Below are 288,358 nucleotides of genomic sequence, written 5' to 3'. Positions count from 1 at the left end.
GTGTTATAGGTAAAGTAACAGTAATTAATATGCAAAGGAGCATTAATGTTGGACCTAATAGATGGCAAAAGCAGATTTGGTTCTATTAGGAGAGAAGAAAGGCTCTGGAGACGGGGTGATGGCAGCGAAACTAATATGATTAAAGGAGTCCCTTTGGAGCAACTTCACTGCCAGTAAGATGATGTTAAGAGACATCTAATCTCCCCAAAGTGACTGGAAAAAGCTTATATTGGGGATCACAGCCACAGTTCCTGTCAATTACTTTCAAATAAGTCCAGTTCTCACAGCCAGATTAGGTCTTCTCATAAACAAAGTCAGTGGCAGAAGCAGATTACACCCGAACAACTCCCTGCCTGAGACAACCCTGTGTGACACGAGATCTTCAAGTGCTGAGGGAAATGAATCCCAAACTTTCCAGCACTAAGACTCTGCTATTCCACATGCCAGGTTTAATAAACTATTATTAGACTTAAATGTAGGCAAATTAGGAAGGAAAAAACCCCAAGATGACTTAATTCTCAGTTGTGAAAAATCCACGAAATATAAAACTTATGAGTGACTGTCTTTTTTAACGATTCTGTGAGAAAATAAGAGCTGCAGTTACAAAACCTCACTTCTCATGCTCCAGATCCAAAGGCACAAGGTTTGCTTGCTTTCTTTGGAAAACTGAATCCTCTTTCTCAGTATTGGTTTCTTAAATTTTTCCCTGGCTGCTCTGTTTGGGAACCAAAAATGGTTTGCATGGTCCAAACAAGAACTTGGGTACAAGAGCTGCTGTGAGAAATACACATCTTAAACACTCCATCTGAGCAAATCATTATTGTACTAAACTGGATCAAACATAAGAAATAAAGACTCACAGCATGTAATAGGTCCAAAAGGTTATTGCTGTTTGCTTTCTTTTATGGATCAATGTGTTGGAGTCTTTATTTCAGTTGTGTGGGTACAAGTCCATGAAATAAAAGAGATTGGTATCTATTTTGGAAAGGATGCAGAAGTTTGCAGCAAGTCCCAGGACGGCCACACCACAGGAACATGCCCCAAATGAGGAAGCATTTTGTAAAATTACTATTAATCCACATAGAGGACAACAAACAGAAAGGCAACACTGGCTTACACAGTACCCCAAATGGAACAGAAAGACAAATACACAAACTGTGTGACAGGGTAGAGGTTTCATATGACTTTATATGGCACACTTGTATGTCCCATGGCTGAAGAAACTGCTGGCCAAGGTGGTGATTTCTATTTCTGTTTCAAAGCAATAACTCAGAATTCTAACTAAGAATATCTGTGCCGAAATAAGTGTCATAAAAAGGGTGGGTCATGAGCCCACAGCAATTTGCCTGCAGGGAAAAAAATAGACTTGAAAGAAAAAGAAGAAGGTTGGTCACTCACTTTGGCCTATTTAAAATGCCAATAAACGTACCACGTGTTATTTGGAAGGAATACATGTGCTCTTAATTTTAAAAAGTAAATTGCATAAGAAAACATAAAGTTGGCAAAAAATTCTAATGAAAATCTGCTGGTGATGTCTGAAACTGTGACAGCTACGTGCAACAGAGAGGAGAAACGGACCCAATGACCACAGGCTAATTAAAACCAAGGATAATACATTTTCCCTTTATTTTTCAGAAGCCCCCACATCACCCCCATGAAGCATTTCCTTGGATCAGATTCTGAGGAAGAGGCATGAGCACATCTTCACACTCAGGGCCACGGAACACACGGACTTCGCCGTCCCCCTCCCAGCACATGACACACCAAACCACATCCACCCCATCCCCACACGGCTTCAAACACGGGCAAGGGCACTTCAGAGCCACAGAAACAAGGCAGTGGAGAATTCAGATCAAATCCACTCCTGACCTATTCCCCAAGGCTCAGATCTACAGTCACTGAGGTGTTGCCTCAGCGGATTTACAGTAAGTGAGTAACATCTCCCAGCAGAGGAAGCTGCAATAACCCTCATTGCTCCTCACTCAGGCTGCTCAAGCTGCACTCAGCTGCTTAAACACCTCTGCATTTCTCTGGTGGCTCATGACAACTCTTCAAACTGAGTTTCAGAAGTTTTCTGCCCTGGGTTAACTTGGTTTCAGTCAGAGATGACTGCACTGGGCTCAGTTTGCTGCGTTTAATGTTGCATGGAACATTTAAAAAACTCCACAACAACCCCCCCCAGAACCTCTAAGCAGTGCTATGGCCTTAGCTCTGAGGTTACAGTATCACAAAGATCCTTTCTGGGATAATAACCTAAAATATCAGCCTGTAACAGTCCTATCTGACCCACCAACATGCAGCTTCTGCCTCTGAGTGCCAGGACCTTCTCAGCATTTCCTCATGTGGAAGACCATTAAAATGAGCAGTGTGTGCTGGGAACCATCAGCTGGACCTTCTGAAAGGGAGATTTGTCTCTTTGTGTCTCATTCCATGGTGTGACAGCGATGGATGAGGTATCCATAACATCCCTTATTGGGCACTGGATTATTTTGGAAAGGAGATCAGTCCAGTGCAGGGAAAGGAAGTCTGTAGTAAAAACAAATCTCACTTTGATGATGAAGAATTAAAAGGAAAAATAAGGAAGAAAGCAGAAACACCCAGTGATTCAGTGGTGACAATGACTCCCTTTTTACCCAGGATCAGTGCAATGTCCCAGAGGAGGGGGATGAAGTGTCCCCTCCCAGTCACACAGCAACTGGTGACATATCTCCTGCAAAATACCTTAGAGGGATTATCTGCTCAAAGTGGGAATCTCAACTACTTCAGCTTTCTTATGAGCAAACAAAGCTTTATGAAACGCTGGGAAACAGATCATACAAGTTTCTCTACCATCAGAAAAATAACCAATGCACTTCACATAAAAGAATTCTGAAAAATAAACAAATATACTTGCAGCTCTGAGCTTAGGAAAAAGCGTAGCTGTAAGAACTTCAAATGTGTGTAATGTTGATTTGTGTTTAAAACAAAATTGGTTTGTATTAATGAGTTTTTCTGCTGCAGCTTCAGCAAGTCACAACACTCCTCCTCAGAAGGGATCTCATTCTAGTTTTGGGGAACTGTCCCTATGATTTTTATCCTTAAGAGATATAAGAGTTCAGCAACCAAGGACCAGGCACAGTGCTAATGGATCTCTATCTTTTCATCCACAAAGCATCCTACTGAGTCCAACTCACCAAACCAATACTTTAAAATAGTTGTATTTTAAATTCAAGAGTCATTGAAATGTAGTCATTTAAGTTTTTAAAGTCATCTTGTAAATCAAGCTTTGTAATGAACTAAATTACGCCCATGTTAAACAGCTACATTGAAAATATTTTCTATACCACAGCAAATTCAATTAAAATATGTTAAGAAATTATTATCCAATTTTCCTTGTGACTGGTAAAATCAGCAATTTGTCAATATTATGAACCTTTTAAAAGATAAGATCTGATTTGCAAAGCAAACTGCTGTGAATGTCACACACATTATCACAGGGGTAATGATGTGGCAGAGCACAAATTAACAGGGCTAAGTAATAAACAGCTATTTAGCTTTCACGGCACAATCTATTACACTGTCAAGTTTAAATGCCTTTTGGGTAAGCACACACAGGCCCATAAATGTGGGCAGATAAATGAAATGGTGTGAAATGAAGTGAAAATGAGCAACAGTTCAGTGACCAACAGGTTGGGCTCAGCTCCTAAGAGCTCCTGAGATCATTCCAAAGAGCATGGGGCTGTGCAAGCTCTTCCAGAGGAAATCAGGGAAGCCACCACCCTCATCACTACAGGCAGTCCTGGTCAGTGGTCTAGGACTTTCTGGAAACACAAAAGTATCAGCTTCAATACTCAAAGATGCACTTTATTATATATTTATACAGTATTTTGTGCATATTGAAGTGTTCCTGCTCCTGAGGGGAAAAAAGTTCTGTCCAGAATGTTGCTGCTATTGCACAACTCTTAACTAGGAGCCATCTTCATCCTACATATATATATATATATCTCCCATATATATCCTGTATATGACTACATTGCAGTGATGGGGTGAAGTTATTAATACATCCATAAATGAAATGTTCACAGTTCATAACTCAGGCTGGATAAGATCAAGTTTAGGTCTTGCAGAACTTAAAAAAACCAAAGCTGCACTCACTAACCTGCCCAGCACATGAGGAGTGGCAGTTCTCTAGACTCAAACAGAATATCCAGTGTCAAAAAAACTTCAGTAACAGCAGTGCAGGTGGCAGCTAAGGGTAAAATATTTACTGTTCAGCAGTGTCAGATCCCAATCTCCATATTCCAGGGCTTATGCAAAGGCCTATTGACTCCATCTCCACACAAACTCAGCCTTTCTCACCTTTGCAAATGTACCCCTGACATCCCTCTTGGAAACATCCACTGGGGCTTGTAAAGTGAGGTGTTGAGCTGCCAACTTACATATTTATTCTATTAATTTTACCAGCATTAAGCTGCTTTTAAAGGTCAAACCTCCCTGGTCAGATTCTTTACGTGGACTGTTCCAGCATGTATGCTCTGAAAAATGCCTCTAACATTTATGAAGTATATTACAACTAACCCTGCTTATTTTGTATCTACCAGGGTGTCAGTCAGGGCTGGGGAGCAGGTTTAACACCACCTTACCTGTACAGAGCTAAACATCACTCTCCTCTTCATGTCCAAACTATGGTGAACACCCCCCTCACCCCAAATCTTGCACTTAACACGGTCCCAAGAACAGTCCAACACTCTTTAAGACTAGAATTTACTTATTAGTGATGTATTTGCTCTTGTCTACTCTTGTTCTACAGCTTAAGCATTTTCCTGAAACACAGTGAAAGTGTTGACTCATGAAGAACAATAGTTACCTTCTGCTTAGCTCCATTTTCAATAAAATTAATGAAAAATGAGCCTTCCCATGTCATTCCTACAAATAAACACACATTTCCACAGGTAACCCAACCCCCAAACTGTTTGCTAACTCTGCCATGTATTTCTGAAGGCTGAAAAGGAACCAGCAAGGCCCAGCTATCAAAATGCCAGTAGGAAAAGCTACACTGAACATATTGGCCCCACTCTTGTTTCTACACCTGAGAAAGGAGTAGCACATTTTTGAGATCTGCTGCAATGTGACATCAAGCAAAACACGATTTTTGATGATTTTCTGTCCCAAAAGGAGTGCTCTGAAACAGATATGGACTTTTACAGAAGCCACTTAGCTGCCTAAATACCAGTTAATGTAAATGGCACTTAAGCTACAAACTAGGCTTAAAAAAAAAAAAAAAAAAAAGAGGGGGAAGAAAGAAAGGAAATCAGACATCCATTTGAACAGCTCCACAAAGAGCTTAAAATTAACAGAGCTTATTTTGATTTCTTAATTTACATAAGTACATTTGATTCCAATTTAGTTAACAGCAGCTAGAAAGCAGAACTTCATATAGGTTGGTTATTGTCACTGCCTTCCTAATAAAATGAGTTTTAGTCAAACAGAAGAACCTTGAGCTTACAAGTGCAATAAAAACAATGCAGTGCACTGGGGAGTGAAAGGATTACTTACCACGTTGAAATTGAGATAAATGTAAATACATTTTCCATTTAACAGTTCTAAGACCTGTAACAGACTTGGCCCTCTTGCCTGGCAGACAGATCCAGAATAGTTTCTCATTACCTGATTTACTGTATTTGCTTTGAAATAGATTAGTGAGTCAAAAATTAAAACACCCAGCTTTCTTTCTCCTCTCCTTTTATCTGATGAAAGAAATGTTTACATTTGTGTTCTTCTTTGTACAAACACAAAGATTTGAATAAGACTGCTGAGAGACCTTCCAGGAAAGGACTCATTTCCTTCTGTCTTTCTACTAAGAATTTTAATGGAGACACTCACATGGGCACATAACAATCTACAAAACTGCATTAATGGAACTTAAATATGATGGAGATAAAAAAAAATGAACTGGCCATAAATATCTGTTTAATGCAGTGATCCCCTAAAATAACTCATGAGAGCAACACACAGATAAAATACAGAGTGGCTAAAATAATAAATGAAAATCTACATGTAATACCAGGTTTTCTGCATCATACAAATCATAACAATCTATCCCTCAATGATGATTGATGAAAACTGTACCAAATGTGTTTAGTCTTCCCCGTTTTCCTTACGAATAACTCTAAAGCTCTAATATTTGTATCTCAGGATTTGAAAGGAAAATATTCCTTTCAGTTCTGAAATAACATTGAAGTAAAGCTTGTTCTGAAAGTGAGGAAAAGCTCCTGATATTCCAGGAAGGACAGGACTTTCCCTCAATGGAATACAGAAATGGAGGCTAAAGATCTCTGTGGTGGCCTGGAAAGAACCACATGGCAATCTGGCAATTTCTGTGTCCAGCATCTCCTAAGTCAAAGCTTTTAACAAACATTTGCATTTAAATTTTCCACACATTAAGTTTAAAAGCATTAACATTTCCTGAACAACACGTAATTCTGATTTAAATGCAGACATGATGCATTACAGATTTAAGGATTACTACAGACATTCATCTCTATGAGGCAGCAAAATTAAATGTATTATAATTCCCAATTTGTCCCCAGAAGAGGAAGAGGCTGCATTGTCTGTGAGAAATGTCTTTGCTCTGTCAACTATTGAAGAAACTTCACTGTAAGTGAAAAAAAAGCCCAAACAACCCTATGCCCAAAAAAACACCTAGAAAAGCATCACACACTTTTCTTTTGGATGCATTTGTTTAAATAACTGCTTGAAACAAACCTATTTTGAATATTCCAGAAGTTTTACCCCACACAGCCCATACGGGTTTTATGGAGACCGTAACGGAAACGGCATCGGATGCAAAACCTGACAGGAGAAACAAGAGACAAGATGCAGACACAAAGCCTTATTAATAAGCTGTTCATGCATAAAATATCTCCCAACTCCTGAAGCTCCTACTTGTAGAAAAGCCAACTTTGGGCAGCAGCTCCCAGTCAGTCCATCTGCCACGACCAGCCCCTCAACAGGCACTTGAGGAGACTCCAAGTTGGTGCCTCTGTCCAAGCTCTACCCTGACTGGTAATAAAGTGGAAAAGATAAATTTTACAAAATTCCAGCACAATCACAGGAAGCCAACTAAAGAAGCCAATGCTGTTATTCTCTGGGCCAACAATTAAAGACTTCAATGCACCAGCCTGTGAGTCCTTTTCTGCTCTGCTAAAGAAGGTGACACACCAGGAACCTCTCTCGTTACTGATGTCACCCTGCTGTACTAAAGGGGACAGTCTTTAACCAGACATGAAGCCCTTGTTCTCTGTGTCATGAATGGCAATATTTGTGGGCAGAAATCCTGAATCCAGCAGCTTCAGAAATAAAAATCATGGCACTTACAGGTTGTAGGCTTTAAAGAAATAATCAGCTTCTAACTTTCAACAGATCCCTCGTTTCAACCAGTGACAATGGCTGCAGGATTTCTGTTGATCAATGAGTTGTGGTAAATTCCTGTAAATTCCTGTCTATACAGTAGCTGCTTACACAGATGAGATGCAGAATTACACACAGGTATCCAACATCTGGCTTTCTCCTTTTCAAACCAACTCCTCCTTGCAAGGAGGATATTCCAGTTGACTATCTTTAGGGTCAATCCTGCTGTCAAACAGATAAATGTGTCACCTACATCAGAGGATGGAAATCCTAGAGAAGGAGGTCTTTAGTCTAGCCTAGATGTTAGGCTGGAGTCAAGGGCATCAGATGATGGTACCAAATGTCACACACACAGAGCTGATGCTGTTTCAAGCCTCCCTCTCTGCACCTTCATCTTCAAGTGCTGGTTTCCCTATTCCCCTCACCTCAACAGTGGCTCTTCTGACTTGAGAGACCTTTTGGAAGCCTCCTACTCCACAGCTACCAGTTCAGAGAGATGAGATCAATCACAGGGTGATCTGTCCAAACTAAGTGAGAACTGTGTGCATAACATCTCTTTTCTTGAAATGGAGAGGTTTTTTGGCTCAGCATCTTCCTCTGGCACCTTTACATTGATCTCTGTCCTTTTCATCCTTCTCTGTTTGTCCTTGAATTCAGCTGATGCCACTTCGTTTTCTGAATGACAAATAGGCCACTGCATCCTGAGGCAGGAATTTCTTCAGATTTATTTATGCAACTGTTTTGAATCTACTGTACTTCGAATAAATATTTATATGCAGTTTAAATGCAAAATCTAAATACATGCTAAACATTCAGATTCTATGAAATACCAGTAAAGTAAAATAAGCCATTAAATACATCCATTTATACAGGTCCATGTTTATATTTACTACCCCCTCCTCTCAAAAAAAAAAAACAAAACCAAAACCCAAAACACGACATCAAAATTGCATTAAGAGACAGGAACAATGTGTAACTTATAAATTGAACACTCTGGCAGGGAACAACAGCTGTGGGAAGGGTTTGAAGGAGAAACTGTTGACTGGAAGCAGAGCACCAAATGGAGCTGTCTCCTTTTTGTACTACAGTGAAGCACAGTCTTTTAAGAGGACATAATTTGCAGGCTTTTGAAATCTGCTGCTTTACTCTCTGGAAAGCATCACTGTTTTGAAGGACACAGTCTTATTATGAGAAAGTAAGAAATGATGACTATCTACCACATTTCTACTAACACAAAGATCAGGGAACTAGGAGAAAGATTATTTCTTGAATACCTTGAGGTGGTAGTTTCGACAAATGGCTTCTGATGGGTTTGTGAGACACAAGATTTTGGGTTTCCCCATACCTAATTACCACATTAATGAAGGCTATGGCTATAAAGGAATAGCAAGGCTCTCTCTGCTAAACCTCCTTGAAAAGCAGGCACAGGAAAACAAACATTGCCTTCCATATAAATGGCTACATTAGGAGCCATTACTGATTAATGCTGAGTATTTTCTGGAAGCCTCTGATGCAAAAGATGCCAAAGGAGGGGTTTGTTTTGCACAACCTTAGAAATGACAGCAATCTACTAAGTACCCCACACAATACTCAGGTAGAGCAGGTAAGAATTACTGGTACCTTCTCCCCTCCCCAGAATTTCAGATGCTGAAACTGTTTTTGCCTCTATTGAACCAGCTCGGCCTAGACTGGCTTGTCCCGCAGTGACATGTATATTGAATACAAATCAGACAGCAGAGCTTTAAATCTGTGTTGCAGCTCTCATTTCCAATTCGAGAACTGTACTATAATCATAAGCTTCTGGTGGATGAAAGGAAATCAGCTCTCTGAATATTAGCTAATGCCACATTTGCAAGTCCTGAAGAGATCTGTGCTGTTTAAAAAAAAAAAAAAAAGAGAAAAAAAAAAAGAAAAAAAAAAAAAAAAGATCATTTCTGGTGAACCTATATATATGAATCGCTTTGTACTGCTCGACTGATAGAAGCGATGCCTGTGCTGGGATTAAACCCTTTTCATCATAAAACCTCATCTGGTTCGGAGTCCAAGTCCATCAAACCTTTTCCCTTTAAAGTCCCGCCTTTGATTCCACATCAATTTATTCAAACCGCAGCTGGGTGGCTGAAAACGAAAGGACAGCATCATTTAAACCAACCATGTTCCCAACTTGAAAGAAGGACTATAATTAAAAAAATGGGCATAAAAGAATGGAAATGGGATAATATTTTTTAATGGTAGTTCAAAGGCCGACAGATGTCAGAGCCTTTGAAGATGTCAGTACACTGAGCAAGGAGTTGCCATTAAATAGTTTGCCTGAGAGGTGAAGCAGCTTTTTAATGACTGAAAAAGCCCTTGCAGACACATCCTTGTGTTTTTAATTTGTCAGAGTTTCTGCAGTATTTTCTGATTAATGACACATGATTATAACTGCATAGCACACATATTTTTATACTTTGTTAAATGAATACTTTATTCCACATTCCTTCGGTGCCAGATAAAAACAGGAAAGCTTTACTACAGAGTCCAAAACTATTCAGATTGCTCAAATATTTATGGTAATTTGAGGGGATTGGCCAGATCCAGAGCTACTATGTGTTGCTACCTTTTGTTCTTTAATGGAGCTATTACTACTGCCATCACAATGTGCATGCATTAAGGGAGCATGTGACCCAGTAATGCATTATGCCCTTCTTGTGCCCTAAACAATCAGAGCTTTCATAATTCACTGATGAACAAAGTCATCAAATCAAAATAGCATTAAAAAAATCCCACTGTTGATCCTGAACAATACAAACAATGGCTGTGCCAATGTATTGTAAGCAGAAAATAACTTTTCCAAGGGAAAAAAAAAAAAAAGCAGATTGCTAGGAAACATCATGTTCAGAAGAAACAGAGCAATATTTATAAATACAGATAAAGTCCCCATCTTGGGTTGAGAAGATGCTCCTCCAACATCCTTCATCTCTCTGTTAACATATGCAAATTTTTTCTATTTTCACCATGAATGGAAAGTGTAGTAGCCTGAAAAACCCAGGGACAATTTCTTTTGCTCACAGGACCATTTCTTTTGCTCACATCCCCGCTCAGCTTTTGTGGCCACGTGCCTGCCAAGCTGAGCAGGGAGAGCCCAGGGACAACCCAGCCCTGGGGAGGGACAGGAAAGCCAGCGCTGGGTGCCCTGCCTTCTATCACACCTTAGAGCAGTCACTGACACGAAAACACAGTCATTACAAGGGAATTTGATTAATGCACTGCTCCTTCTGCTCTTCCTACCCAGATTCAGCTTGTAATTTTGGATCAGAAATAGAAATATCATGGGCTCAGCTAAAAATGTGCAGAGGGGTTGGATGTTCCACAGCAGAGCTCTGTGAGATGAGCTTCTGCTTTCCCCTGAACATTTACATGATTTCCTAAGTGTGAATATTTGGCTTGTTGCAATCCACATGCACCAAAGAACCTCTCTCAAACCTGCTGCCTACCACCCCCATCAGAACCTCCTGGAGGGGAGGAGGGGAATTCCTTGGACACTGGAGCTGGACACTCACTGGATCCACGGGGGGACATGAGGGGAGCTGTGAGCCACAGATGTTCTGCCGTGTGTCCAAAACACTGTGCAGTTCTCCAACTGCAAAGGCAAGCACTGGAAATTTTGAAAAGATCGTGGCTGCAGAGAGAAGAAATGTAATTCTGAAATGGAATTCTCCCACATGTATTTATTGAATGAAAACAGAGCCCCGCTAGGAAAAAATATGACTATGTTATGATTTCACTGTAAAGAACACGAAGAAGTGGACTATTTTCAGTACAAATAATTGTAAATCCCATTCCCAACTGACCTGCAGCCTTCCTCCTTGAGTTATTCCAATGTTACCTTCCAAGATAATTTTATTTAAAAGGCAAAACAAAGCCTAACCTACCACACATCACTGGACTACTTGACTTTATCATGAATCTCACGAAGATCTGAAACCTCAGTCTACACTAATGGGACATAACAAACTTTTGCCACTTTTCCTAGAGGGAGCAGCCAGGAAGCTGCTGAGCAGGGTTGGGGTGGAGCAGCCACCAGGAACACCCATGGACCAGAGATGGGAGATGAAGAGCTCATTCCGTCTTCCACCCCCATCTCAGCAGTTTGGCAGGTCCTGGCTGCCTGGGGGTCTCAGTAGGAGTGCTGAGACAGGGGCACATTCCAGATGGACTAAAGGAAGGGAGCCAGCTCTCCCCAATCCAAAGGGCCATTGATGTACCACAGAGATGTGGTACTTTCTCCTCATATTCAGTTATTTTGACACTGTGGTAAAAAGAACAAAATAAAACGCTGAATTTTAAGCACTTATAGTTCAGCTGAAACAAACCTTCAGAGAACAAAGAAAAGGCACTTCTCTAAGCTGTGGGACTTTCTAGAGAATTTCAAATTACTCACAAAAGATGTGTCAGAATTCTGAAGAAACATTACAAGATTCTTCCCAAATGGGAAATATCAGACATCCTGAAAACAATGTTTTGCTACAAAACTCCATGTAAGCAGGCAAAGCTGAGCCATTCAGACTCTATCCCTTAGAGGGCAATAATCCATATACACACACTCACACACATATACATACAAAAACACACACACTCTCTCACTTATCCCCAAGTGATTTTAGCAGGAAAAATTAGTATTTTCTCTCTAATGTTACCCCTGGTAACATTGACAGCCTGGGTCCTGTGCCATTCCCTCCCCCTCCACTCCCCAACAACAGCATCCAACAGATAAAAGGTGCAATGAGAAATTATTCTTTACATTTGCTTTCCCACAAGGAAATCTTTACAATGAACAGCTTTAGAAGGGTTACAGTCAGTTGTTATCAAACACAGCTTGAGGAGAGTGGACAAGTAGCATTTCTATAAGCACAGAAATCATTAGAGGGGTTCCCAAACTTTGAACAGACAAAAATGTTCTTCACGTGCTCATCTCCCACCTAAGTCAAACGTTTTTCCTTTTCCTCCAGTCACATAAGAACCTTTGATAACAGCAGCAACTGCAGACATGGCAAAGGGCCAGGACACTTCAGATGCCTCTTGATGCTACAGACAAACCATGGAAGGGCATTTTTTGATGCCCATTGGAGCCACTTGAGGGAGGCAGCTCACGTGCTGTGTCTTCTGCTTTCCTGCTCCAACAATGCCAACTGATAACCCCCACTGCTCATCACAGGTCCCCAACCCCCCCCGGCTGCCCCCACTTCCCACATCCTACAAGCACAAGTTTGTGATATGAGCTCACTGGGGCAGGAACTGTCTGTCCTTACATATTACAGAGACCCCCCCCAGAGGATTCCAGCAATACAAATAATTGCCATCAGCCCTTAAACTACTGCTTGTCAACATCTCATTAGCTGCAGGATTGCTGGAGTTCACAGGAACACCCAGGCAGCTGGATCAGTCACATAATGACCAGTAATTCCTGTGAGCATCCACACTCCATTGATTCGTGTTTGGGGTGGGGTTTTTTTCCCTTTTGTTTGTTTGTTTGTGGGCTTTTTGTTTGGTTTTGTTTTGTTTGGGTTTTTAAGAAAATATATTACTCTGCAATTATCAATCTGTGTTTCATTAGAAACAGCAATTCAGGTAACAATTTCATCTAACAGCTCATTGTTTTCAGCAACTGCTGAATAAATATTGTTTTTATATTAAACTAAAGGTTTAATTTAAGATCTGACTTCATAAGGTCCAAGATGAAGATGTAGAGTAACACACTGGTCATGTTGCTATCCCAGACAGGACACTTGTGCCCTTGAACTCAGAAATCCCTAAGGATGCCAACTACAGCAGGAGAACATGCAGCTCTCTTCAAGTCTTCCAGTGTACTCCATGTTTGCAGCAGCTGCCTTTCCAAAATCACTTGCTTCGCTGTTTCTCTTTTCTAAATTCATTTTACAGATGCCAATACAGCAGAAAGCACAGACTACAAAAGAATTCAAGCTGTCAGAGACAACTTTAGAAGAATTGTATCACCCGTGTGGAAGACTGAGTTCACTCTTCGTGGGATTTTCAGATCTGTTTCAAGTGAAAACACTGTGTCAGGGGGTTTAGTCTTTTCTTTTCTTCTCTTTTTTTTTTTTTTTAAACTACATCAGTGCTGATTTTATGAACTCTGAAGAACAACTGTAAAACCTGAGAATGCAACACTCATGATCAGGCCAATATTTTAGGGGTCAAAAGTAAAGTTTTCTCATTTGCAGTATTTCAGGAGGACCTTCAGACATATGAATACAAATTATTGTGAGACATGTAATTGCAGTTTGAAATATATTGTTTTCTCTATTAAACAGAAATCTACAGCATCCTTGACATCAATTTCTGTCACTTTGTCATGATAAACACTCAGGTATTAAGTACCTTCCACATCATGCACCCAGGCACGATTCCAATTAGTGCTGAATAGAAGACAAAATGTCAGCTTAATAAGCTTCAATTTGCAAAGTCTTTGAACATCCAGTGATATCATCACTTTGCCAATCATTTCTTGTACTTTGGCTTCTCTTTTTCCACATCACCTTCCCTGTCAAAAGAAAGTCTTTCAAATCCCCAGAAAGGGAAGACATGAACAACGTCAGTCATTGGTCTGACTGAGCTGAAAGATCCAAAAATGACTCCACAATACATCAACAGAGAACTATGATGTGCACAATACTCCCTCAAAGCTAATTTGCTGCCAACATGTAGAGTAATTGGGGGAAAAAAGTCTACTTTAAAGTCATACTGTGAGAAATATTTTTTTGCATGAAATCAACACTAAAGACCTTAAATCACTGTCAGAGTCTTTCCACTCGTTCAAAGGGAGAAACAGGATTTGTTCAGGTAAGGTGACAATCATTTCTTCAAAGGTGAGTGGGCCAAGGAACAGCTCTGCTGTCTGACTTGATGTTGAAAATAATCACTGTACTTTAAAATAATGGGGTTTATTTCTAATTTTTTTCTTAAAAAAAGGTTTCTGAGAAGAAAAAGGCAATTGCAGAGAAGGCATGTCCAGTTCTGAGAGGCTGAACATCCGAGGCTTGCCCATGTCCAAAGCCCACAGCTGAGGACACACGATGTTTTCTCCACATGGAATTTCCCCAAATGCAGAACCTGAAACCCCTACTCTTATCTGGGTGTGAGGGAAAAGAGAAACACAAAATGGCAGCAGAAAAGACAAGGTTTAATGAACCAGGATGGGAAGTGTGGAGCGACAGGCTCCACGTGGGCTGTGCCAGGGCGGCTGGTCCTGCCCGAGGACCCAATTTAGGGTCCCAGTTTCAAGAAGGAGATGGGTAATGGGCTCTCCTGACCTGAATCACTGGAGGAGGTGGTGGCAGCAGCAGGGCTGACCAGAGCACAGCACCAGTGATCCACTGACCCACGGGCTCCCCCGCCCAGGTCCAACGCGATTCCTCGCACTGCGCCGAGTTGTCCCATTTTTTGGCTTGCACGTCCCACAGAGCCCGGCCAGGAGCCCTTTGCTGGCACCTATTTGTTATTCAGCACTCTGAGCTGGCAGGAGACAAACCCCAGCCCACACTGGGCAAGGTGTGATGTGCCAAGAGTCAGTGCTTTGGTAGAAAAGCAGCTGGAGCAGCTCGGAGGGAGTGGGTCTGACACTGCTTCCCGGAGGGCACTGGGAACACACAGTGGGAATGGTGCTGGTGTTGTAGCAGGGGTGAAAGAGTGCAGAGCATTTCCCTCCAGATGATGGGATAGCAAATTCCATACTTGTGAGGCAGAAAAGGAGACTTTGAGGAGTTGCTACAGACGCAGGGGTTGGGCCAGTGGGGAAACAGCTGCAGAGATGTTCAACGGTGAAACACTCAGCCTGTGCCAGCACCGTCATCTTCAGACCTGCACACAACCCACCATGGGGGGTTGAGGGTTTTTTCCCCTCATGAAATACAGGAAAAGCAGAGAAGACTCCCATTTTTCTTCCTGACTAAAGCAGGAGGAACAGGCAGAGCAGTGCAGGGCACCCAGGGCAGTGCAATCTGCCACGAGCATCTCAGCTGCAATTTGTTACTGGTTTTCCACTTGAAGGTTTCTTTATAATACTTTAATGTGGGAGCGTGCAGAGCTGTATGGATGGGCTCATATTTCTCAGCTGACATATCTTCAGCCAAAGTATGTCAGCTACAGGAGAGGGCAAGGCTTTGCACTGGCTCTGGGATTTCTTCTTCCCCCATCAGAAACCACATAAAAGAAAAATACAAATAAATCAGCTCTCCAAAATTGCTATTTATTACCTCATCATGAAACTGTCTACTGGACCCTGCAGTGGTATTGAGTAATATCATTACTTAAACCATAAAGAGGTTGTATTTATTACTCAAAATTGGGAAAATTAGCATCCATATGGATCTTATTGTTTTACGAGCAGTAATGCTGCCAAAACAAGTGGTGTTAACATTCCAAACTACAGATTGTCACCATTTCTCGTCCAGTGTTTCATTCTTTCATTTGGTATTTAAAAATACCTTTGAATTGAGGAACTGAACAGATCATAGAATCTCTGCTATCAGATAAATCATTTAACAGCCAGACTACTGTTCAAAACTTGATTTACGGTGGCAGTGAGTGAATGGAATTAACATCTGCTGACCTAAGGAAGAGAGACTAAATTGATTTTGGATAATCTGTCTTTAGAAAAGGGATGAGAGAAAAAGCACACTCTAAGAAATTTAACTACTTAATTTGCAATACATAGCACCTTAGTAGGTAATCCTAGACAGGACATCCTAACCTCCATCCCCGGAAAAATGATGGAGCAAAACTCCATGAAATTAATTTCCAGACCCAGGAGGAATGAAAGAGTCACTGAGATCAGTCAACCTGGAAATACCAAGGGCAAATCAGGCTTAAATAAAATGAGTGGCTTCTGCAGTGAAAGGGGAGAACTGTAAATGTCATTTATCTTGGTTTTAGCAAGGTTTTTGACACAGCCTTTACAGCATCTGCACCAAAGCCCTGGATGACAGGACACAATGACCCTGTGCCACGCTGTGGATGGCAGCTCTGGGGGGAAAGTGGTCAGGTGGGGAGCAGGGCTGCCTTTCACAGCGACCCCAAGCTCTGCAAGAAGGAGGAGTGGGCCACTAGGACCTGCAGGAAGTTCAGCAAACCAGATTTATTCAGCCTGGAGAACAGAAGAGTAAAGAGAAATCAACCTGCTGCCTTCAACTGAGCATAAAGAATTGTAGAGGAAACAGTCATCTTGCATGAAGGACAAGAAGCTACAGATCCAAACTGTAACAACAGATATTCCAACTGGATATAAAGGAAAAGGAATTTCAGAGTGGACTAGTAAAGCACTGGAATATATGGCTCAACCTGGTTGTGAAATCACCACCACTGCAGATTTTTCAAAACTCAGCTGGACTTGGCCCTGAGCAACACGATGTAGCTTTGAAGTCAGACCTGCTTTGAGCAGGAGGTTGGGCACGATGACCTCCAGAGGTCCTTCCAGCCCAGACTATTCTATGATGCTGTGAAAAACCTGCAGGATGAATGCTGGTCTCCCATTAGAGGATGTCCCTTCAGCCATCCAGGGGGATGTTTGAAGCAGACAGCACTGCTGTTTCCCAAATTGCCGCGCTTATTCTACGGACTAAGAGAAGTCAACTTTGTTCTATTCGACAACTGTCTCAAGCAAATTACAAGACAGCACTAAAAAGCAATTTTTAAAAGAACTAAATCCCATTAATAATGTTGTGAGCAAGCATTCCCTTCTCTGGACAGCAGATATTTACTGAATAAGTTTAGTTGTAATATTTGGAACCATTTAATATCACAGAAATTACAATCAAAAGAGAAGATTTAGACACATTTGAAAGTAATACCAATAAGCAAACTCAAGAGTGTGGCTTTGCCATACACTGATCTTCACATAGAAGGCACATGCTCCTTCTATTTCAAAATCAAAAGATGATGCTGTAAATGGATGATTGCTGCAGACTAACACAGTATTTTTGCCTCTCTGCTTAGAAATGATGTTACACCACCTCAAATGCTGCAGTTATTAACATCTGTTTTGCATCTACTGATGTACTTGATGATTTATGACTTCGCTATTCCTTTATATAACTTTAAAAATAATTTCCCACCATGTACAGCTTATTGTCTATTAGTGCTAATCATTCACTGCAGCCATCACACAAACCCTGCATGCAAAGCCACACCTTGTGGATGTGTTAAAACCTGGCATAAAGATCCTTTACCTCACTGATGAGCAAAACTGATCTCATTTTTATTCAGAGAAATTATTCCCTATTTATCAACATCTATGCAGGAAATAATCACTTTTTCCTAAGCAAGGAGTGTTGTTATAAAATAAAATTACTACCATATGATTTACACCCTGCCCCTAGACAAGGGAAATCACATACTCCACCTTTTCAGCTGCCAATATTTAAAATTAAACAAAAAAAACCATGAAACCACTGATTACAATGTAATAATAACTACCAGATATATTTAATTTCATATTGTAGAAACAAAGTCCATTTTGCTGAAAAGAACTCCATCTCAGATTCAGAGTTCATATTATGTGATGAGCTAGTTTCTATGGCAACTGCTTTCTCTTTTACATACCCTGTAGACAGCACAAAATGTCTGTTGTCTCCTAAGTTAACTTAACATTTTTAATCAGCAAGTGATAATTTATGCACTATTATGTATGGCTTCCAAAAATGTCTTTAAATATTTCAAGTGCAGGACAGACTGAAGTATAAAAGGAGGGAGTGAAATCACAGCTCCTGCACTGAATTCCTCACTAATTTCAGTCCTAATGGGGCAAAGTGGAAGAGATCAGAGATGATCACCCACCACGGCATGAGGACACTTTGATGGTTGCTCTAAGTGAGAGGGTGGCAGATGTTTGTTGTGGGTTCAACAGGTCCCAAAAGCATCTCAACCAGGGCAGCAGCTCAGCAGCGGGGAACAGAGCTGAGGATGGGACACAGGATAACCAAGGTGGGTTCACCTGAGCAGGGGAGGGGAGATTCAGACTCTCACCTTGCTGGAGGGAGCCCTGAGCCTGCACTGTGGGCTTCAGTTCAGAGCAAAGGTTCATTCTTCCCTCTCAAAGATTATGCCTGTGCTGCAGCCCAAATTCTCCCCACAGTGGATTTACTTAAGTCCAGCCGTGTTGATCACCAGTATTTGAGTATTTCCACAAGAAACTGTTGCATTTGACCATTTCACTGAACTCTCAACTTCACAGCAACACTCTCAGTGAAAGCACAGTTTGAATGTCTCTATAGGACCCATCATCAGATCCCTGATTTCAGGAGATATTCCCCATCAATGGGATCCATTGCAACCCTGACTCAGCAGACTGTGAACAACAACCACGGAAAACCACACAAGCTCTGCAACAAATATTTGGTACTTTAACTACTTTACATCAACAGTCATGTTCATTATCCTGGGCTGACTGGTGGGAAATTAAACATGCTGCAACACAGCCAAAAGCTTTTGTTTAGGGAAAGCTAAAAGAGACCGGCTGTCTGTCTACAGGAGTCTGACTGTCAGACTCTCCAAGTAAAATACAACAAACAAATATTTAGATTGCAGCTCCATGATTTAGATTGGCTGCAGAGAAAGCCTGCATAGCAAGCAATGCATTTCTTCTCATGCCAAAGACATCTTCCATTAAGAAAAGAAAAGGAAGCAAAAGGAAAAAAAAAAGAGTCATATAATTTATTTACTCAAAATTGTAAACAGAAGTGACTTCAGTAGCACTGTCAGCATCTGAATGTTTCCCAGGCTACATCTCTCTGTACCCTCCAGACACCAAGCAAATTGTTCCCACTGATACTGGGAGAATGACCATGTGGGAACTGATGTTTGGAGATATTACAACAATTACATGAAGTGGAAGAGTTGATCAGTGATTTATCTCTAGGTAACAGACAAAGAACAGTAAGTTCTCTCAGATCAAAGTGAAGAAAGCCTCCTATTGTGAAACAAATGCTCCCCAAATCCTTCATATTAATATAGTACTGAAAAATCACTGTTAAAGCTATATTTACACTCAGATTTAAACTGTGCATGTGTTGGGTATTCAGTTATCATTAAACAAGTACATAAGATCTCTTGATTTTTTCACTTGTCAATAGTTGGCAGAGCTCTGCAGCAGCCACATGGATCAGCACAGCCACTCTTCACACTGACCACACATATGGAGTCAAGATAAACCCCTTCTGTTCCCCCCACTTTGCTGATACATTAATTATCTACACAGAACCATAAACATCTACCAAGAACCTACTGAAATGAACATAACTATCATTGCTGGAATGAAGATATTGATCCTTACTACTTTTTTATTTTACTGTTAACTCAACAGGCTCAAGCAGCTCAGAATTAATTCAGACACAACTAAGTGCAAAGCACCAGTTGCAGAGAGATGGTTGATTCCAAGTGCAAAGAAGCAATTTTTCAAAGAGGAGAAGCCAGGAAAGAAGTGATGAGATGTGCTGTACTGGGGCACCAGGGAAGGAGCTGCTGATTTCTGAGAAGGTAAAGCGAACCAGGATGGTAAAGGCCAAGGGGATTGTGGGAAGTGCAAAAATCAAGAGGAAAAAGGAAGCAGATACTGCAGGCACAGGATAATTCCCTATTAACTCTTCTTACCACCTCCATTCTCAACGTGCGTGTTCACCCGGCTTCAGAACCGCTTAAGGTTTTCCTTTCCCAACCAATAATGGTTTATCAAGAGCCCTAAGAAACTCCAAAAAAGCAGTGATCTCCTCTTACAGCAGCCTCATTTTTGAGAGCACAAACGTTGTCTGTCACAATTAAACACCGGCCCACCAGTGACACACGCGGGCAAAACGCGCCCGAGCATTCGAGCTCCTCTTGACCCAATTACGACTGGATGAACACACTGGGCTTGCCAATTATCTCCCAACAGAACCTGGGAAAAGAATTCAGCTTCCTCGTGGAAACTTTCTTTCCTCTCCTTTAGTGCCAAGCGCCGCATTTGAAGTTACAGGGGTACATTTTATTTCTTCTTTTTCTTCTTCTTCTTGCCGAAAGGTCAACGGTTGGAAGAACAAGCACGAAAATGATCCAACTCTGTACAGCAGCTGGAACGTGGGAATCTTTGAGCTGGTTGAGGGCACGTGTCAGATGGGGAGAGAATGACATTCAAAGGATGAAGGGGAAATACAAGGGCACCACCGGCACCACAGCCCCTCTGCTTCGGTTATTAAAATTTCCTAACCCTGCTATCTTATTTCACAGAAGCAAACTGGATGGATTCTTCTCCGTAATGAGGAGTTTTGCTTCAGAAAGTCACCAATTCAGTAGCAAGACTGCCTTTATAGAAAAAAAAAGAACACTTCTGTCATCCAAGGAGTTCCCTGCTTTGTGTACTAATGTATAATTAAAATTATTATTTAGGGAGGTGGGAAACAAGTGACCAAGCAAAGTGTAGCTTAAGAACAGTCCTAAAGTAAAGCCAGAAAGTATTAAAAAATCTAAATTAAATAGAAGTACTGATTCAAAACTACCCTTTAAAAAAAAATTTCTGTATGATTAGCTACTGTTTAAAGAATAACAACATTATGGCATTTCCTAGAAAATGTATAGGATTCAAAAGCCTACAAAACACAGCATGGTATAAAAGCCTTTGTACTGCTTTGACTTTTATTGACCTACAAGTCAATTTACTCCTCTCCAAGCATTACAACCTCAGGTGAAAAATAATCAAAGCAGGCCTCCCAGAAATGGAGAAATCCAAGAGCTAAAGTGGAATGCAACTGTCACCCAAATACTCATCAGCAACACAAAAAAATCAATCCACTTAAATCAAGTTCTTTTCCTGAAAATATATTAAACTTATATTTCAAAGAAGCAGTAACATTATTTTATATTTAATTAAAACCTGGCAAAGCACCAAAATCTCAATTTTTATACTCTAGTTGTGACTAAAGCATTAATAAACGTATTCATATTTGAATAAAATCTAACCATTTTGTACACTGTCTTTCACGGAAGCCAAAGACCTACGTGAAAGTAGAGACCTTGGATATGCAATAAAAAAAATTAAATTAATCTTTCCTGTAACTGTAGAATAAATTGATCTGCAGGATTCAGCCACAGCTGTCTTTAGGAACATAGTGAAAAATACATATTTTAAACACACATATTAAGAAACACACATTCGCTCCTCTTTCATATGGAAAAGGATTTAAGGAAGACAACCAGTGAATACCTTTAATAGTGGTGCTTTCACATCACTCACCCAACCCTGAGCAGATAGGTCCTTCAAACCAAGCTACTCGTGTGTGATTAACACTAATTATTATTTAAATTTTTCGAATCACCCAGCAAATCCACTTTTCATTTGGCGAAGCAAAATGGCCTCCTCTCCCATTTCACCTCACCTCCGCCCGGGATACAAAGCACTCCTGGAAACTGCTGCTGTCAAATGCGGTTCAAATTTAACAGGTTTTTAAAATGCAACGTTGTCAAATAACCGTTAAATCACTGGGTTATCTTTGTGAAGAGTCTGCCCGACGTCTCCTAAAGGACATTGGCCATTAGTCACATCCGATGTCCAAAACACACATTTTTGTAAACACGGGCAAAGATTAAAAAAAAAGAAATATTAAAAATATGTGCCATAATTCCACGAGAAACACCAGCGTTTGTCTTTTGAGCTCACAGCAAAGACAGAGGTGAGTTCTAACACAAAGACCAGGCGAAGGAACGAAGAACAATTTCATTTCCAAAATGGAAAATTCCGCGTCCTTGAAAGCTGAGAGAGTCTCACTAGAATTTAAACAAACAACAGCTCTTCTAGTCAAAGCAACTGCACTTTCCTCCCTGATTTACATGCCATTCTCATGGCAGCAATGTTCAAATGACTGTACAGGGATATTCAAACTACAAAGAAAAGCCCTACAAAAAGGCCAAACTGTGCTTTTCAGACTGTTCAGACTCTCCCAAGAGCTGCGCTAATTCCCAGCTTTCCACAGAGCACCTGTAGTAGGATCATCAATCCCACTGTAAACAGAAAGCACAACCAAACTTTGGGCTCCAATCTTTGCCAGAAACGACCCACAACAGAACAAGACAGAGATGTATTTACAGACACCTCCCAGTTCTCTGAATTTGCTTAAAGGAGTCCCTTTCCCTTGTATTCAGCGTTGTACAGAGCAATAAATAACTGTGATCAACACTGGCGGGTAGACAGAATAATTCTGTATCATTCTACAACTGGGGCTTTTTTTTAAACCTGGGAGCTCTGCCTTTGTAGGCAACCACAACAGCAGGAACGCAGGTGAGAAGAGGATACAACTCTGAAAAGCAAACAACTCCATAGGTGAGATGAATCTATCTTGGGTCAAAATAAAAACTGCAAAGAATAAAAACCAACCCCTTGAACGATTTAAGTCTTTGTTCGCTCCCACAATGCAGCGGAGAGCAAAAGGCAAGGTTTAATTTCTTCAGAAGCCACCTGAATAACCTCTTCCCAAGCGTTCCCACAAAAAGTATATCCCGTTTTCGTTGGAAAACCATAATGGTGGAAATGGAGAAATAAGTCCTGGCTCTGCAAGATATCCCTCGTCCTCCCCCAACAAGCCGTTTGCCTGTTAATAGACTTCCTTAAGCCAGATTTCGATAGTCTGAGCCATCCAAAGTAAAAAAAGAACCCAACTGATTTTAAAAGTAAGTATTCAACTTCAATTCAATGTCACTTAGCTACATCCTAGTTGCCAGTAAAAGCCACAGCCTACGAGCCTACGGGAAAGTAGAGTGAAAATGCCTCAATGTGTGAGTCTAACATCTCCTAGGGAAGGTGGTGGTGTGCGGAAAACATGTGGAGTTAAAGATGCTTTATCAAAAATATCCAGTTTTGGTATAAAATAATCCAGGCGTGATAAGCAATCCTAACGCTGATTAGCAAAGATTCCTTTCTAAAAACTCTTTCAACTGCAAAAATCGCCTCCATTTTTTAAATATCGCCACTGCAGGCCTTTTTAATAAAGGCTCTTAGGAAAATATACCATGCCAGCCTTACAAAATAGACGGAAAAAAAGGCAATAAGATGGTTTTTGAAGTGAAAACTCATAAAGATCATTTTCCATGCTGACAGTGTGCATTTCATCCAGAAGTTTGAAGAGTCAAATGCTACCCCAGCTGGGGGTTATTCTGCCAAATGGCTTCCAACAGTGACCACAGAGATGGAGGATGGGAGGGGTGCGTGTGTGTAGGAAAATAAACGTGATGGTAAGCGACCCCAACCCCACATCATCTTATCAAACATCCGACACACGGAGCCAAACACACAATGCAAACCTAGAATACAAAACCTGAAACAAAAAGACACGAACAAAAGGAAATAAAGCCAATTGTGAGTTACCTGCAGAGATTTAAAACAAAAAAAAGCACACGAACGAGGCAGATACGATTCATATGGATTTGCCCAGGAAGGAGAAAAGGAGGGGTGAGTGTGAGGGCTGGGGGGGGGAAAGGAACAGATACCTTTTTTTCCTTAAACAAATCCATCATGAAAGAAAATGAGACAAGATTATAAATAGGCCGAGTTATAGCGCACCATGGGATTTTTAATCTGGCTACCTGTGGTTTTTGCAGTTAAAGCCCTATTCAGCACTGGAAAGGGAGGGGGGAAAGCGGAAAAAAAAAAAAAAGAAAAAAAAGAAAAAAAAAAGATAAAAAAAAGAAAAACGAAATCACGTTTCTGTGCCAGTTTCGCAACCGCTCCCCCGGCGTGCACCTCCAACAATGCTGGCAAACAGGAAACACTCGTTATCAGCAATTTCTAATAAGCGACCGCCTTTCAATCGCTATCGATCGTTACCTGCCCGTCTCGCTTCCTGCTTTCTTGACTTTGGCTCTCGTGCTCTGCCATGGCAGCGCGAAGCTGCTTCTCCAGTTTCTCGATCTCCCGTTGATGGTCTCGGACCAGGCAGTCGTGCACTGCGTTGTGCTGCTGGAATAGGTGCGTCTTCTCCTGTTCATGCTCCAGCTTCAGCTCCACTATCTGATTGGACAGGGAGGAGTACAGTTCATCAATAGAACATCCTTGTCGTCATGACAACTCATCTACAGCTTAATTTCCCCCCTAATTTCATCAAGTTGGCAATTTTATTTTTACGTCACTATTACCTCACCTTTAAAAAAGCCACCGTTAGCGTGACAGAATTCCTCCAGACAATCCCAACAATGGAGACAACCGAGCAAATCCAGCGCATCCTTAACCAATTTGTTGGTACAAATGTCGGAGCGGACAAAAAAAAATAAAAAAATATATATAATAAAAAAAAAAAAAAAAAAAAAAAAAAAGGAAAAAAAAAAGGCATTGTCGCATTGTGTGTCGGGTGCCCCCGTATCCCGCTGCTGCTCCTCAGCAGGGTTGAGGATCCTAAATGGTTAATAGGCAGCCTGCTCGCCCCTTCGCTTAAGTATATACACACACAACCCCCCACCCCAGCAATTAAAGCTTTGCAAGATTTCTTTATGATTTCCAAAGCGAACGCTCTTCCTGCGATATTCCTCAACGCTGGCGCGCATGGAGTTGGCTTTTTTTTTTTAAAATCAAGGGAAAAAAAAAAAGGCAAGAAAATTATATAAAAAAAAACCCCCCAAAACAACAAAGCTCTATTATCCCGTTGTCAGCTACGCTATCCCAACATAAACAGATGTATGTGTTCCAGAAGGGCACCTGCTGTGCCGCAAGCTTGCACCATGATTTCATAAGAAGCCCTCTATTCTCAGGATCCGTTCCCAGTCCGAACCACACTGGATGCTGTGACCTTGGCCACTCTTTGCCTCTCCCCGCTTGCCTGAATGGCAGCCCGAGACCAAGGGCCTGGTTGCCGCAGCTTTGATACTAATCCTCCCGCCTGCGCACAATGGCACCCTACCTGGCCTGCACACTGGAGCGGCCAGCCCGCCTTTGAAGCAGGTGATGAATAGGGACGGCAGGAAGCCGCTTCCCCACTGAACTCCGGGCCACACAGCTGCTAAGAACAGTCACTTGGATTTTTCTTCAGTTTTGGTGGATTTCGGAGAAGGAAGGAGGGGGGAGGGTGGGATGTAAGGAAAAAAAAAAAAAAGAAATAAAAAAAAAAAATCTCGTATGGTGAATATGGTATTTTTTCCAGCATGAGAAAGGGAAAAAAAGGAGCAAACGGGAGGAGCCGCTGTGTGTGCGCCGAGAGCGCCCGGCACCTTATCTTAAAGCTGTAGCAGTCAATTCTGGAGTGATATGAGCTCTTCTCCTGGCTTTCATGGCAAAAATTCGATGCTAAGTTCAAATAAATTAAAATAAAAAAAGGCATCTTTTCAAACTACAGATCAGCCTATCCTAAGTCTAAAAGGAATATGTGTCATCCGCGCTGCAGCCGGGAGCGTCCTGCCGAAAACAGAGCGAGGAGGACAGATGCAATATTTCACGGTTTTACATATCTACATTATTTAATAACACTAAAGAGCTCATTAAGAGATGTCTGGAAGCCCCCATGGGGTTTAACCCCCCAGGAGGACACACATTGTCCATACCGGGCCTGGGATCTTCACACCACGTTCTTTACAAGGTTTTTGCCCAAGGTTTCTCTAAAAAACTGTTTTCTTTCGGATGCTGGCGGTGTCCTTGGTGTGGCCAAGAGAAAGAACTGTTGCTCCCTAAAATAAGTGTAAAGCCTTTGCCTGATTTACGGGAAAAACATTCAGTGTTTTTTCGTAGAACAGACCCAATTAAAAAGCAATCATGTCAACAGAAGAGGCCTTTTTCTTCATACATTTTCTTAATTACTGGGTTTTCAGCTGGTTGTGCCATGTAGGTTTGGGATAAGGAAGTTTGCTGGGGGGAACTTCAATTATTGAGGTTTTCACTTTTTTAACAGAAGGCAGGGAATGTGACCCAGAGAGGGCAGGAGACAGACCCTACTTCTCCAACCAGTTACACATGTCTACCACGCTGACCAAAGTAAATAGTTTTATTAAGCAATCTCTTCACTTACAGTATTTATATTATAGACACAACATTTTTGAATTTAAGAGGTGGAAGGAGCACAAGGGACAGGTCCTTCTGTATGCAAGAGAGGTGTCCCCCCAGGGGCTATGTGGGAAGAAAAAGGATGGCACGGTGAGGGGAGGTGTTTTACGAAAGGCAGATTTGTTGAAATAAAAAATCCACCTCCCCACTTCAAGCAAACCATTCCCCACGGTGGTTTTGCTTGATTTTTTTTTTAAAGTTTCTGGCAGGGAGCAGAGGTGGAGAGACAGGAGAGGAGAGAAAGGATGAGGACCTCAACATTTTCATCCCTCAAAGACCTCCAAACCCATCTTCCCTAATGAAGGACTTCACATTCAGAACCAACAAAAACCTGCTTTCCTGTACAAATAACATGAAGTAACTGAGCCATTTGACTGCACTGGTGAGCACTCCCTGAAGCTCCTGCTCTCCTCAGAACTGCTGCCAAGCACCACAGCTCCTCTTCCACTCCTCCCTCTCTCATTCTTGTGTTGCTATTGGGTTGGCTTTTTAAAGGGGAAAAATTTAGTGTATACCAACAAAAGGAAAAAGAAAATCCATGCTGCTTTTCAGCCACAACAGGACTACTTCATCACAGGAAGCTGCATGAAAACTGTATTAATTCTTCATAAAGCAGATGGATTCTGCCTTCTCTTTGAGGTGAGAACGCCTTTATGAATGATATAACAAAACCACCTCCTTTAAAAGCTGTAGAGTGTTGAGATCTTTCTGCATGTACCCCTTAATGCTGAGCACTTCAGATCACACTAAAATGTCTGCTCAAACCCAGTGCCTGAGTGTCCAGAAGACAGACAGTTGTAGGTCCTGCACACTTCAGCCAGACAAGCAACATGAGATTCACAATGGGAATTAGGGGCGAGGCTGAAAAGAAACATTCATTAAATAATCGTGTGTGCCCCATTACCATAATCACATCGCAGCCATTGTGCCTGGGATGTTTCCTCATCTTGTCCTCTCAAAGATGAAAATCTCTTATTTCCCTTCTCTGTACCTCTGTTCCTTTCTCCAGCCATGGCTTGGACACAAAACCAAGGAGGACTGTCTGACCTGACACAGCTTTTCTTACCAGGGAACACTGTTAGTAACAAGTATTTGAAATTATGATCTCATCCTATGTGAATTCTTCATGTTTTAATTCTTTCCACACCAGTATGATAGAATCATGTTCAAGGCAACAGCCAGCAGCTGATTTACTAAGCTGCCACCAGAATTACACTATTTATTTTAAACTTAGCTTTTAATTACACTATTTCTTTTAAATTCAGCTTTTAACTGAAATGTAACACTATTTCCTTACTCTTGCCGAGCAAAGAATTTTAAAAAGAAAAAATTCTTAACAAAAGCTAGAAATGATTAATCCAGAAACTGTCACAGTCTCTTATTATTCCCTTACACACACACAAGATGCCAAACAAATTTGGCAACGTGGTTCATGCCCAGGGCACTGACAACCCCAGCTGATGAACTGCACTCAATGGGGAGGTGCTTTAGGACAATCTGCTAAAACAAGAGACAATCTAAAGACCCCAAGTGAAATCCTGATGCTCTCAGCACATCTGAAGAACAAAGGTCAACAATAAACAGCCTGCTGATTGCAGGAGATATTTTCAGAAGCCAAATACTTTTAATATAATCAACGTCAGCAAATACCTTTTTAAAGTCCCTAATATAGAAAAGACCTTCCACTATCCAGTTTTTGCTTTTACATCACACACTGAGTTTAGGTTTTTCAATTTTAGAACAATTTCAACTTGTTCTCAAGAACAAGTACGCCTTTGAAATTCTTTTTAGAGTCCCCAAAGGAGGGAGAGGAAATTAGTTAGCTCACTGCCCCTTTGAAAAATGTAACTGCTACAATAAATATTTGACACCAAAGTATGAAAATTCATGTAAATTTATGTCCGCAATTCCAGAAATATTTTAAGTAACACCTACATAAAATAGAGTTTTGCATGGCAGGATGATTTTATAAGCACTGTTTTGGCAAGACTGAACTTCTGAGGGCTGGAGAAGCCACCAATGTATTACACATGTCACGGCAAAGAACTGAGCTAAACTCACTCTGCAGGAGGCCCACAGCACATCTATTTGCAGTATTTCTATCTTAAAAGCAGTTAAAAGTGTTTGTACATCAGGTGTCTCCATCATTTACCCTGCTCAAAACCAGCCATGATCTGTCCCCAAATAACAACTCCAGTAAAATCAGGCGTTTTTTGGCTCCTCAGCCTATAAATAAACATGCATGTTTCGTGAGGATATGGGGATTATCCATCTCCACAAATACTCCTTCTAAAAGTAATCTGACCTAGCAGGCTGGAGGAACGAGTATTAATCATGCTGGGCTCTGGCTTAGCATAACTTTGGGTAGAAAAGAAGAATCTTCACTGCAAGGCAAGGGAGAAAACCACAACTCTTTTACCAGAACTCCTCTGGAACAGGTAAATTAAATGGATTTTAAATGTACGCAGGTTTTTTTTAGATTTTTCTGTCATTTGGAACACAAAGTACTCCCAAGATATAAGGGTTACAACGAGCCAAGGGCACATGGGACAGTGAAAAATAATGTGTGCAGAACCACACATCACCACTGAAGCAGCAAGTGCACGTGGGGTAATGTACACGCAGAGCAAATGCATTTGACTTTCTATTTCATTGCAGGCTGCAATAATTTAACTGGCATGCCTGTGTTTCCTGTTTTACTTACACCTTTTCATCAACCACTAATAATTCTATTTCAGCTGCAAACTAAGAATTGCAAGAAATTCTCTAAAAGAAACAAGCTGGTCTTTGGCTAAGCTGCAATTTGATTTATCCTACAACAATACACTTGACTGGTCTGACTATGTATGTCAAATTATATACCTGATCTGTACATTTTTACTTACAAAGGCCTCTCAGAATTCTAGTATTTTTAAAGTATGGGCAACACAAACACCACCTCAATCCTATCTGCCCAGTCTTCTGGGCACAAGCTAATTTTTTTTAAAAATCATGGAATGGATTTGGTTTGGAAGGGACCTTTAAAGCTCATCTAGCTCCATCCCCCTGCCATGGACAGGGACACCTTACACTAGCCCAGGTTGCTCCAAGCCCTGTCCAACCTGGCCTTGGACACTTCCAGGGATGGGGCAGCCACAGCTTCTCTGGGCAACCTGTGCCAGGGCCCCACCATTCTTAGAGCAAAAAATTTCCTCTTAATATCTAATTTAAATCTACCCTCCCTTCAGCTTGAAGCCATTCCTCCTTGTCCTGTCATTATGTGCCCTTGCAAAAAACCCCTCTCCAGTCTCCCTGTAAGCCCACAATGTATTGAAATGAAGTTGCATCCCCGTGATTAAATCCCACTTGGCACCACGAGGAACACGAGGAGGCCCCGTCCCCTCCCCGGTCCCCCCGCGCCACTAAAACCAGAAACACTCCTCACAAACTAACAGACCTTGAGTCACTGCAAGGGCCTCTTTGTAGCAGGCTCTGCTACAGAATTTACTGTACATAGTCTTTGTTTGGGGATTCAGAGTTTATCCAAGGACCTTCTTTGAACACTGAGAACTGACTCCGCAGCCGTTCGCCGCCTCGCTCGCAATTTACTGCAGGCACCCGCTTGTGTTCCTGGAACCGTCTCCCCTCTCCCTCCTCCCCTCAAAGTTGATTCTGTTGACTATACAGGGAGCTCAGGCTTTTAACTCTGAATCACAAAGTTAGATGCCTGAAGGAGACAGTGCCAATACCCATCTGTCTAGTTAACAATTCTGTAAACAGCAATGGTACCATGAGAAGATTTCCACCCACTCTTCACTCGGAGGTTAAATTCATCTCCTTTTCCCATTTGTGAGTTTTAGCTATAAAGTGAAAAGTTGATGTTGATTGAAGAAACTATTCCTCAGATATCCTGCACAAAAGGCATTCATCTGTGTGTTAGGATGGTTCAAAGCAAACGTTTATGCATCCTAGATTAATTTATTAAATGAAATTTATGCCGCTTGTTGCTGATGACATGAAAAATTTAGAGCTTCTACTACCGTGCTCATTTGGCCTCCTTGCAAGAATAGACTGTATTTCAATTATCTTAGACTACAGACAAAGAGGAGAGGAACAAAGCTTTTCACAAAGACTGTCCTCATAACTAAACCAGCATATTAAAAATGGATTGGGAATCTCAGAATAAAACTGAACAGGTTAAAGTACAGCTAAGAAACACTTGGAACATTGGTGTGTGTGAGGAATAGCAGATTTCAAGCAGGTCTTTTGTAAGTATTTTCTTCACTTGAGTGGGTGACAGATTGGTAAAAGAGAAGCTAGAAAAAACCAGAAAAGGACTTATCTTCCCTGAGGAGTTTCCTTTCCAAGTCCCATCCTCAAGTCACAGCAGTTTCTTGGAGTCAATGCTTAATCTCCATTTTTTACTCTACTCCTGACCCATGCTGTATTTCCCCCTCTCTCTCATGAGGTCACAGCCTTTACATCACTCTGTCATACACAAATTCTTCTGGCTCGACTTCCCAGAGAGAACATGGAAATTCTCTGCAAGGCTCTTCAGAACATTTTGATGAGGAACTCTTGAACGCCTCAATTAAACAATGTTTATTACCTAAATACACTTGGGTAGGTCTTCAAGGGAAAAATATAAAAACATACCCAGGTCAAAAATACCCTACACTTCCAGATAAAAACACACCCAGGTCAAAAATACCCCACACCTCCAGCATTTCACGGAATTATCGCTGCAGTTTTAAGCAAAAGCAAAACAACATCATCACAGCCTTGATCATCCAAACACTGGTGAAATCCCTTGGCACAAAGTTAAACAGCTAAAAATTAGCAGGAAAGATGCCCAGCCATTACATGTTGAACTAAATAACACTTTAGAATTATTTTAAGCAACTGAGGATGAGATTGTGCTTGGAACCTTGATATTAAGTGGCATTGAATAAGGCGTTGGCTTTTAAATACATACACTTGTGTATAAAAACAATGGTTGTAATTACCAAATTAATGTTTTACCTGAGAGAAGCTACTCTTTTCTTTAAATTAACCTCACACAAAGTTATAAAAGACAAACAGAAAGATCTAAAGCACATTCTTCCTCTCAATAATTTCCTCTGCTGCAGCACACTGCTAAAATAAGAACGACTTCCCAACACCACCTCAGATACTTGTCCTTGCTGCTGGCAGGTGAGATTGCAGACACGCTTTTTCACTTTTAACCAGCTGATTTTGCACTTCTTTACCTCTCTTTCTTTAATCTAAAAGGCATATTTAAGCTCAACCACACCTTTGTTGTGCTCCCAACTTAAAGGGATAGACTATTTACTCATCTTTAGGATGATTTCAAAGGGATTCTGTTAAATGCCCAGTAAAATATTTCTGAAGGTGTCCTCTTTCTTTCTTATTTGGCTAAAGAGGACAAGATGACAACTCTATTTTTTACACAAGTTTTAGAGAAGAAATCAACAATAAATGTTGCAAGAAAGGATTTCCTGAGATATGGGGAGATTCTTCAGCTATCACGTAACAGCTTCCCACTTTCCTATGGAAGCATGAATAATTATTTTAAATGGAATAAACACAGTTAAAGATGAACCAAACCAAGAGGCTTATTTTATATATTTAGGTTGGCATCTAATCTCAGAAGGCATGGCCATAACTCATCAGGTAACACCAACCTGCTACCACAGTAACTCATCAGCTGTTTCATAGTGTGATCTCTCCCTGTTAGGAAAACAAAATTTCCTAGACTTTGCTCTCTTACTGATTTTGCATCTCATTTGTTTCACATTCACTCAGTTATAGCACTTCAGCAACTACTCATAGCAAAATATGGGTGTAACAGTCATCATAGTGACTATTATTGCTTTAAAGGACAAGTTAATGTCATTTAAACATTAAGATCACATTAAGTTCACTGCAAGTGTTCCATTCACAACAATTTATGAAAACCTGCTTGAAACAAAGGTGAGTATGTGCTTGAGCCTGCTTGGAAATCCCTGCATGAAGCCCTGTCCCTCCACAGGCACTTTGCTGGGGTATCACCACTCATCACGAGAGATGTGCTCTCAGAAAGTGCTCCAATGACATGGATATGGGAAAAAACAGCAGATTCCTTAACTTTCCTGTCAAATTTGACTAAAATGCATTACTTGGGCACGTGCTCTCTCAAATATGAAAGTGAACTCAGCAGAAACACTTCCCAGGTATTGGGAGCTAAATTGGGGATGTTGTTAGAAAGCAGGAAAAAAAAATTTGAAAAAAAAGAATAAAGGGAGGGGGTGCAAAAAAACCAAACAACCTTTTTTTTTCCTGTGCTGACAGTGCCATAAAGCCCAACTATAGATCCTGCAACCATTTCAAAGGCAGGAAAGGCTGAGGCCTTCACTGTGGTGTCCACTGGCTTTGAAGTGCCGAAAGCAGCTGCTCCCAGCAGATAGGAACTGTGGTGCTGCTGGAGTTATTTTTTTCTTCAAAATATACTTTCAAATCTAACAGCTGCAAGTAGAACAAAGTTGAGCTAAAGTATATTTAAAGAAAGAAAAAAAAAAAAAGCCACCAGTTTCTCTCTAAGAGTGTTCTCAGTGGATACTTCAAAAGCAAGTGGCACTGAATCAGATGAAGCTGGAAGCAGGAGAGACATACTGCAAGATCCAAAAGTTCTTCTTCACCTTATTAATGGATTTCAATGCATTTGAAAAGTTAACAAAATATTAACTGCCATGGTTTTATACGGTTTTGTCCTAATTCTTTTTCAAGTAAAAGAAAAAAATACATAAATATCGGTATATATCAGGTTGTTTGTTGTTAAAAATATCAGATAAATATCAATATATAACACATCACTGTGGTTAAGCTTCAGGCAGAGCAATCTTTCAGCCCCACAACCAACATGTTCACAGCAGTAATCTCTTGGAAATCAATATTCCAGGAGAGTCCTGTGAAGCACAGGCAACTATTCATATAAAGCAGAGAGGTGAAACCACAGCTCCCAAGTCCCTACATTTCCAAAATATTTCTCAGATTGGAGAACAGGATAACACATCAGTTAATTTGGTTCTCCATTACCAATTTGATTAAATTTATGGGCAGGTGAATTGTCCAGTGTGCCTTCAGCACTACTCCTGCCACTCGCTGTGCCAAGTGACTCAAAACAGAGCTCAGGGTCAATTTTCCTTCCCTTTGTGTGTAAATTCCATCTGACAATTAGATTCAAACACTTGAGGCAGAACATCTCAAAGCAATTACTACATTTTTCAGGTAGCTAAAATATCCAGGATTTTGGCTGGGTGTCATTTCCAAGTGGAAGTCTGCAAGAGCCCTGTCGAAATGTATCCCCAGTTCTAATTTACTGCTCTATTTAAACTGTTTCAATCAGCCTATTCCTCCCCAAGTAACAACCAAAGAAATATGCAGTAAAACCAAGCAAGGAAAAGTCTGCTTTAAAAATGGTTTAGGAGCTCTGAAGCATAAATAGAGGGTAATACAGAGAAACAGAAGTTGGAACTACTGAAAGGAAATTTTAAGTGTGGAAGGACTGAGCTCATCCTGCCCCGTGGTGGGGCTGAAGGGGCTTTGTGCAGCAGAAAGGACCATACAAAAGGAACATCATTTCCAGTGATAACCCACTACAATCTGCAGGAAGGGTCACATATTTTTCATGCTCACAAGTTTTCAAAGAACATTCCAAATGAAGTACAAAGAGAAACAAATTTTTAGAAAGGGCATAAACAGGATTCCGCTGAAAATTCTTCTGAGGCTCTCATTGTTTAGCTGTTTAGTGCTGAAACCCTTTCCTTTGGGTTCCAGTGATGTTTCATAAAGCCTAGCTGTTCTTTCTTACAGTAAAAGCAGCTATCCTAAATAAAATAAAAAGGAAGCAGTAAACTTCTCCTCTGAGTGGAAAAGGCTCTCACTGATGTCGACCACAATATCAACATTGTTACAGAATAGCAATGTAAAAAGAGTCAACAAAACCATTTTAACCCTCACATTAATTTCTTGGGTTTGGGTTTTTTTTTGATCCAGTCTCCAGAAGGTGTAAATATAATAGGGATGAGGGTATAAGAAAACACATAAAACCAAACCATGACAATACAAGACATTATCATTTGCCTTTAGTGAGCAAAGCCAGCTGAGTACTGGGCAGAACATTTTATCTATGGCTTGGTAGGTCTTACCATGGATAATAAAGAAAAAAATTACCATTTGTAGGTAGGAACAAGAATGTCCTAACTCCTGATACACTGCAGATTAGTATTTACCTCTCTCAATCATGTTCCTAAGATTGAGAACAAGATCCTGGCAACCCAAGTGGTGACACTGATAATTCTAAGTGAGGACAAGGAAAATACTTTGATCTGAACCAACAAACTCCCTCCTACACAAAACACACTTGTTGTTCCTCCTGAGCACAGGCAAAGGTCTCTCCCAACACCCACCAAAGCCATCTTGTTCCTTAATTCCTTGAAAAAGCCCCTTCCAGATGGGCCAGAGCAGGTCTCGTGCCAAAGCCAACTGCACTGGTTCATCCCCTTACAGCACAGAGGATGAAAAGAAATGAAACCACATCCCCTGGTGGAAATGCAAACTTACATCCACATTGATAAGAGAGAACCTGTATGGATTAATCACATTATTCCTATGAAGCACTAAAAAAACCTTCTAATCCTTTACCAGGTGTTACCAACAGAGGCCACTTTACTTCCATGACCAAGCAGCACTTTACACCAGCTGGGATGGGCTGTGCAGCTGTGCAGCCCTCAAACCTCTATCATGCAACAATTTGTCTACTTCTACTTCTGTTTTTTCCCTTCACACTCCATGACACTACTGAACTCAACTTTCTTGTCTCCACCCAAATGTTTCCTGAATATTCCCCAACCCTGAAATTACTTTTACAACGGAGAAAAATCACCACCAGTGGGCCAAAACAAGCAGTTGTAGGAACACACCCCACGCTCAAAAGGATAAAAAGAACAAACCGCTGTTTCTCGACAAGAAGAAAAACAGATAATGCATTAAATAACTTAATCTGCTGATTATGAAAATAGGTGTTGCCACCTGTAAGCCTGGGAAACAATTTGAAAGAGTCGGAGGTACAAAGGATCACAAAGAGGAAACAAAAATATTTTCTGTGGAGGCTCTTCCTCCTCCATCCCCCAACAAATCAACTCTGCAGATCTATAAATTGTGTCTTTATAGGAAGGACAGAAACACACAGTGAGAACAGGGCTAAGCCTGCCCCAGGAACTGACCTACAGCTGCAGGAAGGGCTGTCCCTCCTCCCCTCCACCTGAAGGAGCAAAGCCACTGACCTGTTGTTCATAGTTTTTCTTGACCTCCTCCAACTTCCAGGAGAATTCTTGGGATTGTTTTTCCCGTAGCAATTTTGATCTGCTTAGATCAGCTTCAACCTCTGCCATCTACATGGTAAAAGAAAGGGAATATTTAATTCAATTTTTTTTTTTTAAAAAAAAAAAAGGCAGAGTTTGAAATGTTCTGATGTTTCTACAGTTGTTTGTAAATCATCAAAGAGGAGAATATCACTTGTTGGGAATGGTAACAACGTTTGTGGTCAAAATGAATATTCAGTCACCACAGGATTATTAGTTACCCAAGGACAGAGTGATCACTTATGTCATGCCACTCCCTAATTACAAAGTATTGACTCAGTTTTTCACTCAACAGTGCTGAACATCCCATCAAAATTAAGTGAATATTTTTTCTAGACACATTTAAGACTCAAATATATTTCACTCAAAAATACACTGCCTGTGGAAATTCAAGGGAAATCATGTGCGAGTCAGTGCATAAACTGCACATTTAAAGTAAGTTTACATTAAATCAGAAAATAACTTAAAAGAGAATTATTTGGCTGCAAGTGAAGTTCTCTGAAGATAGTCATCGCCTCTGAATAATGAGTCCCACAGATTCCAGCACACAGCATCAAGGAAGCAATTTCACAACTCAATTAACAAAGGCTTTTGTATCAAAAGCACAACTGTTAGCTGCACATCAGGCATGTTTCCAGGGGAATATATATATATTATATATATTACTATGCTGCAGTGCATACTCATCAATTACTTTTAGATCTAGATCCCAACACAAGCAGTGAATAAACCATCTCCCTAAAAAATGTCTCCCTAAAAAAGAGCAAAGGGTGCAGAGGTCGGGAGGGGCAGTGCTGCCACAAGCCCATCTGCTACACAAAAAGAAGAAACACATGAATTCCTGAACCACAAGCCAAAATCCTGCTTGGCCTAAGGGAGTGCTCAGCCTTCAACAGATGTCTGTGCCAACTGGCCTGGACATCACTCCCAAGCCAGGAAAGAAGAGGAAAGGCAGCACTCGGAGCGGGAAAAGCATTTTATTGGAAAGTAGTTCTGCAAGAGAGGAAGGTGCAGGACTAGGAGCAGTTGGCCAACTAGAAAGTAGTAAAATAGAATAGAAAGGAAGCAGCTCTTGAACCTCACTGTACTATCTGCCATTAAGAAAAGGAACTTCAATGAACATTTTATGAATAATTTCCTCCCGCTCCAAACTTACTCAGATTGCACATCCATGGCCATACTTTATTCAGGTCAATAAAACCCAGAAAAATAACAGATCTTGTTACTGTATTAAAGGATTTTTTTTTTCCTAACAGAATGAAAACATTCTAAAACGTGAAATAATAAAAACATATGCAAAGATTCTTTAAATCTACTGGCTTTTGTGGTTTACTCATTAGGTCACATTCATATATTTCCTACGAGTGCAGTGAAGGCTCCTGATCATTATTTGCCAAACCCAGGAAGCCCCAGATCTGAAGTACCATGACACAGTCTATGTATTGTTCCTCTTTTTGTTGGTTATTATTGGAAAAAAAAAAAGCAGATCCTGCAGTTAAAAACCATCACTCCCCCATCAGTGGGCATCAGGTGACTCTTAATAATCACAAGCTTGACAAAATAGGAAGCAGATGGCAAAAAAATATCACACAGCCAGACTAATGAATCCAATATTGACTATAAGAACTGAAAATGCCAGGCCCCATCCTACTCATCTCTGTAATTAACTTTACCACACCCCAAAAATGGCTTTAGAAGCCCAGCATTTCTAATGTAGTTAAAAGTACAACGTTGCTATGGCTACTGCAGCTGTTGTTTTATAAGTGACACATCCCACCTAACCACAAAACAAGGAATTTTCCAGTATGTTCCAATGTATCAGGTGATTTATCTAAAGAGTATGTGGATGCAGAATCACAGCAAAGGCCAAAGCTCTGAAGAGAGCCACAGCAGTGTTCCTTTGATGTATTTCCTTGGACCTTGGCTCCTGCAGAACAGTGTTACTCAACTGTACAAAAATCATTTACTATTTCTAGATTTTAGCAGGCAAGTAGGGACAGAGTAAACCTATGGTTGATTCATGGAGCACAGTAAAATTCACTTTCAAAGTTTCCCAGACCGTGGCAGAATTCTAAAAGAAATCTACTGTCATTTTAAAATTACAAGTGACTTAAGTTTTCCGAATTCTTTTGCCCTTTCTTTAGGTTTGGATTGGTTTTGTTTGCTGGAGGTTTTTTAAACGAATGAAACTATTATTAGTCTTTATAGAATGAGACTATATCTCTTTTGGAGCAGAAATAGGGTACTACTTTAAGTCATCCTGAAGAAATTGCAGGAGAGTTATGTAGTACAGAGAATGTCAGATTAAAATAGTAGGATTTGTTGTATTGCCCTCGTGGGTCCAGTTTGCTGAATGCCTGTTGCTTTTATAAGTTTGTTCTTGCTTTTTTCTATTATTTGCTGTCTGCGTGGGTCTTAAAAATACCAGCAATGAAGACTTCCATAAAAATAATTTCATGACAACAACAAAAAGAGAATTTCCTCAATTCTAAGCCAGCATCCTGAGCAATCCATTGCAGTGCCAGCCTGCAGCACCCTCCTGTCAGCAGCAAGGTTGGGTTACAGTAGGTGAGTTTGGAACACTGAGTATATGGTCAGGCAGAATTACAAGCTGGAGTTATGCTTGGAGATCTCAACCACACGAGGGAGTTAAGGAAATATCCCTTTCCTCCCCTTTTTTTTGATCACCTGTTGCTTGGTCCTGATTTCACCCCCTGGGCTGCATTTTGTGAAGTCCCAGAGGGGATGGTTTAACTACTGTTTGCTCTGTGAGAAATTGGAGCCAATAAAATCTTGTTACTTAAATTAAAGCCCCTGTCTTTTAGGGACAGAAAAATGGATTTTTCCATCCTGTGCACATGACTGGCAGCAGCCACAGTGGCCCTGCCCCTGCTTGGGCTCCAACTGATTACAGGAGCTCATTAATGGAAGACAGAGTCGTTCGGAAAAGAGTAGGAAGAGACACACGTTTAAGTGGAAAACGACAAACGTTGTTCCATAGGGTGTATAAACTAACACTTTATACTCTCACTCCTGAAAAATCCCTAATCAGTATCATAACTGCAGATATCTTTATAACAATGACAACTCGGGCTTTGTTAGAAAGATGAAACAACTGCCACCATCCCTTTCTGACTTGCTGGCAAAGACACTACATTGTGAAAGATTTTGATGTAGCACTCTCAAGTGGAGCATGTTTCTGGCATTATAAGATCAGAATCCGCTATCCCACTGCGCCAGAGTTTCAGAAAGGCTGGCATTGTGACCTCCTCACCCGCTGTTTCATTTCTGCAGAGTCTTTCTCTGAGTTCAGCTCCACCTGCCGCTTAAACTCCTCCAGGGCAGCGCCTGCCTGCTGGGCCTGCAGCCTCTGTACCTCCGTCACCCGCCTCAGCTGCTCCTCCTTCTCCCTAGAAAGTCACAGAAAATTTTCAGAGTTCAAGTATCAAATAAAAGAACGAGTGTGCTGGTGTAAAAGAGAGGCCTTTAACCCGATCAGTTGAAAATAAGTATTCAGATTTCAATTTCCTGTCCCAGCTTCTGCCCAACTTCCCTTGGCAGGGCTTTGAAGAAGGGAATGGAAGGCCCGAGTTATTTTCGCTTTCTCCGGTTGAATTTCGCACGCCCAAACACGGCCTTCAGAGCTCACAATACCTCCACCTTCAAAGTCTGTGTTGACTTTAATGCTTCACCACCTGCTGGAGAACCCCCTTTTTTTAATCCAACCATTAAACGAGATTCCATGAACAAAATTTAATAATAATATATAATTAATAACAAATGAGATTTAATTAAGTTATATTTAATGCCCCCCCCCCAATATTTAAACAAATTCCTTTTAACATGATCACCTACTCCCATTAAAATAAAAAATAAAAAAATTATCCCAGTGCCATCTTTGCTCAGACAAGGTGCAGGATTATTCCCTGCTTGTCATATCTCAAAATGCAAAGCAGGGTAATGCGTGACATGTGGTACCTTCTTAATCTATTAGAAACCCATAATGCTGTAATACCTATTCAGCCTTTGCAGATGTTAAATCTCTATGCAAAGATATTTTATATGAACAGCCTCTACTATTTGGCATATTAAACTCGAGACATCTACAGAAATCAGTCTGGGTTTCTCAGACACGATGGTTCATCAATAGTAACGAATCTACCATATTTTATAATAAAAACCAGAGATGGACATCATATTGCCACAACACAGACAAAAACTCTGGTGACCAGTAAATATTTAAGAAGTTTTGATGTGATTCCTCAAATAGAAAGCAACCAGGCAGTGTTTGTAACTTTCTGTGCCACGTTTCTATTGCCACAGGTCAGAGGAGTTGCCTGACTTTGCGTTAAGACACCGGGAAACGCGACGGTGGCATCGCTGGACAAAGCTGGCTCCACCCATGGCTTGTAACAGAAGACACATTCAAAGAGACCTGTGGCTGACATTTTCATTTTACAGGCAGAGAGGAAGTACCTCACGATAAATTTCCCATTTTGACAGAAATTATTTCCATATAAAACAAAGCCTCTGACACATGAGAGACGGAAAAGCCCAGCTAATTCACCCAGTCTGTCACCTTGCCAGCACTGGAGGAGCTATTGCAGCACTGAGTGAGCCTTTCAGAAAGGTCAGGAAGCTGCCAAGCCCAAAGTTACAGTATTCACATCCTCTTCTGTGGTTTTCAGACCAGACTTTGACAATGGGACAAAGAACATAATCCTACATCTTCACAAAGGGGCTGTTTGCAGTGGAGGAGAGCAGGGTAATTCCATTAGCAAAGAGATCAAAGAAATGCCACAAGCCCTGAGTCAGTGTATTACTGTTTACTTTTATAGGTTTTTTTCATGATGCATATTTTAAAGAAAAATAAATTCTTTTGGTACCTTACAGCTGATGGAATAATTGAGATGTAGGGAGACTGCTCTTTTCCTTACAGGAAAAGGAAAATACCTTTCTTACCCAGCAGAAATGAGGAAAACACAACAACATCCTGTATCACATTTCTGGTGATAATTGTTTAGGGGTTTTGGGTTTGTGTTCATAGAGGACCTGTGCAAATTTCTTCAAATTTGCTAGAGAGTATCCATCACATCCACTCAGATATGCTTTATTTTCATCAATTCCATTTCCTAGAGTCCTCTGAGGACGAAGCATAATCTCCATTCATTCACGAGACAATAAAAATTACACAGCAAAAAACCAACAAATTAACATTTTTTTCCCCCCATCTAAATTCAAGTGGCCAAAAGATCATTTAGGATTTAAATTTCTACCGCAGAGGATCCAGAAGATCACAACTGCAAGGACAAAACTCCTCCACCATTTCTCAGAATGGGCACAACCAGTGATGCTTCCAGAGGTTGAAGTGCTATGAAAAGCTCATTATCCATCAGCTCCAGCTGCAAAGGTGTTTGGCTCAGTTATCCCCCCAAACCCATGTGCCAGGGAATTGCTGAATACAGATATTTTTAAGTTCACAGCTGTTTGACACTGAATTACAGTGAGTACCTCGCTCCCCTCTTCCACAACAAAAAGAAGAATTTGTAAGAGGTTGAATTATCTTCTGAGATCCTCATAACAGCTCTGCATCCTGGAAGGGAGGATGTGGTCAGGCTCACCAGCAGAGCTCTGTCCACGTGTGTCACCTTGGAGGGACCAGGGAGAGGGGAAAACCTCCACTCCTTCTCCCTGAGATCCTTAACTCAGCACAAACAAACCTCCCTCCCTGCAAAACACATCTAATACTTCCACTCCCCACTGGAAACGAATCCAAAAATCAAAGCTTACTCAAACACATCCACACTGACAAGTGTCACGAGACACTTTTGGTCAAGTCAGATGGAAACAGAACAAATCTAATACAAGGACAAGATGTCAGTCCTCGTGCCCTTAGTGAGGCTCCAAATTTATGCATCTTCTTCCTTAGGAAGATTATTTTTATTTTGAAATATTATGATGTAAACTTCTAGGAATCTGGTTTTATGCAACTTCCTTTCTTTTAAGGACTTAATCCCATGAATAAATGCAACATCTCATTATAACCAGGAATAAAACTTCATTTTTAAGGGATGTGGGAGCCAAAGCTCTCCACTTTTTGTGCAGTTCAGATTTGTACAGAAGCTTAGAAAACCTGTACAACAATGGCCCTCGGTTCACAAATATAAGAAAAGCTTCACTTTTTCTTCCCAAGACACCAAGCAATGTGCCTTGCATGAAGCACTAAAATATTCACTTTGAAGATTATTTTTTTTTCAGTTGGACTAGTTGTGGGGCCCAATACAACACAATTACATCACTTAAATCCCCTAAAGCTGAGCCGGCTTGAATGTAAAAACAGGGTGAATTTACTCCTTGGCCCCAATTTTAAAAGCAGCACATTCCTTTTGTTTCAGTGTATAAAGGATACACCAACGGAACCAGGAATCTTACACAGCACAAACCATCTCAGGGAAAGCTGACTCTGAAGTCCAGAGTTTCAATTTGAGAAAGCAGCTCTCTGAAATGTGCTGATAAATGGGAAATACGAACATCTTACATATTTTTTCTTCATGCTTAATCATAAATATTTGCTTTGCTTCCTGAAACGTTTTCTGAGAGGTAACAATTAAACACACTGAGACGTTACAGCATTGCAAGTGATGTTATTGAAACATGAGGCAATCCAGGGATTTACAGGAGAGGTTAATTAAACTTGGGATGTTGCAGCAAATGTTGGATGAACCAATATGTTACTCACGGGGTTCCCACCATTCCAACAGCACCCAAGAGCAGGAGAGGTGCCTGTCTGGGTCTCAGCCTCTTCAATAAATTAAATTAAAACCCTTTAGACATGGGGTGTAAGCACACGTGAACAGAATGGACACACCCAAACTTTCCACGCAAAAGCAAATTTCAGGAGTTTCCTCTTAGTATCTTCTGTGTATAAACTACAGACACAAGGACCCATCCAGTACACAGACACAGATATTTGACTTTGTACAGGGAAATATAAGCTGACCCACAGTCCTGCTCCTGATCCCAGATTGCCCCTCACACGGAGGTGCCCCAGTAACATCAGGACTCTACATAATTGCAGCAGTTAACTCAATTTATACCCAAATGCAAGATCCATGACACCACATTTTGGTGCCACAACCACTAAAAACCACTCCACGCTGCAGCCCCTCTGACTTAACTCCTACAACACCGACCATTTCAACTCCATAAATAACGTATCAAGGCCTAAAGTCCCATGTATTTGCAAAAGAAGGGGTTGCTGGGTTAGTTTATCGTTACACAAAAAATGCTCCAGTAGAAATGTCAAATCTTTGAAACACACAAAAAACAACTTTGCTTTTCCTGCTCTGCTGTTTCCGACAAAAGGTGATGGTGAAGTGCCAGCTTTGGGCCTAAATGCACCCACCCAGCCGTGGTTGGAGTATCCAACTCCACAGGCAGATATTCCAGGAAAAAACAAGGCCTCTCCTACTATGGCAGCACCCAGACATATGGAATATGTGCAGAACACTTCTTTTTTGGTGTGGAGAGGAAGAAAGACGGCGTGAAGTCATTCAAGCGGAATGATAACTAAACCAAAGCCAGATCAAAGCAGCGAAGAAGAAAGACTGAAATGTGAAGCTGAAATATTTATTGCCTTCAAAACACCATCCCTACCCTGTCCCTGGGCACTTTAATATTTCGAAGTTGTTAGAAAGCATTCTGACTTGTTTCAGCATTTCAAAGAAATAAAGGCAAAAATATGAAGCCAAGAACAATTTCGTCGTTCGCTCCCCAATTTTAAGAATAAGATGAGCTTGTCTTTATGAGAAAAAGCACAAATCCACTTATAAATTGTTTACAGTTTGCATAATTTGAGATGTTAACATCAAAAAGCTGGTCTGCATTCCTTCAAGTAAGCTATAACAATGAATATTTACAATACAATTATTATTTTAAACGATATACTTATGTTTTAAATAAATCATGAGATAACATTAACAACTAAACCACTACTTAGAGCCATTAATGAATTCAGAGTAAATAATACTCCACGTGTGTAGTATCACACAGAAATAGGAAGAATAATGCATCACATTCAAAATTAATGGCTCACAAATTAACCAGACATCGGTTAAACACACTAATAATTATTATAACTATTTCTCATTATAATAATGACAGGGTACTGTTGTGCTAGGTGCTGTACAAACAGAATAAAAACAGCAACTAGGAAATGATGAATGAGATGTGGCTTAAAAGGCTGGGCCAGTGTTGTAAATGTGGCTGGAAAGGAAAACGTTATAATTTCACTCAACGCTGCAGAAACTGTCTCCAAGATTTAGATGCACCACATATATGAAAGACCACAGGGGCTCAGTTATCCAGGGAGGAGGATTAGGACAGAGATTAATAGTCATGGCTTTTCCATGCTGAGACGGCAGCTAAACCTCAACCAGGAGAACACAGAGGGGGGAATCAGAGAGACAGGTGGAGATAATGGCTCAGAAAAGACGAGACAAGACGGTAATTACAAGGTGGACCAGCAATCAGCAACACAGACACTGAGGAGATTCATGAGATACCCAGAGAAGAGGTGCAGAGAAGGGAAGATAGGGATCAGAGAGCAGCGCTGTGGTACAGAGAGCTGGGGGGAGAATAAAATAAACCATCTGAAGGACAAACTATGTGAGAAATCACCAGGCAGAGGAGAAGAGCCAGGCAAGAAGAATCACTTAACACTAACAAAGCACAGCCCAAGATGTGTGAGGACTGACAGAGCCAAGAGTGGTTGGCAAACCCAAGACAATGAGGATGAAGCACCAGGATTAAGCCTGTTAAGGAGGTACAAGGATGCAGAACTCATGCTGTTATTCTACTTACTTAAGGTAAATATTTTTATGGCTAAAATAATTGTACTATCATAGTTCACGACTCAGAATAATAATATCCATGTTGTAATGGATAATACAGAAATTTAATTCTGAGGGATAATGAGTATCCACTCAGCTCATCCCTTTCTCAGGTTGGTGTAGTGGACATGGACTTTCACAATTTTCGTTTCATTAAAAGTATTGTTTGAATGATTAACTTCAACTCCTCAGTGAAGGTTGGTTGTGTTGTTGACGAAGCTGAAAGAAAGTTGTACAAAGTACACAAAAAGTGAAAGCAAAATTAAGATTATCAAGTGTAACTGGAGCCATCGTAATCATCAAGCAACAACAAGGATCAAAGTTTTTTCGTTGTACTATTTTGTAGTTTTTAAGTGACCCAAAAAAGATGACAGCCTGAAACATTTCATGCTTTTTAACAATCACTAATTGAGTTCAATCCTCTGTAAGACTTTCTTTAGCCAACTGAAGGCTTTTCTCATTCCATCAATATTTCAAGGCTATGTAGTGCCCAAAATATAATGCACTGATTATATATAAAATACACAGATGTCAAAGGGAAGCCTTTTGCAATAATAAGGGGACAATTCTGACATTTGTGTCAATTATTTGTATATCCACCTAGTGAATGCAATAGCAATAACCCTTAATTCCATTAATTATTAGAATAGCAATTACAGCAAGTATTTAAGTGCCACAGCATGATACACCAACGCTCTTCACCTCACAAGGCAACACCTTTCATTTCATACACTTCTACATTTCCATAGCTGTTATCACTAGAGTGATGTCATATGATATCTCTATAACCATCTTGAGGGACATGACAGTCCCAGAGACAAGGACTAAAAATCAACTGCTACATTCTTTTTCCCGGTACAACCGGAGCTTTCCTCCCAATACATATTTCATTATCGCCAGCAGGTCTCCAGAGAAACGGGGGGGAGGAGGGGGAAAAAAAAAAACCTGAAAGGCTGTAAATAGTTAATAGAACACTTTATTTTTTGCTTTTAAGTGAGGCAATTAAACAAAGCTCCCACATTTTTGTGTCCTCTGCTCAGGGCTCACGTCGTGGCCCCCGGAGCGAGGGTGACGGCGCCGCGTTCGCCGGGGCTCCAGGAATGTTTACAATATGCTGGAAACTTTGACTGGCTTTTGCTCTAAAAGGTTTCAGATGCTCTCAGATCCCCGAGTGGAGAACAGCTGGCTGCTTTTCCACTGATTCTTAGAGGAGGAGGGAAAAAAAAAAAAAACACCCTATACCAAACAAAATACACACAGCCCTATTTTAAAGGGTGGAACTATATCAGAACTCCTTCAGCCACATCACGTTACTGCTGGTTTTAAATCACAGACTTGGCTTTTTGTCATCATGTTGGAACTGTTGTAACAAGACAACACTCAACATTTTAATAAAAGATAATGGTGAACACAATGAACATGAGTATAAACTCTTAACAATACGCTTTATTGCAACACTTGGAATTAAAGACAATGCCTGCTCATATTTCTTTAATTATTTCCGGCTTTAAATAGTAATAGCTTTTCCATTCCTTCAAGAATTCCCCTCCACACACAAATACTTCATTTTCAAGGAAAAAAAGGAATTAACTACAGGAAAACAGCTACTCTTAGGCAATTATCCTAAAAATATTAACAACAGCAGCAATTATTCAGAATCTGGATTCAACTTAAGAGGAGCAAGAAAGGCAAAAAGAAATAAAAATTTAGCTTGTGGTTAAAGCTATCAGTGCTTCTATTTATTTATCATTGCATTGATGATTCCCAGGCTGTTGGGTTTTTCTGTGTTCAGTGGCATTTGTGACTCACCCCACTACAAGGAGCCCATACAAGAGCATTTGAAGAAGCAGCTGTTTAAAGTTCTCAAAGGGTTTGGTACAATCAAATTATCAAGATTCACTCTAAATCACATATTTTTTTTCCAAAATATAATTTCTATATATAATTTTGAGAAGTCCAACTACAGCTTCTTTTTAAAATGTTGGGATCTAACAACTGCACGACTGCAAACTGCAAACAAAATGAAATTGTTTTCACTGCTATTTATTCGACCTCCTTCTGCCTTCCATCTTTACATGTTTATTTTTCCTTCCCTTCATCTGTTTCTCTCTTTATTAGCTCAGCAGCAGAACGTTCAACATTTATTTCTCTCAAATTTCTGTACCCTCACTTCCTTTACATTGTCCCTTCTGTGATGTTACAGAGAAAGGAAAAATTACACAAACACCATGGGAATTTTGCAGGATATTAGTAATCATAAAGACAAGAAGACCCTTACATACAGCTTCTGGTGCTAAAACTGGAGGTATTTTTATGTACTCTGACTAAAGCAAAAAGAGCCTTTCAGATCAAACAAACACAAGCCTTCTCTCAACTTCTGCTTTTAGCAAGTGTGGTATCAAAGCCACTCTCCCAAGGCTTTACAGGGATCAATACCAAGTTTAAAACTGAGAAAAGCTCCAGGTCCATGGATCTTGTGAAAATGTCAGGTAAGGAATGATCCAGAACAACCAAATGTCTGGCAAACCACAGCAGGAGATGACACAAGGAGAAGCCACTTGAATAAAGAAATGACTAAAGTTTCAAAAAGAATAATGAATACCAATGAAAAAGTATTTCCTTCCCAAAATAACGTTTTTCCAACTTGATTTAGTAAAATAAAAGCTCAAACATGTTTTTATGGGATATTTCCTATGAAGCAAAGCCTTGTAGCAGTAATAACTGCACTATGCACAAAAACTGCAACTTAAAATATAAATTAGTATCACTGAACCACAGTTGAAAAAGCCCCCAGAAATAGCAGTCCAGGATGGGGAAGCACAAACACTGCCCCAGCTACACATTGGAATAAGGAAAAGCAGGGAAATGAGTATTTTTCAGTCTACAGTGAGGAAACTCCACAGCACCATCTCCAAAGAGAAAATCAGCTTCTTCTGCTTGACTCTCACGTCAAGGATACCCAGAGAAAGCATGTGCATGTACACAAGGATATATGTGACAAGAAAGGTAAACAGTTTTCATTTTTGCATTGTACTGAACACCTACAGGCACCACCTTCACACCATGGAAAGGGTTGGAAACCTTCAGAACTGCCACCTAAAACAAATACCAAAACATGTGAAAACTGCACGTGTGTGTTTTAGAAACTCCTGTGAAAATCTGCTACTGGATAGGAGCAGTTTTGCTGGTTTCTGGAAAGTTTAGCCCTTCTTTCTTCCCCAGAAGAATTTTAAACGAGTTCAGACGAGGGGTAGAGAAGCCATGGAAAAAAAAAAAAAGAAAAAGAAAAAAAGAGGTGTTGGTAGCTCCTTATGTAAACAAACAATTTTATTAAGTGACTTGGAATAAAGCAGCTGCTCAGCATTTGCTCTGTGTCATCCCCACTTGCAAAGGGCTGAGATTTGGCTCCACAGACAGGCTTAAAAAAAAAAAAAAAAAAAAAAAAAAAAGGCAAAGAATGAGAGGGAGAAGGTTGTGAATCATCAGGCTGGAGATGTTGTGCACCCATTCCCTGACTCTGCAGTGTTCAGCTACAATATCTGCACCTGTACAGGTGGAGTTTCACTTCAGTTCTCCTAATGGGACTTTTTAAAAATTGTTTCCTTGAATCACTCTACAGAAGAGAAGAACAAGAGCTCGGGAAAGCTGGATTTTAGAAGCATAAGGAAATACTCGCTTGTGTATGAGATATGCAAAGCAAAAAGCATTAAATCAGATCCCATAATTATCTCCAGTAAATGAGAACCATCACAACCATCCTTCTGAGAAACCAGCACAAGGTTGTTCTGCACTTCCAAGCAGGTCCCAGATGATCACAGCCTCAAAGTCCTCCGTGTGTTAATAGTTTAGTCCAAAATCTCTCTGACTCAAGATTGACAAAGTCTACACATCTATGTAGTTGTAAACTTATTATTCCCTATCCCTGGAAGTGTCCAAGGCCAGGTTGAACAGGGTCTGGAGCAACCCAGGCTAGTGAAAGGTGTCCCTGCTCATGGCAGGGGGTGGAACAAGATGATCTTTAAGGTCCCTTCCAACCCAAACCATCCTGACTCCAGAAGGGAAGTGGCTCAGTGACAGCTGAGCTGGCATCGTGGTTGTAATCTTCAGTAAAAAGGGAAACATTTCCCTACAGCCTAGTAAACTACAAATATGAAAGACTCTGATATTAAAATATTAGCAGAGGCAAAATAAACATACTTAATAAATAAGCATCCAATTCCACACAGCAAGACATAAGAGATGATGTTAGGAGCTGTTCTGGGTAACAACATTGTATAAAGTCAGCAATAAAATTTCTTCAGCCACAAATGGGTACAGATTTTTTTCTTATTTTCTGTTTTACTCCACTCAGTTTGTACTGTGACAAATTATATATCTCTTTATTTCCTACTCCTCTGCTTAATATGAGATAAGAACAGCAGAGATTGAGCCTATTTGCAACCCACTCTGGTGACACATTTTATGCAACCAAACCACAGGGATTAGAGAAACAACCTTTCCCCCCAAGTAATTACAGAGAAGCTTTTTAAGAAAACTTTGTTCTTGTAGAAATGCCATTTAAAGGACGTTCTAGAAAAACCCTTGGAGCACTTCTTAGAGTGACTTTTGCTATCAGGCAATGCCTGTGACATGCACTGCAGAAGTAAATAGGAATTTTATATCTACAAGTCACCACCAACAGCCAGGAGTGTTAGAGCAATTCCTTTGCAAAAGGTTTGGGTTTGACAGATATTTCCAACATAAACTTCAGAAGAGGGGAAAAAAAAGCCTTCCATAAACTATGTAAACTCACTTCTGCATTGAAACTGCGGCAACACAGTTTTTTCTTGAAGTGAAAGGTACTTTCAGAAATGTGGATTTTACAATTCCACACAATGCCTCAAATCACTTTCATTCTGCATCAGTGTGGGCACGTTTGAAACTGCAACAGCACTGTTTGCTGTCACAAAAATAATGATGATGATAATAATAGCAAAAATCCCACTAAAATGTCTGCAACTTCCCTTTCCTTGTGCTCGCAGCTCACCAGCTCCTCAAGGTATAATCCTGTGGCCATTTCAGAATCAAAGTGCATTCACATCAAAGTAGTTTATGAGAAATCACTGATGCACCTACTGGGTTCTGAGGTGCAATTCCACAAGGCACTGTTCCTATTGAAGATGCTGAACTATATTTTCACCCATCTCATGCAAGACAAGGTTGTTTTCCCAAGATTTATTGTGCCTGCCTTAGCTTGTAGTTACCTAATTTCATTCTGACAGTAGTCAAAGAAATTCAGCAAAATAAAGCATTTTTGCATAAGATATTAGGTCCTGTGAACTCATTAAAAGCAAGAGATTGTTCAAAGGACTAATTTTTGCAGCAATGGATAAAAAAGAGCCATAAGGAAACCATCCATTTCTGCCACAATAAATATCACTGCTCCTTATCTATTACTTACATACATATCCTATATAAGCAAACACACACACAAAAAAAAAAATCTTAGTACAGTCCAGAAACATTGGGGCTAAATTAATGGCTTGGCTTCCAGAAAGCCATCCCTGAAGGATCAGCAGCTCCTCCATCCTGGGCACGTGAGTTTGCTCCCAACAGCCACATTTACCAGCACACCCCTGGTCAGGGAAGCACAGAGACCAGACCCAGAGGTTTGGCACCAGAGCTGAAATCTAAAAGAACCATCCAGTGGAATATATGTTGGCCTTAAACCAGGGCACCATATTTCTGTAAAGACAATATTTTTAATCTTTAGGAGCACAAATCCACCCTGATCAATCTGCCAAACTTATGTTTCCATTTAGGCAAAAACACATGTGGAAGCTAATTTTTATTTCTATTCCACTACAAAATAATTACATATTAGAATTACTAATTCCATTACTAATCTCAAAATTAACCCCAAATCCCTGCTATAAAAACCAAAAGAGCAGCAGCAGAGATTTTTATTAAAGAGTAAGCTACCTCCAAAACGAAAACATTTTCCATTTAAATTGGGAGAGTTATATATGGTTATATTTAAGAAATCTCTACCTTATTTTTAATACCCTGAATCAAAAAAATTAAACAAAAAAAAGAAAGCATGAGACAAGCAGAGTGTCAAAGGACATGGAAGTGTCCTTTGGGACAACTACTCTACAAGAGGAGTGGAAGTAGTTTGCAGTAGAAGACACACTGAAAACCAGGAACAGTATTAATCAATTATTGTAGGGGAAATAGCAAATGAATTTTAACCTGCTGAACAGTCTCCAGGGCTCATTTTTAACCTGCTGAACAGTCTCCAGGGCTCTTTGATCCCAGGAGCTGATCCATGCCCAGTTTTGGCCCAAGGACCCACTCACACGAAGCACAAGGTTGGCACCGGTCTCTGCCAACGGCGTCTTAATTCGTGGGCCCTAAAACTTCACTCTTCAAATCCTTGCTCTCAACTCAGAGCTAAACCTAAGCTTAACTACAGCCAGGGAATATCTGAAATTAAAGTTCAAACCCCCCCTGCACTCTCACCCACTTCACAGTTACTGCCTGGGGAGTGTTTACTCTGCACTGAGGGCACCCACATGGGGAATCCATCCCGAGCAGCCCCTGGACTGGAAAGTCAGGCTGATTTTATTAACATAAGTAAGTGCAAACTGACACTTTATTTGAAAGATGTGGAAGAAAATTAATGCAACTTCGTTATCAACAAATCAGATGGTAAAATACTAAAAGATTAAGTGCAGTTGATAACAATTCAATCTCCCCAAAATTATAAATAATAGTCAGTGTAAAGAATTTAAAGATTAAAAGCTGGAATTTTTATTAATGTCTGTAGTGATTTAAGATAGTCTCTATTTATGCCAAATACCTCAGAGATTACAGAAATAAAGAAATACAGACTTCAGCTCTGTGACTTTTATTGAATAAAAGTATCTTCACTTGCCTCTCTCAGCCCAGATAAGGTACATTGTAATATTTAACTGAATAGTTTTAGCAAGTAACTCCTGGTTTGTTTCAGAATAATCTGTTTTCCCTGGAAATTATTTCCATAACTTTCAATTTAAACTGGATAAACAGATGGAAATAATAGTTTACATAATCAGAAATGGAAGCAGCACGACAAGAGTCAATCTTGTTCTCTGTGTATCTGCTGTGTGTAAACCACTCCCCTGCTCACAAAACATCAAACTTGGGGTGTCCTGATTAGTTTTTTAATGTACAAGGTTGGCAAAAGTACCAAGTTACTTAATAAAAAGTGTCTCCTGTTTGCTGCAGACACTTCTCCAAGACTTAGATCCATGTGAAAACCAAGTATTCACACAAAAAAGTGTGGCACCAACGGGGAAAAATCCACATTAGAGTTGTAATTTATGGATATTAAGTAAAATATAAAATCACAAACATCATATACTACATCAAGGTAAAATACCATTTAAATAAATACATCTTTCAAATTTATCCCTTCCTCTAAAATAGTCCCAAGCAACAAGTCTTTAGTTTGGATTATTTACTTTCAATGAATCCAATCTGAATTGAACCCAGATTTAAGAGGCCAAGACCAGGTGACATCAGGAACCTCAATTCCCACCACTCAAAAGTCAACAAATTTGGGTGATTTGGTTCTTGCTTTACTTTTTTTCCACTCTTCTGGTCGACTGAGAACCCCAAAAATGCAGCTTTACAATGGGAAGAAAACCCAGCCAAACTATAGGAAGGCCATTAGATGAGACAAAGCCTAAATTTGTCACATAAATTTGACTAAAAACCTCAGGGATGGTTCAACAATTATTCCATGTTCACTTACTTCAAAGTCTCTTCCAGTTTGCGGATTTTCTTCTGAGCATCCCCTCTTTCTTTATCCAGATCGTTCTGAATGACATTAATCTGCCATTTGAAGGAAAAAAACCAGCCATGTTTTAGCTAAAACAATGCCACAGTTCAAAAGAAATAAATGTTATTTTTAATTCTAAAAACTATTCATGCATTTCTTTTGCACTGATGCAGAGAACCATCTATAGGTTTCTAAAATTATGTAAAATGCAAAAGTAGAGATTAAGAGATGAAATATGAGCCAATAGAGCTATTTTGATTCTTAAAGTGAATATTATTCTCTACAATAACGAAATATCAGTAATTACAGAAGAAAATGGAATTACATTTTCTTTAGGTAAGTACAGTGCCTAAAATAGTGCCATGTGTTCATTCTCTAGGGTGCAGGGCTCCTACTTACCAACTTGTGAACACCCAAAGCCAATCACTTATCAATTCTTACAACAATAAAAGTAACAAATGTAAATATCTTACATAAACATCCTGAGGAATAACAGTAATAAAACAAGTAGTAATAATAATTATAATGATGATGATAATAATATTACTCAAAACCAGGTATAAGAATCTTTGAATTTGGCAATCTCCCAAGAGTGGTGCAAACCACGAGTTTTCCTAATATTTTCTGCCAAAGGCAGATGAAGTACAAGAGTTTGCATTGCTTTAGGATTGCTCAAGGAACAAGATTTTTCTCCATGAGATGAGAAGCCCAGAAAATCCTTTATTCACTCGCAGTCATTTGTAATATTGCATGCTATTAAGTCACTACAAGAAAGAAAAACATGTTCTAATAAATGTATAGTCCAATGAAAAACCAAATTCAGAGACTCTCTGCTGTGAGCAATTCCTTGGGGTGTTCACTCCAGGATGGTCTGAGCACTTAGTTGGGTTCCAAGAGCCTCCAAACCCATGGGCTGTCTATCAGAGTAAAGAAGGTATTGCCAAACCTGGTAAATTCCATATATTTAACAGCTGGCTTGGGAATGGCTCTCAGGAATAATCTGTCCCTGTTCCTACGCTGAACTGAATGTTTGGAAAACAAGCAGTGGATTATTTATAAAAAGCAGGTGTTTCCTTGGCTTGTAAAGCCATTTAGTCTAACTGGTTCCTGATACAGCAGATAAGCACCTTTAATCAAACAGTGACATTTAGGGTTACTACCTATTATTTGTTTGATGTTTAAGTATCCTCACAGCAACAGCCACTGTAGACTCATAAAGATTATTAGATAATGGGTAGGTTTTCAAGTGAACAGATTGCACCAGAGACTTCATGATTCCTTCACTTGAAGGCAAGCTGGTTTTAGTATTTTATGGGCCAATCTATCCTGTTTCATTGATTTATGTCCACAGATAATTCACATGTATTTTTCTTCTCCTCCTTCCTCAAGGATCTGATTTTGAGAACACAATTACATCAGAATTTATGAACAGGCAGAGTGCCTGTAAAGTTATTTATAAAAATAAAGGTTCTGCTTCCTCGTTTACAGAGTTGCAGCTTCACTGCCTGGGCTCACTGGTGTGGGGGCACTGCTGCCATGCCCTCAGCCCACACTGAGGAGTTTTCCCCCAAATGAACCTCAAACCTCATTCAAGACTCATCACAGGACAGGCTCTGCTGCAGAAGGGCAACACAGCAAGTTTAACAGGTAGATGCGAGGCATTCGATGCATTTGGACTTCAAATCATGGAACATTCTGAGCCAAGAGGACCATCCAGTCCAACTCCTGGCCCTGCACAGACACCCCAACAATCCCACCCTGTCCCTGGGAGTGCTGTCCAAACCCTCCTGGAGCTCTGGCAGCCTTGGGGCTGTGCCCACTGCCCTGGGGAGCCTGGGCAGTGCCAACCACCCTCTGGGGGAAGAACCTTTTCCTGAGATCCAACCTAAACCTTCCCTGTCTCAGCTTCAAACCCTCCCTGGCACCTGGAAACATGACCAGACGTATTTAATCTGTACTTATCTGCAGAGGAAGTGATGTATTGCTATAAACCAAAGTGATATATTGCAATAAATCAACGTCCACTTTACCTCAATAACCACAAGATACCCAAATTACGCCAATATATTTTTATTTTGACCTGCAATATTACTCCAATCCCAGATTTTTCTGGAGTTCAACATTCATAAAAACCCATGACTTGACTAAAAAGGTAGGCAAGGTTTAAACTAAAACAGATCTTGGAACAAAAAAGGGTTTGACTTCAAGTCAGCAGAAGGGACTAACTCAAACCAAAACCCCACTGCAATTCATGTCACAAATGCTATTACCAAGTGACAAGTAGCTGGGATCACAATCCATTATTTCATGTTATAAATTTGCCACATTTGGAAGTGACATGTTTGAGTAACACATCCTTTCAATTAAACAGGCATCTAAGCACCCTCTGACTGAACATGAGTTGCACACATAATGTCACTAAAATTGAAGTTTAATTTGAAACCTATTGATGTTTAAAGCCTGAAAGAGCAGACAGCATTTGCAAAGTGCTTTAAGATGAAGTGTTTCTGATGAAAATTACGTTTTTTTGCTTTAAGTTTCTGATGTAAAAACAATGCATATTGACAGTATATAGAGAACACACGGAGAAGGATGGAACAGGGATATATTGGGGAAAAAGAAGTATGGAAGAACACGTGAACACTGACAAGAGGCCAGGTTTCATTCAGTTCATTATCTTTTCTCTCTATCAGTGTAAAATAACAGGACAGGCTTCCAGGGGCAATTCTTTGGGAATGCCTTCCCAGCCCAAATCAGTGGGCAGCAGGTTCCCAGAATCAGAGGTGATACCTCTGTGCTCGAATAGCTGTCCTTAAAATCTTCCTTGAATTTGTCCCATTATTTTTCCAAACCTTGTGAAATGCTTGGATTCCAAAATTTGCTACTTTGGGGATTTCAGAATTTAAACTTTAACTTCTGTACAGAAGAAAACTGGAAATGTGCACAGGATGGTTCATTTTCCTTGCAAACATTACCTGTTTCTCATACACACGCTCCCAGTGAAGTTTGTCCTGCTGAACCTTGTATTCTTGATCCTGCAAGGGAAGAAATGTGTATTCTAAATAATCCAATCACATTTTTCTTCCATTTCAAAGCAGTCAAACACATACATTTGCTGTTATATAGAACAGCCCACAAAAATTAAAAATCCACTCGATATCATCCTTAAAAAATTCTCTGACATACCAAAAAAAAATTCAACCAACAGCAAATAACAAAACTATCTCAAAAGTCATGATTCATGTTTTTTAAAGAGAAACAGCAACTTGTTTTCCTGAGCTATTAAAATGCCATTCTGTACTATATCAACTGTGAAATGAAAGACATTGGAGGAGAAGTAGATGCCAAAACTCCAACAGGACTGATACATGATACAGATGTGGAACTCATTATCCTCAGATAGGAGGATTAATTTAAATGCCTACAGGAAGGCAGAATATTGAACTGAACTGTTCAAGAGTGACAAAATTAAAAACAATTTTGAAACTTACTTTTAAAGTGTTTACAGTTTATGATAAAAAAAAAAGACATTCATCATTCTTTGTCATGTTTCTCTGTAATGCACCAACACACATTTCAACTGTTTTATTTAACATGTGAATTACAAGAAACAGTCAAAAGATTTCCGTGAAAATTCTGCCCTCACCTCTTTCAGTCCCACTTTTAAATCAACCTTTAAGCAAAAGGTGACACTTTATATATTTCTATTAATAAAACACAGACAAGCAGGCATGTTGAAATAGAAGTGCATTCCAGTATGGTTGTTGAAACATTTAAATCACCAAAAAAAAAAGGAGAAAAGGTTGGTCATCCTTTAGGAAAGTCAGGGCTCACCTTCAGCTGTTGCTGCCTTTGGTGTTCTGATTCCTTCAACTGTTGCTTTAACTGAGTCACACTCCTCTGTAATTCCTCAATCACATCAGATGTCTGCAGGGATTTAACAGAAAAAGGGATTTTTGGGTTGCACTCCTCACTAGCTCTTCAGATTCATCTTTTGCATCTTTAAATTTATTTCTCAAAGCTGCCCAAAATGGGGAAAAAATTAACAACTTGGGAAAAAAAACCTGTCTGAGTTTACAGCTCTGGATACGTCACTTTGGGCCCTCTGGTGAACTTAGAAATGTGTGTTGGAATCCTCTGGTATCCAGAATTTTAACAGAACAAACAAGGTCAGGGTATTAATTGTATCTTATCTGAATCAGCTGTGGAAATACCACCTGTATGGGAACACACCCCCCAGAATTATCAGTCAACTTCAGGTGATTTTTCAGTCAAATTTGGGAATGAGAAATTAAATTCCAATTCTATTTAAACTCACACCCGAGTAACTCAGAGAACTGAACAGTTACTCGTATTTATACATAAGCATTATATTTATATTGAGGAGGCCACTTAAATAAACCACATTTTCCTGCCTATCATACCTTAGCTGCAGAGAGAGCTTGTTCCTGCTTTATAAAATCTCTATCAACATCAAATTTACTTTGTAGTCGCTGGATGTTCTCCTTGTACTCCTGCATAATGCGGTCCTTGTCTTTCTGTAGCAAGTTGTACCTACAAGGAGCAAGCAAACAGAATATGGAAATTGCTTTCATATTTTGGCATTTTTACCTGCTCAATATCAATTCTACAGATCCTGCATGTCTGCCTGTGCCACTGCTCCTGTCACACAACGAGCTGCTTATAAATAATGGAAAGACAACACCCTCCTCAGGATGGTTGGTTGGGCCAGTCCAAAAGGAGTTGGACAACAATTAATTCATTTTCATGAAAGCTTTTTAATGTCAAATAACATTCACAGTGCTCTTGGAGCAAAATGAACAATGTTTGCTCTTGGAAATTCCATATTCTTAAATGGTAAACAGGCAAGTGTTGTTTAATTACCTTGCTTTGAGTTCCTGAAGTTCAGTGCACAAGTCCTGGTAACGCTGCTCTGCTTCAATCTTCTCCTGAGATAATTTTTGCTGCAGCAAATGACTATTTTCAGCCTCAACAGTCAACTGCTGGACACGAGCCCCCAGTTTTTGGACAGTCTCGTTCTAAAAGAATAAGTCATGTTGAGGAAACCCAGAATAAATGAGGGAATAGTCCTGTTGTTATTCAGTAGCCTGGAGCAACAAGGTTCTTTGGTGATCCAGAGGCACAAGGGTTACAATAGCAAAGCTGTCATCAATCACGACAGTAAATTCTGTGTTCTACACAAAACATAAATAAACCTTCAAAATATGGATGTCTATCCCCCCTCAAAGTAACACATCTTTTCCCTTAAGCAAAGCAGTCAATGCAACTGATTTTTAAATTGCAAATCTCTTAAAATGGGAGAGAAGATGGGTATTTCTATGGAAAACTGTAATGGATGATAACACACATAAAGGATTTTTAGACCTCCCATTAACCTAATTACAGTGATTTCCTCTCAACAAATCACATCTATTAAAAGCTGCATCTTTTTCCTAGAACTTCATCTCCTAATGTAAACAAATTTCAAAAGGAGCAGAATAAGAACAGGCAGGTAGCATGAGACTACTCTGCCACTTCCCATTCTTCCCTAAATTTATGGTAACATGCACGGAAATGAGAGGACTCCTCAGGAGGCTGAAGTCAAAAAATAAGACCCAGCTGTCCTTCCAGGATGTGCAGATCACAGTTATTTTTATATTAACAAAGGCCTGAAGATGGGGGAAATGGGAACAGAATTTTCACCCACTGTTAAAGTAAAATAAAAACCCAAACATCAGCCACCTGCAGGCACTGCCCTGACTGGGACAAGAGCCTGGAGCAAAGCCAGAACCTCACACAGGGTCACCTGGATGGTCACCTGAGCTTAAAATATTCCATGACCACAGCAGAGCAAAGTTCTCCATCAATGCAAAGCCAACTGCACAGGAATGTTTGGGGGTTTTTTCTGGGGGGCAAAGGGGTGTTTGTTTGGGGGGTTTTTTGTTGTTTTGGATTTGTTGTTTCAGGTTTTTTGTTTGTTTTTCCTTGTTTTGGGGTTTTCTGTTTGTTTGGGGTTTTTTTTAAAGGAAAAAAAAAAGTACTGACATATTAACAAATATAATAACTCCTCCCTGGCCCTGTGGCCCTCGAGGAAGTTCACATTTGTGCACAACCCCCTCCTTATGAGCTCTCTGGCATTAGTTCAATTGTTCAGCCCCTTCCTCTCTCTAACAGCCCTGGCATTCCTGACAACATGAAACTCTGAACAAGGAAAAACTCTGAAATACCAACCAACCAAAAAAAAAAAAATAAAATCAGGAGACAGAAAGAAGGAGAGAGAGAAAAAAAGAAAACTAATTTCCAGTGACAGTCTAGTCTTTCATCTTAAGCCCTGCCTTGAACTCTACCTTGTTTAATTATTAAATCAGAAGCTGCTCAGCAAGATCTGTCTAGTTTTGATGGTTCTTAAATTCAATCTTGCTGACAGACTGTGTCCATTTTTCTCTGTATTTACTGTTACCTATGACATGATCTGAATGTTAATTTTTAAATTCAACATTCATTAATAAAGGAATAAATTTTGTTTGACATTGTCTTTTCACTCATTCAATTTTCTTCATGCCTCATCCTGATAAAAAGTACAGAATGTTTTTTTTTAGGTTACTTGCCAATTTTTAGCTTTTTGCATCATTTATATAACAGGCACAAAATCCACATTATACCTTATTCCATGTTTATAATGATTCTAGAAAAGAAACGTAATACATTAGAATAATCAATAATTATTTCAAAACTCTTTTTATGTGATCTTTCATCTAGCAAGCATTTGCTCATTCAAAGAGCAGATGGGTAAGTAAAGAGTCACAAGTATCTTTGAAAACAGATCTACTATATAAATCTTTTTTTATAGTGCACAAACCTACAGAAACAAAAGTTCTGCTAACTTGAATCAAAACCAGTGAGAAATGTTACAGTCAGTCCCTCATCACAAATATTTTTCTCTGTAATACTGATTGAAGGGCTGTGCTTTGATTAATTTTATCTGGGGGAAAAACCCTTGGTTGGATTGGCTGTCCTCTCAAAGGACAGAATAACTGCATTGCACCATCAAAAATAAGTATATACACAAATCACAGAATCATGGAATGGTTTGGGCTGGAAGGGACCTTAAAGGGATCTTAAAGATCATCTGATTCCAAGCCCTGCCATGGGCAGGGACACCTCCCACTATCCCCAGTTGCTCCAACCTGGCCTTGAGCACTTCCAGTCCACTTGAACACAAACCCACGAAGCCTGAATGCTGGAAAAGACACTTGCTACTGTGAGATGTTCACAATCCAACTCACAGTTGACTGGGTCTGTTGCAAATACTCCTCCTCCATTTTGTGGAGCCGGGCGTTGGTTTCCTCCAGCAGCTCCTGCATGTCCTCCGTGTGCTTCTTCCGGATGTTGAACTTCTCCTTCTCCATCTCAGCCACAGCATCGTGAAGCTGTGCATCAGAAAATCAGCAGAAAATAATGAATGGCATCTAAAACTGGCATTTATAAGTATTAGATTATTGTAGAATACAAACAGAACGACTGAAAGGCCCGGGTGGCCACATTTCTGTCCTTTCTAACAAGACTAGATAATTTGCTCACTAAATAGGTCTGCTATGACTCTACAAAGCTGTAAGAAATATAAGCAAGTCATTTAGAAGTGTATAGAGGGCATAACTTAATCCACACAGAATGCTAAAAGACATACTTTTGCCATGCTCTAATATTCTATTGGAATGAGATGATCTTTAAGGTCCCTTCCAAACCAAACCATTCTGGATTCTATGAGAAAAGCCCATTTAACAGTGAAGCCTCGAGGTCTTCAGCACAAAGGACAAGATTTATGATTTATCTCTCAGAAGGCAAGAATTAAACCCAACATCATTTCCAGATGCAGGGTTGCAAAAAAATTAAATTACACAGCATTCTTCATCTATAAAGGTGGGTGGGTCTGCCCTTTTTGTGACCCTCCCTCTCCCAAGTGGGGGGAGCAGGACAAATCCTGACAATAATCTGGACAAAGGTGATGCTGTCTCACAATAAACATGCTTTTCCCCCTGCTTTGCCGCTGTCTTGAGTTTAACAATAAATAAAAATACACTGAAGAATTCGTGACCCATTGCAAAAATAAGAGTTCAAAGGAATCACCGTGGCAGCAGGTAGCAGCAGGTTTACCCAGATTAAAATTCCATGTCAGGTCAACCAGAAATAAACACTTCCCTAATACATCCAGAGACTTGCCAGGAGGCCAGATGAACCCCAGGCACAGGGTGACCAGCTGGGTGGGTGTGGGTGTGCAGGCATCAGCAAAAAGAGGCTTAATTACTCCAGAGGAAAAAAAACTAATCAAAATCAGCATAAAAAAACATCCCTCAAAGTAACATATTCCTTATATTTATTTTGTTGAGTGACAAAGTGTATTATATCAGACAAACACTGTAGGAATCTGTCAAGAAAGCAAGTATTGTTCATTACCCTTTTCTCCCACTCATTGTTCAGGGAATCATTGCTTTGCTCACACATCTTCTTCAACTCCACAATCTGCTGCTCTTTGGCTTCTCTGACAACTTGTGACTCACGAACAAGGGTCTGAACTGTTAAAAATGGGAAAATAAACAACCATTCAAGAGACACCTTTGGGATTGTTCAGTGCTGGCAACAATCAGTTTACGTCAGCTTTCCAATTGACCCGACTTTCTGATGTTTTTTGGTTCTAAAATACTTAATGCATGGGCTGCTTCAAAATTTAGCACTTTGATTCTGTGTCACTGCACTATTACAAGGTGTTCTCTGTTTTCTGCTTTGTTTACAGAATATTTCAGAGTGAGTTTTCCTTCCTGAAGGAGCAAATGCACATCAGCAAAATTCCTTATAACCTAAAGAAAATAGGCATTTTTAACCTGATTTCATGAGCATCCCTAGAAGAAGAGGTTCTTGTGAAGGTTGAATGCTAAAGATACACAAGGAAATTAAGTTCCCCAAGTGATTGCATCGAGAATTCACAGTCTAACAAATTTAGTGGAAAACAAAGCAGGTACATATTCATTCTTCAGAAGTGACTGAGGATTTTCACTATTTGGTAAAAGTGGAGGCAACTCAAACACAACCTGTTCCAGCCAAGAGCAACCACCAACCCACTGAGAGAGGCACCAGATTCCTTGTTGGACAAATTACTTTCCCAAGGAGGAGGAAACAATATACATGGAACACTCTCCCTTTTTGTACATAGATTACCAAACTTCTGTATTATTTTACACTGTGGTTTAGTCCATAGTGTAAAAGGACTCCAAGGAATTCTAAAAGAAACTAACACTGAAAAACTGCTGACAAGCCACACTCAGGCCAAGTTTTGTACTTATGACATATTCAAGACTACTCATGTTTGAAATCTCTTGCCACAACAGTTTTAAAAATAACCCATTGTGGTTTGATTAAAATGTACTGAATGCATAAAGAAATTAACTTTGGGCCAGAGGTTCCAAAAAGTTTGAAGCGAGTGGTCAAAATACTTCAGCCCCATCAAAGAAACTTTTTTTGGTGATGCTCATAAAACCTGTGTTAAATATAAAAGATCACAGGCCTCCTGTGGGTTGGAAACAGCAAAGGCAACTGGACAAGCCTCTCAAAATCTAAAGGAAAAAATAAAGTGAAGACCTGCAAATGAAGAAGAAAGGGATGTCTGAAGGAGGAACACAAGCCCACAGCCACAAGAGAATGCAGTGCAATACCACCACAGAGAAAACAAGCAGGAAGAGAAAAATCACCTTTTTTCTCCAGTCTTCTGATCACCTCCTCAGATTCTTTTTGTTTCTTTTTGTAGTTGGACTTCAACACCTCTATTTCGTCGTTCTTTCTATCCAAAATCTGCAGGGACAATTCAAACTATTTTAACAAAAGTTCAGAAAAACCAAAACTACAACCAGTGCACAAAACAATCCACCCTGATCTCTGGCAAAGGCACTGCCTTCCAGAAGTGCTCAGGTCCTGCAGGACTGTGATTAAATCTAAGTCACTTTTCACAGCTCAGACTGCCAAGTCATAAACAAAGGACTGTTGTAAATAAATGTAGGCAAAGTACATTAAAAAGGAGTTTCATGCTTTAAGATGGGTCTTTTTGTTTCCTTTCAAACCTGGGCAAACCCTGTGTTGCTCCTGTTGAGTGTGGAAGTTTCATGGTGCTACTACTGCAACAGAAAAGATGGGTTTCCCTTTTCATATTTAAGTTGCCTCATACTATTTAAAAGCACCTAAAATTCTCAGCAGGTTGAAGAAATAAGGAAAATAAATTGGTAAACTTGACTACACTCTTCTGTGCTTCACCAATTGCAATTCCTTGCATGGATTCCAAGGAACAAAGGGTTGGAATAGAGGAAGTATATCAAGGTAACTGCACCCCCATTTCTGCACACGCCGATTTTGGAAAAAACCAGCTCGAATATTTGCACACTTTGAGATAGTATTTTAATTTAAAAAACTTTGTGTTTAAGATAAAGATTAAAGTCCCAGAAATTTTATAACTGTGCCCCAAATCTCTTATCCAACAGAAGCTTTCATCTTAAAACAATATTACTCCATCTGCAATAAACGTTTTGCGTCTTTAAAGATTAATACGACGCCGTTTAACCTTTTCTAAAATATCCAACGTGATTAAATGACTTCAAAAGACGGAATTCTAACATCAGTTAGAAAGGGCTGACAACTCAAGGGATGAGAAAGCATTTAAACTATTTCTTATTCTCACAAAGCTGTTTCCTTTCGACTCCCGGCTTCGCTCGCCGGGTTCTGCTCGCAGGCTCTGAGAGCAGATGAGCCAAAAATGCACCTGACCAAATATTAACATCCTTTCAAGAGGCTTTGATGTGTCACAGTGTTGTGTCAACCAACTTCCTCCAAGGCTGTGACTCAGCCTTAAGAAACAAAACAGAGGCAGTGAGTAATGCAGAGCTTACAGCGGGATCAGCCATCGGGATCCCGGCGCCGAGCGTTTAATTCCCGCCACGTCCCCGGGATCAGAGAGAGTCCAGAGGCACTCAGGACCTTCCAGAATTTTACCCCATGTTTAAAACATGGCATGGAAGGTAACCACGTGGTCTGTGATAGCCTTTTTGTGACCTTCCCAGAAGTGGTGCTGTGCAACACAACAAAGACAAACCCAACGGAACCCAAAGAAGCAGATCTGGTGTCGTGTCGGTGCTGAAGAATTAAGAGCCACATCAGGTTTAACAACACAGAAACATAAATAAAGGGCTGTTCAGTGACCAGGCTTTGCTCTAAGACCCTGTCAAAATGGAGACAGGAGAACAAACACTATTACTGTATGAGCAGGAACATATCTGATATACTGGTGGATTTTCCTACTGTTACATTTCACATTTTGTCCATAAAAAGTCTTTATTCACATTTTTCTATAACACAGGTGCTCTCTCTCTGAAAGAAAAATCATGAGTTTGTGATTTCATCACAAACAAACCCACAGAAGTTGTTGGGCTGGTAAAATAGGTTCTCTTGTTCAAACAAACAAATGGCCTCGTGTCTTTTCCTTTGTTTTCTTCCCATGTTTTCCCTTTCCTAAGTTTATGTTACCATAGAACACTGCACATTCCTATCAGTTTATGCAAACTTACCTACAATCTGGCTTTTAATGAACATCAACTGCAATTGTGGAGAAGTTAAAGAACAACTGCTAGTTATTAATTATAATCATATTCTCTATTATGAACACATTTTTTTTGGAAGAAAATACAAACACTTTTTACCTTCTGAACGTCAGCATCATGCTTCTGCTGTAATTTCACTTTTTCTTCATGAAATTTACCTTCTGCCATTTTCACTTTCATTTCCAGCTTTAAAAGCAAAACGGGACAGGCAATTTAAATAAAGAATGAATTACACTAATGACCTTTTCATAACTTTTAATTTATGTCTTTAACAAGGCAATGGGAAGTCACCAACAAATAATTGCTGAAAACAGTCTATGTTCACTTTCTCAATATTTTCATATCCATTTGATAAAACTGCTGCGAAAGATGTCAACCTAAAATATTTATTTAGAAAATTAATTTGTAAGATGTTTTAGTTGGCAACAAACACAACTGCTACTGCCTAAAATAAGCTTTCGTCCTTAATTTAAATAAACACTTAGGAATAAAACTTTTAATATTTGTTAATATATCAGGTTTGGTAAACTTGCTTTCCTTCAGGCAGGTGTTACATTTATACAAAGAATGTCCTTCAGCCCAGATGCATGTTTGGTTTTGTTTGTTTTCCATTATTCATAGAGCTCACATTATAAACATGTTTCCTTTCAAAGGTGACTTATAATGGGAGTAAGGACTTGATTGCTAAAATACATTTCCTGTTGTGTTTGTTTAAAGTAGTGCTTGAAGCCAACACAACAATACATTGACAATTCTTACTCAGAGTCTAAGTTTCCACCTCTAAAGTATTTTTAAGTCTCTTGCATGTTTTCACAAGGACAGGTATGACAGGAATTTGGCGTTTCTCGTGTTTTCTAAAAACCAAAAGTGACACCTTGAGTTCAGATTCGGGCTGTTCCACTTCTACAGTTAATAATTTGTGCTGTTCAGAAAGCAGAGGGGACACAGAAGCTTTTCCAGACAGACCCCAGTGCCCCTCTCACATTAGAAAAGGGGGGACCAAAACCCCTGGAGCGAGGTACCAACACCCACCAGCAGACAACAAAGTGGTTTTTGGCCAACTTTGTGTCCTTTTGGATGTCCTAAGAGACTGTGGAGCTCAGGCTCCCCCACCTCAGAGCTGGACACTGAACTTCCATCACCATCCAGCTGTTTTCAGTTCTCACCTTTTTATTTAGCTCAGCCAAGAACCTGCCTGGTAATGCTCTCAACTGACAATTCCACAGGAACCAACATTATTTCCATTCCTTTGACTAAGCAAAAGTTGCCATTCCAGCATGAATCTTTATCTAACACAGATAGACACTAAACACAGTGCAAATTATTAATTTCTTTTATATGGTTCATTTGTGTTACAGATTTATTGTGAATTGAAGACATCACTGCCATGACCAATAGAAAACGTCAGCCACAAAAATCCAAGTCAACTCAAAAATGCAAAATGCTGCTCTGTAAACACAGAAGAGTCCTCAAGAACTGAAAAGAGGAGAAGGAAGACCAGCAATTTCTTTCCATTTCTTGACTCTAAACCTGCTTATTACACCACAGATAAAGAGACCTGTCTCCCAACTATTTGTACACAGCCTTATGCAAATTAATGGGGGGAAAAAAGTTAGATTGACAATTAATCCAAAGAAAATAAATCATATTCTCAGCTGTCAGCCACTTCTTTTATCACCCCAAAATAAGCACCATGATAAAAATGCATGTTCTATTCATGAAATCTACGCATATGTATATATGAAAAGAAATATATGCATATATCACTCCAACAAAGTGACATTATAGAGGAAAATCTTCGTACCAGGTGAAGAATAAGTGTTGATTTAATAAAAAAAAGCACAGTAATCCACTTCCAGATAGACAGCTTGTGAACATTCCATAAATAAATATGAAGGCCTTGTAAAAACACAAATACTAGAAACTAAACATGAAAGAGACTCCAATCTACTTGAATTACATAAAAAGCTTATGAATTACTGATGCACAGCTACTGCCCTCACACAGCTACTAAATCCACACAAACACTTTACATTTAAAACTCATTAATAAAGTGAGAATGTCTTGGCATGGATGAAAATTAATCCTTGGTGGTTTTGTATCTGCTGAGAGCTGGGCTCGGTTTTATTACTACGTAGGTTGAAATAACACAAAAATAAATCAAAATCTAAGATTCCATTTGGATTAAACACAGACACACATATATTTCCAAGTGCTGGTGATTGTTCTCAGCCACAGGCTGTTGTTTTCCTGCAGGTTGACAACAGAACTCCCTGTACTCAAAGCTGGTTCCCACTTCTCATTAATCTTCCTCTTAGCACCACCTTGCACCAGTTCTCATCAATTTTAGCTCATTAATTCATTGCACCACTTCCCCTAGAACAGCCAGCTCTTCCATTTTCACAGATTTTGGGAGTACTTTCCAAAAACCAAGAGCCAATTGCAACCAAATAACATGAAAAAACATGAAAAATGTGCTCAAGGCACAGAAGTCAGTCCTTAACGATGCAAACCCTGTGATAACAAAATAAGATTCACTTTCCTCTGAACATTAAAAATAAAATTGCTTGAAAAATCTCAACTTCTCATCAGCTGAGGGCTGAAAAAGTGATACCTCAAAAAGCACTCAAGGTCCTCAACTTCTATAAATTTAATGAAATTCTGCAGTTTCAGCACCACAGACACTTTCCTGCCCCATCTGCTTCATCCACAACTTTCCTAATTTTGTCCCTTCAAGACCTACTATATAAAGAAATGGGAGGAGCCCCATATTAAGCTGTTTGAAATTCAGTAGTTGATTTGCACTTGGGAGTTTTCAGCTAGTGTCAAGAGGAAAGATGTATTTGTAATGAAGAAGTGGCAAAAAATAAAATAAAATGAAAAATTTCCCACAATATTTAAATTTTATACTGCTCCATAATTCCAAGACACACATGTATGTTCATCACAACCTCTGGAAGTGCTAATTCGAGCATTTGCTGTAAAAATTGGTTTAAAAATCCTAAACTTATCTTCTTCTGTGGAAACCAGCTGGAAAAGACAGAAGGCCTGAGGACAGCACCAGTGTCCTACAGATAAGCTTGGAGTACTGGTTTCACTTACAAATGTGCTTTTTGACCCACCCTTTCTGTGAGGCACATTTCCAACCTCACCACAGTACGTAAGATAAAAAAGAATTAAGTCATGTAAACACATTTTAACCAGTGAGCTCACGAGGGCCGGGGCGAAGCAAACGGGCTCCTCACAACTGGCAGCGAAACATCTCCCCTTCCACTGAGAAGCTGAAGCAGGTTATTAAATACTAATTTCAACGGAGGAGTATATCTTTTCAAAATTAAAACCACGCCAAGCTGAGGCTGAGCCTGTTTGCAGTTCCCAAATGTCAAACTTCATCTGCTCCGCGCGTCCCGATTTCCTGCACTCGGTGCCTCCGTGTGCTGCTCTTCCATACGGTGCCCTCTGCACTCCAGTTTTCCTCTGTTGATTAAATTCATGTTAAGAAACAAAATAACCTACAGCAGCAGCAAAGACCTTGGTAAGTTTTAGAGAAAATAGAGAAAAACAACTTGGAAAAGCCGTTCCGTCGTTAGACACAGCTCATCAGTTTTTATACCTTTTATCACCAGTTGAGAGGCAGCAGAAAAATAGGAAATTTCTGGCATGTTACCATTCAGACAAGAGAAAAGAAAAATGTAGATATTTAGCTATAGCTGGGAAGTTTGCAGCTATGTATGAAACGCAGCCATTGCTGTTGCCTGAACATCATTCCTTTGGATTTCTGTCATTGTTTATCCTCCTCACAAAGAGTATGAGGCAATTAAACCCTAAGGCCATGTAAACAATACTGATGTCAAACATCTGTGCTGTCCCTGTTATTTAAAGCCAGGGAGGGTGGTAGCAGCAGAACTGCTTTTATGTGCCTCATCACACTTTCTTGCCCCGTTTGAAAAAAAACAAAACACCACCCAAACCAGTCAACAGTCACCTGAAAATGGTTTTTCACCCCATCGCTGCCCTGTGTTTCCATAGCACGGGTTGGGTGCCAGGAAAATTTAATTAACAGCTGTCAAATTTCAACTGATAAGAGTCTAACCTGCAGCTGCCATAAATCTTTTTTTTTTGGGAGGGAGGAGGAGGGAGGGAAGGTGATCTCTCCGTGACAGAACACAAACATTCATCTTGTCCCCATTTACGGAAATTTGTCGAAATATTTAAATAGCTGATTTAAGAGGAACTCAACGAGCAGGTTAACAATGTTAATCAGAGATAGCTTTGAACTCCTGCCCACTGCTCACTTGTCTTCATTACAGGGCTCACCCTCAGGCCAGAGGTGGCATCTTGGAGCTTTAACATCCATCAGAGATTTCTTTTTTTTTTTTGGCTATTTGACAAAACAGTTCTTGTTGCTTGCCAGATTTTTTTTATTTTTTTTTTCCAAGCCTATGAATATATGGGGGAGGGAGGGAGGAAGTGAGGAAGGGGGAGAAGGATGTAAACAATAACTGAGAACTTCAAAGTAAGAACTAACAATGTAGAACAATGACTTGTGTATCTTACAGTGCACGACAAAACTTATTTGTCTTGGTGTTGTGCAGCTGCTGAAAGAAATCAGTGCACAGCACAAAGCTTTGATATTTTCATAGAAGAAAAAGGTTTCTTAACAAAAATATCAACAAACAACTCTAACTTTCTACTGAATCCTGTTTACTCAATTTTCACATGCAGGGTTAAAACAATAAATATTGATAATTTATACAGTGTTTTAAACCATTCAGGAAGGCCAAGGCAGGAGAGACTGTACTTGCAAAACAGTCAAGATTTATTATAAAGACATGCTGACTTCAGACTAAAGTAATTCAGAACAGTGTATCTCACATCATCATTAACAAGCTGTCTCTTCTCATTGTGTTATTTCTGTATCATATTGTAGCCTCAAAAATTTTTATGATTAGCTTGGAGGTATATTAATACTTTCCACATTTTACAGCTATTTAAGAGCCAGAATAACCTCCTAAATCTTTGAAAGAAAATCACTGGTGTGGAAAAAAAAAAAGGAAAAATACTTCACGGCAATTTATTTGAATAGAAATTTCTACAGTAAATGTAGATTTTAATCATATTGGAACTAATCTGTTTTCAAATGGAACTGCTGAAAAGCTTGTGGAGTTTACAGGATGTGGAAAAAATACTGTTCACTTCCAATTTCAAAAAAATAAATAAATTTATGACTACATTTTGAAACAGCACATCATTAACCAACAGAATCACTAACCAAATTCTGCACTGAATATCATCAATATTTTTATCCAGTGCAATGCCCAAGGTGAAATAAATTACTTGTAAAGTCTCTGTTTCAAAGAGCTCAGGATAAACCAGAGATGGACTGAAAGAAAAGAGGTACCAAACAAGTGGAACAGCCAGAAATTAGAATGCAAAAAGCCCCTTTATAAACATGGCATTTTGCCCAGATCCAAAGGTCCCTCCACAAAAGTCCATGTTTATGATCTGGACTATATTATTTGACCTAACAAACATTTATAATTCCCTCCACGGATCTAACCTTCTTTGTATCTTTACTCTTTAAAAACACTACAGCTGCTACTTCCAGCTGCAAAATTTTTTACAGAGTATTCTTGAAAGAGCAACTCAATATTCACTTCAGTAAAAAAATTAACATGATACTATTATCCCATTTCAATAAACACTAAGAATGAAAGGCTTTGTCCTAAATCAAATCCTACCAGCTTTCCCCATCAAGAAAAACCTGACTTTTTAACTGACACTGAAATTAATACACATTTGCTGGATACAGAAAAATAATTGAAAGGACAATTGTTCTCATTCATATGCAAATGTCATTAGGATCTTTCAAGAGAGAACAATGTATTTTTCACAGATTTCCAAGTTGAGGGCAGTGGGAAAAAGGAGAAATGCTCTGTATCCCAACAACTGTAATATCTGGCAATGGTATTTTTATCCCAAAGGATGTTTTATACAGCTAATAAACATAACATGCATATTAGCACCACAACACATCATACTATTTAACAGCTTTATTGGAGTGGCAAATGTCCCACTTGCACACAGAACAAGTACATCTGCCACTGGGAGCAGCCACTGCCACCAGTAAGTACCAAAAAAAGTTCAATATATGGTTAGAAGTTGTGAAAACTTCTACACAGGAGTAAATGATGAGATGCAATTTCAGGAAAGGCAGCTCAGAAATGCAGCAAACAATCTGCAGTTGCCAGCTCTGAAGCCTGAGCCCAGTGGAACCTCGTGAACATGCAAAAATCAGACAGATTTCAAAGGCATTTAGTAAAATCTGAATATAAAAGTAGACAGTGCTTGAAAACTTCCTATAATTCTGCGTAATGTTGAGTCCACTGAATGAGCCTGAACACACTGAGCCAACAGCACTGACTTACTGACTTTTTCTCCCCAGTGTCACTTCTTTTTTTTTTATTTTATGTTGTGTTTCAGCAGCTGCTGAACTTTTTAAACTCATTTCAGGATATCCTAAACCAGCCACTAAACCTGCACTCCCACCTTCCTTTCACCAGTGCAACATTAAGCAATAACAGTGTACAGCACTTTTTGCAGTCAGTGTCTTTCCTCCCTTAAAAACCAGGATCTATACACATGAAAAAAAAAATAAAAAAATCGAACTTTCTTCCTCTTTTTTTTTTTTTTTTTTAAAGGGAGAGACACTTTGAGGTAGAGATTAATCATGCAGCAAAAGATTAATTCCCAGCTGCTTGGCAACCATCTGGACATTCTACTGGTTAAAACACTAGTTTGAATTGCTAACCTACCCCTTTGATCTTTCTCAATGTCTCCAGCCCATATGTGCAATAATTAAAGACACAGTCCACAAACTATTGCAAAAAAATAAATAAATAACTGTGCATGTACATATATATCTTCATAACCAGCCTGGCTGGTATCAGGAATTATAAATCACCAGGCAGTTTATGAAAACATGTCTCATCCTGACATACACTGGATGTCTCACACCAGTCTGGCAATAAAATAAGGTTTGGGTTTTATAACATTACATTCTGAAGAGTTATCAAAGCAAGACAGGATGTGACTTCCTCACATGGAAGACAGAGGACAACTTGCACATGGGGTTTTTTTTGGGGGGAACAGGACATTAATCAGCCAGGAATGATGTTAACAGGAGTCAGGATTGCTGTGATTTTAAACATGAACTAACAGATCCCTGCTCAACGATTACTTGGTGGTGAGAATCAGTTTAAAAGTGGATTCCTCACATAAATCAGGCACTGCTCTCCAAACAGACACCAGGGATGGGGATAAAAGCAGGAAATTCAGCTGAACCAGAGAATATTTAACGCCACAATATGCACTGCTTGGAGTATTTTGAAAGGGAAGTAAAACAGTATTTTCAGAACCAAGTTGTCATAAGAAAATAAAGTTATGGAAAAGTGAAAATCAAGATGAAAGCAATAATTGTGTCTTATCTGCCTTTCCTCGCCCCTTCGTGTGGGCCACGCTTGTGTGAACAGGATTCAACACACCTTCTTACATTTTAACAAGGATATTCACCAGAATTAAAAACCTTAACAGTTTTTACCCCTTGGAAATCAGTGTTATATTTATGAGCTGAAGAGTGACTTGGACAGCTCCAGGTGAACAGGATGACAAAACATGGGGAAGAAGAAAGGAAGAGAAGTGGGAGAACAGACAGATAATAAAAAAAAAAAAATCCAACACACAAAGCTCCAATTATGGTAAAATTCAGGTTTTGGGCTCACCTACAGATGGTTTTACAACTCAAATGCTTTCAGAAAGTTCATCAACACTACTCTCCTCCTGTTATTACTAAATATTTCTGAGCTTAAAAAGCACCAACAGGATCACCAGCCCCATCTCATACCTAAGGAGGGTCCTTTAGTTCTATCCAGCTCTCCTGTTTCCATACACAAATACATATATATATATGTAGTGTATATATATATATATCTCCATCTACCAAAATTTAAACTCTAGAGACACACAGAAGTGAGCACACAAACACTTTTAATTCAATATAATATCCCAGACAACAATACTGGTATCTTTCGTTATCATTCCTGGAAGATATGAACAAAAATATTTGTTTTCAATGAGGAAACAGATCAAACCCATGACATAGCTGAAAGCACAATAATGTTAATTTTACGACGGTTTAATTACAAGAGTCCTCCTTTAGGATACTCTCTCCATATTGGTTTTATTGATTGCTTTTAATTTGGCAGGAATTCCATGTATTTAAATACTTTGTTATGGAACAGAGCAATTAAGAGGAGGAAATCAAAACCACCAGGACAATGCTCACTGATCACCATCTCCTTCCAGCTGCAGGGACTGTTACCTTCAAGTGTTCCTTCTCTTCTCCTCAAACCCCACCTCTTTCCATGATAACACCAGCAAGTGTTGTTCACTCTCCCTCCCAAGTCCTACAACTTTCTTTCCTCCCTGAATTCTTTCCTCTACATTCCCTCTTGGGGAAAATCTATATCCCAGCCCTTATGCAATTTTCTCCCTTTCAATTTATAATCTCTTGCCAGATAAGTGAGAAGCCCAGTAAATCCACTGCTTTCAACACCTTAAATTTAGAGCACTTTCAGCCAGATCAGGACTAACCTATAACACCATCAGTGCAGATTTTATCTTAACATAAATAGATCACTCCACCCCAACGCTTTTGGTGCTGTAAAACCACGATGATCTTGATGATCTTTATAAATAAAATTGGTGTCAGGCAGCAAATGGGAGTGCTCATTCCCCAAATAAAAGGAGAAAAACTTAAGTAGAGATTACAAAGATAAAGGTTCTAAATAGTTTTTTAAAAGGCTGCATCTTAAAGATCAGATTTCTTGAATACATAAAGCCCAAAAAAAAGTTTTCATCTCACTTCTGGTTCTTAATCCATGAAGATGAATTTTTAGGGGGGATAATTCTCTGCCCTGTTATCTTACACACAGATCATCTCCCCTTTTTCCTGGGCATGTTTTCCCTCTTCTTTATTCCCCACTCCATGAAAACTGGTGGGAGTCATCCTGCAGGTACCCTGTATTCCCCTGAAAACTCACCCAAAATTCCTCCTCCCTCCAGTTGCAAAACCCTTTAGTCTGAACTAATTTAGTATACAAGAGGTTGGAAAAGAACCCATCTAAAGACATTATCACTGGATTCCCAAAAATCAAAACAGAGAAGTGACAGGAGCACAGTGATAAGTCAACAAAAACATTGGAAACACTCCAGTGCTCCCAGTCAACCCAGAGAAGTGAAGCTTCATAAGAGAGTTATTGCACAAAGCATTGAGCTTGCCAGCTTGTCAAAAATTAAATTAATTAAGAGGTGGTATGCAGCTCAGGACAAATCTACCCCAGGTATTCATTATAACCTGTAGTTTAAACCAATGAGAAGTGAAAATTCTTTCCAATATTCCTCAGATGTGTTTAGGTTTCATTTCTTGAGATAAGATAAATAAGTGTCTTCGCTTACAAAAAGCAAACCAGAAGGAAATTGAGAAAAAAAAGTGCTAAGAAAAATTAATATGGATAAAAATTAAGAAGAGAATTTCCTTAAAGGAACACCAAAACTTCTTTAAAGGATACATCAGATAAACTAGTGGTTTGGCAAAGGTCAGCAAAACAATGTTTTTATCAACAGAGTTCATTTTATTTTCTCAGTCCAGCAGAACTGTGTATCTTAGCAGTGTTACTGGATCTGCTTTTCTGAAAAATCCCAAATCAGCCCTTTTCCTTTCCCCTTCTCTTCCCTGAGGATCTCTCTGTGACACTCAGGATGGCCAGAGCTGAAGTTCAAAGGGACATTTTTTCCTTTATACCAAGGCAAGCCCCCCCATCTGTGGTGCTTTGCTGTCCTGAACACGGATCTGTCCCCGTTGTGTTGCATCTTCCTCGTCTGAACCCCTGATTTTTCACTAATGACCATTTCCCAAATGGTTTAATCCATGTCAGAAGGCTTTGGGGAAGAGATGACTAAAAGCCTGATGCTGTTGCAGTTTTCCCAGGGCTGGGATGTGGTTATCACTGCACAGGGCCATGTGTTCAGCATTACAGAGTCTAAACAGGTGCAGGAATGGTTTATGAACAAAGGTCTGAAGGTTAAAAGCAAAAAAAAAACCCCCACAGTTATCCTATTTTACGTTCTCCTGTTGTACTACAAAGAGGTTGAGAACAGTTAAAGGTTTCCCCAAACTCTTTTGCACAGCTCTATTTTCCTGTTAATGCATCTCCCTCCTATAAATGAAAAGGCTTTATTCTTAATTGAGCTTCACAAACAAAATAAGATGAAAACACATTTAAGTTTTCTAGTTAATAGCACACACATGGTGATTGTGAAACACTGTCTGTAACCTTTCCAGTTCAAACCAGCACCATTAGCAAAAAATCCTGGATTTTTACTGTGTGGTTTAGAGGATTTTTCCACTGAACCAGCAAAGTATTAACTGGGTATTTTATGTAGCTCCTTGGCATACATTCCTGTTTATTTAATTTGAAAATATTGTTTAAATGACAGCATTGTGCTTTCAATTTATTTATTTTCTGGGCTGTTTTCACATCTTATGAAACCTGGCCTCATCCTGAGGCACTGGTGCTTTGAATGTTGTCAGTGCAAAATGAACAGGCAATATTAGAGCAGAGAAAGCGAAAGGATTGTGCAACTCTTTGTTTGAGCATCAAACAAGGCTGCCAGGTAGCAACAGAAATCATTTCACATCCATTATTTCATTAACAATGGAAGCAAATCAAATTTACCCTCCCCTGTATCTCTGCTAAAGGCACCTTCTGAAGTGGCTTAAAATTAACTTTAGGACAGTCCCAATTCATAAGTGTTGAATTTGGGTTGAGTTTCTGACTGGTTGGTTGGGTTTGGGTTTTTATTAATTGTTTTCCTAATGCATGCTGAGTTTCCTTTCCTGCTCATTAATTCACTGTCTCTCAAAAAAAAAGAAAAGATGTTTTAAATAAATTGAGTAGTTTGTGACAAAGTATCACGGGCAATCAGCTTCCTTAATCCATGAAAAAGGTGAAAATGAGCACAAAATTTGACTTTTATACACATTCATAACAAAATAACATGGTGTGAGAGACTTTGACTGAGCTTTGACAGAAACCTCCCCAGTTCACAATGTTTCAAAGAAGTAAAAATAAACCCCATATGCACAAAAGAGGACTGGAGCTCAATGAGGCAAATACAGAAATAATGTGGGTCCTAACAGAAATAAGGTCAAGGTCTGCAGATTTTTAAAGGCATACAGAAACTAAATAAAAATCTCACTAAATCAAGGGTTTCACTGCTTCTGCTAAAAGGTAGTTCAGAAAATTCCTAAAATTCAAACTTTTCTATTCTTTCAAAGGACCTGCCTGTGTGTTCAGAAAGTCTTTTTCAGCCCCTAATTGGGAAGTACATTAAGCAGTTAATGAAAAGCCCTGACACTTCAGCAAAAGTTCTCTTCCATGAGATTTTTGCTGCTTTCTTAATGTCCAATTTCCAAAGGAAACACCCCAAAGATCCCTTGGAATCTCACCTCCTTCTCCTTTGCTCGAAGCAGCGACTGAGGGTCGAGAGAAGGCCTTTTTCCTGGGGCAATTTTAGGTGTCACCTGTTGAACGAGAAAGAGTTCAAAACAACTTATTAAACTAAACCCAGCAACTCCCAAGTAAAAATCAGCCCTGACCAGAAATTAAAAATATGGAGAATGTTTGTTTGATTGCCTTTATGACACTTAAAGGGAACAGAAGCACCTACCAAAGACCTTGGCATCGGTTTTTGTCGCAAATATCTCGGGTTTTCCACCTGAAAAAAATGAGTCAGAGAAAAAATCATCGTGGCAACAGTGTCCTACAAACAGTGAGACATCACAACCACACTGACACAGCAACTGTATCACTCAAAAGCAGCACAGAACAGATCCCAACCTGCCTTAAGCGTTACAGAAATAGGAAAGCTTCCTAAGAGATCACTTGGGTGGCTATGACCTAACTCAGCAAGTTTTATCATTTAAGCAGACCAAAAAAAAAAAAAATGGCACTTTTTACCCCCAAAACCTTTGTGGTTGTAAAAATTCCAATTTCAATGCATGTTTTAAAAGGCTTTGGCAGCTGCAGACGTGGCTTATGCAAAAGATTTCCAACTTGATTGGATACATTTTCCTTGAAATCAGTGTAAAGCCACAATAAGTTTACAGATTATACTGATTAAAATCTAGTGTTTTTGAAAAATTACACTTGGGTGCATCGAAACAACTGCCACACATGTGAGTCATAGTGACAAAACATAAGGAAATAATTCATTAACATGACTGTATAATTAAAGCAGCTCTTAATCACTGTTTTTAAGAACTGAACACAAAACATTGTTCCCAACCCACTTCCTCTATCACAAAGCTCTGTCTTCCTCATTCTGTCAGAGATGAGGCTCAAACATCACATCACAGAGATGCCCAAAAAAAGCTTTCAAGGGTATAATCTTGGAAAATGCAGCAGTGGGATCTGGAATATGAATGTGATTGCAATACACATTAAAAAAAACCCCAAAACACTAAATGTTGTAAGATGAGGTTGATCTACGAGGCATGGCAAATATATCAAATGCTTGCACTTTCTCCAGTGCTATTAAATAAATCTGTGTGCTGAATTTATCAGTGAAAAAGAGGCTTAATCCCTCTGAAATTTCAATTTGATACAGTGCTATTCATTTCCTGTCTAAAAGGTTATGTAGGATTTCTGTATGGTGGGGAAGAGTTGTCATATTTCACCCAGTAGTTGTAGATATTCATGTTTGACAAAAATTCCATTTCAATGAATTATCTTTTATTTTAACCCTATAGCTCAAAAATATAAGAAAACCAGTAATTCAACAGATAATCTATTTATCATTTTCAATGAGTTTACTACAGTCACATTAAACTTTCTTCCCTACAGAATCCATCAGGGAATGAAGGAATCCTGCCTGCACCTACTGCCCCAAAAATTAAGAAGTTTGGACACAGAAGAGATTGGTGAGGAGAGGAACAGAGGAGTAAGATCAACAGGGAGCATTAACCACAGTGGAGGGGAAAAAACAATGAAGAGAGATGGAAATAAAAACACAAAAATCCTAAACTAAAAATGTTGGTGTCCCACACGTTTGTACCTTGCACTAGTACTTTCTATCTACGTTTTAGGACTATCACACTCTTCCTTCCAGCCCCTTTTGGCCACTTCCCCACCCAGCCCACACACCTGATCAGCCCCTGGCAGGTACCCAGGGCTGCAGGTGCTCCACAAGTTCAAGGCACAGCCCAATTTGGCATCCCAGAAAGCTGAGCAGCAGGAACAGTGGAAGCCTTCCCCAGTACCTGGAGGAACCCTGAGAAGGCTACAGAGCCACATTTCAAAGGTTTCATTTTTTCCTAAAAGCCCTCTCTGCCACACAGTACAATCACCCTTTACTTTTGCTTTTTAAAAGCTAAAAATCATCATAAATATTCACAATTAATCCAAATCCTTTATCTGACCATGACATTAAGCTGTTTACAGCCTTCAAAACCCATCTAAAAAGCTAAGGTAGATCCTACTTGCTTGTGAGAAGGAAGGAAAATGTGTCTCTAATACTTTGTACAGCCCAAGTCTTGCATTTTTTGATTTTGTAACAGCAGCCATATGTGCTTTGAAGTTAAATGTTCCCACTTTGTTACTTGTTGTGGATTATATCCACTTAAACTGATCTGTAAACATTTAATGCCTCAACGTTCATTCTTTTCATGCTGGTCTTCTGCAAAACTTCTTGTTCTCAAAATCAGACCACATTAAAGAGGGAATATCACAATAAAGAATGCCCAAAAAAAAGGAAAAAAAAAGCCTGTATTTATGAGAAACATGCAAATTTTAAAATAATAAGCAAAAGGTCAAAGCCAAGCCAAAATACATATGTATGAAACTAAAGGACTGCCACGAGAAGAACAGTAAATCACATGCCTTTTTTAAGAGTATGAACCAAATAAATGTCATCATGAAAGACATCTTCATTTGAACTAGAATTGAACTCTAATTTGTAAGTACCACTTCTTAATAAAAATGGCATTTTGAATTTCTTTGTAGAAAACATTTTGGGTTCCCCTCTTCTACTGGACAGTCAGAGAAGAAACCACGTTTCCATTGGGGAGGACTGGCTTGGTCACCTTCTCCTACTTGAGTCCTCCTAAACCAGAAGGTGTTGGGTGACCAGATCCCCATCATTTAACAGAAAGAATCTACTTCATATGAAAATATACCTATTTTCCTAAGTTGAAAAAAAAAAGCGTGGCAGAAATGTGCATAAAAACCGAAATTCCAAAACAATTCCAACCTGAGGCAAGTCAGTCGTGTTTTTTAACTTAGTATTTTCCATTTCTATTTATGTAACAACACCTAAAGTGGTCCAAACTAACCATTCTTGAAGTGCACAATAAAGGCACCTGTGCAAGCAATGAGTGAAGCACTGATAAAAGTAAATTGATCTAAAGTTGTTTCCCCCAAAAGCAAGGGTAGTGCAGGAAAAGCACATTTTTGAGCTCTAAGTACTTCCACAAGATTCATCCTCAGGACCTCAACTATATTTCATCTCTCAGGCTGAAAACAGTGCACAGGCTTTATATTTGTGCACTAATCACAGTCCAGAAATGTACAGCAAATGCTCAGTAAATACCACAATAATGACAACACTGATGTCATGGTTTCATCCCACCCCTCCAAAATCCCATTTCATTCTCTGGAAGATGATTATCAAGGTCTAGTCATGTTCAATAAAGCACAACTGGAGCTTATTTCAGCTGGGTCCCAGAGGCAGAAGGTATATTGTGTATATTAAAGATTCGGGGAACAAAACCCCCACATTTGGATCAGCAGCCTTGCTGCACATTCAGCTTCTTCAAAGACAAAACGTGATTGTTTTCAAAACAAGGGTGGCAAAAACACACATGAAAGAGTTAAGAACACTTAAGACTTTGAAATGGTAAACAACTAAACTGAACCTTGCCCTAAATTCTTACTTTAATCTAACAAACCCAGCCAGCATGTTCCCTACAGAAATAACTGCTGAGTAGCTTCAGGAAATTTGAGTAAGGACATTCTTATCTAACATCATAATTTGTAGGGAAGTTCACTTTAATGCTGCTGCTGCAGTCTTAGTGGAAGGACATTAAAGCACATGAAGATTGTTTGTCAGCATGGAAGTCAAATTTATTTTTTGAAGTCACACCACCACTTGGAGTTCACTGTGGGAAAGTTTTTCCAGCGTTGCTGCCCTCCAACGCCACAACATATACAGTAGGTATGTTTATAGTAAGCAGACAGACTGAGAAACCAAACAAAAGATAATCAAATGGTTTGTACAGAAATGGTTGAGCTTAACTAGACTGGAAAGACAGAGGCAGATGTGAGCCAAGTGCAGGGAGCAGGCACAGCCTCCTCTGCTGCTGCAGCCACCCAAGAATTCCCAACGCTTCCATCTGCTTTAACCCTGTGTGAAATCATTTCTCCAAGGAAGGAGAACACAATGCAAGCCACTGACTGCAGAATTTCTTTGGTCTAAGTCCTCCTAGACCCTTCTTAGGCAATAACATTTCCCATGGTAAAACCTTCTGGGCAAGACCTGATGTGCAGGTTCTTTGTGCTGCACGTCCCACATCACTTCTGGTAAAAGCTAAAGAGTTAAATTCTTGTGCTGGCTGAATTCCAGTGATGAAAACTCATGTTCTCCCTGATTAAAAAACCCTTTGCTGTTTCCCCAGGGTACAGTCTCTTTGTGTGCTTTCCACCTAAAGTGATGTGCTGAATTTCCTGGGATGTTTGAAAGCCTTGCTTTGTCACACCTAAAAATTGGTCACAATTCAGTGACAAATCCAACTGCATCAGAAGCACCATGAAATAGGGAAAGAGAGAGAGAGAGACAGACAGAGAGAGAGGCAGGCCAGGTAAGAATTCGCAGGGATTTAATTCATTGTTGTTCCTTTACATAACAAAATTTTTATCCAAAAATTATGTTCCTCTGCAATCTGAAAAGCTCAACTACAAGAGGAAAAAAAAAAAAAAAGGAAAGGAAAAAAGGTAGTTTAATTCCATTATCCAAAAAGCTTTTTGCCCTGACTCGTAGATATCTATATTTCAGAATATTTAATTATATTTTGAGGCAAACAGGAGATGGCCACCTCCCCTTTAGCTATGACTGCACTAGATTTACAACAATATGTAGAAGTTTATTGACAGCTGTTAATAAAATAAGATCACTGAATCATGGAATGGTTTGGGTTGGAACAGACCTTAAAGCTCATCTTGTTCCAATCCCCTGCCATGGGCAGGGACACCTTCCACTAGCCCAGGTTACTTTTATTATGTCCTAAAATACCTAAAGAAGGACAAAGGAAGTTCAAAGTAATGACATTTGTCTCAACTCCTGGCTCTGAAATTTTTCCCTTAAAACAGCAATACAAAAGGATTTCTTCTTCTCTACATTGCAAATGCAACTTGAAGGCACAAACACTTGAGAAAGGACAGTGCCCACACTCAGATAAGAGTCAATAAGGGCTAAGAAAAAACACACTTTCATAACGTATGTAAAATTGGCTTACATTAGTATTCCATGTACAAAAGGCAAATGTATTGCACTCAAAACTCAGCTTTTTAAAAAAATATTTACTCATGCATGACTAGAATCTAAAGAACTTGAACAATGAAATGTTTGATAGTGATAATCAGGAACATTGCAAGGCAAAGGCAGAAATTCTTTCATTGCTCAGGAGAAGTAACAGTATCAGCAAACCAATGCAACAGCCCTACTGTCCTGCAGAAAATGTTATTGCAAACAACAAATATTAGTGTGTTAAGCTTTGACCTCTCTGCTTAGCAGAGAAATCATAAAAGTATTTCCCAAAATTTATCAGAGTATTTTTAGCAATGCTAATAATAAAAAAGAAATCTCAGCCACTGATGTGGGCCTATCATAAACACTGAAAACACATCCACTCTGTGACCTTAAAAACAACAGAGCTTTGAAGAAGAGGAAATTCAGGATATAGTAAAGAAGTAGGAGAGCAAAAGATAACAGTAAAAATAAATTAACAGTTTATAACTGGTCATTATAATAATCAAGCATAGACTGGAATAGTGAAGGTTCAGCAGCAACTTGCAGTTGGAAGACACAAAGGTTGTCTCACCAATATGTAGAACACTTAGATTTGCAGATTCCTTGTTTGAAATAATCACAGCTTCCTAAAAATCACAAGGATTCTTACTGAGAAAAATCCTTGTATAAAGAAAGACTTGCATAACCAAAAAACCCCAGGAAAGTTTGCAAAGCTTTTTCAAAACAACAGTTCTTTACACTGGGCAGCTCAAAGCAAAAGCCATCCTGTATTTCCTTTCCTACCTTCCCCCACTACTGAACTGTTTCTTTTGGGTCAAGGGTCTTCTGTATCTGAGGTGAGATCACTTGTAAATTAAGTTTCCTGAACAGTTTGCAGATGGGCCTGGCAATTAAAGGGGAGCTGGATGCTCCCATGACATTGTAAATGCTCACAAATAACAGCAGCCACATCTGACACTCCAACCTTCCAGACTCCAAGGAGCTGCAGTCGTTTAGTGAGATTTTCATTTCATTTTTAGCAACGACATATTTAAGTGTGACACTCTACTTAAAACTTCCTGACCCTTTCAGAAGCCACTGGAGGCCGTGATCCACAGCAGGGAAACACTCTGAGCAGCAACCCCTCACAGACCTCTCTTTTACAACCTCAAATCCTCTTTGTCAGGTAACTCCCAACAAGTCTTATCAAGCAATCAAAGTCTCTCAGGAGCGACTTGTTTAATTACCATCCCTGGAGAGGAGACTTGAAAACCTGATTTATGTGTCACAGTAGCCAATTTGTTATCCAAGAGAGCTCCTGTATCAGCAGAGGATCATCACACTTTAATAACCACCCGTTATCAACGCAACATGATTGCAAACTGGAATTTCAATTAGAGAAAGAAATAAAACACAAATAAAATTACAGAGATAAGCAAGCAGGCAGATCAACACTGATAGGAAAACGCTGGATAGAAAGAGATTCTTTGTCAGCATCAGTTGGAACAATTTGTAAAATGGCCATGAGCAAGTTTTCCCCCTTAAAGCAGCTTTAAAAGCTCAAGGTATTACAGTTATCTGCTCATATAACCCAGGTATTTATGCAGCCCAAATATCCAAAATCTGCAAGTGACTGCTTGCACCTTGGTTTCAGACACCTGTATGGAGCTTTGGCAAGTTGGAGCTGCTGCTCCTGAAAATGTTTGTGAGGATCCACTTTCCCTGCTTTACAAAGCTACAATTCCCCAAAAATACACTGATCTAAGTCTGGAAGTGCTAGAAATTGTTCTTGTATTACATTATAAAAGACAAGGCATCAAGAAACAGTTTGAACTTCTATCAGAGTAAGATACTTGGTTTTGACCACTTGCCTGATTCATCAGTAACCTTATTAAATACAGTAAGTTTATTACAACTTAAAAGTGAAGCATTTTTAATGTTTTATTCTCAGGATGACATGTTTTAATTAATAACCATTTCGAACTTTACCAACTCATTTCTAAAAGACTGACTCCCACACCAGTTCTGGAGCCTAAGCTCAGATGACATTAATAAGGAGTTTCCATTTCGAGTTAATAAATAAGGAATGCACTCAGTTTGTTTTACCCCAAGATTCCAACTGTTGAGACGAGCTTCGAGGTCATTGTCACTCAAAGAAACTGTTTTGTTGTGATGATCATCCTGGAACAGAAAAAAGTCAAACAAAATATCAGAAGAGCTGGTGGATACACAATTTAAAATAAAGCTTTGGCTTGGCCATTCCTACACTGCATTTCCTGAGAGTGGCACGATACCTCTGACAGCTTTAATCTAAATAGCTCAGTTACCAGAAGAAAGGAATTCTGAGGATAAATTAGCCAGAGTCTTCACTTTATAATGTTCTTCTTTTCTTATTCTGATCTCCTCCACACAGGGTGAATTTACTAAACAAAAACCAAAATACTCCATTTCAAAATACTCCATATTCTAAAAACGATTCATCTCTCCACAGTACCCTTTGTGGGGCTAATTCAGAATTCAGACATCACCTGATCAGCCTCCAAAGGAAAAAAAAATAAATTTAAAAATTAAAAGGAAAGCACAGCAGTGGACAACTATCACTGGGCAGTTATCAAAGCAGAGCTGCTGCCCAGCTCAAGGCTGAGGGTCCTCTCTGCAGAAAGGATTTCCAGCACCCCACCAGGACTGGGGTTATTGTTGCTCCAGGAAGTAACAAGGAATTGTCTTTCAGAAGAAAGTTTTTCCTGCAGGATAACAATAACCACGGACTGCATTCCATGGGGAAGCTGGTACAGAACATTTTGCTTAACTGAGATATTTAGAAAAACAACACCGGAGTGTGAATTTCTGTCTTACTAAGTTTTGTTAACAAGAGCCTTGTGGATGGACCTGCCAGCACCTCTCCTTTCAATCTCCTCATTTGTCATAATCATTCAGTGAGTGGAGCTTGGGCTGCATTTCATCCACACTTGGTTGAGGCAGCTCTTAATGTCTCTTAAAAGACTCCCTGTTCCTCTACCTGGGCCTGAATTCTGCCAGAACATCTGTGTGCCCTGACAACAGAACAAGATATTATTTGTCCCAGCCAGTCAAACATTATCAAACTGTCTGGCAAAGCAAAAGAGGATTATTTCACTTAAAGGCCCTTTTAAAGCTGTAGTCACAGGAGAATCCAATATATGAAGCTGAAGAACAGTGGAGTGCAGTGATCTCTTTAACACTGCCCTGGAAGCTGTGGCAGAGCCAGCAACAAAAAGACAACAAGCCAAAACAACAAAAAAACCCCCCTCACAAAACAACTTTAAAGCCCCAAAACCAGATCTCAAGTGAAAAAAAATAATTTTCTTCACAATAAGTGTTCCATAAGGAATATTTCTCTAAGTAAAATAAACACAAAACCAATAAGAAGAAATTTAGTAAATCTAGCATTTTGGTGGATACATAATTTAAAATAAAGCTTCTTAAAATAAACCAAACTTAAAATAAACAAAAAAATCTGGTTTTATTTTTAATCATGGGATTGCTGGTTTTAAGTTATACTTGTGTAAATACATTCATACCAATCAGAGCCTAGGGCAGAGACACTGTTTTTGCCCACTGACCACCTGCAACCTGTCATGACAAACCATCCTCTTGCTAATCCTCTATTCCAGATGCTCAACAGAACACAAATTTCCTCAGAACACTCCCAATTTCTCCCAGTTGCACTTCATGTCCTCATAAATTCTTGGCTGTGCCCAGCAAGGAAGGGAAGAACAGCCTGTATGAATTCCTCAGGTGGCAACAGCCCACTCCCAGCTGCAGTCTTTGTGAACTGTTCCCCTGATATCATCAAAAAAGAATTATGGGCAGACCTCAGCAGGTTCATACAGCAAATTCAGTGTTCCATGGAGGGATGGGAGTTGTTGTAGATGTGGTAAAAGCCACATTTATGAAGGGAAACAGCACATTTCTTGGAAAGGGATATTTGTCAGGAGCAATTTTCAGTGTAAATGCTTGCAATTATACACACAATATCACTAAATATTTTGGGCTGAACAGGTTTTCCATGAAGTCTGTTCAGTGTCCTTTCATCAGCCACAAATGCTCCTTGTGGAAAGTCTGATGAAACAAAACTGTCCAAAATTCACTCTTGCAGAGGTCAACCATCACCAACCAGAGCCAGAGGCATCTCTGCAGCTTTCTTTAATCTATTATTGCAAAATAATGCAAGATGATGTCACTGCAGGCACCTTGCCAAGCCCAGGGAAAACAAAGCACCCAACACACTAAACAGAGGGCAGGAACTGGGATGAACTGGGAGCATCCTACAAGGAATTCCCTCCCCCCTGCACTGCAGAGAACAGACTTTGGGGAGCTTTAGTCCCTGTCTGCACCTTTACACAGGGCTCATGACCCACACGACCAGAAATAACAGCTTTACAGGGATATATAAAAACCAACTCATGGAAAATAGAGCAAGTTCTATGAGAAAAAGGAGAAGGATCTTACAGACTGTGACGTGCCCAGGTCATTTTCCCCTGTCCTGTGAAGATAAACCCCGGAATGGGATATATCTGATGGCTTCTCACTGGATGTTTCCCTGTTATTAACAACAAGAGTAAGCAGAGAGAGAAAAAAAAAATTCATTTTCAACAATCTGTGGCACACAAAGGATGTTAATCATAGAGTAGAATCTTTTAAAATATACAGGAAAAAATAATTATCAAGATGTATGGATCAAAAAAAGGAGAAAAAGAGAAAATTTCTTGTCAAAGGCAAACAAAAGCCTTAAGTATTCCATTAAAAAAACACCACCAGAAAAAACCCATGCCAACAGAAACCCCAGAAATATTGTGTACATAATAGTACATTAAAAAGCATTCACTGCTTTTCTTTTACTACATGACCCAACATCACACAATGGATTTTAGAATAAATCCAAGTTAACCAGGAAGGTTGATCTAGGAGAATGCTTTTGAAATAGTGGAGTGCTAGACAGGGATTTTCTGCAAAAGCTTTTGTCATAAATAAAATACTTGAACAGAAGGAAATTAAGAATAGCAGGTGAAGAGAACTGCCCCTGATGCACCTGGTCAACAGATATTTATCAACCACAGAACAGTGAAAGAAAAGAACAGCCTGAAACAAAATAAAATAAAAATTATAAGCATTTATTAGATAGGCTGATACAGCAAAAGATCCAAAACAGCAGCAAAACACCCTTCAGCATAAACTCCACTGTCAAATCCACAGGTATTAAGGTAATTAAAAACTCCTGTTAGTCCCTTCACCTTCCCATGACTGGTTATATTACATTAAAATCAAATCAGACCATTAAAATACCTTCCTTCCTTTCCATCTGGCAGCAAATGAGATGGTTGTTATGCCAAAGAGACTCTGAGATGAATTAAGTGTTTATGAACAGAACAACAACAGTTGGATGTACAATATAAACGAGTCACTTCTAGGAAGACAAACACAAAGTTTTCACAAAGCACAGGGGCCCAGCTTTCATCAAAACAGCAGGGAACAGAGAAATACAACAACTGGGAGCAAACCTTCCCTTCCAGCACCAATAAATCCCATATCAACAACATGTATGGATGCATAACAGCCATTACAAAGCACTAAATAGTTTAGATAAGCAGAGTCTTAGAGGTAAAAAGGATCAAAAGAAAATTTAATAACACAATGCCTCTTGCATTTCTTCCCGAGATTTCATTTGACACAAAATTACCTTTCATTAAAGGGAGATAAATCTTTGCCTGTCGGTAAATCTGCACTTTTATCAGATTTGTTTTCTCAGCAACGCTCAGGTTAAACAATTCAATAATGTTCCAATTGTTAAAAATGAGAGAAAACAGAATTCATGCCCTTATCATTCAGAGATTAAGGAATGTCAACAAATACACAAACCAAGCCAAGTCACCTGTAATACTCTCAATTTGACAAAAGGGGGGAAAAAAGGTTTACATAGATTTTAGTTCTGTATTTGCTGTTTGGAAGAGGGACTGAAAAGGAAGCTGCTTTACTTGATTCTATAAACAGAATTTGAAGTTGTTACGGGTGGACCACTATTTTGCTCCTCTCAAGCATATTCTGCCCATTCACTCCCTTTTCCAGCCTTCTGCCAACACAAGGCAGGTTCCAAAAATAAAATAAAATCACAGGATTGTTTCTTTTTCCTCCCAGGGCAGGTGAGTGAGAAGTGGTCAGTCTTGATATCAGCCCTGTGACCTCCTGCTTCAGCCAAAACACTGAGCATGGGAGAAGGAAGCAATTTTCTGCTAATAAAGGCGATTAGCAAATAATAACCTACTAGGAACAAAGTGAGGGAAACTCACTGGTTCCTCCTGGTCCAGCACAGCTCCACACTAACCTTTAACAGTGTTTTTCAGGCACAATCTCTAAACATACAGTAGAATTTTCCTGTGGGGTCAGAAACACCAGGTTTCTGTTCCACATTCCTCAAACCAACCCTCTCGTGTTTCAAAATAAAGCTGCACCTTTCCAGCACCAGCTGCCTTGGGCTTATTCATCCACCTCCCAGCTTGCAAGTAAGGTTTGTTTACCTCCTTTTCATTTAGGCAGAAAAACAACTTCATATAGAAAAGTCAAAGTTGCCAAACACAGAATTATTTGTATGGCAAGATAAAAATCACTATGAAAAGAACTTCTCTGTTTGGGCCTTTGAAAGGGGAGAATCTTGAGATAAATAACAGCAAGCAGTTACTCAAACATGTCTCGCTGACATTATCTATTTTGCCCTGAGAAAATGTTGTAAGAACTGAGTCATGCCTGGAATGCAAAATTTTCATCCAGCTACACATATTCCATGCCCATGGATCCAGTTTTCCCAATGCACATTCGGAGGAGAGAGACAAATACAATGGAACTCGATCACCATCTGCTGGCTCTCCCTACAAACTGCACATCCCAGAAATATTTCATATATTCCATCTTTACCTGCACTGATAGCTCGTTCAAAACTGTAAATACAAAGAAAACCAGGATCTATATGTTGGATATAGGTAATGTCTTAACACAGTCACATGTAAATAAGTATTAAATAAGCTATTTCTACAAAAAACAACAGCTGAAATATCTACCTTCAATATTTTTCCTGCATAGCTCACAAGAAAACTCATTTCTCATTGCTCTGAAGACTAATTTAAGTCATCTACAGAACCATTAAAATTTGCCAACACAAATTCAGATTTCCTCAGACACAATTCCACTCTTGGTTTGAGCACCCATTAGCAGAGCTGTGCCTACACAGCAAAGTTTCACTTCCAGAGTCCCCTAAATCAGAAACATTACTCCATCACATTTACTTGCTTCTCCTGACATGGAATAATATGCAATCCACATCCCCAGAGCCTTGGGAACCATATATTGATCACCAAATCAGGTATTGCTTCATTTCCACAGGATAAAAGATAAAAAGTAGATGAAATAAAGCTCCACTACCTCACCCAAAACTTCAGGAAATTTGCCAGACCGAGCTGAATCTTAGGTTCAGACACTGAGAGGGAAAAGGGGTCAGATTCCCAATATTCTAGTATGAACCAAGTGGGAAGATAGAAAAAATAAGGCAAAGAACACAGGGGTGGGAGTAGTGGAACTGTACCTCAGCTCTCCTCAAATGGGGACCAGCACCAGTCGGATACAGAGGGAAGAATATGCAAATAACCCCCCAGCTGACAGTAGTTAAGGAATTAGGAGTAATTAAGTGTATTTTTATGCCACAAATACGGCCTTGGAGAGATATCAATATGCTAAATTGGGCCTAACAGGGCAGAGCTGTGCTGATATTGTTTTACTGCTTCTAACACCCAAAGTGATCCTTTATCATGATGATGCTACACCCAGTGACCAAGACAATCTGACCACATCCAGGCCAGGTATCTTGACATGGCACAATGTCAACACAAATTCAGCCAAGGTCTCAAAAACCATCTGTAAAGCATGATACAATCCTTGTTTTCATAAGGTCAAATCAGTTTTTTTCTAATTGAGGGTATCTGGACACCTCTTCCCAAAAACCCTCTGAGTCACCAAGCCCAAGGCAGGAATATGATAACTCAGCTGGCAATTTTCCATTCTCTGCCTCTGTTTCTTAAACCACAAGGCTCTTATCAAAACCACAGGCTCCTATCAGAGCAACCAGAAGAGCCCTTAGTCCTCAGGAAAAGGGGATACATCAGACCTAAGAGCAGCTTTTTAAGTGATTGTTAGAATTACACATAGTTACTGGATGCAGAAGAGGAAAAGCTTCATGATACTCAATATCAACATGATTTAACTTGCAAGAGTGTCTAACTGTCATCTCTCCAAATCACAGCTGAAAAATTAAAAACATGATTAAAGAAACATGATATAAACATCATATACATATAAACATGATATAGAGCAAACACATCAGTGTGCCTACAATAAAACAGCTAATGATGGCCACTTATGAAAAATGTAAGTGAACACACTAAAAAAAGCACTAAACTTGTGAAACAAAACCTGCACATGTATTTGTAACGTGATGAAATCAAACCAGAAGCTTCATACAGAAGCAAACACTCACTTCCACCTGCACAGCACCTACTGAGCCTTGAATAATAGTCACAGCCTATGTCTGAGTGCTTCCTTCACCAAGGATTTCAGAGAGGTTAAACATTAACTAAACTTCCAAACCAGCAAACAAGAGGCCACTCCATCCATGACTGAAATGCAGTCACATCAAAAAAAAAAAAAAAAAACAAAACAAAAACCCAAAAAGGAACATAGATCTTGATAATCAGCACCAAGTTGTGCTGCAAAGAAAATCCAGAAAATAAATACTTAAGAACAGTAGACTGAACTAAAATTTACCTAATAGTCCCTCAAACAGAGGGAACAGAGCTGAAGATTTCCAACACTGTCCAACTGACCAGCTGGGCACTCCTTCAATACTGCAGGGACATTTTTCCAAGCCAACAGGAGAACAAGCCTCAATAACCTGACCCATTTCAGCCCTTTCCCTGCTCTGTGAGCAGCTCTATTCCCAACTGATTGGAACTAAGGATGCAGCTGAAGCTCATGAGCTCCTGCAAACCTCCCCAGAGCCAATGGATTGCCAGAACAAGGTGCAGCTACAGGTGTTCAGGGTTCAGCTGCAGAGCTGCAAATGAGCAATGCTGAATTTTTTAAATTATCCTAATGACAAACATGCAGGATTTAAGCACAGGTGGTGCTGGTCACCAACAAAGCTCATGGATTTGTAGTAGGCACCATGATATGGACCAAAACATTTTAAATCAAACTCAAAGAGTTGTTGTTCAGACAAGGATGAAGCCACTGCAAACAATCCTCCCCACTCAAAAACATGGCAGAGTATCCCCCAGGCAGCAGCTCTGATTTTTAGCCTCCTAAATTTTAACAAGTACAGCTGGGCCAGCCTGACCTTCTGGAATCCAAGATTTATTATGCTTAAGGGAAATATAAAGAAATCTTGCTAGTTCATAAAGAAGCCCTGATGAAACACAAGACAAATAGGTGTTCAGGGTGAACCAACACACTCACAAAAAGATAAATCAAATCTCTCTGGACACATGAAACTTTTCCTCCTTTCTCACAGAACAGCAAACTTTGCTTATCTGCAGGAAGCCATTATTCTGCTTCCTCTAAAAAAAACCCCAAAAATCTGGGAGCAAGAACATAGAACAACCTTTAAATCCACCATCTGTGTGCTTGTTTAGATTTCTAATCTCTACAGGAAATATAGCCATTAATAACTATTTGATAAAACAGCTCCTTTCAGCATTATGGCCCTAGACTACAAATGTTAACTTAGATTTTCCAGGTTAAGTGTCTGTAACTGAAAGGAGGAGGAGAACAAGAGGAAGGGAAAGAGGACAGAGCTTGGAGGGGTATGGAGGATGAAAGAAGACACGATGGAGAAAAGTAAGAATGAAAAAGTCTAGAATATTTCATTACATTGAAGCAATTACCAGAGTTTCTGTTTATCAAGTACAAACACTGATGAGTCCATCACAAACTCACACAAACTGAAACATCCATAGCTTATCAAATCAGAAATCTATTAAATATCAAATACTGAACAAAGCAAACACAGAAATCTTACCCCTGTGCTATTGATACAGAAGATTCCTCTTTAGCTTCACTGTTTTCTAGTTCTCCCAGGACCCACTCAGGCAAACAGCCTGAGCTATTGCTCACAGCTCCTGCTGTACTTAGTTCTTCAACAAAAGTTGTCTGTAATGAGAATAAAAGCAAAATCAACAAAAGATATTTGCACCAATACATTCTTTACACAGTTAAAAGTTGTTCTTTACAGGAATATCTGCAGTAAAAACATCCTTTTTCCAGTGAAGGCAGTGGCAGATGCCACACTCCCAACCCATGGAAATTCATACAACAGGCAACAGTGTAAATGTTTTCCAGTACTTTACTTCCTTCAGTATGGGTAATTTTAGCATAAATTAGGATTGTTATCCCATTAAAGCTGATGCCAGCATCGACACACTATATTCAGGTCTTCAGAAAACAAACTTAACAAGCTTAACAACATCTGTGTGAACAGCCATCTTATCTTTCACAGATACACAGCCTCCTATAATCACCTCTAAAGTCACCACCTTCGAGCACATTTCTCCTTTCACAAAACTGCTGATTAAGACAAAAGAAAGCCTCAACGGCTTTTTATTACATATTTTCAAAGAATCAGAAATTGTTTCTTCAGAACACTGATTTTTATAAGCCTTCTAATCTGAATTTTGAAGAAGATAAAGGTTTCATAAGAGGTTTTGCCCATTAAAAGATTTTCCCAACATCATTTTTCACATTCGTGCCAAAGCAAAGAGGCAAATGCATCTTGAGGGTATATCTTTGTTTGCCTCACACTCACCATGTAGGAAGGTAAACTTTTCAGCAATCCTTGTTCTGGTTTTTGTGCAAAAGGTCCCTCCAGGACTCCTTGTTTCAGCATGTGGAGCAAAAGTTTTGCGTACGAGTTCCGATTCTTCCTTCCCTCTAATCCTACCCCTGCTCCTGAGGGTCTGCAGAGTTTTTTAATCCACAGTGCACATACTCTTCGTGCTGAAAACACAGATATACATCCTCATTCTACATTTTCAGAGCAAATCAAACACATTGAAGAAACAGAAGCCATCACTGGTCACCAGTTTCACGGGTGTCTCCCTTCTACCCAAAAGTTTAAAGCAAAACAAACCAACCCAAATGACCAAACCAAACAAAAACAGTTAAACAGATTATTTATAAGTCTTTAACAATAGTTCAAATTTACATATTCCAGAAACATTTTCTATAAATTCATGTTTACATCACTTCCAGAAATGGCATGTTTGGGAATCAATCCCTAACAAGGACAGAAGACATAAATCAGCAGGAATTCTGCAATCACTGCAAGAGCAGCCATTAACTACAACTTACAGCCTGCATGAGCATTAATAGTTTAAATACATAATAAATATTCATTAATTAAAAAAAAATAATCTGTATTTACACAAGTTTTGCTACCAGATGATGAAATTATTCATTTCGTTAAATGTTCACACAGAAAGGTCTTAATTTGTAGGGTATGTGCCTTTAATAATAGCTAGTTGGCTGTAAAAAAAAATAGATATAAAACATCATTTATTAATTGGTGTTCCTATTATTACACATTCCTAACCAAATTTTAACACCTTTATAACTAGAAAATATTTGTAATTTGTAAGGGCCATCTCAAAAACAATGTCTTTAAGAAGTTTTTTGTTTCTACAGCATTAGCTTTTTAAAAAGAAATACTAATGTGTTTATGCAAAAAGCATATTCACATCGTAAAGATAAAACAGATAAGCTCAAACAAGTACAGCAGGTATCTAAAAACTGCAACTTTAGAAGTTGGAAAAACCCTGTGTCAAAACCATGCCATAGCAGACAATAAGTTTTTGGTTAAACTAAGTGAAACAAGTACATAGATACAAAATTATAATTATCAGTCACCTAGAATTCTGTTATTAGCCTTTAAATGCACATTTTACCATATTTACCAGAACTATCCTGCAGCTTTAGAACATAAGGCTTCATAGCCACAACATAGCGATTCAATTCTGTATCCAGCTTCTCAGAGATTTCGTCTTCACTGCTCATTTTGGAAGAACATTCACCACATCGGAGGAGAAAAGGTCAAAAATCACTTTTACATCAGTCTGTCTTCACCTCGGGGCCCCGCAAAGACATGCTTGGAAACTGCGCAGGAAACAGAACTAGATGTGTTACTGCACACAAATAAACAGGAAACTAAGAGGGATTGTTTGCAAACAGCAGATACGAGGATGTGTTTGTTTGGGTTTGAAATTGAACCTCCAACCACGCGCTAAATGTAATTCATTACACGCAATTTGTACAGAGCACCTCCAGGCGCTTGTGTGGTACCGCCTTCCTAACCTGGTACTCCTTAGGGTTAGAGCGGGTTTTTTTTAAGGCAGAGGGGAAAAAAAAAAAGGAGACTCTAGTAGAAAAACTGGAAACCAGAAGCAAGTAGAGGTATAGTTAAAAGCGGCAGAACCAAAAACGTTGTCAGGGCTGGATTTTGAGGAGGCAGCGCTGCAAAGACAAGCGCTCATCACCAAACTGTCACAAACCACGGAGCTGGAGGGGACCCAAAAGGATCATCGCGTCTTAAGTGAATCGCTGTTAAGTAAATAGATGGGGATTGACCCCACAACCTCGGTGTTATCAGCACCAGGTCTGACCAACCGAGGGTCATTTCCCAGCTGGAACCGGGGACCGTTTTTGTGCATTTCACCTGCAACCCGCCCGTCCCTGTGCCCGCCGGAGCCGCTGACGGTCCCTCCCCTGCGCACAGACCCGTGCCCATCATCCCCATCCCCTCCCTCCCTGCCCCGAACCGCCCGCGGGCACCTCCCCGGCCGCTGCCCCTTTACCTCGGGAGGGCAGAGCCGGGCCGGGACCCCCGAACGGGGGAGGCAGAGCCGGCGGGTCCCGGCCCCGCTCGGGGCAGGCACGGCCGGGCTGAGCCGGCGGCCGAACGTTCAAACCGGCCCCGCTCCCGGCGGCCCCGCGGGCCCCGCGCGTTTCCGTTTCCGCGGGTTACCGGCGGCACGGCCCGGACAGCCCGGCCTGGAGCCACACCCGAGCACGGCCTGGGGAGAGGGGGTGGGCCGGGGGAGCTGCTGGTGCCCAGAAACCTTCACGGGGAAAAACCGCTTGGGCTTAATTACAGTGCGTGGGAGCCGCGGGGGAGGCACGGCAGGGGCGCGGTCACTGCCTGGGCTCGTTACGGGATCGGGCGCTGATCTCCCTGCGAGCGGGGACAGGACCGGAGGGAACGGCTGGAGCTGTGTCAGGGCAGGGTCAGGTTGGATCTCAGGGAAAGGTGCTTCCCCCAGAGGGGTCGGGCGCTGAACAGGCTCCCCGGGGCGCTGGTCACAGCGCCGAGGCTGCCAGAGCTCCAGGAGGGTTTGGGTGATCATCTCAGGTGTGAGGATCACCTGAGGATCCACTTCTTGGGGATGGTGCTGTGCGGGACCAGGAGATGGACTTCATGATCCTTGTTCCAGCTCAGGATGTTCTGTGATTCTGCAACATCTCTACCCCAAAACCCACGGGTTGCACTTCTTTTGTAGCCGTGCCAAGAAAACCAAAAAGAAAGATCCAAAAGAAGGAAGGAAGAATCCCAAAGAATCAGAGAAATCTCCCAGTCCTTTGAGCTCTTCAGTCTCTTCTTCAGTCAATGATTGTGTGTATGTGCAATCCCAAATAAAACCTCTGGCTGACTCCTCTATTTCTCTTTCCCCCACAGTCTGTCACGGGCCTTACTGCCTGTGTAGCGCCTAAAGCGCTTTTATCTTGAACAAACAAACTCTTCAGCTCTCCTAAGCTTGATTCGCACGCACACACACATCAAACAAGAAATCCTTAAGTGTAGGGTAGAAAATTGGCTGTTTGCTTTGATTTCTCAGCTAATCTTCAGCAGAAGTGACTCCGTGTTGAGGCTCACTGGGTGATAGCTCTGACAGCTACACCGGTGCCTGCTCAGGTTGCCTTAAACCCACATTTGCATGGAAGCACTGCAAAAATCACTGATGGAATATTTCATCCGTGGTCAAATCTCATGAGTATGTTGCAAAGATGATTTATTACCTTTAAGTTCCAAATTTAAAATATTTGTCATTTAATATAATGTGGAAGATGAGAGTGCTTTTCGTCTGGCTTAAAACCACAGTGGATTCTTGCAGCACAGTGACACTACCAGGTGGCTGAACTTGCCAGACTTCTCTGAATCATCACCTCAGATAACCAGATTTGTCAGGGGAATTTTGTAGTCGGTATAAAACCAATTTGTCCAAATCATAGGAGACAGAGGAGAGTTCTATTAGTTACTAGAATATGAAAGGCTGAATGGACTGAAGAATGTGACTCTCCAGGCAGGTTTTCCAGGGGCAGCACATCAGCATGTTGGTCAGGTGATGCAGGGAGAGGTTTGCATTTCTGTCCAGCTTTGCAAATCTGGTTTTCACCATTGAAAAGGGGGGGAATTTCTAAGCCACCCTTTTTGTACGTTGTTATTCATTGATTTGTTTCTGCACGTTGCCTTCAGATTTGAGTATGTCCCTGTCATGCTCGTCACAAAGTACTTTGAAAAACTGAATTTGCAGGAATATGGTGAAAAAGAACATGAGGCCGAGCAGAACCAATGAAATTGGAATTGCTGCTCCAAGAGAAATTTCCTGAAGGAATAGCTCCAGTTTCTGGGTCTGCTTACTAGTGCAGAGCAGGGTGGCCAGAGAGGTTGAAGCCTACCTGCAGTGATTTGATAACTACATAACTTCTCTCCAAAAACATGAAAGAAAAATAAAAGACTGAAGAAATTACTGAGGTCTTGTCTCCAGCCAAAGTGCAGCCTGGACGTGAGGAGCACTGATGTGCACTGACCTTCCTGAGAAAATCACTGTTACAGAACACAGAAATATCCCAGCCAGAATACAGAATACTCCCAATTCGAATTGTAAAAATATGACCATTTAAGTAAAACACACTCAACATTTTTTTTCACCTCATTTTACCATGTCCCCTTATCTCTGTAACTGTCTCAGCAGGTTGCCACAAGTAACATGAACACAGCTTAAGGCATTCTTTCAAACACCTCAAAAAAAATAAAAAGGGGGGGGGAGTGGAAGAAAAAGGCAGGTTTCACTGCCTCCTACCAGCCTCTGGAACACTTCGAGTTGCAAGACATTATTTTTCAGACCTTCTGAGCCAATCTGTCATGTCTGAAAAGTTGTGATTCACAAACACCTCACTACTTCAAAGAGTTAACAGGTCACAGATTTTTTTTTTTTCTCCCCCTTCTTGCTTCAGGAGACTAGATAATAAATTCAGCATGTGAACATTGGCTCCTAAGGGTGATCCTTTCAAGTGTTCCAGCACTGCATATCCAGCGAGGAAGCAGGGCCAGCTGACGAGCTCAGTCATTATCCTGCTGCATGGGAAAGTAGAGGTGGGAAAATTTGCTCAGAAAAAAAATCTCAGTTTTCCTGAGGCGGCTGTTTTTGTGCAAAACACGAGGCATTTCGGGGCCAAGCAGCATTTTGGTGGCAGTGAATGTTACACCAACCTCAGGGGGTTTGCCATGAAACACGAGTTAATATTAAACTGTGTTTGGTATCTCAGCGACCGTCCCGGGTGTCCCGATCCCAGAGAGGGATCCACACGACATTTCCAGACTCATTGGTTCCTGCCAGCTGGTTCATGGATGTGTTAGAAGAAATTGTGGATATCTTGGCCTTGTCATTCAAGGATCCCACTTTAACATGTTGGGAACCAAAACACAGCACACATTGTACCAATGAAATACCCACTCCAGTTGCCAGCATGAATTCATCTGTCTCTACATTAGAGAATTAAACTGCTGATGAGTACAAAGTATTAAATACTTAATAATAGCTGCCTCCATCTCTCCTTAAAAGTAGGAAGCATAAGGACAAATTATATCAGTCATACTATTAAAATATTCATATGCAGCCTTCAAAAATAAAAAAAGAAAAAAGATAATTAGAGTATGTTCAGGGTTGTTTAATGGCAGCTGTAGCATCTTAAAAGTAGTTTGATCTTAATGTTAAATGGTTCTTTTAAAAGTTCTACAGTAGCTTGCATGCTGTGTAACTTACTTATGCTTTTAATCAGAGAAAAGGCTTTTATATTGCAGAGGGAACCATGTATATGACTCATGACAATTCATTATATGTGCACAACAAGTATTTCTCTATCACTTTCTAGTATGTTGAAATCATAATTACTTTTTTCTGAATGGAAATACACATATAAGCACAAAACTTGTCAGATTGGATCATACCAGAGAGCTGCCTGTATCATAAATCAAATTAAAAGTACAATTTACTTCAAAGCTGCTTAATGACCAGAGATCAGTACTGTTGCTCAATAAAAAAAAAAAAAAAAAGATGAAGCAGTTATATTGTGTAATATTGAAACAGTGGTAAAAATTAACAGTTGTTTAAAACAACAGTTTCAGGTGAAGTTAGAATCTCAAAAAATCAAAATGGTCTCAGTAACGTTTATATTTCTTTTAAAGTATTAAAAAAGTGCTTTATGTGATGTTATTGACATTTAAATCATAGTTGGATATTTGGCTTCTAAAGTAATTTGGAAATCTCAGTCTTTCTACTTACATAAATTCTGGAAGATCCCAGGCCATTGACCCTCTGCCTATTCATAATTAAAGGTCCACTCCCTGTCACAGGGGAGTGTTAATGGAATCAGAACCCAGGTAATTACCAATGCTTAAGGCCTTTCAGTGTAAATCAGTCCAGAGCTAAAGGATTTAATTGATGATTAGGTAATATTAAATAGGAACACACTAGTGGCTGAAAATCACTTTATTGTAAAGCGACTGCTATTGAGGAAGTCATTTACAGTTGTATAAATTTTGGAAATATCAAAGAGAAGCAGCATTGCAGGGATGTGGAAGAAGGCAGAGAAGAGAAAATGGAGGTTAATGGCTGAAATAATGTGTCATAGCTTGTGGAAGAGGCTGGTGGGGATTGTGGGAGGGAAAAGGTGAGACTGCATTCCTGGAGTCTGGAGTTCACCTGGAAGTTTACACTTTCCTCTCGTATGTGAAAGGCTCTGTCTCAGTAAGGCAGAAATTTAGGACTGTATTATTTCTCTCATTCATGCTTCATCTTCACATGGTTTCATGTCTGATGGGTCCTTCTTCACGAGAGTTGAAAAAAAGCCACGTTCTGTTGGAAACGAGAACTTGGGTTAAATTCTTGAAACACGTCTGAAAACAACTCTTTGCATTGTAGTAAAACATCTTGAAGAAGTGCACTGATTGCAATGAAAGCTAAGCTACTTGCATCAGAAGCCCTGCCAAATGTGAGGGAAGATGTTTTCATGGGGGGTAGTCTGTGCTTTTCCTCCACTTTCAAATGAAAATAAAACTTACAAGGAAAATTCTGTGCAAGGAATGTTGACAAAACAAACGCAAAACATTCCCTTTTCTAACAAACATGGGTGTTGGCTGTTTATTTCTTCTAAAAGCCTGTGTGCCTGTGAAGCAGTTCCTCCAGCATCAATTCCTCACCAGAGCTATATCAGCTGCTTTTTATCACTCTTGGTCCAAAGTGTGTTTCTGATCAGCATAAGGTGGGAATAATTCAGCAGAATAGGAGGGAAAAATCAGGTTTTTGAGGCTGCAGCAGTGCTCAGGCTCTTTACCCCTAGAGAAGGTGCTGATTCAAGGATTCATGAAATCCCAGAATACTTTTACCTATGGCCTTTTCTTTGGGCTAGACCACTTTAAATAGCACTTTCTAGAACAGGACAGGAATTAAAGCAGGGCTTTGATGTATCAAAAAAAAAAAACCTCTTGCTGTGCATCATTTCCTTCTCCAAAACACCCAATAACTCCAGTCCAAGGCAGATGAATTCACCACTCAAAGAGGGCTTGAGGATGAACTATGACACTGCCCCCCACACTAAAGCACTTGTGATTCCACACCAGAAGCTGGTTTGGGATCAGCCTCGGTCCTACCTTTGAAACAGGCAGGGAGGGTGAAGTTGCCATCCACACACGCCACGTCCACGGTGTAGGCACAGGATTTTTCCTTGTTCTTGCAGAAGAAGGACACGGTTTCCCCGTGCAGAATGCCCTCCTTGAGGTCGTTCTGAACTCTCTTCTTCTCCCCATTGTATAACACCACAGCTTTCTTAACTGGTATCTTACATGGTGCTGTAAAAAAAAAAAGCAGTTATAAGGAAGATGTAAGGATTTGAAAAGGGGAGGAGTAGATGCCATCAGATTCCTGTACAAGTGCCATTTTGGAATGAAAAACAATGTGTCCCACATATACCTAGAGAACTTCTGGCATTACAATGCTGAAAAAATTCAGATCCCGAAGCAGAGGGTCAAAAATTTCCAGTGGAAATCCAGCCTCAGTAAAATTTCTAATGATATTAAATAGGAAGAGGAGAGGAAATACTCAGACAAAAAAAAAAAAGTTATGTGGCTGATTATTGAAGTCAATTCAGATGCATCATTCATACATATAATCATACCATTCATACCTACATTCGTACAATGTTCAATGTTGGGAGTGGTCTTAGATTATCAGGGCCTTGCAACTATGATTTTGGTTTCCTTTTGAAGGCAGCTCCTGCACAGAGCAGTAAGGAACAGGCAGAGTCTGACAGGAAAATTCAGTTTTCTGTGGTTTCTAACAGGTGGTGTGTGCATACCTCTACAAATCGGTTTTGTGGACCAGTTTCCAGACTTTTCACACCGGGAATGCTTGGATCCCTCCATCACATAGGTGGGCTGGCAGCCAAAGCTGACACTCTCGTTGTAGTGGTACGTCCTGCGGACAGCAAACTCTATGAATCCATTTTCTATCCCTATTGGAGTGGGGCAGGTGACAACTGTGGGACAAAACCAAAAAAAACCAAAGCTTTATCCATGTCACGGGTCTAAAAAAACACATTATACACCTGAAAAACACATAAAACTCCCACAGTGGTTCATTTCAGCCCCTTGCACAGGAAAACACAGCTTAGAAAACCACCACAAATAAACAAACATTACTTGTTTTAAATACACATCAGTCTGTGGTTATAGCAAAAAACTACTTAAACATGGCATAGTTTCACTGCAAGTTCTTAGGACTAAGGGTGAGGTTGATTGTTTCTTCGATGAATCCAAGCTTAGAATAAAATGTTGGCTGCACACTGGAGGCCAGGCTCAGGTTCCCCACTGGGAACTCCATTTAGCAGGGTTTGTTTATATAACCTTTATACCTGCAGCAAATATTTTGGCAATGCCACGTCATGTGAGCAACCCCCTCACATCCACGGGCACGAATTGCAGAATAATTCTGCTGCACGTTTGCAATAACGGTTGTTAATAAAAAATAAAATATTAAGGTTGTTCATGTAGCTCTGTATAGAACATACAATTCTAGGGTGTATTTTCAGGTGTTCCTTACCCTTGCACTCTGGAATGCTGCTCCAGGTCCCGTTGGCCGTGCAGGTGGCTGTCTCATTCCCAAAAAGTGCCATGGGGGGGACACATTCGAAGGTGATGGTGTCCAGGAAATGAGAAACGTTTCCAGGTTTTGAGCGCCGGTAGGAAAGGACTCCAAACTCCGGGATGGGGGGAGGTGGACAAGTCACCGCTGGAAAAGCACAGCGTTCATGGAAGTTAAAGAGAGAGATCAGAGAAAATCAGAGATCAAATTATTCCTGGAATCAGAGGAGCAACGTGTTTGTAACTAAATGAACCCACAGTGCCCTTCATGGAGTCAGAGCTGACCAAACAAATAGTTCACATTAAAGGTCTCAGGAGTCCTAGAGCATGGAATTCATGATTTTTGCTGTATTTCTCAGACAATATTATTGCTCTTTCAGTAAAGTCTTTATGCAGGACAGGTTAGAGCAAAACCCTGTATAACAGTGCAAAGGCATGACAATATCCTCTTTTTATACGCAGGGAGGAGGAATTTGAGTGGATAAACATCTTACCTCCAGCTGTAAATAGCATCCCTGATCCTGGCCTTTTGTACAGACCTTTAAACTGTGTTTCTCTAAAACCCACAGACCTAAAACCAAACATCCAGGGTTCTGCTGGATTTTTCCTAACCATTTTTTTTGCACTGCACTGTGGAAGAGCTCTGAATAAGAGTAAATGTTACTCTGAGCCATGGAAAAGAGTCTTTCTGGAATGAGAGTAAGAGTAGAGTAGTTCTTTAGTCTTGAAATACGCACGTTGACACTGTGGAAAAATTCCAGTCCACTTTCCATCTGACATGCACTGGCTTGTTTTTGACCCAACGAGGTTGTAGCTGGAAAAAAAAAAAGATACTATACTGGTTATCAGAGAGCTTAAGGAACAGGGACAAAAATCAAGTTGTTCTCTGCAAGAAAAATTAACATTTCTCATGAACAGACTTAAAGAGTCCAGCTCTGAAATCCTTCACTAGTCCAGCTCTTCCTGAATTTTGGATTCAAATATGAAAAAATTGTTAATATTCAAGTATTGCAAAGATCCGGGCAGAAGGCTGGATACAAGAAGATGTTTTGCTTTTTTTCAATTATATGTTCTGTTTTATGTATTAACTTCTACGACTGATTAATACTATGGATATTTGTAGGTAGCAAACATTTATCTGTGATTGCTAATGCAAATGTTATGGTTTCTTGGGAGGACTTCCTAGCTAATGATGGCAATTAGGATCAAATATTGCAAAGAACTCAACACTCTTAAGAACTAAAGTTACATTGTTATATTTTAATGCCAGACACTCACTTCAGTTTCCATATGCACACTAAATGCTTCTCTCCCTTCCTCTGCACTTACATTATTAGCCTTTACTCTGAGTTTTAAAGAAATAGTCAGCATGTGTCTCTCATTTTAATATCACACAGCTGAAAACCAGTAAATTATAATTAGCAACATCCAATCCAGTCCCATTGCTGCATTTGGTGTCACAGCCGAATTTATTTATTCCTTATCTTGTTCCTGTTTTGCAGAATGAGAGAGTTGAGACTGTTGATACTTCAGTGAACTCCAGGCTGTGTCTCACCTTCCAGGTAAGGACTGTTTAGTCATTAATTACCCAAGTAAAATGAAATTCTGTTCAAATATTTCCCTGCATTAACCATAACTATTTTTCTTTGAATGCATCCTCATTTCTAAATTAGCGAGTAGCCTTGAGTAAAAGTGCCTTTACTGCAGGGACCAAATGAGGATTAACCTCTTGTTTTCATTTATTCAGCTTGGAAAGGCACAGAAACACAATTTCCAGTCTCCAGAGCCGAAGAGCACAACAACTTTGCTGGAGATTATCCACTCTCTGCTGTAGGATTTCATCTCATGATGTAATAAGAGGATTTAAAAAGCAGGGGAAAGCACTCCAGAATAAATCTTTGCATAAAATCTCTGCTGTTTTGATAGTTTCCATATCTGTAAGACTTTGCTTTGGAGTAGCAAAGCTCCAGGATGTTACAGCCAAGACTGAACAGAGGATCACTAGATAGGCTTTTTAAAAATAATTTCCAAAGTGTAGATGAGTTTTTATGTGCAGTTTTCCAAGTTCTCTGCCTTGCAATATGGCAGTGGGTGATACTAGAATGTAACATAGTGATTTAGGTTGTTTATTTAACAGTATGAGGAAGGGAATGCTTACCCTGGTTCACATGAAAAATTTATAGTACTCTGATACTGGAGTTCTACAAAATCAATTTTTCCATTCTCCAAGGGTCCAGGAGGGGTACATCTCTTTGCTGTTAATTAAAGATAAAAAGAAAAGATAATGTTATTTCACGAGGCATGAAATAATGATTTCATTATGATGGGAACAAGTTGATCATAAAGGTTCATCCTGTGTCCTTCACATTTCTCTACTCCCATGTACTACGTTTCATAAGTCTGGATGTTCTGTTTGTGTGAAAATATAGTAATTTTGAAGCTCTTTTGATTGAATATTCTTTTAGCATTTGATTGTCTGAGGAATATAACTTCAGTGCAGCGAAATGATAAAAATGAATGGCGAGGGATACAATAAATGCAGGGGTTACTGATGTTAGAGCACAAGCACTGCTGGGCTGGGGCAGATGAAGGTTCCCCATGTCCAGGTCCAACCTCCATCCCCGTCCAGGAGCAGAGGATAATGTGGAAGCCGTGGGACATGGATGGGAAGATCCTTCCCCTATTCCCACCTCTCTCCCCTCCCATACCCTGTTGTCTCCCAGCACATAAGGGAAGAACAACTGGAGCTGGAGGTATATCTGTTTAAACTCATGTGATCCCTCACATGGCCTATAAATCCCCTTTCCAGAGCAGTGCCCAGCATCAGGGTGGGAGCAGGATTTGGGGGTGTAACGGAGAGAGATCTAACTACAACAACTCCAGCAATGACTGCTGCATTGTAGAGAGAGACACTGCTGCCCTGAACGTGGAAAGGATCTTTCCTTCTTCCCTTCTGGACTTTTACTGGAGGGAAAAGAGATTTCATCCAATGTAAATATTGCTTTATCATAGGAGAGATCGTTAGAATTGTGTATATAACGTATTATAATATTTATTTGTGTAATAATTGTAATATAATTCCCTTCCCCCCATATCGAGTCTTCTGTTGTGTCTGGAAAACCCCTCTCACACCGGGGTGAGTTGTGGGAGGGGGGCTTGGACTTGGGAATCAGATTTTTGGGGGTCTCAAAGCACGGCAGGGGGTTACTCACGGAGGCACAGCAGGGTGTTGAAGGCCCACTTGCCGGTCGGGAGGCAGGTGTACTTCCTCTGGCCATTGTTGGGCATGAACCCAGGCCTGCAGGTGTATTCCACCTCCTCACCCACTTCATACACCTGCTTGTCCACGTTAATTGTGGCAAACAGCACTTCTGGAGGCCTGGGACACACTGGAGGAAAGGAGAGGCTTTACAAGAAACCGGGTAGAAAATTGGAGTTATGGTACCTTCCTGTCCTGTGCGTGCCTCGGTGAGGCAGCTGATGGCTGCCATAATTATTAGCCAGGAAAAAATATCTTCTTCTTCTTCTCCTTAGCAGCTCTGCCAATGCCCCCAGTTAGATTTGGTGTCACTTTTTTAGCTAAAATTGACTTTTCCTTCAAAATAGGTTTATGAAGGTGGTCTGCAAAATGAGTCAATTATGGCAAATTACTTTGGACAGAAGAGGGCAAGAGGGGCTTACAAGCAAACTAATGCATTTCCTTTGTAATCTAAATTTTTTCTCGTAATTAAATTTGGTTTTCTCTGATTTCTCTGGTTTTTGCTGGGGCAAACCCTCTTGTTACATCAGACAGCTCTGATTCCAAACCAGCTTTAATGTGTTGACAGCATGAACAAACCCAGAGGGTGAGAACAGGAGGGAGCAGAGAGGGAGGAACGGGGGGTGCAGCCTGTGCTCCTGCAGAGGACAGGGAGAGAGGCTCCTACTGGGATTGTGGGGAGAGGACAGGGACACAGAGCTTGGGCTGGAAAAATGAATGGCAAACAGAAGGAGAAGGTGCATGAAACAGTCCCCAGAGCCCTTGATGTGGGGGAAAGAGGAGAAAAGTGAGGCAGAAGCTGTGCTGGATGGAAGGGAGAGCAAGGTGAGCAGGAGCTGGGCAGAAGGATGAAGCAGGTTAATTCCAGGCACATGCAGTGCCCCCTGGAATGCAGGCAGCCCAAAACTTCTGTCAATAGTTCTTCTATTTTCCTTCATTTTATTCTTTTGTATACAGCCACTCACCTCACCGTGGGGAGACACAGAGGAAGCAAAGGGAAAAGAGCAGAAACCGCTTTCAGAGAAAATCCCTGATCAAAACACTTGACCGGAATTATCTAAAGGCTTTAAAATCCTCTTGTTTTCTCCAGCTTCCCTCATTCCCACTTAGAAGTGGAAGACACTTACCTTTTGCTGCAAGAGCCCCGTGGCTCAGGGCCACGATGCCCACGAGCAGTGCCAGGGGGTGCATCGCTGCCAGTCCCCGACGTCCCGAGTGACCCTCGGGCCGGAGTTTCTCCCCTTAAAACCCAAGGCACCCACAAAAGGATGGTTACATATTAACTCCCTGTGTTTATTCCCATGCCAGTAAACAGAAGATAGAAGGTTCCTTGTGTTGCTGGTAATAAAGGCTGAACCAACCCTCACATGGTGCGTTGGTGCATAATGCGGGGATTCAAGCAGCGATCTCAGCTCAGAACTGCTCCTCTTTGGGTGTTTCTGTGGAGCATCTCTGGGTGTTTCTTTGGAGCATCTCCCGTTGGGATTGGTGGTGCTGAAAAAAACAATATTGTCTTCTAAGCTTCTTTAAAAGATGAGGATATCTGGAATGTGATACTGGATTAATTAATAGAACTGTCACTAAGAAGCTCGTGTTTACCACCCGGGTGTCTGTATTTCTATGTACCAAGGACTCCTGAGAGTTATAACAAAATATTTTTAAGGCAAAATGATCGGTGTTGGAGTGACATTGACATTGGCAGGTGCCAACTTCGTGCCAGTTTACACCAGATGATGATCTGGCCTGAAACTTGAGGCTTCAGGGGCCTGTTTGATCCAATTCCTGTCATCAGTAAATATCTTCCAACTACCACATAACCAAAAGCAGCAGAGACAGTGCTCGATGCCAGCGCTGCAGGAAGGTTGAAATTATACTTCTGGCCTGTGCTGATGTGTGACAAGGGGGTCAAACTTAAATCATATTTTTGGGTGGTATTAAACGTTGCTTTGGTGCTGCAATTTGGGGTCATGGAGTCAGAACTCCACAGGTATCAGCTGAGGTTCTGATACTGCAGTTCTCCTAATTTAGCAGATTTTAACTGCAGGAGCATCTGAAGTGCAACCAAAATAACGTTTGTGTAATCATTGTTCCACAGTTTGGTGTTTCTAATCTAAGTATCCTCCTCCCCTGCTGACTCACAGCCTGTGAGGGGGAGTGAGGGACATTTGAAGCTCTAGGAGAAGCTGGGTTATGTCAAGCTCTTACTGCCGGGATCTTTGATAGTTTGTTTATTTATATTTGTTTTATGAAATTTCTGTTTGCGTTTAAAACACAAATTTTAGCCACAACATTAAACAAGTGGGAACACGCTATTCTCCTCAGAAAGAAAAGGCTGTGAACGTCCTGTTCAGAATATTTACCAAATACACAGTGCCAAAGGGCAAAGTACCAGTGCTATATCAACAGAAAAAAATTGACTTCATTTTCTGTATTTACATCTGATTATTTTTCCATTTGTCACATCCTGCTTCTTCCTCTTCTCTTTCACGAGTAGTTTTTCCCTTGAAGACACACTGCAGTGGTGTAGTGAACTTTATTGCCTCTGGTTTAATCCTTCCTTAGGAAAGATTACATCCTTTCCTCTGTTTAAAAAGGACGAAATGGGCACAATCAGGGACGTTTTGGCGTCGTCCATACGCGGTTCCCCCCTGCCCGCAGCAGATGGCGCAGCGAGCTCTGCCATGGAAGGGAACTTCCCAAGTTTTCTGTACTATTAGAAGAGTGAAAAGGGGTTAAATTGTCTGCACGTTATTTTCCCGATACGTTTTGTGCGTGAGAACTTTACTGCTCTTAAAATCGAAACTTAAAACTGCGGGCAAAACTGAGAAATTAATATTTCTGTACTTCGCATAACAGCATAGTAGCTGCAGTATTGGGATTCTTTGTGGAAATGTGTTTTTCTCTGCATTAAGAAACATTGGAATGTATGTTACAAATAATCTTGTCTTTCCCAGTAATTGGAGAAGTCCAGAGGAGGCCACGGAGATGATCATAGGGCTGCTCTGGAGCCAGGCTGGGAGAGCTGGGGGTGTTCACCTGGAGAAGAGAAGGCACCAGGAAAACCTTGGAGCCCCTTCCAGGGCCTAAAGGGGCTCCAGGAGAGCTGGAGAGGGACTGGGGACAAGGGATGGAGGGACAGGACGAGGGGGAATGGCCTTAAACTGACAGAGGGCAGGGTTGGATGGGACATTGGGATGAAATTTTTCCTTGGGGGGGGGTGGTGTGAGGCCCTGGCACAGGTTGCCCAGAGAAGCTGTGGCTGCTCCATCCCTGGAAGTGTCCAAGGCCAGGTTGGACAGGGCTTGGAGCAACCTGGGCTAGTGGAAGGTGTCCCTGCCCATGGAAGAAGATGATTTTTAAGTTCCCTTCCCACCCAAACTGTTCTAAGATTCTGTGATTCTGTGAAGACAACTGTAATTGTATGGATTCACCTTGGCACAGCACAAGCAAACCAATCTAGTTCTTGCTGTGTTTGTGATAGCATTCAATTATATATCATCTGAATTTCCATCAAATCCAGCCCACTCCTTTTGCATGTGAACTATTTAATATTACAGCTCCTGAAAACCAAATAATGGAGCAGAATTTTGTCTCATTAGAGACCACACAAATGCAGAGCAGACTGATGGTTTCTACCCCAAATCCTATTATATTCTAAGGAAAGAAACGGCAGTTGGAAGCAGGGAAAGCAGTGCAGGAACACCCTGAGATGATATCACCCCTACCATATCCCAGCAGTCTAATTGTTACCTGGGTTTGTGCTACCACAGCCTAAAGGGAGAATATGCAGGAGGATGTGAACAAAGTGCCTTTGCAAAAGCAGTGGTAAAATATGAAGGGCAGCAAAGCAGAGATCGTGTTTGAAAAGGCAGCAATTAAATGATGGAGACTGGCATTGCTGCCTGAGCAGAGTGGGTACAGTAAGGAATAGGAGAGAGGAAGAGGATAAGCCAGCAAAGGCCTTAAAAATGGAGGTAAAAAGGGAAAAGAAGAAGGAAAAAAAGTAGAGGGATGCTAAGAGAAAACTGATGATGAAAAGCAGTCATCATCATGCAGCAGCATTCTTTGTTGACACTGGGTCAACTGGGGCTGTCAGGACAATAGGGAAAGATATTATAATCAGGCCACAAGATAATAAGAAGGTAGGCAAAGGCTTTCAGACAGGAATTTATCTCTCCTGGAGAAAAAGTGTGCAAGAATTAGACAGATATAAAGTCAGTGCAAGGTAACAGCTCCCTAGCTAACGAACCAGACCTTCTGTCCTTCCTAAAACCTGTTTTTCTGTTTCTCTATTCGATGCTGCAGTTTTCCTGATATTCTAGGATATGTCCCTCTGGTCCTGCCATGGACTTCCTGGGAGTCTGTCCTGCCAGACAAGTAAAGGGTCTGCACCACCCACTGTTCTCAAGCTTTTATGACTGTCCTTCAACCAGAAAACACACAACACAATCAGTTAAAGATGCAGGATCTTCTCAAATCGACAGGAGTGTGTTGACTGGGGACACTGAGGTAGAATATTAAGGAAAGGCCTGAATTCAGCCCTCCCTGTGCCAGCCCCTGCTGGCTGTGGCTCTTTCTGGCATGAAAACTGGCCTTGGGACTGCAGCTGGACCAGCATTCTCATCCTTTTCCTGCAAGGATCAGATATTCAGACTCCAGCTTCCTTCTCACTGTTCCTTTTGGTTCACCTGTCAGTCACTGGGTTGTCCTGTGTGCAGCCATCCCTCCTCCTGGAGTACATGGTGAAGGTCAGGGGGCTCACACAGCTCTCTGGGGTCCTGCACAGGAGCAGGTGCTAATTCACAGTCCAGTCATTGCCTTTCATGCTGCCAAGCTGAGACAATCCTGACTTTCTCTATACCAGTTGCATTTAGTATTTAATGTGTAGAGAATTTGGATGTACACATTAATTATTAGCAAAATGTTCAGTTGGCCACAAGTCAGGACCCATTTGCAGTGTATTATCTTCTCAGTGAAGGTATATATGTGTGTGTATATGTAAAATTATTTATTTGTATTCTTCTATTACCTGATCTAGTGGGAGGTGTCCCTGTCCAAGGCAGGGGAGTGGAATGAGGTGATCTTTAGGGTCCCTTCTAACCCAAACCATTCTGTGATATTGGAAGTAAACACACAGTAACAGACACTGACCTGACAGAACGTCTCAGGGACAAAAAAAGTAAACAGTGTCTATATAATTCTTAAAAATACTATTTCAACTCATATTCAGCATATTTTAGGGGTAACCTGCAGTCCTAGTTACCACTGATGTTTCCAAATTCTTCTCTTTTAATTATCATTTTAGTCCTGGTCCTTAAATCACTTTAAGCACTCACTGTGAAGTATTAAAACCCTCACTCTGTATTAATCTGAGATGTCAGAGGGCCGGCACTAACAAGTTTTCCAGGTGACAGCAGGTCTGTATCCTCTCACAGAGGCATGAGGGTGTTCCAGTTTCCACATACATTAAACTCACAGTGTACAAAACCAGAGAGCATTTTACAGCTACTTCCTCCTCTCCGCCTTCTCATTTCCTGCACAGAAAACCCAGAGAATCTCTCTCACAGTTCTACTGTGACCCAAATATTGTGAAACAGTCTGTTCCTCTGATAAATTTATCTAAAGGCTGTCTAAAAAAATCCTGCGTGGCATTTCTTCATCGGGAATGTTGAATTCTGAAGCCTCGGGGGCAAATTGTTCTCCGTGAGAGTTTGAATCTGCAGCGAACAGATCTGTGAGGGATGACTTTTGAGATGTCAGCATAAAAGCACAGTGTGGAGCCACGGACCTTCTCACCCTTTTTTTTGCCTTGTTCCACCTTTTTGCCTTTTCCCTCAGGGCTGATGTAGTTACACATCCAAGGAAGAAGCCAGGCAGGTGTCGTGAGGGAGAGACCAGAGAAAACCTCAGGGTCAAGGTGCTCTCCACGCTCAAGCCAAGCTGCTTCTCTTCTCCCATCAAGCTCAAAACAAAGTTTTCAAGATTCTCTTCCTCGTTATTTTTCCACTTTCTATGAAGCCAAACGCCACAGATTTTTGTGACAGCAGCATCTGACCTAGTTTTTTTCGTTATTTTTTAGATATGTGTGTGCACTGCCTCCGGTTGTCACGTTGTTTACGAGCTGGAGAGGGGTCAGGCCTGGTCAGGGTTTGATGCAAGTTCTCCAAGGAAAACTCACTGCTGCAGGAGTGCACTTTACACTTTCAGTACATCAAACTGCCATTAGCATTTCACTGCTCCACAATCCAGAGGGGCAATCCTTGCCAGGCCTCACCCTCGGATGACTCCATCCCTCCCAATAAAGGATCTCTCCGGGTAAACGAGGACACTCTCAAATCATCTCTGCCTCCCTTGGCACGTTGCCACAACGCTCTGGGAAAGCCCAGCTACCACCAGATTTATTTACTGCCATTCTTTGGTCTCCCCAAGTGATGGATAAGAGGATCAGCAATGGAGAAGCTCTTTGGCACGTTCATCCACGTTAAAAACTTCATTGAAAAGCGCGTCTGTCCGGGATCGATGCTCTGGCTCCGGCAGAGACTTCCATTTGTATCACCTAAGGAATCGACAGCTCCAATCCAGAGAGATCCTCTGATCTCTATTAACCCACAGATATCATCTGCTAAGTTCTCTCTGGGCAGGAATCCAGAGTGTTCTGGATGAATGAATCTACCTTCGTCATGATTCAGCTCTTGCACCATGTAATCAAAAAGTGGATACTGATCTCACTTATGGTCTAACCCAAAACCTTCCCAACTCTTGTCATTGCTTTCATTTGAAGCTTTTTAATGGTACTCTGTCAGTGTTTTAATATGTGATTTGAATCAGTTTATATACAAATAACAAAATAACAAGATTAGGATTTTTTTTCCCCCTGGATCTTTATTAATTGACTATGATTTTTTTCCTTATATATGTATATTTTAATCTTGTATTCTCAGCAAATTACTCCAAAAGGGGAGATTCCTCACTTCACTGTTGACTGACAAGTCTGAAAAATCTAAAAACTTAAGTCTCAGAGCTGAAAATTTCATGAAATGCTGGATCTGGAGGGAAGACCACTGTTACAAGCTGATTTTTAAGAATATTAAATAGAATATTACATTTAAATGAATATTTAAATGTAAGGGGACGAGTTTAGAGCTAATGTGACAGGAAAGATTAGTTTGTCTTGAGCTAGAAATCTTTTCTAGAAATGTCCTGCTGCTGTTGAAGGTTCCCCATCCACCCCTGGGGATGAGGCCACGTCTGACGCTGATGGCATCACATTATTCTGTGTCTGGATCCTGTTAACAGACTCAAACTGTACCCCAAAGGATGGTACTTTTATGGTGGGGACCATTAGAGAGTAGGAAGATATCAATAAACTAATTTCCCTTTGTGGCATCGTCTCATCTCCAGTAATAAATCCAGGGTGAAGCTTTCCCAAGAGGAAGCAGATTTTGAAAGGGCCGGTATCAATAACTGGAATCAGATTTTCTGAAGGGCTCAAATCCTATTTGGAACAACTAAATGAAGGCCAGGCTTTTAAAAGTGCTCACTTTATTAAAGGAAATTTTTGGCCTCCTGGTTCCTTTGGAAGATGCAGCTCTGCCTTGTGCTTTGCAGAAGGCCACTCAGCTGCTTTGACAAGCTCCACGTGTGTTTGTATCTCTAAAAATTCTGATTCTAGTGTTGTAAGCTGCATCATCATCATCATCTAGCCAGGCTTTCCTTGGAGTTTTGCATTTATTTTGTAATTTTCTGTAAAAATGACAAAAATAAATATCGGAGGTCGGTTTTCCTTTACTCGTTGCACAGGGAGATTTTTCGTTGCCTGGGAAGACAGAAAGATGCTGCCAGCATTTTGGCAAGAGAACCAACTAAAACTGCAATCGTTCCAGCATTGCCAGGACTGATATCAGTGACATTCTCATCAATTGAAGTTTGAAAAGAGAAAATGTCCAGATGTTTTGGAGAGAACAGCTCATGAGCACTTTGCTGAGTGCAAAATATTTATGCTACGAGTTGAAAATGCACAGAGAGCACAAAGTTTGCTGCACATTTTCTTTATTTTTTTTTAAATTATTATTATTTCTAGGGGAAAACCCCTGATTTTTCTCCCTCGTGTCCTGTAATGAAGTGGTCAGTAATGAGAAGTCATTGTTTTTCTGTGGGCATCAGCCTGTAGTCCAGTTGAATAATATTAGTCCACTGTACAAGTTGGCTTAAGCACTGCTCCAACCTTTTTAAATCGAGCTGCCCAGACCTTGTCTCACAGGCATGACACATCTGGGGGAAAATCCACTGGCACTTGCATTTGGAATGCCCTGGGTTGTTTTTCTTTTTTCTTAGTGGCATTGCAGGGCAGATATTTGATTTTTAAAATTACCTTTTCTGGAAGAAAATTAATTTAAATGTCACCATGTTGAACTCTGTAAATAATTTGTAAATAAGAAATCATTTCATTTACATCCAAACAGGAATTTTGGGCTATTGAGGTCACCATATCTTGTGAACCCGAATGGCAGCGTGCGACTGACTTAGCACAACCTAAGGAGATGTTCCCTTGTTATGATATCTATTAGTCTGCTAATCTTTTCAGTCTTTAATCCACAATACTGTATTAAAAGACCAAAAATAGTCTCCACTGTCGTTAAAGGACAGTTTCTTCCTTTTTTTTTTTTTAATGAAAATTCCAGTGGGGAGTTGAATGAGTGTTCAGTCTGACAAACAGAATCCTTCCTCTTGTTCCATCTCTGTGACACAGAGGTTTTCCACACTTCATTTTTCAGTTAACTGTCACTGTGGGGTTTTGAAATGTTTTGGGTTTTTTTTTGAAATTAATGTCAGCTCGTTTTGTGCGTCAGTGTTGTCGCTTTTCGGTTCTCCTAAATTAAACAAACATTTTAAAGCTGTGTTTGTCCAGCCAAACTCTTGTCATTTCAATTATTAGCGTTTCCAGAAGCGTAAACACTTGTGCAGAGCACAGAAGGACCTGGCATAATTGGAGATCTTACCATTGGAAATGATATTCTGCTTTCCCTGCGTCAACATGTCACAGTGCAAAGGTGGCACAGGAGAAGAAGTGAATATCCTGGATATTCCAGCTGATATGTTTTGTTTTTCTCTCACATTTATTCTCCAGAATAAACAAAATGCAATGTGAATGTTACTATTTCTCTTGTCTGTGATAAACGATTTCCAGCCGTCAGAAACAATAATTTGAAGTATGATATGAAAAATTAATTATTTGCACCTCGTCTCCACGAGGCAAAATCCTACTCTGGCAAAATAATCATCCCTTTCAATTGAAGGTTTGTGGGAATATGGTAAGTAAAATATCCCACACCTTTCTGTTCACATTGAAATTAGTGGGAAATTTCGCCCTCCCTGGAGGTGTCCAAGGAATGACTGGACGTGGCACTCGGTGCTCTGGGCTGGGTGACAAGGGGGGGATTGGGCACAGAGTGGACTCGATGGGCTGAAGGGGCTTTTCCAACCTAAATGATTCTATGATTCAGTGATAACCACCGTGAAGAAACTGTGTCATCCTGCTCTGTCAGCAGCTCTCTGATGCTTCACATCCTGATATTCTGAAGCTGATGTTTTCCAGCAGTATAAAGTCATTTACTCTTTGTAGCAGTTTAGTAGCAGAAAAGCACAAGAGAGTGTCAGGAAAAGGTTTCAGGACAGTGTAGAGGCTCTGCTCTTCTAACCTGTATTTGATGGACATATTCTACTCTCTGAAGCATCACCTGCAGAGGGTCTTGACCTGCAAACTTAAACCCTATGGGTACAGCTCATATTTGAATGCAAAACTCTGGAGAAAAGTAGTTTTTTGAGGGCAACTTCTTATCAGTTGGCAGTGGTACAGTAAATATTTTTCTCTTTCATTAAAGAAGAAAAGGAAGGCCATAGAAAAGGTAATGGGAGTGGTTCAGGTGGGGTCCTTCAAGCCCACCCAGAGTGATTTGTCTCTGAGAGCAACCACAAGCGCACGCGTGAGGAGAAGTGAGAAAAGCAAGGATGATGATGCTTCCTACAAAGAATCTCTCACATTCTGAGTAGTTTCCATTTAGGGAATTTTCTGAGCCAGCTGTGGCCTGTGTTTGGCCTGAGACATCCAACGTCTGTCTCTCCCAGGCCACCTCACTGCCCCGAGTCTGTGCTCGTGTCCTGCCCCAGTGCTGGTCCCTCGTGTTTGGTTCTTCTGGACAAGGAATTCCAGGGGTCAGCTGTCCCTGGCAAACCCCACCTCTGTTCCTTCCAGACCTGGGTGCCATGTTTCTCTAAATAAATCACAGAGGCTCTCTTGTTTAGCTGGTACAAGAGCAGTTTGTTTTTTCCACATGGTTTGAGCGCTTTGTTTGTATTTCAAAGTCTCTCCCTTTCTGCCTTTTCTTCTGTGTACAATTGAAGACTGAAAATTTGCCTACACAAGAGAATTGTTCTGGTGCACTCAAAAGAATGTGAATTACTTTTTGGAAGAGATATTCAAAATTTTCCTGAGTGATTGCTGATGGGAAGGACAAAATCTGCAAAACAACAATGACAGCAAATACTCCAGCTGAGGCAGAGATTTTTGTTTGTACAATCTGGAAAGCAATAAAGCCCAGGAAACATCCCAAGGGACCCCCATCACTTTTTGGTGTGTAACAGCATCAGGCTCTGATTCAGCTCTATAACTAAGAGATATTTTACCATACTCCTCATACTCCTGAGAGATGAGAAAAGAAACACTGGGCTGTCACTCAGTATTCTGATGAGAACACATACAAAAAAAGCTGTTTTACACTCAATGTTCTGTATATCATCAGCCATTTATTTCCAAGTCTTTGGAGAGCTGCTGTGAGGGTAATGTGCAGGCAGCTCCAAGCTATCTGCATGAGGAATGGGTTTTGCACGACTTTCAAGGAAACTCAAGTTGAAATAATGGCATCATTTACAGGTCACAAAAGGAAGGAGGATTTTCCTGATTAGGACATGTCGAGGAACTGCAATTTCATCCCTGAGAAATGGTTAATTATTATGATGGGCCATTTTTTTTTCCCAGAATTTTTTCAGAAATATTTTTTCTGTGACATTTCATCTCTCTTAGGATTTCTTTTTTGTACTTAGTGTTCTTTTTGCCTGTGTTTTAATCCATGTATTCAGACTTTCCCATTAGTAATGGCAAATGTAAACAAGTTCTCAGATGGAATAATTTGATAATAAAACCTGTCTAATGACCCAGTACTTGTCAATCTGAACTCTGAGTAACTTTGAGGGGAAAAGGGCAGAGAGGACAATCAGTGTAACTACAGAGGCACAGGTACAGCTGTGCAAATAGAGAAAGACACAGAAAGATGCAGAAATCAGTGTTGATAGAAAGAGACAAAATATTTCTACTTCCTTCTCATGACTGGGATAACAGACAGACAAATACTCACAGAAATATATCTATTTATGTTACCACATTCTTACCTTTTTCTGGTTTTTGGGAAGGGTGTATTGTTGCCAAAGTGTCCAGGCAAAATCAATAAACAGTTTTGTTGATGAATGTGTAGTAGAATATGGAAAAACCACAGGAAGTAGTGAGCGTGATCTCAAAATTAATTGTTATTGGTCAAAACAAGACAAATTTATGAATGTGAGCCTCGACACTAAACTCAGCTGGTGATTTCAGACAAAGAGAAAAACAAAATTTATATTCCACAGAAAAAGGAAGTTAGGAAAACCTGGCTTCTTAAGTTATACTGCGAATTAGTGGAAATGGATAACAGGTTTTGACTTAATTATGGCAAGGGATTATCCCCAGTAGTTGCTTGTAGAGATATCTCATGAGCTGACTGTGGAAATTCCTTTGGAAGATGAGACTGGGTGAAGCAAAGCATTTTTTTAGACAGCAATTTTGCAATGATCAAGCCATCCTTCCCAGAAGGGCTCTAGAAAATAGGTACTTGTTCTCATAACTCTCCAGAGAGGGAAGTGGTTGTGATTTGCTTTGAAGTGCGAGGAGAAATTAGTTTGTGAACTCCCTTAAAGGCCTCCAGCAGGAAGTGATTCCGGTTTGTTGGATATTCCTCACGAGCAGGAAATAATAAAATAGTCCCAATTGCCGAAGCAGTTGATGAAGGTGTTCTCCTTGGCTCGGTTTTTGAGTGGATCTGACGCAGTGCAGAGCCTGTAAATAGGAACAGAATGATCCAGGCACTTCTCCCTTAGGAAGGAGACACTTTTTAAATTGCCTTTTGATTAAAAAATGATGCAGGCAGTATCATGCTGATCCGGCAGATGAGTAAAAAGCGAAGGCATTTCATGAGAAACCTCCTTCAAAATGAACCCAGATGCTTGTACTTACAGGCCTCGGATGGTATTGATGAAAATATAGAAAGGACTTGAGAAGTTATGCTTGTTACAGCAATAATCAAATTCTTTAAAGAAAAGCTCATAAACCATCCAATGGGCACCTTCATCAGGGCCAAGCTCTCTAGGATATCATCCAAATAGTCACACAGGAGGAAATTCAATATGAGAAGCCCCCATAAATGGCACTTTGGAGTCAGGAGCTCTGAAGCTGCTTGCTGGGAGATTGGAGAAGCTGGTGCTCTGATTTAATAAGCACATATATGCCTGAACACAAGCAGCAAAAAAATGCTGACTACTCGTCCAGATGGCCTGAATCAGAACCAAACTGCAAACACTACCCTCGGCAGAAGAGCAAGTCATGGGCTGCTGGGGGGAATGTGTGCACACAGGAAGAGGGGGCAGATGTCTGTCCTCCAGTTCTTTGCAGAGGAAGGATGAGTTCCTGTATCACCCACAGGACCTGAATGCAGAGCAGGAAAAATGAGTGTCCAGGCAATTAAAGGCCTCCCAGCAAGAGGATGATGGTGTTACAACAGCATATCCCAACAGTGTCTGTGGCTGGAACATGCTATCTCCTCATGGTATCGCTCTAAGGGCCTCCTGGATCCTGGTCATGGTGACAAATCTTGCTATTTGAAGGTGAAAATTTATATATATATATATATATATATATATATATAGTGTAAGTGGTGTTTACCCAAAACACAGCAGTAAGAGGAGTTGTACATTTTATGCAGTAAGGGAAGGCTCTGTTGTGAGGGTTTACCTGGCTGGCTGGGGATGGCTCTGCACACAGAATAGATTTTTCTTTGCCTGATGTGTATAATCACAATGTACAAATAATTGCTGGGTTTGAGATGAAATAGTTCTCTGCAGAGAGATCCTAATGTGATCATGTAGTGTCATAACTGGTGTCATTTGGCTCTTCCCTGGGGCCTGACATGAGCAAAGAGCCTGGGGCACCCGCCAGTGTTCCAGTGAATCACTCTGGTCCAGAGTCACTCACAGCAAGCAACTGGAATCCAAAATGATTCAGCAGCTTTGTGAGACTTTAAGGAGCAGTGAAATGCCCAGATTGCTCCAAACCTGATGTAATCCAAGTCGTGTCCAGTTCACTCTCTCCGTTTGTGGTAGCTGTGTTTGTGACACAGCACGAAAGGAACAGAAATAAACACGTTCTGTATTTCTTGATAGAACACTTAAGGAGAGTACAGAATGTTTCTTGGTGCTACTCATGCTTTGGCATAAGTTGATTAAGGCAAGAAAAATCTATTCCTGAAGAAGAAGAAGAAGGGTTTTGAAACATGTGCAGAATAGGTGGAAACCAAATTAAAAATCTTTATGTTTTATTGAATTTCAGATCAAATTTGGGAGTAGTTGCTTGCAAAATAAAATCCATGAAGCAAGGGCATATGGAAACAGTTTCTAGGGCATCTGGTGTGATTCTCTAAGTTTAGAAAAAAGTCAGGCTATCCCTCTCATTAGTTATTTAGTGAAAGGCCCCAGGCATTCCAGTTCTACCAGGCTGCACCCAGAAACCAGGGTTTTTAAATTAAGAGTAAGATAGCACATAACAAGTTCTTTCTGTTCTGTGGTAAATGTCCATGGGCACTTTCCCCATCAGCAAGTAAGATTTAATTTGAGTTAATTAGCTGGCTTTCATTCTTGTGAAATAAGATATGTTACACATGCTTACACAGACAGACTTATAAGTATGTAAGATATAATGGGGTAGAACTTTTAATATGCATCTATGTGCATTTTCATATGTGAAAGTTTGTAGCCACGGGAATAGCATTTATTAAAAACAATATGATTAGTACTTGGTTTCTTTGTTTAACATATATATTGTGGTTTTATGTTAACACAGTCATGATTTATGTCGTGTCTTTCTGAATGTATGGAGATACGGTATGAATTGCTATATGAGAGCATGGATGTATGGCATGGGCAGATGTTTCTGTGTCCAGGGACTTGTGAACATCTTGTGTGTAATGTGAGTAAATGAAGAAGAACAGGTCTATTATTTAATAGTATTATTTAATGCTACTGTTGACGCACTGTAGAAAAACCACGGTAAAAGTCTGTTGTGTGTGTGTTGGATGCTCTGATTAGTGAAACAGACTTGGTGTGTGTTTTCTAGCTTTTTGTTAAGGATATTTGTATTGAAATACAAAATATGGAAGGATGTTTATATTGATCTATAAAGATACATGGCACAGTGCAGTGGGGCAAGACATCCTGTGAGTCCTGTGTGGTGCACAGCTGCTTGGGGTGGCCTCTGAGAGCATTCACATCTGCTCTGGGGTTTGTGAGTTGCAGGAAGGGGAAAGGAGCGTGGAGGAAAGTGTGTGGCTGCATCTTCGTTTTTTTGTGGTGAAGGAACAACGAGTCTCGGGGTAGGTGCAGGAAGCGCGTGTGGCAAAGTTGGCAGAGAGCAGCTGGGTGCAGGTTATCCACACTCTGTCACGCTGATGGTGGTGCCCGTGGCATGGTGTAGCACCTCTGAGTACAGGTTATCCATGCTCTCTGTCACGCTGATGGTGGTGCCCACGGCATGGTGTAGCAGCTGTGCTGAGTACAGGTGAAGGGAGGCAGTGATGGAGGGTCACTGTCCGGGGGGTGCCAGGGCCTGGCAGGGAGGGAAGGTGTGGGTTTCCATGGCTGATACTGAGGAAACGCTGTGTGTGATCTGCCTTGTGCGTGAAGGGAGGCAGCTGCTGCGTGTGAGGGAGAGAGAAGGGGCTGACTGCCCTCTGTGTGTGCATGGAGGGAGCTGAGGGGGTGTGAGAGGAGCTGATTTGCGTGCTGGGGTGTGAGAGGAACCTCTGTGTGTGTGTGTGTTAAGGGAACCTGTGAGTGTGTGTGCAAGTGTGTGTGAGAAGGGAGATTCTGTGTGTGTGTGTGTGCGTGTGTGTGAGGGAAGCCTGTGTAGGTGGATGTGAGAGAGAGAGAGAGAGAGAGAACCGGTGTGTTTTGGAGGGATCTGGTGTGTGTGAGAGGAGTCGGGGCATGTGGGGAAAGCCGGTGCGTGCGTGTGTGTGTGTGTGTGTGTGTGTGTGTGTGTGTAAGGGAAGCCGGTGAGTGAGAGAACATCCGGTGTGTGCGAGGAGGACCCGGTGTGCGAGAGAACACCCGGTGTGTGCGAGGAGGACCCGGTGTGCGAGAGAACACCCGATGCGTGTAAGGAGGACCCGGTGTGAGTGAGGAGGACCCGGTGTGCGAGAGAACACCCCGTGCATGTGAGCAGGAGCCGGTTCGCGTGTGCGGGGCGCGCCGGCATCACCGCACGGGGCGGGGGCTGCTGACGAGGGGCGGCAGGTGCTGACGCCTCTCCCGGTGCCCCCCCGGCGCTCCCCGGCGGGGGCGGCCCCGCGCCCGCCCCGCCCCGGCCGGGGGCTCGCTCAGCCGCGGGCGGAGCAGCCGGCGAGGGCTCGGGATCCTCCTCCGCTCCGACGTCAGGCGCGGAGCGGGAGGCAGCGCCCAGCGCCGCCGTTGCCAGAGACTCGGCGGCCGCCGGACGGGGCGGACGTCGGGGCGGCGACTCCCGGCGGCGGCGGGGGGTGGGGAGGAGGCGCTATGGCCGACGTGTTCCCGGGCTCCGAGCCCGGCGCGGACCCGGAGGCGGCGCGGCGCTTCGCTCGCAAGGGCGCCCTGAGGCAGAAGAACGTGCACGAGGTGAAGGAGCACAAATTCATCGCGCGGTTCTTCAAGCAGCCCACCTTCTGCAGCCACTGCACCGACTTCATCTGGTGAGAGACCCCGCGGGCGCCCGCGTGTCCCTCCCCCTCCCAGCGCTCGCTCCGCCCGGGCCCGTTCGGCTGTAGGGGATTCCCCGCCGCGGGCAGCCCCGCGCCGTGCCCGGCTCCCGGTGAGCCGCCCTCTTTCCCTCCCACTCGCCGCTTCTCCGGGGCACCGCCGCTGCCCCCGGGGCCGCGCAGGTGACCCCGCTGGGGGTGACCCCTCCGGGGGTGACCCCTCCGTGTCCCCTCGCTGCCCCCGGCGCTGTCACATCCCCTCCCGGCGGGTTCTCTGCGGCCGGCGGCGCTCGGGGGGCCCCGACCCGAGTCTGGGCGTTCTCGGGGCGGGGGGAGCCCCCAAACTTGACGGCGCTCGGTGGGGGGGTTTGCAGAGACCAGCGGGGTCTGAAGAACCGACGCGGGGGCCGTCGCTTCCCAAATGGTCCAGATGTGGGTTTCCTTTCCCCTTGTCCCGCCTGGGCTGGGCTGGGCTCCCCGCGGAGCCCCTGCCCGAGGTGGGGGGCTCAGCCCGGCACAGCCGCCGCGGTGGGACGGGGAGTGCCTGTGTCACACTGGGGGGGTGTTGGGTGGCACAGTTTGGGTCTCCCAGCCTTAACTCTCGGTCGGTGCCTGCCCCGTGCCCTCCCGCAGCGGAGGTCGGGAAGGCACCGTGACACCGCCGCTCCGCTCCGCGGTGAAAAAAAGGGAGGGGTGGTTTCTGTGAGAGAATCGTTCCTGCTGGAGAGGGCAGGAAAACTCCCTACCAACACCCTCACTGCTTGGCTGGTAGGGAAAAAAAACCACACCTCTGTGTTCCGGCCGGGGCAGGGCGGCAGCTCCGCGCAGGCCGGGCCGCCCCGGCGCTCCCCGGCCCCGGCAGGAGCGGAGGGAGCCCCGGGTGTGTTGGACCTGCAGAAAGTGCTCGGGATTCCCTTCCTGCGCCGCAGGTGGGGCTGAGCTCCCGCCCTGCTCCGCTGAGGAAGTTTGCGCTGCGGGTCTGGGAGCTGAAAGCGAGAGTGCGATTTGTTTTGGCCGAAGTTGTAGAAGATCTAGAGGGGTCCGCGCCCGGCTGGCTCTGTGTCCAAGGCGCGCTTCTTGCTCTTTTCATACGTATTTATGTTATATCTCATATGTTTTTATTCGCTTGGACACAGACCTTAGCCTTCTTTCATCAGTTTTCCTGTTTGCCCGCTGAAGCAAAGACTGATTGCTCCAGGACTGATTGAAATATAATTGCAGAGTAAGGCAGGAAAACTGAGATGTCAGACTGCAAAAGAAACAAGTCAACTTTCTGAGTTTGCCTTTTTTTTTTTTTTTTTTTTTTTTTTCTAGTTGCAAAAAAAAAAAAAAAATCGCAGAGTTCGGTAATGTAAAAGTGAGAGACCTTCAGAGGTTGCTTCAAAGTTAATTTAAACATGAGTGAATTGGGAGGTGTGAAAAACCGCTGCAGGGTTAGTGTCGAACTGTGTCTGTGCACATAAGGAGCGCAATTATAAAACAAAGCAGAGTTCTGTCCTGGCTGGCAGGGTGGATTTGGAAGTGAAAGGGTATCCTGTGCCTGACAGGTGGCAAGGGTGGCTGCGCTCTTGTCTTGTCTTGCTTAGGGAGTCTGAGGAAGCTCTTAAGATTCATTAGAAGAGCGTCTGACAGCTCGAAAACTTCTTTCATTTCCTAATTTGAAGATGGGCCGCTCTTGAATAACCATCGCACACCATAGAAACGGCTTCACCTAGTTCCAAAATGACTTGTGTCAATTAACATATGTTTTAAGGTATAAAGAATGAACTATGCAAATGTTTTTTTTCCTTAGATGAGATATTTACTAAAATAGTTTAGTGCCTCCTTATCCTCGGAAGCAATTTTCACCTCTCTACTTTGTTTCTGCATTATTGATACTTTTTAAAAGTCCTTTTACTTAAAATACATAGTAACTGCTCCGGGATTGGAATGGGCTGCAACTCTGCACGAATTCAGCTCAAACACTGAGGGGTGCCTGTGCTTCTGGAGTAGATAACGCAGGAACGTTCTTTACAAATAAGTCTGTTTAAAAGGATAAAAAAAAAAAAAAATCTAAAGTCTGTTTCATGTTCTTAGTCCTGCCATCAGCTTTCCTGCGATTGCATTTCCACGCTTCCAGTACAGGCTTTTTTTGAGTTTTGTGAAGACGAGAGATAACAGCATCAGAGTGACAGTACAGGCACGTGTGCTGCCAAGTAAACAAATAATTTGAGATTTCCTCTGGTTTTCTTGGTTTAGGCTTGCTTGTAGCAACAGCAGTTAAAGACCTGTGCATAGAAATGTGCAGAGAAACGCTCTGAGCTGTGTAATTTCAGCTTCCACCTGGAGTAACAGTGCAGTAAATGTTTTGTCTCTTCGCTAAATAAATAAATAAATAGTGGAGAAATCGTGTCTATGTATTTTTTTTTTTAAAAAAACAAAACATTTCCACAGAGCTGATAATTAAACCCCATGCTGTTAATTGCACACAGCTTCTCCAGCTCCTGGCTTTTGTCTGTTTGTCTCTGAGTGTGAGCAGCTCCAGCTGAGAAACATTCTGCAAAGAGGGGGGGGGGGAAAGGCAGGGAAATGTTTATAAGGAAGATACTCAAAACAGTTATTTTTGTGGAAAGAGGATGTTGAACGCTTAAAGATCAACAAATAAATAAAGGCAGCAGCAGGGTGATTTGCCAGAGGTGTGATAAATGTTGGACCTCTGGATACCGTGGTCATTGGTGAAATGTTACACGCACATTTGTGGGGTTTTATGGAAATGGAGCAAGAAAGCTGGACAAATAATCAGTATGAAAATCATGGGCCTGTCTCCTCATTTCCATTGGAGCAAGCAAAACCTTTAGCCTGCCTGCTTTCCATACAGCAAACGCCTGGAATCTGGCTGAGGCATATAACACCAGCATGTAATCCAAAAATTGGGATGAAAAACCAAGTGTGGTTTGTTTTATGTGCCTTTGCTGGAACTTGGACAATTTTACCTTGCTGTTAAGTATACTTGTGGCGTGAAACGAGTTGAAATATTATGCAGTAATCACAGATGATGATAATTGTAGATCCAAAATAGCTTGTAAAATAATAATAATAAAAAAATTGTTGCCAGAAGCTGAAATTACATAGCTGGTGACAGCTATTGTTCTCTGCTTTGAAATGGGTGGGCTGGTCTGTGTTGTGTATTTGAAAAGCTGTTGCTGTCGTAGCAAAACCTGAAGTAATTTAATATGAAGCCATTTTTATGTTTTTATAGATATTTGGGTAGAAATTATAACTAAACATACTAAGGTTTGTTTTTTTTTTTCTTTCTTCTTTATGCAGGGGATTTGGGAAACAAGGATTCCAGTGCCAAGGTAAGCCACAACTGCTTTGCTGGCACACACATGTTGTTGCAGCTCATTTTGAAGGTACCCAAAAATCGCCTGCAGCAAGAGGGAAACAATCCTGGAAAAAACTAAGCAAACATCTTTGTGTAAATTCTAAAACAAGGCAATTTTTCAGTTAAATAATTATTGATATTTCTATCATAGACATTGAACAGTCAAGTAACTGTTCATACTGTAGTAACATAAAAAGTTGGTGGGTTTTTTTTTAAAATCTCATCGTGGTAAATGTAGTGTAATCTGCATGATTCTAACTTTTCATGAGAATAGTCTGTGCAATTTAGCTTTTGCAGAGACCATTTTTCACATCAGAAGCTCTTGTCTGTGTGGGCGTTTGGGAAAATGGAATCACTTTTTAGTCATATGGCTTCTTTTCATAACCCAGAGTCCCTGGCTTTCATTTTCATACAGTGCATGTTTGGGAGGACCTTTGGCTTGAGCTACATGTTAGGACAAGCAGCATTTTTCTGTGTTATATAATACTCAATTACAAAAAAAAAATCCACCTGTGTAAAATCACTGATTTAATAAAATCTGCTAACCTTGAGAAATGGAAAGCTGCTGCAGTGTAAGATAACTGTGTGTGCTCTGCTCTCACCTAGTCTGTATTTTTGCCAAATTCTTATCATTATTTAGCATTTAATCATAAACTAACCACACCCAACTCTTGCAGGTTTTGTTCCTTGTCATGTGTTTACTTAATTAGGATGAGGCTTTTTGTTGTCCTTCTCTTCCCCACCTTCCCTGTCATATCACCTGCACACTGTGTACTCATTATCCAGCCTTTCCCATGTCTCTCCCATGGCATTTTTAATGGGTATTTGCTGTTGCCTTAGAGCACATTTGACTATCCTGAATGTTGCTTTTACTTAGTGAAATCATGGAGTCTGTGGTATTTTTGTGAAACTTGATGTTAGCTGATACTTCTTGAGATTAAACCTCTGAGAAAGTGGATGTGAAAGACGGGTGCCTTTTAAAGATGTTGCAATAAATAGTTTTCTTTCTGCAAGTAGAGACTTGCAAACACATGTAATGAAAGCTTTACCTGCCTGACTGAGGTAAGCACACATCCAGGATTTTGCCATGGATCTTGTATGCAATTTGCTCTGTGCCCCATATGTTAATATTAAATTTTGTAGCTATCCTCCAGTTTTTTGCCACCCATGACATCCACATAGATGGGTCTGTAGTGCTCGGTCCCCAGTGGAATGGCATTTCCTCAGTCCCACTCAGGATAGCTCAGTGTTTCCTAGTTCAGGAATTCTTTAGAGGTTCATTAGGGATTTCCATTGGTGTACAGAAAATAATTGGGGCTGCATTTAAATTGGACAGTTCTGTAGCTTGACTCCTGCAGCTTGCACAGTGCTGACCCTCTCCTGTCTCCCAGCTGAGAGCTCGTGGCTCAGGTTGAGTGATGAAACTCTTTTCCACCCCCTTATTGTTATGGGATCCCTACGAATTTCCAAAAGACAATAAATTAAATTTTGCCATGGTTTTAATGCCCTGAATGTGGCAGAGAGGCTCAGGGTGCAATTGCATTATTACCACACAAATGCTCAGCAAGAGACAGTCCCCGTCCAAAGTAGTTTGTCTTTCTTAATGTGTGTGTTTAATTTTAATGTGGCTGCTGTATAGACCAGCAAAAAACACACTCAGAATGGCTGCTCAGGTTTACAGCCAGGAGTTGTGAGGTGTTATTTCATGGACAGGAGGCAGAACTCTGCTGCATTATTGGAAAGAAGTGTTTTGGAGAGGGAGTTGGGGATGATAAATAGTGGGAAGTGTCTGTCTTTGCTCATGTGTGAATTTGGAAATGAATTTGATAGAGTTCAGGAGGATTAACTGTCTCCTAGGGATAGGATTCAGGAGGAACTTCCTCACTGAAAGGGTAGTCAGGCATTGGAAGGGGCTGCCCAGGGAAGGTGGTGGAGTCTCCATCCCTGGAGGTGTCCAAGGAATGCCAGGACGTGGCACTCAGTGCTCTGGGCTGGGGACAAGGTGGGCATCGGGCACAGGTTGGACTCGATGGGCTGGGAGCTCTTTTCCAACCTTTGTGACATTTTTGTTGCCTCCTGTTACTAGGAAGCATTTTGCTGTTTGATATCTGTGGTTTTATTGTTGATTTACAGAAACATGAACTATTCCAAAATATTGTGCTTTTGAAACAGGAGTTCTCATTCTGTTGGTTTTTTCTTGGTGGTTGCTGTTGATTGTCTTTGTGGCAGTGCAAACATGATGGCAGGATTATTTCAGGGAGTTAGGGCTCTGATTTTCTTACATTGTCAAGCAGGCCAGCAAGCTGTCTGTAACTCTGGGAGCTTTGCTCTGATGTGCACCTGGAAATGCTGCAAGAGGAACGTGAAAAATAGAATAATTTAAACCTTTTTCAATCTGCCACGGTATTAAAGTTCCCCTAAGAAAGCAGACTGTAAATTAAGCAAGCAATTAAGTTAAATTTTGGCTTCATCAGCCTTTTGATACTGATTGTTGTACTCAGAGTGTAACCTATGCTTTTCTTTCTGTTTGATTTGTAAGAAACGTTTTCCTGGTGTACAGAGCACAACAAACAGAAACTCACTAAGATACGAAGAATGCATATTGTAGAACATGTATTTATGTATGTTTAGAGGTTGTTTTAAGTTTAGCACTGAAGGCTCAGCAAATTCCTCAGGGCAAGAATATTTTTAGTTACAGTAACATAAATGTGATCAACTCGTGTTCCTGATTAAGGGCCTGTTGTTAATTCTCTCCTAAATGGTTAAAATTTGTCATTTTTAACAGCAAGTTTTCCCTCTTTTAGATGGTTCCCCAAAGTGCAATATTCTGCTGTAGTTCAGCTTTGAAATACATTTGGCTTAAGGATAATAAGGAGCTAAGGCAGAGTTTCTCATTAGTTTTCTAATTTACGTGAATAAAAATCAGAGAAATCAATTAAAGCAGATCATTACGTTTCACTAATCTGTGCAACTCTTGCTCTTTCCACTGTTTTGTCCTGTCTTCCCTCCATTTATTTCCAGGCAGTTTTCCTCTGAATGTTGAATTCTAGCCCACATCCCTGTGCTAAGGTTTTGGAATAGCCTGGTCCATGCTGGGTGTGTTTCCCAGCACGCTGCTGGGGCTGGGCTGGGCAGGCAATGACAGGGATTCCTTCAATAAAAGTGGAAATGGGAGGATTTTATGAGTTTTTACTGTACAGATAATGTAACATTGTCACATCAAGCCAGAATTCATTTCCTCTGTATTGCTTGTTTTCACCCACTAGTTCTTGACCTCTCTGCTACAACAAAAAGCCCAAAGAACCCACTGATGTCACCTCTTTTTTAAAACATGTATTTTCATTGAAAATGTTTTATTAAGAGTCTCTGTAGAGATGTGGTCAAGAAACTAATTTTCAGTGCTCTGTCTGTGGTCTGAAGCTTTGAACAAATGAAAACTCAGAACACCTGTGACCTGGTTGACATGCAGTACATCCTCAGCAGTGATAGAACATATTTATAGTGGAAGCAGCACAGTTTATTCCTTTTTTCTGTATGGATTGAGGCTTAGTTCTTAGTTTTCCATCCTGATGGTTGTGTATCCCATACCAACAGTTTCTTGTCCATTTTACAATCTTCATTTTCCTTTTTAATGACAACAACAAAAAAAAATTAAGAAAAAATCTATCACACTGCTGTGTTGCTTCTTATAAAAATGATTTCTGTCTTCCTTACTTGGAAATGTTTTTGCCAAAGTGTGGACAAGATACAAAGCAAGTTCCCCTCTCTCTTCCAGAACTGTTTCTCTTGTCTCATTATCATTTTTGTGGTAAGATGGGATATTACAGACCACAGTTTGAACAATGTGGGTGTTTTCCTTTGTGCTCTTTATATTTATTAGTTATATACTACAGTTTACATTAACTAATGTCTCTGTGAGCCTGAGATGGAGAAATTAATTCCATGGAGGTCTGGGACTGTTTATGGTGACTATGCAGCTTAAAAGTCAGCATGAAATCTTCTGAAATGGGAACTTAGTAAAGATACATTAACGAGGCAGCTGCTTTAAGTATATTCTCCTGTGTATAACTTGGAGGTATCTGTTCAAAAGTGGAACCCCCAGAGCAAAACCCAAACAGATACACACACACCTCCCAAAAAAACCCACAACCCAAACAAAATAAAAACCAGCCCCTGGGAGCATAAATTGTATCTGCACACAGACAGTTTCCACAATTCCTCTCACCAGCTCTGTCCTTTCTGTTGGCCTTTTGCCCTCAGCCTGATCTGTGGACTGTGTATCTCTGGACCACTTCTCAAAGGGCAGTAATTTTTGATGATCTGCAGATGATTTGGCACAGAGACAGAGAAGATGCTCGCTGTGTATTTGTCTTGTCAGCCTTTATTTGTTTGTTCTTCTCCTTTGGCTGTCCTTATTTTTGCAACCTCTGACCCATTTTATGAGGAAACATGGTCCTATTAATTGCTAATACCAGTGAAAGTTGAGATTCTGTTCCTATTTCCGCAGCTGAACTCTGAGAGATCTTTGAAAAATCCCCCATGCTCTGAGTTTTTACTGAGAGCAGCAGTGACAGGTGAAACTCCTGAGGTTTAATAAGTGCAGATCCATCAGTGTTGGTTCAGATCAGAAGAGCCCTTTGGAAATCTGTTATCCCAGTTATCCCTGCTCTCACCACGCGTTGCTCGGTGTTGTTGGGTGGTCTTGGAGCAAGGAAAGTGGGCTTCCTTTGGGTGCTGCTGGACAGAGCTGTGTTACAGCAGCACATTTGATGACCTCCAGGTGCTGAGGGGTGGTTGGTTCGTGGATCAGCTGCAGCTCATCCCACATAAAACCCCTGAAATTGGGTGCCCAGTTCATAGCACTGTTTCCCTCTGCAAATCTGTTCCTGTTGGAGCATCACCTGGCAATGTGGATGTGGAGGTTTGTGCTTTCAGCCTCTGTCCCCTGTGCTGGGAAGGGGAGGTGTTGTCTCTGAGCACAGGGAGCACAGCAGGACATCTGTGTCAGAGGAGGGAAGAGCCATGTGTTGGTGTTGGTGAGGGTTCTCTGGTTCTACAATTACCCAAAGGTTCCACATGTTGAATAGACAGGGGTGAGTCCCCATCCCTGGAGGGGTTTCAGGAGGTGTAGATGTGGCACTTGGGGACGTGGTTTAGTGGTGGCCTTGGCAGCTTTAAGGGTTGGACTCAAGGATCACAAGGGTGTGTAGTGATAGGACAAGCCTTGAGCTGAAGGAGGGTGGGTTTAGATCAGATGGTAGAGAGAAATTCTTTACTAAAAGGGTGGTGAGGCCCTGGAACAGGTTTCCCAGAGAGGCTGTGGAGTCTCTAACCCTGGAAGTGTTCAAGGCCAGGCTGGATGAGGTGCTGAGCAACCTGATCTCATGGAAGGCATCCCTCCCCATGGCAGGGGATTGGAACAAGGAGATCTTTAAGATCCTTTCCAACCCAAGCCATTCTATGACCCTGAAGGTCTTTTCCAGCTTCTGTAATTCTCAGTGCTCAATACACAATTCACTAACTATACAATTCACTCAGCACTGAACATGGCAGTAAAATAAAGAAATATACCATTGTACTTCTGTTTTTCTAGAAAACTTCCTTGGTGATATTGTGCTCATCAAAACTGCAGCATAATTAAATCTTATCTTGCAGCAAAAACTTTCTTATGTTACATTTCAAGAGCAAAACCGTCTTCACCCTTCCCACACTTCTAACATGCGAAGTTTTTGGGTTGTTTACTGGAATCAGATATCCCAGCAGCATGTTCCAGTTAAAAGAGACTGACTGTTCCAGTGCCCTGGATGTAATTCTGTGGAGCTTCTAATTAAACATGTGGGAGTGATAGCTCATCCTGAGCTGACAGATAAACTACTTGGAGTCCTGGGCACGAGAAAGTTTGGCATATTCTTCATTTTTCCCTCTGCCTTGGTGTAATACTGCACATCAAGTGCTGATATGCAGCCACATATGGTGTTAATTTTATACAAGATTTTTGTAGATTTAAGTGACTTATGCCATGAGCAGAATTTAATGAAATGTTGGAAAGAAAGCAGCAGAAAGATGAAGAAAACAGATTTCCCTGTTGGGATGCATCGATAATTATTTCTTTTATGTTTGCTTTGGTGGGTTGTTTCTCTTTAGGGTGAAAGGTAGAAATAATAAGTTATTTAATAAATACTTAAGGCTCAGTTCCTGAGCTTTTGCATCTGCAGTAGAAAGCATGAAAGTCTAAGAGTGAAGGACTCTCTTGTGGATAATTAATAACAGGAACTACCCTTTAAGTGTTTTTAAATTTTTGCAGATGCTGAACATTGTAATTCTAACTGTTTCCAGCAGTGCCTGGTGAAGACTTGCAGAGGTTGGGAGAGCTTGGGAGCTGGTTATCAGCTGTTAATTTTTCAGTTGCAGCTATTTGTGAATAATGCCTTCCATAAATGTGATTCATAACCATCACTTGGAAGTCAGGCAGCAGAACACGTGTGGATCTCATTGTCACTTACTCTGATTTCTTAATTAGAATTGGATTTACATGAAGGTTTTTTTTTGGGTTCCTTTCTGGAATTACATAACTTGGGCTCTAAGGTTCTGCAGGCACACAGGTCTTTTTTCAGGTTATCTTCTAGTGACTTCATGTAGATTTTGGAATCATGTTACTGTGTTAATTAAAATCTTCTCATCAGCTGAGCTTTATTAGAAATCTGGGATATGTCCTCATAAATGTAGAAGTTTACAGGCATTATTATTTTTGTCTCCTGTCGTTTACAAAATGTCCCTTTTAATTAATTATTTATTTAGCCTGATGCAGAAACACACTCCTTGAGCTAAAAAATTCAAGTTTGTCTGGAAACACAAAAATAAAAAAATATATTATTACTCTCTTAATTTGCTTCTTTTTAGTTTTTAAAATGATGCTGCAAAACTCTAATTAATACTTGTCTTTATAAGATGGCCAGTCAAGGTTTTGAAAACATTTGCCCTTCATTTACAGTCACATAGAGGGTTTTCCACTGTCAGAAGTGTCAATGAATGGACAATTATCAACACAAATTGCTTGGATGGCACATTCAAGGCTTTAATTACCTTCTGTAATAATTGTCAAGTTGTTTTCTTTTTAATTTTTGATAAGAAAATAGCCCATATTCAGGAAAAAGCATAATTTTTAACTGCAGTTGCAGCTATTTCTCCCTGTTGTTCTTTAGCTTCAATTAAAAGGATTGTATAAAGCTATCAATATTCTATACAGCCATTAGTACTGTATACATTGCAAACATTTGCATACAGGTAAATGAAGCTTGTAATTGCATTTGGAAGCTGCAATTTGTTCTGGAGCAAAACTTTCTGAAGATCATATGTCTGAAAATTCAGTGTTTTTATTGCTCCAAATGATCCTTAAAGTGATGGCATCGTTGAATGTTGGTGGCAATTTAATTAACCATTTTCAAATTTAAAATCTACAAGAATCAGATGTTTAAAATTGGGTTCTCTGTGCTTGGGTTTCAAAACCACTGACATTGTGCATCAGGGTGTCCACTTAGTATATGTTAAAAAAAGATTAGTTTCTCAAAAAAGTGGATCAGATACTGCCCTTCCTTATTTTACTGTTAAATGTGAGAAAAGTACATATTATGAAGTACAGACTGAAGATAGAAATTCTCATTTTGAAGAGTGGTGAAGGTTGTTCCCAATGTAACTCTCTTCCCAAAGCACAGAATCTTGGCTCTTCGTTTTCCTTTAAAATTAGGAACATTTTTAACTTCTCTGGAATTTGTGCTAAGTGTGGTATTTTAGCTCCTTAGTAAACAAACCATTATTCATGTACGAGAATGAATTGGAATAATGTTTATCTTCTTCTTTTCAACTTCTACTCCGTGTGGGTTTATTATTTTGGTTTTTACTCACCAGGATCTCAGCCAGAATCCACTTCAAAGTGTTCTTGCTCTCAAGAAATTGGCCTTTAATATTAAAAAAAAAAAGGTGAATCTTTCTGTTCTGGCAAGGAATGCAGAAATAAGCGTTATCTTATGGGAAATTGTTGTGTACATTAGTGTTTTATTGGATTGATTTTAAGTTTCTTGGTCCCTTAAGACGTTTCTGTCGGGAATCATGATCTGCATTTTTATTGCTTTTCCCTGCAGATAAGGTGAAACAAACTTTAGGAAAGTGCAAAACCATCCCCCTCCTAATTGTCTTTGCTTGCTGGAGTGTCCCTGCAGTGTCATTTTTCCTGCTCCTCCATCACCCTCCTGCGTTTCCTTGGCATCTCCTGCTTCCCTGGCTGAGGTGTTACCTGCTGCCTGTTCTCTACACCCTCTCACCTGAACGAGTTTCCTCATTTCTTGCACACAGGCTTTGATCCACAGAGAAGTTTCTGAGTGCTGAAGGTGACATCCTGCAAGGTGCTGACAGGTTCTGGGCAGCTCCGTTTCCTCCTGTTCCAGAATTTGTATAAAATGAGTAGATTCCAACCTAACAATTCCCTGAAGGCGTTTGTCTCATATAAAATGTTGAAAAATAACCCTGTTACAACAAACATAGAAACAGACTAAGCAACAGAGTTTATTATAAGGGTGAATATAAAGGTCTTTTTCATGTTTTTCCACCGTGGCAGGTTAACTGATTGAATTTGTGATGTGCTGTAAAATTAGTCAGATTTTGGACTGCTCCCTACCTTGTTTGCTAACTTTTACTTGAAATGAATTAAATTTGAGAGCATTCCAAGTATGTCAGTTTTACATCTTCCTTTCTTGTCATCAGCTTTTAAAAAGTACATCTGTTGGATGTATTTTTATAAAATGGAACTTCTCTGTTAATACAAGTGATGTGGGTGCGGTAGAAAGCAAGAAGTAAGACTCCTCTGTGGGTATTTTTCAGTTCTCCTCTGTGTATGTGCCACTGAGACAAATGTAAGACTACAGAAAGAAGGGAGAAAAACATAATTTTTTGAGTTTAATTTTGATGTTGCTCAGAATCCTCAAGTGTGAGCCTTTAAAACACAGTGAAGGCTCAATGTCTAGTTGTGCAGCTTAGTTAAACTATTTTTTGTGGTGTCTCTAATACAGTGTATGTCCAACACACACAACTGTTGCAGCTGCCTGAAGATCCTGGAGAATATCATGTATTTTGTTAAATATGAAAACTTACTAAAATTCCTCTCTTATCCCAGTGTATCAGTGGGAAGAACTGTGGGTCTTTTCACGATAATTTATTTCTTTTTGTTCATAGAACCATAGAATGACTTTGAGTGGGAAGGGACCTTAAAGCTCATCTCATTCCCCACCCCTGCCATGGGCAGGGACACCTCCCACTAGCCCAGGTTGCTCCAACCTGGCCTTGGGCACTTCCAGGGATGGGGCAGCCACAGCTTCTCTGGGCAACCTGTGCCAGGGCCTCCCCACCCTCACAGGGAAGAATTTCTTCCCAATATCTAATGCAAGTCTACTCTGTTTCAGTGTGAAGCCATTCCCACTTGTCCTGGCACTCTAGGTTTTTTTAAACAGTCTCTCTCCACCTTCCTTTTTGGCTCCTTCAGTACTGGAAGGCCACAATTAGGTCACCCTGAAGCTTTCTCTCTTCCAGGCTGAACAATCCCAATTCTCTCATCCTTTCCTCATAGCAGAGATGCTCCATCCCTCCAGTCATCTTGGACTGCTCCAGCAGGTCCCTGTCCTTCCTGTGCTGGGCACTCCAGTTATTTGCTTGGCTAAATCTGACCTGTGTGTTGGTACAACCAGCATAGATTCTGTAGTGTCTGCAATGTGCTATTAGTGTCTGTAACGTGCAACATCCCTGCTTTGCCTGTGAAAAGGAACACTGGAAAGCTGTGTAGTCACTGAGGAGGGTTTTAAAGTGCAAGTGGTGGGTATGTTTTATATCCATTCTCCTCAGAAGCTGTGCTGTTTCCTAATGGGTCCTACAGTCGTTGTGCCAACTGCACAGCGGGCTCTGCCTCGCAGGATTTACATTCTGCAGCTCCCTGGGCTCTCCCCAGTTGTTCCACTGAGCAGCAATCCTGAGTGTTTTAGTCTGCCTTAGGAATCCAGGTGTGCCTGAGGAATCTGTGGAACTGCTGCCTGCCCTTGTTTTCATGGACGAGGCAGCAAAGCTTATTTCTAAGATTTCTGCATAAACCCAACTCTTGTCAGCTCCCTGATGCTGTGTAAAGAGGAACAGCTTAGCTGTCAAGTCTGTATAAAGTTCTGATCATCTCATTAAGCTTGAGCTTCTTTGAACCCTTTGCAAAACCCGAATTATGTTGTATATTATTAAACCTGGTACAAGGCCAGACGTCACTTTCTTTTTTAGAGTATAAATGCATTGTTTTACAACTATATAAAGCTTGCATTTTATTCAGTGCTGCATCATCATTTCGTGGCAGCAGATCTTCTGCATAATTTCTGTGGGTTTGGATACTTGACAACAAATGTGCTGAAGGCAAGGTCTGTTACAGGAGTTCTCCTGAAAGTGCCTCAAACAGGATTTCCTTGGAAGCCTGGGACTGCTTTAGTACCTGGGACAGATAAAACGGAGTGGATAGACCTGGCTTGGACATTTTCCTCAATATTCTTTATAAATAGAATAGCAAGTGTAATAAGAACACTGTAAAATATTTGATAATTTGTATTTTGGGAAGAGGGAGGACAAACCTTTATCACCACTTTCCTGCTCTCTGTAGGTTTTTGACTTCAGATTCCTTTGTTTCTCGCCTGTGCCTTGAGCTTCCCTGGCCCTGTGGTGGTGGAGTTGTGCATATTTACAATCATAGGCAGCAACTACAGCCCCAGCTTTCAAACAACCCCGTCACCATAATGGGCCTATAAAGTCTCAAGGCTTTTTATTGCTCCTGTCATCTCAAGTGCTTTTGACTCCTGATTACAGAGCAATAAAACGTGGGTGGTTGGGTTGATGGGAGGGACAGCAACGGAATGTTGTGGGAGAAGGTCTGGAGTGAACAAATTCATTGATGCAGGGCCTTGAATTTGTGGACACAGCGTAACTTTGAAGTATTGATCGTTTAAGTAAATGTGTAGCTTAAGACTGATGAAGGGAATAAAAGACTTCATAGATCATTAATGTATTTGGGAGGTCTAATTGGCTTTATGCAGGGTGTTGTAACAAGCTTTCTGCAAGGAGCATTGATAAATATGCTCAGTAAATTTTAATGAAGTCCTAAACACTATCCATGAAGCTTATTTTGTAATTTAAATCAATACATCACAAAGAGTACTAATTGTAGAACTTACTGTAGAATTAAATTTTTAATAAATCTTTCTCGTTCTTGGCTTTTATTCATCTTATGCAAATATTGACCTTTGAATTCTTACTGTTGCTTGTGTTTTATTGAGCCTCACTTTGAAGGGGTGAGAGGATGTGTGTGTGTGTCATCTTTAAGCTTTTGTTGTAACAATTAAAAGGGCAGTGTCAGACATTGGATCGCTTGACATTTAACATGGCAAAATGAGAAGGAAATCAGTGATAAAATCAGCAGGGTTAATTTTAGAACCATCAAATTCTAAGTGCAGAGAGGAAAAACTAGGCTGGCCAGCAGGGAGCATAACTGATGTCTTCCCAGAAGTTCCAAAAGACAGCTTGTACTGGTTCTGCAGGCAGGAGTACTCTTTGTACGGGCTGTGTTCATGTTGAGCTAATAAATGTTCTTAAGATTTTAAAGCCTGGGTCTTGCAAGCAGCTTTGTATGAATGGATCAGTATCACAGCCAGTCAAAGTTGATCTATTAAGTTGTTCTGCATGGACCAACTGTTGGGATCTGACCTTAATCTGTAGTTAATAGTAAAGGCTTTAATGCTTATTTTTATTTGCAGTGCAGAGATCCTCTGAATAACTGAAGCCTCATATTAGGCAGAATTCTGCATTAATATTCAGTAAAGCGAGCAGCCCTTGATACAGAAGGTTCAGTAACCTGGAGAGACATGAGATGTGCTGATATGTGCAAGTGTTATCCTCTCACTTTCCAGATGTATTTTTTGAAGTGGAAATTATTTGCTTGAGCTCGGTGTTGAAATTTCAATGTGATAGTGTGATAATGTCTCCTGAAGCTTTTCGTCAAAATATCCTGTGGCATAAATAGTTGGTGTAATTTGAATTACGCTTGTTCTGGCTGTATGTAAGGACAGAGCTGGAAACACCACCTGAAACATTCACTGGATGCAACATAGACCTCATGAGGAGAAAGTGGCCGACTTGGGGACTGTGCAAAAAAGAATTTCTCCTTGCAAACATCTCTTATAACAGTAATTAAAAAGCACCAGTGAGAAGATGCATCCCTTGCTTCTCAGGTAACTCAGAGAATGTCTTCATCCCCTGTGTGTGTATAATCCACAAATGTGGGAAATAATTGGTGTGATTTTACCATGATCCACAGTGCTGACCCTGAAGGAAAAGCCTACAGTGCTCTTTCTCAGCAAACAGAGTTCTGCCAGCCTTAATGATGCAGGGATGATTTATTTTCATCCCCTCCCCTCTTATTTTAGAATGTGGTTATCAATGGAGCAGAAAATGATACACTTCAAACTTGTTCTCCTCCTGTAGGTCCTTATCACTTAATATGCAACTTTTCTGCTGCGTGTACAGAAAGCTCAGGTCGTGGCTCTGGTGTGTGTGTGTTGTGGTAGGAGAAACTTGCTCCTTGAACCGAGTTCTGTCTGTAGTTCCTCGTGAGTTTTAGGGTGAATGAGATCTCCCACACAGGTTGTTTTGCCATACACAGTTAATGGAACTGATAGGATCACCAAAATCAAATGGGTGATGGGAAAGAGGATGATCTTGCTTGAGAAAAAAGTGATCAAGAGGTATTTTTCATTGCGTTATCTCTTACTGATAAGAAAGTGCTTAAGTTGGTTTTCATATTGTGATTTTGGGGTTTTTTTCCTTCCCCTATTATGCTGCATTTCGAAAAAATAGAGCCCTTAATTCAAGCTCTTGTTGCATGAGCAAATTTTTTTATCCCCAGGTTGAGGCTTAAAACCAGAGGAATTTATTCTTCTGTGGTGTCTCCTTGTGCAGTGTGAGAAATTCATTCTGACCTGATGGCGAGATCAGGGTAACAGATGCAATCTTTGGATCAACCAGCTACAGCTTTTGTGTTAACCAGTCACCAGGAAATATCACTAAATTACTGCAGCACAAACCGCATCTGTTGGAAATATGTTTAAATCTTTTGTGAAATAGGAGGGGAAAAACATGACTGGGCCGGGGAGTGGCTTTGGGAGCAGCTGTGCTGGAGGACGCAGCGTGGCCCATGTGAATGAGCTCTTTTCAGAAATCCCAGCAGACCCAGTCGGAGTTGGGTTCGTGTGGCTTCTCTCCAACTGTTTTGTGTCTCTGACTGTTGCAGAAATGAATTCTGCAGTCTGGGGTTTCTATCAGTTGGCATCTGCCCCTGTGCAGGTTGGTGGGCAGCAAAGTGTGTGTGGCTCTACAGCAGCTGAAACTTGCACTTTTTAGTCGCTTATAATTCTCGATTCAGTCTCGGCTTCGCTTGGTAGGTTGCACCCTTACTTTTGCAGGAATCCTGTCCTAATCCCTGCATTCCAAAGGGAAGTATTCAGCTACGAATCCACCCTTTAACATTTGCTCAGCACTCAACTTTGATATTTTATTCATTTGCTGTAATGGCACAATCCGTGTTGCCATGAGGATGCTTTTCAAGGCCCCGTCTCCGCTCTCAGAATTCGATGTCCTGCTGTGTTTTACACCATCATGTCCTAATTCTGGAGCTGCCTGTCGTGTGGCCCTGACTCAGAGCTCCAGCCTGTTCCCTCCTCACATCTCACACTGCACCAGCACCACAGGCCTCCCTTCCCTGTCCTTCCCAGCACTGTGGCAATTCCGGCACTGGGACTTGGCAAAGCCTTGCTGTGGTGCTTGGAGTGGGAGCCCTGAAGGAAGATAATGAGTTCTGGATTACTCATTAACACAGGATAAAACATCAGTTTCCTTCAGCACTCTTGGTGTGGAAGCCTTCGAAAATTTCAGGCTGAAAATAGGAGAGAAAAAAAAAATTCTTTCTGCTCATGCATATTTTGGACTTTGGTTTTAGGAGAGGTAGAACACTGGTTATTATTTAACAGGTGTAGTATCTGCATAATGGTTCTAAAATTAGTCAGTTTTAGAATTATTTTAAATGTGAATTGCTTTCAAGTAGAGTTGATGTGGAAACTTCTCTCTGTAGATCTTCCTTTTTTAAGGTATTTCGTGAGACCGGTTTCCACAAAAATCCTCTTGAACAATGCAAAATGTCAAAGCTTGCTGAGATTCAAAACAGCTGTTTCCAGAATGGATCCTGAGTTGATGGGAGGCTCCAGGCTTTCTCTAGAAAAATGCACTAACCCAATGTGTTAATAAAATTCTGTGTCCCCAGATTAATTTTATGAGAAGAGCCATCTTGATGAAGATGGTGTTCTATTTTAGGGTTAAAAAAAATCTGCAGGCTGTCTCTTGAGAAGCTACCAGGATCTCTGATAACACAACATTTTATTTATAGATTGCTGATATGTTTAAGAGGCAGAAATTTATCAGCAGTCCAGATGTTCTAGTTTTGCTAATTAACCTGTGCCTGCATATTTTGGGCTGTCTCTTCACACATGGACTTGCAGATCATAACATGCTTATGGTATTTGAATGAAAAATGTGTCTGGTTTTCTAAATGTTGTTTTTAGACAGTAAAACTCTACATTTCTGTCATTGATTTAAGGCTCTCCAAAACATTAAAAATTGAATTGCACTGAGTCTCATTTGTATGTTAGACTAATGTCTCCACCTGTAAACCAGTGCTTTGATTACAAAACTGTGACAGGATCAAGGAAATGAGATAAATATGTGAGGCAGGAGCTGGTTTGTTTTGGTTTTCGTCACTGTGGTACAAAGTCTTGTGCAAAGACATATTTATGCTTCACGAGATCATGGTCCTAAGGAGTGTGAATATTAAAGGGATGAGTCAGAATAAGAACAGAACCCTGCAATTCCAAGCAGTGATACAATAATCTGTCTGTGCAGTGCTGCTTGAGCACAGCTTCTCCCATGTTTCCCTTGCTCTTTGTTCTGCAAAATAAGGTGCAAGTTTTTTTTGCTGGTGGGAAGTTGTAGTTTTTCAAGCAGAGTATTTTAGAGGAGGTCATTACATAAAGGCAGATTCAGTTAATATTGGCTTTCACTGTGCAATTATTTTTATGACCTGTTACACCTAAAGGATGATTTATGTTTTGTTTCTTTCCATTTGGTTTTTTGCTGGGGAAGTGTATTCTCATCTAAACCTCTTCTGCCTTCTCTAGGATGCTCCTTAAGGGTTGTTTAAATGAGAACAAAGGTGCACTGGATGCCTTTCTCAATGGCTGCTTCCTCCCAAGTAATCTGTTCCTCAGATCATCCCTTCAGCTGGCACCGACTGAGTCTGTGTAAAGCACAATAACCCTGCCCATGCCAGACCCCAGCGTGTCCCTGCTCCAGCGTTGTCATTTTATCACTCACTTGACAGGTGTGAATTTAAGTTCTGATTTCACAGTTAAAAGATTTTATGTATTTAGGTTGGGAAGTCAGTTCACTGCTTCATCTGCTTTAGTCCATTATAGGATTTAACTTTGGAAATCCATGCAAGTCTGAGATTTTTTGGAAATTATTAAGGGTGCTGATGGTGTCTGTTACCCTGGCTTTGTTAAATCCCTGTTTGCAGCTGACGGGGCGTGTGTTGGGCTAAAGTGGCAAACACATGTTGAGGCTGGAGTGTGATTTATACTATATTTCTGCAATTTCAAATCCTCCTTCTAAACCATGGCACTGTTTTTGGGTCATGATTAACACAGTAAAATTTTATCCAGTCATGCTAACAGAATCTTGTTATCATCGCTGAGTTCTGTTCCTAGAGAAGAAATGTTTTAAAAGCTCGTTGCAGATGGTGTTCCATCTTTCCAGATAATAAGATTAAAATGTGTGACGAGGCATCTTCAGAGAAAAACCCAGGATGGTGGTGGGATATTGTCACAACCTCTGTGGAAGTGACAACGATGCAGTAAATCGATGTCTTGGCCATTTTGATTCCGCTGGAAACTTGGTACAGCTGTGTCTTAAAAAGCCTGGGAAAACTATTTATGGGAACTAATTTCTGCAGATAGCAACAAATTCAGCATGCTCTCACCATCTTTGGGATGTTTCCTTATTTGAAGCTGGTGGAATGAAATGGAGATATATTAAAAATGCAGCGTGTAACAGAGCTATGAACCCTCTTGGAAGTATTTGCACTTCCTGACATGGCTTCTTTCATCCAGGAACACCTTTTGACCCCAATTGGAGCCAGATTCTTTCTAGTTTAGCAGCTCTCGAGCTGGAGGGAGAGCACATAACTTATCTTGGAGATGGGAAATGCCTCCCTGCCAGGCTGCTTTGAGCAGGGCAGAGAGTTCAGCCTGCACTGCCTTGGCTTGCCCTTCCCTGCCCCTGTGGCCCAGATAGTTCCAACTTTTGGGATGAAACTTGTGTGGGCTCATTCTCTTCTCTGCCACTCTGGGAAGGGATTTGTGCCGGGCAGGAATTCACCTGCCCCGAGTTTCCACCATCACGGGAGTTGTTGCTGGGAACACAGAGAAGGAAATGAGGAACAGGAAGCAGGGAAGAGGGAACAGGAGGAGCCTTGGCAGAGGGTGAGTGCCAGGAACAGGAGAGCTGGGAACCTACCAGGATAGCAGGAGTGGTTCCCGGCGTGTGCCGACAGCTGGGTTTACACTTTCCGTGTCATCTGTGTTGTCAGAACACTTTGGATGTTACACTTGGAGAGGGGAATTCATTCCAAGAAACTGAAACTTCCACAGGATGTTGTTTGGCATGAATTTGAAAAAATGCAGTTTTGTGTTTCAGCACTTTTTCGCCGTTCAGATTTTATCTGAAATGAAGCCTTTCCCCTGGTTCTTGTTCAGTCTTCAGGAAGACTGATTTGTGGGTTCTTCTCAGTTACTCATATTTTCTTATTAGCAATAAGTGAAATGTAGTTTATGCTACTTAATTTCATTAAAGCCTTGTATGGTAGGATTTCCATCAAAAACACAGCTAGTAGATGAGAGGATCTTTTGCCTTCTATAATTTTGCCTTGCCACCATTAGTCACTGCTCCATAAACAAAAAATTTATTCTGAAACAATTTTTAAATTCTCTAAATGTTAAGTGCAGCCGTTTAATACCGTAATTAGGAATAAATTTATAATAAAATTCTATATGACCTCCAGCTTTTTCCCCCTTACTTTCCTGTCAAATCCATTTTTGTTTATTACTCTCAAATCACACTGATCTGCAACAGTCAGCTGGTCTGGGCTAAAAATAACCCTTCCTTGTGTTATAATGACATTACAGCCTTTTATTTATGGATATATTATAAGGATATGGATATATTATGTAGGGAAAGCTCTGACACAGTTCATGTGTGTGCTGAAACGTGGTTTAACGTGCCCGGGCAGGGCTGTGTGGGATGTTGATCCGTGTCAGGGATCCTGGGAGCAGCAAGGGCAGTTTCCTTGTGGAATGTGCAGGATGGATCCAAAACCCTTCATAGCAACAGGAGATTGATGGGACACCAACAACCCCCCGGATTTATGGATCCCTCCAGGCCTGATGCTGATGGAAGGCTGTGATATTATTTCCTGTTTGGCAGGGGAGAGCTGAGGGCGGGAGAGGCCCCGGTGTTCAAGCACCACATTCCCTGTGGGAATTGCAGCTGGCACAGAGCCGGGGTGACCTGAGCAGGTCGTGCAGGTGTCGGTGTCAGCAGGGCTGTGGCACCACGAGCTGTAGAACCTGTCTGAGGAGCTGTGGGGTTACCCTGGACCTCACTCTGGGGATGGCTCTGCCAGGGGCACCCGAACATGCCTGGGCTCTGTCAGGCCTGGATTAGAAAATATCAATTTTTTAGCCCTGTTTATTTATGGTGGTTTGAGCACTGTCGCCCCCAGCCCTCAGTCACTTTGCTTTTATTCCTTTAAGAGTGGGTAAAAATCTGAAAAATGAGCATTGTACCTACAAGCTATTTTGTTTCTCATATGTACTTAAAACATCTGGGAACTGACACTTTAGGGCCATGTCATTTTTAGCTTTTAAGGAGAATTTCTCACGTTTCCCTGTAGACCACTTCTGCCAAGGGAAGAATCCTTCATGGTTTGTGGCAAGACTTGGAATATCTTGCATAGGAAGACGTGGTGCAATCCACTCCACCTCCCCCAGCAATTAATTATTGCTCTTTAGAAATAATTAACTGAGGGCTGTTGGTACTGCCAGCCTCATCTTGGTACCAGATAAGCTCTCCTTGGGATTGGACTGTTGTTTCTGAGCAGGTGGTTCTGAAGGAGCACTACCTGTGTGTGTCATCCTGTTTCCTCCTTGTTAGAAACTTCACAGGATTATTTGACAGGATTACACTTCCATTTCTTAACAGGAATTAAAAAGATGATTTAAAACACTTTTTTCCCCCCTTCCTGTTAAAACTCTGAGGTGTTGGAAATCATTAAATAGTTGGCTGAACTATAGGCTCTGTGGTCCATTGTTTGTATACTCCTGCCTGGTTTTTTTTTCCCCCGTGTAAATGTTTTCCTTTCTTTCCTTTTGGTCAATTTTCTGTAAATAGATTACTTCAAGAACATAAATATTTCTTTTCACGAGCTTAATGGTGGTGGTAACAACAGCTATACACACACTGAACCTTGCTTGGCATGACCGTATATAGAATGTTTGGGGAAAATGATTTTACTTACCAAAACCCAATCTCAAAAGAGTAATTTTTAAGAAACTGAAAGAAATGTGCTTACACAGTGGTGTGAATGAAGGAAATTGGGTTTTATTTCTCTGTCGTTATCACTCTGTTTGTGGAAGGGTTCTAAGGGTTCGTTCCTGCTGTGAATTATTTTCTTCTTGTCTCAGTCATTCACATAAGCTCAGGTGCAAGGTAGTTAAATGAAAAAGTATGTCTTGTTGAAACTCACTCCGTCCTCAGAACATTTCAGAAACTTCCTACAGTATTCTCATTTACGCTCAGTAATAATCTCTATTTAGGTTTATTGGGAATATTTAGAATATTCCACAGTTGAAATTTTTATTCTGTGCTCAAATCAAGGGTACAAACTCACCCATTGTCTTCAAAGTTCAATTGGTTAAACTAAGTGCTGTCATCTTTTTTTTTTTTTAAAAAATTTTCAGAGCTTATTTATATTGAAATTATTGTGTAATTATAGCATTTAAGACTGAAATATGGCAGGGGGTTGGAACTAGATGATCTTTAAGGTCTCTTCCAACTCAATCCATTCTACGATTGTATGATTAATTTGAAGTCCTGAAGTAATCAAACTTGAGCCACTTCTGAATTTTCCCCCAAAATATTGTAGATTCTTATCTTCTGAAGTGTGTACATTTATTTATTGATTCTTTGTTTTGATTTTAAACAACATCAAAGCCTTAAAATGTTTATGAGTGAAGAGTTCATTCGCATTTGATTTTGGTGGTGAGTGACTTTTTTTTTTTTTGACAATGAAACACTGAAACATTAATTACAGTTATATAATATTATAATATAGACACATCTATGTGGAAACTTATTTCTAACTGGAATTTCTCTTCCACAATTTAAAGGTAGCAAAATATTGGAGTGAATGATGCCAAAACCATTGCTCTCCTCCTTGACTGGCACGTGCCAGGGAGGGGAGGGCAGGTACAGCCCCACGTGCCAACCAGCTCTATCATGTTTGCTGTACTTTCTTTTCAACCTTTTCATTTTCCCCACAAAATTAATTAGTCTTTTAACTCCTATATAAGATAAAATTTTAACCTTCTAAAAATAGCCTCAGTGCTCATCCCCTCGCCTGCATTTTGTTGAGTATTAGGTATCTCTCCTGGATGTTCTGTGTGATGCTTATTTTTAGGGCCTCTATTAATAGCTTTAAATATATGATGTAAGAAGACTTGAGACGGTGTTAAATGGGAAAACTTAATTATTGTCTTTGTAGTTTTTACTGTTAAATGTGAGTAGAAATCAGTCCCAGTGTTTAATATAGGGAGTTTTAGACTGGAGAAGCTGAAGTATGTGACACTCAAGTATGTGACAGCATTTTGGGTATTTAGAAAAGTCTGAATTCAACGAGGGGAGGTGTTGGTGTTTCCAACCACTTCCATTATGTCCATTATTTTGCATTATTTGGTAATTTATATAGGAACTTACATGGTCTAAGTAAGAGTTACTTCAGCCAGCAAATGTTGATTAACTAAATATAACAAATGGAGAGATTTCCAACCGGTATCTCTAGAGCTCCCTGCATATGCAGGATAAAGGTTCTGTAACTATGGATATTCTGAGCTGTGTCTCCTTGACAGTGTTGCAAAACCCCAGGTCTCTTGGATGATGTGCTCTAGATTTTTCCCCCCACACACTCTGCCGTCCTGAAAAGAAACAAAGAGGAAAAACTTGTTAATGGGGAGCTTATGAGCCTCTAACTATTTTACACAGGAGGTGTGAAAGTTTTGCTCTTTCTCAGCAGCAACAATTTGAGTGATAAATTCCCTTTCTGATGGAGGCCCCACTTTCTTTCCTCCTACTCCTTTCCTGCTTTTGTTATTGCTGTGCTCCAGCTGGTGGAACTGGTTGACAGATCCTGAAGGTGCATTTTCACTGAGAACTGAAGACAACTGTTGTACAATTAAAATCCTGTTATTTCAGCACTGACTTTGTGTCAGTGCTTTTTGTTTCTGTCGTGTTCTTTTTTTTCCTTTTCGCTTCCAGAGCTGCCAGTGACATTTTTATCTCAGAAGTGCTTGTACGTGGTGACAGGGATCGTGTGTTAATTCGAGGACAAATAAGCATATACTTGTTGTTGAGAAGTTTAGGGTGAAACTTGCTCATCTCCTGGAAGACAGTTGTCCAGGAATAGCTTTCTGAAGAGATTAGCACACCAAGAAACCAAGTGATTTCAGTATGACCTTCCAAAAAATATTGTCGTGGTTGCCAGCAGGAGCAAGGAGCTGGATTCGATTACCCTTGGAGGTTCTTTTCAGTCCTCTGTTCCTAATTAAGCAGGATTTTGCTATATTCAGCTAATAAATTTATACTGAGCTTGTAAGTGCTGATAACATGAGATAGAAAAAATTAATTGAAATTAAAATCCTACTATCATAATGTATAGAAGTTTCTATAGTAGTGGAAATATAAAAAGATGATGAAATGAAGGCTCAAGCATGAGTGAAAAAGCTCTAAGGTTTTGACCAGATTTTGTATATTTTACCTCCTTACAGGCTGTCACTGTGTCAAAATCTGTTTTGGAGTTGGTTTTTTTTTTTTATATGATGCATTTCAGTAATCTCCTTGTAATCCCAAGATAAACTGCTTAGTTTGATGGAGAATGTTAGACATTATTGGTGAAATAGCTGACCCCTGAAATCAGTTCCATTTTATGACATGCTTTCAAAGGATATACTCTTACCAGCTGGGTAGCTATCCTTGCATTAACCTGATCAACCCCTTTGAGAAAGGAGGAGGTATGTCCTGGATTAAATTCTTAAAATCAGGCCATGAGGAACAATACCAGACAATCTGCATGATTTCAGAATGTTTACTCTCTTTATGTATGTTCTGCTTCGTGATAAACCTTTCTTATTTATGTAATTCTACTTTTTCTTTCATTGTTGTCTTGCTGTATAGATTTTTTTTTTTTTTGCACTGGTTATTAAAAGAATTTAACAGTCTTGTAGGCAGGTAAAAGCTGCATATATTTGTCTCCTTACTGATTGCTTTCAGGCCTTCTAAGCAAGATAAGTACCTTCCTTAATTTGTAGGACAATTTTGGGCATAAATGTGTCATAAGCTTGTAAAAAACACGTACAGAAGGTGTTGAAAGTCCCTATTTGAAGTCATTTTATATTCATTAGAATACAGCATGCTCCTTAATTCAGCTTTGATGTTTTCTTCTGATTTTTTTCAGCCCTTTCATTTTCATGTGCCAAATAGACCTAAAATGAGCATATCCCTGAGGTATAAAGGAGTGCTCTCATTGCTAAATTATAGATGTGGGGGGGAGGGAGGAGAGTGGTTGTTTGAAGACTCTTATTTGTGCAAAAAACACAGATAGGATTTAAACAGTTTGTTGGAGCTTTTTTTCCCCCTAGTCTTATTTCCACTGTGACTTGTTCCAAGGAATAGATTTTTTTTTTTTTTTTAAGAGCTCTGCATTTAGAGAAGTGCAGACACCCATCCACTGGATTCATTAGAGGTGCAATAATAAAACTCTGCTGATTTAAATTCTCAGATGAGGTGATATTTGAAAAAAAAAAAAATTCCCTATATTTTCTCCAGCACTGAAAGGGAGCTCTCAGGAAATAAATGAACTACTTGAACACAGACTTTTTTTTCCTGGGCTCAGCTTATAAATTGCACACCTCGTGTGGTTTTGCTTTGGGCAAGGGATTGTATTTTACCTCCCTGCACTAAAAGTGGCTGCTCTAGTGCAGGATTTGGCAGTAATTTGTAGTAGAGCTACAGATTCCCAGCTCAGGCTCTGCCTTGTACAAGTGGGGTCGAGTGCTCACCGTGGACTTCAAGTATTTTGGAGAAACTCAACTTATACAGGGGTTTAACCCTAATTACAGCATTAAGCCCTCGCTTTCAGTAGCTGAAGTAGTTTGATTCCAAGGTTGACCTATTTTTAGGTTTATAAGCCCAATGAGTGAAGTCCTAGAGAATCTCGAGCTTTATGTAACCCTGATGTTTGGCTCTGTTTGTGGCACTCCTGGGAATATGCCTGGTGCTTTTTATAAGCAGCTTGTCTCCATGTAATGGATAGCTGAGATAAATCTTGTTCCTAGAGCAAGCCTGATATCGATGATGACACAAGTGTATGAGCAGGAGTTCAACTAAAAATCCATTTTAATTTCAGGCCCCATTAGTGATGCAGAGAGAAATCATTATCTGTTAAACAGAAAATAAGAACTGATATCTTTCTGAACTGTTTGTGTTTCAAACCTGAAAGTCAGTGTAATAAAATACAAAGATGTTGATTGATCTTTTCCTTTTTTCTTTTTTTTTTTTTCATTATTTCTTTGGCTGCCTGAAAAAACAAACTGGGATAAAAGAATTAGTAGACTGAGTTGAAAATAAGAAAATGTACTGCAGATAAACACTGTGACCCGAGATGGAAAGGTCAGGGAGTGGATTCTTTTTCTTTGTTTGAGCTACGCCTGTAGTTGCATCATCACAGTCGTGTTTGGAGCTTGAAATAATTACTAATCATCAACTGGTCCAGGAAGCTGAAGTGACCAAAAACAGTTCTTAAAAGTTTTTAGTGTTCTGCAGTGATTTATTCCTTGCCTAATTGAAGTGGAATACTCTAATAGTCTAAGTTTGTGTTGCCTCTTTAAAATCAGCCTCGGTGGAGATTCCTCTTGTGCTGTTTGGCTTTTCTGAGAAACACAAACCAAATCTTCGGGCTCAGCAGGGTTTTTTTAATTACTGCCATATACTTGTTTAATTTAAAAAGTATAACATTGGCTCTTCAAGCCATTGAGATAAAATGAAAGCATTTTATCTGAAGTAACTGGTTTTTTCATTGCTTGGAACAGATCTTAACTGAAAGGACCTAAAATACTTGAATCCAAGCAAAAAGCTCCAAATGGGAGCATCTTAATGACAGCAGGACATTGCAGGAAGGCAAGTTACCATTAAGGTGAACTGGATCATGCAATTCATCCTCAGTTTTCCCTTATATCTCACTTTTTTTTCCTTTGAGAGAAATCTTTCAAGGGACACCACCCTCTCTCTCTGTAAATAAGCTCATTTCTCATTGACTTGCAGAACATCTGGTTTTGGTTAGATTCCCATTGCACAGCTTTTCATGGTCTGCTGAATTCCTGGTGCTGAACTTAAATCTTCAGGACACTGTGCCTGGGATGCAGCAAATGGATTTGGTGTGTGCCCAACAGCAGGCTTACAAAAAGTCCCATTCTTACCCGGAATTCCCTGTTGGCTGACAATTAGGAACACATGGAAGTAATTGCATGCTGAGTTCCTTGAGCTTTGGGGATGTGCTGCAGTGACTGCAAACAGTGCAAGTGCCCAAGGTTTAATGCCACAAATAAAGTCCTGGTGAGACAGGGCTTGGCAGCCAAGTCTTTGTGCAGCCTCTGCAGAGGGTTTTACAACCTAAACCAAGTTCCCCTCCTTTGCAGAAACAAATGTGCTGCTACCTGAGCTTGCTTCTTTGAAGGTGAATTTGGTATTGCTGCAGTCATTTCAATATGTCCTGAGGTGTATTTTGCTCAGGTTCCTCGGTAGCAGAGTTATCACAATCTCAATCATGGTAGCATTTACACCGCTCAGATAGATTAATTTTCCCTGATACATTTTTCTAGCATAATTAAGACCTTGCTTTGAAGAAAAGCAAGTCTGAAAAACTGGAAACAAGAGGATGCTCTCCCATGTACTGTTTTAATTGCAGGCAGGTTTTGCCCCTTTTTTTTTAATAAAGAAAATAATTGCTTTGTTTTTTATGTAGTTCTGCTGTCAAGAATATGGTGTATGTCCTCATGGGTACGTCAGTTTTACTGCCTTATGAATGCTTTTGTAGGGTTTTTTTATGTTCGAATTACAACTGTATATTTTTCATCTCCTAATGTCTCTTAAATGTAAATGTTATGGTGAGGGTAATGGGAACAGGGACAAAAGCAAACAAGACAATTATGTTGCTTGCAGCCTTTGAAAACTACATCAGGCCGTGCCATGCTTGGCTGGAATGTCAGTAATACAAAAAATAACATGTAATGACCCTTTTTATGTGTGGAAGTCGTAAAGCACAGAAATCTGTGTGGAACAGGAATGATCCTTTTGCTGGCTGTTGCCACATGGTTGATGTTGCAGCATCATTGCCTTGGCCTTCTAATAGCTCTGTTTTTGTCAGTGTTCACAAAGAAATCACCTTTTTAGTTTACTGGAACAGAGTGATTTTGCTCTGAGGGTATTTTCCCTTTAAAGTTTTGGCAGTTCTTGCCAGTGCTGAGTGTGTGACTCTTTATAGCTGCTTATGGGTTTAGAGCAGTTTAAGCCCGTGGCTTATGGGCAACATGCTACCAAATTCTCACTGAGGACAGAAATTAAGAAGTTAAAACTGAGGCCAGTAACGAGGACAAAATGCAGCATTCCCGTGTTGGCTGAGAAGTGTTGCTGCCCAAAGCCAGGCAGCTCCCTGGGAGCTGGCTCTGACCTTGCTGCTCAGAGGTTTATCAGCTCCTGGCTTAGTCCAGATGCTGGCAGAGATAATTCACCACAGCATTGCTGTGACACTGCACTAAAATCAGCTGCAGCACTCTGAGCTCTTCACTGTATCCAGTCACTAATTTTTTCTGGCATTTTAGACATTTTATGCACTAACACAGGCAGTGCTGATACACTCTGGGAAGGGAGAGGGTGAATGATCTAAGATTACAACTGAACTGTATTGTTGTGCTATTACTATCATCTCTAATTAACAGATAAGCAAGTAGTACAGGCAACAGTGTCAGCAGAAGCTCAAGATTGAGCTTTTATCTATCTCTTGGTGTTCTTTGTGAAAATCAGCCAATGGTGCAGTTCCAGTGGGCGGTGATGAAAGTAGAACATGACATTTCTTTCCCCATCTAATAGCCTGACCTTTTGCATCACTCTGCTTTAAAGCAGAAGAGTATTTTGAGAGTAAACTGTTTCCCCCCCCACCCCCACCTTTCACTTTTCCCTGAAATGGTGACATGGAACAGAAAACCAGAGTAATGGAGGTGGAAGGGACCTCTGGAAGTCGTTGAGTGTGGACCTTGCTCAAAGCAGGGCCAACCCTCAGCTTGGATCCGCTTTGAAGCTTTGTTGGTTTGCTCAAAGCCGTGTCTGGCTGGAGTTGGAGTAACCCCAGGGACAGATTCCTCAGCACCCCTGGGCAGCAGAGCATCACCACTCCCGTGTTTGACCACCTGGGGCGGGAAAATATTTTTCCCTAGTATTTAGTTGGAATTTCCCCCGTTTCATCTTGTTCACACCTCTGTGGGACTCACTTGGCTGCCAGACAGTGCCCCAGTCCAGTCCTCCTGCTTGTCCTTCACTGAAACCAGCCTGGTGGTGCCGTGGGCTGAGGGAAGGGCTTGGTTCTGGAAATGCTGCAGGGCCTCTGTTTTGTGTGGAAAAGTTTCCCATATTTCAGTGCTTGTGTCCTTGGATGGGTGTAACAACACAGGGCCCAGTGCTGAGGAAATCATTTGTGTGAGGATGTGTTCAGGGTGCACGACTGGGATCTTTATTGCCTCTCCACACCCAGATATACAGTCAAGCAAGCAACCAATATTATTTCCTGGATGATGTGCCTGGGAAAAAAAAACAGTTGAGAAATATTTATTACTCCTAACCATGTTCCTTCATCTTCATAAACAATTTAAAAGTTCCTTTACACTCCTCGTGTCCTTTCTGTTTGCTCTACCTTGTGTTTTCATTACTTTTTTTGCTTATAAAAGCATTATTTTTACTTCTTTATTCCTTCTTTGTTATGTTAAATGAGGAACAATTTTTTGTAGTTTTTTATTTTTTGTGATTTTTTAATTGCAGAAACCAAGAATGGTCATTTTGATGAAAGAGAGTTGTAATTTGTTTGCTTGTAAACTCTTGTGGCTTCTACCTGTGTCTTGTGTGTCCTGTGAGCTGTGACTTTCCTTACAGCTTAAACATGACACCATAATTTTGGGTTAGATGTTCCATGTGTCCACCCCACTGCCCCTCCTGCTTGTGTTGCATTATTAGGCTCAAGGAAAATTCAGAATTTGTGGGTTTTTTCTTGTTGGCCCAGTGACTGAAATTTCCCAGGCTGTTGAGCCCAAGATATCCTTTGGTCACTTGTTTCTAATCAAAATGAACCAGTGGGGTCTAACTAGAAATATATTATTTCATGTGAAAGAAAGAATTTTCTAGGAGATAATGTAAGCAAACTGCTAAAAAAATGACAGAGCTTTCATGAAGCTGTCAAATTTCTGGTTTATCCTGAGAATTTCATTATCTGAAAATTTTAGGCAGAAGATTTAATTAACCCATGGCCTTTCTGTACTAGATCCCTGAAGCATCACGTTGGTAGTGTCTCTTTCTACATCATCACCTTCTGTGAAGTTGAACAGAAAACATCCTAACAGGGATTTTGAGCAAGGCTGGAGATTTAATGTTGCCTGTTGGATTAAAAATCCCACCCCAGCTGCTTTTGCAGCCACACCTGTATTGTGGAAACTGCTTTTCTCTGCAGCCTGCTACAGTGGGTTAGGAAAACATCCCCTCTTTGCTGTTCACTCTGAATTTCAGTCTGTGTTTCACAAGTCCTTGCTTTCAACATCCCAATTTCCCTCACAGTGCCTGAGTTGGGAAGACAAAGGAGCTCCCTGCTCGTAACTTGGTGACTCAGCCTCAGTACGTGGGCTCAAAATAAGAAGTAGAGACGCTGCCTTTGGATCTATTAAAATACAGGTTTATGGTTAAAAACTTTAGCCAGTCATCTCCAAGAAATGGCAGAATTTGCAGGTGCAATTAGAGTGGAAGATGGGATTTTTTTTTGGTCGTGGTTGTTTCTTGGAAGTGTATCAAGATTTCGATAAATTCACTTTTCTCCCCTCTCTCCCATGTTTTTTCTAAAGGGTTTCATTGCTCCCACTCACCTCTGATTTCGCAGTGTCAGTGGGGATTTTTGATGTCCTGAATAATCAATACAAACTGCATTTGCTAAATTATTTCTTTAATGAAATTGGATGCACATTCTTTCCATCCCCCAAACACGAGCCTGAAGCAACACATCAAAGCAGAAATGAGTAGAAATTACGAGTAATGAAACTGTTGTTCACATTTTCCAGGTAGGAGGTACTTAAGAGAATTTGTTTTCTTTTGTCTTGATGATTAAAAATCTGTGATTAAGAGTTCTTTTCTTTTTTTTTAAACTAAGAATACCACAGAGTGTTTCCTTAAGAGAAAGAAATTACTCTCTCTGGTCCTTGTCAGATCTTTAATCTTATTTGGCAAGGAATGCATAGATGTTGCCCAAACTGCCCTGAAATATTAAGCTGACTTAAGATAGCACAAAATTGAACAGCCATTTTTAAAATTTATTGTAGCAGCAACTGTTTGCCTCCTTATATTGGGCAGGAGGAATTCCATTTTGTGTCCAGTAGGAGTTTGTGTAAGGAAATTTTGGCTTATTCAATATTCACAAGGATGTAATTACCCCTCTTTATTAATTTATTAATATTAATATTTATTTGAATTTCATAATAATTAAACTAGCAGTTTGGATTAGTTATCCTGCAATCGATCTGCCAACACTTAAACTTTCTCCTGATTGATTTTTCTTTTTAGCATGTTCCAACTAACTTTTAGGATTAATTGGTAGTGAAAAAATTGTTCTTCTGTAGCTCAGCAGATGACTTTGCACATGTGTCGTGTCCTCCTGGTTCCACACTTTCCTTTTATTTCTACATAGAAGCAATTCTAGATGTAAAGTTGTCTTTATCATTTTATTTTTTTTAAGATCACATGGTGCAGTGGTTTCTTTTTTCTGCAAGGATGACCTTTCAGTCCACCATCGGATTAGAAGCTTCTTTTGGTTTCATTTCTGAAAATATAAAGCAGAGACAAACAACATTTAAGAAGGAGAGTAGATTCTGTAATGATCTAACTTACAGAAGTAATGGCTGCTGAAAATTGAGGTTAGTATTGGAATTAGATGGATTAGAGGATAATATTCTTTGGCATCAGACACGTCAGTAGAATTTTGGCAAAGTTCTCTGTGTGTTTGTCAGCACGTTTTTGCTGCGTGTTGGTTGTGACCAAACTGCACTGAATAAACCCCAAAAAGGTTCTTTCATATTGACAAGTATCTGTACTCCAGGATAAAAAAAAGAATATTCAGAAACTGTATCCTCCTGGTTCTTATTACATCGAGCTAAAAGCCTTGGCACAACTATTTCTAGAAAGTTCCCATTCCTGGCTTTGGGCTGTGGCCGTGCCTGCTGCTCACTCCCAGCTCTCTTTAATGACAAACACTACTTGGAAATGGCTTAATTGGATTGTCTGCTTAATAGCATTAGGATTGTTGGGCTGGTTTAGCTGGGCTCTGATGGTCCTTTGCTGGTTAAGGGATCAGTAAAGCAGCAGAACGGGAGGAGAAACTTCAGATTTGAGAGAAGAGCCTTTGCTCCTCAAATTCCTGCTACCCCAGAAGGGAAAGGAAGGGGCTGTGGAAGGAAATGCTGAATATTGTTTTGTTTGACTGAATTTAACCAGAATGCTTTATTACTCCCTTTTACTGGTTCAACACCTGCACTTGTTTCAGTTGCTGGTCAGCCCTGAGGGTTGGCAGAGGTGGTGCCAGCACAGGGAAGATTTTTGGTTCTGTTCACAGCCTTACAGCTTTAGAAAGGGGTCACTCAGACAGCCACAAACCCCTGGCAAGCGGGAAAATAAACTTCTTGGTGCTCTCTGACGCTTTCAATAAGTTATTTCTGAAATACAAGTTTTGCTTAAGCCTTTCATGTCTTGAGAGAAGAATTGAAAAGAAGTGTCAGAGTGGAGAGAAGGGTTAAATGAATTTTGTAGGAGAATTTTGTAGGCCCTGGCTTGTGGACATTTTTTATTGAGCAAAAGACTATGAGTTGTTTGTGTTGTTTAATATTCCATCCTGGCTTTCAAGGAGCTGTTGCAAATTATTTGAGATGTCTGGTTCCCCATCAGCTCTGTGACCAGAGAAAGCTTCATTGGTCCTGCACTTTAATGGGATTAGAGGAGGCTTCATGGGCTGATAAAATACCCTTTTGTTAGATGGATATAATACATATTTACCAAAATTCCAAGAAGCAGATGGCTAATTAGATAGTTTGGTGATGCTAAGCTGATCATATGTTCTAGCTCTAAATAAAAATTTAACAAAGCTTCATCTGAATATTTTAAACAGGCTTACATAATGTTTTCTAGTTAGTATTAAGTAAAGTGAGTACTGTTGTGATTGTCCATATTAATGGGAAAAGACATTAATATTCTGCTCCCTGTTGGATTGGTTTTATCTGGTGTTGACTGATTCTGTTTCTTGAGGCAACACAAACTAAATGGGAGTTTGTGGGTATCATTTCACTCTGTACATTTTTTCGTGACCACATCCAAACTGAAATTAGATAAATACTAAATATATGTGGAAAACTTAGTTATTTTTAATAACATTTCCATCTGATGAAATTCTAAGGCATTACATCATTAGAATGATTTATTTCTGTGGGGAATGTCAAGTAGTTTTCACAGTTAAGATCGGGAAAAGAAAATACTGCAAGAAAACTATGAATAAAAATACTTAGAAAATTATTAGGGAGGGAGAAAAAGGAGATTTCAAAACTGTTTGAAATTCCTCTTTGAAAGTAAAGTGAATATGAGATTGTTCACTATGGAAATTTAGGAAAGATAGTAATTTCCCAAAAGTGAGAGTGTTGTGGGAAAAATGAAGATAGAGTCTCCTTAGAGATGTGTGTAAAAGGGAAGAGAGAAAATCCACTTAGATAAATAGGGAAAAGGAATTGTAAAAGTAATGACAGGCAGCTTTGTAATTGGATCTGGGAATGGAGAAGACACTCAATTGCTCATAAACTTACTCTGAAGAACTTTGTTTCCAGAAGCTGCTCATATTATATTGTGCCATATATGACTGCTGGGATTAAATACTATTGTATTTGTTAAACAAGTGGAACTGAGAACACTTCCTACACAGTGTCGTAGACCAGGAGTAGTTCTTTATGGAGGCCAGAATTTAGAGAAGGTTTTCTCCTGTATCTGGTGTGAAGAAATCAGCAGATGTTCTCCTCTCTTTCCCCTTCCTCCTTGCCACGATTGTGCCATTTCTTTTTGGTCTCAGCCTTGATCAGCAAAATGGAAGTGGTGATTTGCATTGTTCCCAGTCTGTGCAAAGGCCAAAAAAAAAAAAAATAAAATACTTGATACTATCTCTGTGCTCTTGATACATGGTTTTTAAAGGCTTTTTGCAAGACAGACGAACATTTCAACTTCTAAAATGACCTCAGACCGAAACCGAGCTGCCGCGTTCCTGCAGCCCAGCTCCTTGCCTGCCTCTCTGCTGAAGAGTTTCTAAGCTCCAGTCTCCAAAGGATGGAGCACTGTTGGCAGACAAATTAGTGCTGTGTTACCATTTTGGTTTTTGTTTAAAGTGCTCTGCCTGGGCAGGGGCTGGAGCACTATTTGCAGTAACCTCTCAGCCTTGCTTTTGGGTGCCAGGTGACTGCAGGGGGCTGCTGCCACCACGGGCAGTGTGGGGTAGTTTGGCTCTTCTGGGTGATCCAAGAGCAGGAGGAGAAGATTTTTGCCTCTCTCTTTTAATTGATTTCCTCTCCCCTTCTCCACCAAGCTGTCAGATTTGAATGTTTGCCCCAGTTTTCTTTGTCATATGGGCAGATAGTGGGTTGGTTGTTCGAAGCTGGCAGGAACCAGCAGATATTCTGCCAATAAGGAGATTTCAGATGTCTCGGAATATTGGGGGAAGCAGAGGGATTCGGGCACTGAGCTGCATTTCTGGGGCTGTCACCACTTGAACACTGAGGAATGTGTTTTCCCATATGGAACTCTCACAGTATTACTCTTTGTAAATGTTGAGCCATTGGTTCTGTAGCTCTTGTAGTTCTCTAATTCGTTGAATTTTATTTTAGTTATCAGCTAGGAATGATTGAAAAAAAAATTCCCTTCCCTTTTGAAAACACTCCTGTATCCGAATTTTATATGAACTCAGTGCTGGTGTTTTTGCACAAAAGAACAGATTGGAGTTAGAGGAATAATGTGAGTCCACACAAAACAGACAAGGCAGGCTCAGCACTGATTCCTGTTTGCTCCTGCTACCTTGGAAACAAAGGATGGCATGACAACAAAAGCAATTCAGGAAGAAAGGTTAAACCTCACAAACATTTGAAATATATTCTTGTGGGGAAACCCCTTCTTAGTGCTTCAGGATGGATTTTCAAGTTTTAGTGTATATTGGTAAGAATTGTCTGTTTCTTTGAACTCATCTCTGAAATCAAGACTTCTAACTAAAAACTATAAAACGGTGATTTTAATGTATCAGCACTGAAAAAATATTAAATTTTAAGAACAAAAGAAAAAGGTTCTGAGGTCCATCTGAAGCTAAGAATAATTTTTAGTCTGAGTCAGTCAAGTTTATTTCAGAAATTTTTGGTCCAAAGCTTTCTAAAAACATACCAAGTGTTTCTTGTATGGATGGAATTGAGGTTAGGGTCGAGAAAGAGTTGGGTTTGCATGTCCAGCAGTGCCTCTGGAAATTGTCTTAGTCCTTCTGGTCCTCCTTCCATGTCCTGGGTGTGAACTGAAGCTGGGGACAGCAACCCACACTGCCCTGGCCATGAGCAGCACTGTTAATGTTCTTCAAAGAGTTTGGGGTTGGTTTTTATTACTATTTTCTTTTTTCACTTGTATTTCTCCCTGTTTGGTTGTTCAGATCTCTCTTCTGCAGTTGTCTGTCTTGATTTCCCCAATAACCCAATGTAGCCAGGGGAAGGATATTAAAGACAAATGTCAAAACATGTCAGAAATAGAACACTTGGGTTCTCTGTAGAAGAGTAACAGCAAAATAGCTTTCAAGAGAAAAAGAATTTTAAGCATTTTTTTTAATAAGAAGTCACCTTATATAGGTGTAACTTTCCAAACACATCAGTGCTGTGTTTTGCTGTTTAGTTCAGTCTTCCAAAGGCTGTGCCAAAAAAAGAAAGAAAGAGGTATTTATTTGTTGAATAAACATTTCTGGGGTAGTTTGAAGGTCTCTTTATTCAGGCTGAGGCAGCAGTGAGGTGAACAAATAGTGTTTGCTTCCCTTTTCAGTTCATCTTCAAGAAGGGCTTTTCTTACTCTTTCAGTGCAGTCACCAAGCAACTTCCCAGGGCCTTTCACTCAGACATTAATCTCTAAATGCAGTTAGAAAACAAGGCTCCTCAGAAAAGCTAAACTGAAAAACTGCAAGTCTTGAAGTTTGCTACTGCAACTCAGCAACAAGCCATCAGAATTACACCAGAATTCTTAAATATACTTTTCCAATAAGGGCCAAAAACTTTAAGTTGGTTTTTTTTTTTTTTTAAAGCCGTTTGGAAATTACCACAGGACTAAACATAGTTTGGGAGCCATGCACATGTTACAGTGTTGAATCTCCCCATATGTCCACATTTTTGATGAATTAAGAAAATCTAATACCAAAATACATATTTAGACTTCCTAAATCCTCGCTAGGAAAAAAGTTTCCAATGAGAATTTAAATATTTGTGCTGCCTTGTACGTTTTGGAAACACATGCATTAGTCTGATTCCAATTTTAACAACTACATCTTCATACTCCAACAAGCTTTTCTGCAACTGTTGGAGAGAAATTGTCTTTTTATTGCTGCACAAGAGTGAAGTGCTGTAATTCAAAAGACAAAATGCATTACAAGTCAGTTTGGAAAATTGTATGAACAGCAAAGTAAGGGCACAGAATGTCAGAAGTTAAAGAGAAAATGCAGGAACTCTTGTGGTACTTGAGGTCTATCTTGGAAATGGCTGCATTCCACCAATAGTTCATTTTAAAGTTGAGACATGATCATCACTTGGATGGTTTGGTCAATAGCTATTTAAAAAAAAAAACAGTAAATTTGTCTGTCCTGTCCATATTTCAGAAACTTGAATGTTGCTTCTCTAAAGTATTACATATGCCCAATAGAAAAGGGCATTTTTTATCTTTTTAGATAAATTTGAAGCTCTGAAAACGAGTCAGAATTGTGTTGAACTCCTGCAGTTTGCATCGAGGCATTTCTAACATCAGGGGCTTCCAGTGCAAGAAGCTTTTATTTGTCTTCCGTGGTTGTACCTGTCACAGCAACTTGGCATTTGGCAGGGAACTAATCATGGGAATGGCATTCCCCTGGGATCTGGCTGCTCTGCACAGCAGCAACATCCAGGGCTTCAAATCCATCCCTTCAAGTGCTGCTTTGTTGTTTTAAAATGCACCCCCCACACTCTGCACTGATGTTAAACCGTGTGGGGTCCTTCCCCAAAAGCATCACAATTTGGAGAGATGAGGGAAGGTTCATCCTCTCACCTCACAAAGTTCACTTACATTTTAGAAGTGCCTTATTGATTTCCTCTGGAAAGCAAGGACTTTGTGGCCAGAAGTAAGAAAAGGCTTGAAATGTCCCTCAGTAAAAGCTGTCCTGGGTGTCTGTTCCCTGCGTGAAAGGAGAGAGATCTCCGAGTTCTTTCAGCCTGTTCTCCCTGATACTGAACACATATAAAAATCCTGGAGTTATTTTGATCCCTTTGTAGGTCCTTCTTTTCTTACTGGACTTAAGAAACATTATGGTTAGTTATGAAACTTATCACATTTTTGATGGAACTTCTTCAGAGTGATATTTAGAACAAGTTTATTGCTGGGAAGAATATGGTACCAGGCTTGTGAAAAAATGTTCGTTTCAATCTGTAGTGGATATTGAGGATTAATTAAAAAGGGGACAACATTAGTCATTCCTATAATCATATTTTACAGGAAAAAACCTCATTTATAAAAAAATAATTTTGGCATGCATTTCTTCACCTGCTTCCCATTATAATTGTTCTGTTAAAATGTCTTAGGATAGAATTTTATTAGAACTAAACGAAGGACGCCTTGGAAAGTTTGAAGATTCAGTTTAGGAAGGGAGATGCTGTTCAGCAGACGAGCAAATCTCCCCCTAAAATAGAGATATAGAACCTCCTGTGGTCTAATCTTTCTGTATATACCCTGCTATAAAAGGAGCTGTGATCAGCCACACCAAGGAGGGATCTGCTGCCTGAATGTATCCATTCTGGAGAACATGGTAAGGGAAAAATGAACACATTTTTGAGAACATGGTAAGGGAAAAATTACAAGCATGAAGAGGCAGAGGATTGTAGTAGTCATATTTTCCCAGGAAATTACTTAAATTTGTGTGAAAGAGTATTATTCATGATGGGACTCGGGTGAAGGAAAATACACAACTATATATTCTGCAGTAAAATTCTTTTTCAGGCTGTCAGAGGCCATGAATGAAACATTCATGCTTTGAATGAACATGTTGTTCCTGAAGACAGTCATGTTTTGAGCAGAACAAAAATAGTAGTTGAAAGAATGGAAAAGAGTATTAAGTGAATTAAGTAAAGGAACAAAAATTTCATTTTGCAAAGCATAGTTTATTTCAGGTTTTTATTTCAATACAGCCTTGGGGTATAATTTGTTGCATTTTCTGCGTGTATGTGCTGGAAGAGGCCCTTAAAGTCCTAAAAATGCCACCACTGGATCAAAGAAAACTTTGGCAGCAAAGTCACGCTGCTCCCACAAAGAGGGAGGATGATTCCTGCTGGGAATCTCTGCCCCTCAGGCTGAGGGGAGCTGTCCCTCCATCCTGAGGGCACAGGGCACTTCTTCCCTCTGTTGCCCACATTTTGCTGTGGCAGAGTCCTCGGGCTTTATTTTAGCCTGGAAACCTGGGAGAATTTTAAAAGCAGTTTTCAATTACTGTTTCTGTTGGGCATTACAGGGAGAAGGGATTGGAATCAGAGGCTGACATGGTGAACTGAGGATTGCTTTTCGTTTAAAAGCCTGTTGTTCAAACTGGAAATTCCACAGGGATAAAAAATATTCAGTAAGTGAGCCACGATAGACAGGGTACACTTCACCTCTATTGTGGTCATGATAGGAATTATGTATTAATAGTTTAAATGATTAAAACAAAATTACATTAGCAGGAAGTAATCAGTGAAATGCATCCTTGCTTAAATCTGCTAAATCTACTAATACTTTTTTGGCCTTTAGAGCTCGCTGATGCAGCAGTGTAAATTTGATGCAGCATGCAGTCCAAAAGCCTCTTAGGCTCCTTTAATCTTAAAATCATGAAATGATGCATCTACCCAATGTGTTGCTTCATTTGAGGGACAGGTTCCTTGCTCTAAATCAAGACCTATCACACGAACACAGATTTCCACTTGGAAATTCAAATTCCCTCCCAGTTAATCCAAAAATTGCATTGCTAATCTGGGCAGCGGCTGACTGCACTCAGGTCTCTTGTGAGCCATACAAAGAGAAAATACATTAATTCCCCCCCTTCAAAAACAGTAATAGCAGAAGTTACATCACAACCTCTGGCTCTTGTTTTATTTTCATCTTGTCATTCCTGTGCAGAGCATGGTGAGACAGTGCTGGTGGGTGGATTTGTAAATTTACAGGTGATTTGTGAAGCTGAACACATCTGAAAATTGTTAAACTTTTCCATAATCTGAAATTATTGCATGTTGATAAAGAGGTACATGTAAATTGAGCTTCTTTTATTCGTATAAAAGGGTAATAAGATTCATAGGTAGCATTGCCTAGTAGCCAAGAGCCCTAAAATCTGAAGTTCTGAAACCTTTAGCTGGGCAGAGGCTTCCTGTGGCTCCTCTTAAGCCTGTGATAAGTGTTGCACATAACTCAGTCTCAGAGAACATGGAGTATCACTGCTTTTCATTAAATCCAGTGATTTCAGTTAGAAAACTTAATGATAAAGCTTGCAGCCAGGGAAAGTTAGAGTATATTTTCCCCATCAGATAGAAAAGAGGCAATTAAGACATCATCTAGGTCAATGAATGAGTCTAGACACACTAATAGCCACCAGGGAATTTGCATCTATTCTTCCAGTGTGCATAATATGGCCAGAAACTGGTCCAAAAAGGGAAGGCGTGAACTGAGAAGGATGAAAGTCAGTGTGCTCTATTTATAGGGGACTTTGCTTTGCCTTCCTTCCACACACAAAGCTTGGCCCTGAACGAGCCCTGCTGTGCTCTCTGTGCTCAGATGGAGACCTGAGAGCCCACAGGACCAAATGCCTGGGAAGGAGGGCAGCACTCAGAAGAAAGAGCAAACAGGTTTGAACCTGAAACCCCTAGGAAAGAAATCTTCCATAAATGTCCTGCTAATGGCAAGCAGGAGGCACAGGGCAGTGCATTAGTTCTTGGTTGGTCACACCAGCACAGGGAAGTCTGATCCACTGCAGGGAGCTCGGGAAAACGAGGCAGATCAGCAGCCTCAGCCAGGCAGCAGCAGCTGGCTCGGGGTGCTGTGCATACACAGATTATCCTATTAATTTAAACCTTGTTTTACCTTGTCCAACATATAGCATGAGATGAATCCCTTCCCATTTGAATGCCAACATTGTAAATGTTAAACTCGGAGATGTCTTGGATCCGTTTGGAGCCTACAGAGAGCAATGGGCTCTGCTCTGATGTGTTTAATCTCATCCTAAAGTATTTCTTTTGAAAGATAGTATCTATCTTTTCTAACAGGGGACTTTTTCACATGATGCAAACAATTTACATCAGGATGTGGTGAAGCACTGGCTTTATAAGTCGTGCCTGCTTCCCTCCACTGCTCACAAAGCCGTGAGCTCAAACAAATCCCATCTCTGTCATTGTCTAAAGATGAGAGAAATCACCCTGGTGTTCGTTTATAAATCTGTAATGATTGTGAAACCCAAGGCAGCTCCCCCCTCCTGCTGTAACTTGATGAACCACTCACGAAGGATAACAATTTTATTTACAGAGAAAAGCCAACTGTAAACAAGGAGAGAAACCAAGCCCTGTGTTGCTCAGCAAAAGTGAAAACCTGGCTCTCTGATTTAACAGAGTGTCCATTAGCTGGACAGGTAGGAGAGCCTGCTGACTTGGTGTTTGGAGGAGCTGGGAGGGCATTAACACAGATTTATTCACACAAGTAGAAGCACTGTGCACAGGAAGCCATCACGTGAACAGAAATGCTTTTTCCTCTTAAAGCAAAACAAGCTTTATTGTGAATTCCTCCCTAACAGAAGGATAGAAGTGTCTGATGTTACTGGAAGTAGAATTTCAGTGCACAAATATGCCTGAGAGGGGTCATTCACTGAGAAGGCTTGAAAGCCTTTTGAGTATGCTGGGGCTTTAATAATTCTTGTATCAAATTGAATAAGTACCCTGAAGTAGGAATAATTTTCCACATTAAAGAGATGGCATGGGGTTTCATTTTTGTCTTCTTTTACCATAGGCCATTTTTAAAACCCTTTAACAAAGCCCTACATGTAAGCTCCTGAAATGAGGAGGCCAACAGAAAGCATGACAGGCCAATTTGTATTGTACAAAAGCTCCTGCAAACAAGCTAAAATCTGCATCACTGGAAATCAGAACAGCGTGTGCCAGCTGCTGTCAAAACATTACCAGTATAATGGAAGTTTGACAGGTTTTGGTTGCATCTTACTCCAAAAAAAATGAGCTAGTTAATGCAGAACATAAACTGCTGCAAGGCTAAACTCTTACTTATGCTGTTTGATTTTTTTATTTCTATTTGTTTTACATCAAATGAGTAATTTACAAGTGTTATCAGTGTAAAGAGCCAGTATTTTGATCCCCCTGGGGTTTTTTTGAACGTGTAGGTCTGGCCCTTTGCCTGAAAAGTGTGATTTTCTTTTAGTGACCATTCTAGTGAACTCCCAGTACCTTATTTGTCACTAATCCATATCAGCCTCCTTTTTTCCCCTCTCTGTGAGGTTTGGTGATTCACTGTCTCGTTGAAGGCAGCAGAACCCAGCAGGCAACGGCTTCTTGCAGGAGACTGTTCCTCTAATCGATATCCTTCCATATTCCTCATATCCAACATGGATTTATCACATCTGTTAACAGCATCACTAAATGAATTTTCTGATGCAGCTGTGTTTAACAGAAGAGTTGAAAGGTGATCCATCTTTCCTGGTAGGGTTTGGAGAATAGCAACTCTTTGATGCAGCATTTTAGTGTAGGGGGTGGCTCTGAAGTCCTGCAGGGATGGTTCCCACCTGCACTGAAATCAAACAGTTGGGAGTGGGCCATGTTTGGATTTAGATGGGACATGAGGAAGAAATTCTTTACTAAAAGGGTGGGGAGGCCCTGGCACAGGTTGGCCAGAGAAGCTGTGGCTGCCTCATCCCTGGAAGTGCCCAAGGTCAGGTTGGAGCAACCTGGGCTAGTGGGAGGTGTCCCTGCCCGTGGCAGGGGGTGGAATGAGATGAGCTTTAAGGTGCCTCCCAACCCAAACCATTCCATGACTCTGTGTTCTGTGGGAAGCCTTTCCTTACTGTACTAAACATTAGGAATGTGTGTTGGGGTGAAGCTTTGTTTCCTGCAACCTGTAGAAGAGCTTGACATTTGTTACAAACATCATGCCAGTGAAATAGCTTATGTTTTTGTCTTATTCATGACAGCAAAAGTGGAATTATGGAAGAACTAAAGGAGAGATGAATAACAGATTCAGCCAGAATTTCTTAGTAATGTAATATGTTCTTATTAGATTAAAGTATTTAAAAAAAAAAAAAGCTCAGAGATTTGCATATTCCTTTAATGGGTTATTTTGAGCTTCCATTGAAGCAGATACACTTTTAGCAGATTGACTTAAATGCCAGTTGGGTAATAGAGCAAGAAGGAAAACCATAATCTTTTTTCTTTAGAAGAGAGAGTAATTTAAAGCTGAAATATGACTAATTATCACAATTGAACTTGTGATACCCCTTGCACTTGTTAATAGACTTACTGTGTTAATGTCTCTGTGAATGGATGTAAAACCCAAACAACAAAAAAACCCCTTTGTGTGTTTTTAAGACATAAATACGATCTTTTGTTTTCCCTCACGAACAAAAAAATGTGTGAAATACCAATTTACACCATACAGCAGTAGTTTAAAAGAGAAGCTTATGTTTTTTGTGGCTTTTCAACAAAAGTTTAAAACAATCGAAAGGGTATTGTTCGAAAAACTCTCTTTTACAGGAACTTGAAAGTTCAGTGAGAAGACCGAGGTTCCATTATGCAGCAGGGAAATGAACCATGAATTCCTGATTACAGTAATACCTGCTATTACTATTATTAGTAGTTGTGTCAGCTGTTGCTTAGCACGAGCATGTCCGAGGAGAAAATGTAAAAATCCCTTTTGAATGGTGCAGTTGTGCTGGAAGGCAGGGCAGGGAAGGAGGCAAATCCAAAGGCAGTGGCAGAGAGGAGCTGGGCTCTCTCCTCAGCAGCCTCGGAGCACTGTCAGTGCTGCACATTTAAGAAATAATAGAGCACATTTTTCCTGTTCATTTTTTTTTTTTTTTGTTACTCATCTTCAATTTGTTCCAAATTCTGAGTCACTTTCATAAATCTGTTTATAATGAGTTTTATCCAGTCAGTGAGTTTGAGAACAAATGAAACTCCGCTGGGTTTTCAGCTGTAAGAATTCTCACCAATCACCTCTGCTCTGGCTCAGGCAGCCTGGAATTTAACAATTCATATTTTAAAACCCAATCTTTGGCTTTAGAGGTATATAATGATAAAATAAAGGAGAAGTATCCAAAGTTAAAATAAAGAATGGCTGGGGAAATGAGACAAAACCCGAGACAGGGATTTTCCTGTCTGATCTCTGTCATGAAGATGCTGAGCCTTTGGGGAAGGCTGTGGTGCCCTTCCACAACCCAAGCTGGAAGGAGTCTGGTCTTGCCCTGGAGCTGCAGTTCCTTGGATGATTTCCTGCAAACCAATCCTTTCTTGGGCAGTAACTGGAAGGTTTTTTTGCTGCATCACTGTGTAAGCACCAGCAGTGAAAGCTTTTATAACTAAATGCCTTTGTGCCCACTCAAACCAGAGTGCCTGCAAAAAGCAGGATCTGGTCCAGGGCAGGAATAAGCACCTGGGGAGTGGGGCAGGTACCAGAAATGTTGCTTTCAGCCGTGATCTGGTTTGTGCCTGTGTGAGCAGATATGAAACTCCAGCCTAAGGTTCCTTTCTTGAGCAGAGTTTGACAGGTTGAGGTTGTTTTCAGCTTGTTTTCTGCCCGTCAAGCACAGACAGCCCCTGTCACAGGAGAATTCTTGCTGCACTCAAACCGTAGGCTTTAGGTGTTACAGGTTTGCCCTCTGATTTGAAGGGATGTTTTCTACACACACCAGCGAAGAAACTGATTTTCCAAAGAAACTTTCTATGGAATGAGTCCAGCTGGAGCGTTTAGTGACCTCTTGCAACCTCTCCCTCTGTCCTGACCGTTTGCCTGAGACAATTTAGTCCCATTTTAACGTTCTCCGCTGATTTTAGGACCGACATTTTTGCAAATTAATCATGACAGCTTTAAAGCAAAGTTCCAGCCACACTGAAAATCCACAGTGCATCCAGGTCTTAATGGAAGTTTGATTTCTTGTGGAGTAGTTTGTTTATGTGTGACACTATTCTGCATGTGGGATGCAAACGTTCAAACTCTGGAGTCTGAAATTGCTTCTACATTTTTTATACCACTTCAGCATCATTCATGTAGGGTTCATCTGTTTGCATGCCAGTTGGAATCTAGTGGAATTTGTGATTTTCCATCCATATCTCTAACAGTTTCGCATTGTTTACAGAGAGAACATGCAGTTTTCTATAAACCACTTGCTCTCACACAGTTTTACTGTGTTACTTTACTCAGCTTGAGGAGGATTCAAGCACCCTGCAGTGTGCAGCATTACGAGGCATAAAACGGTTGAACATAAAAACTATTTTTGGCTGAAATAATGGAATATTCACAATCAGAAATATTAAACAGCATTTAAGTGTGGGTGAGGTGTAATGAATGAGCTGCATTGTATAAAAGGGTATTATTCAGGCTACTGACTATAAGGACTTAAATTTGAATCTTGGAGGGGAAAAAGTGGCTTTTTTTTTTTTTAAATCTTGCTCCAAACTAGCTGTGGAATAATATTTGTTGCTAAACTGAGGCCTGAGGAGAAATGTTGATCCTTTAGAACCTGGACACCCAGTGGGTGACACTGAATGTCTGAATTATGCAACTTGGGAAGGAGGAGATGTGTAAACACAGACAGGAGCTGAGGAAATGGCTTAAGTGAGGGGATTTGCTCCCTGGATCGTGTCCTCTCTCCAATAAACCTTGAGGTTTTGTCATGTTTTGTCATCTTTTCCCATCATTTCTTGGGCTTAACAGCACAACAAAGGAATCTTTAGTTTTGAAATAATATGACATCTCAGGTATCCACAAGTGGAGACTTTGTAAAGCTACAGTTTCTGATGATGTTAAATGCATGTTATAAAGAAGTTGAATTGCTTTGTTGTGCTGTGAGTAAGAAGGGCAACAGTTAGGGAGGGGAAATGGTTATTATTTAGGTCAGAAAAGCTTTAAAGTTCAAAAGGAAGTGGTTTCAGTGGTTTCTTTTAAAGAAATATTCGTGAAGTCATTATTTTTTTTTTAATTTGTATGAAAAATAGAGACATTTCTTATTTTATCTGTTAGTAATTGGTGCTTTCAAAAACTGCCAACCTAAAGCTCAAATTTTCATTCTTGTTTTCCTTACCAAGTTGTAGATTTGATACTCAATCACAGACTGCTTTAATTTTTTCACTTTCCTTTATGCTCTGTCTTGTAAAAGGCCAATGTCATGTGGTGAAAACTCAAATAAAAATACTCTGAAAAGACAGTAATGACAGAAATTAATTTACCTCACTTTTGGACTGCAGACCCTTTATGCCTGTTCTGTAGAGAGTAGGAATGAGTTGAAATCTTTTCTTTTTTTGTTATTTTTTTGTTATTTTGGTTTGAATCATGGCTTACTGAATTCCAGGCCCTTAGTGCTGCTTGGAAATTCTTGGCCCATTGTAAGCAATCTCCTCGGATGAATGTCAGCTAATACATCACTGACAGTCACGCCTCGTTTTTTACCTGCACTAATATATTGCTTTTAGTAAATATATGGGATAGGAAATAGTGTTTACCCTCCCCTATCATGAGAATAATACTCATTCTGTCTGCCATAAACAAAGAAATGCTGTTTATATTGCTGCTCCAGTGAGCCAGGAAGGACTGCACAAATATGTCATGAGCAGGCAGTGGAAAATGCTTATATATGATTTTCATAGATTTTCATAGTGAAGCTTGTATGACTTAATAACAAGAATAGCCATGATTGTTTCTGAGGACTAAGAACTAAAACATAGGCTAAATTTTGGGGAGCATTTTGAGATAAAGATCAGATTCTAGGAGTGTTTTCTGCGCTTCAAAGATGTTTTGCAATCTTTGTCAGCCACCTGGACAAAGTGAAGAAATCTTCTCAGTTCCTTGACCTAATCATGCAAAAAGGATTGAGTTTCAACACTGATGCAGGTTTTTATCACGTGGATGCTTTCTTTGGTACAAATCTTGGCTACTGTGGTGGTCCTGCAGTTGTATTTTTGTGCTTTCACGTGCTGTGCATTGAGCTAACTTGGGGAACTGCTCCAGCTAAAACCCAACCTTGCCAAAAAAAAAATGAACTGCAGAAATGTTAAGACATAGAACCAAGCAGGCAGGGCCTCTGGTTTTGACAGCAATGAGCCATATGTCAAGTTAAAGTGGTCACTTAAGCATGACTTAAGAAATCATCACTATGCCAGCTCTGCATGCTCGTGATGTGCTTCCCCAGGAGTGCAAACAGTTGAGCTGGCAGAGCTCAGGAGGGAAGGCTGGTGCTGGATCAGTGAACTGATGGGTACAGTTAGTGCAGGTTTGCTGAATTCACGCTCAAAATGTACCTTTAGAAGTTACAGGAACTGTAGAGAGACTATTTGCAAGAACTTGTAGTGCCAGGACCAGGGGGAATGGTTTCAAACTGGCAGAGGGGCAGGTTTAGGTTGGATGTTAGGAAGGAATTGAGGCCCTGGCACAGGTTGCCCAGAGAAGCTGTGGCTGCCCCAACCCTGGAAGTGTCCAAGGCCAGGTTGGATGGGGCTTGGAGCAGTCTGGGCTAGTGGAAGGTGTCCCTGCCCACAGCAGGGGATGGGAATGGATGATCTTTAAGGTCCCTTCCCACCCAAACCGTTGTGTGATTCTGTGATTCTACACAGGGACAAATCTCACTGACAGATGCCCTCCTGGTTTTCTTGCTGCAAATCTCCCCTCTCAGCTATTTTTTTGTTTTGAGTTTTTTAAAAAAATGTTCTACCACAAATGTAAATAATTCATTCATAATTAAATGACTTGTTTGCATGGTTTCATGTTTTGCTATGTATGTACAGCCTACCTCTGAGCCCACAGGTATTTCCTATAAATGCCACTTTTCCTATTTGGAATGAATTATGTAGCTTCTGTCTTTCAGTCACCCATGTAATTTTAATAACTACCAAACCTAAGAAATTAATCTGCTTGTTATGAGTAAATAATGTACCCATCAAACTGTAGAAAAGGAATCTTCCACCTATTGGCTGAGGGTGAATTTTCTTCATTCTGTAATTGGTTTCTCTATGTGTATTTTGTCTCCTGTGTTGTCTTACATTGGCAATAAATTTATAACTGTAATTGGTTCTAATGTGGAGTTTAATTTTTGTGTGTATGTTGTTTTTCTTCCTGAGAACTTGCAGATATTTTGGGATGAAACTTTATTTGCAGTGACTGATGAGAGTAGGAAAGTGATATTGAAGTTTCTAGCAGATGACCCTTTAATAAGATGTATGTAATTGGATAAGACTTGTAACAAATATTGGGCATCTGTTGGGTAACATGGAAATAGTGAAGAGAAACAGGAACTGGAAAAAATCTTATATTAGCAAAACCTCTTCAATTTCTGTGATCTAATAGTATGACTGAAACCCAGCCTGAATCCTTTGAGAAAAATGTCCAAAGGAATTCCCAGTTGATTTTATTAGTAACCCTCATGTGCAACAGGAGCTGAACCTTCTCTTTTTCCTCTGTATCCTTTAAAAATGTCAGCCATATGTTTTGAACCTGTTCTAAAATGCTTTTTGCCATCCAAGCCACCCTTTTGATAGGTTGAGACAGGCAGAGAATAATTGCTGACAAACCAAACCAAAATAAGCTGTGTTTTCTTGGAATGGAAGGTCTGGAGGCCTCAGGGGAGGAATGGCAAGTGGCTGCTGGCTCTTGGTGAGGTTGGAGTCATCCAAAAACCTGGAGAGAAGAGGAGGTGAGAGGCTCATTGCTGTAGAACAACATGAGCTGCTGTTGTCTGAGACCTCCTTCTGACATAATCCCATCCCCTCCTTACACCCTTTGCATCTCCCAGTGGGTCACTGTGAAGGTGCAGATGAAGTAACCTGGTGATCATCTCAACTTTGGAGCCTTTCAACTCTCCTGACATAATTCTTCAATCAGGATTGTGTCCAAACAGGTATTAAAGGAAGTTTATTTCTTTTAGTTTAGCACTTAGGATATGGCTCTGTTCATATTTCAAACAGCTTGTTCAGTGTCATCCTGGCCTCGCTCCTTCCCGTCCTGAAGAAAAATAAACACCCTCTTTTGGCAATAATGGAATTAGTGTGTGGATTGTGTTTGCTGGCAAGTAAGGTTCATTAATTTTGTTAGCGTGTTGTAAGGTTTCTCAAACACGACTGAAAGCCTGGACCTAAATTCAAAATACACCAAAATACTTAATGTTCAGCTCTTGGCACTCAGAGCTGGCATTTCACTCGCTGTATTTGTGTCCTCACAAATCATACTCCAAGGAAATGTTTTGGTTTGTGGCCACCAGTAGCTTGGTATCATTAAACTGCGAAATAAAGCGCTGAGAAAAACAAGCTGTAACATCAGTAATAAAATATTCTGTGTTGTTTCTAAAGGAATGGTAAAACCTTAGAGCTGTACTAGTGGGTGGTCTCTGTATTCCATCAGTTTTCCACGCTCGGAGCCACGAGTGGGTTCAGCCTTTGCTTTGAAGCTCAGCACAGGCTGCGTTAAATTGACCGTGGGGGTGATTTAACGTGAGGTGAAGGATTAGGAGAACACACGAGCCTTTCAGACGTTTGTCTTCAGTGTGTTGGGCGTCCCCTGACCCAACAGTAAAGTTTTCAGCTTGGTTGGCAGCGAGGAGCAGCTCTGTCCACGGCAGCTCCCAGAGCTGGTCCCGAGCTCGGTGGATGGAGCTGAGCTGGAAGGAGTTGGGGTGTGGTGGTGACTTGGCTCGTAAGAGCAAAGCCAGTGCAATTTATCTTGGTGTAAAGGAGATTTACTCGTTGAGGACCTCATCATTTTTCTGTGCTGCCCGATGGGACCATGAGAGACTGTGTCTCACCGTGATTTTCCAAGAGCTCTTTGCTTTCTGTTGGGGTCCAGAATTCCAGCTGTATTACAAACCAAAATACAGTCCAGCAGCTGCATTCTGGAGATGGGTTTCATTTCGTAGCCTGTCATTTCATACAGCCTTAAAATATGAACAGCCTGTGCTGCTTCCTACTGCTCTCTTTCCCAGCCCTTTATTTTGTGCTGGGTGATACATCAAGCTGAAGGCAGCTGCTTTATTTAAGGCATCCCATTTCTGCAATTGGGGTCACTGCTGAATTAGTTGAAAAAATCTGAAGAACTGTTCACAAAAAAAAAATAAAAAACAACAGTGCTGGGCTTTCCTATTGTTCTTTAATTGTTAGAGCTGTGCTGTTCCTTGCTGATGTGCTTGTACACAGCTCCAGAGCAGATTAGAGCAGCCCCCAGAGGGGTTTTGTGGCTGGAGTACAACGTGTTAACAGCAGCAGGTTTTTAAAGTAAAGTGAATTCCACCTGCAGAACTGATATAAAAAGTCTGTGATTGTGGGTCACCTTTTTTGCTGGTACAAGCTCTCGAAATAGCCATTCCAGCACCGTTTTTGATAGATGACTTCTGGGTTATTACTCATTTATAAAGTGGGACACCTCAAAGGAGGGAGATTAATGGGTTTGTGAAATCGTAAAAATGACTTTACATAGAAATGGTGATCTCTGTCTTTTAAAAAGTATATAATTAACAAGTAGATTGAAACAGAGTTGAATACTTCATATTGCATTAAATACTTTAATATTTTGAAGTGCTTCCTCATTTTGGCAAACTCTGTGCTGCAGTTTTAGCAGAATAAACAGGATCATATACCTTCTTTTTGCTGTAATGGAAGGCAGAAATGACAAATCTGGTATAATACATATCTGAAATAGTATTCAGACAGATCTGAATATATTATGTGAGGTATTTTACTAAATCCAAACTCTTTTTGAAATGTTTTACATATATCTGCAGGTATATATTTATACTTTTATCCCACAGGTCTGCCAGAGTTGTTTGGGTAAATGTAAATGTATATTCCTTCCCTGCCAGGCACAGGCTGTATTTGCACACTGTTGCAGAGCTTGCAAAGCCAGCTTACCAACCACATCCATCTGTTTTCTACTTAGTGTAAAGGAGTTAATGACCTGAGTAGTTAAGACTGTCCAGACGATCTGTATAATCCTTTCCCACAAATAAGATAGTGTTGCACTTAACTATTACTTTATCTTAGATTTAAAAAAAAATAAATAAACAGCAAAGGTATCATTTCTGTCCTGCACCTGACTTTTTTATTCTAAATGAACTCGACCAAATAGGAAAAAAAAAATCTGTGTCAAGGTCAGACATATGAATTTGAGATTATGCAGGTCAGTTATTGGTGAGTAGACTTGGAGCTTAGAAGTAGAAATCAGCCCTAATTTATCAATATTGATTTGTTGTAGTCTCTAGAGCTTGGTTCCAGGGGAGGTTTGAGGAAGTAGTTTGAGTTTTGCAGGATCTGCAGTGAAAATAAAGGCAATCCCTGAGGTGAGCAACGTGCCCAGATTAGTGCTGGGGAGGTGCTGTGTGACCTGCTGTTACACAAGAGCTTTAGGAAGCTTAGTAACGGGTTAAGGTGATGGGGAGAGAGGGTTGTTTTCCTTCCTGAGGTTGTTTCCCTCCGAGCCTGGAACAGACTTGCTGGTTTAGTCAGGAAAGAGTTGTAAATGCCAAGTGGAAGGGTTGCACGGAGCAGTTGTGAGTGTCAGCCTGGCTGCTCCCCTGAGACAGCACTTTCTGCTGCAGGGGGTGAAACACTGGCAGAAAAACAAGCTGATGTGTTATAAATTATGCATGTTGAAAAAGTTACGGTAATGCAAGTTTTAAGAATTTAAAAATTCCCCCTGGATTCAGGATTGCAGTAACAGTCACTGCTTCTGACTTGTGTTTGGGTTGTAATCTACAGCCTTGTTTATATTTAATAGAAAAGGGGGTTTCATTATATTTGTACAAGTTATAATATGTTCAGAAAAGGAGGAAGGCAAGTATTGCTGCATCCTATATCTTAATTGTTACTCTTCTTGTTCTGGAAATATTCCCTGTTGCTGAGTTTAATCTATTTCTAGTAAATGTATTTAAATATACTGCTTCTTTAAATAACAAATGGAGTTGGCATTTCATCGATTAGTCTGTTTTGAGGAGGTAATACCCTATTTCTGTTTATTGTGATTGCTATATTTAACCTTAGCATGAACTAACACGTGCCATGTGACACATTCATTCATTGCTCGGTGGTGTGCAGGAAACACCAGCCAGGCAGTGATATGGGCCCCTTGGGGAAATTCTGTGACCTCTCTGAAAATGCAAAGCATGTGAAACAGCAACACAACAATTACTCCCTGCTCTGAGCTCCCTTGGAGGCCCTGGAAGTCCTCTGGTCCCCTCTGAGAGTAACACAGAGAGGATTTCGTGCTTCCTTGGTAGCTCCTCAGTCCGGTTCCGAATCAATTCTTGTTTAAAACCCAAAAGCAGAAGCCCAGCAACAAATATTGAGTGTTCACCTGGTTGTTTCCCTGTTGCTGCCAATGAGGCCTCTCTGGCTGCTTCCTTTGGAAGGATCAATACTTGAAACCTGGAAACAAATTATGTAGCAAAATCCGTGTACCTGTTGTGGTTGGGCAGCTAAGAATGGCATGATAGTGGAGCCAGAGCTTCACAGCTCACAGAATCCAGTAGGCTGGAAAAGACCTCTGAGATCATCGAGCCCACACAATTTTTACAGTGGTTAATACTTTATAAATTCATCATTTGAGTTGGGAGAATAGTCTTGAGCACCAGCACGTCACGATACGGTTTGGTGGGAACGGTGGTGTTTGTTCAAAGGTTGGACTTGATTCTCTTGGTGATCTTTTCCAGCCTTAATAATTCTGTGATTGCAAAAATGAGTCAAAGGTGACTTGAGAAAAACCCTCACTTATTTCTCTGTATTGGTAAGTGGCTGTTCAGTTTGACTCTGAGGAATGTATTCTCTCCACCCTTTGGGTTTGCACCTTAATTTGTCTTGCTGAGCACGTGAATACTGTGATTGAGTAGAGATATTCATGTCTATTGGAAAGGCTCATCTAACCTGTTGTTTTTCTTCCAAAGGGGGGAGTATACAAATGACTTTAAAAAAAAAAAATCTGTTGACCATTTTTAATAATTCCCAAATGCATATGACTTTTGTCTTGATATTTTTCCTTGGAATGCTTGTGGTTATGGAGCTCTTCAGAGATATGGCTAAATGATGTGTGGGTAACTGGGGCTCAGCAATGGCTTTTCTTCTTTATGGATCATCTAATAGAGGAGATTGATTCTATTTCTCTTATTTATCATTGTAATATCTCATTTCTGTCTCATCCCTCCGTGTCATACATGAAAGCAACTCAAAACAGTATTTCTGGGCAGATGACTCTAACCCAACAATATATCAACAATAACCTTTGCACATCACATAATTTAGAAAACAGCTGGAAATTTACAGCAGCCTTGTAACTCTAAGTGATGACAACACATATATATTATTAATAACAACCTGTTTTTCTCAGCATTGTGCCTGGACAGAACAGTGTTGAATAGAATGAATTGCCCTCCATTATGTACCATCAATCCTACAAATCCTGTCGTGCATCTTCCACTTGTTTGCTTTGAGAATGCACTGAGTGCTCCTTCCCACTTTCTTCCTTGTTTTCCTGCTGTCCATTTAGCATGTTGTGCTCTCTGCAGCACTGCTGGGAGAGTGGAGGGCAGGGAGCAGCCTGGTGGATGCCACATGCCAGCAGAGAGCCAGCAGTTAGTCTGTTTTTGCAGCACAAGGCCTGTTTTGTTCTCTCCATCCCTCCCTGGGCTGCAGGGAGAGGGTTTGTCTCCAGCAAGCCCAAAGGACTGAAGCTCACATCCATATTATATATATATATGTATATGCATTCACAGATTAAAGTCATGCTGTCAAAGCATGAACAGACCTCAATAATTTTCTTTTTAATTTTAGCTGTCAGCCTCGAGATGCCACTTTGCTCTCGAGCTGCTCTGCACAGCCTGTGCCAGCTCCCTTCGACTGGGATCATGTTAAAATGTAAAGCAACACATTTCCTGGCAGTCTCTGCAAAGCAGTGCAATATAACCTTCATTACATGAAGGTGGTGAACGTAATGTGACTTCTTAACAGCTGCAATAAAGTGATGTGAAGCTCTTTAACATCTTTTCAAAACAAGTAACTAGTGAGAAGTTATTTTTCATCTCTATTGCTAAAAAAAATGACATGTTATTTTAAGCAGATGACATTTTGTTTGCACTTATCTGAACTAAGTAAATCTTTACATGAAACCTCCAGATCTGTGTTGCTTTGTGAAGTAAAGAAAACTTGAAAAACTAGTGCTAAAATACACTCTAATGGCTGGATTTCAATATGAAAATTTGGATGTTAAATTTTATGTATGGAGATGACAGCTGCTAACAAGGGATTTCAGTTCACCCTTGTTCTTTTCCCTTTAGATTTATGAGTCCATGAGAGCTACCTATTCCATTGTTTATTTTTATGTCAAACTATTTGGTTCTCATTTGAGTATTCTCTGAAGATCAGAGAGGGCTGATGCATTCAAATCTCTTACTAAGGAACCAAGTTCTTTGGAGATAAATAAGCCATTACAAATGGGAAATAAGAGGAAAAGAGTTTATACAGCCTGTGTTCAGGTGCCCACATTAGTCAGTCTATTATTAGGCTGAACAGAAGTTGAGCTTTAAGAGCTCAGTAGTGAACATTGATAATCAAAGCCTTAGGAAGTGACTGGGTTTGAGGTGCACCCAAAGTCCGAAAGGACAAATCTCTCTGGTTTACTTATTTTGGCAGCTGAATTGTGATTTCACTGCAGTGTGATGAGCATCATTTCCAAGGAAGTTAACAGCTAAAGTTCAGAGCCACGGAATGAGGCCGTGGAAAACAGTGGCACTGTTCTTCCTACGTATTTATCTTGATGCTTATATGGAATTTAAAACAAGGTCGACGTTGTCTCTGGTTGAATGAGTTCCTTATCATGCAGTGAGGTGTTGCCAGCTCAGAGATAAGATGTGACTATGGTGTTTCATAAATCCTGCCCAAAAGAATTGCCCAAATATGCAGTTTCCATAACATACATTGCTGAATAAAGGCAGAGTTGGAGTAGCCACTTTAAGGTCCTAATTTGAACAGCAGGCTCTATTCTACAAGTTTTCTGGATGTTCCCATAGTATTTCTCAGAACTTTTGCATAAATTATCACATTATATTTTGCAACTGTATGATCATTGCATACAAAAGTAATTAGTTAACTCCTTTGTTTTCTGAAGGATATACCAAGATTTTTTTTTTTCCCTGCATGTGATTTATTCCTGCGAACACAAATCAGTCTTTTGTCTTTGAGAGTGGAAGGTTTGGAACCAAAAATACCATTTGAAAGTAAAACATGTTTCAGCTGCAAGTAATATTAATGGTAATTGCCACTTAGTGATCTTCCAGTTGGTAGAAACAAACCATCAAAATGATAATTGTAGGATTCACTGGGATTTAGGTTGATTAACAAACCAGACGACCGAGTGGGCAGCAGACACTGAGCCAGAACTCTGGCTCATGTCAAGTCGGCAGAGCTTATCTGGAATCAGTGGAGCAAAGCCCACTTCATTCCCTTTGCCCAAAGAATAAACATATGCCATGTCAGAAATAGAACAGTTGGAAACAATTGCTGCATGGGATGCTGATGGGAAAGAGCTGGAGAGAGACAGAAGGGTGATTAGAGTTCTTTAAAGCTGGACGGGCGACTCGGGGATGTGAACGAGGAATTAGGGTGGAATTGTGGTTGGACACTGCAGTGACAGGCAGGGCACCTGAAAGCAGCTTTCTCAGCTCTTCATTAGGTGAAATCAAGTCACAGACATTTTAAGGGGGATAGAGAACTGTTAAAGTTGCCTGGTGAAGTGAGCTCTTCAGAACAATTGAGATGATTTATTATGATTTCCCCTGAATTTGAGGAAATTCCAGGTTTGCAGTTGTCAGTTAATTCAAATCTATTTTATTCTTTAGAAGCGTCCTTTGAAATAATGTATTTTTATGTGTTGGAAATGCAAAATTCAAAGTATACAGGGAATGGATTATCTGTAAAGAAACTGTGAATTACTTCTGCATCACTTCATTCTGCTCTCCTGACTCACTGCTTGATGCCACAGTGTTTAGTACCAGAGTTTCTCAGTCTCAAATCTCAATTGTTCTGTTTTGTTGAAATGTGGACCAGTTTTGAAATACCTGAACTAAGCTTAACATTAAGAAAGAGCCCATAATGAGGGTGAAAAGCTGAAATACTGACTTCTTAAAGTAAGCACACTCAAGCAAATTGTTCTTTTTATGTGGTTTGGAGGTACCTGTCTGGGACAACCTATAGCCTCAGTCCTATGGCATAGTTAAATTAAAATAAGCTTTTCTTATCTCAGAAAGAAAAAGTTCTTTGAGATCATTCATAAATATTAAATGGCATTCATATTGCAATCAGGAGCTCATTTTCTTTTCCCATTATCTCCTGCCATCCTGTGATATGAGAACACTCTGTTCTCTACAACAGGCTTCACTCAGAGCTTTGGTTCCTCACAGAAATAATTAACTAAAGACATTGGACAGAGACCTTCACCAAGGCATTCAGGTGAACAAATCCCACACCCAAGGATGGGTTTCATTCCAGCTTAACATTCCTGGCTTCTGCCTCCTGCTCTTGCTGAGTGCACATTGACAGTCCCTGTGACAGGGATTTAGATTCAGGAAATGTGGCTTCACAGAATTGTCATCCCACACTATATTCAAACCCTGTGGGCTGCTTTAAACATTAAAAATGTATCATTGTGTAGAGTCTTTTGTTTTTTAAATGTGCATGCTTATCTCCTCTTTAATTATAGTGTTTACTTGGTGTCTTGTATCTTACTTAACACGAGGCTCTGCTTTCTTTCGTTGACTTTACAGGTGAAATATTTGACTAGAAGTTTTATTTCTTCAGTAATTATATTTATTAGAAAAGATAAAAAAAAAAAAAAAAACAAAACAACACTACCAAACCTGTGCCATTCTAACTGTTGGTTTCCCCTTTTTTTTTTTCTTTTCACCAGTTTGCTGTTTTGTGGTTCATAAGAGGTGCCACGAGTTCGTTACCTTCTCTTGTCCTGGGGCTGACAAGGGGCCCGACACTGATGTGAGTACACGCATTTAATACATTGTTTTACACAGTTTGATGTTGTTATACCCACGAGACTAAATGACAGACAGCATCAATATGTTCTTTATGGCAGGTAATTGAGTGGGTTTTTTTAGGGTTCTGAGGCAAATATTTGTGGAGATCTATTTTTGATAAGAAAAGTAAGAATGAATGTGCGACCAGGAGCGGTGTCCTCAGAACGTGACAACCCCGAGGTGTTTACCCAGGCATGAAGTCAGCATTTGATTTTGTTTGCTTTCTGTGGGGTGTATTTGATGTTAACAATTCCCAGGAAAGGCTCTGAGGCATTTTCTGAGCTTTCTTTGTATCCATCTTATCTCAAGGTGTATCTCCTGAGCTGTCTCTGGTCCTTGTCTCTCTGCACACAAGGATCTACAGCTCCAATTAAATGATAGTTTAATCTCAAGCCAGCTGGCTTATCTAAGTTTTTTTTTAAGAATTATTGTCATGTTTGAGCCAGTCTGGCAGTCTGGATACACCCATTGCATCCTGCCCTGTCAGTACTTCTCTGTACATGTTGCATTTTTGGTCAACAACCAAAAACAACACCTTTCAACACCTCTGCCTACATGGGGAGACACGTGTGCAGGACCTTGGTGTCACCTGCTGCAATAATGAACTCATCCTGTTTGTTCACAGAAAAATAACAATTTCTTTGGGTTTTATAAATTCCACTTTACAGTGAAGTAATTTAACATCTGCTTATGGGAACAATGCATTCCAAGTGTTCTTTGTCTGAAAGGCTCTGTTTTGTTTCTTATATTCATGCTCTAGATTGTAGGCTATTATCTGCTCTGATGAGATGCACCAGAAGACTTGTCTTGTTAGGTTTTAATGAGCTTCTCATGAATTGTTTCAATATTCCAGCCATCAGGGCAGCCAGCAATATATGGGCAGAAGCCACAAGGGGTTTTGGAAAATTTCAGATATTAAAAAGTTCTCTCATTTTTAAATTTAAATCCAGGGACGTGTTAAAGGACTGAGAAGAATTTTTAGAAGTTGAATTTTAAAATATTTTACATTATTAAATTTGGGTGCATAAGAAAAGCGCTTAAGTTAGGAGTGTAGTTACCTTGCTCAGGTTGTCCTGTTCTAGTTTTAACTTAGTGCTCAGTCGTGATTTAAGTTGTTAATTAAAGTTGCTGTTGATGAACAGTTTTAGTGGTGACACTCATGGGTAGCTCTGCTGTGTCTCTAATGAATGATTTGGCTCTTGAAAGAGTTCCTGATGATTTTTATTTTTTCAAGATGGGTTCTTCAGGGTTTTCACCCAAAGTTCAGAACTGAGAACACACATTTGTGTGTGAGACCATTTAATTTTATCATGAATCTCTTCATGGTTATAGAATCTGTTCTGTGACAGGTTGTTAATAGTCTTTAATATTGCTGGTGCATTTCCTGATTTGGTTTTTGGCCTTGGTGATTAAATAAGTCAGTCTAATGCCATAATTTGGTATTTGGGTTACCAAATGATAATTTTCAATATTTACACAGAAGCAATAGCTGAAAAACACTTTGAAGATTAAAAGCAATCAGAAAATAAATATGTTTTATTGAAATTGTGCTACATTAGTGGGTCCTATTACACAAAGAGGATTGGAGAATGTTATACTTTAATTTACTGAAATGTTTGACTATAATGTCAACCCTTTTAAAATTCAGAAACTTATTCCTACCCCAATCACTGCAAGCTTTGTTCTGAAATGTAGTGTGCTATAAAGCTTATCATAATATTTAGCAGAGTTTTAAATATTAAAACATCCTTTTCTAAATTACTTCATGCAGGTGCACAATTAATTTGTGTACTCAAATTCTCCACTGGCTTTGCATGATGTAACCTTTCCATTTATTGTGAGAGTAATAGTTTCATTAATAAAATTAATTTTCCAGGGTAATAATTATATAATAGTATTTATCGCGTGTTAAGATATTGTTACATTATTGTGATCTGTATTTTTAATATAAATGAGGCAATCCTTACAAATACATCATTAGAATAATTGTCAGTTAAATTTATTTAATAATAATAGAATCACAGAACGTTTTGGGTTGGGAGGGGCCTTAAAGATCACCTAATTCCACCCCCTGCCATGGGCAGGGACACCCCCTACTAGCCCAGGTTGCTCCAAGCCTTGTCCAACCTGGCCTTGGACACTTCCAGGGATGGAGCAGCCACAGCTTCTCTGGGCAACCTGTGCCAGGGCCTCCCCCCACTCCCAGGGCAGAATTCTTTCTCAATATCCAATCTAAACCCACCCTCCTTCAGTTCAAACCCATTCCCCCTCGTCCTGGCACTCCATTTGTAACAAGGAGAACCTGCAGCCTGGCAGGGAGGTGGTGCCCCACCGTGGGTGACAGTCAAGGTTGGAACACAAAATATTTCCATATACAAAATATTTCCCACTCAGAAGCAAAACTGCCTTCAGCCCTCAGGGGAGGCATTTCTTGCAGGTGAGTGTTCCCAGACATCCCTGCTGAGGCCTGAGGGATCTGGGACACGAGAGCAAGGATTCATCTCTGGCTTTGTCTTGAGCAAGGTGCCTCAGGGATGGGCAGAGGTTCATTAGTTGTCAGACTCCAAAGGGCAAAACCCCTGTAATTTTTAGGAACTCCCCTCTGATTTCCATGAAAGCTGAATGTGCTCGTGTGGATGAAGGGTGAGATCAAAGTATACATTTAAAGTAAAGCTCTTCTGAAAGAGAGAATTGAACTGCTTAAAAAAAATAAATCATGTGCAGAGAGATTTCTATCGTGGAGTTGGTTTCAAAACTCTTGGTAACATTTTTTGGCTGCAGCAATCCCCTGCAGGAGGTGGAAGCTCCACCGACGGTTCTAGTAAATTTTTAAATATATTTAACAGTTGCAACAAAAATGATTTTTGAATTTCTGAATATTTAAATGCAGTCATTTAGGAAACAGGAGGGATTTCAGACTCTGCTATCCACAGACCTTGTCTTCCTTCCTAGCCCTTTTTCAGTGCCAAGCATTTCATACACTGACTCCTCAGCTGTAGAAAAGCCCTGTGGTCTCTATCATGCCAAAAATGGTGGTGTACAAATACTGTCCCCTTGTGTAACATTTTTACTTCCTACAGCATTCTGTTGTTGTAAAAGAGGGAATAAATTATTTTTATTACCTGAAAATTGCATGCTTTAATAAAGGTGAGCGTAAAAGAGGGAAGCTTAAAATGAGCCTCTTTTTGCTTTCCTCAGACTCACCGAAATGTGAGGTTGAAAGGTCCATGTTTGTGCCAAAAGGAAAATAATACTTGTGAATAAAGTGGTCATCCTTGACTAGCATTGAAATGATGGTGTCTGGGGAACAATATCCTGTTTCAGTGAAATAGGAATTCACACAATCAAGAAACATTACGTTTCCTTAATGCTTGGCAGGGCGTGAGCTCCGGTGTCTCAGCAAAACAGCAGCTCAGGAAGTTGTTTTCCTGCTATCTAATGGCTCTCTGGGGTTTGAATAGACATTATTCATCTCCTTTTTTGTGGTGATGCTGCTGAGGACAATTTAACAGCTCCTGCTGCTGGTGTCCTCCGAAGTCCCAGGAAGCATCATCACCAGTTCAGATGCTTGCTTCTGGAAGACACTTGGTGTCCATAAAACTATTTTAAGTAGTCGATGAAATACTTTAGAACTTGAGTAAATTAGTGAAAAAATGTAAGAGCAGCCTCAAAAGTTGACTGATGCTGTAAGAAGCTTTAAGACATGTTTAGTGTTAAGGAATAATTAGGCAAGTTTCTTTCAAAAAGGATGTTTTAAAACGGAGAGTTAAATATTTGTTAATGGAATACAGTGACCAGGAGATGTCTTTGAATTGCTTGTAGTATGTTAAAATGTTTCTAATTCCATGCTACATATAATTAAAAAACAGAAGACCACCAGTAATTTAGAATAGTATTTGACTGTATTATACTTTTCAGTACAAGATTGTAAGACTTGGAGTGCCCAAGAACTCAGAGATCGTGGCCTTTGGATCAGCACTATTTGCCTTTCAGGTTTTAATAATAGAGAATCCAAAGGAGGTTTATGAGCAAAATACATAGAAATTAAAAAGTGAAAATATTCTTAATGAGAGCAAGCGAGTGTTCAGTCAAAGGATATGAACTCTGACTGTGCTTAGTGAGTTCTTAGTATTTTAAGGACCTGGGAGGGAATGAATTGGGAAGCTCCAGATGTGTGCTGACGCAAAATGAACCAGCAAAGCCCTCTCATCCCATTTGCAGGGTAAGTGACCTCATGGATGTCAGAGGTGACAGATATGGAAAAGATTTTCAAGTCTATAAGCCTCTTGATACTGAAATTATTTGGGAGCTTTATTATCTTAAGCACATTGGAAGGCTCAGTCTAAATTTGAACAACTGTGAGGTTCTGTGGGATGCTGCAGGAGTTGGGTGTTTTCATCAGTGGGTTGGATATTGGGATGATGCAGCTCTAGAGTACAATATTTCAGGGTTTTTTCATGTATTAAGCTACAATTTATTAGAACAAATTCAAAAAAAAATCACAATTCAGAGGGGAAGAAAACAAATGATGTGAGCTGATGGTGAAGGCTCTGGTGCAGGAGAAACTGGAGCAGGTCTTTTAGGGGGTCATAAACTCACTGCTGGACAGCAGTGCCCCAAACATACAAAGATTAGGATTTTCCTGAAAGGATATGTTAGAAATTACTATTCCATTTTTCAGTGGGCTGTTTTATGCAGAATTCTGCAGCTCCTCATTCGGAATTTGGAAAAGAACTAAAATGTTAGAAGCCTTTAAAACATGACTTTGAATATTTTCCTTGTCTCTTAAGCTCTAACCAGGTCTTGAACAGGCAGCTTGTGGCAAGGCAGAATTAACTCCATGACAGTGAAGATTTTTAGCTGTGGGATGGGGAGCTGCTGCAATGAGTTACCAAAGGAAGAAATTGGGATTTTTGTGTTGGGGTTTCTCCATGCAGTGCTGCAGATATTGCCTGTGCTCTGAGGGCTGGGGGGAGATGAGGCACGAACCCTGGGAGGCTCCACCTCGCTTTTCATTTGATGGTTTCTATGGTTTTAGGGTTGGGAGGAGAAAGACTGACCCTCCAAATTTCAGATGCTGGGGGACCAGTGGGAAATGTTAATTCGTAAATGATAACCTACATTGTGACAGCAGTGGGCTTGGGTTTGGCCTCAGGCTTGGAGCAGTGCTGATACCCACATTTAGTGCAGTATTACACTGTCATTTATAGCTGTGGCTGGGAGACAAATGATTTGAAGGATCACCTCTGTGCTAAGCAGGAATAAATGAATATAATTAGACTGACCTGGAGGGTTTAGTTGCCTTGACCAGATTTCTTTCTCTGTTCAGTTCCAGGTAATGCTGAAATCTTTCTTTTTTTTTTTTTTTTTTCTGATTTTTTTCCCCACTTGCCTTTAATCCTGCTCCCAGATTATGTTTACATGTAGGAGGCTGGTTTCAGAGTGAAAAAGGAGAGTTGCTCTACTGCTCTAGGGAATTAAAAAAGAAGAAAAAAAAAAAAAAAGCAAACCCCAAACCAAATTCATGGAAAGAAAAGGCAGTAACTGGAAGCACAGTATTAAGACTTACTGTAGAACTAGTTAAAAAAGGGATTTTAATCAGAAAGCTTTGCAGTCTTTTCCCAAGGATAATGAAATGCAGCAGCAGGGCTTGTCTGATTTGCTTTTAACCCTTTGGTTGTTTTTATTATGAAAAGCAACTCTTGTCAATGTTGGACATCATGAGAGACAGAGCAACAACAAACATAATTTAGTAAAATATTACAGAATCGTTTGGGTTGGAAAATACTTTAAGGATCATCAATTCCAACCATATGCCAGTAAGGTTTAGGGGTTTTTTTAATTGCTAATCTGAATTTTGAATAATAGGCAATCTTTTCCCAGAAATCTTTTGTTTTTAATGAAAATAAAAACCTTCTCACTTCATCACAAAAGATACACAAAGGCAGGAAGATCTGGCAAGATACAGTTCACTGCTTGCCAGATTAACAGAAATGTTCTCTTGAAAAGAAGCTTCTATGAATTTTTGGAAGTGATTCTTAAACAGCTCTGATGCAATAAATTTTCGAGTTTTCACTGTACACCCCAAACAACAAAAATATAAAGCCCCCTCTATTTACAAATTGAGATACCAACTCAATGTGTTTGTGTGTCTGAGTTTTCTAATTATGAAAATTATTAATCACGTTGACTGTGTTTGCAATAGGCATTATTAGATGGAGGCAGGAGGTAATATTCTTATTATAAAACATCTATAATGAAAACATGCTTCTGTCAAAATATGCTATTCCTTACTATATTACTACTCCCCTCTCCCCAAAAGTTAGTCCTAGGCTGCCAAAATCAGCGAGATCACAGTCAGTGCAGCAAGTTTACAGAGAAATAAAGGTTTCATGCTCATGGTCACCATATGTCACCCTCTCCACCTTCTGTTCCTGCCCGGTTGCCAGGCACTGCCAGTGTTTGGGAATGAGCTCCTCACCTGCCATGGATGCTCAGAGCCCGTGCCCAGCGTGTTTCCTGATCCCCCCCTTCCTCCAGGGATGCTTGGATTGCTCCTCCCTGGCTGCACAGGGCTCTTCATGGCACTGCTCCCCCAAATGCCTTCTCTTAAGGAGCTGGAAGCAGCTTCACGGGTTACTTGAAAGCAGCTCTTGTACTGGAATGTGTTTGCATTTATCATCTCCTGGGAGAACATTTGTACCTTCTATTCCTAAATTAAAGCACAGACTCCTTTTTATTGCAGCTGAAATGGCTTTTAGCTACGGTGAATGAACCTCAGTAAAAACAGAATTAAATTACGGAGGAGCAGGTTCATGAACTTTTATAAGTACTTGTAATTCCCACCCTTTCCCTTTGCCCTGTAATGCAATCTCCCAAATGGACTCTCTGTCCATCTGCAGAAGGTGCATGGGAAAATTTTCACTGCAGTCTTGAAAGGAGCTGAGTGAATGCTCTCCTTGCACACCCACAGGTAGGAAATCCGTGGGGGGTGGCTGCCCACACACAGCCTGGGACTCTTGTTCAGCTCTTCCACTGCAGCCCTTGAGTCTTTCAGTTCATGGGGTTGGTACCTGAGGCACCAGGAGTGGAGTTTAACTGGTTTTTTGTTGTAGTCTCTGAGCTTTGAAAGTTCATAGCTTTTCAAATCTTTTTTGTTATAAATAATCTATTTTTTATTTTCCCAATCCAGAACGGTGCAAATGCAGAATAACATAAAAGTTAGACTTTATGGTTTTATTTTCTAGGCATTTGTTCTACAATATACATTGAAACATAGGTGATCCTGGTAAGAGTTAATCATTGAGCAGAGTTCTGCTGAGAGTTAGGAGATGTATATAAATGATGAACCTAAAAATATCCGTGATTTTCATAAGTTAGCACTGCAGAACAATTAGGCAGTGGTACTATAAAAGGAGAACTCTCAGCAAAGTTATTCCCAGCAGTAAAAAGAAATCTTGTCCATAGGGATCCAGTTTTAGTGGCAGTAACTCCAGTGGCTGCAGCAACTGCTGGGTGCTGATTTCACCACCAAAACTCTTCCTGATTCCCCAAATTGAAGCTGACATTGCTCCAACAGCCTTTACTTTCCAATTGTTAAGAGTATATTGAGTTGGGCAGTTTAAGTTGAATTTAATTACTTCTTTGTCAGCTTATATTTACCCTTGGCAAAAATCCCTTGTGTCAATCTTTATAATCTGTATGTTAATGTGATGACATGATATTGAGGTTTGGGGAGGGGGGGAGAATGCTTAAGAATTACTAATAATCTGTTTTATTACACGAGATACCACGTGCAAAATGTACCATGGACACTTCTATCAGGCTCCACCCCCACAATCACGTGGCTTTTAAAATTAAAGAGTGATTATGGCACACTGAACTTATTAGCTGGAAGAGATGCCAACAGTCACAGACCACTGAGAGAACCTTGCAGGATGCTGGTTGTTTTTAGCACTGTCTGTTTGTTGAGGTGGCGGTTCTGAGGCCAAAATTAGATGAGATCTTAATTTGGAATAAAAGGCGTGGGCTAATTTGAAAAGCTCTGTAGATCCCATATGCCACAAATAATTCTGGTGTGTCACCAGAGATGCACCTATCCCTGAATTCCTGGGGGCTCTGTCCTTGAGGTGCCGGGACAAGTTTTCCCATCGCTGCTGAGTTAAACTGGTGTAGCCTCAGGTTTTTGATATAAATCCCACAACTCCAGTGAACACCTCAGGGGGTGGGGAGAAAAGAACAACTTGGACTTAGAGGAGAGAGCAAGTTTCTTTCATCCAGGTTTTTTTGACCCTGGAACAGAGTGATGAAAGAGAGAGAGGAAAAGCAAGGAGTGGAGGTGGAGACACATCCTGGCTGGGAAGGGAGCAGCTGCCATCCTTGGCCATTTGAGCTCCATTTGTCTGGTCCTGGAAGAGTTTAGTTTCGTTCTTGGCCGTGCTCTCGTTGTTTGTTGATTTTCACTGTCCATTATTGGGGTTAAAGTCTGAAGAGATCCAAATAGTTCACAGATTTTTATTCGGCCTTTGGAAAAGATAGGATTTGTCTTCAAGTAGCCAGTGGTCTCAGGGAACATGTATTAGGTGTTGTCCTTGGCACAAAATATTCTCTCGTTTTATAATTGATTTTTAAAGCAGCCTAATGAAACTTGGTGCAAAGAGATTTTAAACCAGTGGTGAAAAACAAAATCCTGATGCTTCTGTTGAAGTAACACTATGGCAATCATGTTTCCTTCCATAATTTGATTTTTTGCTGTTCCCTTGCAAATCAATTAACTGTAGCATGGCCTGGGTAGTTAATGAAACTCAGTCCTTAAAGTATCAGTGATCATTGACTGAGCTTCCGAAGTAAAAGTAAAATCATATCATGTATTCTGGTAATGAGAACTTAATAGATAGAAGAGTTAGAGATTGATTTATTCCGTTTCCCCTTTGTCCCCATGAGAAGGGTACCTGCTGAACTGAGGCAGGAAAGAAATGTCTGTGTTGGGGAAACCATTGTAATCTGTAACAAAGCACCTTCGGGTCTGTTCCTATGGCAACAGGAGCATCAGATCAGCAGAGAATGACCCGAAAGGAGATAAAAGCCTCTGTAAAAATAGTTAGAAGAGGTGTCTGCATAGCTTTGGCTACTTTTCTTTCTTTTTTTTTAGAAAGAAAAAGTCCAAAACTTGGAGTTTTTTGAAACTTGGTTATTGCAGTAGCTATTTAGGTTAGACCTTGTTGGTGCTGAAGGACTCGTCATGAGTGAAATTTAGTTCTCGATTTTGGGATTTAGGGAAGGCAATGCTCTGGTTTATTATTATCAGCTGGAATAGGAGTTGAAATCCTCTGGTGTGAACTCTTGGCATCCTCTGCTGATCTGCCAGGAGCTCCCAAATGGCTCTGGCTCTTAAAGGGTGCAGGAGGAAGGAAAATGCTTTGGGAGAAGCAGAAGCATAAAATATAGAAGGACAGTAAAAAAAAAAAAAAAAAAAAAAATACAACCAGAAGAAGTGAAAGCAGTCCTGTAACTTTTAGGAGAAATGTATAATCCCTCAGAGTCTTGTTTAACATCTGCTACTTGTCTCTTTGTGTGCCAAGAGCATGATTGGACCATTCACGAAAATAAAAAGAACTCTGCAATCAACAGACTTTGTTCAATATTCCTGCACAAAGGGGATTTGCCATGGATAATATGAAAGACTTGGGTCAAGCACAAATGAGTTTATATTTAACATGCCTTGTTTAGAAACTGCCACACAGAGGTAAAATTAAGAGAAATAGAAGCACACATCCTTGCTTTTCTTTTTTAAAGTTGCTGGAAGCACATTTAAATAGAGAATAGAGGGGTAGAAAATGTTCTATTCTCCCATTCCAGACTAATCCTTTGCTCTTCTGTGAGAAGGTACAGCTGTTTACTGGTCTTACAAGCTCAAATCAAATCAAAGTGTTTCCTAGTGCTTTGTATTTGGCAACAATAAAGCCCTGGGGTCAAATGAGGAGACTGAACATAGACCTGAACTACTCCAGGCACCTCCTCAAGGAGGTCCTATATCCAAATCAAGTCACTTTAGTGACATAATAGTCCAGAAATGGCTACTCTAATAAAAGTTAATTTTCAAGTAGTTCTAAAATAAATGAGGAAAACAGTGCCATTTGAATTTTTTTCCACTTTTGCTGTCATTGCACTGCATTTTATTTTCCAGTCTCTCTGCTCTTGTCACAGAGTCCATTTGCTCAGGTTCATTACTGCTTGTTTTGCCAATACTGTTGGGATACACTCCAAGAATTTGGGTTATTAGTCACTGCAATAAAAGACCAATCCATCTTAATCAATGGAGAATTCCAAAAATTAAACATTTCCTGAAGGTGGGGTTCAAGAGGATCACATCTAAAAATCAAGTTCCTCCTCATGAGCAGCAATTTTTTTTTAGTCTTCTGTCACTGTCACCCATGAAGATGAGATTTATTTTTTTTAATTAAGGCCTTTTGGCAAAATTTGCCCTACTCTAAAGGGGGTATGGAATTCCTCATCCACACACCCAGAGACATGCACACACAGATATTGTTCATTTTCCATTTAGTGCTTGTGTTCCCCAGCAGAGTCAACAAGAGCTGCAAGTAGGCACTTGGTGCTTTTGAAAATTAGGTTAATAAATCACAAACACCTCATGTGGGAGTGTGGGAGGGTGTTCTGTGCTGTTTAAAATGTAAGATATGTGCTGTTTGCACAGAGGCTTTTTCTCATGCAGTTGCATGTCTATTTGTGCATAAACTTCACCATATATCTAAGTGTATTTATGGTACATATGTGTTTAAAAAGCATCACAGGTACACTAATACCTGGGTGGAAAAAAACCTCAGGACTGCAATTTATGTGGCTGAGCATCCCAGTTTTAAGAAATCACTTGTTTGTCAAGGGAAAGCTCAATATAAATGTGAGCTGCTCTGAACTGAACAGGCTGGAAGGTTTTTGTAAAATGGGCTGAATGCAAAGTACTGCCTTGGAAATCTGGACAGCAAAGAGAAATTCAGGAAAAGGTCTTGGAAACAGTGGGTTTCCAGGCATTTCCAACATTAGTACAAAATTTGCATCTAAGTCAGTGGGAGTCTTCAGTGCTTAATGAACTGTGCTTGATTTACAAATTTGGTATTTAAACTGTTTCTTTAACACAAGAATAAAGAGTATGTAAGATTTACAACTGCAATAAAAACCAGAAAGATGCAAAATGCACTGTGCTGCACCTATTCCGTGCAGAGCACTCAGGGAAATGTGGATTATACAGAAATGCTCAGGGCATCTCCTCCAAACTGCCAGGCAGAAAATGGCTTTGGCTGTGGTGGTGATGGCACGAACTGCTGCAGAAATGCTGGTGAACAGTGCCTGTAAATTCAGATAAAAAATTTATAGTTGATTTAGTAGGAAATGGAATAGGAGATGATGCTGCAGTTTGGGGTGTGCTCCCGCAGTCCCTGGGATTTAGGAAGCTCAAATAGCCACGATAAGGAGGAATTTCTACTGCAGGTGATGTCTGTGGCAGAACTGTGGGTGACCACTGGGATCTCTGCTGCAGTTTGTGGCAGGAAATGTGCCCATAATCACCATCTATTTTGCCTGAAATGCAGAGTTACACAGTCACCCCATCTTTTTTTTATAAGCTTTGCAGCTTTTATATATATTTTATTCATTGTGATAAAGAGATGGAGGTGTAAATAAGGCCAGTATTTATGTTCCAAAAACTTACTGGAATAACAATATAAAAAAGAAGAGTAGGAAAAAAATGCTTGAAGTGGATTTCTCCAATATTCTCAACCTAGTGCAAAATCATCTGAGCATAGTCAGTTTTAAAAAGTCTGTTAATGCTGTTCTGACTTAAAAGATGATAACTTAAAGGTGAAGTCTGTCAATAAAGGGAGAAAACTAATAGGTAGTAGTCGAAAAACAAAGGAAAAAAATGAATTATGTCCTTGCTAATGATACTCCCTAATTAGATCTCCCTAATGGATGGGTAGAATAATCTATTTAATTGTAACTATAGTTTGTGATAGATTACTGTGCCTTATTGCATTATGTCTCTGTAATGAAAGAACCAGCATTACTTTCGTAATAAATAAATTTTTCTCAGAATGTATTTTTCAATTTTCCCAATTTACTTATCGTGCATATACCAACTTGTGAAGTTTTTCCTTATTCTTCCTGATGGGACTGATCTTTTGATCCTTTGCTAGAAAGAGATATTGCCCCAATTTCTCAGTTATGCAGCAAAGGTTTTGGCCTTGTGTATTTTCAAGTCTGTGCTTCTATTTAATGATTTCTCCTTGACTGGCATGCCTTATGTTGAGATGTTCTTTATCTACAGCCTAATTAAACCAAATCATATATCATCTGTGTCTAGTTCAATTAAACTGAATTGGACAGATTGACCTCCTTAGTACTCTTCAAAGCACGTTATTAATCTGTACAGTCCCTTCAAGATATAGCTTGTTACCTCCTGAGACAGCACTTGCTGGCTGCTTGAAAAAAGTTGGGGGAAAAAAATGCCAGCATTTGTGGAAATGAAATAAAAATGTCCATCTTTCCATCTAAAATAAAATTTAAATCTGAAGGAAATGGTAGAACCCCTGGGAAGATCCCTCAGGTGGAAAGGAGCAACCCAACTGTGGCACGAGCAGTGGTGGACACACTTCTTTAATGGGGAATTTCTGCTCAGCTTTTACTCTTTTAGGTCTTTGCTTTGGGGTTTTCCTGGTTTGTTTTTTTTTTTCCTAAGTAGTGTTAATGTTCTTGTTCCACAGCTGTGCTTTCCCTTCCTCCCTTTCCTCGGGGCTCCCCCAGAGTTTCTGCCCCGACCCTTCTCCCATCCCTGGGGGTCACTTTGGTGACACTTTGGACAAATTGATTTACCCAATTTAAAGGTGATGGACATCATCTTCTCTGCTGCTGCTGTTTTTCTGGTGCTCAGAAGTTTGTCCTCAGAGCTCTTTGGGCAGGTGGGGGGTCTCTTGTATCAGGTGTGAAAGGACCATCTGCCTGCAAACAATAAGCAAGGGTGCTCTCCCTGCAGACAGGGTATTTTTCTTGGCCAGCAGGTGTGTTGCAGATGTATCATGACTTGCAAATGCTCCATCTTTAATGCTTAAAATGATGTGAAAAACCTGGAAGTATTTAAGTATTTCCCAGGTAACTTTCCTAATGACAATTCACAGGGTTGAATTGTTCCACTACATCTGGGCTTTAGGTGGTGTCTTAAGTTTTAGACCTCTTAGAGACATTTCTGGGCATCTCTTCTTGATTAGACAGAAGAAGATAAAACCAGTGAAGCCTGGGGACTGCTGACAGGTTTGGAAGTCATGACCTGCCTTCTCTGGCATTGACAGTGAGATGTAAGAGTTCTTTTCTTCTCTGTCTAAGTTGAACTAGGATTTTTGATTCTTCTACTGTGATTAAAAGGATTTCCCTTGACTGGGCATGGATATTTTCCTGAAGTCCACTTCAGTGTTTGTTTGCTCTCTTTAATTAGGTTTTGAACACAAAAGCCCCAGTTCTCATCTCATCCTGAATGACAGATCAGGAACTCATTTTTAATACAAACCCACCATTTTTCCCTTCTCTGTGCCTGCAGATGGTGTTTCATTTCTTGCTGGAAGTGCTCTCTGCAGAAGATGCTGCCAAAGTGTCTTCATTAACTGGCTGGCAGAAGTTTTGAGCAGTTGACCACCTTTCCTTCAGATGATAAAATCATTTTGTCTGGCAAATCTTTTAGATTTTTCAGTGGCCTTCAGAGTCCCTTTTCATCTCTCCTTGGAAGAGTGAGAACTGCAACGTGCTACAGGTCTTGTCAACAGGAAAGAATTTCCTGAGATTCTGATAATAACATTCATAGTTCATGCAGGAGAGCGAGGTAAAAGTAGAAAAGACAGTGAAATTTTATATTCTTCAGATGGATTTGTTGTAAATAACTGTTCATCAGATTGAAATAACTGTCATTCTGAAGCAAACATCTCTTTAAGAGCATGGTTAAGGCTGAAGCACTTTGTGACCTGTCCTGCTTTCCTTTGGGTTTTCCTTTGGGATATTCACAGCCCTGACCTTGTATGAACTTGCTGGATCCAGAATATCCTCCATGACTATATCCTGAGGTGCTGAGACTGTACAATAGTATTCCACAATTTTCTTTAAAACTTATTTTAATGACCTTTTAAAAGAAATTGAATTATTCTGCAGAAAAGAAAAATTCCTTTTGTGAAGGGAACAACAGAGAAGAAAATCAGTAATTTTTGTTTGGGTTATTTGGGTGATTCAGTGAAGGCTGAGGGAGCATCTGTTAAGCAACTTAAAATTTGAGACTTAGCTACAAAATTCTGCAATAAAGAGGAAAACTTAATTCCATTATAAATATATAAGATGAAAATTGACTAAAGCTTGATGTTACTGTGCGTAAATTGAGTTTGAATTCATTAAGAACTCAGAAACAGTCAAGTCAGTGATGAAACATTAGCAAATGCAAAAGCAGCCTTTTAATATTAGCCCGGGTTTTGTTGAGCTTGCACTCAAATGAGTCCTGCCTTGGCCTACAGTGACCTGGAGACAATTCCCAATCTCCTGCCCTCAAATCCATCCTACAACCCCCCACTGCAGAGTTCTCTGTAGCTCTCTTTGCCCTCACAGAGCACTGTGAAAATAAAAGGTCTTTGCTTCTCATCTTCAGGAAATGGTTACGTGCATAACATTTTCCATTTGGAGATTGGGAGGGCAAGTTTTCTAATCAAGAAGAAACTCAATCCCTTCCTTTACAAGGGCTCCATTTGGGTTATTAAAGTGAGATTTTTCAGGCATTTATTTTAAGGCCGTGTGAGAAGATTGTAGCTCTGAAAGATAGTGAATATTTAAAATGAGTGTTCTAAGAACTCCTGAATTCTCAAGGGACAGATTAATAGCTTCAAGCTAAAATATTTCAAAATAAAAAAAAAAAAAGTTATATTCCAATGAGTTTCTTGCCTCCTTAAAATAACCCAGCTGTGAAAGTGGAAGTATGTGGTACTAAGTGTTCTTTGTTCAGAGTTTAAAAATAATTCAAAACCCCAGGGATCTGGGAGCAGATGTCTGCTTCAGGAATCATAAAGTCCCAACAAAGGGAGGGTCTCATTGTCAGCACACTGATTCCAGATTCGTGTGGCACCCGTTTATTGACAGAAAAGTTCCTTCTTCCTCTGGTTAAAGCTCAGTTTTCAGGGATCAGGGGTTTGATGGTGGTTTTTATAACGTGTTCACTGCTCCAGTCTGATCCAGGGTTCTCAGACGGGTCATGGAATGGTTTGGGTTGGGAAGGACAGGCTTTGCTGGGTGGGAGTGGAGGTTCTCCCACGGGAGCAGAGGAGATGTCCCTGCCTGGGGTGATGGATCCAGGGAACATTGGTTTGCTGGCTGAGGATGTGTCGGATTTGCTGTTGGCTTGGTGGGCACTGAGGATGGTCATTGCCTCATGTGATGTTGGTCTTTGGGAGCTTGATCCAAGCCCACATTCCCTGGATGTGTTGTCTATACCCTGTAGCACAATGTAAAGAGCTTAATAACCCTCCTGTGCCCCTTGTGACATCTCCGATTTCCTGCCTAATTTTCCTGTCTCTTACTTCTGTTCTTTGTTCCTCTGCCGTATTTTCCCCCAAACAATCCCATCACATTCGGTGTCTCCAGGCAGATCTGCCCCTCTTTGAACTGAGGAGTTCCCTTTCCAATCAGTGCTGCCATTTGATCCTGCAGTTTCCAAAACAAATTACCATTTTCTTGGATTGACTCCTTATTCTAAACTCTCCATTTCATGATGCTCTGGGGAGGGGGGGTGAACTGGTAATATTTGAACACAAATACATGGTTTATCAAAGTTTATAGAAAGCTTTAGGATAAGGATTTCTGTTTCTTTTTCATTAGCACCAGACTAATTAATACTTCCCTGTAGTGTTTTTCATCCACAGCTTTTGTCATTGTTCATTTTTTAACCTGCAGTTTATGTAAAGTCAGTTATAATTGTATATATTATTCCCTGGAGAGGAGGTTTTTCAACGTGTAATCTTAGTTTAGAAGCATTCAGCATTCACATTTTGGGCATTATTTCAGTCTGTGCATTCAACATTTCTTTATTTAACAGAGAAAAATTTGATTTAAAGAAGTATTTACCTGATTCACAGTTTCCCTGATTAGACAGACATGAGAATGTTATCCTGTTGGGTTTAATATCGTTTCTTAGTACAGACATGAGGCAGGCTGAAAATAAACTATTACTTAATTGTGTTAAATTAAAGATATATAATTTTTAGGAGGGGAAAAAAACCCCTGTTTTTTAAACTCTTCCTAATTTAGGCCTTCAAATGTGTTCCTGTTAAAAAAAGTCCCACAAGGTTACACATTTTAGGAGACACTGGAGCATACCTGTGCTGCTGAGTGAGTGTTGAGGTTGAACCTCCTGCTCTCTGCCAGATTGAAAAAGTATAAATGTTCAGGTCAATAAGAAGGTTGAACTGCACCTGGAGCAGAAGTCATACCTTAATAGTATATATATTGACAGAGCAGCTGGTAGTTAAAGGAAAAATGATTGGCTCAAGTCCCATGTGCAGTTTTAAATCTGTGCTTTATTCACCTCTGTCCCCATCCATAGATCAGGAGCACAGACAGTGAGATCCAGCTGAAACCCTGCCTGGAGATGGAGTAACCACGTCAAATGTAACATGAAAAAACAATGCACAGCTCTGGGACTTTAAGTTAATATTTCTCCATCAGAAGAACTGCTTGAATTTTACTTATGGAGAGCTTGGGAATTGTTCTTTTGGCAGGGATTGGTTGGATGAGATTTCAGGTATTTTTTTCTTGTATATAAGGCAGTGTCCTACAAAAAGTAATAAGGAGAGAGGAGAAAATCTGACTCGTGATATCTGTATTTAGTCTGTGAAATAAGTGGCTCAGTGGTGGTAGTTGCACAGATAAATGTCATATTTAATCCAACCTGTTGTAATTCTTTTTCTCTTAGTCATAGACAGGTCCTGGTTCACTGATAGGGGACAGTTCCACAATGTAAAAATCTCTGGACAATAGTTCAGTGCCTTCCAAATGAAATTGTTTTGTTAGGGATTAAAAAAAAGAAAAAAAAAAAGAAGGTGGGAGACCTTTATTTTGAGCTTTTTTGATTTATTTTTGAGCTTCTAGAACAGTGATTAATTGCAAAATCTTCCAGAAAAACCCCTGGGGGTGCCAGTGTAGGTTCTGCCCTGGGAATGTGACGTGGCCTGTCAAAAAGCAGGTTTGCTGTGACCTTTGAGACTGCCCAGATGACTCTGGGAAAGGTTTCCACTGTGTCTGGCACTGACTAATAAGTTAACTGGGTTGTGCTGAACTCCCTTGTGCTGCTTCCTGTAGGACAAATTATTTTGCTGCATGACAGGCTCAAAATCTACTCTTATTTCAAAAGAACTTTTGGATAAAAATGAAATTCCTGTGGTAATAAAACATGTCTAAATGCTTTAATAGATTTTTTACCAACAGATCATATAAAACAGGGATGAGAATGTGCCCGTATAAGGAAAATGCTGCAGTGGTTTCAGGTGCTGCCACATTATAAATAATAACCATAAATAATAATGCTGTATTTATACTTCAGGTACTTAAACTTTTATTAATGTCTGATAGGAGCTTTCCCCTGAATGTTGCATTCCTGTTGCAGAGTAGCCTTATTTGTTTTGCCTGACATGAAATATGTAAGAAATGACAACGGTAGAACAAGACCATGCTCTGTCACACTTAAAGGGGCCGTGGGAGTTGAATGGAATGAGACTTGATAAATTAATGATGCAAAGTGCTGAAGGAAAATATAGAGAAGTGATGAATGTAAGTAGAGAGGTGCCAATCTCTGATCCTGTGATTGACGAGCCAGGCACACGGATAATGGCAGGAACTGTGGGCAAGTGAATGAATTTAAAACAATTGGGTGAATTTGGGGCTAAAAGTATCGGTGGCTCCCAGAGACACATTTGTTTTGACCACTTTTAAAAACACGTTTAGGAAAGAGAATATTATTTTCTAAATATTTAGCACGTCATGTAAAAACAAAAACATTTGTTTTTACATTGTAACCTCTGTGTTACATTTTACTGCAAGTTTAGTTTGACTTTTCTAACTTATTGTGAAACTAAATTTTTGTTTGAACTCAGACTGATGTAGTTTCCGGGTTTCAATTCATTGTTTCTTAAATAACGTATTTTTACAGATTTCTGTGCCAGGTTCAGTGAGTCACAGTCAGCTCTGGGGTTTCCTGTGGTTTGGAATTCTGTCACCTTGCCCCCAGTAACCCAGGGCAGGTTGGTTAATGCTAAATGGGGCGCTGCTGCAATGCTGTGTCCACTGGGGGAGAGTCTTAAGGCACAGCAATAAAGGAATGGGCAAAAGTGCAGGAAAAGTCTTCCTGGCTTGGGAGTTGAATTGGATTTTGCTTTGATTGCCTGTCAGAATAAGCCCTTGTTGCAGTGGATCAGAGCCTTTTGCCTCGTCCCCAGGGCACAGGGGGGTTGGTGCTGCTCCCAGTGACAGCAGGAACGAGGAAAGGCACCGTGGGTGTTGGTGGTGGTATTCCTGGCACCAGATAAATCAGAAGGAACTTTTCCTTTCATGGACCTGATCTCCTCTGAGACTCGTGTTTCTATCATTTTCTTGTAACGAAGGGATGTTCCACATTCCCAGGTAACTCCTTTGAATCAGATCTCCAAAGTGTGGCCCTTCCTTTCCCAACAGCTGATTTGCAGGGAGTGGTTAAACAGTTCATCCTGAGCAGCTCCAGCACTGCAGTGCAGGCAGAGCAAGTGTCATTCATGAGGCAGGATCTGTGTATGTAAAACACTGATTTGTGCCTGAGGGCTGAACTGAGCTTTGCCCTTCTATAGGTTCTGTCCCACATTATTTATTTGTCTGGAATTAATCTGAAGGGTGGGAGGTGCAAAGTCAGCGACCAGTTTTGGCTTCAAAAATGGTCAAATTCCTGCAGCACTTGCAAGGGCTGAGTCTGCTGGAGCAGACAAGTGCTTTGTCATCGTCCCTGTGACTGTTTCAAGGCATTAGAGCTGGTCATAAATCCCATAAAGGGCAAGGTAGGGAGTTCCAGCTAAAATCTAACTGGCATTAGCACTCAGGTGTGATCTTGACTGAACAGAAATGTGCAGACTATAGGAAAGAGGTTAAGATGTTCACTGTAGCAAGGGGGAAAAATAAGATATTTTATTTTTGTAATTTTTTTAAATTTTTTCTATTGTTACAACCCCTCCATGAATTTGATGGACGTGCCATGGATCTGATCAGGATTGTGGCAGTCACAGGAGGCTCAGTCCTACATCTTGGCATGTTCTGTCCCCTCCACTTCCCGAAGGGATGATTTACCACATGCCTGTCTTATCAAGAGATACTCAATGTTAGTCTTGGATCAGAGGGACTACAGAACATTTTGCACCATAACTGTAGCTCTGTTGTGCAAGGCATGCAATCCATGGGATAATAGGAAGAAAAACACTCTGCCTGCTTGATGCAGGACGTGGTTATTTTTTTTGAACAGATAAAGCCTTCAGTGCAAACTTGAAATTCATCCCTTAATGTATTTTTTATCGAAAGCCAAAGGCCCGGTGAGGAACAATGCAGGAAATGTATTTTTTCCTCAGTATGAAATTCTCAATATCAGCTGTAACAGAAGGATTTATGTGAGCATTAAGCCACGTCATGCTAATTGCATTATGTTGCCATCTAATAACTCAGATTATGTACATTGTAAAAGTATTATCTGGGACCGTTTGTTTTCTTTGAAATGTGAAAGTTCATCTGGAGGGCATGTGTTATTGTTTCCTTGGGTTTGTTTCATTTAATGATGAGGAGACCTTTTCTGTGATGAAGTGAATCTTCTTAAGGACTCTGGAAGACACAATGTAATTTCTGGCTGCCAATTCATAGATGTTTGCTCTGCATTTCAGTTTTTCCATGTTGTGCACACGGGGTAGTCAATTATGGAGGGATTTTTCTCCCGGGTTTTTATATTTAGATTTACCTTCAACTGAAGAAATACCTTGACTTTATTCCAGTTTCTTCCTGGTAGGCTGTGAATGTCCAAAATGTTGCCAGGGTGGCCACCACAGAAGGAAAGATGGACATCTGAGTGACAGCAGGAATGTTCATGTGACCCCATCACCAGTTCTAGCAAAACTGGTTTGCAAAGACTGGGTTTTTTTCCACCCTTTGCTCCTCATGTCAGTCTTCTACATGTTTGTCACGTCAGATTTTTTTTTTCAGCAAGATTAATATTGTGCAACTCCATTTGTACCTGGGATTAATTTTAATAATTGTTTCGGATGCAGCCTTACAAAGGCTTAGCAGGCAGTGCTAGAAAAAGCCTCTGTTAATCTGTATATTGGGATTAGAGAGGAAGAGCAGTTTCTTTTCTTCTTCTTTTAAAAAATTACATCACTTGCAGATAAGGAAAAATGCACTTATTCTGCTGCTACACGTGCAAGCAATTTTCCAGAATGCTGCTGTGTAATCCTGATGAACATTGCTCTGTAATACCTTTTAGGAATACAACAGAAGGTCTTTCCAGTTTTTTCTTTCCTCCATGGAAATGTCAGCCTGCAGAGCTCCCAGCTAAAGACTGACTCTAAGAGGTACATGATACAATGAGCAGACAAGTGCCCATCCTGACTTGCCTCATGTTGGCAAATTAATTACAGCTGTAATTAAAGATGTCATTGCAGGGACTCTCAGGACGTGTTTAGTGACTGAATCTTAAATAAAAATAAAACCTCAAAAACCAGGATAGAGCCAAAATGGCACAACTTTTCCCCTTTGTTAAGAAAATGAAAAAAAAAAAAAAAAAAAAAACTACTTATTTTTTACTCTTTTTATTAGAGTTAAAGCTTTTTATTTCTTTTTTCACTCTTTTTTTGCCTGTTACTCTTGCATATACATTTTTCCATGTAAAATAGAACTGGTAGCACTCAGGAGGATGAACTTTGTCAGTGATGGATGGCATGCACAGCAGCATTTAGGACACCATTTATTTCCACTGGCTGGGACCTCTCATGCCAGAGAGGAGGAAGAGGAATGTGCCCTGAAGGGTCTTCCTTGACCTGTAAACTCAAGAACTGTTCCAATTAGAGTTGTTGGAAATTTTGGCCTTGGTTCATGTTCCCAATTCCAAGTATTTGTCGAGGTTCATGGTGCCCTGGTGTAGGTGTTCAGTGCTGAGGTTTGTTCTCACCCACAAGTGATTCTTGAGAAATAAAAAGTCAGAGTCTAAACTCGCCTTCCCTTTGTTGGAAGCACTCTGCCAGCAAAGGGCTTCTGTGCAGGCATCCTTCCAAAGCCACAGCCTTCAGTGGAATCTGGGAAGCTCCTCTGCCATCAACAGCCTCGAGAAAAACACTCTCATTAAAGAAGGAGATGGAAAAAGGCTTATTACTGGAACTTCTGTCTGTGGGTTGGTCTCGAGGCTGGAGGAGGATGTTGCACTGTCACTAAATGGTTCGGTGAAGCCTTTCTGTATTTCCTTTTTCCTCCTTTGAACAGTGCACAGTTAATTGCCAGACATTAAATATTCATCGATTTTATTATTCATTGCTAAATGCTGTGAGGACCTTTCCTGATGCTGTGAAGCAGCTGAGGCTCCTTCAGCCTCCGGAGCAACACAGCAACGGCAGCCGTGAGGAAATCCTTCTTCCAGGGCTTCCAGCCCTGGTGTGATTACAACAGTCCTTCTTGCATTCACATTTTTGATTAGAAAACCTCAAAAGGGTCACATTCTGCCCAAGGGACAGCAGATTTGTGTCAGTTCTTATTTTTAATCTGAGTGTGCTCTCAGCTGTGGGAACAGCGAAACGCTTTTCTGCCTGATAGTTGCATCAGGTTTGGGGTTTAAAACACAGAGCTGCCAAAAGCTGGCAAATCAGGAGGCTCTGCTAAAAGCCTGTCATTCTCTCGGAGGTTTACTGGGTACTGTTAACTTTTTCTTCAAGTTTCAGTATTGTTTTCTGAGTTTTTAACCAGCTAATAAATAGCAACTGCTACAACGCCATGGAAAAATGTTATGGACTAGACAGCTTGTCTGGGATCTCTGCCATTGTAAGGTCAGGACTTGAGCACAAAACCTAATGTCAGAGCATCTTGCACATCCCCTCTTAGCTGCCTATTTATATTTTACTCAGAGGAATAGGGCTAGTGACTTTTACCAGAGAGAAGATACTGAATTTGCTGTAGAAAAGATACCAAATGTCCTATAAATACTAACAAGTCTGATGCCTGTATTCCTTGGTCTGCAAAATCTAATGTGCTTGAGTTACTTTTCTGAAGAAGGGTTGTTTAGACATATGGAAAAAACATCTGTTCAATGCAGAAATAAATAGTGTTTCAGTGGTTATACAATGTAAAAGATCATTCAAGGACTCTGTGCCTGAGTATCCTCCATGGTGGGATCCTGGCTATGATTTATTGAGAGCAGCGTTTTTCACACCGAGGTGTGGATTTGGAGATAAATATATTTGAAGGAAATCCTGCAGTCATTTATATAATTCATATGTGCAATCATTCCATGGGATTTTTTGTCTCTGGAGAGCAAACTTCTGCCTGTTTTGTGGCATATCTGCCTGGTTTATAGGTTGGAATGTTGGTACTTCTGAAATGACAGAACTGAGATGAAGAACAGAAATGAGACAGTCTGTTTAAATTATGCATATTTTACCCTCCTTCCTGCCTTTTTCTCGGTGCTTAACCAATGTATAAAATATCAGGCAATAATGAATTATTCAGTGAGTAACTTTAAAGGCAATTTGCTTGGGTGTTGCAAATTCTTGTCTGTCTCTAATAAAGTTTGTCAAATGGGGAGCAGCAGGACAGCCCACAGGTTCTTGTGCGAGGGAGCGGCTGAGCTGTGAAATTCTGACTGATTTTGAAGCAAAAATTCCTCAGAGTTTTCGAAAATCGGTGATTTTCTGCTCAGTTCAGCACAGTTTTGCCATTATACCAGAATAAACAAATGAGTCATTTTGTAATGGACGGGAAAATTTTTAAATGCATTTGTTAGCTTGGATGTGATTTACAGGTATCAGTGCAAGATTCCAGTGAGTGTGTCCAGAAACACAAGGATGTGCGTGTCAGTTTTCACTTGAACTAAAGGTAAAGGAGAGAAGCAGAGCTCTGGGGTGTGTATCATAGGATATTCCACGATTCTGTGTAATTCCTTGGGACAGACCAACCTCTCCTTGGATTTCCTTTTCGCTGTGCAGGGAACCCCCTCCCGCAGGGCTCGGCTTCCACAAACAAATCTGTACAGTAGTTAGTGGGGTTGGCTGCAGATTTTGAACCATATGCTGCTGTATATATGGATACTGCATGTTCCTGTTTGGTAGCAATACATCCAGACATAGAAGTGTCTTTCCTGGGAAGTGTGCTGGAGCGTGCAGCTGCTGCAGTGGGAGGTGGGGAGAAGAGAAGGTGCTGCCTAAATAGGTGCAGAAGGCTTTAGTGAGAACAAGTAAGGTGTGCCTTTATAAATTGGTGGGTTCCTCACCATTTTAGAGGGGAAAACGGAGGTGTGGGAAATGTAAACCAGTTATTATTCAGGGCCTTGCATATTGAATTAGCTCAGAGGAAGAGCAGCAGCTCAGCAAACTGCCTCCCTTCTCCGCGCTCGTAGCGCCGCTGCTCCTTCGCTCGGGGATGTTTTTGGCAACTCAACTCACGGCTCTGTGCTCAAATCTATCACTTCATACATTGCCAAGACCTTTGTTCAAACCACCTTAGACAGAACTAACTGAGGGCAGGTTTGGCTCTACAAATAGGAGCTTGAGTTCGTTGGGTTTTGGCTTCTGTCAGCACTCAGCAAGTTTGGGGTCACAAAGAGGCTTTTTGAAGCCTTGAAGTGCCAACAGTGAACTCGACTTTGGGCTGTAATTGCTTCTGAAAGGGTGTCTGGAGCCATTCCCGCTTCCCCCTTATTCTTGGATAAATATGTACCACTTCCCTGTATGAGCAGTGCTCAAATGACAGCAGATGTTGGATTGCTTGACCTGATACCTCTGCCCTCGGGGTCGCTGCTCTTACAGGGAAATAGGGCATTTCAGGTGAAGTTGCTTTTCAGCCTTTCTCATTCCATTTTCCCTTTCAGTGACTGAAAGAAAGGATATTATGAGCTCCAGCTGAGGGTAATGGGGGGAAAAAATAAGTAATATCATGTCTAGCATGAGCAAGTTGGCCAGTAATGAAATATTTTGAAATATTTAAGAACTGATGAGGAGATATTGTACAGAAATATATTTAAATATTTAGGAACTGATGAGGAACTATTGTTATGTTAATGTAAAATAATTCTCTTGCAACCTGCTGTCACACAGTGACAACAGACAACATTACCTGTTGGTGTTAAATCCTTTATTACATTAATGATGCACTGCACCCACCCACATTGCAGCTCCTTTGGGAAGCACAGAAACTACAATGTAACTGGAATCCTGAACAATTCACCATATTGTACCTCTCAATATCAAAACTTTCCTATACAGCAGGAATTTGTTAAAATTACTTTTTCCAGATGATCTGTTTAATATATTTTAATGCCTATATATTTTAATAGGCATTCAAGGTGTAAAGGATGCTCTGTGTCTAAAAGTGCATCTTCAACAAATTAATTAACAAATGACAAAATACTAAAACTAATAAATTAGGGTTTTTAAGCAAGCCATATGCAGCTGTGTCTCTCTAGTACTCCTTTTGAATCCAGATCCCTGGACTTTGTCTTTATTGAAATGATTTCCACATGGTAATGTGATGTTAAGTTGTGTCTGAAACAAAATCTTTCTCCGTTTCTCCTGCTCGTGAATCATTTTCTAACAGGATCTTTTGTTTATGCACTTTGGGTAATTATCCTGCAGTTTCTTCATTAAAAAAGAATGAAGAAAAAACAGCCAGTAAACACCAAGTCCCTTCCGAATTTATCTGTCTTTCTAGTAATTAGGAAATTACAAATCCCTGGGAGTACAGTCATGCAGATCTTCTTTCTCCCTTTGCCAACTCAATCAGTTCTATTCTATACAAGAAGAACAGGAACAAAAGGCAGCAATCAAAAGCAGTTTATTCAATGACCACCTGTTTCTTTTAATTAAAAATAATAATTTACTGTGAATTCCAGGAGGGGACTGAAAAATTGGCCTTTGAATCATTTTTGAACCGTGTTCAAGTTGTCCTCTTTCTATACAAGTGTAGAGAAGAAACAGTTGATTGAAATTTGTTAGTTTTAATTAAATACAATTTTTTTCTGTTTGTGAACCCTCTTAACTCTTTTCAGAGCAATAAGGAATAGAAGTGGTCTTAGTAACAGCAACGGGAAAAGAGATTTTTGTTGTTATTTTTAGCTGGGTTGTCACTTGTTATCATGAAAGGCTTTTCTTCTACCGCACTTCAGAGTCAGTCTTCATTTCTGAATGTCATTCCTACCCCTGAACCCTGGCAGGAATGGGCTGTATTTTGACCTTGCTGTAGTGCAGCTGCTTCCAGAGGTGCTGCTGCAGGTCTGCCAGGAGCACAGCAGTGTTTGCACAGCAGTGTGTGCAGGAGCTCGGGGCTCCTTCCCTCCCTTATCTCTGAAATCCGGCATGGATTAGAGCCCATCTCTTCTCTCCTCCCTTGCATCCTTGTTGTACAACCTTAAAGACTAATGTCTTTATTACCTGTTTAATTACCTAATAGGTTTTATTACCTGTATTTTTCCTTAGTCTTCATTTTCTTATCCCACCACTCCCTTACACTGCTGTTGTGGAGTTGAATAAAATCCACTTCTGCTCTGAACACCTACCACTGTGTTAGGGTTTCCCATCCTGCAGATGTCAGTGCATTGAATGAATGAATGAATGAATTCTTTGTCCAAATTATTCCTTTGAGTCATTCCAAACAAAAACTGACACTCCAAATCCTGCCTGGAGGTAGGATTCCTGGAAAGAGTCCGTGTGTGATTTCGCATCCTGGCCATGTCATTCCTCTCCTCCTCCACTGCAGGAAGGAGCTCTTAGGAGCCATATCTCAACCTGTAGGAGATGTTTTTTGGGTGCTTGGCAGGTAGATTTGGAGCTCCATGGAATCTTGCTGGGGAGGAGTAACCCCATGACCATCTGCAAAACCCGACTGCTCTGTAGTGGGCCCTGCTTTGAGCCAGGTTTGGGCTCGGGGGTCTCAGAGGTCCCATCCACCCTCAGCCCCCCTGTGATATTTTTGATTCTTCAGCCAGTAAAAGTCTTAGCTTTAATTCTACTTCCCTATGCTGTGGCTGTGAGAGGTGAAATATCAAACAGGCTTTAAGCACTTGATAATTTGTTTTTAAAAAGTGATATTGTCCTAATCATTCCCAAGAGTCTCCAGATTGCCTTTGCTTTCAGTCTCATTCAGCCAGGGAAGAACAAAGCTGGTGACCAGTTTCACGAGGAGTTTTGACTGTTCTTGCTCCTGAGTTCTGATCACAGGAACCGTATTTTAAGTCCTGGAAGTTATTTCCAGTAGAAGCATTTGGCCCCTTGGCTCTTGCAGCTCCTCGAGGTTGAAGCTGCTTTCTCAAATTAAGGTGCCAAGCAAATAAGTCACCAACCAATAGTTTTGTTATCTCAGTAGGAAAATAAACAGCAAACAGAAGAAAGTGTCTCAAACAGACATGGGTCTGAGTGGGGTCCTGGATATTGTGGTTGCTGCTTGGAAGGTGTTTAGAAAAGCTGGATTCTGGAGACTTTCATAACTGAAACAGAAATTTGCCCAAGGAGAGCGTGGGTTGAATGTGGGATTTGGCTCTGTGGAGAGAAAACCACGCTTGGTTCTTCTTAAATATGTTTTATTAACTTGATATTTGCTTGGGGAAGTCAAACCTATTTTAAGTGACATATGTGCGGTACAAATTGCAGCGGTTTCATTGATCTGCTGGAGCAGAGTTCCTTGCAATCCATACTTTAAAGACATTTGGAGGGGGGACAGAAAAAGATGTAGGATTCAGTGTTTCTGTCACAGTAGGAAATGTCTAAAGGCTGAGTATTAAAGTGAGGAAAACACCTGCCAGTCTTCTGGGGCTGGTGAGGAGGAACAGTGAGCTCTTATCTCTTGTAACAATTTGGATTTTTTTTGCATATATGGAATGTATGGTCACCCCTGTTTTCAACAGAAACACAAGCAGTACCACAGTTCATGCTACTGAGGTTTAGGAATTTTTTTTTTCTTTTGTCTAAGTGAAGTAATTTGGATATTTTAAGGGTTTTTTCCCTGTACACCTTTTAACCTAAGAACTAAACAAAAGCTCATCCAGTCCCACCCCCTACCACAGGCAGGGACACCTTCCACTAGCCCAGGTTGCTCCAAGCCCCGTCCAACCTGGCTTTAGACACTTCCAGGGATGGAGCAGCCACAGCTTCTCTGGGCAACCTGTGCCAGGGCCTCCCCACCCTCACAGGGAAGGATTTCTTCCCAATATCCCATCCAACCCTGGCCTCTGGCAGTGGGAAGCCGTTCCCTGTGTCCTGTCCCTCCATCCCTTGTCCAAAGTCCCTCTCCAGCTCTCTTGGAGCCTCTTTTAGTCACTGAAAGGGCTCTAAGGTCTCCCTGGAGCCTTTTCTTTTCCAGGTGAGCCCCCCCAGCTCTCCCAGCCTGGCTCCAGAGCAGAGGGGCTCCAGCCCTCAGAGCATCTCCGTGGCCTCCTCTGGGCTTGTTCCAGCACCTCCACATCCTTCTGCTGTTGGACCCTAGAGCTGGAGGCAGCTCTGCAGGTGGGTCTCTCCTGAGGGGGGCAGAGGGGCAGAATCCCCCCTTCCCTGCTGCCCACGCTGTGGGATCAGCCCAGGACAGGGTGGATCCGTGTTCCTGGGGACACAGCTGGTGATACCATCAAGTTGTATATTATGAAAAGACAAGGGATGATATGATGTGCTTGGAATGTAAAATCTCCACTGGTGCAACAGCACCCAAAGTGGGTTTTTTTGCATATTTTATACTTAAAAGCAACGTGGTGATTTAATGGCTGCAAAATGATAGCGGGTTCAGTGTTGCTATCAAGGGGAATAAAATCCTAATCAAAAGGGAGCTCTTGGAATGAATTCCGAAATGCAGTGCTCATAAGCTGGTTTGTGATGTGTTAAAGCACAGTTTGACATGTGCTGCTGGTTAACCAGGAGCTTTCAATTATTGCACACCCCTGCCTTTGAGCCACAAAAATGATGGAATGGCTCCTCGCAGGGGGTGCTTTCCATGGCTCTCCAACAAAGGGAATGGATTCATTTGTGCTAAACAAAGGCAGGGGCAGGGATGGTGGCAGTGCTGCTGCAGTGGGCAGTAGACAGAGGGACAAACATGTGGTTTGGGGAGATGCCTCCGTGTTCTTCTGCTTCCCTCTGCTGGAGTGCAGCAGGATTCCTGCCTGGATTCCTGCCTGGATTCCTGCCTCGATTCCTGCCCGGCTCCAGGAACTCCTTCGAGCAGACCCAAAGCTGGCTTGGTTGGGGGAGTCACTTCTGCAAACTCATGATTTATGTTTTTTAAAGGTTTCTGCTCCGTTTTTGGGGATAGTTCCACCTCGTGCAGCCCAGATCTCCTGCTCACTGGGACTCTGGCCCTGCCCCTCTCTGTGCAACCTTGTCTCTGCTTTGAGACTAATGAATAATATTCTGATTTTTTCAGAGCTGTGTGGGCTGTAGATGCCCAGTTTCTGTTTGTCTTTAAAGGGATGCTGCACCCATATATGTCATTACAGGCTCTGAAACCCAGCCTGTTCTAAAGCAGTCGAATTGCAGAGCACTGGCCAGATTTTTGCCAGTTTAAGGGCTTTTCAAAGACAAATATTTAAACGTCACTACTATTGATTGCCCAGTTTCCTTTCCCATTTAATTATGCTGTATTGCATTCAGTTCTACTTACCAAAATGGGGGATTGTCTTAACATAGCCCAGAATTCACTTTTTAGCATGAAAATAACATGAATTTTAATAGAGCACATCATTCATCACTGCTTAACAAGTGCTTTCCCATTGCTTTCCCATTGCCACTTTCCCCCTCCATAACTTTGACGGGTTTTGGAAGCAGAAGTGGGTTTTCCCTTTAGAGTTTCACAATTAATCTATGCCAAGTTTAGTGCAAAGTTCAATTCTCTTGCAAATAGCAGCCATTATTTGGCAGTTCATCTGTCATATCCTGGCTTGGCTCCCTGTGTTTACTATGAAACGGGACTGCCAGCTCTGCTTTGGGAATTATTGAAAGTTTACATCGATGAAAAGGGCATATTTGAAGAAAATTTACAGGAGCTTTCCTTTAGCTCCATAGTTTTCCTTTAGCCAGAAAGTACTAAAGATGATGCTGTTTCCTCTATGATTCACATAAGTCCCTTAATGCATATTTAACACTGGGAAGTGTTAACAACTAATAAAATAATTGCTGTTAGTGTAAGTAATTAGTACTGGCAATGCACTAATTATTATTAATATGATTGCTTGTAATTAAAATGCAAACTATAGATTCAAGGGTAGTTGTAAGTGCATGAAAAATCCCTGTTAATATAAGAATAAGATAAAAAGGTTTTATCATCTGTGATGGGTAGCAGTGATCTCTTGGCTTTCTCTAGATGGTCTCAGACTTGGTGGCAAAATAAAGTTGTCCTCTATACTTCAATTTACAAAAAAAAAAATCAAAAAACATAGGACTGAAACAGAAAATAGGATTAAATACTGATGAAGAGTGCACTCTCTTATTTGTAGGTTTTAAATGTTTTTTAGGTTCTTCTATGTAGATGTATTAAAGGGATTTTGAAAGGGATATTCTACAAAGTTTCCAGTTCAGGAGTAGTTTTGGTACTGTTTTCCACTGTCCTGTTTATATTATGCTCTGCCTGGAATGACTTCATGCATAGAGAATAATAACTAATAATAGTCAGAACTTACTTGCTGCTCCTTTAAAAAATTAATTCATAATAAATTTTTCATTTGAAACATCCTGCAGTAGGGACTTTCCTATAGGGATAGAAAAGGGACAGTCGTTATAGAAAGCAAATGATGATTCAAATTACATATAACGAATCATGCAGGGCCAACTCCAAAGTTTGATTCAACTCAATTTATTTATTCCTGTGACTGTTTTTATTTCATTTTGGAGTCACACTGAATTAGGCACAGGAGCACATGAGCTCGTGTTGCTTTGTGGTGAGAGCAGCAGAGCTGTCCTTACATGTCACAACGTTTTTTAGCCACACACCCCCCTGCTTAACTTAATTACATGGATATCCTGTTGTTTGGAGTGAAATTATTTGGTGGTGTTATATCATTTCAGGAGAATATACAGGCTCAATGTATTTAATAGACATTCACTATGATAATTTCCCCTCTGTATCATTTACTTTATACTCATAAATACCACTTCCATCAGAGGTTAAACACAACTTTAAAACTCTGTTTATTCAGTGTCATTCTTGGAAGCTTTTGTCCTTCTCAGCCACAGATGTGCTGACCAGAGTAATGTTTAAGTGGGTATATTTATAAGGCAACAAGTCCCCTCCTGTCTTCTAAACAAAACAATTTAAGGAAGAATTTGCTTCCCAACTGTGGTTTAAATTGTTTGGAATCATATAGTCAAAGAGCCATCAGAGAACCCTTTTGTAAAACAACGTTCCCATGACCCTGTGCCACGAGGCCCTTTGCTATATCTTTAATAAATAATGAAACAGATGTTCTGTGGAGCCCTGGATGTCACTCCATGTGGGTTAGCTGTGTTTACTAAATAAATACGGTTGTTAGCAGCTTGTATTTCATATCTCGGGCTGTGTAACAGGCAGAGCTATTGAAATAGTCTCCATTTGAATTCCTAATGTAAAGTCTTTACTTGTTATCCTGGATGCTGTACAATTTCTTCCTGTGCAGTGAAAAAATAATGGTTATAGATTCATTGTAAAACTTGGAATCAGTATCAGAATGATTTCACATGCAGAATGCTCCCAAAACACAAAAAACCTTCACGAAGAGTAAGATGGCAAAATATTAAAATATGAAGGCAAGATTTTGCCTTCTCATAGTCCTATTTTTATGATAATTACTGTTAGAAGTTCTCAGGTTTCTTGAGAAAATGCTTTTACTGGAGGAATCTTTGCCTTTTGAAGACAGAGCCCCCAGGTTTTCCATCTTGGATTACATGCTGGGCTTTGCTTTTGATTGGCAGGTGAAGTTTAAAAATCAGTATATTTGTTAGAGAGTTTAATAGTTCTTATCCAATATAAAGGCACATTAATACAAAATGTAATCAGAAGAAAAACATTTTCATGTCTCATTTTGCAGCTGTGTATTCGTCGAGGATGTTTTAGACCTGGCATTTAATGATTTCCGTGATCTTTCTGAAAATAATGTTAGCAAGGATTCATTTCAAACCCCAGTGTGTTTTCTAATGAAGAATTGCTGCTCTTCCCAACTCTTGATCAAGACTGGGCAGTGGTAGTTGTGACTAAAATACATTTGGGGCTGGAAATGGCCATGAGGGATATCAGGATGGAGAGGATGTGCACAGGACAGGGATGTTACCCCCTTTGTTTGAGCTCTGCACATCTCCAGCCTGGTGTGTGTGGGATGGGTGAACATACTGAATTTGTGATTTATTCCTTTTATATAACTGTCTTGGGTTTTCCAGAGAGGATCTCTACCCCTAGAGGAACAGCAAAATTCTTTGGATTTTTGATTTGAGCGTATTCCCTTTCACTGGTTCTAAATTAGGAAACATTTCCAAGCTACTGGTGGCTAAAATGTTCTTTTTATAAGTTTCTCTGTTCAATAATTAGATGGGAACAGCATTGTCTGTAAAACATTTACTGCATGTCAAGTTAGAAGTTGTTCCCTTCCATTTACAGTGTAGATTATAAAGTTGCAGCATTTCGAGATGATCCCCTCTGTAAGATGCTGATTTTCCAGCCCTTTGACTGTGGTTCAGAACAGCCCATGAACAGTTATTTCCCTGCTGTATTTTGTGTGGTGACAAGGACACACTGTAAACAGACAGACAGTCTGTGACACTTCAGCCACGGGCTGAACACTGTCATTAAACTTTATGTACTTGTGCAGTCAGTAAGTGAAGTTTTAGTGCAGATAAATCATGGAACAAGGCTGTGTTCTCTGAGCTGACTCACTCTTACAACACCAAAGCAGAGGAAAATTAAGAACTGAGGCAGATGTGCCTGTGCCAATGCAGGTACTGCTCTGAGGGTCAGGAACAAGCTACACAATCAAATGTATTTTCCTGCAGCATAAGCTGCAGAGCTGGAAAGGTTTTGGTATTTGAAGTGATATATTAAAGGTGTGTCGCTGGTATTTTTTTATGACTTGAGGATGTCTGTCTGTTTTCTTCCCTCCAGGATCCCAGAAGCAAGCACAAATTTAAGATCCACACCTATGGGAGCCCCACCTTTTGTGACCACTGTGGGTCCCTCCTTTATGGGCTCCTGCACCAAGGGATGAAGTGTGACAGTAAGTGAAGGTTTTCTGTGTTACCAAAAGAGGGTTTTAGAAAGTAAGTGGAAACCCTGGGTAACGGCCTCTTACTTCATTTCTGTGGAAAACTGTGTTTCAAATGTCAGCTATTTATAGTCCTGTTATATTTCAAGTGGATATTTCAGTACTATAATGATCTACTAATGAAAATCACCTCTGCTGCTGAGAACACAGCACGTTCAGCTTGATGTGGCTGAAGAGCCTTTGCTGTGGCAGTTTTGAGAAAGCCTCTTGAATACACCCTTAAAGACTGAAAATTCAGTTCAGTTCATAGCCAGGGTCCAGTATTTTCCTTGTATTTATTTTGTATTGGAAGTGTCCTGCTAGAAAAATCTAATAATCAATTTAAACTCACATTCGTTGGGGATGCTGACGTGAATGCTCTGTTTTCTTAGTCATATTCCCAGCAAGTCTTTATTCCATCTTCACTTTTATTTTCCCTTGCACATCATTAATGGTTATGTTCAGATTTCTGAAGTAGATTATTTTATTCTCTGCAGAATGTATTGTAAGATGTAGCCACGTTATTGGGTGGAAAACCACCCAGCTGTGATCTGAAAGTCTGGCCAACAATTAAGCATTTAGTCTTAACTTTCACTTTGCTCTGAGTTTGCAGTGTGATCATAATTATTGGCTCCTCATGGGTGTCTGAACCATTTTTGTCTCCACAGCCTGTGACATGAACGTTCATAAGCAATGTGTGATAAACGTCCCCAGCCTCTGTGGCATGGACCACACAGAGAAAAGGGGAAGGATTTACCTGAAAGCTGAAGTCATTGGTGAAAAACTGGAAGTAACAGGTAAACAGCTCATTTTGGAACCTTTCAGGTTTTATATGCATTTATGACCACTGTGGGTCTGTGTGCCTTGGTCAGATCTTGGGGTGTTAAAGCCACTGATGGAGTATTTCCCTTCAGAAGTGTGAGGGTTTCATACAAAGTGTCTTGGAATCAAGAACTGGGGTTCATGAAAATAAATAGAAAAATGAAAGCTGTGGTAATAGCTTTAAAAACTCTGGAATATTAATTAGAAAATCACTTTTATGTCATTTTTTTTTTTCATGTAGAAAGCAGCTCAGTAGGATGGTTATCTGTTCAGGAAGTTCCCCATCATCTTCAGAACACGAGAGATGCACTAAACTTTCATCAGCTGGGGAGTTGTTTCCTGTATTTCAGAGTGTTGAATAAACAAAAGCAACTTGGATTCAGTCCCAAATATTGCTCCCAGTGAATTATAAAATAAAAAAAAACAAACATAATTCTCACATTCTTTGAGCTTGAGGTTACCAAGATGGGGAGGAGGCAGAGAAAGGAAGGAAAGAGAGGGTGGCAGTTCTTTTCCTTGGAAGTGTTTCTCCCAGAATTTATGAGTAATTTTTGGTTGTGCACACCCAGACTTGCCCACCCCCACACCCCACCAACCCAGTCCGGGGCTGAAGCTGCAGAAAAAATTCTGTGTATCCAGAACAGGGTCCAGTGCTTTTATCATTGCCTGGTTGATGTTGTAAAATGGAATCAAATTCGAGGGCAAAGTTACACCAGGACAGAGTAGGAGGTTTCTTAGACCATCTCAACTTCTGCCCTTGGTTTTCTTGACGTTTCTTGACATTTCTTGCTTGTTGGCAACCTGTGGATGTTGAGTGTCATGTGTGGCTTCAGTGTGGCTCAGCTGACAGGATAGAGCCTGTTAGACACTAAAAGGATGTTTCTTCCACCTCTGTTCCTCTTTGTGGAATGAGTCCAGTAGAGCCCATCCCCTCGTGGTCAGCATAAAGGAAATGAGACCATCACCCTGAATTTTCCCTGCTGACTGAGCCAGCAAATATTCCTCCTGGCACTGTGTTCTCTGTGGCTCTGTTCTCTCTGAATCCAGATGCCTCCATATTCTCCTGTCAGACCTTGTGAAATGCATTGAAAAGAAGAAGTTGGATAAAATTTCGTTAGAAAGGATCAGAACAGATCCCAAGTGGTGCTTAATTGTAGCTTAACTTTTCAAATCGCTTCCTGTCGACGTGGGAGGGGAAATTTGTCCAAGGTACTGTCATTAACAGAAGGTGGTTTCACAAAGTGGTGAGGCATTTCAGAGATGGTGATGCAGCTTCTAAAAGCAATTGTACCATGAGAGAGAATTAATTTGAAAATCATCCAAGTGACAAAATGTAATGTTTGCATTATTCTAGGCCGCTCTGCAGCAAGGTTCTTAAATATGGCTCAAACTTTCTGCTGTAATACACATAATTTGACAAATAACATGTGCTTATTTTCTGATGATTCAGTGGGTTTATAATCCTTTTAGGGACAAAAACATTTGTCACAAGTCTCTGTGGTACCGAGGCCCTGTAAAACGATTACACAAACAAGGATTCTTTTAGTTCACAGTTTTATTTGAAAAGGTCTTCTCTGAGATATGAATGTGGTCAAATTGTTACAGACATTTCTTGGGTTTTCTTCATTGCTCTTTTTGGTGTCAGTGTACTTGGCAAATGCTGTTTCTGTTGTGTTTATAAATAAAACATTCCCATCCTACAATTAAGTAGGTTTCTGGACAACAAGAAAAATGTTTACTATAACCTCGTTATGTATAAAACAATTACAGGGCTGTTGTTGTGGTTGAGGCTTCTCAACATTTCCAAGCTTTCAGAAAACTTCTTTAAATGAAAGTGACAGTTGTTCTGAAAGTAAGCTGCTTTTTTGTTTCTTTAAATAAAAAAATGCCATACAGACTAAGCCCAAATGACATTTCAGGTGCCTTTTGTGCATGCTTAACTGAAAAGGAAATTAGCAGTTGTCAGGTAATTCATGGACACACTGCTATGCAAAAATTTTCTCCTAGAATGTCATTGCTTCTAAAATATTTATTGAGAAAACCTTTGTTAGAATATGCAGTTCCCCGAGCTGCCAGGCACAATATCACTGCCTTTAGCTTTGGGAAAGGAGGTGAATTAAGTGTCCAGGAGGTTTAGGAACAGCAGGAAAAATAATCGACAATTGGCTGTTTGGTTTGAGCCCTTGTCTGAATCTTTTTCAGAGGAATTACTCTGTAGGTGTTGAACTGCTCCAGCTGAATTCCTCAATATCCCTGCCCTGCGTCCTGTTTTGGTTGTTAATTAGCTCCTGCTGGTTCCTTCCCAGCCAGCCCTGATCTCATGCAAAACATTTGTGCTGCTCGATGGAGACGTGCTCTGGGGTTGGTGCCTTGCAAATCGCTGCCATGGGCACCTCGACCCTCCCAGGCCCAGCCAGGGCATTTTCCTGATGGAATGTTGTAAATAGGACTGATTTTTTTTTCCCCCAGTGAATTCTAGGAAGGAGGCAAGGCAGGGTTCTGCCAGGTGGGGCTGGCCAGTGGCTCAGTCAGATTATCTAAAATCTCCAAGTTGGCAGTTTTTGGATTGAACTAATGGTGGGAATGATTCAACCCTATGTATAAACAGACTTAATTCCAGTTAACTGGGTCAGGTCTTCAATCCAGGTGCATAAACACGGACATGCAGCTTTTTCTGTGTGAACTGTAGAGATCCTGCAACACTTCTTCACAAATGAGTAGGAATTTTGGATTGCTACACTCTGCCAAAACTCACCATCTTGCCAGGGCTGCTCAATCTGCCCCACTCAGTGCTCATTTCGTTGAAGTTCTTAAACATCAGTGGTTTATTTTCAATGGTTGAGCTGCTTGCTTGAGAGTTGCATTGAATATTAATAATTTATTGCACTTGAAGTAAATCAGTGGGGTAGTTTTCTTTTTATAGAAACACTCCTGAATTGCTTATCTCTGAAATCACTGAGTTCGTGTCCCTTTCATAGGTTGGATTGACGTGGGGGGTTTGCTCTTAGGCATAATAAAGCAGTTTTTGCTATTCTTAATCTCTGCTTTTTGCACTGAATTTTCTTCCTCCTGATGTGTGCTACAAGTTTTTTCACTCTTACATTTACCTCTTGACCCATCTTATAATTCAGGGCGAGTTTGTAGGTGGTTGAATCACAGTTGCGATTTTTTTTGTTTTAATTTTATATTTGGGATTATTTTTATAGCGAGTGAACAATAACCCGTGTGAGAAAAATAACCCCATTTGGTGCACTGATTTATAAAAAGCTGCCACGTTATTGGGACCCTAAACTGTGCCCTGAGACTGGCTGGGAGTTGGATGTGACAGGAGCTGACAGGGAAGAACCAATTTAGGGACAGGGTGGTAGTGACTTGCTGGCAGCCAATGCACCCCCCTGCTACATAAACCTTGTTAAAACACACATAGACACAGCCCAGAATTTTCAGAGGGGGGGGTTAAATCTATTTTTCTAAGCTTCAAGAATACAGAAAATCTGGTTTCATTCCTCAGTGATGCTCCTGTCATTTGGAAGGAGAGGAGGGCTGGCAGTGATCCCTGCAGAGGTTGGGAGCACAGAGCAGGCTCTCCAACAATAACCTCCCCGGGAGTTCTGTGCTCCCCTCTGTGCATTCTCCACATTATTTAGGAGTGTGTGGATGCTGAGCCACCTTCTGGCTCTGCATATTAATGGCCTGTCACGCTGCTTGCTGGGGACAACGGGGGCAGGAGCCTCTGCCCAGACAAGCTGGGGAGACAAACTGGGAGAATTTTGGCACGTTTCTAGGGTCTCATAAAAATTGTTTCCTTAAAAGGTCTTACCACACACACCACTCTAATAATTTTACTTCTGATTTTCTAGGTCAGTGTCTGTCTTTGTTAGCACTGACTTCCTAATATCTGCGACTGATTTTAAAAGGGAGCATACGGGAATATTCTCGATATTTGACCAGCTTTTAGTACCAAATGCCTATAAAGGGATCCCAAATAACTCCTTGCACGTGGGAGACATTATTAATGTCTCAAAAAACACGGATCTCGTGGTTTGCTTCACTAATATCTCTTTTGTGACATTCCCAGAATCTGCAGGGTTGCTGCAGTCATTACAGGAAAAGCTGTGCCTTTAGCAATGCCAGCCCTGATAACAACAGAAAGTTTCCTTCCCATTCCAGTCATTAAATTTACTTTACCATGAAGAAATAGGCAATGCATGGTATTTAAAAAGAACATTAATTTTTTATAAATGGCCATCTACATGCATACAGAAATATTAACTAAATCCTATATATTTAGGTAAGTGTATATACAGATAAAATTAGAAATGTAATGGTCTGAATCCTTTTTCAGACGATTTGATCCATCTTGTGTTACGATTTATGTTTCATTAAGCAGCTGTCCTACCCAGTGGTGCTTAATGATAACTTTTACAAAGATAATCTTATTTTAAAAATAAAATAGAATTGCTCCTGTGAGATTTCCAGATAAAATTGAAAGCAGAGAACCTACTGCAGGCACAAGAACTTGGGAAGCAGCGTTAGGGACGATGGTACATTTTTTGTTAGTAGGAGAGGATATCTTAATAAATAGAGAGAAATAAAGTGTCCTGCAAAATTGGTTCATTTTTTGTCTTGTTGTAGACAAGGAAATGAATCATCTGTGCCTTGTACATCTCCTGGGCAGTGCAAGGGCTCGTTATATTGCCATTTTTCAGGGCTCCAGTAATGGGAGCACTGGGCTCAGGAGGGACATGAAAAGAAATGTTACCTGGGCAGGGGAGTAGGTATGGAATAGAGAAAAGTCTCATATCTGAAAGCCCTTTTAGTGATGGGAACTGCATGGAAACTGGAAATTGTCTGAAAAGCAGGATTTGTTTTCGGAGCCACTTGTACATGTGAGTCACAACCAGCTCCAGAAAGGAAGCACTCAGTGAGTTTTATTAAAACTTCGTAATAAATCTTTAATGAAAGCTGAGCAGTTCTGGAGGCAGCTTTGGATTTTGCATACAGAGAGTACAAATCCACAAATTGGAAGAAAGACTATTTTCAGTAATGGGTAAATCTTTTGAACTGTGGTTAAGGGAGGAGCTGGGGAGAAAGTTCCTTGGCTGAGAATACAAGATCCTCTGTCACTCACCTAAGTCATCTGAAAACTGGGCAAATCACTGGGATTTAGGCTAGAATGTTCTTCAGGAGGCAGTGAGAATTATGGAATAATTTACTAATGCTTTATTGTGTGAAGACAGAAACTTGGAGCTAACTCTTGGAGCTAACAACAGCCTCCCTTTTCCTTCATTTCTCTGGATATTGTGCCAGGCCAGACCATTGGAGACTGGAATTGTCTTCTAAAAGCAGTTATTAGCATGTGGTTGAGAGATTTCTGCTCATCTAAGTTGCCTGTGGGGGGTAAAAGATTAGCACAAAATGGTTGCTGTGATCACTAAACTGGTTTATTATCCACATTTGGGAATTCAGGAAAAAGGTAGCTGTGAGTCACTTGAAAAGGAACTGAGTAAACTCATGCTGCTAATCATCCAGCTTTGTTCTAGGGACAGAAACATTTATTTATTCATTCCCATGACTAATTTTATCTGATGGTGCCACAAGCAGCTATAAATCCATAACTGCATATGGCTTGACCTATCCAATCTCATGGAAAAAGTTTCAGCTTCGTCATCCACTCTCTGAATTCCTCAGAATTCTGCCTGTATTTCTTCTCTTTGCATCAAATGTCAGTTGTTCTCTGCCAGCCCACTCTGTTTTATTTAGATTTTTATTTAAAGTATGAATACCTAAGAACAAGATCTGTGTTTGCTTATATCTTTATACTATTCCTGGGAAAGTGGGTGTTCCAGTTCCAGGCAGGGCTCCTGGATGGATACTGCTGGTTTAGAAGGAGCACATGATAGAAGAGCCATAGGACAGTCATCAAATAGTCTCCATTTTCTGCTGAACAGACATTTAGGATCTCTCCTTCATTAACAAGGAGGAAAATGGCACATTTTTTCCCTATTTCTGTTTTTAGAAGGAAAACCTGGGCAAGGTGGAATTTGTTAAAATTCAGTATATACTTCTCTTTGTTGTCTGTTCATCTGTGTCCCCATTAAGAGTCCAATCTGGACAAAATGTTGGGAAATTTAACTTGTAGCAGCTGCTTTGCTCAGTACAGAGATTGTTACCATCCTTAATAGTTACGACAGAAAAGCAACAAATTATATTTTAGGTTTGTGCCCAAGTTATGCTCCAATTCACCTCACTTCAACCATCCCTCATTTAGAATAGCATCCCTAGCACAGCATTGAGTTTAATTAACTAATAATTATCAAGCAGCAAGAGGTTGCTGGCTGTCATTACAGCTATGGCACCACTCAGCCACAGTTAAGTTGATTTATTTTCAGGGAATTATTTTTCATTTCGCTTTTTCACCCCCACACAAGAGATGGTGCCTTTTGTGGGGAGGGGAAATCTCTTCTTCATGTCAGTCCTCTTAGAGAAACCTGACCCATCCTGTTAAAAATAGGGCACCCTTGGAGATGGACCACTTGGATGCTAATTCTCTATAAGCACCATTCAGCACAAGTATCATCACGCTGCTTCCTCAGGAAAAGAAGTGCTAAGTCAGTTGGAAAAGGATGTCTAAGGGTATTAATTATGCAGACAGAAGTACAAATGGGCCAGATATCTTAAAACAAGGAGGGAGATAATGACTTTGTCTGCAGCCTGTATTTAGTACATGTTGCATCTTTCCTTCCCAATTAATCTTTGAGCTTCTCTTTCTTATATTTAGAGGTGAGGGTTTTTTTCCATTTTCTGTGTGTGCTGCAAAAGAAAGAAGCAATCTTACACATGCTGCCGTGGCCTCCTGCTGCCAGTGTTGTTTTCTAGGCTCAGCAGGTTTACCCAGGCTGGTCAGTGATGCCTTTCTCCAGGGAATTCTCCATGGCAGAGCTTCCAAGGATGTCTCTGTGTCCACCCAGCCTGTTGCTTAAAATTCTGCTTGTTACACTGAGCCTCTCCAGGTAAAACTGAAACCTAAAAGCTCAGTCTGAAGATGCCATGTTCAAATTAAGCCATTTTGTTCAAGGGATTTTAGTGAACAACTTCCCAATGTGTATTTTTGGGAAGCTGTAGAACATGTGGAGAGTTCTGCTCCTCACTTATGTCAAACTACAGGATAGAGAAAAAGAATGAGAATGTGGATTTTGAAGTAACAGCTCATGTGCCAAACCTGGCAGTGCAGTCACAAGAACCATGCACAAGAGGACTGAAAAAAAAAACCCAAAAAAAGCCAAAATAACCCCAAATATAGGATGAGAGAGAGCAGCTTGCACTGAAAGCTGTCACTTCATCCCGCACTCGCTTTGTGGTTCTTGGTCCCTTTGGGATTGTAAATACTTAGCTAAAATAAGTCATTTAATCTCAGTGTTATTCCTCAGAAGTGTATTTGAAGATGGCTTTCAGTATGCTAAATTTTAATATTGGGTGGGTTGGTTTTTTTTCATGCATTGAGAACAAATGGTTTTCCAGCTGACCACTGGGTGTGAAGACCCTCAAAGGGCAAACTCAGAGTTAACGAGAGTGGAAACAATTTTCCTGGCCTGAAAACTGTCATTTCCCCAGTTGCAAAGCCCTGTCAGCTTCATACAGGGATTGTGGGAAACTAAAAATGAAATGGTTTGCAAGAAAGATGCATGTTTCTGTTCTGTTCTTTTAAAACACAGTGATTTTTTTTTTTCTGATATAATTATTTGAGCAATAAACTTAGTGAACAGAATTACACTTTATTCTAAAATTTTAACCCATAAGCATTTTCTGTCTGTAGTTTTAAAACCACAAATTTAAGAAACTTAATCAGTATCAACTGTTGGGTCAAGTTCATGTGATTCATTTCCAGCCACAATCTAATTTCCTTGATTAATTTACCTCAGAGTATCTGTTCTGCATGAGAATTATCTTGACAAATAAACTAGTGTCTTCCAAATCAGTAACTCACATCCCTGGACACTGCCTTCTTCCCACAGCTATTTTGGATATAAGGTACCAGTTAGGTCTGGTGTTTCTTCCTTCCAACTTGTTCTACCACACCTAATAATCTCTCATTAAATAAACAGAGCAGGTCAAACTGTTTGAAATTATGGGGTTTTTTTCCTGTTGCACTGGTGGGTTTTCTCCCAAAAAGAAAATTTCCCTCTACATCCTGCATCAAATGCCAGAGGGGCTCAGGAGTAGGTTTGCACTTGGCAGTTGTGTCCTTTGGAAAAACACAATGAGCACTAAAACACTCTCTCCATCCCCTGCAAGGACAGAGTCAGCCTAGAGCTGCTTCCATCACCCTGATAATACACCTGGTGTGTAGGGAATGGAGCAGAACATCCCATGGTTTTATAAATCAGTGCTGTTTTACAACAGGGGTGTTGTCAACACCATCATCTTTCATTCCACTGGCCTTTGGTAAAGCCAAATAAAAACCTGCTGCCCAAAAGCTGTCCTCTTCTTATTCTATATATAAAAATAATATCTGTGTTCCTTGGATGCCTTTCAGCCTCCATGCTGGGAAACAACAGATTGAAATCCTGGGAAGGATTTTTTATTTATAATATGAAAATGCCATTTAAATCTGGGGGAAGAGGAGAAGAATGCCTTGAGCAAACAGTAACTAACCTGTTGCTGAAGATCTAACAAGTTTTTTTCTTTTCTTTCTTTGCATTAGCTCTGACTCTAAAATTCAAATTTTTGTAGGAAATATTTTCCATCGAGAAATATTAAGCGGCTTAAAGGTTGATGTTTCCTAAATTTCCTTTTAGATTTCTGCAGTTAGGTAGATAAATTTGAAAAAGCCCTCCTGAATGAAAGCTGAGGACACTCAATCCAGGATAATCTCTCTGGTTACTTTCTTCATCCCCTGGGAACCGTGTCACCCTCAAAGCTTCTTGCAGTTGTCCTTCCAGAAACAATTCCAATCTTAAACTATGGCTGGCACAAAGGAATTCCTGAATGAAAGCTGTTTTCTGTCCAGAACAAGCTCAGAGATTGCTCCCAGCATGATTTGAGATGCCCAGTTGTGAGCTCCAAATTTCCCTCCCCAGCTTTATCCCAGCTGGTTTGGGTGGGATGGGGTTTCCCAACCTGAGGAAAATTCACCTCTTCTTCCAAAGTGCATCAGAATAAAACCTTCCATGATGTAGAAATGTTACTCATGTGGCTACAAGCAGTGCTATCTTTGCTCTTCCACTGAATATTCCACTCCCCTGCACTTCTGACCTGCGGGTTCTGAGGGGTCTCTCACTCTTTGGGGATCAGGAGCGACATGAGATAAATTAACTCACTTTATTTCTTCTTTTGACGTTGTAAAAGTAGGAACCACATTAAGGTTTTTGTGAAGCTGAAGTTCAGCTTGTCTTCCCTGTGTTTTTCCTTTGGTTGCTGTCATGGCATAATGTTCACAAGGATTCCCTCTGACAGCTGACAAACTGTGAATCCAGGGGAAATTTAGTGTTCAAAACCTTCCAGAGGGGGATCGTATCAGATAATGGACCCTCTGAAATCCATTGTGATCTGGCTGTTGCCCTTACAGCTTTTGGCTGATATTCCTGTCGTTGTATGACCTGAGACTGATGAGGAAATAAAAGCACAAAGAATTGGTACCTGCTTAGAAAAATTACAGTGATGGATTTGGGTATTTAATCGTTCCACTGCAGGAAAACGCTGCCTGGGAGCTGCGTGTCGGTTGTGAATCACTCCTCTCCTGTCACTGCTCTCCACAATTCTGACAAATATCACCCAGTACAACCTCACTTTACAGCAAGGAGTTTCTTCCATGCCAAGTCTGACAAGTGGCTTTCACGTCTTATTTATTTGTCAGCATCTTTCAATAACTCTGCTTTGACATGTTATTGCGTTTTATGAGCGATGTCTAATCCTGTACAAACTAGCTGGTTTTTTTTTTTATATTGACAGTGAGAGAAGCAAAAAACCTCATTCCCATGGATCCAAATGGACTCTCAGATCCTTATGTTAAACTGAAGCTCATCCCAGACCCTAAGAACGAGAGCAAACAAAAAACAAAAACCATCCGTTCTACTCTGAATCCAGACTGGAATGAGTCCTTCACATTGTGAGTTTAACACCATTTCATGCAGGATCTTTGCCTGGTTTGAATTGTTTGCTCAGTGTTGCACTGGAAACTGCTCTATTTCTCTCCTTTTTAGTAAATTAAAGCCTTCAGACAAAGATCGCCGGTTGTCCGTCGAGGTCTGGGACTGGGATCGAACAACCAGGAACGATTTCATGGGATCTCTTTCATTTGGGGTGTCAGAGCTTATGAAAATGCCAGCCAGTGGATGGTAAGAGTTTCAGACAAGGGAGAAGGAGAGAATATATCACCAAAAGTTTTAAATCAGTCTTTTTCTTCAACATGATCTACCTTTTTTTTTTTTTTTGAGTTTTTCACTGAGTTTCAGGCTATAAATTCCCTGAAAGTGCAACTAAACCTAGGAAATACAGGCTATATATATATATATATATCTAAGGAGGATAATGAAAGGATTGCTTTTCTTTTGTGGTGTTCATGAAACTTCTACTGGAGCCAGGAGGTGCTGCAAACTCAGCTCTGTGTACATAGTCTTGTGATAGGAATTTTATTTTTATCTCAAATACGATGTATTCATTACTAAGTGTATCATGTTATATATAGCTCTGCAAATTCAAAGTGCATGGAAACTGATTTCATAAAATGCCATCTCATTACCTACCAAGCAAGGGGTAGAACTCACCACATCTCCTGAAAAAGGACATTCCTTCAAAGACAGCTCTTTAGGGCTGTGGAAGCACTGGAGACAGAGGTTCTCCAGGGTTGATATCACAGGATGGGTGGGAAGAATCTCCTTGTCCATTAAACTGCCTTGCCACGTAATTTGGGATTAAAGGTTTGATTTCATGTTAAATATGTCCTATTTCTGAGTTTGCTTTAGGTCCTTGAGGTCAGTTCTTTACCTGCCTGTGACACGGATACAAACCACACACACAAAAAAAATCATATAATCACACTAAATCAGGCTTCAAACCTAACAGGAATAAAACTGGAAAGTCACTTTTTTTTTTCTCAAATGTTCCACAGGTACAAGCTGCTGAATCAAGAAGAAGGTGAATATTACAATGTTCCAATTCCAGATGCTGATGAAGATGGAAATGCAGAGCTCCGGCAGAAGTTTGAGGTGAGGGCTAAAAGCTGTATATTGCACTTATTTTTCACTTTATTACGAAATTTTTCACTTTATTCCAAAAAAGAAAGCCCGTTAAAACATACATATGGTTGAGTGCTACTGCTTCTGTTCCTGTGTCAGCACTGTGTGACTTTGGTTTCCTTGAAGATTGGACCAAATGGTTTAATTCAGCGGTGGCATCATTTTTCTGACAGTTCAGCTCCTGTGCTATGACACTTCTAAGTTGGTATTTTAAAATATGTTTTGTCAAGCATGTGTAATAATTTCAATATCTTCTAATACTTGCTGCAAAATCTTCCAGCCATTATCACTGGTATCTGCGTTATTTGACAAATGAAATTCTCAGAAACCACATATTTAGAATATTTAACAGTGTAGGTTCTTGTGTTTTAACAAAAGGCTTGTAATTATTACTGATAATTTAGAGTCTCATAATCTTTGCAGAAGTTTTTCATGTGAAATTCTGATCTCTGTAGCGTGGGTGAGGATGTTTTTAAGGACCAGAGGTGTTGGTAGTTGTGTATAGAAAAGAGAATCCAGAGAAAAGCAATGCTTTCCACAGTGTCCTGCCTTCTGTGGTGGCAACTGGAGGGGTTGGTAGCCACAAGCACAGTCTCATTGTACCATACAAAGGAGTAATTCCTTGATGATCACACTCAGCCAGCAACTCAGCCTCTTGTGACAACTACAGCTGAGACTTCAACTAAGTATTTGCTGACCACAAACCCCAGGAACAGGGCAGGTACAGCCTGGGGAGGGAGGGGGTTTGCTGATGGCTGTGCTGGATTCAGCTCATCTCCCTTGGCTGCTCTTCCAGCTGCTCACACAGTAATGAATTTGAAATATCCCAACCTGCACTGTTGATTCCCTTTTCCTGGTTGGACATTTCCAGCCCCAGCCAGGCTGTTTATCCAGAACGTGATTAATGTACCTGCTGTGCATAAACAAACACGCCTGCTCCTTTCAACCTGAAATGGCAATTTTTTATGTTCACCATCAGGCAGAATTCTCCATTGTTATTATAAAAGATGGGTTAACCCGAGAAAGTGAGGAAAAACAGCACATGTGCAACTTTCAAGGAAGAAAAAGAAAAGGTGCAGCAATTTCTTGTGAACGCATTTGGATCAGCTCCCATACTCCTGTCTGCAGCATGAACTATGATTTTTATTATACATTTGAGAAGTATTTCAATCTCCATTCCATTTTCCTTTCTTTACAATTGTGATCTGACCCGGTGTGATTTTATTTTGCTGCACTAGGTCATTTGCTGTTCAAGATCATATTTATTTTTTATCCTCCCTATGAAGAATAGCTTCAAAAGTAATTCTGTCCACCCCTTCCATGCCCCTGTGCATTATACAGAGCCTGGAACTGGTGTTTAAATATTGGTGATACAGGTATAGAAATCTACTTGGTTTTTCTCAGGTCAGAGACAGCATGAAGTCACTAAAATTGTCCACTTAAAAAGGTCAGGTATTATATGCAGTATGTTTGCATATTGAATTTACAACCTCTTAGGCTTTTTTCTTCGTGCTACAGTAAATACATTGGTTGCAGGAGAAACAGTCAGGGTTTATCTGTGTCCTGCAATGAAGTGGAGGAGAAATCCTGAGAGGTTGCATCGGGTAAAGCTACTGGACCTGGTCCCAGAAACAGCAGCTTCACATAGGGGCAGCTCTGCCTCAGAAATAATTAGTCTGTCTCAAAGTCTAATTAGTTCAGCCTCAGCACTGTGTATTTGGGGCTCTCCCTGTTCTGGGAGTAGCCTGGTTGTTGCTGTTTGAGTGACTGAATTAATCAAGGGAAGGGAATAGGTCTTCAGTGAACACAGTGTCTCCAGGAATGTGATTTCCCCAGGTGCCCAATGAACAGTTTTAAACCATAGTGATGATAAATGAGTGTGAACAAACCCTGTAATTATGAGGAGACCGAGGCTGGGATAATGCAGTGTTACATGGCAAAAGGATTCACGTTCACCCATTTGCCCTCTTGTAAAATTTACCACCCTGAGAAGGGGCAGAGGGAAGCAGGACCCTCCAAGTAAAATTCTTACTTGGTTTCAAGGGGCATCACTGTGATGGCATCTAAAAATTAGCAGCACAGATGTCTGAATGGTGGTATTTAACTTATTAGCTATTCTGGTGTGGCACATAAGTGGTGCTGACTCTGATCATCTTTTATCTTACTTCTGTTATCATTTATATTCTGGCTTACATAGGCATTTTATTTTAGGTGCCCTGTACTAAGGAACAAGTAGATAGCACTGAGAAATATGCTGCTATTTGGGATTTAATGACATCATCTAAATAAATATTGCCACTGTTCTAAAATCAGCATTGAAGCCTTGCAGGAAGAGGATCACAGATCTTGACTGCCATTTTGCTGGGGGAGTGAGTTTGTCAGGAACATTAAAATTATAGATAGATGTCTCAGTTTAATGAGACTGAAGTGTTTTGCTAAGGAGGATGACTTATGAGGAAGACCAAACTCCTCCCTCTAAGCACCTGTAAATCCGAAACTAAGAGGCTCCAATCGAGGAAGTCTGGAGAAAGAAAAAAAAAAATAACAGCCCTTTATTAAAGGATATATGTGTATTGGCAGAACAACAAAAGAACACAAAAAAACCAACCAAACAATTATCCTGTACCTAAAAATCCCCTTCAAAAGGAAGCAATTTGGTACTTTCTGCCTTTTGGCACAATTTTAACCACGGTGGGCAGGGGGTGTGTTGGGGTCTGGCGGTCGCCATGGGAGGAGCCGAAAAATGGAGATTCCCACACACACAACGAGAAGGGGAAAAAGAAAAGGGGAAAAAGGGGTTCTTCTCACGAAAACTCATGCTGGCTGTGGCTGGCTGTGGCCGGGATTTCCCCCTTTTTGCGTCGATGGGCACAAACCGCTGCCAAACACGGGAGCGGAGGAGGGAAAGGGCGACCTCGTCTCCAAACAGTTCCTCTGCAGATGGGTCAAGCCTCTCTGAGGAAATCTGAGCAGATCTGGGCTGGGGGCAGAACAGGGAGCAGGCAAGCCAGGGCCAGAAAACAGCCCGATGACCAGGCTGAGAACAAAACTACCTCGGAGCCTTTCCAACACACGCCTTGCCTGAGTTAAGGCAAAAGTGAAATAAATGCCAACATTTCCGAGGAGAGAAGAAAAAAAAAACCTCATCACCCCCTCCCCACATTCTTAGGAGGACCATCAGCAAAACATCAGGAAAGAAGACATTCATCCATAGCGATCTCCCAGCTGCAAGCAGGAGAGCAAGGCAGGTGAGCAGCTGGGAAAGATGGGGGGGAAAATATCCCAGGAACAGAAACAAAGCTTGGATTCTTTGCGTCGCCTTATGCGAAAGCAAAACCGAGAAGTGCCCGGACATAAATTAATGACACTTTTAGATTGGATTTTTTTACACCTACCTGATTTTCCAAGAGATGGGACTTTCCAAATAGAGACTTGGCAACGAGTCGGTGGTATGCTCTGTGAGCAAGCTGGACTTGGGGACTCTGCAGCTTGCAAACACTTAACTACGTGGGGTATGCTGATGGCTACTTTAAAAGCAGCTCAAAAAGAGACAGAAACTGTTGCAGCTCTGGACTCTAACCCCCCTGCTCCTCCTGTGACAGAGGACAAAACTAAGAGCACAGAGTTACCCTTTGAGGAGAAAAGCAGCTGCAAGCTGCCTTTTCACCCTCCTGGAAGAGGAATCTGACATTGACTCCGACAACTCTTCTGATCCGGGGTTAGACAAACAGGAACGAAAATTATCTCCTTTCATTAAAACCCAGAATGGGCACAGAAATATTTATGGAAACAAATGGGATGAATGCAGAGAAAAGGCTTTAGCAGCGGGTGATTGGGAATTTGTAACTGCCTGTCCTGTTATATATTGACAACAACCTCCTACATATCATAACCTGTCTTATGAGATGATAAAGGATTTACAGTAGTTAGTAAGAGAAAGCAGTATCTCCTCACCCCGTGTGTACTCCTTTTTAGAAGTGTTAAGTACTTCTTATGTGTTGGTTCTTCATGATTGGAAATGTCTCTTGAAAATGGTTTTAACAGCAACACACCCCCTTGGGAATCGCTGTACGACCGAATGGGACGAGGTAACTGTAGCAAACCCAAAATCAAGCAGCCAAAGCAGTGGTGTCAAGCCAACAAAGGGCTGAGATTCACGTGGTGCCAGAATCAACTGTACAGAATGAACGATTCCCCAACCATGCTCCTTGAGCCACAAGAATTAGGGATCTTGGGAACTTTACAAGCTACAACATGTTTCTATCTTAATTTTTTCACAGGTCCTCGCGCGAATCAACCCGAGCTTCACACCTCTCCCTTAGGGATTTATGCAAGTGCTTCTTTATGGTGTAACGAAACACTTAGCCAGGGTTTGTCCCTGGCAATAACCCAATAAGGTTACCTGATTTATTCGTGATTTGTGGGCAATGAGTATGGAAGAGCAACCCTGGAAAAGCCGTGGGGGGTCCCCATGCTTTTGGGCAACTAACACTATTTCACCCTAATGAGTTACCCTTGAACAGAACTCCACGCAGCAGAGGCAAAAGATCAATACTCCAATTTTCCACAAATTGTGACTCGAATATTCAATTCTGGAACTGACTGCAAAGATTCTTTTCTAGCCTTATAGCAGGCACATGCTTTAACCTCTCTAAATAAACTTGGCTGCTGGCTTGCAAAGGAAGCTAATGCTACTAGCTTAGCAATAAGTGCCTTACTAACCCATGTAGATTCAGTGAGATGTGGGGGATCGTGGACCAGAGCAGAACTTAAAGGGTTACCGAAGCAGAGGATGTTGCCAGAACGGAAGAAAATGTGGCAGAAGGTGGGAGGAAGTGTCTGCAATGTGCCTGGAACCAAAGGTTGTGTGACCCAGAACAAGAGGATGACTGAAGAAAAGAAGAAAGCACGTTGGAAGCTGATAGGTGTAAAGATGGACATTAGTTGTTGATGGGTAGAAATGTGCATACTGTAATTTTATAGGGCCGAGTATTTCTTGTTGATAGGTTGAAGATGCTTTGCTTTGCTCACAGAGCAGAAATGAAACTAATTCCTCTATAAATAGAGGCTTGAAGTAAATAATAAACAATTGTGACCAGCAAGGGTGTCCGTGCTTCAGTCGCTACAACCTCCCATTTAAATCAGAATTTTAAAAATATCTGCCTGCATCTAGATTTCAACAGACAGCCTTGAGACTGGGCCTCAAGCTCTCACTGGTTTCAAACTCTTTACACAATCCCATCACATCAATCTTAACATATCACTGTAATCACCCAGACTTCTTATTTAAATGTGGTTATTAGCCACACAAATCTCGTGGATATGCTGCTTCGCTTGCTGGACCTTCTGGCACAGATTCTTTAAGTCATTTATTCAGTGTAAATCTACCACAAAATAGCCATGCAAGATTATAAATAAATAATAATAGATTCAAAAATTCTCTTTGCTTACATCTGTAAATGAACAGAAGAAACCTGTTTGTCGTGAGAAGTTTCCTCATGGCCCATTCTGCCACCTCTGAACCAGCTGAAAAATTAACACCCAACTTCTGCCCTATCCAACAAATGGGACCAAATTTGGAAAAGAAAGAGTTGAAGAGGATGGTACTTTTTTACCTTTTTGATTTTATTGCCAGGATTTTTCTTATTATGCACAATGTGTTATCTGTATGAACTTGTGCATTATATAAAAAGTGAGGTGTGTTATGCAGGGGTGCAGTGCAGTGTTTTCTACACAACAAATTTTATTCAATCTACGTATTTTCTGGATCTCACCTCTCACTAGAACTTACAAATCCATTATCTGCTCATTTAGCAGTGTTATCAAATCTGTCCTCAGTGATTTATACGTGATACATCATTATTAATATTTAGAGATAAAAATATACTCCTGTAGGAAGTGGAGGCAGGAGAAAATCTGTCACTATTTTTCAGTTGGTTTTAACCTTTGGTTGTGAATTTTCTCTCTGGAATGGGATTATTTGTGGCCATCTCAAAATGCAACTCCCTCAGAATAATTGTAGCTGCTCCATAATTGTCCATGCTGAGGTTGCCATGGGAACTCCCAACAGTCCCAGGTGGCTCCATGGACCCAAACTAGCAAATCTTCTGACTGCAGCATCTACTCTTTGTTAGATACTCATTTTCTTCTTGCAGTATTTTACTAGGCAAAGAAAAAAGCAGAATATTGAAATAATGCAACCTTATGGTATTTTTTTTCTACCAGGTTGTGGTTTGGGCAGTAAGATGCTTTTGCTATTTAGAGCATCATTCCTTGGGGTGTTTTTTTGTATTAGAGGAAAAGAAATGGGTGAATTGTATAACTTCTATTGTAGAAAGTTTTTTCAGTTTGGTCAAGCCTTTTTTTCCTTTTCCTGCTTAGTAAAGCACTTCTTGATAGAATAATAATAGAATAATACTGGTTTAAAAGTAGGCTGGTGAGTTATTCTCTCTGTTCCCTTCTTTCCACATCACCAGCACGGGAAATGTTATTTAAAATAAAGCAGTTATGGTCCATTCAAATGATTTTTTTTAAATTAAACAAAGGCCAGAGCAGCTGTAATCCCTGACACGTGGACACATTTACTGAGCACAAGGTATCTTGAGTGATGGGAGCAGTGTGAGTCACTACACCCAGCTTTGGGGATTGGAGTGATCCGAGCACGTTGTTGCCGCTCCTAAAATCTTCATTTTAAAGCCTCTGTGGGGAAGACATGCAATGGTCCTCCTGGTGCATAATCTTCACATATCAAACATCTTCTTTTGTTCTAATTACTTCCTCTAGTGTAGCTCTGGGTGGGTTTCAGAGGAACAAAATTGTTCCCTTGGTTTCTGAGAGAGGCTGCTGTTCCCACTGGGGGGATCCGTGTGGGACCATTCAGATGGTGCTTCCCTGGGGACACAAATCCACATCCACCACCCAGGCCACCTCTGAGTGGTGTTTGTGCTCAAGATTTCAGCTGCCTTGACCCATGGCATTGCTGGTGGAGGCTGTACAGAAGCTGGACCTGTTGTGTCCTTTTCCAGCCTGCAACATAAGGGGAGGGAGCAGAGTCCAGAACAGGGTGGATTTCCAATCTGAGCACTGGAAGTGCTCAGTCAGTGGTGACATTTGGGTGACATCTCAGTGCTTCTAAACATAACTATTAGGATGATCCTAAAGAAAATGTCTTTTAAAGTGCCTTATCATTTGAAATATAAGAACAGGGAGGATGTGGAGCTTGGCCATCAGGCTCGGTTATAAATACCCGGGACCTCTCCAGTGACTCAGGAGCTGCAGATATTTCTGCTGCTGAGCTCCTCCAGGATGCAGAGCAGTGCTTTGTTTGACTAAACTTGTGTGTTAATCCTTGTGCAGACGTGAATTTACAAAGCAGTGCCCTCTCCCAGTCTGGATTTGTGCATGCAGAGCTCCCATGGATTTACACCACCAGGCCTCTGTTTGTGGCTGCACAGCTGGTGTTAAACAGAACCTGAAAATGTCCCCAGATTTCAAGGCACAATTAAAGCTTTCTGATGAGTTCTGTTGCTGTTATAGTCTAATGCTAAAGAAACCTCTTTCATTTATTTATCATTTCCTTTCTCAACACCAATACATCATCTCAGATTGTTTCACTGCAGGTCCTGCATTTCTTAGATCTTCAACACTCCCTTTAGTTTTAGTTTTTAAAGCAGTTTCTGGCTGCTTTATTAGAAAGGAGAAGGCCAGGACTGCCTTGATTAATCTGACATTTTCCTGATATTCACAGCAACTTTAGGTCAAAAGGACATTTTCTTTCTTTCCTTTAATCAGTGGCCAGAACATCCTAGAGCTGTCTTGATTCTGAGCTGGAGGCTGGGTGAAAATGTTGCAGTTGCACAGCCAGGGCCATAGCAGAAGACTCCAGGAACTGTTTCAGTAGCTTCTTAAAAACCCAATGAGTTTTCTAATTAAATTAATTAATTTTTCGTTCAAAAAAAAACCCAACAAAATAAAATAAACCCAACTGTAGAGGAACTTATGATTTTGTTAATTTGTGGGTTAAGTTCTCCAGGTCTCTCTGTAAAGTATTATAAGGGTTGTGAAGGAAACATTTCTTTGAAGTTTTTGAAGGATGGCAATGTTTTTGCCCCAGAGCTCTTATACTACAGTTACTTTACTCTTTTTTTTTAATAAATAAAAGATATGATCTCTTCCAATCTGTATCTAACCAATATAACTCCCATTTTGAAGCAATAACTGTAACTTCAGGCAGGTCAGGGAAGGTGACATGAAAAAGGGAAATAATGTTGCTGACACTTCAAATTGTGAACTACAAGATTAAATTTACTTTTCAGGAAACAGACAGTAAGCTACACTGAAATCATGACCAGCCAAAATATCACTGGCACATCAATCCACTCTCATTATGCCTATAGAGATATAAAAAGAAGAGCTGCTTTTTTTGGCCATGGCACTCATTCCTATTTTTAAATTGTGCATATTTAATCATTAGAGAATAGTTTGCAGCATTATAGAGATGCTGTTAGATGACTCCATCTGTTCTGTACTATAGTTTGGCATGGGGAATTCCCATATGCAGTTATCTGGAGGTTTCCCATCCACTCACCAGAGCTCAAACTAGAAAACTTGACATTTCTTAACTAGATGGCATAAATCTCTGCTCTCTGTTCTGATTTCCCTAAGGCTTTTCTCAGGCAGCGTGTTGTGATTTCAGGTGAAGAATATATGTAAAAAATCATATCGATGGGAGGGATTTCCTTATCCCTTTTGTAAAGGTTAAATGTGTGTTGCAGAACAAGGCAAAAAAAAACAAATCAAGAAACCCTTTAGTGCTGTGGCCCTGTCAGAGCTCACCAGCTGGTGAAGCCCGGGCTCCCCACAGCTGGACACACCTGGAGTGTTTCCCCAAGGAATGTCCGGTGCATGAGGGGGGAGGATGTGCCCAAAGCTGAGGAGCAGCTGTATGAGGACCTGTCCCTCGCTGTGCTTGTCCCTGCTCCTCCCTGGCAGGGTAATTAACACCAATTTATTTTTTTTTGTGTGGTTTTCCTGTGCTTAACAGATGTGTCCATTTTGTATTCCCGCTGCTGTGTCTGTATTTGTTTATTCTGCTACTAATTGTGGTTGCTTTGCTGTGCCAGCCCTTACTAACCAGGCAGTGTTTCTCCCTTTCCTGTCTCTTCCAGGACTGTCATGTAAATATCCACTTCTTCAAGGTAGTTTTGGTGTTCTCCTGCACCTTTCTCTTCACACAACCCTCTTGACTGATGTTTGAAGTTTATTAAGTTCAGTTTCATCCTCAGCATGTTTTAAGGATGCACTTGTTTTTCTCCCAGCTAAAGGTTTTCTTTAAAAAAAAAAATGGATTTGTCACAAAATACTCCCCAGATTAAGATTTTACTACCAAAAAGCAGTCATCCAACCTGAGCAGATGCAGTGTGCCTTTCTTTTTGAAGGAATGAGTTAAATGAATGCCATCTTCTCATGGAAAATGGAAAATGGTGCATCTTTAATTTGAAAGACATTCATGGAACTTTAAATGACTTTCACAGATCAAATAATGCTCGTGGTCACTGTATATTTAAATAGATAAATTTGCATACTACAGCATGCATGGTTTATGGTATAACATACTACATCTATTGCTCTATGTTATTTGGAGTATGCTATATCATAAGAGATTATTATATTATCATGTGCACAGATGCTCTAATAACTGAGATACCAATTCACCTGTTAACTTCCCATTTTGCTTTTTTCACTAATCACCACATCACTCAGTTATTGCCATAAAAGTTACATCTCAGCATTGAGAACATACATGTGTGGACTTTATATTTGCATGTATCTCTGATAAATTATCTTGCTTTATTACGGCAAAGGTCACTGACACAAATCACACTTGAAGTTTTATACATTGGTTAAGTTACAATTTGAATTAAAATTTGAAGCTCCTGAGCTGTAACTGTTTTAATCTAAGATTATTGAAGCCATTGTCATCTTCAAATAGTATTTTTACCGCTGAAGTTGACCTAGAGCAGTTTACATGTTACAGCTCGAATCTTAAAATACTTAATTTAAAAAACAAATGTTGTTTGAAGAGTTGTTTATATTATTAATGCATGATTTTAACAAATATTCTAATACTGAACCAGAAAAATCCAAAAATAAGACCATTTGTCACTGCCAGATATTTCCTAATGCAATAATCATTTGTCATGCAATCAATAACACTTTTTCTTAACCTTGATTCTTTATCTGATATCTCCATCTCAGAAAGGCCTGTGCAGAAGAGGACTGTCCTTCCTCAATCCTTTATACCTTTTCTTATTTGAGAATAAAACTGCATGGGGGTTTCATTGGTGAAACTTGTTTCATGCTGGGAAGTTGGAATTTTCTCTGTTTAAGTGTGTTTTTAAAGGAGAAAATGCATCTGGGATAAATATGAAGTTTTGTCATGTCATCTGTAAAATCCAGGCCTTGAAGTGCACTGATATAAACTGACAGAAGTCCTTGTCCATTCATGTTTCCACCACAGGAAAGCACCCAAAAAAAAAGGGCTGAGGAGTTTCCTACAGCTGCTGCTTCCCCAAAATTCATGTTTAGTGCTGGGGAATTATAAACATGAATTCCAGCAGAGCAAGCTGGCTCTCTGTTCTGATGGGGACGCTCAAGAATTCAGGTTTTTTCATGGAGGGGGTGGAGGAAAAAAAGCTTCCTTGTTTGTGATGTGTCTTTTCTCACTGAATCACTACGAGGAGAGGCTGAGGGAGCTGGGGCTGTTCAGCCTGGGGAAGAGGAGGCTCAGGGGAGACCTCCTCACTCTCTACAACTCCCTGAAAGGATGTCATAGCCAGGTGGGGGTTGGTCTCTTTTCCCAGGCAATGATCAGCAAGACAAGAGGGCATGGCCTTAAGCTGTGCCAGGGGAGGTTTAGGTTGGATATTAGAAAGAATTTCTTTACAGAGAGAGTAATCAGCCATTGGAATGGGCTGCCCAGGGAAGTGGTGGATTCTCCATCCCTGGAGGTTTTTAGGATGAGACTGGATGTGGCATCAGTGCCATGGGCTGGGAACCACGGCGGGGTTGGATCAAGGGTTGGACTTGATGATCTTGGAGGTCCCTTCCAACCCAGCTGATTCTATGATTCTATGATCATCCCAAATCCCCCCTGTCCTTGGGGCTGGCAGTGACTTGGCAGCGCTGACCTCAGCTCAGAGGCGTCACTGCCTCCTGTGGGACCATCACACGGCTCTGGGAATGATTGGGAGTGATGCTGGAGGTAATCACTTTATGTGGGGCTGCTGGGAGCTTGTGTGCCTGAGTGTGCAGGGTTGGAGTTGAAAGGAAGCAGCAGGAGCAGCTGAAGGAGGAAGGCTGTGTTCCCCAGGATAACGCCACAGTTCTGAGCTAGAAACCTGTAAAACACTCAAAACTGATTTAATAACGTCATAGCAGAGCTGGGGCTGCTGAGAGCGAGGTCAGGCAGCACAGAAAAACTTGGTTATGGAATAATCAGATGCTGGGAAGGATCACACATTTATCCTGCTGTTGTTCCGCTGCAAAGTGTATATTTAAATAGATTAGTTCTCAACATCGTGCAGAAAACATCTTCATCTTTTTGGGTGTGTGTGTTTGTGTGTGATAAATGGTTTCATAGCACCTTAAGATTTGGATACACAATTCCCAAGGCTTTAAAATCAGTCCTGGTCTGCAGCTTTGCATGCCTGGGGGGGGGGGGGGGGTTTGATTGCAGGGATTTGCTCTAGGATTAGGTAGAAAGTCCTTAAAAATTATTTTAGCACAGAATTTTATTATTCTTTGCCCATATTGAGATGAGTTTTATGCTTAAAAGCAAATTCCACACTCAAGATTGAAAACTAGCAGTAATTTGCATAATTAAAAAATGAAGGAGCATATATAAAAGCAATTCCTTTTTTGACACTTAGGGATTTGCTGTTGTAGCATCCTATTTGCTGTTTGGGGTTTTTATTAGCACTACCACAGGATACTTCTGCAAGAATTCTTGAATATTATTCCTAGGCAGCCTCTTTAATTACATTTCTCCTCGTTAGGCACCGCTCTGTTGCAGGGCAGAGCGTGTTTGGCAATAAAGGCAGAAAACAAAGTGGACTCAGGTGGCCACAGGATTATTAAACAGATTAAACATGTTGACAGTGCCAAATGGGGACTGGAAACTCTTCCCTCTCAAGATTTCACGGCTCACAGGCAGATCTATTCATTGTCCAGGGCAATATCCCCTCAAATTCCTATCTTAGGATAGATATATCCTTTTTCCAGTGACTGTCTTTCATAGTCATTTGAATTAGTTGCCTACATTTTCTAAGGGATATGTTTACCTCAATTTTTTGCCTGGCAAATTTGGGAATTTTTTTGAAATCACCTATCCAAGTACTTCATATAGTTTTAACTTCTATCCAGCGACACCAAAAAGTTAAAAAAAAATACTGAATCAATTGGAAAATTGAATATAAACCCCCCCAAACGAGGTCTGTTGGGGTGCTCGATGTTGTGTTAAACTGTTGTCTTGTCCTTTCAGATGCTCTTTTTGCCTTTATCCCAAGTAAACGTCCAATTAACAATGTGGAGCTGGAGAAAATAATTTCTCCTCAGAGCAAGAAACCACAAGAGGTCAGCAAAGAACAGAGAAAAGCTCCCAGAGCTGAGCTGGCTCCAGCAAAAAGCCTGAAAGGAAGGAAATCATCCACATTTTGTATGTGTATATTTAGAAATATATAAACCCAGTAAATTAAAAGCTGTTTTGATAACATTCATTTTTTCAGGCAAATAATTTCAATAAATTTACTGTTATTAACCAAAAGGGTAAATATGACACAAGTTTAAGGGAAACAGGAGAGGAAATGAGGAGAAAAGTAAATTAAAGACATAAAATAGTCCATATTTAACTCCCAGGTAGAGTTTTATCACCCTCCCCATTTATATTTTTATGAAACATCCCCTTTGCCTTCATGCCTTTTTCCTAGCAGTGGGAATGATAGGAATTTTTTCCTAACTATTTTTTTCAGTAACTAGTTTAGCTAATGAAGCAAAAATGCATTTTCATTTTTATAGATTGCACTTTTTACTGCTTAGGTCTTAGCTCACCACAGTGACATGACCACCATGAAAAATCTAATAGTGCAGATGAGCAGCTGTCTGCTTATTTACATGTCCTCAGTGTTGTCCTTGCTGCAGAGAAGTCTTGCTGGAGTGTAAATCCACCAAGGAATCCGTGGCTGAAAACCTTGTGGATCCTCGATGATGTCCCTGGTATCGCCTCTCCCTGCTTGTGTACTGCCATGTCTTGTGTGGGCATCTCCAGCCTCCTGCTCCTTTCTATATGGATAAATATGTGTATAGACATTAATTTCTGTGATTTAGTTCATCAGTTAATTTGGTTGTGACAGGGGTGAGAGTGCACCGTGTGATGGGAAAAGCCGCCGCCCTCGCGAGAACTTCTAACACCAAGGAGAGAAACACAAGAGCCAGACACTGTGTCCATGTTCTGTTTTATGGAAAATTTAGTGCAAAAGCAACTCCCAAGATTGCTCAGCACTGGTTTAGTAGGAAAAAATTGGCCAAGGAAGTTCCTTCCCTCTGTTGGCTTGAACAGTGAGGACACGAGCTGGGGTTGGACCAAGATAACGCCGGTTCCAGCCCCTCTCTGCTCAGAGCTGCTGGGCTGCTCCGTCAGCTGGAATTTAGGCTCTAACTTTCTCTGTTCTGTGTTGTTTCCATGACTACAAAACTCCCTGCTAATGATTTATAAGCTGGCATTAGGTTATGGTATTAAGATTAAACCTCGGTCTGGTGAAGTATTAGGTCTTGGCTGGGGCTTAGAAATGGACTCTGCTCGTTTCAGATTGTCAGCATCCTGATAATAATTAAGTGGTATAAACTAGGAAATTGATAGTCCATCATAGCATCTATAATTACGTGGAATTGGAAATGCAATAATGTAAGAAAGAAGCTGCCACAATGACAGAGAGAATTTCCCTGAATGGGAGGGTTTTTCCTCCAGATTTTGACTTGAGATTTATTGGATTTATTTACTTTATTAAAGGCTTGCTAACGCCTCAATCCACTGATCAAAATCCCCACTGACTGTACATGACTGGAAACCCGAATGGGTCCTCCCTTGGGACTTGGATAAATTGTTATTTCAGTTTTTCCATCCCTGGTATGAGCTTTGCTAGTTCTGTCAGTGACATCTTCTATGGTTTGTTTGAGTTCTGAGCTGCTCTGATGCTTCTTGTGCAGTGTCCAGGTAGTGACAGGCAGAACTGAGCATTAATTTCACACTTGCAGCTTCCTGGGCTGGAATAGTGAAACTGGAACGTTCCTTCCCTGCTTCTCATTATTCACTTTGCCATTTCTAGAAGTGATTTGCAGAGTGTCACCTGCTGCTCTGCAATGGCTTTGGGTTCATTTAAGAATTAAGAGCAGAAACCTTGGCTCAAGGTGGGGTAGAATGAGATGGCTGCTTCCATCACCCAGTGACATTTGAAGAGCATGTTGGGGTCTAGCAAAGAACTGATGAGAACTTGTTGCAGTGTGAGGAGCAGGAGTTTTGTTCAAATTTTGCAGAGGGATTAAATCACAGCAGGGGGACGTGGCTGCTCCATAGATCTCAGTTCTTGGGATGTAACACAGGTTCCCAGAGAAGCTGTGGCTGCCCCATCCCTGGAAGTGTCCAAGGCCAGGTTGGACGGGGCTTGGAGCAACCTGGGCTAGTGGAAGGTGTCCCTGCCCATGGCAGGGGGTGGAATGAGATGAGCTTTAAAGTCCCATCCAACCCAAACCATCTAAGATAAAGCCTGTGCAGTCAGTCCTTGGAATGCTGGCCCTCGAGCAGTCAAAGCTGGGAGTTTTGGAACAGAGACTGAGCAGTTCTGTGCTCTGTTGCTCCATCATTCATTCACTATTCCCAGCTGAATGCAACTGCAGGAGCAGAGCAGTGGCTGGTGTGTGGAACCTGCTCTGAAGATGGGGAGGGGATGCTGCTCCATGTGGAAGCACAGCTGGGAGTCTCCAGAGGACTCTGCTGCTGGGGGAGCAAAGCTCTGGATTTCCCTCCTGGGCAGGTGTCAGTGGAGCAAATCCCAGAGGGATGGGCTGGGTGTGGCTGCACCTCTGCACACGTGATGAGAATTCAGCACTGCTGTTAAATATCTTTTCATTTATCACCTTCTCCTCTCGGAAATTTGGTCCCAGGGATGATCCTGTCGGCATCTGGGAACTCACTGAGAGTGAGTTGCCCTGACAACCGAGAAACACCTCCCCTAGTGAGCGGCACACGGAGCCTGCTCTTGGCTTGATTATCTCTTCCTGGGAGATGATGTGGGTTTCTCCCTCCTGGAGCTGTGCTTGGGGGATGGCAGGGGGTGGCTGCAAGTTTGGGCAGGTTTGGCTCCTGGTTCCATGTGGGAACAAAGCCAATCTCACCGAGCTGAGTGTTGCAAACAGCAGCAGGGGAGAAGTGGTGGAGGTGGGTGATACAAGGTGTTAAAGCAGTAACATCATGTCAGGTAGTTCATTACACCAGAGAGACCCAGGGTAGGAAAGTGAATTGTGTATGTTGTTTTAAATTCTTCACAAGTTTTATTGTTTGTTGGCTAATGTGGAAAATTAACAATTCGGTCTCTTTTTGCTCGTAATTCGTAAGATTCTCTAATATAGATGTAACTGGAGGGCAGAAGAGCCAATGTTCAGATTTATTGTTTTGTCCTATTAGAGTTCCTTCACAGTGAGAAATCAGAAAGAAAGTTATGGAAAGAGTCAATGAGAATATATATTGTGATTAAAAATTCACTGCAATGATGAATTCCTATTCCCTAAATCACTTCTGTTTCTTCTTTGCATCACACTTCTCATTAAGTTTTGGAAAGATTTTTTTTCATATTTAATTATATGTATAATTGTTACTCTTAGATTAAATATAAATTTTTACTGCAAAACCTGAGATATCTTCTCCAAAAAGCACATGTCAAATTCCAAGAGACTCTCCAATGTAACACACTGTAATATCTGTAACACTCCGTGGAGAAGTGAATTTGGGCTGAATATATAAGTTATTTCTCACCTGTGGTTTCAGGGTAAAAGAACTGGCCGAGATAAGGTGCGTCCAAACCAGAGGAAGTAAGATGATGTGCATGTCTTGTTTTCTTTTTAGATTAACTTTTCTGCTCCCAGTGCAGACTAATTTCTCTTTAACATTCTGTTTTCCTGGTTGGTTTGCTGCAAGCTGGCTTCATTGTAACAATATTGTGGTTTTGTCCAAGATAATAATAAGCCAAGCAGTTGGAATGTAAATTGAAAATTAACCCAGGGCCTGAGATGCCATCTTCAACTTCAGCAAGTTTTAATATCCATAAAAAATAAGGGGGGGAATTCAGGCAGGATTCTGCGATCTTCTGTTTTAGTCATGGTAGGAAAGGCAAAATATCATTGCTCTTTTCCAATAAGCTTTTATGAATCATTTGAGTTTATGTCCCTTCTGTAGCTGCAAAACTGGTTTTGCTCTGGCAATCTGGAAGAGTGTGTTGGCTGCATGGCATTTTCCCTCTGCAATAGTCAAGATGTTTCAGATACAAAGCTCATTGTGGAGCTCAGTGAAATGTGTGGAAATTCCCACTGTGTTTTCACTAGGACCTTGAGACAAAAAGCAGTAAAAGGAATTCATATTCTAAATGTGAAAAACTGTTTTGCATGCTCATAAACAACTGGTCGGTGGCCGGGCTGAAGGGGAATAAGGACCTTTGATAAGGATGTGACCATTTAACAAGGTCAGTTAATTAGGCAGTCCCACTCTGGGGTGTGTGCTTTTGTTGAGTCAGCCTGGTTGTTCTCCAGCATTTCATGGCATTCCATGTTCCCAGGCTTCCTTACACAAGGTTTGCAGCAGGATTCTCTCTTTATACCCACCAGTGCTTGTGCAGTGTGATAAACAGGATCATCTCCTTCCCTTGCCACGGGTCACTCACAGCTCAGCACAGTCCAGCAGCTCCTGCCTGTGCTGACCTTCTGCCTGGACCAGGCAGCACAGAGCCCCCCTGTTCTCCTTAAAAAATCCACCATATGGAAAAAGAAATTGTCAAATTGAGGGTGACATCTAATTTAAAAAAGGATTAAAAGAAGTGAGAGGAGCATGTCTCTGTTGCTCGTTGAATCTTAAGTGTTGCCTTGCAAAGATACAGAGAGGCCTTGGCTGGGTTCTTGAATATTATTTTAAGATCCTGCCTTCAGATCCTGACAACTCCATCCCAAAAAAGTGAGTTCAGTGCCTCCAGCTCTGGGGCCAGCAGCAGGCACAGGAGCCTGCTGGTGAACCTGCCATGCTTTCCTTTGGGAAATGTGCTGGAAAGACGTGGTGCCCGGGATTGCAGCGCTGCCGAGAGCGCTCCCTGCCTGCACGGCAGGTTTGTACCCCAGAAAACAAATGGCCTTGGAACAAAATGTGATTTGTTGTTTCAAATTCTGTATTTTTTGAACAAGCTGCCAATGACCTGCCCAGTGGGTTTAAAGTACAAGACATAAAGCTGGTTGTTGTCCATTCAAGACCTGATTTGGATCTCCAGTACCCGGTGAAAAGGCGGATATTGAAATTGCTTTTTGTATCACAAAAGCAAGATCTTTATCTGAGATCCCATGTGCCAGAGCATCACAAAGTCATGGCCAGCAAAGCTGCTCCTTTGAACCACTCCTTTGTACAAAGAAAGGATATTTGGATTTTTCTTTTTTTTTTAAACTTGTTTGCTTATGGCTCAATCTTGTATTGTGGCCTCTGTCCTGCCAACGTGCTCCATCACAGCCCCTGGATTTGTCCCAGCAGCTGGATCTGCCGTGGGATCATCCCTTGCAGGCTCAGGGATTTAGGCTGACACCCAGGACTGGCTCTTCCTGAACATTTGCACAGCACATGATGCTCATCAGCATCTCCAAGTGCTGCTTTCACGCAAACAAATAATAACATTGGTGGGAAAAAAAATCCACATTCTAAGCTGTAATACAATTTTTTAATAAAGAGATCTGAACTTCCAAAATTCCTATTCCTGTAGCAGGGTATAAGATTTTCTGTGCTCATAAAGTCACAGGAAGAGTCATCCAAGCTGAATATGGTTTTCCAGTGGCATGTGGGGTTTTTGTCAGATGATCATTTGACATTACTGCCTGCAGGAGTAGAGAGCTGCAGTCCATGAATTGAGTCATCCCTTTCAATCTTATGGTTTTAAACTTGTCTGGGGAGGGCAAAGTTTGTAACTTCCACTTTCCAGTGAGGCTGCCAAAGGTGTTTGCCAGGCCAGGCTTTTAGAGTGATATATTGTGTGGTTTTGAATAAACTTTAATTTCTGTAATTTTCTTTATCTGTAAACCAGTGATAATATACAAATACTGTCCTTTTGCAGCACAGTGAGAAAAGTAGTTACCCTGAAATATCAAACACACATCGATGGCACAGAGTAAATTAACCCTGTTAGAGGTTCTTAACCAGTCCAACAACCAGACATGGGGAAAGCACTTATATCCCAAAGCATTATTAAACCTTCTTGGCTTTGCTTCTGCTGGTATATGGGATTATTTTGAGAAAAAAAAAAAAGAGATATTATCTTTTAGCCTGCATTATCTTTTGGTGAGTCTTACTTTTTTCTCTTCTATTAACTTTGAGATTTGAAATGCAACTTGAGCAATTACATGGTGTCTTATGTGAAATACTGAGATTGTTCAACCTTTTGTAAACCAGACTGTCTGAGCAAGGCAGAGCCCTTGGATGTAATATTCCCTTTCCTCCCTTTTCCAGATCAACCCTTGATTGAAAATCAAAGTTGATTGTATTGCTGGTTTGACAGTGGCCATGTTCATCTGCATTAATTCTCATGCATTGTGTTATTTTTAATGTAGGTTATTTTTCTTATTGCATGTCTAAATTTTCCTAACTCTTGCTATGCAGTGACTTGAAGAATTACATTTGAAAAGAGAATGTATTGAAGAGATTGTTTAAGTCCTAAAATACCCTGTGTAGATTATAGCATGGTATTTTTGGAAAGCTTTTTTTTTTATTTTATTTGTATTTCAAAACAAAAGCACCAGATAAGCTGCTTTTGGCATGAAAATAAGTGATCTCTTTTCCCTTTGTTTTTGGGCTTTGCTTTGGTTTTGCTCTTTTAACCAGATAAGTACCCCTGCTTTATCTGGTTATACATGAACAGTTTCCTACTTTAACCCCCTCAAGAGTGCCAAAAGTGTTGTTGGGATGGGTCTTTGAAGATGTGTCTGTGCACATTTTGTTATGCAGCCTCTCTCCTGGGAATGCCACCTCAGCCATGGTCCAATTGTAACCTGCACCCAGCGATCCCTCCCGCCAGGAAAACTGGGCTCTTCTTCTTCTTCTTACTTCCCTGTTTCTGTGTGTGTATGTGTGTGTATGTTCTTCAGAAAGCCAAACTTGGGCCAGCTGGTAACAAAGTCATTACTTCAACAGAAGACAAGAGCTCAAGTGTGCCATCCAACAATCTGGACAGGGTCAAGCTGACAGATTTCAACTTCCTCATGGTTCTTGGAAAGGGCAGCTTTGGGAAGGTAGGAATTCTTTATAATTATTCCACTCCCGTTCCTTTTTCTTTTTTTGTTGTTTGTTTTTTTTTTACCTTGAGGAGGAATTAATGAATAATTCCCTGAGAAGCAAAAGCCAGAGTCAAAAGGATGTGCATTTTTGAGGGAGGATCTCTTAACAGGGAGCATGGTGGTTCCCTAAGGACTAGAGGGCTTCAGTCCTGACTGGCAATTTTCTTGAAAAAGTAAAAATAAATTATAAAAGACTGTTGGGCAAGATGTGAGAAACAGTTGCTGACTTTTAGATCCTCACTTCTTGGCAGGTTCAAGGAAATCAAGTTTACTTTTCTGGCTTTACTACCCAGGTCACTGTGCCAGTTCTGGAAGTCACCAACATTGGTAAGGCTGGACATTGGGGAAAAACCAGGAATAGTGTGTATAGTATATATTTGAAATCCATTAGTTGAAGGAACAGGCTGCTATTTTTCTGTCTGTTTGAACATCACTTCTGTGATAAAGTGCCCTTTACTGAAGAAGTCCCCTGGGACTTAACATTTTATCAGCCCTTCAGCAACGTGCCTGTGATCAACCAGAGGGTTTTGGCACAGGCTGTGCCTGAAATGATGGTACAGCTCATTGCAGCGGGTGAGTAATGACCATAATTTTGGAGTTTTGATCAGATTAGTCCATACCAATAAAAGGAAAAGCTGGATTGCCATCTCTACAAATCTTGGGGCTTGGCTTGGACGATTCTGAGCCCGTTGTTTCTCTCGGTGCAGGTGATGCTGGCAGACAGGAAGGGGACAGAGGAGCTCTATGCAATCAAAATCCTGAAGAAAGATGTGGTGATCCAGGATGATGATGTTGAATGTACAATGGTTGAGAAACGAGTCCTGGCACTGCAGGATAAACCCCCGTTCCTGACACAGCTTCACTCCTGTTTCCAGACAGTTGTACGTGAGCTCTCTCTTCCCACCCTGTGTTTTCCAGACTAAATGATCGTGGATTTTAGCACTTCAGTGACATTTATTATCATCCAACCCATACATCATAGCATAGAAAACAGTGAAGAAATACCACATGTAATTACCCGTTGTATTTGAAATATAAAAACTAGGTTTAAAGATTTTTCCTCTGAGTCATTCCAGCTGACCAGGGTGACAATTGCTAAATTTCATCCTGTGTGGTTTCTAAGTCAGAGCCTTAAGCCCACCTTCCCAAAGGTTCCTAAATACTTTTAAGGATTTGAGGTATTTCCCAACCTAAATGATTCTGGGATTCTGTGAAAAAGGCCAGATCCCCTCAGCTTTCACAGCACAATTGTCTGTGGTGTTAAAAGCACTTTCAAACTCTGTTTAATGTCTACAAATCCCTGAGCAGAAAATGGCCTGAATGCAACCAATTTGCAGACATAATCACAAGAAACCATCACCTTTTTAATAATAAAAAAATCTATATTTTTAATACCTCCCATCTTCCAAAGGAAAACTCATTAAGAAGGTTTAGAAATGGCCTCAGAGCAGGAATTTTCAACTACCTTTGATTTTGTTTGTTTAGTTTTTATTAGAGACTGATTTTTCAAACAGAGCTATCTTTGTATAATTCATGTGACCATTGTAGACAAATAATATGTAAAAGTGCACCACTAAAATTGACAAATCTTGTCAGATCTCCTCAGTCATTTACTCCTGCAGGTTTTACAAAACTTTCCACTTCCATTTATCGATCTATCGATTTTGCAGGAATGTACAACCAGTCCTAATAATCCTAAAAGCTTTATAATAACATACCAGTGACTTTTTTTTTTCTGCTGATCAATGAATATCTAATACATTTCCTCTAATGTATTTCTCTGTGTCTTCACTGCTTTGTCCCAGGACCGGCTGTATTTTGTCATGGAGTACGTGAATGGTGGGGATCTCATGTATCACATCCAGCAAGTAGGAAAATTTAAGGAGCCACAAGCAGTGTGAGTGTTCACATTCATATATTTAAATCATGTCATCCTCATTATCTTATACTCTAAGAGGATTTGGTTTCTTCCTCTTCCCAGGCTCAGTAGGAAGTCTAAGCTGGCCTTCTTTGATTGTGCTTTTAAGGCCCAAAAGCTGAAGTTCATGTTAAAAATGTTTGCACAAATAGGCCAAAGGTATCTGTGCCTTTATTCCAAAACAGAGCACAAACAAAAGCACACAGTGCCTACTTGAAAAGTGACAAGAATTTAACCAAGGCAGCAGGAAATTAAAGCTGTTACTTGGCATTCTGGTGTTGTTTTTAAAAGCAAATATTAATAAAAAGGTGAGTGGAACATTTCAGTCTGAATTAGTGTTCTAAGGAAAGGCAGCACAAATAGACTCAGCACTGCAATATAAATAAGTTTATACAAGATAAATGCAATTTATAGCTTATAAGAATTTCTGTGATATATTTGCAAGGAGTTAATAAATTATTAGAAGTTGTTTATGTACATGATCCCTTTTAGGTAATTGTACATCTGGCACATCACTGAGCAGCTGATAATGATCTATAGCACATTCAAGTGTGAATAGATCCAGCAGTACCACGTTAGTCATGCTTATAACATCTCCTCATCACTTATTAGTGTTCCTTGAATCATTTACCAATGAAACTTTAAAAGCAAGGGTGACCAACTGTTTTAAGAATTCAGTTAAAATAACTTCTCATCTCGATTTAAGCAACCAGGGCTCATTTAAATGAGAGGCCTTCTAAATATAAGTATTTCAGAATCAGAAAAATATTTTAACAACTCCCTGAAGAAAAACTAGATGGTGTCAGATCATCTTTGACTCCCAGCTAATGTAACATGCCAACACTTAACAAAATCTGTGGTGCTTTCTGACAGCTTCTGCCTGTGCAGCATCTTCAGCACACGTGTTCACCAACACCTCTGATCAAGTGTTGCAGAGCTCAGCCTTCCTCTCCCTTATGCTAAGCCTAAAAATTAATCTCATCTTTAAATAATCCTCTTGCATATAATTTCCACAGCAACCAGCTTCAAACAGCCATCAATATTATATATCTTTTAACTGCATTCGGCAATTATATTTTATATGGTAATCGTTTTAATTAGCTTCATGTAATTAATCCATTAACAGCCTGTGTAAAGGAATACTATTTCTGCAAATTATTTCATGCCATATGAATTGCAATGTACATTGAGCTGCATCCTGAATTCATCAATATGTGATTAGAGATAAGGATCTTTGCAGCAGAGTCAGATCGGTCCAGAAAAAAAAATGCTGTGCTCCAGCTCCACCATTTTTTGTTGTCTAGGGAGACATTTTCAATATTATTTTTTTAAAATTCTGCATTATTTTATCATCAAACACTCAAAATGTGTCTGTTAAGGTCCAGTCGAAGTGAGATGTCTTTTATAGCATCTGCCCGTAATACATATTTTTATACTCTTACATATATACACACTATAAATTATGTATTTCATATGCTATAATGCTATCATTATTTACCATGATGCACATCCAAATGATTTTGTCTGAAGGAAATAACGAGGCAGTAAGAAATCTGTTGTGGGTTTTTTTTTTTCCACACAGGTTCTATGCAGCCGAGATCTCCATTGGGTTATTCTTTCTCCACAACAGAGGGATTATTTATAGGTGAGTATAATCTGACATAAGAAATTCTGAACGATTTTTAAAAACCTGAATGAATCAGTTTCTTTAAAGTTTTGGTGTATTTTTAAAACACTGTATAAAAAGCCATCAGTGTGGGGCTCTTTTTGCTGTGTTGGTGCTGGTGAGGAGGAAACCAAAGCCCCGGTTTTACCTGAGCTTTCTGACACTTGTTGATCCTAAGCATTAACATTAAATTGCTGTGATTCTTCATAGAGATCTGAAATTAGATAATGTGATGTTGGATTCAGAAGGACACATTAAAATTGCTGATTTTGGAATGTGCAAAGAACATATGTTAGATGGAGTAACAACCAGGACCTTCTGTGGCACTCCAGACTACATTGCACCAGAGGTAAATATTGACCATTTCAAGAACCTTTTAGTCTCTCAAATGGAAATTGTCCCTACACAAATTGTACACCATGGGTTTGGATAGCTGGAACTCTGGATTCTCTGTGGATGGTACCATTATCCTTCTGCAGGTATATTGAATATCTTTATGAATTGATGCAATATTGTCAATAAGACTTCGCTATTCTAAAAATCTAATTGATTGAAAAACTTTTGATGAGATCAGTGCTTCAGCTTTGGTTCATACTAAAAAAAGACAGGCTCAGCACCTTGTGATTTTAAATTTGTAGGCTGGAAATGTTATTAAACTAAACTTTACAATTTGTAAAGTCATAGAAACTTCCTGGATGGTGCTGAGGTTGTTGCTGAGGTCAGCAAATACTTCACTGGGAGCAAATTTTGCTTCTTTAATGTATTTCTCCATAAGTTCTCACAGCTGCCAAAATGCATTTATTTAAAGCACTGTTTGGCATTTTCAGGAAATCACAAACCACTCAGTGAGTTTTGGGAAGGGACTCTTGAGGTCTTGAAGCTTCTCACTGACCTCTCTGTAAAACTCCTGTCATTGAAGGCCTGACCAAAGCTGTAAGATCAGGGCTTGAATGGAGTTGACATAATAAATCCATGATTTGCCTTGAGTTTTCCATGATTTGGGAATACCAGTTCAAGCCACTGAAAGCGACAGTCAAGCAGGAACCAACTGCAGTGGGTCTAAAATGAAAATCTGATCCTGAGAAGCACAGTTGTGCTTTGAAGCCTGTGATAAATATGAGTTTAGAGTTGAGATTTTTAGTCTGGATATGATTTGTATTTCAATGCTTTAGGTATAAAACATTAAAAACAAGCACATGTGGTGATTTGGATATAATTCAAATATATGAATATTAAAATCTGGTATTTGTGCATACTGAGCTTTCAGGAGTCTTGATTTGTTTGGCAGCAAATTTGATGCAAGAGGCTGGATCCTGATCCAAGATACTCAGTTGTTCAGTGAGTACTGAGCAAGAGGCAGCTCTGGCTGGAACATTTCTGGCTGTAATTGTGTTTGTTGGAATAGGGCATATTTATACATGGACAAGTAAATTAGTGTCTAAGGTGAATTTTGTCATCTCTGTGAAATTGGAATGAAAAATAGTTTGTTTTTTCCCGGTTGCTAATTCATGCTTTTCAGAGTGAAATATTGGGTATTATAGAGCCTTGTTTTTTCACCATTTGCTGTTGCTTGCAGCAGGATATCAGAACAACCAGAATATTTCATTTTCTTCTGTCAAAATGAAAAGGAAGCCAATATACCAAATTAGAGTGTCCTTTCTGGGGCAATTGTCTTGTGCCCGTTGATACCAAAGAACATTTCATCAACACCAAAATGCTCAATATGAGTCAGTGCTGGAGTGGATTACTTTATTTTATTTGGAAATTCCATATAAAGAAATAAACCTTTCACCAAAACATCCAGTAATTGGGAGGAAATTAGTCTTTCTATCATCTTACAAACGGATTTGATTTTATTTTATTGAATTGACCGATTTTCTTTTGATTCTGAAGACATTATTGTGACTGGCAGATTGCTAACTAGGTCTGTGGTAAACTTCAAAGGAAGGTTCATGTTTTGCTTGCAGGGGTGTTTCAGCATGTTTCCATGGGCTAAAATTTATCAATTTATAATAGATTTTAATGAAGATGCATTTGCACGATCCCATTCCCTGCTGGGTGCAGATAAATGAGCTAAATCTAAATAAACTCTTGAAGGTGTCTGGAGGAGAGTCCTGTGAGTGGGTTGTACTCAAACACAGGGAATTAACTCTTTCCATCAGCATTTGGGAAATAATGGTGTGACAATAAGGGGGTCTGAAGGAGCCCCACACTCCCTCTACATGAACTACCCCCACACAGTTCAGGGGTTACACAGCTGGAAGGACCCTACAGGGACATCTCAGCTGGTGTCACACGGCCCATCTCTGGATGGAAAATAAAGTGCTTTGTTCAGCAAAGAGACTTTGCACAGCTTGGTGTACTCTAAAATAACGTTTCCCTTTTTTATGATTGGGAAAGTTACCATTTGTTGTTACTTAGCTGGATAACCAACTGGAATTAATATTCATTTTCTTATCCCATGCACATTAAGGAATGTGCAGAGGTTAAACTGGTGGGATCCCAGGCCTGACAGCTTCTGTCAGGCAGAAAGTGGTTATCTTGTACAGAATATTTCTTGATGTGCTGAACTCAAATATTTATGGTCAGAGTGGGGAAATAGCTGTGAAATCAATTAGTACTTTGTGTTGCCTTGACCAGTCAAGAGAGACAGGAGGAGATGGATGTCAGGAGGATTAGTGGGAAGGGATTCTGCCAGCACAGAACCCCACCATCAGCATCCCTGCAGCAGCCAGAGTGATGAGTTTTGAATTTCAGAAGAATTTAAATTAGAAACTCCATTTCCCTTCTCCTCCATCCAACAGCCTCAAAACCTTCAGCTGTAACCTTGAATTTGCCAGGATTGTGGGAGGTAAATATGTATTACAGAGGTTTGGAAAGCGTGTGTGTGACTGTTTCCCGTGCTAGTAATATTTATTTCTTTTAATAACTGAGTTTTAGCTTTTCCTGCAGACATCAGATGTGTTCACAAAAGATTTTCTCTTGCCTCTGGGATATAATCTTTTCATCCCAACTGGCTACTAGCTGCAAGCTGCAATGATCTAAACATTCCTACAAATTGCTGGTATTAATCTCTGTGTCCTGCTCTTAACTGTGCCTTCCTTGGAGGCAAAATGGGGGGAAAAAAAAAAAGGAAGAAAAAAAGCAACATTCTTCTGCCAATTTTGCTTGATGAGAGAAATTCCTGAGCTCTTCCTGAGCGCTCAAATCCACAGAACCTGGAAAGGCAGAGCTGTTAAAATGCAGCAATAGATAGTTAAAATGGGACATTTGGAATGGAAAAGGAGATGAAAAAGGCAGTAACTTAAATTAATGATGGAGAAGGAGCTGGGGGGAAGGGTCCTACCAGCTTTCCACTCCTCCCTGGCCAGTGAAAAGCAGAGATCCTAGCTGGAGGAGGGGACAGCTCTTCATTTCTAGGCACAGGAACTCCTTCACTGCTCTGTGGGTCTGCCCTGCACACTGTGGTGAGACAGGAGGTCATGTTAATATACCCCAATTTGCTCTAAAAGATACCAAAGTTTGTCCATGGAGATAGAATTATTTTGGCAGCTGCTGCAAGGCAGGCAGGGATGGCTCTGAGTGCAGCAGCTGGTAGGTAATACAGGATGAATTCTGGATGAGGAGGAGGGAACTACTGAAAATACAACATTTAGAACTTGCTGACTTTGTACCAGTGCATGTTTGACTGTACATTGAAAGCTCATCTGCTTCCTCCCACATGTCATTCCTTCCTTGAAGTGAGCGTTCTTTCCTCTCGTTTGCACTTCCAATTAATGCTGGGAATAGCTCCCAGTAGGATGAGGATAACCACAGGTTGATGAATGAACGTGGCAGATTGCTTTGCTGTGCTTCCCTTGTGCCACAGCCTTACAAGGATTGAGCTGGTCATTCAGATTGGGTGTATTTAATTAGGATTAAAGGAAAAAAATCTTCCGGTGTCCAGCAGCAGATTTGACAGGGCCACCTTTTCCTACCTGGTGGTAGGTTCAGTGAAAGGAGTGCTCTTGTTGTAGTTGCAGTGGCACCTTTCCAGTGTTGATGTCTGTATTTATGTCTCAATTGCCCCTCTTCCATCACTGGTACAGGTGAGGGAGGCATTGCCAGCTCTGGTTGTCAGATGTTGACATGTGGCACCAAACAGCACAAAAATTGCAGTGATTCTGACCCTACCTTAGGTTTAATGGAGGAGCTTTTCTCGTGTTAATTCTGCCTCTCTTGATGATTCTGCCAGCTCTTCTCTCCCAAAGGCAGATCTCATTGGGGCAGGTTGCTTTGCTGCTGGAAATGCTATTTAGGGAAGAGCCCAGCTTTGACTCACCTCTTGCTGCATAAACAACCAGCGTCACTGAGTCGGTGCTTCGGTTCATCTTTCATTGTGTGACATTGCTTTGCTGTATTTAAACCATTTTCTCCCCTCAATAAACCCATCAAACTCCTCCACAATAGGAGGAGAAGTAGACTGTGGGCTCCTGGACAGACCTGGCTGCCAGGTACAGAATCTTGGCAGTGTAGCAGCATTTTCTTTCTCACTGCTGTGGATCCATTTTTTTTCTCATTTGCTAATTGAAATAAACTGTTCCTCTCAAAACCACTTACATGGAGCACGCTTGTTGTACAAAATGTTCTGCCCTTAGGAATTAATGACCTGAAAAATACCTCTTTTTTTTTTTTTGATAAAATGCTCTTTGCCATAAGGCAAAGAGAGATTGTCAGAGAAGGATTGAAGATGAAATAGTGTATCATTTGCTGTGTGTAAAAGGCCAGTGTTTTTCCTGGATAAAAGTTTGAAAGTGTTTGGTCTTTCAAGAGGCAACACTGATTCCAGTGGGCCTCTGGGACTTACTGTTGATGGAAATGAAAGGGAGAGTAACCAAGTGTGTCAACTAATACAGTATGAAATGAACATCCCAAATATATATTTTTAAGTCCATATTACCACTAAGAGACAAGTAATATAGATTTGCCTTTATGTAGGACCTTCCAGATGAGAATCTTGTTATTATCTGTGATTGTCTAATACATTCCAAAGTACGATTGATTTTGAAACCTTTTGGTTAGAAACATTGCAGTAATTTTTAATTCATGTGCTGCTGTATCTCAAGGAAGAACACATATTCACACAGAGACTATAATTTTATTTAGTAGCCAGGCAGTGCTGCTTTATTGCACTGGTGACTCACTATTTTCCTGAGAAACTACAAAACTTGCCAGTTCAACTTCTCTTTCAGACAAGTAAAAAATTTACAATATGTGATGTGTACTGGGCTTAGCAATTTGTCTCACAAAGAATAAAACCACATGCAAACAGGAAAATAAATGCAGGCCCCTCTGGAGCAGTGACTGCCTCAGTTCCCTGCTTATTCTGGTGGTGGAGGGTCGAAGGCTCTACTGCTGCCTTCCCTGGTAGGGATGGACAGTGGCTGGGACATCCTGCTTGCCTTCCCAATTCACAATATCCCTTCACAGTTACTTAGAAGGAGATTTGAGAGAACATCTGCCCCCCCAAACTCCTCTATCCCATTCCCAAACCCAGCTCTTAAATAAATGAACGCTGACATCTGAAGAGGCCTCAATTAAAGATGATGATGCAGGAGGGGCCCTGGGTGTTGTTGGCACCCACAGTCTTTCCTTGTGTCAGAACTCAGTTTGTGCTTCTCCATGAGTCAAATGTGAACAATACTTGACATTTCCATTAGTCTGAACAGCAGGAACCCTTTTCTTTTTGGGGTAGCTGGTACCTGGCTTCGTCCTGACAATCACAGTCATGAGGCTTGGGAAAACATCACTGAGCTCCTTGGGGGTTTGCTCTTTTCCTAAATTTTGACTCCTTTTACAGCAGAACAAAAATAGAAATATTGAAAAGAAGGGCTTAATTATTGATAGTCCATAAATTAAGTGATTCTCATGATTTCAAGCTATGACACACATGGATGGATAACATTTTTGCCTTGTCTAGTACGTCGTGCCGCTGTACTTCCTCTTTTGCCCTCAAATGCACATCCCAAGGACTCCTGAGAGCCACATTTGCCAAGATATCAGGGTATCAAAGGTGAGGGTGGGTTTAGACTAATATTTGCAAAACAGTCCAACTCCCACTGAAACCAGTGATTGGCTGGAGTGAGGATTACAGGATTGGCTTGCTGGCCTTTTTCAAGGAAATATGTTCTTCTCTGCATGTCACTATTTATCTAATATGCTACAGGACTGGGGGTTAGTTAACACAGGGGTTTTTCCTTTGTTTTTTTTTTGTGATTATACAGATTATTGCTTACCAGCCCTATGGGAAGTCTGTGGATTGGTGGGCTTATGGTGTGCTGCTCTATGAGATGTTGGCTGGACAGGTAAGATTTACCCTCCCGTGCTCACTGTGACCTCCTCCTGCATCTCCAAGGCTGCTCTGTTCCAAGGCTCCCTAAAGGGTTAGACCATTAGAGGATAAGACTGAACCCTTTCATACTGCTATTATCTCCTTGTACTCTTGACTGACTCAACTGAGAATGTATTTAGGCTTTAAGCTCTTTATATTGTGCCCACATAATCAAGCTCTGCCTTTGAATACGGCTCCTTTGTACTGCAATAATGTTATAAATAGCCATCTTCAGGATTGAAAGGGAGACACTTGAGCAGGAAAACGCATGTCAAGTGGAAGAAATATCATTTAGTAGTTTGAAACCACAGGGAAGCATAATAACAGTGTGTATATGCTCTGCATTGCAGTTAAATCCCAAGAATACAGTTTTTGTGTTGTATGTCCTGGGGGTAAGTGTGGGTTTGGCCTCTTGGAAATGTGCTCAGTTACAGAGCCCTCCTTCTGCACAGTTAATGAGAGGCTGCTCTCTGAGGCACTGGGGTAGGAAAGCAACACTGTGCTGCAGTAAATGGCAGATAAGTACCAACTTCAAGGAATTCTATTAGTCTTGAGTTGGAAAAGATTTCTGCAATTGGCTTTCAGTGAGTGTTAAGCTAAACACAGGCATTTACTGAGCTTAAAACAGACATTTTTAACAAATGCCTTTAATAGTTTCTCTACTAAATTCCAGTGACATTTTAAAAGTTTTAATGTGTGGCAATTGCAGATGTTAATACTTTACAGGCTGCACTGCAAATAATGGGCATCTGAATGCTTTGGAGAAAATGAGATTTACCATTGACTGAGTCTTGCATGGTGCCCATATCCTGGGGAGTCACCCATGGGCACTTCCCTATCACCTCTGTTTTAAAATATAATGCAGCCCTTTCTTGTGATAGTCTCAGAAGCAGAAGCAGAGTCTACAGCCATGACATAAAACAAACTCGAGTTTGGAAGTAAGTGAGGAATGGATGTACCTTAGCACAGGGTAATTGAAAGTTCAATCTCCAAACTTCACCCTTTAAAGTGTTTTGCCTGCCTGGTGCAGAGTAGCTTTAAAAACTGATTAAAGCTGATCATGAAGATAGTCCTGCATGCATTTCATTAACCTGTGGGGGCAAAAATGAATGTTTTTCCTGGATTTCCATCTGAGACTGATGAACACTAAACTTCTGGATCAGAAGATACCCAGGGTGCAGATGGCTGGGAGTTTGGTGTGTGCTCCTGGACAAGGACCACTGCTGTGTACTGATCTCTTTGGGCATAATATTGTCATACCATTTCATAAAAAGTGGAGATTTAAAAAAAAAAAAAAGCAAATCCCAGTAAGGAACTCACCTGTGATTTGTTTTCAACAGCCTCCATTTGATGGGGAAGACGAAGATGAACTTTTCCAGTCCATAATGGAGCATAACGTGTCCTATCCCAAATCACTGTCCAAAGAAGCTGTCTCCATCTGCAAGGGGGTGAGATAAATGCTTCTTTACCATTAAGTTCCTTTTTGGCAATCCTTGTGAATAACTGGATCTGTCTGGCTTTGACATGGCACTGTAGTATTTTTGAGGGCAGCTTCTGTCAAGCAGTGCTCTCAGCTCTGTTGTCACTTGGTGTCACTGATAAGGGTTCGGCTCTTCCTGCTGTTCCTCCTTGTTTTATGGCAAGAACAAATGTCAGAATCAGTAGCTGCCAAACCCAAAGCAGAATTTATTAACAGGATGATGGTGTGAAGCATCTCTACCCACTTTGCCTCTCGACCCGCAGCAGCACAGCCCCAATTTTGCAGGGTGAGAAGATTTCTCAGCTTGGCTGGATCCCAGATCCTCCAGAGAGTCCTCAGCCCAGGATGCCTAATGACAGGAGCAGAGCAAAAGAGTTACTAACACTCATTTTTAAATGTAGGTAAAGATGAGCTTATGTGAAAATCTTTAGCATAAATGGGAGGAAACCATGGGGAAATCCTGACCCAGTGGTGACTTGTGCGGCCTAAAATTGGCCTTAGATTGTAAATTTTGAGGAAAAGAAGAGATTTGGCTTCAGGGGATTAGCTCAGGAAAAAACAGTTTGTTTGACTTTCCTTTGACTCCACGTGATTCTCCAGAGAACCATCAGTCTGCAGCTTTTCCAACCCACTGTTTGTAATCGTTATTTGAGGTCTGATTTACACTGATAAAACACCACTGCCTTTAGTATCAGTTAATCAGTTAAATTGGTATATCCTTTGCAACCATTTAGGAGGTGTTATACATGAGCTGGATATCAATCCCTTAAGGAAAATCATCACAGAAAAGGAAAGATGTTTAGAGCAACAAGGTAAAAGGAAAGACCACACTAATTTTGGAGCTTATCCCAGTGCAGACATGCTGGGTAGCAAAAAATAAACACCATATATTTTTGTGAAGTACATGCAGATTATTGCCTTGTCGTGACAATCACATTTTCAAACAGCAAAGCCTGAATTTGATGTAATGACCCCATTTTCAGCTCCCCTGCTTGCTGCTGTTCTGGGTGCTCACACCCAGAGAGGGCAGAAAGCTAAAACTGCCCTGTTGCCACGAGGTTTAAGGTCAAATCTCTGTGACACTGATGAGTTCATTGGCTGTATTCAACTGACAGATTAATCCCAGGTTTCAGTGAGCATTATTCCTGAGCTAAGAAGTCAATATGAGAAAGCTTCTGAGCCTTGCAGTCAGTGGGAGCTCAGCAATCCCAGGACTGGGCACCAGTGGGCAAGACAAACATGCCCATTGTGCTCTTGGGATTGATTTGTCTGCTTGACATCCATTCCACTGATTTAGAGCTTGTTGGGCTTGGTAAATGCAGGAACTTTGGAAAGAATTAAAACTACTAGAATCAATATTCACGTTTTCTTTTATCCCTTACTGTTAAAGCAAGAGGTTTGGAAAAGGTAGCAAAAATGGGAAAGTTGCTGTTAGGCTTGAAGAAGGCTGTGATTCCAGCCCAGTGCACAGCCCCTTCCCAAATCTGCTTTGGAGTCACTTTTATTTTAGGTTTAAAATTGGAGTCAGATCAACTCAACATTTGGAAGGAGACTAAAGCAGTACAGCTGAGCTTTTAAAAAGATGTGTGGAGGTATCACTCCCAGCAGCACATTAATCATATATAATTTGTAGCACAGCTTTAAAACGTCCCCACAACACTGAAACTGAGAGTTGAAGGCTACATTGCACAATTCCTAATGTACACACCAACTGAAGAGATGCTGAGGAGCTTGTTAATTAGGGAGCACATTACATTTTCTGAGCATGCCGTGCTCGTGGGTTTTGGGTTGTTTCTTTTCCCCAAGTCTGCTTAATCTCTGCAAGTGGGTATAGTATTGACCAGGATGTCATTAAGAATGCAAGGGAGGAAACACAGATTTGATACTGGCAGCTGGGTGCCAAGGAATTGGAGGCCCTGTAATGAGATGTCTTAAACAAGCCCAGAGAAATGAAATGGGAGTGGGGAGGTTGTACTTCATACAGCTTTAGTGTGTTGGAATTTATTATGTTTAATTGATTGTTGAGATAAGGCAGAGGCTATTCTGGAGATTTATAAGACTGAAAGACCAAAGGTGAAATTCAGGAGTTGTGAGCAGGGATGGCAGCATGTCCTGGGCATCACCTGCACCTCTGGTGGCAACCAGTGCCAAGTGGGGAAAAGTTCTCCAACGCAGCCCCTAATTTTGTTGCTGATGTGCTGTCTCCAGGGAACAAACAGGAAAATTCATCTTCAAAAACCGAATTTTACCTTTTCAAAACAATTTCATTAGCAATGTGTATCTTCGAGAGAGGAGCGAGAGCATCACAACCAGGGGAAAGTCTGTCTCACTTCCATTCCAGCGTCAAATTGAATCATTTGCTGTTTTCTTCCCGACAGCTGATGACAAAACACCCTGCAAAACGCCTTGGCTGTGGCCTTGAAGGTGAAAGAGACATCAGGGAACATGCTTTCTTCAGGAGGATTGACTGGGAAAAATTGGAAAACAGAGAGATTCAGCCACCTTTCAAACCTAAAGTGGTGAGTGAGATGCCAAGTCCTTCCCTCGCCTGCACTGAGGCTTCCCCGTGGGGTGACATTAATGCTGCCTGGCTGGTGCTGCAGATCTGGGACACTGCTCAAATAAGGCAATTTGATTATGGCAGGCCAGTCTGTAAGTCTGCTCGTGATTTGGCACCTTGTGGTGTAACCCAGCGTCATTTGTTCCTTTGCAAAAAAGTCTCTCAGTGGTTTGAGTCCTGCCTGGACGGTCACGCACTGCAGGAGGTGCCGAAAACGGGGAAAATTGGCATATTCACATCAGTGGCTGATGTGTGAGGCTGGTGATAAACATGGCTCATGACTGTCTCCTCTGAACAACATCTGAAGCCAGTGATTCAAGGGATCTGAATTGCAGGGATGAATTTCCCCCACAGGCTGCACAGCACAGGGGGGTTGTATCCCCATCCTGCAACGTCCGCTCGGTTTGCAAAGTAATCCCTGATTTACTTTTCATGTTTGTTACTGGTTTGCACACGTGTATCCATAGCAATATTTTAGAAATCCAAGCAAGTGGAAAGATGTCCTTACCCTCAGAGCTGTTTGCTTAATAGAATTGGGAGAGCTGGGCTTGTTGAGACAGAATTTCTTTCAGCATGTATTGGTTTATTGACAGGCAAAGAGCACACAAGAATACAAGCTTTAAGGAACAGCTGTAAATTGTTATGTCCTAACATTGGATCTTTCTTCTCTATCCCTTTTTTATTTCAGCTGAGAGGCCTGGCTGGCTCTGGCTTTTCAGGTGTAGGGTCTGTACACTGATTTATTTGCTAATACAGGCACACTAGTGAGGTACCACAAATTAATGATGCCAATACCCAGTGGCAGAATTATTCTTCACTTCCTTCATACAAATGACTTTTTCATATCACCAGGAGGAGAGTTGCAGCTGAGAAGGGTGTTTTGTGCTAGGGAAAATACCCTTTTTTATATGGTGTGGATTTTGTATGCAGGGAAGGGTGTAAATAAGTAAAGAACAAAAGAACATGTGTGGTGCTGCCAGTCCTGCCCAGCTGGTCCCCAGAGCTGGCTGTGCAAAGGGAAGCTGCTCTTTAGAGGTATTTTATGGAGGATTTTGATTACATGCTTCTCAAGTCAGACTTAAAGCTGATCATAAAGCAAATCTACCTTCACAGCTCCAAGTTTTTATTAGCTCAGGGGCTGAGTGCTTAGTCTCTCCTTGAACTTAAAAGTATCACCAGCATGAAGGTACTAAAAGCTTGAAGGATGGTCTGGTTCCATCACAGCACACTTTGTGGCAGATCTGGCTCCTCTTTGGAGCAGCTGTGCTCCATCCCTGTGGTTATCCTGACCTGGTTTGTTCATACAGGCTGCTTTTAAAATGCACCAAGGCAGATTCACATGGAGCCTTTACTCTCCCAGATAAAAATAATTTAAAATCCAAGTCTGGTATTTACATACCCTATGTAAAACTCATTTATTGCAGTTGCTGATTCTATTTGTATCAGTGTCGTGGAATTATAGAATTGTTTAGGTTGGAAAAGACCTTTAAGATCATCAAAACCAACAGTTCTCACTGCTGGAGTTGGCACTGCCAAGCCCACCACTAAACCATGTCCCTACACATTTCAGTGCCTCCAGGAATGGATGTTGATTTTAGAAAGCAAAAAACACACAACCCTTAATCTGTTTGAAGATAGGGATGTATTTATAGGCTTTGTTTGGCGTGGGTTTTTTTCAGAAAACCTTTGTAGGTGCATCTTCTCCAGGAATAATCCTGCTGCCTCCTCACCCAGGCACGGCTCCTACTTGAACGTGGAGCTGCAGATTTTGGGTCAGCAGTTGGTTGGTTTTAAATAATGTGTTCACTTCCAGACTGACATTTCACAGGCTGTAGGCACAGGCTGATTATTTGGCAAGAAGGACCAATTTTACTTGTATTTTTAAGGTTAGGAGTTTTAGAATTTCTGCAGTTCTGCTTTAATGCTGCATTAATGTTCACAATAGCAACGCTACTCTTTATTGTGAGGACAAAAATGTAATAGAAGGTGCAAATTTATTGATAAATTACTATATTTGCCCTCCAGATATACCCATATTTCCCATGATTTATTTCTTAGCCTCTACTAATACAAGCAATAGTGAGAGGCCTAATGGAGTCAGGAAGTTTGGTTTCAATGTGCAAGTTGTTTGAATACTTTCCACTTGCTGAAAAAAGAGGAGGAAAAAAAATTAAATAAAGAAAAAAGAGCATCATTTTGTGGCAGGATGATGCTTATCTGCAGATCATCTTTTTAGCAAAAGCCTTCCCTGTATAAATAGCCCTTTTGTGGCTGCTCTGAGCTGAGTGTTGTGCCTCTGAATAAATTTAACTTAATTTGGGGATACATCAACTTTCATGCCAGTGATTCAGAGTTTTCCCCTTGTTAAAGTTCAGCTGTTTCCATTCTTGTTCTCCAGAGATTCTGTGCCAAAATGCACTGGCCTCAGTGGGCACCAGGGTACCCACCCCTATGTGGAAAAAGCCTTGAACCTGGGGCAGTGTTCCTGTGCTTGTGTTCTTGCAAGGCTGAGCCAGTGTCCTCTGTGAGCACTGATTTCCAGGACCTGGGCACGTGTTTGTTGTCCGAAATACAAACCACCTTGAGCCCCAGGCAGAAGTTCTGAGCTCGGCTCAGGTGGCAGGTCCAGGTCCAGCACCTGCCAGGTGCTCTGCAAGAAGGTTGGAAACTGTGACTGGGCAGTTTCCAAGACAGCCAAACATCTCACCCCTGAATCCAGGCCCCTTTCCAGTTGGCTTCTCCCTTAAATGCACAGATTAATCCATGTTGCATTCATTCAGAAAAAAAAAAAATCAATGTTTAATGTTGGTCTATTGTACAAGCCCTATTCTGCCCTTTCTAATTTATCCTCTGAGTCTGAAGATAAGAATGTAGTGTTACCCTCTAAATCCATATGATTGTAGGGATATTGTAAGAATGGATAGGGAGGGAAAGGTCAGTGACAACAGGAAGAAACGTTCAGTGCCTTCATCATACAACCACACTTTGTTCGAAGATCTGTTACAGTAGTTTTGAGATGAGCAGATTTAGCAGTTTCCTTCAGACATCTCCACATTATTCAATGCCTGACTTTCCTCAAATATGCATCTTTTTCTTGCACACAAGCTAAATTTTGTTCTGGTACCACCTTCATCCTTTTTAACACGCCTCTACTCATACTTCCCAGCCTATCGAGTGTTTTCTGCATTCCTCCTAACTGTCCTCTCTGCAAACCTAATTTCTTTTGGTTTCTGTTCTGAAGGAGTTGTGCTCAGCCTGGAGCTATATATAACCCCCCTTTTTGGCTGGGCTTTGCGAGACAACTGTCTCTTAAGACAAAAAAAAAGGAAAAAAACCTGTGATAGCACATTTTGTAATGAGGACCCGTCCCAGGATGTGCTCCCTGCCCAGCTCCCCCCCACCATCCCCAGGACTGAGGCTGTGTTGTCCTTTATGGATTAACAAGAGTTTATAGGCTGTACAATGAAGAGTCAAAGCATATAAATAAATTGCATTAAGCTTTTTGCAGATCGTAAAGGAAACAGAGACTAACACAAAAATTGAATTATGTATCATAAAGGTCTTAAGAAGAATTAAATGACTTGACAGAGAAAGTATCTCTTTCTGCCCATAAAAATATTTTCTTTTTCTTTCTGTATCCCAGTAAGTCTGAATATTTAAACCTCTTTATCTCATCACCTCATGCTGATGGCTGGAAACCTCTCTTGGCTGCTTTTCATCAGAACCCACCCGTTAAAACTTCTCTGTGTGGATTTTTTTGCTGAAACATCTGACATGTCCTGACAAAACGCTGGGACTACCAATGTATTGCTGGGGGGGTTTTTTTGAGCCTTTTTCCCTGTTTTTCTCTTTCCTTGCAGTGTGGCAAAGGTGCCGAAAACTTCGATAAGTTCTTCACGCGAGGACAGCCGGTGTTGACGCCCCCGGATCAGCTGGTCATTGCCAACATAGACCAGACGGATTTCGAAGGGTTCTCCTACGTCAACCCCCAGTTCGTGCACCCCCTGGTGGAAAATGTAGCATGAAACAGCAGAGCAGGAACAAATCCCGCCGTGGGGGACAGCCCGCAACCCTACAATTTTTAGGCTTTTGCCTTGTTGATTCCATTTGGGCCTGGAAATTGTAGGGTTCGAGAGTGTAGGGCGAGGGAAGGGCCACTTAGTCAGGATTTGGGCTTTGCAACGGCGTCGTTGTCTTAATGGGACATAAATTAGTGTACGGTGCCCTCTTACTCTTCTAGAAGTCACCACTGACTTGTCTAAACCTACCCATTTTTTGGTACGTTATATATTTTGTAACTTCCCACTGTCCTTTTGCTCCCTTTTCCACTCTGTTGTGTTAGGGAAAAAATCTAACACGTGGTCTGAATTTAAAAAAACCACCTGGAATGTTTAGTCCTTGGGTGCAGATGCTGGAGGTGGGACTGTTCCTCCTGCAGTTCCCGGGGACTTCGGGGACACGAGCAGCACGAGGGACCGAGCGACAGCACCAGGGAGGAGAGGCATTGCAGAAACAGTGCTGAAAGGGGTTGTTTGGAAAATATGGCAGAAAAAGAAAGCTGGGAACGGGTGGGTGGGTGGGTGGGAGGGGGGAATAAAATCAAATCAGACCCTGAGGCTTCGTGAGCCGATCCCGTAAGATCACAAACAAAAGCGCTCCAGTGGTGGCCACATCTCTAGGGACTTGTGCTAAGTAGCATGTGATAAACTCAAGGGTGAAATTTTGTCTTTAATAATAATAATAATGATAATGATAATAGTAATAATTTTAATAATACTTTTGTGAATTTTAATCTCCATGAGATTATTCTGTGATCCAGGGTGCCATTGTTTGTTCAGTTGGTTTAATTTACACCGCTCCTCGAGTTTACTGTTAACTGGTTCTAATACCAATATTTTACTATGAAGTTCATTAACCTGGAATGTAAAACAAAACTGTAATTCCTCCTAAATCTTATTTACATGTGTTTATTTATAGTCTGCAGTGTAGGGCAGTAAATTGAAAGGATTATGTGTACTAAATTAACAAAAAAATGCAGCCCCGAGTGACTTCCTGATTTCTTCAGAATAACTCATGAAAATCAAGTGAGAGTTAAGTCTTAAAATAATCAGTTTTAATTCAGAAAACTTTGGGCTGTAGAATAATCAAGCCTGAAAGAAGCAGCACCTAAAACTTGTTTTATTGATAGAATGGAATTTAATACCTTTTACATATGCTTCATGCAATGAATTTTGCATGTTTAGTAATAACTCTTAATAATAAGGGTTAATAATAAGCAGATCTATATTATTGACATAATCATATCAAGCATAAAGAGTATTATAAAACTTTTATAAAACAACTCGTGCTTTATTTGTGAAAGTTCTTGTTCTGAATGACACATTTAGATTTAGCTAAATGTTTTCTTGCTATTGTTTTGATTTTTACTTTAGGTTTTGGATATTGTTACTGGCTTAGGGTATAATCTCTTTTTTTAAAAGTAGATATACTTTTAAATGATAATTGCTACCTGCAGGTTTTATACGAGGTTCAATTAGGCTTTCATTTCACATCTGCTTATTACTTGCAGAGAAGGAAATAGACTTTATTTGCAATGATGAACACTGTAATTAATGCAATCTTCTCCTCTCCTATCACTTAGAGAAAAAATTTTGATATTTCCTCTTACAACTTTACCAGAAGATATTAATTCAAATATCAGTAAATACGTTTTGTGCATATTTTGGTTTTGTTACAGCATGTAAAATAGTATTTGGTGCATTCCCCTTATTTTTTTTTCCCTTCTGCCTTGTTCCCCTTAGCAGCCATAGGCACTTTTTGTCTGTCAGATGTGCATGATGATGCCAGAAGCATGATGTCTCTGTTGCTGCATGCAGACTGGTTACGATTTTTCCAGCATGTAAACATATTCAAAAAGTAAGATATTTGCCATAAAAGACTTAAATTTATACTAGAATATGTAACGGGGGAGGGCGGGAGGGGGAATCTACTTTCTAATCCATCTTTTGTGACAATAAAACATGGAACCTGTGCCAAAGATTCTGTCAGAAAGATCCAGTCCTGCCAAGTGGCAGCCAAGGGGGGGGTTGGCCCTGCAGGGGTGACCTGTGGAGAGGGGGACAGTTGTGGAGGGAAACACGGTTGGATGTGAACGGCACCTGTGGGTTGTCTGGGCACCCCTGGGGCCTTCAGAAGCTGTTTCTGGTGCTGGGATGGGCGATTTCCAGCACTCCAGAAGTCCAGCTGCTGCCCAGTCGTAGTCCTTTTGCAGCCCCAGCTCTAACCAGGAGGATCTCGGAGCGATCAGGCTTTGGTGACATCCCAAGGTGTGGGAAAACACACGGCTCGTGAGGGGTGTTGGCCAACTGTCAGGAACTCAGATTGTTGCCTAAACAAACAGGACTCCAAATTTTTCACGCATTTCAGGAGCAAAGTTTTTAAGCCATTCTGTGTCAAACGTGTTCTCAGCCAAGAGTGGGAGTTCATTTTCTTCTTTGTGTATTATATAGTTCAGAAGGGATGGTATTCACCACAAAGCATGTGGCCTAGTGCAGCATTCATGATTTATTTTTTTTTTAACTGAATATTATGAGCCTGATGTAGTTTAGGAAAATCAGAGTATCATGCTGTAGATTATAATAGATTGAATTAAGATAACAGGTTACTGAGTGTCTCAGATTTGAATGAAGAAGGGGCTCTCAGCTAAGTCAGTCTGCCGTGAGGCGGCATTGTGAGTCTTTTAAGAATGTGGAAAAGACACTTTTGAAAAAGGAAAATACTGGGAGAAATGCCAGTACACAGGTTTGGGGTGTAAGAAAAGCAGAACAGGGGCAGAGCTGAACCAAGTCAGAAACCAGGCAGGAGATCCCATGGGCACATGTTCCCACAGGTCTGTTTTCCTGATGAGTTGTCCAGGGAAGTCCCACTGCGGGTGGTTGTTCCCGGTACAGCTGTGACAGTCAGTGCTGTTCACACCAGGACACGGAGCTGGTCCAACACTGGGACAGAGCTGCTCATTTTCTGGCTGCTTCCCATAACCAGTCTCTTCAGCACTTGGATTTTTTCCCCAGTTTTTCTGATGTAGAAGCAGAAATTCCTCTTCAACGTCATTACCTCAAGCCCCCGGGTTTTCAACAACTCTCACCGTCTTCTGTAGGTGTCTGTAACACTTAGGAAAAGGTCCTGTGAACTCCTGGATCCTGCAGGAGCAAGGCAGGGTGGGATAAAGCAGGGACTGAGTGTTTGTTACCCCTCATTGCTCTGCCCAGTGCCCTCACACGAGCGCTCGCGCTCGGACCAGCCCTGCCCCGAGAACTCCCAGTGGCTGCTCAGAATCCAGACATTTATAATGGCAAGGAAAACCTTAAGTATCCTGCAAGCCTTTTCGTATCTTTTTAAAGACAGATGTTATTTATATAATATTTTTCACAAGATTTGGGTTTCTAGAGAACATGTATCAACAGAGGGAGAGGCATTAGAGCTGCTTTTCTTTCACTTGTGTTCGATAGCAACTGTAATCCCAACACCCACGTTGCCACAAAGATTCCTAAAAGGAAAATTGAGATTTATACTGCACTGAAGCTTGGGTAGAAGTTTTGGGAGCTGTGTTTCCATCCCACAGCTTGAGTCCCAAGGGGTTCTAGGGCAGCCCCGTTCCTGCTGAGGGAGGCACAGGTCTGCCATGCAAAACTTCCAAGGGGTTTTCAGGGATCAAATGGGACTTAACTGGCTCCTAGGCAAATTTCTGCATTATTCAGGCATCTGGGTGTTTTTGTGCACCTTTGAGCCACTTGAGCAGGGTGGTGGGTTTCCAGGATAACCACTTCACCCACTGGCCAGTCTTGGTGTTCTCAGCAAGGATGGCACATCCATGAGAAGGAGAGAGCACACTCCATAATAAAATACTCCTTCTTAATGCAGTTCAGAGCAGAAATGCAATTTAGCTTTCTGATCCTTCATTCTGTCCAGAAGCACAATTGAATTTCCCTTTACAAACTGAAGAAAGTTCTTCTGGAGATCAGCTGTTAGTTTAACAGGAACTCATCATATCTGAACACTGTTGGCCTTTGAAATCCATCCTGTCTTTGGAGGTGAATTCAATTGAATAGTGCTGGGCTTCTATTAAATTAATAACTCAAGTGAGAGAGGAACTTGTCTTCCAGCTGGAAAGGTGACATGTCCAAGGATTGAGTGGTACCACTTGCAAAGTCTTTCCTCAGCCGGTGCATCCGGATGCAATCCCAGTAAAATGCCATAGGAGACACATGCAGGGAGCAGAGGGGGAAGAGCCTCCTTATTGAGCAAAACACATCCTTGGAAATAATATTAATAATAACAATCCAATAATAAAGCTTTGAGATGCGTAGAAAGAGCATATTTACAGTATTGAGTTTACAGTGGGCTTTTGGACCTGCCAGGGAACTTCTGGAAATATTTAATGTGATTTTCAGTTCTTGTAGTCGTTAGGATAAGTTATTGTACATAGGTTTTTGTCTCTTTGCAGACGTGAGTGTGGGCTCCAGGCTCTGTGTCCCCTCTGTGCTGCCTGTGGGGAGGCACTGAGCTGCCCAGTAGTCCATAAGCAGACAAGCTAAAAAGCACTTTTTCCCCACAGCTCTGCACTCATTAATGGGATCTGAAATAGTTCAGTTGAAGATTAAATAAGACTCAACTCCATAAACGTGCATGATTTCCTCACTGTGCCAGTAACAATTGGTAATTAAACAGCCTTATCATGAATAATCACCATGCACTACAGCCCTCCTGGTCCCAGGAAAACCTTGAGAGGGAGAGGCCACTCATGGACCTCTCTGCCTCAGTTACCTCAGCTGTAAAATGGGGGTAATAATACTTACTTACCTCACAGGGAGGTGTGAGGACTTCTTAGCCAATGTTTCTAATACACTTGTAACCTGAAAAGAGTTGTGTAAGTATTATTATCATTTTTACTATTAAAATCAGCTTCTTGGATTCACATGGTACTGCTGGCTATACCATGCTGTTTCTACTTTTTTATAGAACTTTAGTAACTCTGCTGAAGCCGTTTGGAGAGGAATAAAATCCGATCTGATAACGTTTCTTACCGAATCTGGAGTCCAGCTTTTGTACCTGGAGTCAGGGTGTGGAGGGGGAGTGATGCTGACTGTGTGGGTCAGCTGCACTCACCTCTCTTCCAGTTACTGAGATTTTTATGTGCAATTTAAAAATTCCGTGTCAATGGAAGTCTTACCAGAACTGATCATTGGAAGGTGAGATTCCCTGTGGATAAATAAGGTCAGCACAGCTGTTTTCTAGTAATGTTTATATGACTCCATCCACAACAGGTTGATACTTTCTGTTGATATTTTAATGTATTTCTGTGTTGTATTTATGTCTTTGTGTTTTTCTTTTCCTTGTCTGTGACACAGTAGGTCAAATTTAAAAGAAAACTGCTCCAGAAGCTGGTTTTTTTTTTCTCCCACTGATGTCAGTTGACCTAAATAAATAAATTAAGAGTCTATTAATGATTCTAAACAGGATGAGTAGCAACAGCATTGATAATGCTCAGCCTGATGCCATTAGAGCTCATTTCTCACTCAGGACTCATTGGACAGTCCACAGCTGATGTTACATTAATTTTATAATCATTACTGACAGGAACATTTTAATAGAAAGGAAAATGATGTTTCTGATATTTATATAAGCTTTTTTCCTAAGAATTACTTGGATTTACTTTCCTTCTATTTGAACCCCATGAGGCAACACTGCCAAGGGCTCTGTCCTTCCAGAGCTTGGCTAGGGCCAAGAGCCCAAAATCACCAAAAATATGAATTATATTATATGTTTGTGTCCATTGCTGTTGGCCTTGGAGCAGAAAAAAGTTTTGTTGCAGTGGTAACAAATTTAATCAATGGCTCGTTCCCCACCAGGCCTTTTGTTTATTCTCTCCCATGTTATCAAAATGAATGTAAAAAAATTAATTTCAACAAAATGAAGCTCGTTGGCTCTTTTTAAAATGTGCATTCCCCAGCAGTCTTTGGTTTTGCACAATACAGAGAACACCTGAAACTTTTCAAATGACTGTATGCTACTTTAATGTTCCCTTTTTTTAAACAAGGAGTAATCCTGCCTTGAAATCATTCGTATTTTTAATATTATTTTAAAACCCTAATGTTGTATTTATACAGAGGAGAACATTATTTATTTTCATATCATTTATTTGCAAGATGCTACCAGAAAACTTGGAGAGGCCATTCATTTTTCAAAAGATTAAAAAAAAAAATACCATAGGAAGTGTAGTGGGCAAGACTGATGTACAAATTACAGCATCTTTTTTTTTCTTTTCATAATTCGCAATATCTTCAATCTTTGTTTGCATGAAATGCTTTTGTTAAATATTAATTGTAGTTTCCAAACAAGTGTGTACGAATAAAAATACTGATCGTTACTTTTGTGAGAGTTTGGTCTCCTTTGATGGAATTCCCTTTCAAAATTGACTCCACGGAGGCTGCAGAGGGGAAGGGGGATTGTTTCAGTGATTAATGATGCTCAGGGACCCACCTTTGTCCTGAAATACCTATTTGGGCACTCCTGGGGGAGAGGACACAACTTCCCAGTCCCACAAGCCACGTTCACCCCACACTCACTTCCCTTGTTTAGACTGACATCATTTTATTCTCAAACTTTGAAAGCCACGTACAAATATTGTGACAACTTGACAGGCAACTCCTTCTTCTGCCTGCTCTCACATGGGTTGAATCTCATGCCAATTCAGTAATTAGGTTAGTTTAATTTGCAGAAGTCTGGCTGGGTTTGCCCAAAGGAATGGTTGAAATTCCTGGGGTTTTTCCAGAGGCAGCAGGTCCGTGCTCCTCAGCTTCTGAGCCCCACGAACACGTCTCTCCTCAGGGGCTGGGATATTTCTGCACAGCAGAAGGGGGAGTTTGGGGTGACACACGGAGAGTCTGTGCCTCCAGGGCAAGAAGAAGGGGGTCCTGAGCTCTCCAAGCTGCCAGATCTGCATCCCTGTCACCTTGGCTGGTTGGGATTCATCCCTAGTTGTGGCTGGGCCACCAGCAGGATTGGGATGGTGGCTTTTGGGTGAGAGCTCGTTAGGAGTGAATCTCTAAACACACTCCAGACTTATCCTTGGGGAAAGCCAAGTCTGGCAGAGCGTGGGTGAGTGGAGATGGACCCACAAAGGTGGGAGAGCCCCTGGCCACCCCATGGCCACAGTCTGCACCCTCCCACGGTGATGGTCCCATGGGAAGGGAGAGTCACCCAGCTCCCACCGGGATGAGTCAGCGGGAACAGCGGGGCGGTGAGAGGCTGCGTGGGGACTCGGCTGCTCAAGTGTGAGGCTCAACACTCTGACTGGGTGGGGAGGAAGGGGACAATGTGTACAACTGTGCATTTTTATTTCTAACTAGGCAAGATCAGGCTGGTGGTGCTTGGGAAAAAATTAAGAGTTAAAGGCTGCAGGAGAGGCTGAATCTCTCTGTGCCAGTCGCATCCCATACGTGAGAGTATCTCCACCAGGAATGTTTCCAGCATCCAGCATCCAATAAATCACAGCAAGTACCTGTGGCTGCCTCCCCCAGCCCCAAATTCTCTTTAGAGCTTTGGGTATTTGATTGAGAAATCTCAGAATACTTTAACAGGGCTGGTGCGTGAGCTGCAAATAAAACCATCTCCTGTGAGAAATGCTCGGGTAGCTATAAAATGATGACTGCATTAATTACCACAAGGTAATTATAATCCCACCTGCTCCCTGGGGAGCCATGGTAAAGCAAAGGCAAATCAATCAGGGGCCCAAATCAGGGCAGCTGTTGCCAAGGGTGGATGGGTTGTCCTCAAAAGGATGTTTTCCCCAACTGCATCTGTCACTTGTCACCTTCCCAAAGTGATGCTACACCCAAAGACATGGGGATCTCTCTGGGAGAACAGTCAGTGGCAGGGCTGGACCCACAGAGTTACCTGCTAAAATTTATTTTTTGCTTTTTTTTTCCCTGCTTTTCCTAAAGAAGGAGCATGGAATGAGGCAGATCTCATGGGAAATGAGTCAGTACTGTCTCCTTCTCAGGGGACTTGTCGCATTTGCTGCCAGGGTGACAGTGTCAGGCACCAGCTGCCACTTCTAGTGCTCATTACTGGTCCCTGAGTCAGTGCCTGACATCCTACCCCAGGAGATGTTGCACAGACTGACGAAGGAGAGGAAAAATTCCAAAACCAATTTAATGCACAATACCTGGGTGAGGAAAAAGAAACAACCCCACAGTGGGAAGTTTGCTTAGAAGTATTTTAGGTCTTATTCTTGCCCATCAAGGCTGGCAAAAATCACCCATCTCTTCACATGCTGGGAATGAATTTCCTGTGTGTGTGAGTGTGAGAGTGTTTGCTCCACATCTGTGCTATCTTTCCTATTTTTCCTGTTTGAGGACCTGATCCATCATCTCTTACCTCGCTCCTCTGTTCAGAACACTTACTAAAACTCAATGCCTGTAACAGGGAGACTTCCTAATCCATATAAAACACTCTGCAACAATTTATATAAAACCTCATTAAAGCTTCAACATTTTCAGCGACACCTCCAGAAACACTCTTTTAACAGGATTCATTTGCTTCTCCTACAAGTGTAACCATGTCTGGGACACTGATTAGGTGTGATTTTAGGAAAAAATCCATCAGAAGGAGTTATAAAAGCAACCAGCAAGGAGTGCAAGGGCAGAAGGAGGGAAAGGCCAGCGGTGAGAGCATCCCAAAACTCCTCGGATCTGTTCCTGGTCATTTTGGGATAAGTCATTTAGCATTCTCATGCCTGATTGACACTAACATCATTAAAAGATTGGTAATGAATTTCAGGGCTATATAAATCACATTTAAAACTATTACCCTTAATAGAAGCCTTATGAGGCTTTAATAATTAATGCCATCTAAACTGCTTTCCCAAACATGAGCTTTGAAATCAGATTGCTGTGGCCAGAGCCAGCCCTTATCCTGTAAGCACCTGCTTTCCAGCCAGCCTGGGAGGCTCCAGTGGAGCTTCTCTGGGGAACCTGGATGGGTCCAGTCCCACAGACCAGGTCCAGTCCCAGAGAAAGCTGCCAGGGGGAACCTGTGGTGGCGGAACCTTCACTCCTTTTGGAGATGACAGAAAACACCAGTTGTGAGAGCAAATGTGCTGCCAGCATCTCTTCCAGCTTGTCCTGTTGAAGGGCTGGGACGTGGGCACTTCATGCCCTCTCAGACCTCCTTCCCTCCAGAGTGGGAATGCTCAGACTCCCAGCCCGGCTGGGGATGTGGCACCCACGGAACACCCCAAGGACTAAAGGCTGCACCTGGACTGGCACATCCTCATCTTTTATTAGCTCAGTTTAGACCCACACGATTCCAGAGGGTATTTTCTCTTCACTAAAGTGGGTAACTTCCGTCCACACGTGTGCCTTTGTGGTTCTGTGAGTCAGAGCTGCTCGGGGAGGCTGCGAAAGGCTCCGCACCGGGTTTTTTAGGCTTTTCACAGCGTGTGGGTGCTGAGATAAAAATAATGTTGCACCTCTCCTTGCGCTTCCTCCCAAGCAGAGGCTCCAGGCAGAGGGATGTGCAGGGAAAACAGCAAATGGAGCTTCAGCTCCAACAGCCCACGGAGTTAATTCCTTTAATTTAGTCATGGTGCAAGCGGGATGTGAAAGCCCTTCCCGGAGAGCGGCTGGTGTTCTTTGGTGCCGTGAGTTTTCCCTTTTTTTTCTGATTTCACTGTTTGAAAACTAAGATAATAATGTTGCTGCTGGGATAAGGAGCAGAGGTTGTGCTGACTCCTGCCACAGCAGTCCATCCCAAGGTTGCATCCCACCTGAACAGGAGCCGTGGTTGCCACGGCTGTGGATCCCAAACCCAGTCTGCTGATGCCAGTTTTGCCATCCAGTGTGAAACACCCCACAAACACCTTCTCATGAAAAATTGACATCTCAAAAGTCTCTCTGGCAAGTGGTTCCCAACCTCTGGAAGCTGCACAGTGGGGTTGTGCCAGGGCTGTTGCACATCCCTGTTGTGCTCCAGCGCCTCCCCAAGCTTCCCCCAGGCCGTGCTGCCCACGAAATGACAAAAAATAGCAAGTGCTGAGGCAGCTGGCAGGGAGCATCCGTCACCTCCCACACAAGTCACAGCAGCTCCAGCCCCCCCATCGCCAGCTCCTTGCATTTACCTGCTCACTCTCCTTCCTCGGGCAAACACAACAATTCCTGGTGCAGACCTTCCCTTCCTGTGCCCAAAATGCTTCTCACAGCCTGATGTACAGATAGAGTTGGTCCACAACCCTTGTCTGATGCCAGATCAGAGCCACACATGGGCTCAAGGGGTGGCTGCCCTCAGGTGGATTTGCTGTCTGAGTAATTCCATGTGGAGCAAGTTTGAGGGAGTGGGAGGGGAGGCAAACCTGAGGTTTCCTACCAGTTCATGGCCTGAGCTGACAGGACCAGGCCTTTTATTGTATAACAACCTGAATTCCTTCAAAGTGACTTCTGTTGGAAGGGAAAAGACCAGGGAAAACATTCCCTGCAGATGTCACCTGCAGGACTCAAACACTTGTAGCTGAAAGGAGACAGGCCCACCACCCCTCACTGCACCACTGACGGCCCAGGGAGAGCTGCTGTAATAAATCACTTCTGGTCTGAGCCACTGATGAAGTTCAAATCTCTCCTCACTAATAAGACTGGACCTTGGGTGCAGCCTAAAAGCTGCTGCTCAGGTGTCCGTGGAGCTTCAGGCTGCCAAGCCAAGGGCTGGCAGAGCTGCTGTGGCTGGGTCAGGCTCCAGCCCTGCAGGGACCAGCACAGCTCTGTGACATCCTGAGATGGGCAAAATCCCACCTGGCTTCATTTGCCCACATGTGGCTGTGGAGGAGGATCCTCCCTCTCAGGGAGGAGAGAATTTAGCAGGAACAGTGAAAAGCAGGGAAGGCAAAGTGATGTTGCTCTGAGATGGTGTTATGTGAAACAGTAAACCAAAACAGATGTTGCAGGGTTTGGCAAACTCCTAACCCAAGTTTTGGATGATGCTGAGAAGATGCAAAGTGCTAATTGTCCTGCCTGGGACAGCCATGCCAGGCTCCTGGCTGGGAGAATAGGTTTCCACTTCATCTTTGCTGTTGTTTGCCATCATCAGAGAGAGACATGTTATGGGGACGGAATTCTGGACAGCTGCTAATGAGGTAGGAGAGCTTAGCTGTGGTTTTGGGAGGCATCACCGGTGCTCTCTTCCCTCCTGGCCCCGGAATGCCTGTGGGAAATGCTCCTGGTGTGAGTGTTGGCATCGTGCACGTGCTTTGCCAGGGCAGAAGTTGCTGTTTGAGATGAGCAGCAGCAGAAAATCCTTCGGAGTGTTTTAGCCCGAGTGCATTTGCATAGAAGCAAAGGGGAGGGGAAGAAACCCAAGCTGGAAATGTGTATTTCTAATTGATTATATGCATGGCTGCTGGGGGCCTCTCACACTGTAATGGTTAATTATGTCACTGGATGTGCTGCAGCTTTATTCATGTTGTAGTCAAACAATCCTGCCCAGAGCCCAGGCAGCAACACAGCACATTGTCTGTCTGGAGGAAAATGAAGCCCTGCTTTGGGTTGTTTGGTGGGAATTTTTTAACAATACAGAGTAAGGAAAAATGATGAACAGCCAATTACTGTGTTAAAGCAATGTACCCTGACAGTCCACGGTGAACATCAAGGTCTAACCTGCCTCCTGTAGCTTTGTGACTTTATTGGTAATTCCCTCCTCCTGAGCTCCATCCCAGGGAAGCCTCCTCCTCCCTGGGGCTGGGGGTCCTGGAGAGTGTCACCCCTTAGACTGCCTTTTCCAGTGCAGAATCCATCCTGCTGACCAAATCCCTGCTTTGTCCTTGCTGTCAAAACCCTGATGGATTTGCTGCCTTCAGCTCTTCCTCAAATGTGAATGAGAGCCCAGGAAAACGTGCTGAATTCACTATAATTTAAATATCACTGTAACTTTGCATGAAAGAATACATGTGAGCTGCAGTCCCTCAAAGACAAATAACCAGTGTGCTCTGGCTGCCAGCTGGGGTCCTGCTGGGAGGCAGGTTTCTACCAGCCTGGATCCCACTGGAACTTGCCTAAATTGGGCTACACCACGTTCCGATTGGAGAAATCAAAACTTACACACCTCTGTGGGCTTCTATAATTTCTGCAACTCAAAGGGAGCTCAAGAAGCCCGAGCACGGGGCTCCATTGATTCCAAACAAGCCACCCAACAACACCTCCTCCGCATCTCAGCTCGCACTTTATTTTGAGTTGTTCTATTTAGGGCAGTCGTGTTGTGCTACACTGGGGACGCCTCTGCAAAGATGCAGCACGTTTCAGCCAGAACACTGGGAACTGGCGACCCCAGCATGTGTGCAAAGCCCCTGCATGGAATGAGCTCTCCCTGAAGAAATTGCCCTGCAATTCCAAGCTCCAGGTGCTGTGCTGGTGTCCGTGAGCTGCCCCTGGCCCCGCTGCCAGGGCTGGCAGCTCACGTAGCCGGAGTTACCGCATGGCGTGTGACCCTTCTCTCGTCCTTCTCTCTGTATCCAAAGAAGTGTCCCATTGCTGGACACCTTGATGGAGCTGCATCCTTGTTCTTGGCTCTGCCACTCTTTCTCTATGTGTTTTGGCTGAATCACTCAGTCTGGCCGTGGTTTCCAGAGCCCACAGCATCTTTCCCTGTGTCCCTCTCTCCTTTAGCCCTGGCTCTGTCCCTGCTTTGGTCCCAGTCTTGCCAAGCTGGCTTTCTCCAGCACACTGGCTTGCTGCCCTCCAATCCTCCCCGTTGTGTGCTGTGTCCTTAGCTGTGGATTTGACACTGGAGCCAGTTTTCCCTACCCCAGCTCCCAAAGGAGGCACGTCCCGGGAAGTGCAGCCCACCCAGCGCTGGGAGCCGCGTTTTCCAGGTGCGGGGTGCAGGGGGGGTGGGAGCTGCACGGAAGGCAGGATGCACGGAGGGGCAGGAGCAAAGCTGGTTCCCACCCCTGCCCCGGTGGTGAAGTGGAGCCACCAGCCTGAGGGACTGGGGTCAGATGGATGGAAAGGAGAGGACCAGAGGAAAAGAAGGGGCAATAGAGGGAAATGGGGGGGAATAAACGGAAAGGGTGAAAAAGAAGGGAGGAAAAGGGAAAGGATTAATAGAGGGAAGTGGGGAGGGGGGGAGAGGAAGGAGAGGTGGATAGAGAAAGAGGGAGGGAGGGAAGGGGGAGGGAAGAAGGGAGGATGGAGAAAGGGAAGGAGGGAACGGGGGCAGACGGGAGGGAGAGGTGGGCTGGCCCCGCCGGCGCCATGTGATGCCCTCTCCTCCCCGGGCTCTCCCGGCGCGGCGCGGAGCGAGCGGAGCATCCCCGGGGCCGCCGGGCGCGTCCCGCGGGGCCGGTGAGTGCCAGGCTGGGATGGGGAGGGCAAGGCTCGGGCTCCTTCCCATGTCCGGGCCAGGCTGCCCCTGGAACGGGGGCAAATAGTCCTGGGGTCAGCTTGGGGGGGGGGGGGGGGGGGGGGTAGGTTCCGAATTGGATGTAAAACCCTGAAAGTTTAAAGCCGAGGGAAGGGGGATCTGGGAGGCGCCGCCAGGGTGCGGAGCCGCAGGTGTTGCCTGTGTTTTCCATATTCCCCTTGGAGTGGGGACCGGCCGGGAGAGGCGGCGGGGGCACCGCCCCGGGCAGCATCCGCCGCAGCCCCGGCGCGGCCCCGGGTACCGGGAGCGCTGCGAGCCCCGGCAGGGAGGGACGGACAGACCCGGCTGAGGTGCCCGTGTGCCCTGCCCGGGCACCGGCACCGCTCGGGCGGAGGGGTTTGGCTTCGCCGGATTCCCGACGGAAGGACCTGAGCACGAGGAAGCCGGAAAATCCTGGCTTTTCATCCCTGGGCTTTTCCCCATCGGGCTGCTCCAACAGGGGCCATCTCTTGGGCACTGTGAGCATCCCCCTCCTCGGCGGCGAGTTTGGAACGTTTTGCTGAGGAACGCCTGTATATTTTTCACAGGGAATGTAAAATCCGCTGGAAGTCAGCCTATGAATGTTTTTCCAGTGTAGCTAAACCCCTTGGAGAGGGGAGTGTGAATTTGAACGAGGCTATCTGAGAAAAACCTGACCTGGTTGTTAAGTGAAGTAAAGTAGAGGGATTAAAAAAAAAAAAAAATTAAAAAAAAAAAGCTGGACCGTGTGTTACCATATGAACAGGCAATGGGGACATGGAGCCTGTCCTCACTTTTGCATGTGCCACTTATTCATACCCTGTGGAAGGTGGTGAAATGTGAAATGTGGTGTGTCAGCCACGGCAGCAGCAAGAAGGGAGGCTCTGACACGTCCTTTGGATGTTGATTAATTGCTTGGCATTCCATAAAACTCCATCAGCCCCTGATGCACGATGCTTTTTGCAGCTTTTAGGGTTGGGTCTCCCAGGCAGGAGCAGCGGGAGGCTCCTCGGGGTGTCCAGGGAGTGGGTCTGACCTGTGGCACCGCTGTCCCCACCGTGTCCCTCGAATCCCCCAAAGCCTCTGTGGGGGAGAGGAGGCCTCCTCAGAGCTTTTAGGTGCCTGCAAGGTACAGGTGAGCCTGTGGGAAGGGCAGCAAGGGTGTTGCACTCACTGAAGGCAGCACTTCTTCAGCAAGAGCACTGCAAAGGAGCGGATCAGCTAAAAAGGAGCGTTCCTGCCGAGTTTCGTGCAGCAGCAGCAGGTGCTGGTGGCGTGACCCAGCCTGGCAGCTTTGCTGGAGGAGCATTCCCGTGTTCCCATCACTTGCTGCCCTTTGGTTTCACAAGTGCCTTGTGTTTCTCCTCCCTTCAGAGGTTCATCTGCTGAGTTTTAGGGGCACCATTTCAGTCTGTCAAGTAAAAAGCCAAAGGGCAGGAGACTGGCTCCCAGCAGCCCTTCCCTCTGCCATCACACCTTCCCCTCAGGCTGCCCCATGTGGCATCCAGGGCACAGAAATGCTTCTGTGTGTGGCTTTCTCTGATCCCTTGCTGTATCTTGTAGCTGTTGAATATATTCATTGAGCTGAATGAATTCCCACCTGGCAGCATCCATACCGCAGCATTTGCAGCTTCAGCTTTATTTATGGAGAGGGGAGGGAATATAAAATACAGAAGGGGAAATAATGCACAAGCCTGCAGAGGCTTCAATGGTGTCAGTGAGCTGTGAACTGCACAAGGCTGGAGCAAACACTGGGAGCTTTTCCTAAGTCAGCTGGGAAGATTTAAACCCCTGGTTTGAAGGTGGCATTTTTAAAAAAACTAGATGATGGAGTCTATGTCAAAAGTTATCTGGGAGTCTAAATCTCACTGAAGTTAAAGGAATTTTTTTTTTTCTGGTGTGTTCTAGAAAGATGGTTTAGAGTCAGTCACACTGATATTGTTGTAGAGTATCTGACATTTATAGTAAAATATTTACTGGGAATTTGTCAAAGGACAACACATATACCATCATTAGGCTCAGAAAATGGGCTGTTACAGATGAATGGAGTTTATTTTTGGTCCCTGTGGAAGACAGGACTTGCAGCTTTTCCTCTATTATGAGGGAGGTGTCATTGCTCTTCAGTGAAAATCCTCATTAGAGTGGTGCTCAGGGCTGCACTGGGGGGGGTTATTGGAGCAGCACAGCAGACAACATCCCCTGACCCAGAACAATGTGGAGATAATTCATTTTCCCACTCAGTGCCCATCCAGTGCTGTTTGGTGACATCCCCATCCACAGAGAGCATCCTCAGGTCTGCCAGGACAGGACCTGGCTCACCCTCGAAGTCCTACAGGTGGGCAGCCCTGGCTCCTTCCCGGGAGACATGGAATGCTTGGTTGCAGCAGATGTTCCTTTTCTCTGCAGCAGCTCTGGCTGGGAATTTCAGGTTGTGTGTAGGTGGCAGGAGAGGTGCTGCCGGGTGTGTGCCACAGGCACCAGAACCTGGTGGTACAAAGGGACAGTGGGAATGGGAGAGGAGTGTGGGTAAACACTGGGTACACACAGCCAGGGCAAGTTTCACCTGGTAATAGGTGCTGGCGTGGGGGAAGGATGGAGAAGAGTGAGAGCAAGTCCATTCCCTGCCTGTTCCTGCAGACTTTCCCAGGATGTGGCTGCACTTGCCTGTGCTGAGCAGCACAGGCAGCCCGTGGCCTCCTGAGCGGGTCATGATGCCTGTGCCTGTTCTCAGGCTGCTCCATGTCATGCATGGTTTTTCCTACCCTGTCTGCTTGGGCATTTACCCCTAAGTCCTGGAATGGTAACAAATCCTGCTAAAATCTGGGTGATAGAAAGTTTAATAGTCCAATGATGTATAAATACTTGCTATGTACATGAATATTCCTCACCTAACAAGCAGCACAAAGCAAAGACCTTTCCTATGTGAAGATGGGACCAAACTTCAGTGGCTGCTCAGCGTCAGACCTGGAGAGCTGTACACACAGACATCACTGACAGCTTCCAGGGAGCTGTGTCCCAGACTGGATGGAGCAGCTGCTGTGTTTGGTGACTGGGTTTAATGGCAGTCACGAGTGGCACTTGGGTTCTGAAGTTGTTTGCCTGAGGTGTGGATGACACGGCCCTTCTCCTCTTTCTTTACACCCTCGTTTCCGTGCTCAGAGGCTCTGTGGTAAAGCTGGTTTCCAAGCAAGGAAGGGGAATGCAATCTCCTGGCTAACAAGGCACTGCTCCGTGCTATCAATCATCTTTAATCACACTGAGGGGACGCAGGTCTCAGCAGCCATGGCCAGCATGAGCAGCTTGGCCAACGTGCCACTTGTCTGCTGCCCTCAGCATTGAGAGAGCCCAGCTTTGCTTCGGGGATTTCTCACTTTCTCTCATTCATCACACTGAAAATGTTCATAAAACCCCTCCACAGCTGCCAGTGCTGGCGAGGAGAGCTGCAGCAGGGGAAGAGCTGCTGCTGCCTCCCCTCCCTGGCTCAGGTACCCCTGACACGGGGGATTGGAAGAGTTTTAATTAGCTCCTGCTGCTATTTTTATCTCCCAGCTTGCTTAATTTAGCTCGAGCTGTCATGCACCGATCGTTAAGGGGAAAAGAAGGAACTGGGGGTGTTGGCCCCTCTCTGCTGAGCAGCCACAGCTCCTGCACCTGGGCTGTACCTGGGGCTTTTCTTAGACCTTCTGCAGCTGTAAAAGTTTACAGCCTGGAGACCTTTCATGTGCTGGTGTTTGTAACACACGACTCCTGCAAGGCTTACGCTGAATGAGTGTGTTCTGCTCACACCCACTTCAGTTTAAAACAACATCAATACCTTACAGATCTCTTGCCTGGGATCTTCAATCATGCCATTACCTGCCTTGCTGCTGGAAGGACGCAGAGACCTTGAAAAAGCTGCCATGTGCAAGGAAGAGGCTTATTCTCCCCTTTTTAATCTACAAGACTATTGTAGGACTTTGTGCCATCATAAATGACACTTGGAAGTGAACAAAAACCAACTGTTAAAGCTTTGACATCCCACCAGAGCAGCCCAACCTTGGTGCTGGTGTGAGGGGGATGTCCACAGCTGGGCCAGCTGCTGTCCCTTGTCCCTGCTCCTGGGTGTGCTCAGGCTGCACCAGCCGAGGGAAGCACTACCCTGCAGCCAGATGAGGGTCACTGGATCGCTGGGTTACTGGAGTTCATGTATTTAGGATCTCAATCAAAGCCATAATGTACCACAGGCAGAGGTTAATGGGCAGGGCCCTCTCCCACAGCACACAGCAGAGAGGTTTCTGCAGCACAGCCCCCAGCTGCTTTGCTTTGCAGCACTAGATATCTCCCCCTTTTATTCTGCTTTTGTAGCTCTTTGTAGGGTATTGAAACCAGCAGTTTGAGTCGGGTCCCTGACTGTGAGCACTCTGACACACTGTGAGTAGGAGAATACTGTGTCAGATTTGATAGGGAGAGAGGACATTGGGAAGGGCTCTGCAAAGGACAGGGCTCAGCTATTGTTAGGGATGGAAACCTTGAACAGATATATATAGTTCAGACCTGGAGAACTGGGCCTGGGTGCGTGGGCAATACTGCAAGCTCAGGGTTTTAGCTCCTATTTCCCTCTTGAGAAATGTACTTTGTGTAACATTTTTTCTGCAAAACCCCAGGGTAGGAGCTGCAGTGGTGCAGAGACCTGCCTGCCACCTGCCTGTCCCTGTGTGCCAGCACCCTGCAGCCCTCGTGGGAGTCAGTCAGAGGTGGAGAGCTGAGGCTGTGCCCTCTCTTGAGGTCCAGGATTTCTCCTCTGCTTGTTTCCAAAGCCACCCCACTCCCAGCTCCTCCCAGACCATCCAGCAGCAGAAGCCTCCATCAAGGACCCTCCTTGCTGTGACGTTTCCTTGCAGTCGATCTGCCAGAACTGAACTTCCCACCTTCAGCCTCATCCCAGGTTTTCCACTCACCAAAGCATTGCTTCAGCTGGGGTTAAAAGAGGTAAGAGCCTAAAACACCAAGGAGAAAGGAGACATGTGGGTGGGATGGGCTGTATAAGAGGTTTGGAGAGGGGATATTTGTGGATTCAGAAAGGCCATGTGAATGAGACCAGCTGTACACACATGGACAGTGCCAGCAGCCTGTGAGCCAGGATCATCAGGGCTGTTGGGTCGATGATTTTATTTGTTGAAAGTTTCTGGCATCATCCAAAGCCATTAGTGTGAAAGAGCTGGAGCAGAGCCAGGAGTGCAGCAGCATGGCAGAGGTGGCCCGTTCAGGAAAGGGTCTGGTTTGAAGGCTAGGGTGGGAAATAAATCTCTCTTGCTGTTCCTTTGCCCTTGGGAATATCATTTGATCTCCTTATATTTGGTGCTGGAGCTGAGGTGGGCTCAGTTATCAGTAACAACTATCTCTGCAAACCTGACCCAGGCAAAGGGGCAGGTTTTGAGCAGTCCACAGCAAAAAGGTTGGGATAAAGAGAGGGAAGAGCAGCCTTGGGTCAGCCTTGAGGGTTCACTAAGCAAGATGTGGGTTCAGCAGAAAATGACAGTACTTTCTATACGGTAGATAGTAGATACAGTACATATTTCCTTCACTCTTGCACTGCCATGGAAGGATTTTTTGGCCAAACTGTAAAAAAATAACTCAAGCAAGAAATGAAGCACAGGAAGCGCTAGAGAAAAGAGAAATGCTCAGAAAAATTATGGAAGTCAAGTTTAAGAGGAAAAATCCCAAGTAATCTCATTAATAAAATCAGTTAGTGGTGAGCATTGGGGTGCGTGGGGTCACACATGGCTCCCTCTGGTTGCTGCTCAGGTGTTCCTTGTGTGTGTGATGACAAGCACGAAAATAATGGGTTTGTGATTGCTGTGGCTCAATCTACATTCAAATAACTCATCACCAGCCTTCTTTTTATTCATTTACTTGCTTTCAAACCCTCTCTGGAGAGCCCGGAGTGCCCATCGATCCCGCGCTCTCCGCGGGTAGTGGCAGTGCCACGTGCGGAGCCGTCGCTGGAGCTGCTGCTCTCAGCTCAGGGGAGGCTTTCAAGCCCACTATTGATCCTTCTGAAGTTTATGGCTGCTCGTGGTCACAAGTTACCAGCCCTCGTTCAAACTGCCACGAGGTGGGCTGCTTCATTTCTGAGCATCAGGCTAAACCTCCTCCACCTGGAAAAGATTTATTTCTGCACTTAATTTTTCCAATACATAATTTCTCTCTCAGAAATCGAGCCGACGTTTTTATAGGACACTAATGCAGGTCTGTAAAGCTGTCCCGTGTGTTTCTGTTTTCCCCTGTGCCAGTGGAGGTGCTGGGTGCCAGCAGCTCAGGACAGGGCTCCTGGGAACCCTATGGACCAGCTCCAACCCACATCCCCTTTGGCCATTTGCCTCTCAGTGCATCAGTGCAGGAGACACTGCTTTTCCCTGCAGCCATCCCTGCTCTCCTTCAGCTGTTATGTGGAACCAGAGCAGTCCTGTGCTTCCCTCCTGCCTGCAGTACACCTCTTCCAAGCTTCAGGAGGGACTGTCACTTCCCAAGCTATAATTCCAAAACCAAAACTATCTTTCCCAGTCACGCAATTTTTGCAGGTCTGGTTTGTAGAGCTGTTTCTCCTGCATCCCCAGATGGAGCAGTGGGCACTGCCCTCACCATCTCCTCCTCTTCCTCTCCTCAGCTGTGGCTAAAGCCAACTCACCATGTGCTCCTCACACAGGTCCAACACTCTGCCAACCAACAGAGCATCAGCTCACCTGGCCTCGGGCTGCACACACTGTTTTGGGACCGAAACATTTGCACCCTTTGGGTGCTCCCTGAGGTCAGTGGGATCATTCTATTCCACCTAATGACCAAATCAGGCTTTTCTGAATTTGCCCATGAGGTGGCCAGGGTGAAGTTGAGGAAGCTGTGCTGTCTGAAGGAGGATGACAATGCAGTGGTGGCCTCAGCACGGTCCTGCCTGAGCACTGCCAACTCTGAAAAGTTTTGTTCTGAAAGAGCCACTCTCCTTGACCTATTTTTTTTTGCCCACATCCATGGCCTGTGTCGTGTCCTGAGGAAGGGATCACACTGCTTGAAGGCCCTTTATTTTTAGCCAGCCCAATTTTCTTGTTGCAGCTTAGTGGGAGCTGGTCCTTTCAGTTCAGCTCCATCACAGCTCACGCTCTCCTGCGTTTGATAGCTCTTACCCAGGTCCCTGATGTTCTTTGTACATCCACTGCTCACTCAGTGGGTTTCCTACTCCACTTTCACAAGCTTCCTTCCTTCTCCTTTATGTTCTGCTCAGCCTCTCCCACTACTCCAGGTCCATGGCTTAACCTCTGATTTCCCTCAGCCCTGGGTTTGCAGCAGGGACCAGGCACAGGGGCAGGTTGCCAGGCTTGTCCTGGATCCCAGCACCCTCCACAAACAAAACCTTCCCTCCCGTCTGCTCCAATAACCTTGGCAGTGCCTCCCCTCATCACAAATGTCAGGAAATTGGAAATGATGCTCTAACCACATAAAAATCAATAGCTGCCTCCTTGGCCTGGCTTGGCCCTGCTCTTTCTGCCTTTACCCAGAGCAGGAGAGAGCTGTGGTTTTCCACTGAACTCGGCGCAGTGATTTATTGATACGTCCCATCTTGTCCAGGCAGTTGACCAGTGATATATTTATTTTTCTCAGCCCATCCACATAGCCCAGAGTAGTGCTCAGTGTGAGGTCACGGAGTTGTGGGCTCAGAAACTTGCCCAGGATATTTTCTTTCTGTCACTGTGGAGAAATAGGTAAGGACTAAGTCCTAGATCTGGGTGAACTGTGTTAGGAACAATGCCAATATTCATTTCATTTCCCAAAGGGTTCAGTCCCAGCAAGGGCCATGTGTAGTTTCCATCAGAAGCTGTGGCTCCAAGACAAGAAGAAATTCATTACAAGGACTGCAGATTACACTGCAGACTGCCTTTATTGTTCCCTGGACTACTACCAGAGGGCACAGCGTGATCGAAGGAGCAGGAACAGTTCTAAAGTCCCATTTCTTGGAAATCTTTGGGGCTCTATTCATTTAATTTAAAATACAGCTACTGCTGGAAATCAAACAGCATCACCTTTTCAGCCGTAGGAAGCATAACACAATTGATAAAGGTCACTGGGAACTAAATCCTTGCTGAAAATCAAGCCAGTTCCTGTTCGTGTCCTTGAAAAATCTTTCCCCTGGGAGCCCTGCTAATGCTCCAGGTGCTGGACACGGGGGGAGGCTTGTTTTGAGCAGATGTTCTGCACCATCCCTGCCCCCTGTCCCCCATCACATTGGGTTCCATCCTCTGTGCCAGCAAGGCAGGAACAGGGATCAGTCTCTAATGCCTCCCTGATTACATGGAAATTGGAGTGTGAGGGAGAAAAGGAATGAGGCAATTGAGAGGCGCGACTCTGATGCCCGACCCCTCTCCCTGCTGCTCACATCACCCCAAAGACCAGTAAATGATACCAAACGGGTCTATTTTCCAGTATCTGATGTTGATGGACAACAAATCACAGGAAATACTCAGTTATTTCCCTCTGAGTGGCTTTATCTGGACCTTCACATACTCCCTACTATGATTTTTGGCTCGTTATTAACGAGAAATGTGCAGGGAGGATGGTTGTTGATGATACACAAGCCAAGAATAGATTCCAGTTCCTTTTACCATTTTGGCACCAAAATGCCAAGAGGGATGAGACACCCTGTAGTAAATGCTGTTCATTTTGAGGCAGCAACTAGAAAATATGGCTCTGACTGAGTTAGGGAGATTAATGGATGAGCCAGAGGATCTGAGTTTTGGATAGTTGATTGCAGGACCAAATGGGAATCTATAGAGATGGGAAATGTTCTTCTGATGTGCTTCTCTGCCTGATAGCCACCACTTTCCTCTTTAGCTGCTGCCTCCTAATTCTTCAGAGAAAAGAAAGTCTGATCATCTCCTCTGTACTTTGCTCCTCACTCCCTTAGCAGGGAGATGTTCCTCCTGGGAACACATCCTGCCTTTTTTGAGCTGAGGGAAACATTAAAGAAGAACATTAAAAATGAGGCTGGTTAGCAAAGCCAAAGGTGGAGGGAAAGCTTGCAGGAGTGTGAGCTGGGCTGTCTGGAGACAGCAATCCCCTTCCTGTAGGTTGGAATCTTCTGGGGAGAGGCACAGTGTGAACGTAGGAAGAGCCAAATCCATAATTTCACATGGAAGAGAATTGTCAGGGCTGTTGTAGCGCTTGAGGGTGCAAGTACATCTGCTTCCTACCAAGATGTACTTGTCTGCTTTGGATTTGAGGTCAGATGCAATAATTAAAGTCTTTCTCTCCCTTTCTCTGTTTCACTCAAGGATTTGATATTCTTCCAGCAGCTTTCCTCTCTTATTGCTGCCCAGAGCAGTGAGCTGGAGGGGCAGACAGGCCTTGGATATTGCATCTGCTCAGTAAATGCCATTCTTTGGGCTCCACAGTAACTAAAAGTTTCCTTCATGTTGATCTTTGTATGAGATTTGCTGCAAGCCCTGCCCAGGACGGGGTGTTGGGGGTCTTGGTGCTCTGGATTTGTGAGACAGATGTGCTGGGGAAGGGCACTGCAAGAGGATAAGATATGGAATATTGGATGTTCCCTGAGAGCACCCAAGCAGCAAGAAACCACTCTCAGCATCGTCTGCTTGTATTAACCATGAGGGAGCTGTGGCAGAACATTATCTTGGAAGGCTTTGGGTGTAAAAGTACAAGCTGTGAGGACTTTTGGCATCTCTGAGAGTCACTATAAGCAAGTATTAATATGTTTACATCAGAGGCAGTAGGAAAAACCACCTTCCTCCAGCCTGCTCACCCGGCCGTGTCGGAACAGCGAGTCGTCATCTCCCAGTCCAGGCAGGATTTGTGTCTCCTGATTTAATCACTAAACCCACCACCTTCACCACAGCGATAACAGGAACAGGATTTCTCTCCAAAGAGCCCATTCACTGCCGTGCACCGTGATGGCAAACACGGGCTTGATGGAGCCAAAGCAAGGCTGGTGCAGTTTTAAAGGCAGTCCAAGGAATATGCTTCCTGCTGCTAAATCTGGTAGCTTTTGTTGTCTAGCTGGGTTTATATGTTTTTTCCTTATTGTTTGCTGTGCTGAACAATAGCAAAATGTGCCTTGGAAAATATACATGACACGGCACTTACGTGTGATTCATCCTGCCTTTCTAAAAGCAGTCAATAGCACTAGCTGCCTCCTTCCCACTCCCCAGAAGACCATCTCTGGCATGTATCTTTTTCCTTCTCGCTCTTATTCCTTTAATCTTTCATTGCTGTGGCTTTTCCCCCCCATATTAATTGCACTTTTTCCTCCACTGCACGAAGAACTCTGATTTCTGGTGATATTTTATCAGTCTGCAGGGCACCATGAGAACTAATAAATTCCCTGACTTGGCAAGAATGCAATAAAATTAAAAAAAAAAAGGAAAAAAAAAGATTCAGTACATAAGCAACATGGGGATGAGGAAAGTTTTTCCTTCAATGTTCACCCAGTGCCTGGCTGCAGCTTTCTGCTTCCTTTCCCTGCCTCTCCAAAAAGCACAAGCTGGGTTTGGCCCCAGCTCTGATCCAGCAAGAACAATAAACAGCAAAGAAAGACAAGTTATTGTGTCATGGCACTCTGCTTCAAGGTGTTTGATGATGTCATTCAGCGTAGCCTAGTCGCTGCAAAATCAGCATCCTGATGCCCTGATGGATAAATGTGCCCTGGAAGAGGAAAAGTGGCATTACTGGGGGGACTGTGATGGTGGTGGGAGCTGCTCAGGAGGGGAGGTTGGTCCAGCAGCTGTAAGCACCTTTGTTGATCCATTATCTCCGTGTCCATGATCCTCAGCAGATCTCCTGTATCACAGGAGATACAGCTCGTGCTGCCTCCCCTCGTGGGAGCACTTGATAAGGCTCTGCGGGTAGATAAGATACTGGGGTTGAGCCACATCCTTGGGGAGATGAGTGCCAGGTTGGGCTGGAGAAGCAGGAATTCACCTGCAGCAAATCAAACAGGAGCCAAGGAGCTGCTCCCACCCAGCCCATCCCGAGCCCTGGGCCGGCGCGGGGCAGCAGTCGGGTGGCATCTGGTTCAAACTCTGCCATCTGTCAGTGATTGTTTTAATGGCTCGTTTCAGCTCATCCTCCCCAAGGCAATCCAGGGCAAAGCTTTGACACGTCCGTCCCCCGGCTCGTGCTGCCGGACCCGCCCGCTCTCCCCGCCCCAGCCCCCGATGCTGTTGGGCATGAGCGCCTGCAGCAGGAGGGCGCTGACCCTGCTCAGCAGCGTGTTCGCCGTCTGCGGCCTCGGCCTCCTGGGCATCTCTGTCAGCACGGACTACTGGCTCTACCTGGAGGAGGGCATCGTCCAGCCCCAGAACCAGACGGCCGAGATCAAGCTGTCGCTGCACTCCGGGCTCTGGAGGGTCTGCTTTCTGGCAGGTACGTTCTCACCCCAAAAAAAAACATGCCCTGCTATTTATATGTTTTATATTTGTATGTTTTATATTTGTATGTTTTATATTTGTATGTTTTATATTTGTATGTTTTATATTTGTATGTTTTATATTTATGTTTTATATTTATATGTTTATATGTTTATATTTATATGTTTATATTTATATGTCTTATATAAACATATATAAAAATATATATATGTTATGTCTATTTATACATATATAAATCGATAAATATTAATGTATTTATAGTGTTTGTTGTCCGTGTCATCCCATGGGAAACGGCCAGGAAACATGGGATTTTTAGAAGCTCTGTCCATCTTTTCTTCCAAACTCAGGCCCATGCCCAACTTTTAACAGTCTGATGGATAAATGTGCCTTTTAACACAGGTTTTGGGTGGGTTTGATGCTGCCATGCCAGGCCCCTCCTTGTCCCACTGCTGTGGCCTTGGGCAGCAGCTCAAAACTTTCCATTTGGTCCCTGCAGAATTTAGATTCAGGTCAGCTGGACCATTCCCTCTGTCCCTGCCAAATGTGATGGAGCAGCTTGGCTGCAGGAGCAGAATAACACCTGAGGGAATGGGAATCTCAAAGTGACCAGCCTGAAATGTCACAAAGTTTCAACTCCTGCTTGGAAAAAGTCAGGGGAGGCCTGAGGAGCTGTGATACCACCCCTGGAGTGACTTTAAAGCCTTTGGCTTCGGGGTTCACGTTTGTGCATACAAGGAAATGGTATTTAAGAGGTGTCTTTTTTCCACCCCAACCACAGACACTCAAGATGGAGCAGCACTAAAAAGCAAATTTGTTTTTATGCATGCACGGAAATTCAATTTAAAGCTGCTCTCCCCCCAGAAAAAACCAGACAGACAAGCACAATGCAGGAGTGACTTGGTCTGTGTCTGCTGCAGGTGAGGAGCGTGGCCGGTGCTTCACCATCGAATACGTCATGCCCATGAACATCCAGCTGACGTCTGAGTCCACAGTCAACGTCCTGAGTAAGTGGTTCTGTGGGGTCTCACCCTCCAAAGCACCAAGGGGTCACTTGTGACTCCCCCAAGAAATCCCCTTTGTGTCTTTGCCAAAGAAACTCCGAATTGTAGATGCAACTACATTTTGTGACTCTGTGAATCACCCAGTGTGCTCCTAAGCTTCTGGGGACATCCCTTTCTAATGGCAGGGTTCTCACAGAGGCTCTAAGCTGTATAATTTCCTGTCACTGGCTATTCAGCACTAATGTTTATTGAAGTGTTTGGCTTTTTAGTCTCCTCTCCATAATTTGCAGCTGTATTTATTCCCTAGCAGTCAATTTTACACATAACATAGTGGGATGAATTAAGGATGGAGTGTCACAGCTCTCATGATGAATTCTGCAGTCATTTTGGATTTAATAAATAGGATTGTTCTGCAAACACTTATGGGGTGAAGCTAGAGAAAAATGCAGGTTCTGATGGTTTTTTCCCATGCAACACTTCACAAAGAAACCCTCAGAAACACAGATATTGGCAGAGTCACCACCATGGTGGTGAGGACCTGGCACAGGTTGCCCAGAGAAGCTGTGGCTGCCCCATCCCTGGGAGTGTTCAAGGCCAGGCTGGATGGGGCTTGGAGCAACCTGGGATAGTGGAAGGTGTCCTGACCTTGGCAGGAAACGTAAGATCCCTTCCAACCCAAATTGTTCTAGGATTCCGTAATTCTGTGTTTTTACTCAGTGCATTAGCAAAGAGGGAAACCCCAGACACAACATGGTCAGAGCAGCAGGGCTGGAGCCATCTCACCCAGCCCATTTCTCACACTATATGGGGAGGATTAACCTGTTCTCACTTCCCTCTGCTCCTCTCCTGACAGAGATGATCCGCTCTGCCACCCCCTTCCCTCTGGTCAGCCTGTTCTTCATGTTCATTGGCTTCATCCTGAGCAACATCGGCCACATCCGGCCCCACAGGACCATCCTTGCCTTTGTCTCGGGGATTTTCTTCATCCTGTCGGGTGAGTTTTGCTACCAGGTTTTCTCCTGACAACCCTTGAGCACGGAGCACGTTTGCTTTGGTAGCTGCTTGGTGCTCTCCTGACCCACTGTGGTGGCTCCTTGATGGAGTCATCACCCACAGGGGCTCCCCTGCAGCTCAGCCCTGCAGCCTGATCTGCTATTGTGGGATGAAAAACCATCCACTGCAAAATTCATTTGTGGAAGTGTGGGGAAAAGTCTCCACCATGTGCAGGAGCAGGTGCTGGGGGAGAGGATGCTTCTCGTGGCACATCAGTCACAGGAGAGATCAGAAACTTCAAACTGCTCAGTTGGGATGTTTCTACATGAGAAAAGGGAATGTTTTATTCATGGTGCTGTGTGAGTGTTAAACAAATAGCTGTGACAGCTGAGCTTTGAAGTCAGCTCCTACCAGAGCCAGCTACCTCCTCCCCAGTGCACACAGACTTGCCAGAGCAGGTAATGCTTTGACTGAAATGAGAGGAGTGCCCTGGGTTAGCGCAGCAGGAGGGAGGGCAGCTCCTTTCCCCAGTTATTCCAAGCACAGTTTTTTACTTTCCCCCACAAGTCAGGTCTTAGGGAAGGTGCTTCTTCAGCACTTCATCCCTCTTTCCCACTGTCCTTCTGCAGGTCTGTCACTGGTGGTGGGGCTGGTCCTCTACATCTCCAGCATTAACGACGAGATGCTCAACAGGACCAAGGACTCAGAAACGTTCTTCAACTACAAATACGGGTGGTCCTTTGCCTTCTCTGCCATCTCATTCCTTCTCACAGAGGTACCCACAGCTCTCACATCCCTGTAACGAGTGTGTCCCGTTCTCAGGGGTGGGCACATTGAGGCTGTTGGAAGAAAGAGGACCTGGGTGGGGTTTAAGGCGGGGCTGTGAGGGCAGAGGGGTAAAATATACTGTAAAGGGAGACAGGGTGGGGACAGACCCAAGCCTGGCGCGCTGATGGGGCACTTGATGACGATTTGATGCCAAGCAGGAAATGCAGAGCAGGAGACGTGGTTGTGCTGCATTATTTAGTGCGTGGATCCCAGGCAGAGGGCAGTGAAGTGACAGCCCTCAGGTGCCTTTGTGCATCAGCAGCAGAGCGAAAAAAAGGCGATTTATGTTTGGGGGATGGTGGAGGAGGCAGCCACGAGCAGGGTGGGCATCAGGCCGTGTCTCTCTCCCGCAGAGCGCCGGGGTGATGTCCGTGTACCTGTTCATGAAGCGCTACACGGCCGAGGACATCTACCGACCCCACCCCGGCTTCTACCGGCCCCGCCTGAGCAACTGCTCCGACTACTCGGGGCAGTTCCTGCACCCGGACGCGTGGGCGCGGGGCCGGAGCCCCTCGGACATCTCCAGCGAGGCGTCCCTGCAGATGAACAGTAACTACCCAGCCCTGCTCAAGTGCCCCGACTACGACCAGATGTCCTCGTCCCCGTGCTGAGCCCCGACGTCCCCGATGGTCGCCGCGTCCCGACTCCTGTCTGTCGTTTTTTTAGGCCACTCTTTGAGGCCACTTCTCTATTTATAGGAGCGTAAATATAACCAGGGAGATCGGTTATATAACCAATAGTGTAACCTAGAGAATTGGGATGTTTTCCTTTCTTTGGTTTTTTTTTTTTTTTTGGGTTGTTTTATTCCTCCCCACGTAACTAAAGATCTCTCCAAAGTCCTCTTCTCTCAGCTCGTCCCGCTGAGCAAACAGCAGTTCTGCCTGGGGGGATAAATCCAGGGCTGGACTCCAGAGCAGGAAAAAGAAAATAGAGTAGAACTAAGAAAAAAAAAAAAGGTGTATTTTTTTGGTGTAGGTAAGTAGGCTGCAAAAGTTTGTGCATTTGACTGTATCATTTAATTATATATTTACTGGCCTAAGTGCCAGTAGGCATAAAAGATAGGTGTAACTTTCCAAGAAATAACCAGCATTAGAAAAATAGAAATTTTGTCTTGATTGAATATTTACTGATTGATATCTCTCAGTGCTGGATATCACTTCCAACCAGGCTGTAATGGGAAATAGCCATCCTTCTGGACAATACCTCAGCAGGCTTGGACACAAGCAGGTTGTTCCTCTATGACCACTTGTAAACTGTTGCTTAAATATCCCCTATTAGACTGGAGGCACCCTGGTGAGGTGGCTCTAGCATCCAAATTTCCTCTGCCATCCCATAGGCAGGAGATCTGAAGAGCAAATGGGAGAATTTCAGTGCAGCATCGAGTGGAAAACAACCTAAACCCTTCCCACAGGCAACATTAGATGTAGGATTTAGGGGGAATTATGGCCAGAAGTTATTGCAGTGAAAGGCAAGATCCCAAACCAGTGTAAAGTGATGCAGCTGAAACTTATGGCACAAGTCCACTGCAGCAAAGTAGTTGGCTTATATTTCATTTTGGCAAGAAAATGGTATTTTAGCTGCTTTTTGTGTGTGTGTGTGAAACTTACTTTGAGATTTTTAAGTTTTGAAACTTCGTCTCATGCTTTGGCATTTTGGCCTCAGCCACCTGCCAGGGGAGAGCATCACCCTGATGGAAAGCAGGGCAGGGAAGGAGCAGGCTGTGCTCCCCCGTGCTCTCCTGTGTGAGTCCCATCCTGTCTCTGTGCAAGAGAAAGAGCTTTGTCCAAACTTTATTTCTGTTCTTGTTATTTTCAACCTCTCGGGAAAATTTCATTTCTGCAAAACAAAACCATCTGAGGACTCTTGGTATATTCAAGCTTGTTTTTTGTCTTACTGTAATTAAAAGAAATAGAATATACACACTTTTAATCTCATTTGTAGCACACTGGGGAGCGAATGTTGTACTTTGTTATTATTATTTAATATTAATATTTATTATTTGCTGTTTAATAGTTATTATTTATAAACTCCTCCAAAGTAGGGGCCAAGTCCTGCTGCAGCACCACTATTTGTATGGATTCCAATGTCCATTCCACAGGACTTCATTGCAGCTGTATTTC

The 288,358-nt window shown here is 41.4% G+C and overlaps 4 protein-coding genes and 2 long non-coding RNA genes across 13 annotated transcripts in view; 4 read left to right on the top strand and 2 right to left on the bottom strand.

Annotated features, from left to right (window-relative positions):
* The window catches only part of CEP112 (centrosomal protein 112), a 155,072-nt gene extending 61,239 nt beyond the window's left edge, over window positions 1–93,833 (bottom strand). For 3 of the 4 annotated variants that reach the window (XM_064676103.1, XM_064676102.1, XM_064676104.1), the window contains exons 1-20: window positions 93,692–93,833; window positions 92,795–92,993; window positions 91,648–91,838; window positions 90,865–90,995; window positions 85,257–85,347; window positions 82,872–82,946; window positions 75,933–75,980; window positions 75,712–75,786; window positions 64,242–64,328; window positions 62,250–62,349; window positions 60,961–61,079; window positions 59,793–59,936; window positions 57,391–57,545; window positions 56,931–57,060; window positions 56,341–56,433; window positions 55,482–55,541; window positions 52,480–52,559; window positions 39,086–39,221; window positions 35,734–35,841; window positions 24,233–24,415 (exon numbers count right to left, since the gene is read on the bottom strand). In XM_064676103.1, the coding sequence (XP_064532173.1) occupies window positions 24,233–24,415; window positions 35,734–35,841; window positions 39,086–39,221; window positions 52,480–52,559; window positions 55,482–55,541; window positions 56,341–56,433; window positions 56,931–57,060; window positions 57,391–57,545; window positions 59,793–59,936; window positions 60,961–61,079; window positions 62,250–62,349; window positions 64,242–64,328; window positions 75,712–75,786; window positions 75,933–75,980; window positions 82,872–82,946; window positions 85,257–85,347; window positions 90,865–90,995; window positions 91,648–91,838; window positions 92,795–92,894 (2,106 nt within the window). In that variant the 5' untranslated portion in view covers window positions 92,895–92,993; window positions 93,692–93,833. The remainder of the gene's footprint in view (window positions 1–24,232; window positions 24,416–35,733; window positions 35,842–39,085; window positions 39,222–52,479; window positions 52,560–55,481; window positions 55,542–56,340; window positions 56,434–56,930; window positions 57,061–57,390; window positions 57,546–59,792; window positions 59,937–60,960; window positions 61,080–62,249; window positions 62,350–64,241; window positions 64,329–75,711; window positions 75,787–75,932; window positions 75,981–82,871; window positions 82,947–85,256; window positions 85,348–90,864; window positions 90,996–91,647; window positions 91,839–92,794; window positions 92,994–93,691) is intronic. The other variant, XM_064676105.1, reaches the window with a different exon arrangement.
* On the top strand, window positions 93,814–94,551 carry LOC135424649 (uncharacterized). The gene is made up of 2 exons (XR_010435300.1): window positions 93,814–94,125; window positions 94,394–94,551. It is a non-coding gene; the product is annotated as an uncharacterized LOC135424649 (long non-coding RNA).
* A 3,097-nt stretch (window positions 94,552–97,648) lies between these two features.
* Window positions 97,649–104,843, bottom strand: APOH (apolipoprotein H). 2 transcript variants are annotated; one of them, XM_064676106.1, is made up of 8 exons: window positions 104,698–104,843; window positions 103,524–103,700; window positions 102,470–102,566; window positions 101,049–101,125; window positions 100,271–100,459; window positions 99,528–99,707; window positions 98,824–99,021; window positions 97,649–98,029 (listed from the first exon to the last, which is right to left on the bottom strand). In XM_064676106.1, the coding sequence occupies exons 1-8, from the start codon at window positions 104,759–104,761 to the stop codon at window positions 97,959–97,961; spliced, it is 1,053 nt and encodes a 350-aa protein (XP_064532176.1). In that variant the 5' UTR covers window positions 104,762–104,843; the 3' UTR covers window positions 97,649–97,958. The 2 variants fall into 2 exon arrangements, with proteins under 2 accessions (XP_064532176.1, XP_064532177.1); XM_064676107.1 differs by lacking the exon at window positions 103,524–103,700 and having other exon boundaries at window positions 104,698–104,824.
* Window positions 104,844–119,396: 14,553 nt separating this feature from the next.
* PRKCA (protein kinase C alpha) lies at window positions 119,397–265,007 on the top strand. 3 transcript variants are annotated; one of them, XM_064676097.1, is made up of 18 exons: window positions 119,397–119,652; window positions 122,965–122,996; window positions 176,258–176,340; window positions 208,767–208,878; window positions 209,574–209,702; window positions 219,679–219,835; window positions 219,930–220,064; window positions 220,838–220,934; window positions 237,061–237,084; window positions 240,399–240,542; window positions 241,295–241,468; window positions 242,393–242,484; window positions 244,088–244,150; window positions 244,382–244,520; window positions 250,435–250,515; window positions 251,882–251,989; window positions 254,400–254,540; window positions 258,442–265,007. In XM_064676097.1, exons 1-18 carry the CDS (start codon window positions 119,480–119,482, stop codon window positions 258,604–258,606), a joined length of 2,049 nt encoding a protein of 682 aa, XP_064532167.1. In that variant the 5' UTR covers window positions 119,397–119,479; the 3' UTR covers window positions 258,607–265,007. The 3 variants fall into 3 exon arrangements, with proteins under 3 accessions (XP_064532167.1, XP_064532166.1, XP_064532168.1); XM_064676096.1 differs by lacking the exon at window positions 237,061–237,084 and adding an exon at window positions 230,132–230,161; XM_064676098.1 differs by lacking the exon at window positions 237,061–237,084 and having other exon boundaries at window positions 119,398–119,652.
* On the top strand, window positions 220,944–226,066 carry LOC135424646 (uncharacterized). The gene is made up of 2 exons (XR_010435299.1): window positions 220,944–224,212; window positions 225,245–226,066. It is a non-coding gene; the product is annotated as an uncharacterized LOC135424646 (long non-coding RNA).
* A 6,466-nt stretch (window positions 265,008–271,473) lies between the features above and the next one.
* Window positions 271,474–288,156, top strand: CACNG5 (calcium voltage-gated channel auxiliary subunit gamma 5). Of its 2 annotated transcripts, none has more exons than XM_064676099.1 (7): window positions 271,474–271,496; window positions 276,649–276,973; window positions 283,108–283,411; window positions 284,334–284,420; window positions 285,271–285,411; window positions 286,040–286,185; window positions 286,592–288,156. In XM_064676099.1, the coding sequence occupies exons 3-7, from the start codon at window positions 283,204–283,206 to the stop codon at window positions 286,847–286,849; spliced, it is 840 nt and encodes a 279-aa protein (XP_064532169.1). In that variant the 5' UTR covers window positions 271,474–271,496; window positions 276,649–276,973; window positions 283,108–283,203; the 3' UTR covers window positions 286,850–288,156. The 2 variants fall into 2 exon arrangements, with proteins under 2 accessions (XP_064532169.1, XP_064532171.1); XM_064676101.1 differs by lacking the exon at window positions 271,474–271,496 and adding an exon at window positions 271,839–271,968.
* The last annotated feature ends 202 nt before the right edge of the window (window positions 288,157–288,358 follow it).

The sequence above is a fragment of the Pseudopipra pipra genome, chromosome 19 (genome assembly GCF_036250125.1).
Source record: "Pseudopipra pipra isolate bDixPip1 chromosome 19, bDixPip1.hap1, whole genome shotgun sequence".
Lineage (NCBI taxonomy): Eukaryota > Metazoa > Chordata > Aves > Passeriformes > Pipridae > Pseudopipra > Pseudopipra pipra.
This window is presented reverse-complemented; position numbering and strand designations above follow the sequence as displayed.

Coding starts and splice junctions, on each gene's coding strand:
- APOH (XM_064676106.1), bottom strand. CDS start 104,761: ATGCACCCCCTGGCACTGCTCGTGGGCATCGTGGCCCTGAGCCACGGG. Junction 99,708..100,270: donor CAGCATTCCAGAGTGCAAGG/GTAAGGAACACC, acceptor TTTGTCCCACAG/TTGTCACCTGCCCCACTCCA. Junction 99,022..99,527: donor CACAAAACCGATTTGTAGAG/GTATGCACACAC, acceptor TTTTTTTTACAG/CACCATGTAAGATACCAGTT.
- PRKCA (XM_064676096.1), top strand. CDS start 119,480: ATGGCCGACGTGTTCCCGGGCTCCGAGCCCGGCGCGGACCCGGAGGCG. Junction 119,653..122,964: donor CACTGCACCGACTTCATCTG/GTGAGAGACCCC, acceptor TTCTTTATGCAG/GGGATTTGGGAAACAAGGAT. Junction 251,990..254,399: donor CTGTCTCCATCTGCAAGGGG/GTGAGATAAATG, acceptor TCTTCCCGACAG/CTGATGACAAAACACCCTGC.
- CACNG5 (XM_064676099.1), top strand. CDS start 283,204: ATGCTGTTGGGCATGAGCGCCTGCAGCAGGAGGGCGCTGACCCTGCTC. Junction 285,412..286,039: donor GATTTTCTTCATCCTGTCGG/GTGAGTTTTGCT, acceptor GTCCTTCTGCAG/GTCTGTCACTGGTGGTGGGG. Junction 286,186..286,591: donor TCTCATTCCTTCTCACAGAG/GTACCCACAGCT, acceptor TCTCTCCCGCAG/AGCGCCGGGGTGATGTCCGT.